The sequence below is a fragment of the Oryx dammah genome, unplaced genomic scaffold (genome assembly GCF_014754425.2).
Source record: "Oryx dammah isolate SB20612 unplaced genomic scaffold, SCBI_Odam_1.1 HiC_scaffold_26, whole genome shotgun sequence".
In the NCBI taxonomy this organism is placed as follows: domain Eukaryota; kingdom Metazoa; phylum Chordata; class Mammalia; order Artiodactyla; family Bovidae; genus Oryx; species Oryx dammah.
The window spans coordinates 16,487,383-16,749,259 of NW_024070210.1; the positions used below are offsets into that span (position 1 = coordinate 16,487,383).

The 261,877-nt window shown below is 43.4% G+C and overlaps 7 protein-coding genes and 3 long non-coding RNA genes across 21 annotated transcripts; 5 read left to right on the forward strand and 5 right to left on the reverse strand.

The window, feature by feature from the left end:
• Positions 1-400: 400 nt before the first annotated feature.
• FOS (Fos proto-oncogene, AP-1 transcription factor subunit) lies at positions 401-3,840 on the reverse strand. Its single transcript, XM_040226065.1, has 4 exons — positions 3,530-3,840; positions 2,478-2,729; positions 1,975-2,082; positions 401-1,851 (listed from the first exon to the last, which is right to left on the reverse strand). Exons 1-4 carry the CDS (start codon positions 3,668-3,670, stop codon positions 1,210-1,212), a joined length of 1,143 nt encoding a protein of 380 aa, XP_040081999.1. The 5' UTR covers positions 3,671-3,840; the 3' UTR covers positions 401-1,209.
• A 1,850-nt stretch (positions 3,841-5,690) lies between these two features.
• On the forward strand, positions 5,691-9,764 carry LOC120852703. The gene is made up of 2 exons (XR_005718616.1): positions 5,691-7,380; positions 8,729-9,764. It is a non-coding gene; the product is annotated as an uncharacterized LOC120852703 (long non-coding RNA).
• Positions 9,765-13,442: 3,678 nt separating this feature from the next.
• Positions 13,443-17,992, reverse strand: LOC120852704. The gene is made up of 2 exons (XR_005718617.1): positions 17,883-17,992; positions 13,443-16,645 (listed from the first exon to the last, which is right to left on the reverse strand). It is a non-coding gene; the product is annotated as an uncharacterized LOC120852704 (long non-coding RNA).
• A 4,047-nt stretch (positions 17,993-22,039) lies between these two features.
• On the reverse strand, positions 22,040-24,257 carry LOC120852705. Of its 3 annotated transcripts, none has more exons than XR_005718618.1 (3): positions 24,151-24,257; positions 22,609-22,688; positions 22,040-22,197 (listed from the first exon to the last, which is right to left on the reverse strand). It is a non-coding gene; the product is annotated as an uncharacterized LOC120852705 (long non-coding RNA). The 3 variants fall into 3 exon arrangements; XR_005718619.1 differs by lacking the exon at positions 24,151-24,257 and adding an exon at positions 23,985-24,144 and having other exon boundaries at positions 22,609-22,683; XR_005718620.1 differs by lacking the exon at positions 24,151-24,257 and adding an exon at positions 23,985-24,144.
• A 60,808-nt stretch (positions 24,258-85,065) lies between these two features.
• Positions 85,066-117,999, forward strand: TMED10 (transmembrane p24 trafficking protein 10). The gene is made up of 5 exons (XM_040226068.1): positions 85,066-86,179; positions 104,034-104,145; positions 109,168-109,241; positions 116,251-116,377; positions 116,820-117,999. The coding sequence occupies exons 1-5, from the start codon at positions 85,955-85,957 to the stop codon at positions 116,939-116,941; spliced, it is 660 nt and encodes a 219-aa protein (XP_040082002.1). The 5' UTR covers positions 85,066-85,954; the 3' UTR covers positions 116,942-117,999.
• Positions 118,000-125,649: 7,650 nt separating this feature from the next.
• On the forward strand, positions 125,650-165,193 carry NEK9 (NIMA related kinase 9). Its single transcript, XM_040226076.1, has 22 exons — positions 125,650-126,012; positions 128,429-128,606; positions 130,482-130,537; positions 131,084-131,154; positions 132,367-132,472; positions 134,124-134,255; positions 135,751-135,861; positions 136,857-136,921; positions 141,598-141,648; positions 142,093-142,285; positions 144,081-144,225; positions 144,861-145,061; positions 145,248-145,294; positions 146,508-146,663; positions 148,254-148,362; positions 149,226-149,387; positions 153,384-153,554; positions 154,290-154,349; positions 156,896-157,098; positions 158,480-158,641; positions 161,014-161,223; positions 162,718-165,193. Exons 1-22 carry the CDS (start codon positions 125,794-125,796, stop codon positions 162,838-162,840), a joined length of 2,931 nt encoding a protein of 976 aa, XP_040082010.1. The 5' UTR covers positions 125,650-125,793; the 3' UTR covers positions 162,841-165,193.
• Positions 164,521-177,651, reverse strand: ZC2HC1C (zinc finger C2HC-type containing 1C). Its single transcript, XM_040226077.1, has 3 exons — positions 177,544-177,651; positions 175,404-176,751; positions 164,521-168,731 (listed from the first exon to the last, which is right to left on the reverse strand). Exons 2-3 carry the CDS (start codon positions 176,730-176,732, stop codon positions 168,468-168,470), a joined length of 1,593 nt encoding a protein of 530 aa, XP_040082011.1. The 5' UTR covers positions 176,733-176,751; positions 177,544-177,651; the 3' UTR covers positions 164,521-168,467.
• Positions 177,652-177,739: 88 nt separating this feature from the next.
• ACYP1 (acylphosphatase 1) lies at positions 177,740-188,405 on the forward strand. Of its 3 annotated transcripts, none has more exons than XM_040226079.1 (3): positions 177,740-178,077; positions 183,178-183,275; positions 187,976-188,405. In XM_040226079.1, exons 1-3 carry the CDS (start codon positions 177,912-177,914, stop codon positions 188,189-188,191), a joined length of 480 nt encoding a protein of 159 aa, XP_040082013.1. In that variant the 5' UTR covers positions 177,740-177,911; the 3' UTR covers positions 188,192-188,405. The 3 variants fall into 3 exon arrangements, with proteins under 3 accessions (XP_040082013.1, XP_040082015.1, XP_040082014.1); XM_040226081.1 differs by lacking the exon at positions 177,740-178,077 and adding an exon at positions 178,684-178,689; XM_040226080.1 differs by lacking the exon at positions 177,740-178,077 and adding an exon at positions 182,667-182,804.
• A 3,901-nt stretch (positions 188,406-192,306) lies between these two features.
• On the forward strand, positions 192,307-217,965 carry MLH3 (mutL homolog 3). Of its 8 annotated transcripts, none has more exons than XM_040226069.1 (13): positions 192,307-192,370; positions 193,778-197,126; positions 200,013-200,111; positions 200,843-200,928; positions 201,676-201,780; positions 203,190-203,262; positions 207,393-207,464; positions 208,837-208,948; positions 209,941-210,100; positions 214,060-214,083; positions 214,186-214,264; positions 216,393-216,544; positions 217,563-217,965. In XM_040226069.1, the coding sequence occupies exons 2-13, from the start codon at positions 193,841-193,843 to the stop codon at positions 217,704-217,706; spliced, it is 4,392 nt and encodes a 1,463-aa protein (XP_040082003.1). In that variant the 5' UTR covers positions 192,307-192,370; positions 193,778-193,840; the 3' UTR covers positions 217,707-217,965. The 8 variants fall into 8 exon arrangements, 6 of the variants coding, with proteins under 6 accessions (XP_040082003.1, XP_040082007.1, XP_040082004.1 ...); XM_040226073.1 differs by having other exon boundaries at positions 193,778-194,492; XM_040226070.1 differs by having other exon boundaries at positions 192,324-192,393.
• Positions 217,966-227,248: 9,283 nt separating this feature from the next.
• EIF2B2 (eukaryotic translation initiation factor 2B subunit beta) lies at positions 227,249-233,763 on the reverse strand. The gene is made up of 8 exons (XM_040226078.1): positions 233,518-233,763; positions 233,293-233,413; positions 232,984-233,132; positions 231,908-232,071; positions 231,199-231,294; positions 230,154-230,291; positions 229,068-229,134; positions 227,249-227,805 (listed from the first exon to the last, which is right to left on the reverse strand). The coding sequence occupies exons 1-8, from the start codon at positions 233,678-233,680 to the stop codon at positions 227,648-227,650; spliced, it is 1,056 nt and encodes a 351-aa protein (XP_040082012.1). The 5' UTR covers positions 233,681-233,763; the 3' UTR covers positions 227,249-227,647.
• Positions 233,764-261,877: the final 28,114 nt, after the last annotated feature.

Here is a 261,877-nt window from a genome sequence, read left to right on the forward strand (position 1 = left end):
GCAATAAAAATTAAAGTGGTTCATGCAAAGCTTAATTGTTTGCTAAAAGGATTCCTAGAAGACCTAGATGGTTAAGTTTAGTATTAGCACAGCCAGATTTAAATATCCCTCCCTTTGACTTTCAAAACAGAAAAAGAAGCAGGAAGATATGTTCCCACAAAAGCTATTGCAAAGCAGTTTCCCATTCCCAGAACCTGTAGGGAGAGAAGCGGCACTGCAAGGTGAAGACATGAGTTTGTACAATTTTCCAACGTCAGCTCCAGAGTTTCTCTTGATTTGATAAGGGATCAAACAGAGGGGATGTATCCCCTCCAAGAGCTACCCTTCTTGACAAATTAGTCTCTGACAATACCTTCCAGAAACTTAGAAAACTTCCAGAATGAAAAGAGTACAAGGTGGGTCGCATTCAACTTAAATGCTTTTATTGACAATGTCTTTGAACAATAAGCAAACAATGCTTAAATTTTTCATTCAAGTTCACTTTCCACATGTCAAAAGACCTCAAGGTAGAAAAAAATAAAATAAAAATATAAATATCTGAGAATCCATCTTAATAAATAAATTAAAAACACAATAAAACGTTTTCATGGAAAACTGTTAATGTCAGAACATTCAGACCACCTCAACAATGCATGATCAGTAACGTTACAATGAACATCGATGTTGAAGAAAAAACTACAGTACATGGATATAGCTATTTATTTCTATCTACTAGAAAATAAAGTTATATCTTTTCTTAATTTAATATTGGTCATTGCTAATCAGAACACACTATTGCCAGGAACACAGTAGTTATTGTTAAAATCAGCTGCACTAGATACAATTTGAAAATATCCAGCACCAGGTTAATTCCAATAACGAACCCAATAGATTAGTTAATGCTATGAGAAGACTAAAGAGAAAGAGAAAAGAGACACAGACCCAGGCCTGGCTCCACATGCTACTAACTACCAGCTCTCAGATGTGTCACTGGGAACAATACACACTCCATGCGTTTTGCTACATCTCCAGAAGAGGTAAGGACTTGAGTCCACACGGGGCTGCTCGCTTGCAAGTCCTTGAGGCCCACAGCCTGGTGTGTTTCACGCACAGATAAGGTCCTCCCTAGGTCTACGGGAACCCTCGAGGGAAGACGTGTTTCTCCTCTCTGTAATGCGCCGACTCAGGCAGTGGCCACGTGCATGCCCACTGCCTCCCCTCTCTGCCTGCTCACAGGGCCAGCAGTGTGGGTGAGCTGAGCGAGTCAGAGGAAGGCTCGTTGCTGCTGCTGCCCTTGCGGTGGGCAGCCGCACAGCTGGGGAAGGAGTCAGCCTCGGGGTAGGTGAAGACGAAGGAAGACGTGTAAGCAGTGCAGCTGGGAGTACAGGTGACCACCGGGGTGCACAGGGGCTCCAGCTCCGTGGCCATTGGCCCCAGCCCCAGGGAGCCACCGTGCAGGGGCTCCCAGTCTGCTGCATAGAAGGAACCAGACAGGTCCATGTCTGGCACAGAGCGGGCGGTCTCCGAGCCGCTGGGCCTGGATGACGCTGGGAACATGAAGTCATCAAAGGGCTCAGCCTTCAGCTCCATGCTGCCGACACTCTTGACGGGCTCCACTGAGGGCTTGGGCTCAGGGTCATTGAGGAGGGGCAGGGTGAAGGCCTCCTCAGATTCAGGGGTGGCAGCCTCAGGCAGGCCCCCACTCAGATCAAGGGAAGCCACAGACATCTCTTCTGGGAAGCCCAGGTCGTCAGGGATCTTGCAGGCAGGTCGGTGAGCCGCTAGGATGAACTCGAGTTTTTCCTTCTCCTTCAGCAGATTGGCAATCTCTGTCTGCAAAGCCGACTTCTCATCTTCTAGTTGGTCTGTCTCCTGGAAAGAGAGAGCAAAGGAAAGCATAAGAGACGGTCTGACTCAAGGACACAGATCCCTTATGTCTGGTCTCCAAGTTTCCCCTTAAGTTTTAAAAAGAAGTGACCCATGGGTTCAACCTACCGCTTGGAGGGTGTCAGTCAGCTCTCTCCTCCGGTTCCGGCATTTGGCTGCAGCCATCTTATTCCTTTCCCTTCGGATTCTCCTTTTCTCTTCTTCTTCTGGGGACAACTGGGGAGGGGAAAAAAGAGCAGCATTCAGTAACGGTGTCTGCCATCAGCTTCATTCACCCACCCCAGGGAAACCAGCTCCTGCAGCTTCCTAGCTCCTGGCATCTCTTCTGTGAAGCCATTTCTAACCTGCAGTTGCAAGCTGGGTGTGACTTGCATTTAAAATAAGAATCTCAGAAAGAGCCAAGAAGAACCCAGACTACAAGGGAAGAAACTATACATCAGGGCATTGGGTGAGACTATCAGAGTCTGACTTGGATGGAAAGGGCTTGGAGCCAGGGTTTCCCATTTGGGGTGTCCAGTCAATGCATCAGTGGCTTCACTCTGACCCCTATGCTGCCCATCTCCACAATGTCGACCCCCACCTCCCCCTCAGAAGGTGCCAAGAACTCTCACCTGTTCTACCTTGCCCCTCCGGCCAATGCTCTGAGCTCTGCCTCCCGTCACGGTTTTCATGACTCCAGCCCTGGAGTAAGCCCCAGCTGAGGGAGTAGGGACTCCATAGGGGTGGGGGGCTCTGGTCTGGGACGGGGCCACGGAGGAGACCAGGGTGGGCTGCACTAGCCATTGTAGGTCAGGGCTGGTCGAGATGGCAGTCACTGTTGGGATGAAGTTGGCACTGGAAGCGGCCAGATCGGTGCAGTAGTCCTAGAATGAAAGAGGAGGAAACTGACGTGAGCGAGCAGGTGGGGGTGAGCAGAGTTCCCAGTGCCGCATGCAGCAGGGAGAGAGGCAGGAGAAGCCCTCTGGCAATGGACAGCTCGCGTCTTTATACACGCCCGTCATCGGGAATGAAAGGTCTCCCCCCTTTATTCCCAAGAATTCCGCAGCGCAGTGCCTTTCTCCTCCATCCTGCTGCTGCGTTCCCGTTATCCCTTCAGCATCACTCTCTTGAAAGGGGGTTTGTTATAAATATCTCTGACGTCCGCGCTGACGCAGGCGCCGCTCCGGAGTCTCCTGAATGAACTCGCTTTTTATCAATGAAACTGCCTTACACACCCGCCTGCTTCACCCTCCTCCCCTACCCCTCCTTTCCTGCTCCAGGCTGCGAAGGGAGGGGTGGCGGAGGTGGGGGTGTGTGGATTGCCGCTTTTGGCCGCCTCCCCCCGGAGGCGCCAGGCTCTACTTCGCTAGTCTTTTGCTTTGGGACATTTTGGCCCCAGCTAATGTCAAAGATCAGTCAGCGAGCGCGCGCCGGGGGGCACAGCTCAGAAAGAGCCTGCCGCGGGAAAAAAGAAGCAATTCTTCTGATGACAAGCTCGCGGGCCGCTCCGAACAAAGTTCGGAAAAGCTCCCGAGAGAGGGCTGCTCCGGGCTGGGGCAAGCCTCCCTCCCTGCCCCCGGCGAAAGGAGTCCCGGACTCGTCTTCCCGAGCATCTCGCCTTGGTGATTCCTCTCCGGTGACCCCTCCACCCCCCGGCCCCGCGGCGGCGCGGAGCCAGCCTCACCTGCGCATTGACGGGAGAACCCATGCTGGAGAAGGAGTCGGCCGGTGAGTGGTAGTAGGAGAGACTGTCCCCGGCCGGGGAGGCGCTGCTGCAGCGGGAGGAGGACGCCTCGTAGTCGGCGTTGAAGCCAGAGAACATCATGATCGCGAGCAGTCAAAGCCGGGCGAGGGGCGCAGGGGCGGAGGCAGGTGCGAGCTGCCGGGCAGAGCTGGGTAGGTGTGCGCGGTCGCTCGCTAGCTCGCTCGCTGCGCCGCAGGCTCTGTGTCAGCTCCTTAAGCTTGCTCGCTGCAGATGCGGTTGGAGTACTAGGCGCCGCAGCCACCGCTTTTATAACAGCATTTTATGAATGAGCCCAACACGTCACTGGGCGCAACCATTGCGGCTCCCGAGGGGTGGCGCACGGGCCCGGCTACTTCTAGGGTCCCCATTTGCCGCCTCCGCCGCCCTCGCAGCGCCCCCAGTTCCCCGCGCTGTCGAGTTTCTCGATCTTGTCGGCCTGTCTCCCCCTGGTTCCTAGGGTCGGGTGGAGCTGCCGAGATGAGGGGCCGCGGGGATGGATCCCCCCACGACTGCAGCGGACGGCCGTGGAAACCTGCTGACGCAGATGTCCTAATATGGACATCCTGTGTACAGGGGAGGGAGGGATTGACGGGAACTGCTCGCGGGCTGCAGCCAACACCGAGGGTGCAGCGCCGGGGGGAGGCGGGGGCCGCGGCCGGGGGGAGGGGAGGCGGAGAAGGCGAGCGAACATTCGCACCTGGTTCAATGCGGACCCTTGTTCCGGGGCTGGGGGAGGATGGGGTTGGCGAAGGCGGGGACGCCCTTTTACTTCCATACGGAAACCCGGGAAAGAGTTATGAGGCTCAGGTTATAGGCGACACAGGTACACGCAGCCAAGCAGGTTAAGCCTCGGCCCCCGAAGGAATGCGCCTTTACCCTCACTCCCCATTCTAGCCCTAATTCAGTGCAAGCTCTGGAAACGGACCCTCAACCCCTCACCTCAAGCTCCCCGGACTCCAGCTTTACTAGGATTGTTCCTGCGGTTTGGAAGGATCCAAAATAAGACAATACGATAACCTACTTTATCTACGATGCTGGGTACTTTTTATTCTATATGTTTTGTTTGTTTGTTTTGCTTTTAAGGGGATAGGCGCTTTGTTTTTGCTGGTGTTTTTTTTTTTTTTTTTTTTCTTGGCCGTAGAGATGTTACTGTTGCTGTCAAACCCCTGAGAAACTAGCCAATAAACATCGTGCAGAATCTCTCAACAAGGATGTCTGAAGGATTCGTTTGCCTGGTTCTGAGCTCGGGCCCCGGGGCGTGTTGGTGGGGCGGGGGTTGTTCTGTGGACAAGGTCGTCAGTTCGGAGCACCGGATGGAGCGAGCACTTGAGGCAGGACAAGTCCTTGCTGGGGAGGTGGGGGTGGTTCGGCGCCCCAGGAAGCTGGTTATTGGGAGCTCAAAGCCGGTGATTTTCCAGCGCGGACTTGGAAGAGGGGAGGGGGGTTGGACCGGGGGCGCCTGGAAGGACCGTGCCCAGCAGCGCCCAGGCCGGAATCTTCGGCAGCTGGTACCTCAGGCACCGCTCGGTGGCCTGGAAAACAGCCCTTTGGGGTGGGGGTGGGGGGCTGGTGGGCAGGTCAAGGTGCTTTGGAGTGCGCTGAGCACCCCCAGACGCCTCTAGCCTCCCGCTCAGATGCAAAGGACAGCCGGGGTCACACTGCCCCCGGCTCAATCTCTGCGCGCCGGCCACCTCCGGGACGCGAAGTCGCAGGTCCCCGCAGAGACACAGGTCCCTGTGTCCCTTCCCCCACTCTTCGGGCCGGGGTTGGGGGTTGGGCACGATGGGCACCCGGAGAGGGGCGAGGCGGGATGAGGGCAGCGGGCGGATCCTTTGGGACTCGCGGGGAGCGGGACAGCCGACCTGCCTCCCGCCGCCGCACCCCGGAGCCAGGCGATCCTGCTATAGATAGTAACAGGGAAGCGGCTGTTTACAGAAACACTGCGCCGCCAGGGCCGTCTCCAGGCGACGCCGCGCGGCTGGGCGCGCCGTCGGCCTGGCGAGGCCGCTCTCCCTCCTTGCTCCCCCGAGGGCCTCGGCCTCCCCGGCCCGACTGCTGCCACTCCCGCCGCCTGACCTCATCTGTGGGGTCCGGGGGCTGAGTGCGGCTTGCGCGCGCGGCTGGACGCTAACCTCCATTCTTAGAGATGCGAACCGGGTGAGAGCTGCTAGGGTAGGGAGGCGGGGATTCGTGGAACTGGGCCACTTGCTATTTTTGCATTCCCTGTCACAAGCAGAGGTGAAAACAGAGTTTCATCATTGTATGTCACTGGATTATGTTGGTGGGAATTTAGGCGCTTTTTTTTTTTCTCACTTGAAAAATAAAAAGGGGGAAAGAAAAGGAAAAACACATAATACATAAACATAGACTTGGAGATGCTCTGAATCCTCAAGCAATTCTGCTGCATTCCATTCACCTAGTTCTATCGTTTGCCGGGCTGTTTCATTGTCCTTGATTAAAAAAAAAAAGTTAAGAAGGCAAATCCATCTCTCTTATTATTAGCTTTGGGCAAAATAGGTCAAGCTTTGAATTCCTGGGTCTGGCCTTGCCTTCCCTTCATAACTGGCTCTCAGGCCACGTAAGAGAAAACCTAGAATGATTTCATTTACTTCCCTTAGAGTTTTGAAGCAGTTCAGGCCAACACCTAAAGGATGTGTCAAGATTTTATATCCAGGATTTATGCATATATCATTTATTCAGCCCTTGCCAATAAAAAAGGAAAAAGGTCTTTGGATAAGCCTGTCTCCTCCACAGGAGGAGGCTTAACTCTTTCTTTTCTGGCACCATTATGGCTACAGAGCTGGAAACTTAATAAATCCATCCTCTAAGAAAGACAGAATCATGCATTCACTCATTCTTTTATTTATTTAACAAAGAACTTACTTACTGGGACTTCCCAGGTGGCTCAGTGGTAAAGAATCCACCTGCCAATGCAGGAGACGCAAGAGATGCAGGTTCAATCCCTGGGTCAGGAATACCCCCTGGAGGAGGAAATGGCAGCCACTTCAGTATTGTTGCCTGGAAAATTCCATGGACAGAGCAGCCTGGCAGGCCACAGTCCATGGGGTCACAAAGAGGTGGACACAACTGAGCGACTGAGCATGCATGCGATTACTTATTGAGAGCCTTCTATGGCCTGGCACTTGCTAGGGGCTGGTACTTACTCTAATGAACACAGTGGACCTGCCCCTACTGTCAGAGAGATTCCAGCCTTATGGACCAACAAGTCATTAGAGAAATGCAGGACAGCAGTAGGTGGTTTGACAGAGGTAATAACAGGGTGACTTCCCTGGTGGTCCAGTGGCTAAGCTCCCAATGCAGGGGGCCCAGGTTCAATCCTTAGTTAAGGAACTAGATCCCACAACCCACTAAGACCCAGTATAGCCAAATAAATGAATATTTAAAAAATAAGAAGGTGCTATGAAACAGAAGAGAATGTGGGGACAGGTATCAGAAGAAGTGATTGCAATACAGAGACGGGATCTGGATCCACTGTCCTCTGGGATATAACATGATAAAGACTGAAAGGGGCCAGAGCATCATCTGGGTAGTAAAAGCAGGTGCTCGACCTAAAGCAGTAGTATCAGATAATATAATCTCAGACCTCCTCTCTTGCCCCACTGATATCTGAACCTGCAATCATTCTAACATACTCTCACATCTCAATCTACTCATGGTATCCATTTCAGGACAGCCAAAATCACATTTTTAATATGGAGCTCACATGATGTAGCCTTAAAATAAAGAGAAATCAGATGCAATCTGTGAAATTATGTTTGCCACTGGCCAAGGTCAGTATAACTTTGAGACAGATGTGTGTGTGTGTGTGTGTGTGTGTGTGTGTGCCTCTGTGAGTTCAGTGCTGCCTTCCAACAGGGCAAGGCTTCCATGTTCTGGACAAGTCTGAGCATGGAAAACCAAAACTTACATAGTTTGTGATTATCTAAGCGTTGAGTTCCTGCTACCTGAGGATCCAAAAGTGAACAGAAGGATAGATTCTCATATCTGATTTTAACCCAGATTAAAAACAAATTCATTCTTTCTCAGCAGTTGCTTCTTATCAGATGGAGACTCTTCCTATTTTGCACTTCTCTGGCATTTAAGAGGCCTGACCTATAGCAAGCTTTTGTTCACCACTCTGGAGGTCAGTGCACATTGTTTAGCCTGGTGTTATTGCAACACTAAGTGAAAGGCTACTGTCTGTGCCGCCTACGTAAATGCTGCCGCACACAACCCATCCCCAGCATGCAGAAGTAGTTATTTATTTGGGGAAGTGTGGTCTATCGGTGAAGGATTGTGGGCAGAGCACGGGACTAGAAGTCAGGAAGATGTGTATAGCAAATTCATCTCCTTCAGGGACTTGGGGGAAGTCGCTTCTAAGACTTGTTTAGCATCTGCCTACTTTTGGCCTTTGTCTTTTTCATATACAAATATCCACTTAGCACCTACCCCAGCGCCTAGCCCATAGAAGGTGTTTAATAAAATCTATTGAACTGATGAATGAATGAATGCTCTCAGCCAAGCAGGGCAACTGTATATTCTTGTTCTTTATGGGTACTAAGAAATCAAATAGAGAATGTTCTTTAACTCTTTGAAAAAGCTGAACAAGCTGAATCTTTTATCCTTGGATATGAATAGGCAAAAACTGGGAAAGAGAAAATAACAAGATGTTTGGGCTATTTTCAGCTGGTGCAGCCTCTGTCAATAAAGAACACCCCAGTGGTTAGTGATGAAAGATGGAACTTACCCTTGTTATTGAGCTCCATGAGAGACAGCCAATGCCCATACATAAATGCCACATTATCTGCAATGACAATGACTGTGTGACCACCACTCTCTAATTTATCCATTCCAAATGTCCGAACCCCAGCAGGAGGAACATTTCACTATTCCCACAGGACTCACAAACTCACATGAGCCCAGCGAAGGACCTTAGGGGTCAAGGTTACTCACCCTATGGCTCAGACAGTGAACAAAAAGTGTCTCTATTTTGAAACAGTGGGAGGCACAGAACTATCACCACCATTATCACACACACACACACACGCCACCATCACCACCACCACTCATTAGTACTAGGAATTTTGCCTCTTTGGGAAAAACTGTTTCCATTCTGAACAACTCTTGGCTTTTTGACAGGAGATGATGATTCAATGGGATCCCCGTCCTTCTGCTAATGCAAGCATTTAAACAAAGCTCTGTGTGGAGTGTGGCACACACTCCATCTGGAGCTGAGGAAACTGGGGAACAGCTATGGAGCCTAAGAAGGACACATTTCAGCCCAAGCTCATGGGATCTTTCACCACAACCAGCAGCACTGGATCCCCATTTAGTCAGTAATGCCAAACCTTGCTGCATTCCCCATCCTCTGACAAGCAAGTCTGTCCACGCTGTCCGATCCCCAGGTGTCCTGAGCTGACCTTCTTCAGCTCTGGTGGATTTAGCTGCTAAAATTCCAAAGGAATCTCATTGACGTCACTAAATCTATAGGACAACACCACACCCTGACTAAGAAACCTCAACTGCAGGGCTCCCATCCAATGGGGAAACCTCATGATCTGCACGGGCAGAGCTAAGGATGGCTCAAAGTGGCTGGCACATGACGAGCCTCAAAGTGTTAAGACATCTCCAGCATTGCTTACACCATTTAATCCACCATCTTTCTCAAGAAGAATGGCAAGATCTTTAAAAGAGACATTAATAATTATAAGGCAAAAAAAAAAAAAAAAATCCTCTTTCCAAAACCAGAAGAATCCTGACCAGTAGGTAGGAATTCAGAATTATGCGGCCTTCTGATCTATAAATCATAGGTTCATCCTCTGATGTGGACATTTTGTGTCTTAGTTTAGTATCTGATTTGCATTCTATGAAAAAACTTCCAGTTCCAACTCCCAGCTAAGTTTTTATTTTCTCCACTGTTGTTTTACCTGGAGTGTCAATGAGTTACAGATCCCTTGTGAAAATCCCAAAATTGATTCTACTGAAGAATTCTACCTTTAGACTCTGACCCACCCGAGATTGTGGGGTAATCCACGAAGATAAGGACAGATCATGCACGAAAAGTCTCCTCTCCCACTTAGTGGGACTCTGAATTAAATCCTAACACTAAATACTAAATCCCTCCAAACTTGTTTAGTGGCCAATATACAGAATTACACTCAGAAAAAAAAAAAAATCTGTACCCCTTACAGAGGTCTACCACAACTGTGTAACCCAGCCCCGGCCTCACCTTCCATCTTAAGCAACTTTCCCTCCTTCACTCCTCTACAGGCACGTTGGCCTTCTTTCTGTTCCTCAAATATGCCAAGCTGGTTAAGGAGCTGGGTCTTTCTAATCGCTGTTCCCTCTTTTCCCCAGATCTGGACACGTTGGCTTATCCTTATGATCACTATTAGCTCAGTTTTCACGTTCTCCAGGAAGCCTGTCCCCCATCCAACACTGCATCCCTCCTCGTTGCCCCTCAGTCACTTTCTGTCACATTACTTGGTTTTATTTTCTTTGGAAGACTGATCACTAGGTTACTTGGTTTATGTATGCACTTTTTCGTTGTCTCTCTTCCTCTCCTAAGCCACAAGCTCCACCAAAGCAGGAACCTTATCTATCTTATTCAATAGGTATCTATCCTCCGGGCCTTAGCTTGCTGACACTAGTAGGCACTGGATAAATGTTTGCGGAATGAATGAACATTAAACAGAAAGTTCATCAGTTGTTGTTTATGTGGCTGGGAAGGCAGCATGGATTCTCGTTTTGGATAAGGGGGCTTGATGGCTGGCTTCCTACTGGTATCTTTCTCAGGTGAGGGAAACCAAAATCCTGATCAGTACCTTCTTTATCAGGCATAATAATTTAGATGCTTATAAACCCAAGTGGTACACCCATCCTTAGAACTGTATGGATTTGTCATATCTGCTTATTAATGATTCCACTAGCTGTCATTCAAGAGCGTATGGGTGCTCTAGTTTTAAACCCACAACCGTCCCATCCAGAAACATGATCAGCATAAGAAGAAATTTCATCTCGGATGGGGTATCCCACAATCCTTTCTTTTCCACAAACTCGGCCTAATACCACAAGCAACTTTTTAGAAACTATTTGGATATAGAGGTAAAAATCTAACCAATTTTTTAGTTCAAAAGCCCTGTGAATAGGGCCATAATAAAACCTTCATACCAACTGTGACACTGGTGGTAAAGAACACACTTGCCAATGCAGAAGACATAAGAGACACAGGTTCGATCCCTGGGTCAGGAAGATCCCCTGGAGAAGGGCATGGCAATCCACTCCAGTGTTCTTGCCTGGAGAATCCCATGGACAGAGGAGCCTCGTGGGCTATAATCCATGGGGTCGCAAAGAGTCAGACACGACTGAGCGACTAACACTTTCATTTCCACAACTTTCATGGCACTGATACTAAAATGACTATGATACCCTTCCAAGTAATTCAAAATAAAAACAATGTCAATTTGCAAAATAAATTTTTACTTAAAAAAAAACTTACAAATATGCCAAAAATAATGCCAGGATGTAAGTTCCATGAGGGATGGAAAAATTGCTGGTTCTCCAGAGCCTGGAACAGTGCTTGGCACAATAGCAAGCACTCCATAAATAGAAAGATGGGTACAGTTTTCCTAATTTCTTTCTTGAGTCTTTCTCCACCCCCACCCCAGCATATACTTCCTTGGCTTCTTGGGCAATCCAGCCATGGTTGAGAATGTGGCTGGGACCAGGTCAGTATTTGTTGATTGTTCGGCATGCACTGGACAGGACTAGAATATCACATACCACAGGATCACCTCAGGCCTGGATGCAGCCCTCTGTGGGCCAGAGCTGATCTCTGTGGTTATAAATGGAGCACCACGTGCTCCTGCTCCATCCAGATTGCTGTAAGTGAAGGATGGGATCAGCCCTCAGGATTCTTCACTTGAATCATTTGACAGAACCATTCTCTTCCTTTCTCCAGATTAATCAACTGGTTTGGAATGAATCTTGTATCACTCGCCCAGAAGGGTGTCTGTGGGTGAGGAATCTTTGCTTTCCCCTAGTCTCTATTTGCCAGGAACAGGAAACTTCATAGTAGGTGAAGAGCTGGGACTTCATCTGCTACTAGTACTTTGCCATCCAAAACAAGTTTATTTGAACCCAGAGCGTCATCCAGCTGATGTCTGCTTAAGCTTTGAAACTTGGAAAAGAGAGAAGCAAGGGGTTGTGAAGAGGCTGGGAAAGTGCAGGAAACCTGTCGTTATGCAAATAGCGCTCCACACATTGGCCGCCAAATTCCCAAGTTCACCGAATGATAGCTCCCAGCCAGGAACCGTGAATATTCACCCTTCTCATTCATTTCTGGCCTACATGCTAAAAGAACCGGAGACTGACATAAAAAAATTAATAAATAATGGAGAAAACGGAAGAGTTTCAAATTAAGTGATTTTAGATTGTATTTTTAGATAAGAACAGCCCTGAGGTGTTAATTTCTCACATCTGGTTTGAGAGTAACTTAAATTATATTCTTATCAGATATCTCTCTCCTGGTTCTTTATTTTTCCATTGGTTTCAGAATTCCCTCCAGGGAAGAAAGGGGTTTCACAGACCTCAAATTATTATTACCTTGCGTAAGAAAAAACAACTACCCACAGGTACCAGGGTATGGCCTCTACATAGTTAATCCTTTCATCATTCAAACTGTACAATTATCCTATTCCTCATTCTTCACTCAGTACCTATATTGGACACCTACTGTGTGCCAGCCAATGGAATCCATAGTAAACAGACAAACTCACATGAAGCTCATGGTCTAGTAATAAACAAGAAAACAAATAAACAAAATATATAAAAGTAAGTGCTAGGCAAGTAGTTAAAGTGGAAGCATATGTTGTGAGTGACTGTGTTGCTACTTTGGATTGGGTGGAAGGAGGTGACATTTGTCATGAGAAGGACAAGGAGCAGAGCATTCTGGGTAGAGGAAATGCTTCCCAGTGTAAAGTATTGAGAAATATAACCACGGAGCCCAGCAACCCTCTGTCTTTGTAAGGTGCACTTCAAGCCCTAGTGTCTGAGTTACCAAAAACCGTCTCTCTCCACCAGACCATAACACCTACCAACAAACCATCCGTCCCTCCCACAGACTGTAAACACCAACTTTTGGATCACTGCTACCAAATTTGGAAATGTCCCAGCCATTCCCCATTTAATTTCCTCCCTAACCTGTCACTAAACTTCAAACAGGACATGGAGGGTTTTATTTCATTCTCGTACCATAACAACCCATATGGATCCTTCTTATAGATGGCTGCACACTAAACATCAATGGCTGGTAAGCTCTCTCTCAGAGGCTTGAAGAGTCTTACATGAGAGCTCTGAAAAATACTGATGCAAATTGCCCTCAAGCAGTCTGTGAGGTCTTCTAAGGCCTTTTTTTAACAGGAATTTGAAAATAAGCACATTCCATTTTGCCCTTTGTTACAGAGCTACTGACAATAAACCGAGTTCAACTTAGAATCTGTGCTGTAAAACAGAACACTGAACACACCAAGTTTTCTCACCCCCTGTACTCTGCTGATATACAGGGTTTAAGCAAGTACATTTGGGAAATTTATGGGGGACCGAACTCTCATAGTATTAGTTTCTTGAATTCTTTGTTATTTTGTCTGGACTGAAGACCATCCCACAAGCCATTATCAGAATCCACCCATCTTCAGTTCCCGTAAATATTATGTCTGCACAGAACTATGTGAACTATTTCAGAACTGGAATGCTTTTCAGGCTGTGAAAGGTTGCTAATGGGAATGACAGAAAAAGAGCATTAAAACTTAAATGGGAGAAAATTCAGTGGCAAAGGGAAAAGTGGGCTAGAGGATTACATGTGGGTTGGGAGAAGAGAGTAGCTCAACCCTCAGAAATTGATTATTCAGCTCATGCTTGATTATTTAAATCTAGCAGCAAATGTATGCTGACATATTTCTGGGGGGCACTATGGTGACTTTCCTTACAGCCAGTAATAAGAAGTGGAGTTCAGTTCTCAGCGGTCATTCCTACTACAGTTGGTACTGATTGTTCCAGACAATGAGACCAAGGGAAGCTGAGGCAGCGACCATCAACTGTCAGTGATTCCTGGGAAGGAGCAAACGATAATGCATTCTGGAGTGCAGGGCGAAATTCAGTCTGGATGCAAACTTCTGATGCAGGGATGTCTTCCGATTTTGGCAGTCCCAGCCTCTAAAACATTTGGGAAAAGGCATCATAACATGAAAAGCATGAATTAAATACGAGCTGCTAGTATTATACATATGTTCTCTGCCCCTAATTCCACTCTGCTTCTCAACTCAATCTACCCTTCATCCAGATCACAAACTTCAGTATCATATCATCATAGAGAAACTCTCTGAGCATCTAGGCTGAATTAGGAACACTTCAGAAACCCTTGTTCCATCCTAGGCTTTGTATGTATAGCACTAGACACCATTCATAATAATATACACTTATTTAGAAAGCAGTTGGTCTAATGTCTAAAAGATAAGTTCCACCAGGGCAAGAATATTTGTTTAGTTCATTAATGGACCCCCAAGCATCTAGCGAAGCCCTGGTAGGTAAATGTTGGTTGAATTTGTTTGATGTCTAGTTCCCCATTTGAGGAAGGCAGAAACCTTGCCTGTTTTACTCATCATTGGCTCTTTAGCCCCTTATATAGTACCTGACCAAGTAAAGGCTGCTCAAAAAGTACTTCTTGAATGCATGGAAATAACAATAACTAATATTTATTGAGTGTTTGTTCAGGGATCGTAACAGTATTACAGATACTGTTATGTTATTTAATATTTACCAAAATTCAATAATATAGGTATATTATGCCATTTTGGTTGTATAGGTTCAATAGTTTTTTTAAACCAATGATCTTATAAACACAACTTTGTAAAGCAACTATACTCCAATAAAAATTAATATAAAAATAATGATCTAAAAATAATAATAATAATGATCATATAATTTTCTAATCCACAATAGATATTTGGACTAAATTTTCTCCCCAGTGTAGTAAGTAGTAACTTGGTAACATGAATAAGTGCATTTATTTCCCTAAGTGTCTACTCTCTGGTAGCTGGTGGCGGGTAAGAGAGAAATTCAGTCTCAGGGGCCTTAATTATGGTTAAATTGCTTAAAATTAAATTATAGCCTCAGCTCCTATTCATATTGGGCTTTTGAGAGAAATATATATGCTGTATATCATTCATAGGTAGAGAGAGAGGAGAAATAGGGTGTTGGTTGCATTATATCCACATGCAACCACAGAATATAAAGAGATTCCACTTCTGCCAGAGGAAACTGGAAGTATGAAAAACTTACTGGCCAAATATTACCCAAGATGCTGGTTAAACTGGCTGTGCCAGTGTCTCCTGCACCTGCCTGGGATCCCAGTGGGAAGGTAGGCTTGTTTCCTCCTCTGGGAACTTTGCCAGTCTCCAACATTCACCTCTATCTGATCTGGCTGAATCAGGTATAAGGCAGTCAGTTATCCCAACTCTCCAGGTAAAACCAGAAGTGTTTGGGTGGATGGGGCATGGTCCAAGCAAGGATGAGACCCTTAGAAACAAACTGACCTGCCCCAGAGTGGAAGCAATTCCAAGGGAATTACTCAATGTATTACAGTCCCACTACCAGGAACCCATCTGGTGAGATTATATTACTCTCCTTTGCCAAAGAAACCGGTGACCCAAAAATGCATACTGCAAGAAGCAGCCAGTCTGATCAGGAAACTCAAATGGTTCTTGAGTCAGATTTTTACCTCTCCTTGGTTTCTCTGTCTGCTCTTCACCACTAGCAACACCACCCCATGGAGAATGAAGAATGAAGAGAACTGTCAAAGGAAGATAAGAAATAAAGACAAAACAAGGAGTTTTCATAAACATACATATATTCAATCCTTCAGTCCACATCCTTTTGACTTTTTGAGTATTGAAATACCCTGTGGCTCAGCTGGTGAAGAATCCACCTGCAATGTGGGAGACCTGGGTTCGATCCCTGGGTTGGGAAGATCCCCTGGAGAAGGTATAGGGCTACCCCCTCCAGTATTCTGGCCTGGAGAATTCCATGGACTATACAATCCATGGGGTGGCAAAGAGTCGGACACGACTAAGTGACTTTCACTTTAGTCATTTATGAAATGATGGCAACTGTTGTTACTTGGTAAAATTAAAAGTTGGCAACCTATGTCAGTTCACCAGCTTTTTAAAAACTTTGCTGGCCCCTGCTATCCAACAGGGTGGGAAGTCCTGGGTCACTGTGCAGTAGTGCCCTCTGAGGCTTTGGGTGAGGATGTGGGGAGGAGAGTCTCCCCCCTGCAGGTGTGAGAGAGCACAGGTGTGCTGGGTGGGCTCTGCAGATCCTCTGTCAGCAACCTGCACGCCTGTGATGACCAGCTTTGAATAAGATGGATAGTCTTCTCTAGGTTCCCAGCAACTCGTTTCTCAGACTCACCCAAGAACCCAAGGCTCCTGTGTGGTTCCATTTGATAACCTCATTTATGTTCAGCTTTAGGAGATTTATTACTAGTTAAAACATCTGTATTCTAAAACTCAGATCTGAAGAGAGAGGCAAATGCTTACGCCAAAGACATATATGGCTGAAAATGGATAATTTTAGGAATGGTGAGGGAGCATGCCTTGATATGTGTGTGTGTGTGTGTTTAGTCACTCAGTTGTGCCCGACTTTTGGCAATACCATGGACTGTAGCCCGCCAGGCTCCTCTGTCCATGCAGTTCTCCAGGCAAGAATACTGCAGTGGGTAGCCATTCCCTTCTCTGGGGGAATCTTCTCTACCCAGGGATTGAACCTGGGTCTCCCACATTGCAGGCAGATTCTTTACCATCTGAGCCACCAGGGAAGCCCAGGCCTTCATATAGGACATAGCAAATCACACAGGTGGGGATTCATCCAGCCTGCCTATGAATTATACCCCCTCAAGCCCACCTTGACACTGATTCATATGCAGATCACTTCATAAGACATTTTTAAACTGGAAAATGCTTTCTGCTTTACAGTTTTCGAAGCTCTTTCACAAGTTACCTGGAGTGGGCCTCATATGAGTCCTAAGAGGTAAGCAGGGCAGGTAGTAATGTTTTCATTTTTACAACTAAGGAAAGCCAGACTTGAGGAATGTGAACAGCAAGCTGAATTCAGTCATGGCTAGGGTGTGGAAGAGGCCTGGTATGCACTTGGACCTGGGAAGGCCATGTAGGTCATTGCTCCTACACTTTCTGGCCTGGGTCAAGGCCCCTTTGCCATGGAAACCTGATGGGTGTCGGTTCCACTCAGTACTAAGGCAGGAGGTGTTGGGGAAAACTGCACCCATTACTAATTATCAAGCATTTATAATTAACAACCATTTGGTGTTTCCACAGTGCCCATTAATGATCACTACATCGTTACAAAGCTCTTAGGTCAGAGCAAACCGGTGGGGTCAGTGAGTTCTCCAGACCCCATTTTATAGATGAGGAAATAGGCTGGGGAGATTAATTGTCTTGTGGTTTGAAGAAATCCATAGTCTAGCAGGACATCACGGTCCTTAGGTTGAAACTGGTCAGCTAAATGGAGCAGCTCAGCCAAACCACTGGGCAGAAAGGATCTGTACATGTGTGTGTGTGCATGTAAACTCATATGAAATAAACTGCCGCTTTCAGTACCATCAAAACTATAATCTACTTGGTATTTCTTGAATTACATACCAAATGTAATGGTATTTAATTAAATTGTGACTCTCTGGGCTACATACCATGGCCCATGACTATATTTGGGTTCAAAGAACAACCACACTCTGTGGGAGAAGGCGAGGGTGGGATGATTTGAGAGAATAGCGTTGAAACATGTATATTATCATATGTGAAATAGATCGCCAGTCCAGGTTCAATGCATGAGACAGGGTGCTCATGACCCTGAGGGATGGCGGATGGGGAAGGAGGTGGGAGGCGGGTTCAGGATGGGGAACACATGTACACCCATGGCTGATTCATGTCAATGTATGGCAAAAACCTCTACAATATTGTAAAGTAACTAGTCTCCAATTTAAATAGATAAATAAATATTTTTTAAAAAGAACAACAACAACAAAACAACTAAGAAGAAAGGAAATAAGTCTGGGAGATGGAAAAAGGCATGGAGGCTCTAAAGTTATAACTGATGCCCTTGGACAGAATCATGAAATCCAGTTCACATGCTGGAGTCAAATCTAGGCACTTGGAGACTCTGTCATCTTTCACCTTCCTCCCCACTTCCTCATCCAAACTGAGAAAGTGCCTTCAGCCACCTCTTCCAGATTTTCAGGTCATTTTCATTGAACAGTACAAAGATTGCCTCATTATTCCTCTTCTGGTGTAACCCAGATATATTGGCTCTCGGAGACCAAGACACTCTGTATTCCTGGAAACATAAAGAGAGATGATAGAATTAGAAAGAGATGTTTGATCATTTTGAAATGATCTTATATCAGACTTTCAAATATTCCCTGGCAGTGTCAGGACAAGAGGGAGACTTGCCTGGCAATTTAATATATTTACTCGGTAAATAGTAAGCACTTGCAGTCCCTGTGACTTAATCAGAATGAAGTTCATTATGATACAGAGCTGTGCCCTTTGGTCCTATTTGCATTAAGCAGGCTCCCAATTTCATTTAATTTCACTCACATCTCTGAAGGAAATTATGGGCTATGAGGCTGGCCTAGGGGCAGGGGGAGGACAGTTAGCAAGACTATTTACCAGAGGAGATAAAGGGGGAAAGGCAGGTTAAAATTAGAACAGAGCGAATAGATACCCTCCTTACTCCTTATCAATTCCAATCTACAAAAGTACTTTTCTTTTCTTTTCTTGGTTTTAACTTGAGGTTGCATCAGGGTCTCTCTCTCTCTTTCTCTCACTCACTCTTTGGGTTTTGAAAACATATTATCAGGTCATCTAAACCTTTTATGAAACATCTGACTTGTATGTGCATGAGCTAGCTGGTGAAAATTTATTATGTTTGACACCATAACTTAAGATTTTAAGGCATTCTTTCGGGCACAACCTGACTGAAAACCCTGAGGCTAGATCACTATCTCTTGCCAGATGTTAACCTGGTTTCACTGATGGGAGCCGAGGGTAGGTTAAAACTGTTTCTGGAAACATTCAGGACTCAGAATGTTTACTGCTATTATATATCAAGAAATATGGGATTTAATAGCAGATTTTAACACTCCCCCATTTCTGTCCTCAATTTATTTCTGTCTCTTTTGGAAAAGTCAAATGCCCCCCAGCTTTGAATTAAAATGGGCAGGGAGAAAAGCCTAATATTCAACTAGCCCACGAATTGAAGCACCCACGCAGGTCTTTGGGGATCCTTTGGTGTCTGTTCAGGCTACGGGAAACCTGGGCATCTATGGGTGGAACGACAAACCAATGATGTCATTCAACAGAATTAAGACCAGATGGAAAAAAATGTAGCCAAATTCTGCAGGGAGTAGCACTGAATCCTGGCATTATGTATGAAAGCACCCCGTACCCCGGCCCCGCTCCCTTGAGAGCATAAACAAGTTTAAGTGTGAAGGCAACACAGTTTGTGGGATGAGGCTGAAAGGGTAATGGCCTCAGATGTGATGCTGATGGGTGGAGGTGGGGCGGTCAGAGGGTGAAACACCAAGTATTGGGCTGTGATTGACGCTGGGCCTCGGCCCCGGACTCTCAGAAGGGACTTGGTCACAAGGGAAACATGCCATCTATTGGGTTGTAATCGGCAGGCGAAAGCTGCACGTTGGCTACGTTTCCACCTGGTTCCCATCCTTGGCGATGGGGATCTCAGACTCCAACCTCCAGGATCTGTTAGAGAAATAAACAAGCGGGACACAAACAACCAAAACAGCAACACAGCAGAGCGGGCGCGGAAGATGAAGCTCCGCCTTGGGAAGCTACGGACCAATCAGAAGCCTGTTGCTGGGGTCTGTGTTTGGCCGCCTGACGTTCCCATAGAGACGGAGGAACATTACACACTAAACACTGGGCGACGTTGACGTCTATGCATTATATCCAAGGAGACGACTGAGTACACGTCATCTCCCCGCCCTCCCGCAGCGCCAAGGGCGGAGGGAGCGACGCAGGCGTCGCCGTCACGTGCCGCTTGCCGGGAGCGGGGCCGGGTGGGCGGGGCTTGTTGCTATGGCTGCAGCTGCTAGCTGTTGTTGTTTGGAGCCGGAATTAGAAAGTGCTGAGGCGGCAGTGGAGCCGTAACCAGTTGGTGGAACAGCGGCTCCCGCCCCCGGGCCAGAGAGGGTTCCCCAACCCCGTGGAAAGCCAGGACACCCCCGAGGCTGCCCCAGCACGCTGCAGCCCCGGGTCCTGAGCCAAGATCTCTCTGTGCTGCCTGTGACTCCATACTGAGGGCCAAACCCAGACCATCCCCTCCACCCTTAGTCGGCCATAATTGTCAGGGTGACCTCCGGAACCGCCGTCTCCTCCAGACAGCGGCCCACAGTACAACCACTTGGCCAAACTTCCCTTGCGCAGGAGATAGGGGGGAAAAAACCCAGCGTAGGAAACTTTCCCACTCTTGGAGTAAACTCCGGAATCAAGGGGAATCATCTCCCTGATAGGTCAGTTGGTAAAAAGAATCTGCCTGCAACGCAGGAAACCCCTGCGTTGGATTCCTGAGTAGGGAAGATCCCCTAAAGAAGGGACTGGCTACCCACTCCAGTATTCTGGCCTGGAAAATTCTATGGACAAAGAGTCGGACACGACGGAGTGGCTCTCACTTTCGTAAAGAAGTTTGGATTTAGCTTTTATACGTTAAAAGAAGCAGAACTTTAGACACTGATTGTTTAGAGCTTTGTTGAAGATTAGAGGGAGGGAACCGTGTTCAAGAGCTGGAGAGAGAAAATGTGGAAACCCCTACCTGCCTGCCTGCGAAGTCACTTCAGTCGTGTATGAGTCTTTGCGACCCTATGGATGGTAAACCGCCAGGCTGTCCATGGGATTCTCCAGGCAAGAATACTGGATTGGGTTGCCATTTCCCCCTCCAGGGGATCTTTCCAGCCCAGGAATCCAACCGGGTCTCTTAAGTCTCCTGCATCGGGAGGCCAGTTCTTTACCACTAGCGCCACCTGGGAAGCCGCTAGCAGCCCCTGAGGTCCCTAGCAGCCCCTGAGGTGCCTGATACTGAAAAATGGGAAGGCTCTAAAAAAACCTAGGTCAGTAGGAAGTGAAGATTTGATTTCTCCGTTGCTTAATTTGGTCTTGACTATAGAAGCTTGAGAAACCTATATGCAGGTCAGAAGCAACAGCTGGAAGTGGACATGGAACAACAGACTGCTTCCAAATAGGAAAAGGAGTACGTCAAGGCTGTATATTGTCACCCTGCTTATTTAACTTCTATGCAGAGTACATCATGAGAAACGCTGGGCTGAAAGAAGCACAAGCTGGAATCAAGAGTGCTTGGAGAAATATCAATAACCTCAGATGTGCAGATGACACCACCCTTATGGCAGAAAGTGAAGAGGAACTAAAGAGTCTCTTGATGAAAGTGAAAGAGGAGAGTGAAAAAGTTGGCTTAAACTCAACATTCATAAAACTAAGATCATGGCACTTGGTCCCATCACTTCATGGCAAATAGATGGGGGAACAGTGGAAACAGTGTCAGACTTTATTTTTCTGGGCTCCAAAATCACTGCAGATGGTGATTGAAGCCATGAAATTAAAAGACGCTTACTCCTTGGAAGGAAAGTTATGACCCTAGACAGCATATTAAAAAGCAGAGAGATTACTTTGCCAACAAAGGTCCATCTAGTCAAGGCTATGGTTTTCCCTGTGGTCATGTATCAGTATGAGAGTTGGACTGTGAAAAAAGCTGAGCGCCAAAGAATTTATGCTTTTTTACTGTGGTGTTGGAGAAGACTCTTGAGAGCCCCTTGGACTGCAAGGAGATCCAACCAGTCCATTCTGAAGGAGATCAGCCCTGGGTGTTCGGTGGAAGCACTGATGCTAAAGCTGAAACTCCAATACTTTGGCCACCTCATGTGAAGAGTTAACTCATTGGAAAAGACCCTGATGCAGGGAGGGATTGAGGGCAGGAGGAGAAGGGGACTACAGAGGATGAGATGGCTGTATAGCATCACTGACTTGATGGACATGAGTTTGAGTGAACTCAAGGAGTTGGTGATGGACAGGGAGGCCTGGCGTGCTACAATTCATGGGGTCACAAAGAGTCAGACACGACTGAGCGACTGAACTGAACTGAACTGATAGAAGCTAACTCCAGTGTGAGAAATCTGTGTGCGAGCCTCCTTTTTCTTCACTCAACTCTGGAAATAGTTACAGGAATATTGTGGTAACAAACTGTAAATAAAACCAAACCAGCTAACAGGGGAATGAAGGGTTGAGATGACTATGTGAGGGCAACCACCCTGAACAGAATGTTGCAGTTGAACGATATGGTACAACCGAAGGGGCCAGGGCTTTGAATTTTCTCCAAGTATCATAATGTTCAAGTTTGGCTGAATTTAAACTGTGACTTTTATTTTTGAGGAAAAGCCAAAGGGGTGTTAGTTGCTGGAATTCAAAATAAGCCATGGCAGTGAGCATGACAGCATCTGTTTCTGATGGCTGAAACATAAAGACGAAGCATTTCATTAAAATGAATGGTGTTTGGACTTTGTCTGAGATCCCTCTATGCCTGCACCAACACACATCCAATTCCATTTTCCATCACTGACAAATCAGCCCCTCAGGGTTGCCTCCCTGTTACTCCATGCTAGGCCTTCCTGTGCTCCCATTCAGATATTTACTATCTGCCCACAGAGCATATCCGTTCCCTTTCAGCATTCCCTTGCTCCATCCTCTGACCTGCCTATTACTCACTTCCCTGACTCCCTTTTCTAAACAGTTCTCCTTCGATTCCCTTCCCACTCTCTTGCCACTCCCCAGGTGTGTACCCAGTTGACCAGCACTCCTCAAACCCTTGCCCCCATCCACCCATCTCTACCATAATGTTTTTCCTGTCTGGTTCCTACTTACTAAAAGACGGCAGTCTTCTGCAAACGTTGGCTGAACACAGGAGGAAGGGCTTAGTGAGTTGAACAAAGCCATCATCTGCACTTAGAAACAAAAATCCCCAGATAATAGCTGAGACCATGACACATATTCAAGCCTTATGCAGACTCTGCTTATCCCAGCACTGTGGGCAAGGCAGCAGTTTACTAATTCTGACATTTTCAGGAAGGTAATGATAGTTTTGACTTTTTCCTGTTTACTGATGATCAAACTAGACCCCTTTGAGAATGTGGGTTGTACTACCCACACCACCCGTACCCCCATAATACAACACCTAGAGCATAAAGCATACGGAAAAGGGAAAAATCTCAAGTTAGGTTAATCAGTTCAGTTCAGTTGCTCAGTCGTGCCTAACTCTTTGTGACCCCGTGGACTGCAGCACTCCAGGCCTCCCTGTCCATCACCAACTTACGGAGCTTACTCAAACTCATGTTCATCAAGTTGGTGATGTCATCCAACCATCTCATCCTCTGTCATGCCCTTCTCCTCCTGCCTTCAATCTTTCCCAGCATCAGGGTCTTTTCCAGTGAGTCAGTTCTTCGAATCAGGTGGCCAAAGTATGGTTAATGGAAAGGTCCAACTTGTGGATAGATTAGATTGAGTCAATTTGGGTGTAAGAATGAAGTGATTTGTGCTTTGTTTTAGATGAGAATGTAAAGCATTGAAATGATTTACCCACAGACATATAAATAACCTATCTTACCAGCTAGAAAGAAAGTGGAGTAGCAGTCCTTATCTTCCCCACTTAAAACTTTAAGTTAGAATAAGACAGTTTTGTTTACCATAAGATTCTATCTCTTTCTAGATCTCTTTTCCAATTCTTCAGGCCAATCAAGAACCCAGCAAGCCACTGACAATGAGTGTGGGGGAAGAAAATAACTGAAGGCAAGGTTGGTCTGGCCCTTCAATGTGCCAAACTATATAGACTGTTCTTTGCTTTCATATATGTGATATCATTTTATCCTTCCAACATTTCTTGTGAACTAAGTTTTCTTGTGCCCATCTTGACTACCAAAGAAACTGAGGCTCAAGCAGTTAAGCAACTTGCCCAAGGATGTGGGACAGAGCCAGTCTTCCAACTCAGATGTCCATTTTCAGAGTATCTGCGCTGCCTGCATTCCCAGGAGATGAGGTGAAATGCCCAGAAAACCTCCACCTGGGTCACTTTACAGTTTACCTTTCCACAGGGAAACTCTCGCCCCCTTTTTTTACAAAATTTATTTCTTCAAAAAGGCAGAGAAGAGATTAAAGATCTTTTGTGAGATCTGCTAGAACTTCATGAAAAGGTGCTGACACCACAAAGTAAAAACGTGGCTCTGTCCCAGCCTCCTAGGACTCACCTCTATTTCCTCATTGGCCTGAGATCCAAGAGGCAAAGAGAGACATGCCCCAGAGCACACACAGCAGAAACTTTTGGGCGAGTTCTGGGAGACTCTGACCTGCCCCAGGCTAGGGAGGGCACCACCTAAGTTCGCAGGCTACCTGGAGAGCTCCGCCCAGATTTACCTGTAGCCGTCACTTGGGCCTGGTCCCTGCTTCTTCTCCTCTCTCCGCCCCTGTGCCTGACCCTTCAGAGAAGCACGTCTAGCACGAATTCCTCCAAACCCGCAGATGCCTTTAGGATTGTAAAGTGTCTGAAAAGGTCCCTCCTTAACATTAGTCGAGTGGGTGGGTGGGAAGGGCATTTTCCGGTCCAGAGCTTGGGGGACACCCTCCTCCCTCCCGTCTTGGCAAGCAGTCCCTGGAGGGATCCATGTGGGTGGCAGTGAGCACAAACAAGTCAGAGGGTTTCTCGCTGGGCAGGAATGCCCATGGGCCACACCTTCTTCAGCCCTCGGAGCACCTCATGTCTGGACCCGCAAAGAGGGTGGCCATGCCAGGGAGTGGGTTCTCTTGTGTCTGCCTCCAACAACCAGTTTATTGTGACGATTCTATTTGTGTTCTCTGTGTTCTGTTTGACTTGGCAGCCGAGTAGGGAAAGGGCAGCCGGTTCACTCCGGTTTGTACTGGGTGGTTCCTGCAGTCACACCCAGACATTAAAGCCAGAGGCTTGTGGCAGGGATGCCTTTACCTGGGGGCCTTCGGTGTGCAAAAGCAAGGTGTGGGAAGTATTTCCTTTTTATGGGCCAGCCAAGTGTGGCTGGCATTTCACCTATTCCTGTGTTACTAACGTCACCCAGATTCAGGTCAAAGGGCAAGATTACTAGACTTGCCCTGGGATCCGGGACCAGGGCATGGTTGATTCTGTCCCTTTGGGCTAAATCCCTACTACCCATAGGCAGTTTAACTTCTCTATCTAAAACAAAAATCCAAGGTCTGACAATTGTGTTCTACTTTGGGGAACTTCCCTGGTGGCTCAGACGGTAAAGAGTCTACCCGTAATGCGGGAGACCTGGGTTCAATCCCTGGGTCAGGAAGATCCTCTGGAGAAGGAAATGGCAACCCACTCCAGTACTCTTGCCTGGAAAATCCTATGGATGGAGGAGCCTGGTGGGCTGCAGTCCATGGGGTCGCAAAAGTTTGGACACTTCGGGGGACTCTTGTTCCTGAAGTTGAAATCTGGGCCTTCTTGAAGTATCCAAGGTAAGGTATTCTTTTCATACACGGTGGTAGCATTCAAAGAGAGCAGACTTCAAGATCAAATAGTCTATAAATCTGGATTTGCACCGTTACTTACCTAAGCCTCTATCTAGAATTAAAATCCCTAACATGTGGGAAATAACAATTAACACTTAACCCTATTACATGCCTGACGTTGTTCTAAGCACTTTTTTGAAAACTCAAGTTTTACAACAACTTAAAGAGGTATGGCAGAGAAGGCAATAGCACCCCACTCCAGTACTCTTGCCTGGAAAATCCCATGGATGGAGGAGCCTGGTAGCCTGCGGTCCATGGGATCGCTTGGAGTCGGACACGACTGACTTCACTTTCACTTTTCACTTTCATGCATTGGAGTAGGAAATGGCAACCCACTCCAGTGTTCTTGCCTGGAGAATCCCAGGGATGCAGGAGCCTGGTCGACTGCCGTCTCTGGGGTCGCACAGAGTTGGACATGACTGAAGCGACTTAGCAGCAAAGAGGTATGGAGATATTATTATTATCATCCTCCTTTTTTACAGATAAGAAAACAGAGGCAGGGAGAAGTTAAGGCAATTGTCAGAGGGGGACTTCCCTGGTGGTCTAGTGGTTAGGAACCCACCTTCCAATGCAGGGGACTCAGGTTTCATCCCTGGTGGTGGAACTAAGATCCCACCTGCCAAAGGGCAACTAAGTGAAGCACCACAACTACTGAGCCTGCCCATCAAAACTAAGAACCAACACAGCCATAAAAAAACTAAAAATTCTTTTTTTAAAAAAAAAGGAAATTGCCAGAGGTCATCAGCTAATAAGACAGTGCCAAGGCAGCAGGCTGTCTGGCTCTAGAGCCCACATGCTTAACCACTCTGTGGTGTGCTGTTCCTAGGGAGCCATCACTGGGCAGGGGACTAAAGACACCATGGGAATCAGACACAGACCTAGTCCCCAGACCCCACCCTGTCATCTCCACCCTTGACTTCCGAGACTCCCGAGTCAGCTTGAAAAGGGCCTTTCTACCACGTCTAGAAACTTCTCTTGCCCTGGACCCTCGATAGCCTTTCGCTGAACACAGGCATTATCTTGGTGATGGTGACAGCCACAGTCATCCCGCCAGGTCAGTAGAAGAACCTACAGAAGTGCACTAGTTTCCATGGGACCCTCCCCTGCACCAGAGAGCCTGGCATGGCATGGAAGAGCATTCTACTGGGCAGGTGGGTGTGTGCCTCTCCACAGGCTGCGGGAGTGGGTGGCAGAGCCAGGCTTGGGTGCTCGTCATAACCAAGCCCGTCCAGCAGACGAGGCCACAGAGCCCTTCCCTGAAGAAAGTGGTCGTGACCCAGACAGCGGGTGATGAGACCATTTCCTCTTCCAGAGAGGCCCAAGCACATGGCTGCAGGGCCTGGCAAGGCCACAGGCTTTGTTCACCAGGCTTCTCCCTACCAGATGTGATAATGTACACTGTAGGCTCAAGACCAAATTACTTTTTAAATGGAGACAAGGTGTAGATAATTACCACCGCCCACATTTATTGAGTGCTTAGCATGCTTTATATGGCTGATATGGATTCATTTATTTAATCCTTATAACAACCCTATGAAGTAGGTTCTATTATTATCCCCATTTGACAGATGGAAGACTGTAGGCACAGTTCATTTCCGCAAGTCTGCACAGGCCATGAGTGAGATTCAAACCCAGGACTGGGTAACTCCTGAGACTGTGCTCTTAATTACCCAGAGCAAAGGGGAGGACCTTCCCTCAGAGTCAGTGGCGATGTGGGTCCAGGGTGAAGTCCTGAGACATTTCCATATTTGTCTGGGAGGGTTCAAAGCCCCCAGATCCAGTTTACTGGAGATGGTCCACCTCTTTAGAAATGGATTCTGGCCCCCAGGCTCTCATTGACCACTCTGGTTCTCCATGAGCCAGAGATGGCTTCATTAATTCTCTTAGGCTAACTAGGTCCCCTGCTAGAAGTCTAAAGCTGGGCTGGAGACTGGCTGACTCTACAAGAACAGAAATGGATAAGGGTCAGAGATTAGGTATAAAATTATGTCATATTTCTGAGTATTTGTCTGAATATGCCCCTGTCCATCTATTCGTGACTGGGACAGCATCATGCCAGACCAAAGTCAAAATCCTCAAGGTACCCTTCTATTTCTGGCCCTTTTACAGCACCTCCTCTCCCTCCACCTCCTGTCAATAAAACACACTCCTCAGTAGTAGTGTTTAAGAACACAAGCCCTGGAGCCAGACTTTCTGGGTTCTAATCCTAACTCTGACACTCACTTGCAAAATATTTATCTTCCAAATTACTTAATTTTTCTGGGCCTCAGTTTCCTTATCTGTAAATGGGCATAACAATAGTACCATCCTTATACTATTGTTGGGAGGACACTGAAATAATGTATGTGTGCAAAAATATGCTCAATAAATGTTGGGCATTATTGTTGCTGTGATAGTTTATCTCTTGGCATCCATCTTTTCCTGGATATATGTTAGTTAAAAACTGACTCTAAACTCTCCCTCGCTAAGGAATTCTTTATATTCCTTCTCCCCTGTTCTCTGGCTGTCGGTTGTTTTATTTTTTTTTAATATAGTTTATTATTTATTTATTCATTTTGGCTGCACTGGGCTTCTCTAGTTGTGGCACGTGGGCCCTAGAGTGTGTGGGCTTGGTAGTTGCAGCTCAGCACATGGGCTTAGTTGCAGCATGTCAGAACTTAGTTCCCCAAATAGGGATCAAACCCAGGCCACCTGCACTGGGAGCACAGGGTCTTAACCACTGGACTGCCTGGGAAGTCCCTGGCTGTCAGTCTTTATGTAGTTCTCCCTGAAGAGATCCAGGAATGGGTAGTCTTAGAATGAGGGGGGGAAAGATCTCTTTCGACTAAGTCAGGGGTCTTTGGGAAATTCCTTAAAGCCAATTTTCTTGAGAATTTTAATGGGTCCACTTGGGAAGGCAGCCAAAGCTATTAATATGTAACAGCTGCTGAGAAACTGTTGTCAACACCTCGATACAGAGCATCCCTGTTGGGTACAGAGGTTAGGCTGAAAGTCATGAAACCCAAAATAATTGTTGAGCAACAGCAACGTAGGGGATTACTGATGGCAGAATAACCTTTTAAAAAGCCACACACCACCATCACCCCTTGGTTGTGTCCCCTGGGGACTTGCACCTTCCTTTTCTTAGATTATCATCTCAGTCTGACTGCAAACCATATCTTAATAGATTTAACTTCTAACATAACACCAATACAAATCCACTGGCCTACTAAATATAAGCTGCTGATGGTATGGGCTCAGGATAGAAAGTGAGCCACTTAATGGGTGAGTTAATGCCACAAAGGAGAGTCAGGCGGAGGGGTAGCTTATCTCAAATCTGTATTTCCTGTGAAGTCTGATGAAAAAAAAAGAAAAAAAATTTGTGGTTTGACTCCTTCACACAGAGTAAGTTTACAGTGGGTCTTGCCTGCAGTCGAACTTTAAAGCCCTGAGCAGCACATTTGTGGTGTGGTTGTGTTATCCGATTCTAGGGCTGATACTTGCTGCTTTCAGTTCATGGCTGTAGAGTTTCCAGTCCTCCTTTCGGCTCTTACGTTATGGTTTGGGGTTAGCCACAGACCTCTCTCTCTCCACTATTCAGATGGAACAGCCACAAGGTACCCCCACCAAGAGACCATATTCATATTCATAATTCTAGCTGCCCCTGAAGGCTCGCCACTTGCCAGGCACTGCTTTATCTGCTTCCTTCACTCACAATGCCCTCTTCACAGGTTAGGAAACTGAAGCTCAATACAAGTAAAGTAATTGATCCAGGATCACACAAGTAGAAAGGTGTCAATTCTGAATTTCACGCCTGAGACCGTATCGTGTTGCCTGCCAAAGTAGAGCACTTACACACCAAATTATGCAGCGTCACCATAGTCTTTCCTCCTTTGTGTATGCTGTGCTTTATACCCTTCTCTCTTGCACACTTCCTGTATCCATCCCCACTCCAGCCTTCCCTCAAGACCTTTTCTTCTGTTCTGCTGTCCCAACCACTCCAGCCCAAAGTAGTCTCGCATCCCTCGAGATTTTCATCTGGGCCATCTACTTGGACACTTAATTGTGCATCATCTTATATTATTGTTAAACGTTCTGTTGCATTGGCTCTGTCTTCCCTCCTAAACTATAAGCCTTTGAAAGTCAAGGTCAGCATGCCCCTCAGCACTCAGTCTACAATTCTGGACACAGTAAGATGTTCACCAAGTGTCTGAACAAAGGAAAGAAAGCTCAAGATAAACATTCCAAAGGTAGCCTCTACACAGAGGTTATTTTCTGCAAGTGAGAATCTTTTTGAGCTTAGCTACTTTCAGCCATAAATATTTTTGCAGTGCTTGGCTCAATAAATAGGTGACCACTAACTATCTGAGGAATGAAAGAAAGGAACTCCAGCTGGGCGACTTACAAGTGACTTGGACAAATTATCTGAACTCTTCCAAGTCTCCTCCAAGTTTTCTCCTCTGTACAATGGGGATAATTCTTAGAGAGTTTATATGAGGTTAGAGACATGTGAAGCACCTCACCATTATTTTCTAAAGCTTTCATGGGAAATGGTTCCAGCAACTTGAACACAGAGGACTTTGGTCACTGGTTTAATGAGTGAGTGGAAAGTGGCTGCAGGTGATCAAAACAATCCTGAGCAACTGTGTAACCCGTAGGTCTTCTGCATGTTGCTCTTTACCAAGTAGCGGGGGTTATGTTTTGTTGTTGCTTGTGGCCAAATGGGAACTCCCATGGTGTCTTCCTATGGAACTCAGCCTACCGTTGCTGCGGGGGCTGCTTTTCCTTTCTTTATTAAGAAAAGGAAACAGGAAATCGAATGTAAAACCCTCTGACGGTTAGTATCACATCGAAGTTGTGAACTTAACCACACCCCCGCCAGGAAACGAAAATACAGTTCTCACAGTCTTGTTCCCTCTCCTTTCCTGGCCCACATGGTGTTTTTCAGATTTTAGTTAGATAGAGTAGATGAAAGGGCTGAACTGTGGGCAGTGGGCTGTCACTGGGTGTTTGTTGACTTGGGCACGGGTTAGCACACAGATTCGATATTGTACAAACAGAGAAAGGATTTGCATTCGCTCTGTGACGCTATGGCTCTTTCAGATGTCACAAATCAAGAGTCCATGGGCAGATTCTAACCGATGGACATGTTTTCTCTGTTCCAACCCACATAATGTATTTTTAAATTTGCTTCTTTGCAAATGTTTAGAAACAGAGAGAGCTCACATATGTGTGCATGCACATCCAATCTGGGTTCACAACCTTCCTGTGGGGAGAACAACAAACTGTGGAAAATTCTTAAAAAGATTCAATACCAGACCACCTTACCTGCCTCCTGAGAAATCAGTATGCAAGTCAAGAAGCAACAATTAGAATCAGACATGGAACAATAGACTGGTTCCAAATTGGGAAAGGAGTATGTCAAGGCTGTAATATTGTCACCCTGCTTATTTAAATTATATGCAGTGTACATCATGAGAAACGCTGGGCTGGAGGAAGCACAAGCTGGAATCAAGATTGCTGGGAGAAATATCAATAACCTCAGATATGCAGATGACACCACCCTTATGGCAGAAAGTGAAGAGGAACTAAGGAGCCTCTTGATGAAATTGAAAGAGGAGAGTGAAAAAGTTGGCTTAAAGTTCAACATTCATAAAACTAAGATCATGGCATCTGATCCCATCACTTCATGGCAAATAGATGGGGAAACAAAGGAAAAAGTGACAGACTATTTTCTTGGGCTCCAAAATCACTGCAGATGGTGACTGCAGCCATGAAATTAAAAGATGCTTGCTCCTTGGAAGAAAAGCTATTACCAACCTAGACAGCATATTCAAAAGCAGAGACATTATTTTGCTGACAAAGGTCCATCTAGTCAAAGCTATGGTTTTCCCAGTAGTCATGTACGGATGTGAGAGTTGGACTATAAGGAAAGCTGAGCACCAAAGAATTCATGCTTTTGCTGTGGCATTGGAGAAGACTCTTGGGAGTCTTTTGGACTGCAAGGAGATCCAACCAGTCAATCCTAAAGGAAATCAGTCCTGAATATTCATTGGAAGGACTGATGCTGTAGCTGAAGCTCCAATACTTTGGCCACCTGATGCGAAGAACTGACTCGTTGGAAAAGACCCTGGTGCTGGGAAAGACTGATGGCAGGAGGTGAAGGGGACAACAGAGGATGAGATGGTTGGATGGCATCACCGACTCAATGGACATGAGTTTGAGTCGGTGAGCCAACTCCCAGAATTGGCGATGGACAGGGAAACCTGGCATGCTACAGTCCATGGGGCTGCAAAGAGTCGGACACAACTGAGTGACTGAACTGAACTAAACTAGAAGGAGAAATGGTAATAGTGGGTGACAGCTGCCTCCTTCAGCAGTGCGTGTGTCTTGGGTTCCGTGAAACAGCCCACTGCCCTAGTTTGCTTTCCCTGCCTGTCTCAGGGTCTGTTTGAGATTCCAGACTTACAGTCTGTGTATCTGAAAAGCAGTCACAAAGCTGGCACCCTGAGAAGCCAGGTATAGGTTCCTGACATCCTGAGTTTGATCTTCTCCTGTGTACTCAAGCCTTCACTTTCACCTACTTATTCCTCCTTGCACAAGACTCCTGATTTCCAGGTCACCAGTGCCAGCCACTCTAGATCTAAACAGTTGTTTATAATTTGCCCTTGCCTGAGCAGAAAGAAATTGTGTTGTTTCTTTGCTCCACTGCAGAGTAGGTCTGGATGTGAGGGATATTGACGAGGAAATGTTCAAGGAAATAAATCAGCTGAAGTGATGTGGCCCCATCAGGCTTTCCTCTGAAATGCATGTCTTCCTCAGTTGATGTGGTAGACTCTTTCTTTACTTTCCAACACTCTCCTGCTTCTCCTGGTGGCTGAACCTCTCATCTTCCTTCAGGGAATCACCTCTTCCTACTCTCAATCCCTGTGCTTCATGTGGAGTTGAATCTACCTCTCATTCCATAGGTGAGTCCTGGAGATTTTGGATGAAGCCTTGCCTGACTTAGGCACCCCTGAACTTTTCAGGTCCACAGGCTGATCACTGGAAACTAGTCCTAAACCTTTCTATATATTTATTCTATATATTTTATTTAAACCACAATGGATTCACGTCACACACTCTGCCAGGGTCCTGCCCCGGTGGATCCAGGGAATTCAAAGGGGAGACAGCGTAGGCGAGGAAAACTTATTTATTTAGAAATATAAAAGAAATTAGGAAGAAATAGTGTAGTAGGAAATTTAGTGGAGAAAAGATGCTGAATAACTTGGTTTACATGGAAAACCAATAAAGTTCCAAGACAAAGAACTTGCACCATCTACGTTAGGCCACTGGCGTCCTCTTCAATAGCGGGGCGTGCCACGCCTTGGGCTCCCTCTCGTGTGGATCTTAGAAGCCAGGGCAAGTAAGTAGACATGGCGAGCCTCCACGCCCCAGATGGGAATTCAGCCAGAAGAGGAGAGAAGGAGAATAGACCACACGGGGGAAACCAGTCTAGTGACTGGCCCATCCTCTATTGTCCAGAAAGGCCTATTATACCTTTTTTTGTACTTAGAGATTAATGGATAATATAAAATTATGTAGCGTCAGCAGCCCTGACTCTTATCGGGACCAGGCTTTTTCTCTGCATACTTAGTTGCATACCCAAGTCTTAGGTGATTTACATCATCTTCTGGCCAGAAGGCCAATTAACATTTTACAGCCCTTTTCTGATAAGGGTTTGGCAACCAGAAGACTTATTTATCTTAAAAGTGTTGTTCTTCCCAAAGTCTGGTGCCACTCTCAGAAAGCACTAAATAAAGTTACATTCTTACATAGTAAGGATACAACAATTTATAACAAGAAAGAAGTATAGTGATTTATAACAAAGAGAAAAGTAATTAACTCAAAAGTCTAGTGTTGCTAACATCAAAACTACTATATTCCTTTTTCTATATCCCAATTACATTGATTAATATCCCTCAGGTGCCTAAAAGAATATGGAGGCCTGGGAGCAGTCATTGAGTCAACAGTGAAAACCCGTCACCAATATAATTTTTAGCTCTTTAGAAAAGGCTCTGTATCTTTAAGATGCTTTAAGCTTTGTGCCTCTCTCGGTTGAGGGGCTGTAAGCAATTCACAAATTGTAAAAGTCCGGGAGAACCTGTCAGGCAAGTGAGAGAGCCATCAGAGGGGTTTGAGCTGAAACATTCCTTTCATATGCAGGAGACTGAAGCCCTGAGTTAACTTTTTTCCAGAGAATGTCAGAAGAGTGGAAAGCACAGTACAACAAAGTCAGGCCGACTCTGGTTTTTGGGGGTAGATATTCAGGAAAGCCCAGGGGGAACCCCTGAAGCCAGATCACGCCTTTGCATTTTGTCGGGCTTCCTTCCTCATGACCTTTGCCATGGGCGGGATTCCTCATGCTGGCTCCCGTCAACATTCTGCTCACCGTTGTCCGTCTCAACTACCATCTTTGACATCCCTCCATGTCAGTTCCCTGGTAAGAACTTCAAGTTCTTGGCAGAAGGCTGGGGAAACATTTCTGAACACAAGTGACTTCCAGGGATGGTTGCCCACTTGGCCAGTGGTTGAGCTGCCCTAAGGCCTCCAGCAAACAAGAATTATCTACACATCTGAGGCAAGTAACAAATGGACAACAGGTGGTCATTGGCCCTTAGGATATTGTTACACTTTTAACCTGTTGGCCACTGGTTGAGAACTGTCCATGTATTACATGCTCCTTGAGGACAAGGACTATGCCTTAGTCCCAGTTTTCTATCCAGAGCCTAGTACAGTGTGTCTGACATGCCTGGCACAGGGTCAGTGCTCAGTAGATAAAAGGATGGCTTGTTGAATCCTTTGGAGGAGGCCATCTCGAAATGAGACTCATTCTGAGGCTTCCATGGACTTGCTGCTAAGTCCTGAAGGTGACATGACTGACCTGGGTCCATAAGCATGTATTAATAATGATGTCATGCTGGAGTCCACACAGGATTTCCACATAGCTTCTTGCATTCTTTTGCATTGAGGTAAAATGCTTTGCATACCATCAACAGTTTTAAAAGGACACATTAGCTATTACAAAGATGGTATGGAAGAGCAATTATAAGTTTAGAATCTGGAGCCAGAATGCCTAAATCCAAATCTTAGCTCTTCCACTGGCTAGCTTTGTGGTCTTGAGCTTGTTACTTAATCTATCTGTGGCTTTATTTCCCCATCTGTAAAATGGTAATATTAAGAGTGAAAGTGAAAGTTAGTTGCTCAGTCATGTCCAACCCCATGGACTGTAGCCCACCAGGCTCCTCTGTCCGTGGAACTCTCCAGGCAAGAATACTGGAGTGGGTTGCCATTTCCTTCTCCAATATTAAGAGTACCCAGCTCATAAAGTTATGAGGATGACCTGAGTTGATGGATGTAGAACATTTAGAAGAGCAACAGGCATGTAGTTGGCACTCAATAAACACTGGCTAATATCTTCACTAAGGAGAGTCCTATTACGTGACTTAAAAAAAAAAAAAACACCAAAATAAATTGACAAACTTGAGATCCTCTAAAATTTCTCCCTCAGAGTGCCCCATCAGTCCAAATGTGCTACCAATTTCAAAATATCTTACATATTGAACTCAGAATACATTGTTTTAACTTGTTCTCATCCCTGGAAGGTGTTCCAATTCATTATTGGTTTCTTGGCAGTTAGAGCACATGCTTTTCTGGGTTATGGTAACAGTGCTTAATACATAATCCTTTAATACCCACTCACGGTGTAAACCGAGTCCCCTCTCCCGTCATCATCATCAGCGGTGGAATCTTCTTTCTCTTCCTTTCCCTGAAGCGGCCCAGCGTCATCTTACTCAGGGGGAGCTACTCTAAGCACCGCAGCTGTTCTAAAATTGTGAGCATGCCCACAGCCACCCTCCTTTCCTCTCTACTCCCCCGCTCCCGTCCACGCAGGCTCTCTCTGCTCCTTCTCTGTCACAGCACAGGGTGACTGTCTGTCAGGATTCATGAGCCTAAAAAAGACACTGTTTAAAATTCTGAAAGTTTCCGAGAAAAATGCCGGTTATGTTCCCACCTTCCCCATTGTCAGTTTCTTCCTGGGCCCACATCATTTTTATTCTATTATCATGAGGCAACTCAGAGAGCAGGGAGGGAAAGAGGACCTAGGACAATGCGTGCGCGCACAAACACACACACAGAATTGTCTTTGGGAGATCAGTAGGCAGCTTCCAACAACGTGTTAAATAGAAATATTTGGGGCAGAGAGTGTAGAAAAGGTAGACTTGAATAAAGTCCAATAAATGAAAATGGGAATATTGAAACAGATTAATTAAGTGGTGATTAACTATCTTTTTAACAAGTCTTTCCTATGTGAAGGCTGAATCAGGGATTTAATTAAAGAGCCTGTCTCAGTGCGTTTGAGATCTGATGTATATTACGGAGCCTCCTCTGATCCTGTCTCTGCTCCTCAGAAATATACAGTGTCAGCTACCACCAGAATCGCTGAGCTGAATTCTCTGACCCAAGGTGGCTTAATCTAATTTGGTCAAGTGCGAGGTGCTCAGCATGCTGGCTTCTCTCCCGTGCCCCAGGCCAGCCTCTCCAGAGTATGGCAGAGCAGAGGGAGCACCCAGGCCCTGGGATGGAGCCGTGCGGTTCCGGTGGTTGTGGTGGAGTCACAGCTGCCTTGATTACTCTCGACACAACTATGGGGAGGGCGTGGCGGGAGACCTGTGTTCCTCCATGAGGGTCATGCTAAGTTGCTTCAGTTGTGTCTGACTCTTTGCAACCCTATGGACTGAAGCCCGCCAGGCTCCTCTGTCCATGGGATTCTCCAGGCAAGAATACTGAAGTGGGTTGCCATGCCCTCCTCCAGAGGATCTTCCTGGTTCAGGGATGGGAACCCACAACTGTTACGTCTACTGTATTGGCAAGCGGGTTCTTTACCACTTGTGCCACCTGGGAAGCTGAAATCCGAACGCAAATCCTCTACCCCCACCTCGCCGAAGTATGGTGGAGTGGAGGGTAGCAGGGGCAGACCCTGTGTAGACCGAGGGAGAGATGCTGACCAGTGATGGCTGATCACCATGAGGGCACCAGCCTGGCACTACCTGGTGTGCCCCGAGCAACAGTCCTACCTGCCGGACACGGCAGTGGACAGGGCAGGCCTCTGTCTTGAGCTTCAGAGACAATTGTGGGGTCACTGGTATTGTTCACGGTCAGTTTTCCCAGGACCTGGCCTTTCCTCTTCAATTTCATCAGCATTTCCCACCAACCCCATCTCTCATGACATTTGAGGAACTTTTAGTTTTGAAATGTGACTTCAGCTCAAACTCAGTAGTTCGTTCAACAAACACCATTGCAGGCTGAGCGTCAGGCCAGGTCTGGAGCTGCAGAGTCCTCGTCCTCTAGAAACCCATGGTTTAGGCAGGACAGACTGCAGAGTGTTTAAGAACTAGGGCAAGGACTTCCTTGGCGGTTAGTGGTTAAGACTCCACACGCCCAAGGCAGGAGGCATGGGTGCAATTCCTGGTCGGGGAGCTAAGATTCCCCATGCCGTGCATGGCCAGGTCTAAGACATAAAATAAATAAATAAATATGAAAGTTTCTTTAAAAAAAAAAAAAAAGAGCTAGGGCAGAGGTGACCAAAGGATGCAGAGGATAGACACTTGATCCAGGCATGGAAGAGTTAACATAACTTCCTGGAGAAGGTGATGCTGGAGTTGAGGCCTAAGGGAAGCTTGGGGGGCGGATGGGGATGACTAGAAGGGCATTGCAGGTAGATGGAACAGTCCATGATAACACATAGAAGACAAGAGGGTTTGGCCTATCCAGGGAATTAGAAGTGTTTCAGTAAGGTTTAAGGGGTTAGGGAGCAGAATGAGGTGGGTGGGTGGGTGGACCACTTTGGGGAAGGTCAAGAGGGTTGCTGTGTGACCTAAGCCAGAGAGATAACCAGGCCCCGGGTTGATCTGCTCATGCATTTGGCTGTTCTCTCTGGAGACAGAAATAGAGAGTCTTTGAAGAAAGTTCACGCAGTTTGGGTGACCAGCTTTGCGTTTTAGAAAGGTCACTTGGACACCGGTGGGACAAGGGCAGGTAGGGGGAGTTGGAGGTCGTCAAGGAGACCGCCAAGGGGGCCCGAGTGGTGAGCTGCTGCCCCTCAGCCAGGGGTGGGGGGAGGGGCGTGAGTGGGGAGATTCTGCTTAAGTCAATTCTTAATAAACTAGACACACGGTGATTCATTTATCCCTTCCCCATGCCCAGCTTCATTTCCCCATCCAGCCCTACAAGCCTGTGTCTGATTCTGGGACGGTTCCCCTTCCTGCTTCCCTTAGCAACTCCCTTCTCCGGAAGGCTCAGAAGTGCCCGTTCTCTTCAGCCCATGGTAGCAAGCTTCCAGCCTCTTCTTTTCTTCATAGAAAGCGCCTGAGTGCTTCTCTCTAAAATCCCTTAAAGGGCTTTGGCTGGAGGGAGAGAGGGTCTTCAGTGCCTTTCAAAGAGCGGCGACGAAACAGTGCCTCAGTCAGGTCACTCGGAACCGGAGCCCCAGCTGCTGTGGCAGCTGCCCGGTGACGGGAAAACCCGAATCAGAAACACGAGCGCCCGCCTGAGGCCTCGTGTGCTGCCTGGTTCCCAGAGCCAAGCTGTGTCCGTCCCTGTGGAATCTTCATTCCCCCGGGGAGTGGATGCCTTGTGGGTTTCATCACGTCAGCCAGAATATACCCTGAGATTATAGATGAGAAACCCGCAGCTCACTAAGCATAGACCTATCTCCCTTGCCCCCACTCATATTGGGGGTGGGGTGGGCAGGCAGGACAAATACCTGTGGGACGACCTCATGAGGCTCTGTTAGGCTTGTTCTCAGTGTATGGTTTATATTTGGGGAAACCTGCTTCTTTCACATCCATAGACTAGTGAGCTGTATTACATTTGGTTTCTATGTGTTCATCCATCAAAATGTATATATTTTAAAATATTTATTACGTTTCAGTACTGAGGGAACCAAAGACATATTCGATATCATACCTGACTCAGTTAGCAAGCGCCTGTCTTTACACAGCAATCCCAAGACTGGCACAGTAAAGGGTTTTTTTAATTTTTTAAAATTAATTTTAATTGGAGAGTAATTATTTTACAATATTGTGATGGTTTTTGCCGTACATTGACATGCATCTGCCACGGGTGTACATATAGTCCCCCTGCCCTGAACCCCTCTCCCAGACAAGGGTTTTTTGATCTACAAGGAAAATTTTCTCAGCATGATTTGTACCCAGTGATGTAAGAAATGCCATCTTCTGCCATCCACCCATGCCTAAGCTCAGGTTTTCATCTAGCTGCTTGCTCCTAATTCCAGAGGAAAAAAATCCCTGCCATTGAGAGGCAGAACTCTTTGTGTATAATTTATGAAACTCTTGGGTTCCTTCAAAATGAAAAGAGTTACTGAAATAGAAATTATTCTCATCTCCATGCCAACAGCAGACCCACAACATCATCTCACAAACACGCTGTGACCTAAAGCCCAAAGCACGCGCACTCACGTTTCTCCATCAGAGAGATCTTTCCATTTCCTTCAAAAACAAACCTCTTTCACGTACAATCCCCCCCTCCCAGGCGTAAAAGCAGGCCTCCTCCTGCATGAGCCGGCAGGAGCACGAGCACACACACATACACACACTCCCCCAGCACACACCTCCCTTCTCATTCCCCAAGAGCTCCGGGGGTGTGTGTGTGTGTGAATGTCTGAACTGATGACATATTGTGACAGAACGCGCAAGAGTGAGACACAGCCGCAAAGCAGTGCAGGTCACAGCAATAGGCTTTATATAACCCAGAGCCACGGAGACACCCAAAATAGCAGCCTCCCTGCTGCTCAGTTAGTCTCCTCCATCAACCAGGGATAAAATTAGAGCAGGCACTGACGCGCACCTGCGTCTACACTGGGACTCCAGGGAGACAGTGAGAACAGGCCCGATGCTTTGCCATGGGCCATGCAGACTGCCAGATTCTTCGGGCCCAATCTGTCAGCAGACAGAGGTGTGTGTGTGTGTGTGTGTGTGTGTGTGTGTGTGTGTGTGTGTGTGTGCGCGTGCATGTGTGTATGCGTGTGTGCTCCTGTGTACCACGTGGAGCCCTGGTCTGAGGAATACATTTCAAAGGAATGGCTGTAAGAGCTTGTCTGTCCTGGGCTTTGAGAAGGATGTTCGAGGCTTTTCCAGAGGAAGTCAGTTTCCACACAGGACCCCATTTTTACCTCCCAGTTCCTCTTCACGTCCTTCCATACCACTTCTCTTTGGCCTATATAGGGGTGGGAATGCCCCCCACTCCTTTAGAACCTCACTCTTCAAGACAAATGAAAACAAAAACAAAATCCTACTGTATTTAAACCCAGACACACTCACAACCTGGATGTAAAAAGGCTGTGCCAAGAAATCAAGAGGAGGGAAAGGCTGACTGTTCTGTAGACCTTGGGCCTTGATCTCAGATGGAAGGCGTGATCACTGCACACAGGGGTAGAGGGCAGAAATGCTGTCCAACTGAGGCACCTGGGTGCTTTGTTTTCTTTTTCTGCTTGCAGGAAGGCAGGAAGGCAGGGCAAAAGACTTTTTTTTCAAACAACAACATATAATCATGTAGTCACAAGTTTATCTTGATCACTGGGTACCAGATATAAACTCCAAGGGAGGAAGCCCAGCTGACCCCAGGAACCAGATACCAGAGAAATCACATGGATTGTACAGATAAGATGACATGAAACCAGGTTTCTTTTTTGAAGAAAGAGTCATCATACTCTGCCATTACCTCTGAAATTCTAGTATACTTTCACTATTCTAAGGGGTAAGGGGGGAAAGAGGTTTCTCTTCTTGGAGTCCTCTTTTAAATAAATACTTCAGAGTGGTAACGTATTAAACTGTTTCACAAGGAGGAATCAGTGATTTCTCAGATTCTTTTCCTTTCCTGTTTTTTTTGGCTGCACCATAGGGCTTGCGGGATCTTAGCTGCCTAACCAGGGATTGAACCCATGCCCCCTGCAATGGAAGCATAGAGTCTTAACCACCGGACTGCCAGGAAAGCCCCAGGTCCCTTTCCTTTCAAGGAAACCCAAACAAATCCTGAGCTCCCATGCGGCCCAAGTTCTGCACAGTATCATCTTCCAAAACAACAAAACCACACATACACAGGAGAAATAATCTAAACTAATTTCAAAATTGATTCCTATTTTATTTAAATACTGAGAAGATCAAAAAAGAAAAAGATCTGATCAGTGAATATAGCCACACTTCTGAACCTTTCTTCTCCTCTTTAAATCCTATAATTGCTCTGAGCCCCTTAAACTTTCAGACACCCAGCTCTTGTGGATAGTTCTTGCTCTCTCCCAGCTTCTTCTCGATTAGCTCTTTATTTTTGTGTAGATTGTCTACTGTCTCTGGCTTCTTCTAGACCTCTCTAGTCTGCCCACTGTTTGATGTCTCCATCTACACACACACACACAAAAAAAGGAACATCCAGAAGCTGACTTGGTAAGCAAGAGTCTATTCCCCCATGGAAGCCTGGGCATAACAGTCTAGGGAGAGTGGATATTCATCTTATTAGACCAACAGAATTGTGGTGTGCTGATGGGGAGACCAGGAGTCCCTGGAGCAAAACCTCTGGGGAAAGGACTTTTCTAAAGGAGATGGGGGGACTTCTCTGGTGGTCCAGTGGTTTAGAATCCACCTACCAATGCAGGAGATGTGGGTTCGATCCCTGGTCTGGTTAAGATCCCACATGCTTCAGAGCAACTACATGCACCACAACTACTGAGTCTGGGCGCCTAGAGCCCAAGCTTTGCCATAAGAGAAGCCACAGCAATGAGGAGTCTATGCCCTACAACTAGAGAGTAGCCCTTGGTCACAGTGAAGATCCAGCATAGCCAAAAATAAGTAAATACAATTTAAGAATAAGTAGACACAATTATTAATGGAATGCATCCCATAATCATTCCTAAAACCAGATATTGTTTCAAATTTCCCTGCTGGCTCAGACGGTAAAGCAGCAGCTTGCAATGCAGAAGACCCAGGTTTGATCCCTGGGTTGGGAAGATCCCTTGGAGAAGGAAATGGCAACCCACTCCAGTATTTTTGTCTGGAGAATCCCATGGACAGAGGAGCCTGGAGGTCGATAGTCCATGGGGTCGCAGAGAGTTGGACATGACTGAGGGATTTAGCACACACACAGACAAATCTCCCCTCCAGCTATAATGTTTCTCTTGAGTGTTCTAGGAATATCAGATCCTCTGTAATGGCATCTTTAAAATCACATATATTGCTGATCTTAAGTGATCTACAAGCCATTGGAGAGCGTATACTTACATACTTACATACCTGAGTCTCAACTCTTAGCAAATCTTGTCCCTCCCAGAGGCCTCTGGGACATCCCCAAAATACCAGAACGTCTCTGCTGAACTGTTAGCCAACAGCCTTTATATATCACATGAATGGGATCAGTTTCACTGTTGCTATGTTGTCCCCTCAAAGACATTTATACTGGCCAGTCCACGTGTCCTGATTTTTGGTTAGAAAATGCAGTCACTAAAGCTACACGTGACCAAAGAAACAGGGGACCGTTCTACAAGGTTAGTTTGCCTGACTGCTACTCCTCCCTCATATACACATGTGTGTACATGCACAGACACACACCTGCATGCACACACGCCCTCCGTTTCTTGACTCCACCAATAATATAAAATATCTGTAGCAGGGCACAGAGCTTTTTATTTCTCTCTGTGTAAAAAGATTTATGGAGTTAAGCTCGTGAACGGGACTCTGGGTACACCCAAAGCACACGTTTCCTTGGCCACCATTTTGCACCCCTGGCCAGAATTCCTGGGCCTGAGGGAAAAAAAAAAAAAAAAGAGGACTTCCCTGACAGTCTAGTGGTTAAGAGTTCACCTCCCAATGCAAGAAGTGAGGGTTCAATCCCCAGTGAGGGAACTAAGATCCCACATGCCTCATGGCCAAAAACTTCAAAACATAAAACAGAAGCAATATGGCAATAAATTCAATAGACTTAAAAAAAAAAAAGGAAAGCAATTTCTCATGGATGAGGGAATCTAAGCCAGGGGCCTAGAGAGCAGGGACAGAAGATGAAGTGAAGGTGATGGACCAGGCACCTCTCTGTGCCTTTGATTCAGACATTCCCGACACTTACTGGGTGCACACACCTTTCTTTGAGACTGTTCCCTTGCGTGCAAAATGGATTCAATAATCATACTTACCTCATGGGGTTGTTTTAAGGATTACATGAAACAATGCATGTAAGGCACACAGGTTGACATACAGAAAACTTAGCCAGTACTCTTTAGCTATGATCCTGATTTGACTGGTAATCAAGCTCAAAAGGGATGTTTCATGGTTTCAAAAATCAGGTGGAAGGCCTGCCCTCAGAGTTGCTGGTTGCTCGGCAGGCCTCAGGGTCTCTGCAAGATAAGTAGGTCTGACAGACTCCTCATTACAGCCGGTTCCCCAGTCACCTCACCCCAGAACTGGGAGTGGCGAGGAAGGCATTTGGCAAGAAACCCAGGAGCAAGACAATAGGTGTGCGTGATGAAACAGGAAGTCTGGTTTGGAAGCAAGCATTAGCAGAGACTCACTCATGCAGAACAATGACCTGGGGCCGCTGAGCCATCATTCAACTCAAGCTTCAGTGGGAAGGTTTGTATCAGTGGCCCCCAAAATTAAAGAATGTGGCCCTTCAGTTTATCAGGAAAATAGCTTTAAGTTGGAGACCAAGGGCTCATTTGAAATAGCACAGGCTTTGGCCTTCTGGGTTCCAACCTTAGATCACCCCGTTATCATGTGACCTTGGGCACATTATTCAACCTCTCTGAGACTCAGCTTCCTTATCTTTGAATGGGGTAAGGCTCTGGGAGGGTTAATTGAGATAAAATGCAAAGGGCCTAGCACTTAGCCTCCCCCATCCATAAATGTGTGATCTCTCCTACTTACCCTCCCAGGCGTCGGGGACACCTCTCCACCCCTTCCTTGTCTCCTGACGGAAGACAGTTGACCACTACCTGCTACCTGAGATGACGCTGGTTCTTGATTATTTGATATTGCCACACCTTATCACTGATTATTGACTGTAAGACTCTGCTCCACCTGGCTCCTTCCTGCCAGGCGGCTTCCCCCACACACGTGGACAAGGATGAAGGGTTGGGCCAAGTTACCGGTGGCCTCAGACTTGATATGAAAAACTTTCTGCTAAATATTCCAAATGTATGAGAACAAATTACTTTTAAAAATGCACATCAATCTGTGTGCCTGTAATGCACACCCCTTGCCAAGCCTAGCCTCCTCAGGGTGCCCAGGCTCCGTTCTCCTTTTAAGAAGAACCAGGCCCCTCCTGGTCCTCCCTCCATCATCTTTGTGCTTCCCAGGCTTCTCTTCAGGAATTTCTGTGAGTTCCTCTTCCTCAGTTCATCTCCTAAGTGTTGGGATTCCAGGGGATCTACCCTCAGTCCGCTTCTCTCATCCTCCCCACATTCTCCCTGCGTGATCGCAACAAGGACTTCAACCATGCTGTACCTTGTCGATTTCCTAACCCACCTGTTTGGCTCAGGCCCTCTACTGACTATGGATCTGTATATACAGCTGCTCTGTGGACCATTTCTACCAGGTGGTCCCACAGCCCCTCAAAATCAATCTCTTCAACATCCACCTGCTACCGCTGCTAAGTCACTTCAGTCGTATCCGACTCTGTGCGACCCCATAGACGGCAGCCCACCAGGCTCCTCCGTCCCTGGGATTCTCCAGGCAAGAACACTGGAGTGGGTTGCCATTTCCTTCTCCAATGCATGAAAGTGAAAAATGAAAGTGAAGTCGCTCAGTCATGTCCAACTCCTAGCGACCCCATGGACTGCAGCCTTCCAGGCTCCTCCATCCATGGGGTTTTCCAGGCAAGAGGACTGGAGTGGGGTGCCATCGATTTTGTGCCCCAGTAAATGGTACACTGTGCAAACCCAGAAGCCTACGCAGATCTCCTAACTGATCTCCATCTTCCGTTAATTCTGTTTCCTTAGCCTCTCTTGGCTGTATCCCCTTCTTTCCAACCGCATTCGTCATTCTAGGTCTATCTCCCCTGCAATACTGCAATGGCTGCTGGATCCGGGACCCCTGCCTCCAGGCTTCGTTCTCCATAATTGCCCCTAGAGAGATCTAGAGAGATCTTTCTAAAATGTAAATCTCTTAAAACCTCTCAAGCCCTCTCTATCAATCAGGGTCCAGTCAGGGAACTGAAATCACACCAGCTATGATTATAACAGAACTCATTTAAGACTTAGGATTAATTTCAGATCAATTGTTTAAGTCTAAAGTTGTCAACAGAAAAGACAGAGAGAAGGCTAAGGTATCACTGAGGCAGCAACTATAGGGAGGAGCTACCACCACCCCCAGAGCTGAGGGAACAAAGGGAAGAATTAGGGATAATCAAGTTCCCTTATTAAAAAAATGTATAAATATCTATATTTATTTAATATATATTATTTATAAATATATATTTATTTTATGTATAAATATATATTTATTATATATATATATATATATATTTAGCTGCACCAGGTCTTAGCTGTGGCATGTGGGATCTAGTTCCCTGACTAGGGATTGAACCCTGGCCCCCTGCATTGGGAGCACAGAGTCTCAGCCACTGGACCCCCAGCAAAGTTCCCAATTTCCCTTATCTTAATAAGAAGAAACAAATTGGTTTGACATGCAAAGCCTCCACTCTGTCTCCCTCTCCCCTCCTTGGCCTCCTCTCTAGGCCCAATACCAGTTTCTCCATCCTCAACCCATGTCTGCAGTCATTACTGCCCTTAAACCTCCAAGCTATGCTCCCATTGCTGCCTGGAAGGCTGCTCTCCAGCTTTCCCTCAGTACCTCATCCCTCTAGAAAGGCTCACTGAGGCTTCATGTGGTTCTGAGAGCCTTTCCAGACCACTGCCCCCACTTCCGGCAGAGTTCAGTGGCCCACTTTCTTGAGGGTTCCTGTAATTGGCTAGTCCAGTCACTCTGTCACTATATAATATTGCTGTCACTTTACCCATCTCTGAATTCTGCTCAGGACAGACAGGACAGAGGCAGTCCTTTTGTCTGCTTTGCTTCTCTAGCTTTTGATTTGATGCCTGGCACCCAGTACGTGCTCAGCAAATTGCTGAGTTTTAAAGCTGGACCCATGTTGCCTTTCACATCTATAATCTCCTGCCTGCTTTCTCCATCAAATACAGCCTTCCCAAGGGCAGCTCTGATCATATCTGTCTGATGATGGAAGACTCATCAGCGGCTCCCCATTGTCTGAGGAATAAAGTCCAAACTATGTCACATACCACATGTGGTGCTTGTCTCTGACCTTCCTCGCTAGGCTTATTGCCCTCTACACCCCGGCACACACCTGTGCCCCTCCCATGCCAGGACACCCACTATTTCCTCAATACCTTGAACTCTTTCCCTCCGGAGCAGAGTTCACTTTGTCACCTCTGCTAAGAATGCCTTCTGGAGCTACTTTTGCCTGTTGCAATTGTCCCCAAATTTCAAAGCCTTGTTCATAGGTTGCATTACTTCAAGAAACCTTCCAGCATCCTTCTTAAGTGGTGGAGGGTAAAGTCCCACATGTTCAACAGGATCTTCATAACCCTGTGGGGTTTGGTCCCCGTTCACTAGTCCAGACATATCTCTTTCCACTTGCCTCCACACTCTGTCTGCCCTCAAATGCTGGCCTTCCCTGGCTCCTGGGATGAGCCGCGCTGCCTCACACTGCCACTGTGTAAGCTCTTCCCTCTGCCTCGGAGAGGCTGTCCCTGTCCCCACTTTCATGAACCTCCAATGAAGTGAGTGCTCCCTGTTACACACTCTCCCTGCACACTGTGTTTGCCCTTTTATGCAGCTCCTGTCCCCACGTCTATAGGCTAGACTGTGTGTTGCACCAAAGCCGGTCCTGCATGTCTCATTTATCATTATACTCCTGACACTCAGCACCGGGCCTGTTACACACCAGACGCTTGGTCAATGTAATGAACATTCATGTGTGTCCGACTCTGTGTGGCCCCATGCACTGTAGCCTGCAGGCTCCTCTGTCCACGGGATTCTCCAGGCAAGAATATGGGAGTGGGTTGCCATGCCCTCCTCCAGGGGAGCTTCCCGCCCTAGGGAACGAACCTGCATCACTTATATCTCCTGTCTTGGCAAGTGGATTCTTTACCACTGGGTCACCAGAGAAGCCTGTATTAAAAGTTCACCTACTAAAAAACTCCCTCATTTATCCAATTCCAACAGTCTGTAGCAAAGTAGTTATTTGTTTACACTTCTCTCCATCTTGGTAATACTTTCTTTTTAATTTTTTTTCAAAGATAAACAAAAGTCAAGAGGATAATATGATAACCTCCTCTTTGCCATCATGCTTTCTCAACCATCATCAGCATTAGGCCAATGTTGTTTCATCTCTTCTCCATCTTCCCCCCACCCTTTAGATTATTTGAAGGTACGTCTCAGACAGACATCATAACTCAAACACTTCTTAAGGGCTAATGTGCTCTGTTCATCTTTACTTTTCACATAGCCCTTAGCATGGCATCTGGCCCCTAAGAGATGATAAATTGTTCACTGAATTAATTAAATAGAGGAAAATGTCATTTATTCATTCACAAATTCATTGAACAAAGAATTATTGAACCATTATATGCTAGGCACTGTTGGCAGTGGGGATAGATTCTATTTGGGACGACACAGAGAATGAATGAATGAATGAGATTTTAATTTATTTATTTACTTACTTTTGTTGCAAACTTTAAACTATTTTGTATTGGGGTACAGCCAATTAACAATGTTGTGACTGATTCAGAGGAACAGTGAAAGGACTTAGACATACATATACGTGTATCCATTCTCCCCCAAATCCCCCTCCCATCCAGGCTAGCACAAAACACTGAGCAGAGTTCTATGTGCTATAAAATAGGTCCTTATTGGTTATCCATTTTAACTTCCTTGTTGGTTATCCATATAGCAGTGTGTACATGACCTTCCCAAAGTCCCTAACTCTTCCTTCTCCCCGGAAGCCATGAGTTGGTTTTCTAAGTCTGTGAATCTCTTGCTGTTTTGTAAGTAAGTCCATTTGTATCATTTCTTTTTAGATTCGGTATACAAGGGATGTCATATGATATTTCTCTCTATCTGACTTCCTTCACTCAGTATGACACTCTCTAGGGTCATCTATGTTTGCTGCATTATTTCATTCTTTTTAATGGCTGAGTAATATCCCATCATGTATATGTACCACATCTTCTTTATCTACTCCTCTGTCGATGGACATTTAAGTTGCTTCCATGTCTTGGCTATTGTAAACAGTGCTGCAGTGAACACTGGGGGGCATGCATCCTTTTGGATCACCGTTTTCTCCAGGTATAAGCCTAGGAGTGGGATCGCAGGGTCATATGGTAGCTCTACTTTTATTTTTGTAAGGAACCGCCATACTTTTCTCCGTAGTGGCTGCACCAATTTACATTCCCAGCAACAGTGTAGGAGGGTTCCGTTCTCTCCGAACCTCTCCAGCATTTGTTGTTTGTGGATTTTTTTGACGATAGCCGTTCCGACCAGTGTGAGGTGATATGTTGTTGTAGTTTTGATCTGCATTTCTCCAATAACTAGCCCTGGAGAAGGAAATGGCAACCCACTCCAGTGTTCTTGCCTGGAGAATCCCAGGGACGAGGAGCCTGATGGGCCGCCGTCTGTGGGGTCGCACAGAGTCGGACATGACTGAAATGACTTAGCAGCAGAATAACTAGCGATGTTGAACATCTTTTCACATGGCTACTGGCTATCTGTATGTCCCCCTTAGAAGAATGTCTATTTAGGTCTTCTGCCAATTTTTTGAATGAGTTGTTTGTCTTGATGCTGTTAAATGTCATAAGCTGTTTGTAAATTTTGGAGACTAATCCCTTATCAGTCACATCATTTGCAAATATTTTCTCCCCGTCTGTGGGTTACTTTTGTTTTGTTTTTTTGTTTCCTTTGCTGTTCAAAAGCTTTTGAGTTTAAAAGTTTTTGCTTTTATTTCCATTATTCTGGGAGATGGATCAAAAAAGATGTTGTGATTTATGTCACAGAGTGTTCTGCCTGTTTTCCTCTAGGAGCTTCATAGTGTCTGGTCTCCCATTTAGGTCTTCAATTCATTTTGAGCTTATTTTTGGATATAGTGTTAAAGAATGATCTCATTTTATTTTTTATTTTTTTACATATGGCTGTCCAGTTTTCCCAGCACCGTGAGATTTTTAAAGTACCCCACAGTGGAAAGTACTATATGCAGATCATTAAAACAGAATGACGTGATAGCAAGTGGTTAAATGGCTACTTAGAACAGGTGGTTGGGGAGCATCTCTCAAAGGAAATGACCTTTGATCTGAGTCCTGAATGACCGGAAGGAACCAGCGCTGTGAGCAGCTGAGAAGAGAGGAGTCCAGCCAAGAGCAGAAACAGCCATAGTGTCCTTGAGGAGGGTGCTGGAGGAACAGAGGGGAAAGGGATGGGAGGTGTGGTTGCAGCAAGGAAGCTACATCCTGTCAGGCTTTATATGCCAAGGCAAAGAGTTGGGGTTTTGAAGACTTGTTGGGAACCTATCAGAGGCTTTTAAGCAGAATGATATGATCTGTTTAGAAGAGCATTTTAGCTCTGACATGGAGACTAAACCATCAAGCAGTGGGGCTCCTGCAAGTGTTTAGGAGAGAATGGGGGTGATTTAGGCCAGAGCTGGAGCAGTGAAGATGGAGGGATGAAGGAAGACTGGGGAGATGCTTTGGAGACCGAGCCCACAGGTCTTGTGAAAGGCCTGGATGCCGAGGCAAGGAAAAGAGTCAGGGACATTCCTGGAAGGAGAAAGGGCACTCATCGAATGAGGGAGGCAGCCTGGGCAGGGGAGGAGGTGATCAGGAAGTGTCTGCGAGTGAACAGCAGTGTGCTCGTGCGTGACACCAGGTATGCTCACAGTTTCATTTTAGAGGCTTCGGCATCAGCCTCAGTTTCCTCTTCCGTCAAATGGGCATGGAGATAGCATCTTGAGGCTTTCTTTTGAAGGTTAAATGAGAAAGAGTGTAAAGGGCCAGCACCGTCTGGCACAGAGTCAAGGCACAATGAATGAGCGCTCTCATCCAGTGCCCCACCCCTGACACACCCTCAACCCAACGGCCACAGACTGGCTCTCTCTTGGGGCATGCACAGACGCCTCTGCCTCCTCTGGGAGGGTCCCAATTCCCAGGGAGAACCAATTCCCCTACCCGCTTCCTGGGGGATTCTTCTACATTTGGTTCTTCCTGTAGGAAGGACTGGAGCAAACAGCAGGGGAAACCGTGGCCCCAGGGCTGAGATTTTCTCAGATGAGTGAGACCCAGAAGTCCTGGGGGGACTTGCAGAGGGGTAAGAATGAGTGAATGGAGGAAGAAGGAAGGTAGTAGACGCTGCTCCTCTGTCCCATGGGGAACCAAGGGTCACAGGACCCCGAGGGGCTTACAGTTCTCTGCTCAGGATCCCTCCCCACCCATCAGTGACTCAGGGAGCCCAAAGGGCCCCAGGAACTTGCCTCAACTTGCCTTTACTGGAAATGCTTCTGGATCTTCCAGAACTAGAACCCCTGAGCAGTGCCCAGGGCATCCAGGAGTTACTCCTCCCATCTCCTCCCCTCCCCTACAGAGCACAAGTGCTATATATATATATATATATATATATTTTTTTAAGTTATGTATGTAACATGTGGGGGAGGTATATATACATAAATACATGTATGTCATATTTTATAAATGTATATATGCATAGAAAGACTAAAAAGATGCACGTTAAAATATTAAACGTGAATTTTCTCTGGGTGGCTAAACTGTGAGTGATTTCCATTTTTATCTTTGTGCTTTTCTGTATTTTCCACCATGCAGTGTTTTCCAACAAGGGCAAAATGTTATAAAGAACCTCCAAAATATCTTCCATGATTCTAATCTCTTCCTGAAATGGAGGGGAATGTTTGTGTAGGAGTAACAGAGAACATTCATTTACTTACTCATTCAATTCATTCATTCTTTCGTTTGACAAATTTGAGAGCAAAATGGGTATGATTGCTGGACCCTATGGTAACAGCAGACAGGTAAGATATAATTCCTGTCCTAAGGAGCTTTTAAATTCATATTTTAAAAACTGAAAGCAGAAAACCACAAGGAAATGAGTGAGTAATGCAGGAAATGAAAGGTCCTGAGGAGGATGAGAGAACTTGCAGCTGGAAGCATCAGAGACAATGCGAGAAATGGGGTTTGAACTGGGCTTTAAGGGGTGGGTCAGACTTGGACAGGGGAGCAGGTGGAAGGATATTCCAGGCAAGGTGAATGGTGGAAGCAAAGGCACAGAAGCAGGAAAGGATCGGGGATGTTATAAATTAGCAAGTAAAGTACACAGTGTGTCTTGGCCACCAACAGCTAACAAGTCAAGGCTCATTTTGTATACTGAGAGTTTTGCTCAAAGTAATCCTGTGAAGAAACAGGATTCATAGGCAGGGAAACTAAAATCTGAGGAGATAATGGCTTCTGTCCAATGCCTCCAAGTTGCAGTGGAAGGTATGGAAAGAGAAAGTTTTCAGATCTCCTGATCCCATGGGTGCTCACATCTGGGAAAGAACATGTGGATAGAGATAGAGGGTTTCTCATCAACAGAGAAACTAATGGTTCTTCCCTGAGGGTCCAGTGGCTAAGAGTCTCAGTGCAGGGAGCCTGGGTTTGATACCTGATCCTGCATGCCACGATTAAGACCCAGGACAGCCAAATAAATGAATAAAAATAAATATCATTTTTAAAAAAGAGAAAGAAGCCAATCACTAAGAATGTGGAGCAGCATTCCATTACTCATAAACAACTGGCCAAACGAATACAAGTGTCCATAGGCTGTGAGGAACTGAAGAGCCTCCTGATGAAGGTGAAAGAGGGGAGGGAAAAGGTGGTGCAAAACTCAACACTCAAAAAACTAAGATCATGACATCCGGCCCCATCACTTCATGGCAAATAGATGGGCAAACAATGGAAACAGTGACAGGCTTTATTTTCTTGGGCTCCAAAATCATTGCAGATGGTGATGGCAGTCATGAAATTAAAAGACACTTGCTCCTTGGAAGAAAAGCTATGACAAACCTAGACAGCATATTAAAAAGCAAAGACATCACTTTGCCGACAAAGGCACGTATAGTCAAAGCTATGGTTTCTCCAGTAGTCATGTACAGATGTGAGAGCTGGACCATAAAGAAGGCTGAGTGCCAAAGAATTGATGCTTTCAAACTGTGGTGCTGGAGAAGATTCTTGAGAGTCCCTTGGACTGCAAGGAGATCAAACCAGTCCATCCTAAAGGAAATCAACCCTGAATATTCATTGGAAGGACTGATGCTGAAGCTGAAACTCCAATACTTTGGCCACCTGATGAGAAGAGCTGACCCCTTGGAAAAGACCCTGATGCTGGGAAAGACTTAGGGCAGGAGGAGAAGGGGACGACAGAGGATGAGATGGCTGGATGGCACCACCGACTTGAAGGACATGAGTGTGAACAAGAGATAGTGAAGGACCTTGGTGTGCTGCAGTCCGTAGGGTCAGGAAGAGTCAGACATGGCTGAGTGACTGAACAACGACAAGCTGTACATCACTGCTTAGGCAGAGAGAAAGGTGTAGAAAAATACATACTCTTCTGTCAACATTCATTTGAGTGGAGGAAGGTGCAGGAAAAAGAGAAGGAAGGTGGGAAAAAGAAGAAAGAAAATGAGTTAAAAGTTTTGGAAAAGCATAAGAATATATGGACAAATACATTGTTGCAGGCATACTTTATAATGACAAAAATGTAAACAATTGAAGTGTTTAGGTATAGATTTTGTTGTTCAGTTGCTAAGTTGTGTCCAACTCTTTTGTGACCCCATAGACTGTAGCCCATCAGGCTCCTCTGTCCATGGGATTTCCCAGGCAAGGATATTGGAGTGGGTTGCCATTTCTTTCTCCAGGGGAATCTTCCCAATCAAGGGATTAAACCCACGTCTCCTGCATCCCTGTAGGCTCAGCAGTAGAGAATCTGCCTGAAATGCAGGAGACTCGAGTTTGAGCCCTGGTTCAGGAAGATGCCCTGGAGAAGGAAATGACAACCCACTCCAGTATTCTTACCCGGAAAATCCCATGGACAGAGGAGCCTGGTGGCCTGCTGTCCATGGGGTCACAAAAGAGTTGGACCCAACTTAGTGACTCAATAACAACATAGATTTTACTTAAAATAGTTACGGCATATTTGTACCACTGAAAGCATGTTTAGTCTTTTAAAATGATAAAGAACATACATGATTATCAACATGAAATAGTATTTAGAAGACATTTTTTTAGGGGAAAAATTATGTAATAGTATGGCTCAGATGGTAAAGAATCTGCCTGCAATGCAGGAGGCCTGGGTTCAATTCCTGGGTTGGGAAGATGGCCCAGAGGAGGGTATGGCACCCCACTCCAGGATTCTTGCCTGGGAAATGCCATGCACAGAGGAGCCTGGAGGGCTACAGTCCATGGGTTGCAGAGTTGGACATAACTGAGTGGTTGTCACTTTCACTTTCCATGTGTAATATAAACCTAGCTCTTTATGTTAATTTGTACTTGGAATTTACTCCAATAATGGCTGTCAGTGGCTATGGGATTTTTTTTTTTTTTTAATAAAAATAGCTTGGTTTTAAGATGGGGAAAATTAGCAAGAATTCTAATCTACTTTTATTTACTTTTCTTAAATTACTTTTTCTTATTTACTGGATTTAATCTCAGGCATTGTCCCTTCCTTTACTTCCCTACTTGATCAATGGTCCTTCTGGAACTCTGTGACAAGGGCTGTCTGTTTCCTAAGATACCCCACATGTGGGAAGACTTGTCCTGCGACCCATCCTGGGGCTTATTCACAACATATCCTCAACCCCAAAATAAACATCTGGGGTGTTTCCTCTTCCTAAAGGGGAAGCAGAAGGCCATGGTGAACAGAGGGAAGGGTGAGCCCTGTCTAGACCATCATCCCAGGGGAATTCTGTCCACACAGTTCCCCCTGGAAATCCCCAAGACCCAGAACAGCTCTGCTGATTCAGGCCACCCATTCTGGTGGCACCTCAGATCCCAGCCCTTCTCCAGCACCCCACTCCTTCCCATCCCCACAAGGAAAGGCAGATTATCCTAGAGGCAGGTGGAGCATGGTGATCTTATAAAGGAGAATTTGCTCAGAAAAGTAATGGATCCAATTAGGGACTCCTAGGTTGATGGGCCTATCAAGTCCAGCCTTGAGCCTTGCCTGCAGAAAATCCTCTCTCCCAGTTTTGGGAACTCAACTGGCTGGGGCCTGGTCCGAAGGGACTCAAAGAACAAAGAGGCATTCCAGGGGTGCAGGCTAACAGACTCCGCTTTCATTTCCAAGTAAAAGAATCAAGGAAAGTGATTCTCAACCATGTGCAACTTGCTCCAAGGAGACGTTTGGCAAGGTCTGGTGACAGTTTTGGTTGTCACAGCTGGAAGCTGTGTGTGTGTGTGAGTGTGTGTGTGTTGCTGGCCTGAGATGCTGCTAAGCATCTCAGAATGCACAGAATAGCACCCTCCCCCATCAAAGAATTATCCAGCCCCAAAAGTCAACAGTGCTAAGGCTGGGAAACCAGTCTAAGGGGTGTTCTCTGCTTTACAGATGCAAAGAAAAGGTACTCAGGTGAATCCCCAAACTTGGGGACATCTGAAAATGAAGACCTAGTGGGAGGAGAATTTTCCTAAAGGTAAAAGCAATGTTTCCAAGCTGTTGTTCCCCCTCAAAATACGGTACAGCTCTATTTCAAAAATATGTTTTAAATAAACGATGAATGGATAAAGAGCATGTGGCACATCTATAGAATGGAAGGCTGCTCAGCCGTAAAAAGAATGAACAATGCCATTTGCAGCAACATGGATTGGGAGCTTGGGGTCGACAGATGCAAACTATTGTATATAGAATGGATAAACAGCAAGGTTCTACTGTACAGCACAGAGAACTATGTTCAATATCCTGTGATAAACCATAACGGAAAAGACCACTGAAGAAAGAATGTATATATATGTATAACTGAATCACTTTGCTGCACAGCAGAAATTAACACAACATTGTAAATCAACTACACCTCAATAAAAAATTATTGAAAACATGAAATGACAATAAAAATAAATTATTGTCTTATAAATACTTTTTTAAGGCAAAAAGTGCAGGAAAGGACAGAGGACAAAGGAGAAACACGTATTCTGGCCACTAGCTTGCTCTGGTTCTCAGCATTTGGTAATTAAAGACGTACTTCTTCATCAGGAACCCAGAAAAATAAAGCAAAAGAATAAAATCTATATTTGTCATGTAACATTTATCATTATTCAGAACCTTGGAAATATCTTTGACTGCCCCTGAGACCTATGTCAACATAAACAAAGTGAACTAGAAATTTAATAACACTTGAGTTAACTACCAGATGGTCAAATGTCTATGGATGAAGTTGAATCAGTGAAGATTTGAATAACTACGTCTGGATCATATCTGCCAGATCTTCATTTGGCATCTTCCAGGAAATCTTGGTTATTTCCTTGAATATCTTGAGCCTCTGATCGGATGCTGTAACATGTCCTCCTCCTTGGACTCATTCCCAAGATCTGATTTAATTCACCAAGTATTTACTGAGTCCTTTCAATGTGCCCAGCAGGAAGGTAGCTTCTATTGTTGTTTAGTTGCTAAGTTGTGTCCAACTCTTTTGCGACCCCATGGACAGTAGCCCGCCAGGCTCCTCTGTCCATGGGATTTCCCAGGCAAGAATACTGGAGTGGATTGCCGTTTCCTTCTTCAGGGGATTTTCTCAACCCAGGGATTGAACTCATGTCTCCTGCTTGGCAGGCGGATTCTTTTCCACGGAGCTACCTGGGAAGCCCCGCAGCTGTGGACAGGTAATACAATGCATGGATGCTAATTCGGGATTAGCATCTCCAGGATTTAAGACTGAAGGCTTGAAAAAACACTGATGCTTCTAATGGAAGAGGATGCTAGGTGAGTAAGTGGGAGCTGAATAGGGCTGCAAGATAACGACTTGGCATCAGATGATCAAGGATCAGTTCAGTCCAGTCATTCAGTCGTGTCCAACTCTTGGCAACCCCATGGACTGCAGCACTTCAGGCCTTCCAGTCCATCACCAACTCCTGGAGTTTACTTAAACTCATCTCTGTTGAATCCAATAATCTCATCCTCTGTCGTCCCCTTCTCCTCCTGCCTTCAATCTTTCCCAGCATCAGGGTCTTTTCAAATGAGTCAGCTCTTCGCATCAGGTGGCCAAAATATTGGAGTTTCAGCTTCAGCATCAGCCCTTCCAATGAACACTCAGGACCGATCTCCTTTAGGGTGGACTGGTTGGATCTCCTTGCAGTTCAAGTGACTCTCAAGAGTCTTCTCCAACACCACAGATCAAAAGCATCAATTCTTCAGCACTCAGCTTTCTTTATAGTCCAACTCTCACATCCATACATGACTACTGGAAAAACCATAGCCTTGACTAGATGGATATCCCAGTGGAAAATGTTCATGAAAATGTTGGAACTGGAGGGTTGGATCTCAGGTAGAACTAGAAGCTCAATATCTAGACGTGGAAATCTTCCATGTAAAGATGAGTCCACTGAGGCGGGCAGAAAATAGAACAGAAGCCCAAGGGCTGGACCTTAAGATGCAATTCATAGTTGAGGCGTAGGAGGGGGAAGAGAATGCCGCAAAGGAGATGAGTAAGAGCAATTAGAGTACTAGGAAGAAAATCAGGAGAGCATGGCACTATTGTAGCTGAGGAGGGAGAGTTGCTTGGGTTTTGTTTTGTTTTGTTTTGGTCTTTTTATTGTTTTTTTAAGGAACAGTCAAACGGTGTCAAAACTTCAGAGCATAAACCCTGAGAAAAGGATCCTGGGATGCAGGATGACCAACTGTCCTAGTTTGCCCAAGGCTGTCTGGGTTTTAGTACTGAAAGTCTCACATCCCAGGAAATATCTCAGTCCTGGGCAAACAGGACAGCTGGGATGTGCAAAGCCTGAAGCTAAGGGCTAAGCTGGGGCACCACAAATGAATGTTTCAGCAGCTAGTCATGTAGACACATACCGTCCAAGAGACAATATTTTTAAAAAATCAGACTCAATATTTGCCACATTCTCTGAGCTTGACCCTGAGCTTGGACACAGGCCAAGGTTAATGAACTGAACTAGTTGGATCCAGTCTTTGAAAACCTTTGATCACTTTTTGAGGTTTTTGGCCTGGAGACATTTCATATCATAAAATTTAGTTAGCCAAACTCTTATTTGGCTCAAGTACTGTTTCCCTAAATTGCCTTCACTCAAGTAATTGCTTTTACTGGAAACACAGCTGTCAAGATAGAGTTGCTGGCCTTTCAGAAAAGAAAGTAAATGTAAAAACTGATGTACCAAAACAAATAAATAACAACAAAATACCTGATGGGCCTGAGAGAAAGATGCAAGAAAATGAGCTCACTCCATCAACGCTATAGGTCCAATTTGGGGAAAACTGCAACAGATTTGGAGAACTACAAGGTGCTTCTCTAGCAACTTCCAGAAGCCCATAGCTTTTCTGAAGACCAAACATATTGTGGTTTTGTGAGCAGTTGTTGCCAAGCTCTTTTTCTAGTAGTATCTTGTGGTGTTTGGAAATTAAGGGAAACTGTGAATGATTTTCATGTTTTCTGGTTTTGTTTTTTACATGTGTCTATTTCTGCCCATTTCCTTTAAGCTGGAGGCTAAAAGCTGGCAGCCTGTGAGCCAATTCAGACTGTGAATGTGTTTTCTTTGGCTTACAGGCTGTTTTTCAAATTTTTGAATTAGTTGCCAGCATTGAAAAATCAGGAGATATCCCCTCCCCCACTCAAACACCAAAAAAATCAGGATTTCCTGCTTTTCTTGAAAAATTGGAGGGTCTGGAGACACTGGGTTGCATGTCCACGCTACAATGATCCACAGGAGCTGAGCAACAATGGCCCTCTTTGGACAGGGTACGTGTCCTTGGCCCCATCCCCACCTAGCTTGCTACCTCGCTTTGCTTTACCTACCAGGCCCATCTCAAGACTCCACAGAGAAGTGAGGCTTCCAAAATACCTAGCTCATTAGTTCTAAACCACTTGCCTTGACCTGCTTTCCATTCTACATCCCAAAATGTTCCCAAGACTTGGAGGTTCTGAAATTCTGACTGATTTCCTGTTTGTGGATTCGACTCACCCACCTGGTCTAACACCTGGCACGATTTCCTCAGGCTACCTGTATTTCCTGCCCGTTTTGCCCCTGCGTCTCTACTCCAGGAAGACCTATTCCTATTCCACGCTGCTGGCAGCCCCGTCTGGTTGGCTCTCACCCCGTATCTGTTCCTGCTCTGGTTCCCCACTCACAGCCTCTTTCAGGGCCCACCTGGGGACTGACCCTCCAACTCTGTCTCCTGTTTCCATTCCTAAAATCATCTCTTGGACTTAATCACAGAATTAAGCTCCTGTTTCAACTCTGGGCCTGTCTCTCTCAAGCTTTGCTTGTGACTCTTTGTACTTACAAAATCATCAGCTAAACCCAGCTCCAGCTCTTGGAAGTGTATTAGTCAGAGTAGTGCTCACTGCTGTAACCAACAAATCCCCAACATTTCAAGGCCTTAACGCCATAAGAGTTATTTCTCACTCACATAACAGTCAAAGGGGAACTTTCCTGGTCTTAAGGCAAGACCCAGGCTCCTTCCAACTGTGGCTCTGCTATCCTTGAAGGTCTCAGAATCCTCTTTAACCAGCTAATGGGCAGGAAAAGAAGAGAATGGTGAGGAACCCCTGCCTCTTCACTGCTTTCCATCCTGAAATCATTACATGTCATTTCCATTCATTTGTTTGATGAGAGCTAACCATGCATTCTCACCTAAATGTAGAAGATGAGAAGTATAATCTGGGGAAGGCGGGGTGGGGGTGCCATCCCCCAGTGACAGTGTCTGCAAAGGAGGGGAGAGCCTGAGTTTGGGGAGGGCAGTTGGTCTTCACGGCCACAGTGCCCTGTCCAAGTAGAGACCTGCAGAGCTGTTTCCTGGCTGAGCTGGTACTAGTCCCCATTAAGCTGACTCATTTGAAAAAACCCTGACGCTGGGAAAGATTGAGGGCAGGAGGAGAAGGGGACGACAGAGGATGAGATGGTTGGATGGCATCACTGACTCAATGGATGTGGGTTTGGGTAAACTCCGGGAGTTGGTGATGGACAGGGAGGCCTGGCGTGCTGCGGTTCATGGGGTCGCAGAGTCGGGCACGACTGAGCTACTGAACTGACTGACTGACTGAAGTATGAGAAGGAAATTTCATGTTTTCCTCCAAGACTATAGAACTTTTCATGGCAACTGACAAAAACCCAAATCAGCCTAAGGAGAAAGGGCATTTGCTGGTTCCCTGAACTGGGAGGTTCAGAGGAATGAGGCAACCTAAGTGCAATTGGACCCAGACCCTTAACCGTGGTGTTAGGGTTCTCTTTTTCTTTGCATTGCCATTTCTTGACTGAGGACCCTCTATCCTTCTGGAGATTTTCTCAGGGTGGCAGGGAAGGAGGCTGACAGCTATGCTTGTATTGCACACTTCCAATTCCGTGCTCTAAAAGGCAAAGGCCACTTCTCCTCCAGCTCCAAACTTTAAAAACCACAGAGAAGGCTCCAATTGGCCTGGCAGGGGCTAGAGGCCTACCTGGGAGACAGACAAACTGTGAGTTCCTTTTCCAGCACACTGGCGTGGGAGAGGAGCAGCTTCCTTAGGGAGGGCGCTGCTGAAGAAAAGACAAAGCAATACATGCATGAGCTTTTGACCACACAGCCTTTGAGCATACGTCTGCGGCCAGCTCAGATCCCAGGCCTCATGCACGTTCTGGGGAGCAGCCCCCTGAGGCCAGAGCACACTCACTCTACACTGTTTTAGTTAAAGCCATAGTTTCCATAAGAGTTAATAGGACCTTCATGAATTTCCATAAATTCACCAGAGTTGGAAAAGGCCTGATAAGTTTCTTGACAAGATTTGAAGGCCTTTTAAGTTTCATCAAGTTCCACCAAAGGGAAACCTTTACATAATGAAATATCATTAGAAAATGTATATTTTTCAGGCAGGGATTCATTTCAAATGCTAAAGTATCTCCTTTACTCATCCGTCCAACAAATAATTATTAATAATGTATGTGTCCAGTTAGGAGTCAGGTGCTGGGCATGCAGTGATGGATAAGTTCAAACCATGACCTCACTAGGCTTAGAGTCTCCCAAACAAGTCAAGCTTAGAGTCTCTTAAGCAAACACAGCTGAAGCAAAATGGGATATCTTGACCAAGTCTTTAAGGTCATATTGTTACACAAACAAACAAAAACACCCTGAATCCTGAGTATAGAATCAAGAGATTCTCAAGAATGGAAAAAATTCAAAGCATGTTGGATAAATAAAGGCGGAATCAGGAGCAAACAGCAGGCAGAATATCTTGGAGTCATGGCATATGGCCAAGGAATTTGGAGTGTAGGTATCACTGGTATGCAACCTTGCAGGTATGCCGTTAGGACCAGCCATCCTCCAACTCCTTCCTTGACTGCTACTGAGTTTTAGAGGGAGTTTTTTTCCCCCATGAATACACATTACCAATTTTTTTTAATAAATTTTTTAAAATGTTTATTATTTTGGCTGCACTGGGTCTTCATTGCTGCACACAGGCTTTCTCTAGCTGTGGCAAGCAAGGGCTACCCTCCAGCTGCAGTACCTGGGCTTCTCATTGTGGTGTCTTCTCTTGTTGCAGAGCCTGGGCACTATGTGCCCTGGCTCAGTAGTTGTGGCATTCGGGCTTAGTTGCTCTAGAAGCATCTAAGAATCTTCCCGGATCAAGGATCGAACCCATGTCCCCTGCACTGACAGGTGAATTCTTAACCATTGGACCACTAGGGAAGTCCCCCCCGACCCCAAAACATTTTCAGAGACTTATAATACCATTACATGAAATAAAGAAAATCTATACAGTCTAACTCTTGATTCTTTTAATATACTTTTTACTTATGACTAATTTTTGATTTCCAAAAAAGTTGCAAAGACAATACAGAGAGTTTCTGTGCAACAGTCACCCAGTTTCTACCTTTGTCAGAACTAAGGAACCAACATTGCAATATTACTATTCACCAAAGGCCCTGCTTCACTTAGGCATTTTCATTAGGCGTTATTCTGATTTCACCGGTTTCCGGCTGCTATCCTTTTTCTGTTCCAAGATCCAATCCAGGATACCACAGAGTTTTGTGGCTCTTGATTTTTAAGGATCGTTATTCGTCAGGTGTGGGTCAGCTGTCTGTCTCCTTCCTGCCAATGCCTCAGACATTTCATGGTTCGTTAGCACCTGCTATAGAGTGTGAACAAGGGGAGGAAACAATTTTGAAATGCAAATCAGCCAAATGTTGTTATTTATTGGTTTGTGGCAGTTAGCTCAGTTGTTAATAAGGCCAAGGTTACTGGCTCCATCTCTGTAAATGAGTCAGCCAGCTTAGCAGTGACAGGGGAAATTTTCTCCTGTGGCCATTATTTGCACCCTAAATCTTGTTCAGCTTCTCTGAAACACAATCTTTTTACCACAATGGGATAGTGGTGGGAGTGTCTACCCTATTACCTTGCTACTCAAAGTGTGGGTCATGGGTCCGTAGCATCAGCATCCCCTGGAGCTTGTTAGAAATACAGAATCTCAGGCCCCACCCAGATCTAGGAATCAGAACCCGCGCTTTAACAGGATTCACAGGTGACAAAGAAGCATGGCCATTCTGCAAACATTTCTTGAAAATCTGCCCTATAAAGATGCTGGAGTCTCAAGCGAAAAAAGGAAGCACATCCCACCATCAGAGAACATACCCACCACCTAGTGGGGATTCCAGACAAGCTGACTGACAATTATAATGTCATATGTAAGCTGAGAACTGAAGAATAAGAAGACTTAGCCAGGTGAAAGAGGGAGGAAGATACAAGGGGTGAGGGTGGAGGAAAAGCAGGCTAAGGGTGGAGAAACTCAGAGGCAAGGGAGACCATGGTATCTCCTGGGAATTGCATATAGTACAACATGGCTAGAGCATCGCATGCCAACTCTGGGAATGTACGATGGGGATGATCCAAAGATTTCCTTCTCCCTGTATTCACCAGCATCATCAATGCATACTATTGAGCACCAACTACATGGCTGGCACCGTGCTAGGTGTTGGGGGTATGGGTAATAAATATCCCATTCAATACAGGACTCTAGTCCAGGTCAGTTAAATGTTGTAATTACCCAAACAACTGGAGGGAAACGGTGCACAGTACACCAGAGGCCTTGCAGGTGCAGCTCAAGGATCCCTGAGATGCAACATAGGGAGGTTAGGCCTATGTTCACACAGGGTCAGTAGAGTGTGACAAATATTGAAGGGCTAAGAAAAGGGGTCCCAACTAAATCATCCTTTAACTAAAGAGTACATGAGTCCCATAGGCCCAAAAGGTGATGCCAAGGTCAGCTTTTGCATTCATTTTTTATTGTTGCATAACAAATCACCACATACTTAGTGTCTCAAAAAGAAACCCATGTATTAGCTGACAGTCCAATACGTCAGAAGCCCAGCAGGCTCAGTTGCGCTCTCTGCGTAGGTTCTCGCAAGGCTCAACTCAAGATATCAGCCAGGCTGGGTACTTATCTGGAGGCGCTGGGGAAGAACCCTTTTCTAAATTCATCCAGGTATTAGCAAAATTCAAGTGCTTGTGGCTATAGAGCTGAGGTGCCTGTTTTTTTGCTGGCTACCAGCCAGAGTCAACCACTGTCCGCTCCTAGACACCACTCACATTCTTTCTCAAGTGGCCTCTTAAATCTTCAATGCCATCAGTGTTAGTTGTTAAGTCATGTCTGACTCTTTGCAACCTGTGGACTATAGCCTGCCAGGCTCCTCTGTCCATGGGATTCTCCAGGCAAGAATACTGGAGTGAATTGCCATTTCCTCCTCCAGGGGATCTTCCCCACCCAGGGACTGAAGCTGGGTCTCCTGCATTGCAGGCAGACTCTTTACCATCTGAGCCGCCAGGAAAAGCTCCCTCCCTCTCTGAATCTCCAACTTCCTCTTCTGCTGCAAGCTGAGAAAACTCCTTGCTCCTAAGGGACCACATGACTAGATAAGTCCCACCTGAATAATCTCCCTCTCTAAAGGTCAACTGTGCCATACACCATGCTATCATCAAGGGAGTCATATCATCTGTGCAGAGTTTCTGGGAGTCAGCTATCTGTGGGTTTGCAGATGGGGACCAGGGACCATTTTAGAAATGCTGTCTGCTACAGGAGCTAGGAATCAAATGGAGTTTTGGAATCTTAATTAGCAGGTCTTGGTTCCACATGAGGTTGATGGTGAGAGTGGGAAGAGGAGTGTGCCATGTTTCTGATGCGCTCCGGGGAGGCGTGTCCTGGCCCTGTTCTGACTGCAGACACTCAGAGATTGCACACAGATAAACCTTGTGTTTTATCTGATCTCTTGCAGGATTCTGGTGATCACGGTTACTTCTGGGGCCAAGCTCCTCCTTCCCCCGAATTAGGTCAGCCTGTAAATCTTCTTGCCATCCTCGTGAAAGGTCTCTTCTGTTCTGTTCCATGAGAACCTGGATCTGGAGCTCAGTCCCATTTCAGTCTTGGCCCCCAAAGTCACTCGCTGTGGCTTTGGTGGGAGCAGCAGACCCTACCAAGCTTTGAGACATGCGCCCTTATCATCGCCCCAAGAGCACTAAGTGTTTCTCTCCCTGGAGTTCCTTCGTGATGATTGGCCCTCTCCCCTCTTCTGGCGTGCTGCGGTCCATGGGGTGGCAAAGAACCGGATACGACTTAGTGACTGAACAACAACAACCTCGCCCCCTCCCTAACTTCCCATCCTGCACCACTTTACCTCTTCCTGCCTCTCAGAAGCTAACCCCATTTCTCCCTTTATCATTTGTAGAGCAATTCCATTTTCCCCAGCTCCAGATTTTCTTCTGCACAGCTGATGACTTGACTAAAGCTTTGGTGTTACCACTTGTAAGGATCTACCAGATTCAGTCCTTAAGTCAAGACTGCCCTCCCCCCAAGGCTTTGTCTTTCCAGGGGAGTGAGGGCAACATTCGTTTCACATCCCTGTGGATAGAAGTTTCAAGTACAGGGGGAGCGCAGGGTTGCAGCACCTCCCCTCGTGGGTCACAGGGAAGGGAAGACCTGAAACAGTGACTAGGAGGGTGGAAACCAGGTCCCAGCTAAGGAGAATAGTTTGTATTAAAGTGGGAGCAGAGAGAGAAAGAGAGTGCTCAAAGCCTGTTTTAGAAAGTGAAGAAGCACAGAACTGGACCTTGAAAGAAGATTAGGATTCAAGTAAGCAGAGAAGATAAAACAGTTTTCCAAGCAGGGACCTATTGGCAGGAAAGGCAGGGAAGAAAGAGGACAGTAGGGCCTTCTTGTGAATTACCAGACATTTTTGACTTGAGTGGAGTGCTGTCACAGAACATGCTGGGTGTCAAGGCCAGTTGATAAAAGGCATAGAACATGAGGCTATTACCAGACTTCCCTCCCACAGGCAGTAAGGAGCCAATGAGGTTTTTAGCCTAGCATGTCAGTTTATGCTACCAAAATCACTTTTTATTGACTTAGCCGGCCTGTTTGCAAGTGTATACTTTCAGATTATACAAAACCCACTTTTAAACACACACAAACACTTCTGATTCACAAAAGAACAACTGTTTGTTAACAACCTGCATTGATTTTTTTTTTTTTTTCCCTTTGGCTTGATGATTTCTTAGTTCACTAGGAATCAGTAGCAGAGCTGCCACTGACAGGCAAAGTATTAGGTGAGATGAACTGGTGTTCAGCATCCAGTTCCACTTTTTGCAAAAGGCTTCCCTGGAGGCTCAGATGGTAAAGAATTTGCCTGCAACGCAGGAGATCCAGGTTCAAGTCCTGGCACAGGAAGATCCCCTGGAGAAGGGAATGGCAGAATGCCAACCCACTACAGTATTCTTGCCTGGAGAATTCCACAGATAGAGGAGCCTGGCAGGCTACAGTCCTTAGGGTAGCAGAGTCGGATACGACTGAGCAACTAACACTTTCACTTCCACTTCCACTTTTTACTGGAGATGCTGCTGCTAAGTCACTTCAGTCATGTCCAACTCTGTGTGATCCCACAGAAGGCAGCTTACCAGACTCCTCTGTCCATGGGATTTTCCAGGCAAGAGTACTGGAGTGGGGTGCCATTGCCTTCTCCGGTCTTAAAAGCTAGAGAACCATAAACTTCGTTTCTCAGAATCCCTTGTGGCTAGCGTTCTGAACGATGCAATTAGGCTCCATCAATTAAATGAGATGTTTAAATGGCAGAAGGGAGTCAGGGGGCACCTTTCTGAAGCTTTGGCTATATCTGTTGAAGAGCAATGTTGAAACCATATGGACAGCTACAGCAGCAGTCCAGTGTTCAGTTTCAAGATCTGTGAGTATCAGGTGGAAGTTGTGGCAGAGGTGGTACTTGATCCCTGGATTACAGCCATGGTAGTGAATTCTTAAATCGAGCAGTTTCATTAGTAGCCTCCTATTTATGGAGGAGTCATAGTTCCCCAGGCAGGTTAGTTCTGGGGTGCTCTGGTTTTCATTCCAAGAGGGAGCTCAGTCCTCCAACTCTTTTGATAATTATAAAATTATTAATTTTATTTCTGGCTTAAAATACTTTAAGCGGTTTCTGTTTCTCGCTTTGAACCTTAAATTCTGCAGCAAGAGCATATAAAAGCATAGTTTGCCACTAAATAGACTCTCAAAAAATATTCTTAGGGTTGACATCCACACTGTGGTGACTTGAGGGGTCTGGGACTACATGTGTCCAGCACCTGGGCTTTTCTAGGATAAGGTTCCCAAAGCGTGATGCGTCTACCTCTAATGATAAATATGCGTCCCTCTATGGGAGGATTTTAGATAGTACATGGGTGAACATTTACACAGTTTTAGTGGATGCATATTTATTTTTAAATGTTCTAGAAGAAAATTGATGGGTAGCATATCAAACCTGATTTCATGTGTCAGTGACTTCATGAATATTATTGTTTATGGGAAGGCTAGAATGGATTGTGGGCACTCCAGAAAAACATGTTAATTAATTTAATGAAAATATGAAAGAAATAACAGATGGCACACAGAATTGGCAACAACCATGGAGATGGTATTCAAGCGACTGAGGTTTGGAAAACCCTTTCCTAGTAACTAATTTTTTTTCTTTTGTTGGCTGTGAGGCATGTGGGATCTCTTCAACCAGGGATTGAACCTGAACCCTCTGCATTGAAAGGTGAAGTCTTAACCACTAGGCAACCAGGGAAGTCCCCTAGTAACTCATTCTTGAGTCCTATCACTGTATGAATGAGGGGAAGCAATTTGAAACCATAAATCCTGTGCTTCAGCCTCTACCAGACCCCATCCCCAAAACTGCCATTCTTTTTAACTCCAAACATGACACAAAGTCTATAATTCTTTGGAATGTCACTGAGAGAACATAAAGAACCCTGGAGTTATCATGTGCCAAGGCTGGACCGGCCCATCAGCAGAACCAAAGGGTGGGGCTGGGAGGAGAGACTATAGAATGAGCCCAGCTCCAGGAACAGTATGTATTCAGCACGGAGCCATAAGTTCAGAAATGCCAGACTTGGGTGTGTTTGTTATGGAGACTTACTATAGCGAGAGGGAGAGGAAGAACCCAGGACTGTTCTCAGAGGGAAAGCTGGCAAAGTCATCTCCTAGGAGTCCCTGTCAGAAGCCACCAACCCCAGACACAGTGACAAAATAAGGGGACAGCCAGGAGCCACCCTATCTCTCTGTTCTTGTTTTTATCCCTCAGACCTCAGAAAAGATAATGCAGATATATGACGCTAAATGTAATGAGTACAAATTGCAACTATTCGAAAGCTATACCTTGATAAAGCTTAACTGCAGCAGCAGGGAGATAAGACAAGAAACTGGACTAGAGGACATTTAGAAAAAAGGGTCTAATAGGTCAGTGATTTCTAAACGCTGGTCTATAGACCAGTGTCCTGCTGGCTACAGAATAATCACCTGTAAGGAAGATGGGTGTGTGTTTTTAAGTTTTTTTTCCAGCTTTACTGAGATGTAATTGACATATAACATTGTGTACATTGAAGGTGTGCAATGTGCTCATTTATATACTTATATATTGCAAAATGATTGCCACCGTGGGATGGGTGTGTGCTTTAAAATTGTAGGTTCCCAGTCACCACCCAGAGAGCATTCTGGTTCAGGTCAGAGACAGACTCTCAGGATTGGTGCCTGTAACAAGCTGCCCTGACAGTTCTGATGTTCAGTCAACTTCTCAAACTACTTTTTGAGCCCTTGTGACGCATATCTCGTTGCTTCTTTCCATTCCCCATGGGCCCAGCCTAATTCCTTTCTCCCATGTTGGTTGACCCTGACAGCTCGCTAACCCATCTTCTGCCTCTCTCTTATCTTTAAATGCTTTAGAGCCAAAACAATGCCTCTAATGAGCAAGAAAATCATACAGTAAAGGGAAATAGGATTTGGTGTCCAAAAAGAGCTTTCCTTCTTGGGAAAAGTCATCATGTGACCTCTCAAAATTGTTCTTCTCATCATCTTGAGAAATAGTGGTTAAGAAACGTGCCCACGTTACTGGGTTGTAAGGATCAAACAAAACTATGGATCCAAGCAGCTAGTGACATGTGATCTAAGTTAACCACATTGTTTCTGTGCTCAGAAGCTCCCACTAGCTCGTGGAGCCTACATGTCTCCTTTAGTCTGGCTGACTGTCATCTCTTCCTTTGGGAACTGTCTCCCTTTCCCTCTTCTGCAGTATTCTGCAGGTCAGTCCCAAAGCCTCTGCAGTGAGCACGTGACCCAAGCTAAGCCAATGAGACTCTGTCCTCGGAATCTGACCACTGAGTGGGGATTCAGGGATGAGAGATTTGAAGTTGAGTCATGGATTCATCCTCTGGAGATCTCCTCTCGCTTGGTCAGTTCTCCCTTCAATTCTATAAACTCCCCAATGTCCTTCCAACAGATTGTCCTCTTTTTCATTTCAGCTAACCTAGAATTGATTCCTGTCTTCTGAAACTAAAGAGCCCTGAATGATACAGCTCCCTGTTTTTTTACAGAACGAAGCAGCCAAACTTCTCATCCTGTATTACAAATTCTCCACATGGTATTTGCATCTCACTTCTTGGCTCTTCCCTAACTAAGCTTAAGCCCTTGTGTAACAATCCCCTGGGAGATAGCTATCAGACTGTTTGCATTTTATGGGCAAGAAGGAGGTCTAGCTCATTTCTGTCCTATGCCAGATGGCTTGATGTATTCCGGTCAGATTTACTTGAGAACTAGCTCTGACATTTTAAAGTAAGAAAAGGCATTCTGTGGCTCAGAGTAGAAATGATTTCCAGAGACTAAGATTACAGAGAATCTGGGTATCAAGTTCTGGGGAAATTTTTTAAAGTATGTTCTAGAGGATATATTCTAATTTTTTGGCTAGAAATTAGATTTGGAAACTTAGGATAGAGGGCCTGATGCTCAATGAGGCCAGATGCTCCTGGATTTAATATATCATAATCCTCTGAATTATGGATTTGGGTGTTCAGAAAGGTTATTTGTACCTTCAGGACGTCTCAATGACCCAGGAAATCTTATTCATAAGTGCTGAGTTTTAGGAACTTAAGTCTAGACGACCATAAAATTTTCTTGAGAAAAGAAAGGCAAACAAATTCTTAACTGATCACAAATAAAATTTAAAAGTGCTGATTTTGGATTGATCTGATGGCAAGATTCTTAGTAAATTCTCTTTCCCTTCCGTATCTGTTCTGCTCCCTCTGCTAACATTATTAGCTCCAGTTACCAACTAGCCATTGCTATCTGCAGCCACATTCACCAGAGGTCTTATATTTCCCAATAGTGAAGAGAGGTAATAATTAATTTATCCTGCAAGAATGATGCAATGAACAAGGCAAGCTTGGAGTCCAATGAACTGGGGTTTATATCCAACTCTGGCACTTGTTGGCAATTTAACTTCAAGCAAGTGATTTCCCCTCTTGTAAGTTTCAGTTTCTTTATCTGTGGAATGGGGACAATAACACTGCCCTTCATCTCCAATATTCTGATTCTGTGGGTCTGTGGTGGCTGTGGATCGTGAGAATTCTGTTGTGAGAATCAACTGTATGAAAACCTAACCTAGTGCCTGGTTCTGAGTCTGTCCACAATAGACATTCCTTTCTCTTCTCCTACAGTGCCCTCTTCCCTAGTAGTTCAGTTCAGCTCAGTCACTCAGTCGTGTCCGACTCTTTGCAACACCATGGACTGCGGCACAGTAGGCCTCCTTGTCCATCACCAACTCCCAGAGTTTACTCAAAATCATGTCCATTGATTCAGTGACGCCATCCAGCCATCTCATCCTCTGTCGTGCCCTTTTCTTCCTGCCTTCAATCTTTCCCAGCATCAGGGAAATTTTCAGATGAGTCAGTTCTTCACATCAGGTGGCCAAAGTATTGGAGTTTCAGCTTCAGCATCAGTCCTTCCAATGAATATTCAGGACTGATTTCCTTTAGGATGGACTGGTTGGATCTCCTAGCTGACCAAGGGACTCTCAAGAGTCTTCTCCAACACCACAGTTCAAAAGCATCTTCCCTAGCAACGTCTGTTCATTTCCACTCCAGACCTCCTATCTCATTATATACAGATGTATGTGTGTTCAGTCACTCAGTTGTGTCTGACTCTTTGTGACCCCATGGACTGTAGCCTGCCAGGCTCCTCTGCCCATAGGATTTTCCAGGCAAGAATACTGAAATAGGTTGTCATTTCCTCCTCCAGGGGAAATCTTCCCAACCCAGGAATCTGAAACCTCTGTCTCCAGCATCTCCCTGCATTGGCATGCAGATTCTTTACCACTGAGCCACCTGGGAAGCCTCCTATATACAGGAATATGCACATAAAACATGTGATTTTAATATATAAGCATATTCTATGTACATATGCATTCATTTGTTCAGCAAATAGTTATTGAAAATCCATTTGTGCCAGGCACTGTGATTGAACCAGTTAGACAAGTTCCCTGTCCTCATGGGGCTTACTTTCTAGTGGGGGCGTGATGTGATAGGGAGGTGCAGGTGTCGGGGAGGAGTGCCACGTGGCCTCGCCAGGTGAGGGAAGACCTCTCTGAAGAGGGGGCCTGCGAGGTCCAGAGGATGAGGAGCAAAGCTGGAACCAGAACAGGGAAGAGCACCTCAAGCAGAGGGCAGAGATGTTGGAGTGGGAAAGGAATGGAATCCTACTTTATGTTTAAAAAGTATCGCTCTGGCTGCTGTGTCTCAGTGTATAAGAAGCCAGGATGGAAGCAAGTCCACGTGATTACAACACATCACCCCACACACGTGGACTCCCCAGACTCAGAAAGAAGCACGGAGGAGCTCTGGCCCAGAGACGCAGGGATGCCTGGGAGGGTCTCCAGCCTGGGGAACCCTGATCCTCATCTCCACCTGTGCTGTGCAGTCCCCCAGGGGCACTGCTAACAAAGTTCCGAGGCTCCACAGCCACTGCCTCGGGCCAAAAGAATGAGAGTCTCTTAGATGGGGCCAGGCTAATGGGAGTGTTTTGGGTTTTTTTCCACAACTCCCTGGAATATATTCAGAATTGAGAACCATTGTGTCTGGGTGAGCTCTCCAGAGCCCAAGCTCTCTCTGATGCCTGAGACACGGTTCCAAGTGTTGGACATCCCATTACTACAATGTTCTTTCTCAGAGTGAACTAAAATCAGCCTCTGGGTAGCCTTCCTGCACAACCACCATTGTGGGGAATCCCCACATTTACCCCCATCTCCACACCCACCATCACACAAGGCAAATTTTGGCAAAGGGGAGTGAAGGAAATATGGGAAACTTGGACAGGAAAAGGAGGAGCTGTCAGGCTTCTGGGCACCTTTCCCACCCCCTGCAGGGTCCCAACTAGCAGGCTCTCGCACCCAGGGGTACAGTGTGGGCTGTTCAGAGTCCAGGCTTGTGGCAGCGATAGCCAACACAGCTCCAGGAGGTGAACTGACGACCGTCCCCTCCCACTCAGTCCACGCGTGCTACCAGAAAATTTGAGAACTGGAAGGGGCTTTAGCATAAGTAGCTTAATTCTAAGTTTACCAGGGGTGGGCGGAGGAGGGAGTCAGACACTAAATATAGTCAGTCTTGTATTTCTGGGGCATTCCTAGAAGGTTGAGAAGAGGGAAGGGAACTTGATCACCTACCTTCTGGCAGGCGTTGTGCTCTGTAATTTTCAGTCCTCACAAAAGCTCCACGGAGCAGATGCTTTTCTTCTTATTGAGAGATTGGGTGACTGAGGTTCAAAGAGGTAAAGTACTTACCTGGCCAAGGCCACCTGGCAGATCAGTGTCCAGCGCTTAATGTAAAACTGAGTCAGCCTCTGACTTCGGCTCAGCCTTTGTCTATCACAGTACCATGCTCCCTCTTGGTGTCCTTCTCTAGAATCTTCCTTCACTGGAAGGATAAACAGCATCACCTTTTCCCCCAAGCCACCCCATTCGAGGCCAGAAGCTAGCTTCCCAATTCCTGCTACCCAATGCCAATTGCTCTGTGGCCCCGGCCCCCTGGGTGCCCTCTACCAGTGCCCAGCCGATTCTGGTCCCTCTCTCTTCTTCCTCGACCGTGTTTCCTACAAACCCAGGGCAGAGCACAAAGAAACTCTAAAGTGAAAGCGTTAGGGGAAAAAAGGCCAAATGTGGAGGCTGAAAGGTTGTCCATTTGGCTTGCAAGTTTTGATGGAAGGGCATTGGGAGGGAACCGCTTTCACTCCTGTTTCGACACGAAGCTGATGCTTCACCTGCATTGCAGTGATTTTGCATACTGATTCCTCAGCCATGAGAAATTTCCCAACCACTCCAGGCCTCCTGTGATCTCTGTTTTAAAGGTTGTGCCCACAGTATTAGCGCCTACCTGGGAAACTGACTTTTCCTCTAACGTTCTCTTGTTGCATGTGGGCATGTTATGACCAGCCACTGCCACCACCCCGTGTTAGACTGAGGGGTTTTGTTGTACACTCCATCTGGGTTTCCCAGCACCTGAGTTACCAATGAGTTCTTGTTGACTAAGTGATTGGCTGACCTATATGCTGGGACCACTCAGTTGAAACCTGAGAAGTCGAAACCACACCTCCACCTAGATCTCAGAAGAGCAGGGACTAGAGAAAGAAGCCATTCTGTATGATGTTTTGCTTTCAAAGCAGAAACTCAGTCCCTGGAGGAAACCATTCCTATAACCATGATGCTTTCCCACCTGAAGAAAGGTGGGAACTTCCTCCAACTCCTGGAAGACCCTACCCCATGTCCCCCTGGAACTCAGGAGTTAACATAATTACCTCAGGGGCTCTGCCAGGCCCTTTGTGAATCATATCTTAGTTAATTCCCACGGCCAACCTAAGCAGCATCATTCCTATTTTACAGCTGAGACAACTCAGGATCAGAAAGGGTAAGTAACTTGCTCTGAGGTACAGCCAGCGAGTGAAGAGCAGAAATGGGATCAGCACCCTGGTGTTCCGGGCCACAGAGCACTAGGCCCCCAGACACTCCTGTGTGTGTTTCATCTCGACCAGATTCAAGGCTCCTGGAGGTGGGGACCAGGTTGGGCTGCCCCACAAGCCTCAGCATAGGGCAGGAGCCTAGTGAGTGTTTGCTCAGTAAATTGTCAGAGGAAGTTCACCCTGATTACCCATTGTGTGAGAGAAAGTATTGGGGGAAGGAGGAAGTGTTTGTGTAGTGATAAGGCCTGTGTGCTTGATGGTGGCCCCAGGTCCTGGGCTGCCGACAAGAAGCGGGAGTGTGGGCAGCAGAGTGGGGCCCGGTAAGAGGCCCCTCCCTGACAGCAGCTGAGTGGAGGACTCAGCGGGAGGCTGTGGACCTGGGATTCGGTAGAGGATGAGAGCCGCATCCTGCAGCCTGACTGCCTTTGCTTCCCTGGCATCCAGGTCTCAACCACCTGAAGGGCAACAAGGACAGAGAAGGAAGAGGGAGGCAGGCTCTCTGCGGACACCGGGGCCACCGGGGGCTTGAGGAGGAAACCAGCCCAAGTGGCTGTGTGTGAGGCGAAGGGTTTGGGTTTTGGGGAGACCCTAGGGGCAGAGGTAGGATTGGAAGGTGCTCCCCAGGAAGATGGAGGGAAACTACGGTTTGATTCAACGCCTCTGAGAAGAGGACATTTTCTTGGAGGGCCCCAGACCGAGGAGGCAAAGCCTGGAAAAGCACGGTTGGGAGGGATCAGAAAAACAGGTGGAGCTTGCTGTGGGGAAGCTGCCGAGGGAAGGTTTGGCAAGCTGGTTCAGAGAGGTGGCTGGGCCTGATGAGAGCATTGGGGGGGTGCCTGTGGGAGGATCGTAGAAGCAGAGTACGTAGGCAAGCAGAGGGAGTGGGGACCCAAGCTGATACTGCACATCCCAGCCTCACCATTCCCTGACTGCAGCACTCTGGGCAAGTTACTTAACCAGCCTGGGCCTCAGTTTCCTTATCTGCAAAATGGGAGGAAATAATACCATCTGCTTTATATCATTGTTGAGAGGGTAATGTGAGATAACACATGTACTGAGCTTAGCACAGTGCCCCCAAAAGAAAAAGATTCAATAATATTAGCAGTTAATTGGTGATGATAGGGGATGTTCCTGGGAGGGAGGGATCTAGGAATACAGTGGGAAAAAAAAAAAGCCATGCCAGCCTGTTCTGTTTCATGACAACTTACATTTACTGAGTGCATACTATATGCCAGAAACTATTCTTAATGTTGTCAATGTTTTATTTCATTTAATTCTCACCATAAGCTTAAAAGGTAGACACTGTAATTTTTCCCATTTACATTAGAAAGCAAACACACAGAGAGATTAAGTAACCAGTCTGAAGTCATGCAGTTCATGGGTAACAGAACTTGAGTATTCTGACTCCAGGACCACACACTTACATCCTGCCTCTCATCAGCTTAAATACATGTAAGGCATCTAGAGATACAGCAGAGAAGTGGTCATGGAGTATACACAGCATGGCTTCTCAAACCTCCGCTTCACCAGAATCTGCCAGGGAGATGATCTAAAATGCATACACTGAGGAGCAGGGCCCAGAAAGCCTGACCCTGGAGGCAAGGAGGCCAGAAATTTGTATTTTTAATCAGCTCTGTGGGTCATTCTGATGCTGGTGGTCTGGAGCTGGGAGGGGAACACATAGTGCAGGAATTACTAGATGGCCCAGTGAGGTAACATCTGGGCAATGAAAACAGGCAAGTTCTCCTGGACAAGGTGGCATTTGACCTAGGCTTTTTTTTTTTCAACTGAGGTATACTTACATATAACATTATGTTAGTTTCAAGATCTCCTGGAGAAGGAAATGGTAACCCACTCCAGTATTCTTCCCTGGTAAATCCCAAGACAGAGGAGCCTGGCGGGCTACAGCCCATGGGGTCACAAGAGTCAGATATGACTAAACAACAACAATAGTTGATTTAGATCATGCTGGTTTCAGGTGTTGGAGAAGGCGATGGCACCCCACTCCAGTACTCTCGCCTCGAAAATCCCATGGATGGAGGAGCCTGGTGAGCTGCAGTCCATGGGGTCGCTGAGGGTCGGACACGACTGAGCGACTTCACTTTCCCTTTTCACTTTCATGCATTGGAGAAGGAAATGGCAACCCACTCCAGTGTTCTTGCCTGGAGAATCCCAGGGATGGGGGAGCTCGGTGGGCTGCCGTCTATGGGGTCACACAGAGTCAGACACAACTGAAGTGACTTAGCAGCAGCATCAGTTTCAGGTGTACAGCAAAGTGCCTCAGTTTTATATGTATATATATAAATATATATTATTTTTCACCTTTTTTTCCCCTTACAAGTTATCATAAGATTTTAAAATTTATTTATTTATTTATTCAATTTGCAGCCACACCCTGGACCAACAGACCTGGGTCACACAGTGTGTGGCATAAGCCGTCCTGGAGGAGGGCACCATTAACCCCACAATAGAGACTCCGAGCAGACAACCCACAAACTGCAGAACAAATATACCAAACAAATTCTCTCACTGTTAAGAAAGCTCTACGACCTATACAACAGCTTTCCCAACCTGGGGATCTGGCAAAGGGATTGAAAACCACCAGGGAATTTGACTTTGGAGGCCACTGGGATCTGATGACCGAACTTACACAGGACTGGGGAAACAGACTCTTGCAGGGCACAAACAAAACCCTGTGTGCACCAGGACCCAGGAGAAAGGAGCAGTGACTCCACTAGAGACTGATCCAGACTTGCCTGTGAGTGTCTGGGAGTCCGCGGAAGCGTGGGTCAACAGTGGCCAGCTGCAGGGTCAAGGGTGCTGAATGCAACAGTGTGTGCACCAGACCTTCTGAAGGAGGTCACCATTCTCTTCGTGACCCTACCATAGTTTGGTCTCAGGACAGAGAGAGAACACAGCCCCACTCATCAACAGAGAATTGGACTAAAGATTAACTGAGCATGGCCCCGCCCATCAGAACAAGACCCAGCTTCCCCCTCAGTCAGTCTCTCCCATCAGGAAGCTTCCATAAGCCTCTTATCCTTATCCATCAGAGGGCAGACAGACTGAAAACCACAGTCACAGAAAACTAATCAACTGATCACATGGGCCACGGCCTTGTCTAACTCAGTGAAACTATGAGCCAGGCCATGTAGGGCCACCCAAGGTAGATGGGTCATGCTGGAGAGTTCTGACAAAACGTGCTCCACTGGAGAAGGGAACAGCAAACCACTTCAGTATTCTTGCCTTGAGAACCCCACGAATGGTATGAAAAGGCAAAAAGATAGGACACTGAAAGATGAACTCCCCAGGTTAGTAGGTGCTCAATGTGCTACTGGAGATCAATGGAGAACTAACTGCCAAAAGAATGAAGAGACGGAGCCAAAGCAAAAACAGCACCAGTTGTGAATGTGACTGGTGATGGAAGTAAAGTCTGATGCTGTAAAGAGCAATATTGTATGGGAACCTGGAATGTTAGGTCCACGAATCAAGGCAAATTGGAAGTGGTCAAATAGGAGATGGCAAGAGTGAACATCGATGTTTTAGGAATCAGTGAACTAAAATGGACTGGAATGGGTGGATTTAATTCAGATGACCATTATGTCTACTACTGTGGACAAGAATCCCTTAGAAGAAGTGGAGTAAACCTCATAGTCAACAAAAGAGTCTGAAATGCAGTACTTGGGTGCAATCTCAAAAATGATAGAATGATCTCTCATCTTTTCCAAGGCAAACCATTCAATATCACAGTAATCTAAGTCTATGTCCCAACCAGTAATGCTGAAGAAGTTGAACAGTTCTATGAAGACCTACAAGACCAAGAACTAACACCCAAAAAAGATATCCTTTTCATCATAGAGGACTGGAATGCAGAAGTAGGAAGTCAAGAAACATCTGGAGTAACAGTCAAGTTTGGCCTTGTGGTACAAAATGAAGCAGGGCAAAGGCTAACAGAGTTCTGCCAAGAGAATGGGCTGGTTATAGCAAACACCATCTTCCAACAACACAAGAGATGACCCTACACATGGACATCACCAGATGGTCAATACCAAAATCAGATTGATTATATTCTTTGCAGCCAAAGATGGAGAAGCTCTATACAGTCAGCAAAAATAAAACCAGGAGCTGACTGTGGCTCAGATCATGAACTCCTTATTGCCATATTCAGACTTAAATTGAAGAAAGTAAGGAAAACCATTAGACCATTCAGGTATGACCTAAACCAAATCACTTACAATTATACAGTGGAAGGGACAAATAGATTCAAGGTATTAGATCTGATAGATAAGAGTGCCTGAAGAACTATGGACGGAGGTTTGTGACATTGTACAGAAGGCAGCGATCAAGACCATCCCCAAGAAAAAGAAATGCAAAAAAGCAAAATGGTTGTCTGAGGAGGCCTTACAAATAGCTGAGAAAAGAAGAGAAGTTAAAGGCAAAGGAGAAAAGGAAAGATACACCCATCTGAATGCAGAATTCCAACGAATAGCAAGGAGAGATGAGACAGCTTTCCTCAGTGATCAATGCAAAGAAATAGAGGAAAACAAAAGAATGGGAAAGACTAGAGATCAATTCAAGAAAATTAGAGATACCAAGAGAACTTTCCATGCAAAGATGGGCACAATAAAGGACAGAAATGGTATGGACCTAACAGCAGCAAAAGATATTAAGAAGAGGTGGCAAGAATACACAGAAGAACTGTACAAAAAAGATCTTCATGACCCAGATAACCATGATGGTGTGATCACTCACCTAGAGCCAGACATCCTGGAATGTGAAGTCAAGTGGGCCTTAGGAAGCATCACTACAAACAAAGTTAGTGGAGGTGAAGGAATTCCAGTTGAGCTATTTCAAATCCTGAAAGATGATGCTGTGAAAGTACTGCACTCAATATGCCAGCAAATTTGGAAAACTCAGCAGTGGCCACAGGACTGGAAAAGATCAGTTTTCATTCCAATCGCAAAGAAAGGCAATGCCAAAGAATGCTCAAACTACTGCACAATTGCATTCATCTCACATGCTAGCAAAGCAATGCTCAAAATTCTTCAAGCCAGGCTTCAACAGTACGTTAACTGAGAACTTCCAGATGTTCAAGCTGGATTTAGAAAAACCAGAGGAACCAGAGATCAAATTGCCAACATACTGGATCATTGAAAAGCAAGAGAATTCCAGAAAAACTTCTGCTTTGTTGACTATGCCAAGGCCTTTGACTGGGTAGATCACAACAAACTGTGGATATTAAGTATCGACTATGTTTTTTCACATTCTTCTACCCTCCTCCACTTGGAGGCTACATTGGATTGAATTGTGTCCTCAGAAAGATATGGTGAAGTCCTCCTAATCCCTGGTACCTGTGAAAGAGACTTTAATTGGAAAAAGTGTCTCTGCTGATGTAACTGAGTTAAGGATTTTGAGATGAGATCATCCTGGATTATCTGGGTGGACCCTAAATCCAAACGCAAGTGTCCTTACAAGACACAGAGGAGAGACACAGAAGAGTTAATCTGAAGAGAGAGACAGAGATTGGAGCTTTGCTGCCATAAGCCAAGGGATGCCTGGAGCCACCAAGAACTGGAAGAGGCAAGGGAAAAGACTTCAGAAGGAGCTTGTCCCTGCTGACACCCTGATTTCAGACGCTTGGTCTCCAAAACTGTGACAGGATACACTTTTGCTGTTTTAAGCCACCAAATTTGTGGTAATGTGTTATTGGCAAAGCTTGGAGACTAGTAATACAGAGGCTTCCATCCTCCGCCCATCCTTTGCCGGTCTTTGCAATCAGAGGTCTTTGCAATTAGAAGCTGAACTGTGGTTGTCCTGGCCCGGAGACGGCTCAGCTGTGCTTGCTGAACCTCCAACCAGGACACTGGGCCCGGGAGGAGGGTAGAGGAACCCGGCTGTGAGCAATGCGGTGGCATCACCTTTGCGAGTCTGCGATTTCTCCACTGTTTTGAATGCATGCTTATAAAAAGTCAAAGAAAGGCTCTGTTCTCAGTCTCTGGCTTCACATTTTACAAAGGAGGAAGTCAACACCTAGATGGCGTAATTTCTAGCCCAAGGCCGCCCAGTGAGTGGGTGGCAGGGCAGAGCCAGGACCCCTGTCTAAAGGACACATCTCCTGAGGGAAGTCCAGTCCAAGGCTCTCACTGTGGGTTTGCCACAAAGCCCTGATTATTGCAAGGCTGGCTGTTGTTACTTTAACTTCACTCCAAAAGAGTCACTTCTAATGATTTTGCTTGCCCCTGACCCTCATGTGGGTAGTGGTGTTGACCTCTGGCTTAGAGACTCTGATGGTTCCCTTCCCCACAGCTGGGTCTTCTGCTTTAGGGATGCGAGTTGAGCTATCTTCAGAAGCCACTATCTGAAATGCAGAAGTTGGCCATCTGTAGAACTGACAGCACTGGCTGTGGTCTGTGAAACACCAAATCTTGGAGAAGTATCTCTTTAGCAAGGTTATTAATACTTCCTTTGCCCACGTGCCACAATGACTTTCTGCAAGAATGAGAAAAAAAAAGCCTCCCTCATGTGCCTGCAAGAGAACTTCCTCTTCATCTAAAGTCCTGGCTTCCCATTCCCCCTTTGCTGACACTTGAGCTGGCAGAACATGGCTGGCCCAGAAATGAACCTTGTCCCTCAGCATGGGACAAGGTTCCAGACTCCCCTTACCAGAGGTCCAATTTCGTGTCGTGTCCCAGGAGAAAGGGCAGCAGTGCTCGGGCAGGAGAAACAGGGATGGAAATCGGACTGAGAAATATTTATGTAGTGTTTTCCTTGGAAGGTGTGGAAAGGTCAGGGATGGAAATAGGAATGGCCAAGGGTTAGGTGCAGCATTAATTTGCAACTCTGGGTGCCATGTTGGGAAGTTTTAAAACGTCTAAATGCCCAGCCTGCACCCGTACCATTTGCATCAGAATGTCTGGGGGAAGGGGTGTCGTGGGAAGAGACAGGCATCAGTGTTTATTAAAGATCTCCAGATGGGTCCAGTGTGTAGCAAAGTTTGGGAACAACTGACATACGCTATTCCCCTGGACAAGAGCCAGATATTCTGCAGACCTGGGACTGCATTAGGTCCCAGGTGGGTTCTAGGCATTGGCAGTCTTTAAAAATCTGCCGGGTGAATTCAGTGTACAGAGCTGAATCAAGTAAATAATAAAGAGAAAGTCAAGTGGGCATTATCAAGGTGTCTGCAGCTGCTGGTCTTTTCCCATCTGTATGGTCTGTATCACTCACAAGATAGAGCTTTTGGGGGAGGAGAATAACTTCTGGTAGATTCCAGAGATAGCTGGTGATGGCAGATACCAGATGCTGACTGCTTAGTGGCTTATCAAGAACAGTGCGTTGGAGAGAAAACAAAACCTTTTCAGAACCAGGAGTGAAGGCCAAAACCAGTGTAGTCCTCTGCTCTCAGTCACGAAGCTTTTTAAGTCTCAGAGGGCTTTTTGAAGTGATCCTGAGAGCTCTTAGGACCTGCATGTGTGCAGGCTGCAGGCACAGCTGTTTCCAGGGACATGAGGGTAGATGCCATTTGGCTATGAATCTTCCTTTGGGGTGCCTCAGCTCTGGAGCTGCTTCACAAAGCACTGAGCAATTTCCCCATTTCTGTCTTTCCTTCTCAATACATTTTTTGTTTCTTCTCAGAAGCTTGATTGGCTACGGACATAAGGTAAACATGGTGCCCCTGCAGTTCCTTCTTAGCTCCCTGACCCTACATCCTTCTTCCCTAGAGTCTCATCTTTGCAACTCCCTTTTTTTTTTTTTTTTTTTTTGCACCTTGGTTCCTCCACTCCAGCTGGCCAGCTGGATTTCTTTCCATCTCATTCTTGCCTTGGAATTCTGCCTTCCTGGCCTCCAGGACTTCACCTCTCTGCCCTGGGCTCTGGGGCTGGTGTTCTCCATAAGAAAACAGTGCCGATGGGACAGAAGTGACACCTCCCTTCCACTCCGGCCCTTGTCAGCTTTGGTTTGCTCTCAAGGTACGTGGATAGTGGTAATGGTTCATGCGATGGTTCTTATATTTTCTGAAACTTCTTTGGGAACATATATTATTATCTTGTGCTTGCCTCATTTTTAAAGTTCTTCCTGAGACTTTCCTCATGTTCCAGGAGTTTAGACTCTGCTTCCATTGCAGGGGACACGGGTTTGATCCCAGGTCTGGGAACTAAGATTCCACATGCCATGCAGGACAGCCCAAAATAAATACATAAATAAAAATTCTTCCTAATAATTTTTTCTTAAATCCAGACTTCTTAGTGTTCTCAACTCACATACAGCACTAGAAAAACTTTGATCCTGGAACTAAAGATTTATAGGATGTAACATAAAGGCTGGGCCCTGATAGGCTTACCTTACCTTGACTATGTTCTAGAAACAACACTAATGAAGGGCATTAATTGTGATGGAGGGTTAGGGAGGAGGTCATGCTTCCTCCTAGGGAGATAAAAATTCAGCATCATGAGAATCTGGAGAGAAGATAAATCTTGTCTTTTAAGCAAAATGAATTAAGGGGAGATGTTAATTGATTCTACAAGTTTCACATCAACTATCAACATCTTTAAGAATGTCCTGAAAGACTTACATTTACTTAAACCCACAAAAGTTGTATTTTGAATATAAGTGAGAGTAGAAAAAGAAACCCAGAAGAATCGAAAACTTCTTAGTAGAGTGGGGACTAAATAATATATATCATGTTTTATCAAATGTAATGACAGTTATGTCTGAAAACTGGTCTACTCTCATTTCTATTCTCAGCTCTAATACTGACTCATCGTATGGCTTGAAGCAAGTCACTAAAACAACGTTAGACCTCAGCTTCTCCATATAAAAATGGCAATTAAAATACTAGATGAGGAACTAGTATTTATGGAGCAACTGGTCTATGCTGGTGTGCTAAGTGCTTTATGTTACGTTGTAGTATTTCATTCAGCAAATATCTGACCACCCAGTGTGCACAGAGTACTGTGCCTGGCCTCAGAGATACATCAGGCACACAGCAAAGATTGCTCTCTTGGAGCTTAAGTTCCAGTTGGGCTGGGTGATAATTAACAAACAAAAATGAAAGAACAAGATACCGTCAAACAATGGCAAGGGCTTCTCAGGTGGTGCTCATGGTAAACAACCTGACTGCCAATGCAGAGGATGTAAGAGATTCGGGTTCCATCCGTGGGTCCAGATGATCCCCTGGTAGAGGGCATGGCAACTGACTCCAGTATTCTTGCCTCAAGAGCTCCATGGACAGAGGAGCCTGGCGGGCTAGAGTCCAATAGGGTCGCAAAGAGTTGGACATGACTGGAGCCACTTAGCATGCACATGAACCCTATATAGATAATAAAACCAGATCACATGATAAAAAGTAACCTGAGGACAGGGTTACTTACATAAGGTGAGCTCCCTGGGAGGTAATATTGGAATTGGGACCTGAACAGCAGGAGGAGCCTGCAGCATCCAGGGCCCATGGGACAAGGAAGAGAGTTCCAGGTAGGCGTTCAGTGCAAAGGCCCTGATACAGGTAGAAGCTTCAAGTGTTTAGAAGGCCAGGTGACTGTAGGAGAGTGACCGGGTGGGTGGTAGGAGGAAGTGATCATCGAGTAAGGTGAGATTAGGGAGGTAGGCAGGAGACTGATTGCAGTGGCAATCAGTGGGACGTGCTAAAGTATTTGGGCTTTATTCTGATCGATCTGATTTACATCTTTCCAGGAAAATCACAAGGTGTATTAAGGAGTGTGGCTATAGTGGCGCAAGAATGGAAGCAGAAACAACAGGAGAGGCTGTAGTCTTATCTTAGTGAGAGAAGAAAACTTTTCTGTAAAGGGTCAGATAGTAAATAGGTTTTGTGAGCCACATAAGCTCTCTTGCACACATTCTGCCTCTCCCCCTCTCTCTCCTGACCCTTCTCCTTCATTTGTAACAACCTCTGCAAGTGTGGAAACCATTCTTAGCTCCCGGGCAATATAAAAGCCGGAGGCTGCCAGACAGATTTGGCCTGCCTAGCTGGGCAGTTCTTGGCCGATCCCTAGCCCAGAGAGAAGTAGAAACTGATAGACATAAATTTAGGACACAGAACTCGTAGGACTTGCTGATGAACTGGCTCTGTGTGGGTTGGGAGGTAAGAGAAAGAGGAAACAAGGATGGCCTCAGTGAAGAAGTAGAAAGTGGTGTCATTTACTGAGATGGGGAAAGAAGCAGATTTGGGAGTAGGGAGAGAGGGCAAATCAAGAGTTAAGTGTGAATTGCCTATTAGTCATCCAAGTGGAGATGTCAAGTCAGGAGCCTGATACAGACTCTGGAGTTTAGGGGAGAGGGCAGGGCTGGAGATTCACACCTGGGAGTTATCCTCTACGGATGCATTTCAAGTCCTGGACGGGATGAGATCACCCACAGGGCAGCATAGAGTTTCCAGGATCAGCTCCCCAGGGGACTCTAGAACTTAGAGGACCCACAGAAAAGATCCTTGGAGTCACTCTCTGGGTCAAAGAGTATGACACATGACAAACTGCTTTCCAAAAGGCTCTCTTGTCTCTTCACAGAACCCATCTTGTTTTAGCTATTCAAATACAGCTTTGTGAGTGGGACTGTACACGCAAATGGGCAGGGATACTGGAGGTAGGCATCCTTGACTGCTTCTGCGTGGGAGCCGGGGAGCCTCAAGCCACACCAGAGGATTAGGTTTCTTGAAGGAGGCATCAAGGGGCCATAGCTCACCAAGAGACTCCCAACCACAGAACTGCCCAGCAAGCTTGTTACAAATGCAGATGTTTAATAAGAGCTTCTGATTCACTGTCTGGAGTGAGGTGTGTTAAACAAACTCCCTCTCATACAAACGAAAGTTTGTGAATTCTGTGGCTTAAAGACAGACTGGGTGGAGGGTGCATCCTGGTGACATCTCTTCACCTCCAGAGGCTGGGTTGGGGGAGTGGGGTTTTCAGGAATCTTAGGTGAGGCTGGCTGGGGAAGTTTCAGGATGATGGGATAGCAGAGCACTGTGAGGCCAGGGTGTGGAAAAAAAAAAAAAAAAACATTTTCTTTAGTTATGGGACACTTTCCATTTGCTCTCCAATTCAGAATGAGGCCTTTTCCCCAAAGGGATGTGAAATGGTACCTTATTTGCCATTCCCTTCTCCAGGGGATCTTTCCAACCCAGGGATCAAACCGACATCTTTTATGTCTCCTGAATTGCAGGAAGATTCCTTACCATCTGAGCCACCAGGGAAATCCTTATTTAACACAGAGGCAGAGTTGAAACGTTCTCGTTCCCTGGAGTATCTACTCTGCCCTCTAGTTACATAGCAGAGAGGGGAGCTTTTTGGTTTTTTTTTCCCTGTAATCTTGTATGGAAACAAGAACACCTTTTTCAATTAAAAAAAATAAACATGTTGTTGCTGAAACTGAAGTGGTATCCTACACTTTGAATACATTATGGATTAAATAAATTTGTGTGAAAACAGCTAAGGAATAATGGAATCGATTTGCTGTTAGACCTCCTGCTAGGAGCTAAGGAATTAATCTTGCATTCATTGAATCATTATTTATTGTGCCTTCTAAGTGCCAGGCACTATTTGAGATTCAGAAAATAAAGTAGTGAACAAAATAGACAAAAATCCCTGCGCCTAACAAAATAGATATCCTAACTAAGGAGACAGATTAATATTGACAGATTTATCATTAAATTATTAATGATAAATAAGTAAAATATGCAGCATTAGATAGTGATGAGTACTAAGGAGAAAATATAAAGGAGGGAAGCGGGAGGAGAGGGGGCAGAGGACAGGAAAGAGCTGGGGGCCAGGATAAGTGAGACAGGAAAGGACTTAAGAGCTGTGACTGAGGAAAGTAACTCAATTTCTCTAAGTCTCAATTTCTTCACCTGTAAAATATAAATAATATTAATAGCACCTTTCTAAAGATAGTTCAGACTGACTTTGTCACTTTTAAACTACGGGACTTTGGGTACAAGAATTCTTTGGGGTCTCAGAACCTCAGTTTCCTCATCTATAAAATCAAAAGATTTGCTCAGCCTATGTCACACTGGTTTTTGAAAGTGCCAAACAAGATAATTCATATGCGTGAAAATATTTTAAAACATATAAGCTATTATTTAAATGTAAGAAATCTAAAGAAAACATACACATAGGGTTTTTTTTTTTTTTATGGTTTGCAAATCTCTTGCTGATGATCAGCAGAGCCTCAAGACTGTGAGTAAACAATGAATTAGATAATGACTTGGTACTGATTCCATGTCCTGGCAAGAAAAGGCCAGTGCAAATTATCAGGATGTGCTGGGAAATCCCACGGACAGAGGAGCCTGGTGGGTTATAGTCCACAGGGTCACAAAAAGTCGGACATGACTGAAGCGACTTCGGATACACACACTAAGAGAGCGTCTCTGGGGCTTAGTCGTTAAAGAGTTGCCGGCAATGCAGGAGACTGCCTGCAATGCAGGACACCTGGGTTCGATCCCTGGGTTGGGAAGATCCCCTGGAGGAGGGCATGGCAACCCACTCCAGTATTCCTGTCTGGAGAATCCCACAGACAGAGGAGCCTGGTGGGCTACATTACATAGGGTCACAAAAGTCAGACACAACTTAGCGACTAAATCACCAATGAGTAGATTAGCAATCATATCTCTTTGAAGAGGGAGAAAATAATCAAACTGAAGTGTTCCTAAGTAGACACCTCATAAAATAATTATTATATGCCTTTTGTCAAATTTTAAAATGCTTTACGAAGAGTTGACTCATTTGAAAAGACCCTGATGCTGGGAAAGATCGAGGGCAGGAGAAGGGGACGACAGAGGATGAGATGGCTGGATGGCATTATCTACTCAATGGACATGGGTTTGGGTGGACTCCGGCAGTTGGTGATGGACAGGGAGGCCTGGCGTGCTGCGGTTCGTGGGATCGCAAAGAGTTGGACACGACTGAGTAACTGAACTGAACTGAAAACGCTTTACAGCTCTTTTATGTTTGTTCTTGTTTTGTTTGTGAGACTTCAGTTCCAGAAAAACTAGGTAGACTGAAAGAAGTTGTAAATACGGAACAGTTATTTAATTTGCTAAGTGCAGACAGTCCACCTTCTGGGTATTTCTGTAGATGCTCAATAAACATGAATCAAAGTAAGATCATTTCAAACTAAGTACTCTTTTTTTATCTTCCTATTTTTTTCAGCCTTGAATCCCCATAATGGTTAAATCAATATAGAGTCTGGCACACAGTAGGGAGTCAACAAATATTTATTACAGGAAATCATGAATGATTACTATGTAAATTTTCTTGCTATGACTAGTAAGACGGTATTTTAAACGTTTAAAATACACCAATTCTTGCCCTCCATGTACAACTCTTATCTGGCAAAGCACATGAGGTCCATCTACAGTGTTCATTCAATTTAAATATTAATCCAAATTTAGTTTGAATACTACCTGACAGAGTAGGTGCTCAATATTGCTAAATAAGATGCACATTCAGAAATTAGTTACTACAGCCCAAATAACCCCCACTCAGGCGCACCAACTGGACACCTCCGGCTCACATTCACCAGGTGACTTCTACAACTTCTCTGAAGTTCTGGCCCCCACTCGCCTAATAGCCAAATTAGAGTCTTTCCTCAGCTTCTCAAAGTCTTCCTCTTAGGTGCTCTACGTCCCAAGTGTCACCAGGGTGCTAGGACCGGCCAACAGCCGGTGCGGGGTGGTCGGTGGGCGGGCCCAGCGATAGGCAGTGTGGCTGTTTCCTATTGGGGCTTGGTTGCTATGGTATCACCGACCTTAAACCTCGCGGGCTCTACTTCCGGAAGTTAAAAGAAAATTACTTCCTGAGCTGCCCGTACTTGCTATGGCCGACTGAGCAGGCACTGAGCTTAATAAAAATGAAACTTTTCCTGGAAACTCCTAGAAAAATCTCATTTAACCACTTTAATTTGTGGGCATGACGTAGTATGATATCCCTTCTTCACTTTATAAAGGTGTACTAGTACATTCTCCCCCCACCCCAATCTATTTGCCAGTCTCCAAAATGGCGCCGGCGACTTTGGGAAGGTCAGAGGTGAGTTCCGTGGGCCCTCTCGGTTCCGGCGCGATCGAGGCCCAGGGCGGCGAAGAGTCTCCGGCACCATGTCTGGCTCCTCAGGCCTACAGGCTCAGCGTGGCCCTTGCCCGTTCGCGTTGCTGCTGTTACTCCTGCTCGGCCCCAGCTCGGTCCTAGCCATCTCCTTCCACCTGCCCGTTAACTCCCGCAAGTGCCTCCGCGAGGAGATCCACAAGGACCTGCTGGTGACGGGCGCGTACGAGATCACCGACCAGTCTGGGGGCGCCGGCGGCCTGCGCACCCATCTCAAGGTGCGGCGCGGGGCGGGGCGGGGCGGGGAGGGGAGACTGCAGGCGCCGGCGAGGTGGCCGAGGATCGGGGAATCGGGCGGGCGGAGGTCTGGAGGGCCGGCCTGGCCGCGCGGAGCGCGAAGGGCGCGCCGTCGAGACCGCCCCCTCACCCCGCTCGTTGGCGGTCGCGGGGCGGGACTGGGAACCGCGCACTGAAGCCGGGAACCCTTTAGAGGGCCCGCCAGGGCCTTGGCGGATGTGGTGACCGCTGAGCGGCCTTGGCCTTGACTTTGGGTCCTTGTGGTCCTGTCCCTGTTTTGGTTTTAGGTACCTTAAACTGGTAACTAGGGATCTTCAAAGAAGTCTTTGGAGGCTGATTATTTGTGGGGATCAGCATCATAAGACATTGATACCTGCAGGAAAATAATGGAATCACTCAAATTTACTGTGAATAATAAAAAGCTGTTATTTCTTGAGTATCAGCTGTGTTCAGGTCCGTGCTGCTGTACACATATTAGCATTTAGTTCGTACACTACCCTATGAAGTAAGTACTGTTTAGACTCATTTTACACATGATAATACTGAGGCTCAGAAAGGTACTAGAGTTGGTGTCAGAGCTGAAGTGGATTCTTAGGTTGGGAGTTAAGTAAGGTGACAGAAAACTGCTGCAATCTTATTCTCACCCTGTCTTTTATTTGTCATTCCTGTGATTGATTAAAGTCGATTTTTGGTGACAAAACGGTCTCAGTCTCTAGTCCTTTCCTTTCTGGTTCCCCAGAGTCCGGGCTTGGCCAAGTTTTCTGTGAATTTCAGTGATACTCTTGGATGGTGACAAGTATTACTGAAGTGCCAGTTTGGTCCCATATTGATTTGGGATGACCAGACCTGATATTTGAAGCGTTAATGTGTTTGATATCTGTCAATATTTGATTGTGTTTCAGGTAATTTTATTCATTCACTATAAGCACCTGGTTTTTGTTTTTAAAAGGAGGGGTCTTGAACCCAGACAGGAAGAAACATTTTTAGACTATATTAGAGCTTTGGGTGTAATAAAACCATAGTTTATTTTTAAGGTATTGGAACCCAATAGTGGTAACAGATGGCCTCCTTGGTGGTTCAAAGGGTAAAGAATCCAGCTGCAGTGCAGGAGACTCTGGAAATGAGGGTTGGATCCTTGGGTCAGGAAGATTTCCTGGAGAAGGGCATGGCAACTCACTGCAGTATTCTTGCGTGGTGAATCCCACAGACAGAGGAGCCTGGTGGGGCCTACAGTCAACAAAGAGTTAGGCATGACTAAAGCGACTGAGTATGCACAGTGGTTAACAGTTGCAGATTATTTAAACTTTGAGAGATATAAACTATTTTTACCACTGTTGCACCATGACCCAGACTTTTGTTATTCTCTTCAGGCCCCAAACTTCTCTCTGGCCAAGAAAGGAATGATGGCATAACTTTATAGGCTTAGATACGGTATTTTGGGGGTCCTGCTTCTGGCTCTTCAAAGGGTGTAGTGCATAGAATCAAAGAATTTGAGCAGTGAAAGAGAGTTTACTCTCATCTCTAGTGTTACCTCTCTGATTTGTACTTATGATTTAAAACCTTAACTACTCTTTACCTGGTAAAGTTTAAATTTTCCAACATACTCTGTAGCACTCTTCATGATCTGTTCCTGAAGCTTTATGTACTTTGTCATCATTCCCCTTTGCATTTTATATATGAGCCACCCTGAACAGTACCCTAAACTCAGTTTATTTTCATCTTACAGTGTAACTACTTGTATTTATATCTTGTCTTCCTCATTAGACTGTTAGTATCGTGAGGGCAGTAATTATTTTCATGTTCATTTTTTTCTGAATGTCAAGCATACTGCCTTGCTTCTAGTAAGCACTTAATACAGGAAGCATATAATATAGCACGTTCTTAAAGGAATATTTATATCCAAGGCTGCCGAAGGGACCTCGGTAGCAGGAATCTGTGTATCTACACGCTATCATTTTACCATCACACACTTGCTCTCCCCATGTCTGCTCTGTTCTCTTGCTTTGTGGTGGTTTATTTCTAAGTCGAGCCCGACTCTGCAACCCCATGAACTGCAGCACATCAGGCCTCCCTGGCGTCCTTCACCATCCCCCAGAGTTTTCTCAGACTCATGTCCATTGAGTCGGTGATGCCATCCAACCATCTTATCCTCTGTCTGCTCTGTTCTCTTGTTACTGGCCAGCTTACTCAGACTACTTCTGAGGTCCTTCTCCTGGATGCCAAGTAGGTAACAAAAATGAATGAATTGGGCCAGCTATAAGAAAAACAGCAGCCGTGATTGATAAATGGGGGATAACTGGGAGTAGTGGAAACTGTCAGTTTGGAATAGTCAGTATTCATCTCTTGATGTGGACCTGTTGCTACATCTAGTTTTTAAAATGAAGTTAGAAATCCAGATTTTTAAGCGAAAGCTCTTGATTTTAAAATATCACCAACTAATTCAAGTTGGTCTTGGCATTTATTTTTTATAAAGAAGAGTACAGTCTGTCCACTGTGTGTATACGTTACCCAGATTATTGGAATCATGTCACACTTATTTCATCTTAACTGCTTCTCCCTTCTCATTTTATGCTGAATCGTTTTAACCTAAAGTCTAAATATGGTGTTTCAGACTTTCATACTTCAGGATGAATCTCTTTAAAAATACGAACTTAATCACAATGGTATGTGGCTATTTTCATGCCTTGCAAAGTTAACACTAATTCCTTAATGCTGTCTAATACTTGATTGATGTTTAGTCACTGAGTTGTATCTGACTCTTGTGACCCCCTGTAATGTAGCCCTCTAGGCTTCTCTGTCCATGGGCTTTCCCAGGCGAGAATTCTGGAGTAGGTTGCCATTTCTTCCTCCAGGGAATCTTCCCAAGCCAGGGACCAAACCCACATCTCCTGCATTGGCAGGTGGATTCTTCACCACTGAGCCACCTACCCACTTCATACTCAAATTTCTCCACTGTCTCAAAAATAGCTATTTAAAATTAATTTGTTGTATCTCTCAAGTCTCTTTAATCTACAATAGTTTCACTCTCTCTTCCCCAGCTCCCTTTTTTTTATATGCTTGAAATTATATTGTTGGAGTCAGTAGTCCTTAAATCATGTCCTACATTATAGATTTGTCTCTGCTTCCTTGAGGTGTCATTTGACAAGTCTGTCCCCCGTGTTCTTGTAAAAGTAATCAACTGTAAATAGGTAACTAGATTCGGGTTTATGTGAGGTTGCTTCACGAGTGGTATTGTGTACTTGATGTGACATCACGGCACTGCACACAGTACTTTTGTGCCCCTTGGTGCTGCTAAGGTAGATCAGTGGATTCAGTTGTGTGTATTAAAATCCAACTGCTGCTGTAACAAATTATCATGAACTTAGTGGCTCACTGGTAGTTCAGCTGGTAAAGAATCCACCTGCAATGCAGGAGACCCCAGTTCTATTCCTGGGTCAGGAAGATCCACTGGAGAAAGGGATAGGCTACCCACTCCAGTATTCTTGGGCTTTCCTTGTAGCTCAGCTGATAAAGAATCCGCCTGCAGTGTGGGAGACCTGGGTTTGATCCCTGGGTTGGGAAGATCCCCAGGAGAAGGGAAAGGCTACCCACTTCCAGTATTCTGGCCTGGAGAATTCCATGGACTGTATAGTCCATGGGGTCACAAAGAATCAGACACAGCTGAGCGACTTTCACTGGTGGCTCATGGCTCACATTTATCTTCCAGTTCTAGAGGTCAGAAATCCTAAAATCAAGGTGTCAACAGGACTGTGTTCCTTCTGCAGGCTCTAGGGGAGAATCCATTTACTTGCCATTTCCAACTTCTAGAGGCCACCTGTACTCTTTGACTGGTGACCCCTTCCTCCATCTTCAAAGCCAGAAGCATAGTATCTCCAAAACTTTCTCTTCCTTTCTCCTACCCGAACCTCTCTCTCTTCTCAGCTTCTATCATCTCATCTCTGACTCTCCTACTTCCTTCTTTCCCTTATAAGGACCCTTAATTTAATCCATATCTGCAAATCCCTTTTTGCCACATAGAATCACATATTCACAAGTTCTGGAAATAAGGATATGGATATTTCTTGGGGGTTGGGAACATTATCCTGCCTACAAAGTTGGTTAAAGCCCGGAGCCTCTAATGTAAAGCTGATTAACTTGTGAAGCTATTGATGATTTATGTGGATATATTGTTTCATTAAGATTGTGAAATGATGATTTTCTAATTGTTCATTTCATACTTACTAGCTGGAATTACTCCTAAGAAATTCATCACTTAAAGCCATTTGGTTACTCTAAAATTTATAATTCAGGAAGGAAAGTTGGGCTTAGTGCAGAGTTCATTCCTTTTTATTGTTGGTTTTCACAGCAAGTAGTTGTTGCCCTTGTCATTTCCACTGTAGTCTGAAGAAGGTGGTGGTTTCAAGTATTATACTGAGATCATTTTTTATTGTTGTTTACTTCCATTTTTGGAGTGATTGTTTTAGTCAGTTGCAGTCATTCTTTATGTGTACTTGTCCCTTTGGCTCCTATATCCTTTTGACCCAGTCCTGTTGGACTTCGATGGCTTCCCTCTTTTGTGGAATAGCTAGGTGGTACCCTTGGCTCATCTTTCGTGTGTCAAACCCCTGACCTGGATGCAGCTGTTCTTTCAAGAAGTTGTGGTTCCTTTTTGTGAGGCATGGAATTTTAGAGACCATAAGTCAGGTATCATTTTTAAAAGTTTAATATATCGTGCAGGCTGCAGAACCTATATGTGAGCTTGATCACACTCCTTAGCACCATTTGCAACCTTTTTCATAGCCTCTGTTCACTTAGTTCTGCTTTCTCTTAAAGTTTGACCACTCACTGCCCAGACTCTGCCTCAAGAATTCTCTCTATGCATCATTTTACCTTCTGAGGTGCAACTCCAGTGTGCAAGGATCTGAGTGGTTCAGCTTCTTTTTATATCCTAGGCCATATTCTAGGTCTCCAAACAGCCTGTTAATTATCTTCCTTTTGGTCATATATCCACCCCTGGTTTAAGCAGCCACGGTTTGGAGAAATGGATACTTTCTGCAAAAGTTGGTCACCTGGGCTTGGCATTTAGCTATTGCCCTGATTGAGGCAGTCTCCCTTAGAAGGATCTTTGTGGTTTGTGTCTTGATAAACCTCTCTCATTCATCATCCTCGTATCAAGGAGCACCTTAATGTCCAATGAATACATGAGTGTTACCATATATCACTGCTTTGTAGTTCAGTGTTTACCCATCTCCTCAGGTAGACTTCAAGCTTGAGCAGAGCCTGTGTCTGAATCGTCATTGAAATGCCTGTGTCTAACACAGACATCCTGGAATGTGAAGTCAAGTGGGCCTTAGAAAGCATCACTATGAACAAAGCTAGTGGAGGTGATGGAATTCTAGTTGAGCTATTTCAAATCCTGAAAGATGATGCTGTGAAAGCGCTGCACTCAATATGCCAACAAATTTGGAAAACTCAGCAGTGGCCACAGGACTAAAAAAGGTCGGTTTTCATTCCAGTCCCAAAGAATGGCAGTGCCAAAGAATGCTCAAACTACCGCACAGTTGCACTCATCTCACACGCTAGTAAAGTAAAGCTCAAAATTCTCCAAGCCAGGCTTCAGCAATACATGAACCGTGAACTTCCAGATGTTCAAGCTGGTTTTAGAAAAGGCATAGAAACCAGAGATCAAATTGCCAACATCCACTGGATCATGGAAAAAGCAAGGGAGTTCCAGAAAAACATCTATTTCTGCTTGATTGACTATGCCAAAGCCTTTGACTGTGTGGATGACAATAAACTGTGGAAAATTCTGAAAGAGATGGGAATACCAGAGCACCTGACCTGCCTCTTGAGAAACATATATTCAGGTCAAGAAGCAACAGTTCGAACTGGACATGGAACAACAGACTGGTTCCAAATAGGAAAAGGAGTACGTCAAGGCTGTATATTGTCACCCTGCTTATTTAACTTATATGCAGAGTACATCATGAGAAACGCTGGACTGGAAGAAGCACAAGCTGGAACCAAGATTGCCAGGAGAAACATCAATAACCTCAGATATGCAGATGACACCACCCTTATGGCAGAAAGTGAAGAGGAACTAAAAAGCCTCTTGATGAAAGTGAAAGAGGAGAGTGAAAAAGTTGGCTTAAAGCTCAACATTCAGAAAACTAAGATCATGGCACCTGGTCCCATCACTTCATGGCAGATAGATGGGGAAACAGTGTCAGACTTTATTTTGGGGGGGCTCCAAAATCACTGCAGATGGTGATTGCAGTCATGAAATTGAAAGAAGCTTACTCCTTGGGAGGAAAGTTATGACCAACCTAGATAGCATATTCAAAAGCAGAGAGATTACTTTGCCAACAAAGGTCCATCTAGTCAAGGCTATGGTTTTTCCAGTGGTCATGTATGGATGTGAGAGTTGGACTATGAAGAAAGCTGAGTGCCAAAGAATTGATGCTTTTGAACTGTGGTGTTGGAGAAGACTCTTGAGAGTCCCTTGGACTGCAAGGAGATCCAACCAGTCCATCCTAAAGGAGATCAGTCCTGGGTGTTCATTGGAAGGACTGATGCTGAAGCTGAAACTCCAGTAACTTTGGCCACCTCATGCGAAGAGTTGACTCATTGGAAAAGACTCTGATGCTTGGAGGGATTGGGGGCAGGAGGAGAAGGGTACGACAGAGGATGAGATGGCTGGATGGCTCGATGGACATGAGTTTGGGTGAACTCTGGGAGTTGGTGATGGACAGGGAGGCCTGGCGTGCTGCAATTCATGGGGTCGCAAAGAGTCGGACACAACTGAGCAACTGAACTGAACTGAATACAGTGGATAGTACATAGTAGGACTTCAGCCTAAGGAATGAATGAATAAATGAATTGGCACTGTCCTAATCTCAAATCTGATCTCTTCCTCTTCACTTGTCTCCTCCTACTCCTCACTGTAGCCATTCTGAATACCTTGCAGTTCTTTGAGCACAGTGTTCTCTTAATGGGGACCAGTCTTTGCCTGTACCTCTCCTGTGTGCTTCCCCAGTAATGGAAAGTAATGTCATGCCTACTGTGTAGGCATTATTGTACAACTGAGTTAAATATTTTAGTCTTATTGAGCTTGGGTCTGGAGTCAGACAGATTTGGATTCAGATCCCATCAGCTCCACCATTTAAAGGGGGTATGGTCTTAGGGGAATTACTTAACCTTTCTCTTTGAGTCTCTCATATGTAAGATGGGGATGATAGTGTTTGTAGAATTATTAGAAGGGCTAATGGAGATGAGCTCTTTATTGTGCAGGGCTTATTGCAGTGGGCCATAGATATTAGTACTTTGCTTTTCTCTCTGGTAAATGAAAATTGAATTGCTTATCTGACTTCCTCTCCCAGTGTCATTGCAGTGACAGATAAAGAACATTTTAATGAGAGTAATTCTGAGGTTTTGTGATTTTCCCATTCATTCAGTAAATATTTATTTAATACTTAGTACAAATGCCAGACATAGCTGGGGTTATAGGCATGAATAGCAGACAAGGTTCTTGACCTCTAGTGAGAACAAAGACAAAATACAAGTTTAAAAAGATACAGACAAATCTCAGGTAGTAATAAGGATCATAATGAAAAATCAAGCAATAGGTGGTAAGGAGTGGTTAATAGGGTAAAATGTATTTGAGTGGCCAGCCAAGGTCTTTCGTTTTTTATAAAATAATTTAATTAATTACTTTTCGATTGCTCTGGGTCCTCTTTGCTGTGCACTGGCTTTTCTCTCATCCTGGGAGCGGGCCTGCTCTCTGGTTGCGGTGAGCAGGCTTCTGCTTTGCAGTGGCTTCACCGACTGCAGGACGCACAGGCTTCAGTAGCTGCGGCTCCCGGGCTCTAGAGCGCAGGCTCAGTAGTTGTGGCCCACGGGCTTACATTGCTTGGTAGCCTGCGGGAATCTTCCCAGATCAGGCATCAAACCTGTCTCCTCGGTTGGCAGACAGAGTCTTTACCACTGAGCTACCAGGGAAGCCCCAGCCACGGCCTTTCTGAACAGAGAGAGAAGTGGATTGAAATGATGGGTGGGACTATGTTGCAAGTATTTCTCCTTCAGGCCCATACTGGGATGTGTTTTCTGTTGAGATTTCCAATTGAGGTTATCCCTTCCCTACTCGTTTCATAAAAGGAGGCTAAATCAGGCTAAATAATTTCAGATTTCAAGATTGTTGCACAGAATTGAAGCAAGAAGTACCAACTCATCATGCATAGTGAATATAGTTTTCTCATTACTTCAGGTCCATAATAAAAGCCTGTTGTAGGGACTCAGAATCTGTGAGTTACAAACCACATTTTCATAAAGACTAAAAGATCCAGATTCTGGTATCAGTTGTTCTTTGGAATCCATGTTAACAGTGAAAATTGGAGGATGAATTAGTTTTAGGGGATGAGATGAGTTATTGCCTAAGGGTGATTTATACTTTGGAAATACATTACAGAAAAAAGAGAAAGCAGTTGTGAGGAGATGTCATAATCATCACCAGAAAAGAAGGAAAAGCCTAATGGTAATAATTTAGGTCACTTATACATTTTTAGCTTCTTCCAAATAATCCAATTGGTCTTTTTTCTCATTGTCATTCTTCAAGAGTGCTGTTGCTTTTAATAATTCATTTTGCCAAATGAGATTATTTTTATTTGGCTATTACACTCAGATATAGTCCCAGTGTTTCCCAGCTAGCTTACAGATGAGAAAGCCAAACAAGATCATTTGGAAAGTTCAGCCTTGAGTCATAGGCCTATCACTGTATAAGCCTAAAAATGATCAAGAAGAACCTTGGCCATTGGGAAACCATTGGCCTATAATTTTTTTCACACTGAAAACTGTATGAAAAGATTGTGTGTGTGTGTGTGTGTGCATGTGTGCGCACTCATGTGCGCTACACATTTAATTGATTTTATTTGGAGTAGTTACGCTTCAGCTCATGATTACTGTTGTCTATGCTGAGGGCTGATCTTTTTCTCTTAAGAAAACTACACCTTTCTCAAATTTACATTTGATGTGACTGTTATCCAGTGGATTAGAAACAGATCAGTAAATAGATGGTTTAGTACAGAAGGCTCATTGGTACATGAAAATGTAATGATATTAAAATCTAGTTTATTTTTTATATTATATACTAATTTCTAGATTTAAATTAAAACCTGATTGTGTGTTTCCATCTCCATAAAAGTTAAACAACATTAGTTCATTTAAACCTCTCTCGTTCGACATTTGTCCCCAGCCTTCTCTCTTTTCAAGTGATCTAGAGAAGGGGGCTGCTTAGAATTTGAAATTGCTGTCTCATATCTTTATGATGACTTCTTGTGTTTCTAGGAAAGGGGAGCTGATTTCTAAAGGTAATCTAGTGGGCTGCAGTGGCTTCTTTACTGTTTCTTGTGTGAGTTGGTGGCTGGTGGTTGATACTGAGCTGTGGCCCCCATATGCATATGCAGCCTCGCAGCCTGGACAGTGGAGCCTTCTGTGAAATCAGCCAGCTGGCCACAGACCAGAATTTGGGCTCCCAAACAAGCCCCCGACTTGAGGGAGGTTGATGTCATCTGCTTTATCCTGTGCCCCCAACCTCATTGTTCGACACAACTTGTGGGAAATCAAGGGACTAGTTGTTAAGAAAGAACAAGGCTTTGTTTGTGCCTGAAAGGGTCACACTGGAGGTTTTTACCGTAAATAACTTTGGAACAGTATGAAAAAAAACATTTGATCTGGCTTCACCCCCGCAGCAGTATTGTTAGGGCAGCAACTGGTCTTTCCTTCTCATTCCCCTTCTCTTCCTCCCTCTCTTTCTCCCTTGCCTACCCTGCACTCCCCCTCACTCCCACCCCCCACCCCCAAGTCAATAATGACGTATTGCCTGTGTTGAGTTAATACAGTAAATGCTGATGGAATCAGGAAGAGAGCATCTATCCATTATCATACCACTGCCTGGAAATTTTCCATGTCTAGTTTTCGGTACTTCAGAACTGAAGTCACTTCTGTGCTATGCTATGCCATTGCTGAATTGTGTTAGAAATAGGAAAGAATTTAGCATTGTTCTTCCTGTCTATGGGGTCGCACAGAGTTGGATATGACTGAAGCGACTTAGCAGCAGCAGCAGCAGATGCTGCTTATGGCCTTCTAAGTTTGACTTTGTTCTGGGTAAAATCTAGATGTCCTTTGATTTCAGGGATGCTGTTGGTAGACTTCATACTTAATCTTGTTTGAAAGATCAGAGTAAATTTGTTTTATGACCATTAAATACAGCTGCTAGGCTATCAGAGTCATCCATATTCTTTATATATAGCCTTTTGGAAGTGTTTCAGATACTGCTTTTCTAGTGTAAAACTGCAGCATCTTCGGTGATTTGTTGTTCTCTCCCATTAGAGTAATAGATCCTACAGCTTTAGATGCAGCGTGAACTCTTACAAAATGAAACATATAGACTTGTAACCTCTGATCATTATATATGCGTCCACAGTCCTCTCTTCTCCTCCCCCAAACTTAATGTTGTTGAGTCCTTCATGTTTATTACTTATCAGTAAAACACATGCAGGAATTGCTGAAGTCGTCAGATACTTCTTACTGGGGCTGGTAGGAGCTAAAATGATTCATTGAATACCTGCTTTGTCAGTTCATTTGCTTAGTCGTGTCTGACTTTTTGCAACCCCATGGACTTCATCACACCAGGCTTCCCTGTCCATCACCAACTCCCGGAGTTTGCTCAAACTCACATCCATTGAGTTGGTGATACCATCCAACCATCTCATCCTCTGTTGTCCCCTTCTCCTCCTGCCCTCAGTCTTTGCCAGCATCTGGGTTTTTTCCAATGAGTCATCAGCTGGCCAAAGTATTGGAGTTTTGGCTTCAGCATCAGTCCTTCCAATGAAAATTCAGGCTGATCACCTTTAGGATGGACTGGTTTGATTTCCTTGCAGTCCACGGGATTCTCAAGAGTCTTCTCCAACACCACAGTTCAAAAACATCAGTTCTTTGGCTCTCAGCTTTCTTTATAGTCCAGCTCTCACATCCATACATGACTACTGGAAAAACCATAGCTTTGACTAGAAGAACCTTTGTCAGCAAACTGACATCTCTGCTTTTTAACATGCTGTCTAGGTTCGTCATAGCTTTTCTTCCAAGGAGCAAGTGTCTTTTCACTTTATGTCTGCAGTCACCACCTGCATTGATTTTGGAACCCAAGAAAATAAAGTCTGTCATTGTTTCCATTGTTTCTCCATCTGTTTGCCATGAAGTGATGGGACAGATGCCATGATCTTAGTTTTTTGACTGTTGAGTTTTAAGCCAACTTTTTCACTCTCTTTACTTTCATCAAGAGGCTCTTTAGTTCTTCACTTTCTGCCATACGAGTGGTGTCATCTGCATATCTGAGGTTACTGATATTTCTCCCAGCAATCTTGTTTCCAGTTTGTACTTCATCCAGCCTGGTATTTTGCATGATGTACTCTGCATGTAAGTTAAATAAGCAGGGTGACAGTAGACAGCTTTGATGTACTCCTTTCCCAGTTTGGAACCAGTCCCTTGTTCCATGTCTGGTTCTAACTGTTGCTTCTTGACCTGCGTACCGATTTCTCAGGAGGCAGGTAAGGTGGTCTGGTATTCCCATCTCTTGAAGAATTTTCCACAGTTTGTTGTGATCCACATAGAGGCCTCAGTGTAGTCAGTAAAGCAGAAGTAGATGTTTTTCTGGAACTTTCTTGCTTTTTCTGTGATCTAGCAGATGTTGGCAATTTGATCTCTGGTTCTTCTGCCTTTTATAAATCCAACTTGAACATCTGGAAGTTCATGGTTCATGTACTGTTGAAGCCTGGGTTGGAGAATTTTGAGCATTACTTTGCTAGCATGTGAGATGAGTGTGATTGTGCAGTAGTTTGAACATTCTGTGGCATTGCCTTACTTTGGGATTGGAATGAAAACTGACCTTTTCCAGTCCTGTAGCCACTGTTGAGTTTTCCAAATTTGCTGACATACTGAGTGCAGCACTTTTATAGCATCATCTTCTAGGATTTGAAATAGCTCAACTGGAATTCATTCACCTCCACTAACTTTGTTTGTAGTGATGCTAAGGCCCACTTGACTTTGCATTCCAGGATGTCTGGCTATAGGTGAGTGATCACAGTATCGTGGTTATCTGGGTCATGAAGATCCTTTTTGTATAGTTCTTCTCTGTATTCTTGCCACCTCTTCTTAGTATCTTCTGCTTCTGTTAGATCCATACCATTTCTGTCCTTTATTGAGCCCATCTTTGCATGAAATGTTCCCTTGGTATCTCTGATTTTCTTGAATAGATCTCTAGTTTTTCCCATTCTTTTGTTTTCCTCCATTTCTTTGCATTGATCACTGAGGAAGGCTTTGTCATCTCTCCTTGCTATTCTTTGGAACTCTGCATTCAGATGGGTGTATCTTTCCTTTTCTCCTTTGCCTTTAGCTTCTCTTCTTTTCTCAGCTATTTGTAAGGCCTCCTCAGACAACCATTTTGCCTTTTTGCATTTCTTTTTCTTGGGGATGGTCTTGATCGCTGCCTCCTGTACAGTGTTGCAAACCTCTGTTCATAGTTCCTCTGGCATTCTATCAGATCTAATCCCTTGAACCCCTTTAACATGTTTTGTTAAAGTGCTGCATTAACAAACCGACTACCTGCTTTGTCAGGTACTCTGTATCCCTTCAGCTTCTAAATCTTTCTGCAGCTTCCTTTGAGTTTACCTGTCTTTTCATTTTTCATGTAACAACCGTGTCGGCCCTAGTCATCCCTGGGTTTAGTCAATGTAGACTACTTTATCTAGTTTGCCATCCATTAGCACTTTTAGGTTGGAAGCATGGTTAGTTACCTAAATGTTTAATTCTCACAATAACCTCATGAAGTACTTACTCTTGTCCTTATTTTACATATGAGGCACAGAGAGGTCAAGGAACATACCCAAGGCTTTACAGCTAGTAAGTGGCACAACTGTGACTTGAACACCAACTTGAAGTTTGACTCTGGAACCTTCAGTCTAACTACTGTGCTGTACTGTCTCTCAGAGGGTGAGAAGGGTAGGTGTTTCTGCTTTGGTTCATTTTTGTGCAATGTATAGAGCTTCTCTATACATTGTATAGGGTTCATTTGGTTCATTCTATAGGGTTCATTAAAAGACGCTTACTCCTTGGAAGGAAAGTGATGACCAACTTAGATAGCATATTAAAAAGCAGAGACATTACTTTGCCAACAAAGGTGTGTCTAGTCAAGGCTATGGTTTTTCCTGTGGTCATGTACGGATGTAAGAGTTGGACTGTGAAGAAAGCTGAGCGCCGAAGAATTGATGCTTTTGAACTGTGGTGTTGAGGAAGACTCTTGAGAGTCCCTTGGACTGTAAGGAGATCCAACTAGTCCATTCTGAAGGAGATCAGCCCTGGGATTTCTTTGGAGGGAATGATGCTGAAGCTGAAACTCCAGTACTTTGGCCACCTCATGTGAAGAGTCGACTCATTGGAAAAGACTCTGATGCTGGGAGGGATTGGGGGCAGGAGGAGAAGGGGACGACAGAGGATGAGATAGCTGGATGGCATCACTGACTCAATGGACGCACGTCTGAGTGAATTCCGGGAGGTGGTGATGGACAGGGAGGCCTGGTGTGCTGCGGTCCATGGGGTCGCAAAGAGTCAGACACGACTGAGCGACTGAACTGAATTGAATAGGGTTCATTTGGTTCTATACATTTGGTTCATTTTGTTCAATGTATAGGGACTTGGTTGTTTCTAAATTCCTTAGTTGTTCAGAAGCTACAAGGTTGATGTTTATCCTTAAAATGACATGTACACTTTGTATTCTCAGTATTATACCACAGACTGATCATAAGCGTAAGGAAGACAGTGCAGGGTAGGAGCCTGTATGAAGGAAATTACATTTTCAAATTTTCACCAATTACACTCAAGCTGCAAGTTGATTGACCTCTGCTGCTATGTGCTGAGTGGTGTGTGGAGCTGGACTGCTGGAGTGTGGAGCCAATTAAGCAAATGAAAGCAGTGTGTGAACTGTGTCAGTAGAAAGACACAGCCTTGCCACCTTCCCCACAGATAATATGTCACTTTACAAGAGTAGGTATAGACCTGTCTGAATTACCTGTTTGTGTTTAAATACATCCTGGTGGCTCAGACAGTGGCAAATCTGCCTGCAAGGCAGGAGACCTGGGTTCGATCCCTGGGTCGGGAAGATACCTGAAGAAGGGAATGGCAACCCACTCCAGTATTCTTGCTTGAAGAGTTCCATGGGCAAAGGAGCCTGGCGGGTACCGTTCGTGGGGTTGCAAAGAGTCAGACACTACTGAGCAACTAAGACACAACATAAGTAAATGAAGATGTTTGTTTGCTTGCTTGACTTGGATTATAAATTTCTTAAGACTCTGGAGGTATATGTGTATGTATGTGTTTAAGTTCATCCTTCTGAATAGTATTTTTAAAATAAGCTTTTTATCTTAGAACAGTTTTAGAGTTCCAGAAAAACAGTGAAGATAATGGAGTTCCCAGGTACCCACCCCACACCCAGTTCCCCCTGTTGTATGGTACATTTGTCACAGGAATGAACAAGTATTGATACGTGATTATTAACTGAAGTCTGTACTTGATTCAGATTTCCTTAGTTTTTAACCTGATGTTTTGTTTTCCTGTTCCAGGGTCCCATCCTTGATCTGTAACGTTCAGTCATATTTCTTTAGGCCCCTCTAGATTATGACAGTTCTCAAATTTTCCTTGTTTCTAACAGCCATTTGAGTTTTGAGGCATACTAGTCAAGTATGTTACAAGAGACCCCTCTGTTAGAGTTCATCTGATGTTTCCCCTGTGATGAAACCTGGAATTACGGGTTTGGGGAAGGAAGAACACAAAAGTAAAGTGTCATTTTCATCATATCGTATGGAACATACGGGAGCATACTGTCAACATGAATTATCACTGTTGTATTGACCTTGATCATATGGCAGAGGTCATGTCTGTAGGCTTCTCAAGTTACTCCCCTTCTGTACTGCACTCTTTGGAAGGAAGTCACTGTGTACGGCCCACACTTGAGTGGAGAGTTATGCGCGACCTCCTTGAGGATGTTGTCTCTGCATAAATTATTTGAGAGTGTTCTTCACGGGAGGTTTTTCTCTTCTCCCCTGCTTGTTTGTTTATATCAGTATGGCTTCGTGGCTGTTTATTTTATACTCTGCATTACAGCCCAGTGCTACTTTATTCTGTTGCTCAGATTGTCTCAGCTTTGGCTTTTGGGTGTCCTTTCATTTGGTTCATGTGTCCCTTTGACATACCCCGTTGTCGTTTTTTGTCTTGGTTTGTTTTTGAGCGTTTCTCTACTTTCTGGCACTACAAGATGCCCCAGGCTCATCTTGTGTGTTTCTTGCCCCAGTCCTGGATTCAGCTGTTTCTCCAAGGGGACCTTTTATTGAAGAATGGTAATTAGAGCCCAAGATCTAGATGGGTAGTATTATTTTAAGATATCTTTTCCTGACATTTAAAAACACACACACACACATACACACACTTGTAGTAGCAGTAAGTGGCCAAAAGTAGTCCCAGCCTTATTGCAGCTTTACGAAAGGCTAAGATTTCACAGGGCAGCCAGAGGACCTAGGATGGTGCTAAAGGGTGGAGGCCTGGGCTCAGGAGCTTTCACCCAGTTCTTTCAGGTCCTGCCTCTGCATTACATCAGGTGGATGTTATGGCGCATCACTAAAAGGATCTGTCTCAGTTGTGTTAATATTTGTATCTTTAGCCAGGCCATGTTTGAAAGTGGAGAGTCTAATATTGGTCACAGTCATTTCACAAGGACCTTCCTGATAAATTGTTCTTCTCGTTTAGTTCCAGGAAAATTAATCTCTGAAGATAAATTTGTGAGCTTTCATCGGTAAACAAATGATGTGTAACCCAACTTGTTTCTTTCTTAATCTTGGCTTCCAGAAAACTGAGAGCCAAATTTATTGTGCAGATGCCAGTTGCTTAGTTCTAATTGTTAATGCCTTCATTCTGTTTGATAGTACCTATTTGTTTCTTCTTCCAGGTGAACGCTGTTCCTTAAATTCTTAACTGCTTTATTTGCCTGGTGGTTGGGCCCAAGTTACTTGATCCTTTTGAAGCAGACAGGGTATTATCTTGAATGTGTGGCAGAGGAAGAGGGTCAGGCTTCTGGAGCAGGACCTGCCCAGAACCTGTTTTCTCTGACCACTACCTAGAATGGTCCAAGAAAATCCAGTTCTAAATAAGTCTGTGTTCCCAGCGGACCTGTATTCTCACTTATTTGATGATGTGAGTATTCACATATTCTTGACATCAGCTACTGTGCATGTACAATTAACACTTTCCTACTTTATAAGTTGTGAACTTTGCCATGCCTTTTTTCTTCAGAAGGTGCTGTCTAGAAACAGACCTTTATTAACTTCCTATTCCTTGATGTCATATGGACAGATTTTATGGCTTGATATTACCTTTGTTTAATTAAGAACTTCACAGGAAATTTTAAAAATGTTCTTTTATTGTTTAAGAGGGAATCCTTTACGAGCTTGCTGTTTGCCACCTTATGGGCTTATACTGACCCATTAAACTCAGTTTATGCTGCTTAGTTAATCCTTGTGGGCATATGTTTTTGGTCTTGTTCTGTGGGCTCTCTGTTTTTACAGTTTCTCAAATCTGGCCCCTGTCTCTCTATACCCACAGCCTTTATCATTTCTAACCTGAATGATTGGGTTACTGTCCTAATCCATCTTCTTTGGTATTCTTCCCTCTTGAGTCTCCTCACAGTATTGAGTCTCTTCACAGTGTTAGCAGATTTATTTTTCTAAATTGCAAGTTGAATCACATTACTCTCATTTAAAAAAAAAAGTGTAGAGAAATCTCACTACTCAAAAATAACTAATATTATTAAAATGCTTTAATTAAATATGTTTATATGTATGCTACTCAATTTTAGTATTTAAAATCTCACCTAATAATTGAATCTTGATTTACAGATAGTATTAGAACATCCAGTTTATTATAAGGAATCCACTCCTTTTGTGTTCCACATCGGAAGTAGCTTCCTGTCTTAGGTAATGAAATATGCCTTCTGCCCAGACAGTCATGTGCTCTAGAAAAGAAGCCTGAGACCCAGTCTGTCATAATATTGTGTCAAACTCTTGCTTTATTTGCGACCATTCACTTAGCAATATATGCCGCTGCTTCTATTAACAGGCCTTTCTCTAGGAATGGGGCAGTTTAAGTTTGGAAAACTTAGAAGAGCCAACAACTTAGAAGACAAGGATTGTTATTTGTGGAAAGCAAAGATGTCTTTTTTTAGGAGTAACTTCTTATCCCCACGCCCATCTTCCCACACCTCCTGTAGTCCTTGGCATAATTAACATGAAATTTGCAGGAGTAGCTCTCCCAGACTTGTCCTCCAGCAAGCCTTCTTTTCTGTCTCTCCTTGTATCAGGGGCCCCATTTCCACTCTCTACTCGTACCACATCAAGATTTGTGTTATACAAGAAATGTGTCCTCATATATCTTTCTCCTTTTGTAGTATATTCTTTTGGTAATTGTCCACTTGTATTTTGGTGACACGTCTCGCTCTAGGAAATGATACTGGCCTGCAATCTATAAAGTGAGATTTTGCTAATAAAGTCATTTATACCAACTGTATCAACTGTTAGAATGCTTGAAATTTACTGTATTTGGGTTTCACCTTCTAATGTAATTCTTGTCTTTGGGAGTGTTTGGACCATATCATCGTAATAGACTGTCTTTTATAGACAGTGTTTTCTTCCATTTCTCCACTTTCTATACGTTCTCTTCCCAAGTATTATTTGCTACCTGTTCTTACTTACTTTTTACTTTTAGATCACAGATTCTGCTGGCCATATTCTGTACTCCAAGGAGGATGCGACCAAGGGGAAGTTTGCCTTTACCACTGAAGATTATGACATGTTTGAAGTGTGTTTTGAGAGCAAGGGTAAGTAAATCAGAGTGTTTTCCCTGAATTAAGCAGCATCTTCCAAGTAAGTTAGAGCATGAACTTTTTCTCTCCTGGCCTCTCCTGGCAGGAAGAGGAAATGAAAACGTTTGCTGGGGGGCATACACATCTAAGTCACAGTTGGCGAGTGGGTAGAGTTCTGCATGTGCAGGAGCAGGCGTTTCTTGAATGCTGTACTTGGCTTGAATAACAGGTAAATTTTGTATAGATGCTAGAAAATAGTGCATCTATATGCTAGTGACGTTTTCTTAGAGGTTAGAAGTAGGGTCTGTCTGACAAATCACATCTCATCAGAAACACTTTTGATCTCCAGGGCACTTGCTGTTTCCCAGTCCTGGTGTCTTGCTGTGGCTTGTTCTGTGCATATCAAGGCCAAGAGCCCTTAGAAACTTTTAGGCTGATTGATTATCTGATGGCTTCTGCGCATGGTGGTTGGTGAAAAAGCAGATGCTTCTTCACTCCCTGTTCTTCAGCTTCAAGGACACCAGACTCTAAAAACTGTATGCATTTATACCTGTCATATTACTTGGGGCCCTTTGGGGCTGCAGGACAAAAGGAACGAAACTCAAACTGGCTTCAAGAGAGACTGTGTGACTGTGAACAGGGGAGTCGACAGTGTGGTGCTGGCTTCAGGCACGACAGTATCTTGGGGTTTAACAGCATCATGGGCATTTTACCTCATTTTTAGTGCTTTTTGCCTCCATTTGACTTTATTCTCAGGCTTTCTCCATAGGGTAGCAAAAGGACTTCTGGCAATTTTACATTTATACAGTGTTCAGAACATAATGATCCTAGAAGAAAAGCAAGCACCTTCACCAACAGCATCAATGGATTCCCAGGAATAGCAAAAGAACTAGCAGCTTTTAACAGTTAACCAAAAACTGACCCCTTGACCTCAAATGGGTCAATTTAGTCTGAAAGCTAAAGGAGTTCTCCCAAAGTAAATGGAATAATAGAATGGAACATTAAAAGATGATAATAATGATTTCATGATTGATACCCTTCTCCCTGCCAGGTCCAGGATGTCTCAGTAGTATTCTAGATGGTTGTACTGTTTTTACCTCAAAACTCAGACATCTGAGACTGTTTTCATGACCACCTCTTTCAGACTAGCTCCCTTTATTCATCAGTATTACCACTGTCCATCCAGTTATCTGGGCTCACATTTTTGAAATTACATACTTATGTCTTTTCTGGTCTGTCATCAAGTTATGCTGTTACTTCTTTCAAAATACCTCCTATATCTGCCACCACACAACTCTGAACTCTCGACTATAAAATTGTGGATTATGTCAGTAGTCTTCTAACTAGTATCCCTGCTTTTCATATATCCAGATACTGCCACCAGATTTATCTCCTAAAACTCTCATTATATCAGTCCTTCTTTGAAAGCTTTTGCTGCTTTATAGTGGCAGTAATGTTCCTATTCTGTAGAATGAACCCCATAATCATGAAATTTTCAAGCTAGACGAGATTTTAGGCACCGTGGCTTTTAATAGCCTTTATACTCTTGCTCCATCCAGCCTTATCACCCTCTGCCCATCAGGCTTCAGCCATTCTGGTTCATTTTTCCCTCAACTTGTCACATTTATTCATTTACTGGAATGCTCTCATCCTATATTAACATAAGTTTACCTTTAGATGGGGAAACAGTGGAAACAGTGTCAGACTTTATTTTGGGGGGCTCCAAAATCACTGCAGATGGTGATTGCAGCCATGAAATTAAAAGACGCTTACTCCTTGGAAGAAAAGTTATGACCAACCTAGATAGCATATTGAAAAACAGAGACATTACTTTCCCAACAAAGATCCATCTAGTCAAGGCTATGGTTTTTCCAGTGGTCATGTATGGATATGAGAGTTGGACTGTGAAGAAAGCTGAGTGCAGAAGAATTGATGCTTTTGAACTGTGGTGTTGGAGAAGACTCTTGAGAGTCCCTTGGATTGGAAGGAGATCCAACCAGTCCATCCTAAAGGAGATCACTCCTGGGTGTTCATGGGAAGGACTGATGCTAAAGGTGAAACTTCAATACTTTGGCCACCTCATGTGAAGAGTTGACTCATTGGAAAAGACCCTGATGCTGGGAGGGATTGGGGGCAGGAGAAGAAGGGGACGACAGAGGATGAGATGATTGGGTGGCATCACCGACTCGATAGACATAAGTTTGAGTGAACTCTGGGAGTTGGTGATGGACAGGGAGGCCTGGCATGCTGTGATTCATGGGGTCGCAAAGAGTCAGACACGACTGAGCGACTGAACTGAACTGACCTGAACCTTTAGAATACATCTTTTTGAATACATCCCTCAGCTATTCTAGTCTGCTTAATATCTCAACTGATTTATCCATTGCTGTTCTAGGTGTTGGGGAGATAGCAATGAATACAACAGAAGTCTCTGCTCTCAATGGAGCTTACATTTTCATTGGAGCAAATAGATAATAGGCAAATATAAGTTAGATGGTCATGAGGGCTTTGGGGAAAAAGCAAACACCTTGAGATGCTGAGCATGTCTCAGAAATAGCAAGGGGGTAACTGTGGCTTCTTCCAAATAGCGCATCACTTACTACTGGAGATACATGTATCTCACACACACAGCCTTGTGTTTAAATGTCTTATGTGTATATTTTACACTCCCAATTTTGAGTTCTTTGAAAGCAGAGATCTTTTGTTTTAAATTTCTTATATGCTGATGCCGTGCATGTAAATGCCTAGGAACTAGTTTTAAACGGTGTACATATATATATACACACACACACACACACACACACACGTGTATACACACACATAGTCAACACTCAGTTTCTAGTTTTATTTGTGTTTATCCATTTGTTTATTCTGATATGAAGACCTGATACCCCGTGGTCTTTGGAGCACCTTTTAAAAGATTGTCCATTTGCCAGGCAAATGCAAAGAGAGATTACTAACGGGTCTTTTTACAAAGGAGACCCTTTAGAGCCATGATGTCAGCTAAGGGGATAGGCTGGCTATTCTGCGCAAGAAACTGTATGGTCTGACTCCGATGGTCTGTGGTTTTGTGGTTTCTCTTGTGTTTGAATAATGCTAAAGCTGTGCTGTGACAGAGAGATTGTGGGAGAAGTCTGTTAGGGTATCTTGATCATTTGGAGCAGATGGAGCTATAAGCTGCTTGGATTTCACTTTTAAATGAGGAAAAAGAAGCAAAAAATTTGGATTTGGGAGAAGAGACCTCTCTGAGGGTCCCTTTTTTGTTTTGCTTTCTTTTGTTCTTGGAACCTAATTGGTTTAATGCTCAGAAGGAATCTATGATTTGGCTTAGTTTCTTTTTTTTTCCCCTAGTATTTGTTTATTGATTTGACTGGGCCTTAGTTTTGGAATCTTCAGTGTTTGTTGCAGCATGTAGACTTTCTAGTGGTAGCATGTGAACTCTTGGTGGTGGCATGCGGGATCTAGTTCCCTGACCAGGGATTAAACCCGGGGCCCCTGTTGGGAGTTCAGAGCCTTAGCCTTTGGACCACCAGGGCTTAGTTTCTTGATCCTACCTATTCAGTCTTACTTTATTGCTTTCAACTTGATCTGTCCAGTTTATCCAAAAGAATGTCTCTACTGTCTTTTAAACGTGCTACACTCTTTTCTTCCTTCCTGGTTATTTTTTTTTGGTTGTGCTGAGTCTTTGTTGCTGCTTGCAGGCTTTCTCTAGCTGAGGCAAGTGGGGACTACTTTTTAGTTGTGGCAGGCGGTTTCTTATCCACTGTACCCACCAGGGAAGTCCTCCATTCCTTTCAATAGCTGAGTCTTTGCCCATGTGTTCCCTTCTGCCTAGATACTTTCTTTATCTGCATTCAGGTGTTGATGTCTGTCCACAGATATCTCTTCCCTCTTCTAACCTTTGCTCAATAGCCAGGATTATCTGAACTGTTTTTGGTTTTGTTTTTTCCTTAAAGTTTTAGACTCCTTTGTATTTTCACTGTGCTATTATGCATATTTGTGTCTTAGATGCCCATCAGATTATTTGAAGGTGCAGATTGCAGTCACCACCATGGTCCCAGTGAGTTGTTTTTTGAATTGATGTTTCAGAAAATCTCCAGTGTTTCTCAGGGTACAGTACCGTTCTCTATGGCTTATGGTCTCAGAAACCACAATGGTTAAGTGGCACTGTTTCCCAGATTTCCTGATTTCATGCAGGTAGTTGTTAGTTTTATAAGTAATCAGGTGAATTCCACAGGATGAGTACTGAGCAGTTTTCTGAGGCTCTTTGCAATCTTTCCCTTTCTCCTACTTGATAAGAGTAGAATTCTTTTTGATCAGATTACCATTTCTCATGGGAACATTGCTCTGTTGGTCCTGCTATATCCCAAATGGACTTTTCTGTTTGTAAGAAGTATTCCTGAGAATTGTATTCTTACTATTAAGTTTCTTCTTGGGCTCCTCTAAGGGCTTTGTGGGGATAGTCCTGTATCATTTTATTTACCTATTGAAATGGCCTTACATTGACCAAAACCTTTGAAATAAGTGGAATAGTAGACAAATCCTGTGTACTTTTCAGTACTCATATTTGTGTTAAGTAATCTAAGCTCAGCATATACCTAGTAATCCTTCTCTCAGAATTTGGCAGGTCGACTTTTTTCAGATGTGGAACTGTGCCTGAGCAGCCTGCGTGGCATGGGTGCCCACTGCCTCCCGGTCTGTGCCCCACAGTGGGTTCCTAACCAGTGAGCCTGTGTGCTCTCCTCTCCCATTCTGTGCCTGTTCTGCCAGCTGCAGGATCGTGTGCCCTGCTCCCTCAGAGATGGTTGCCAGCAGCATGTTCTTGCCGCTTTCCGGCACCCCACACACATAGAGACTTTGTCTGGAATGCTTGTGATTTTTAACCGGAGCCAGGAATTTTCTGCAGCTGAGTAGGGGGAGGAGTTGCGACTGTTTCCCTCTATTGAGAGGGTAGGGGTTAGGGAGAGGGAGGGCGGGTGGGTGATTTCCCGGAATTTTAAATATTCCTCACAATGAACCCTTTGATTTCTTTCTCAGGAACAGGGCGGATACCTGACCAACTCGTGATCCTAGACATGAAGCATGGAGTGGAAGCGAAAAATTACGAAGAGGTACGTCCTGCTTAACAGCCAGTGGAGGCAGTAGCTTGCCATTCTGAGAGGTTTCTGTGACCTAGTCAGGCCAGCAGGCTGTGCTTTGCCCAGAAGGCTGTGGTTTTCTCAGCAGTCATGTGACAGCCAGCTTGATATAAAAAAGTTGTGTTAACAGCCTTGAACAATAATTCTGGCTGTGCTGTCAGCCAAATGACTGGACCAACCGTCCCATAGAAATGTTGGTGTGATAAAACACTCAGGCACATGCCAGCAGTGCTCTTGAGACAGAAACCAGATATATATTTAGAATTTCTAAAAGCTAGAATTCATTAATGTTGATGTTCAAGGTTAAGAAAAGTGATTTTTTTTTATTCCTATGGTTTTTATTCCCAGACTGACAGCTATGTGTATATTTAGATTCAGTGCTGTTTAGACTTGAACAATTGTGTTGTCTTTGAAAAAAAACAATAATCAAAAGTTGCTTTTAATTAAAATAATTTCAAATTTTTCAAAAAGAGAGCAAGATGGAAGAAGAAAACTACAAGAGACTTGGAGTTTTCCTGACAGCATGTATTGTAGTAAAAATAGGCATTTATTTGGGTAGTAGGGAGCTGGAAGTGTGCTTAGAATTAGGAGAGGGGGACTGGGCTCTTTTAATCTATTGTGAGAGACTGTGGGGGCAGCACAGCTTCTTTAAATGAAGAGTACCTGTGAAAACCACAAGACCTATTTAAAACTGGAGGATTGATCTTTACAGAAAGATAAGAGTATTTTTACTGAGGTCAGTCTTTTTCTGAAAGTACCTGAAGGCATATAGAAGAGATGGGCTACAGGAAGTATAAATGGATTTTGAAGAATGTAAACTGAATAAACAAAGGAAAGTTGCTTTAAGTGATTTAAGAGAATTTTTTAGGAATGGTGGAACAGGAGAGGTTATTCTATCTTTGGTCAGAATTTGGAAGGGAAATATCGGATTGGAAGCCAGTGGCTGGCTCTGCAGCAGGAAGTAGTAGTACAATAATTGTGGCTCTCCAGGTCTTTCCTCTTTTTGCTTAGTTCATGTGTTCAATTGAACAAAACTAGACTGAATTATTTGTAGGCAGTAAATCGGAGCAAGTGATGCAGTTGTGAATGGAAAGCAATTCCTGATACTTTGGTTGGCTTGTTTCTGTCTCCAGGCTAGTTTAATTAAAAGAAATAAAGCCAAGAGCTTTTTTGTTCAATGAACTTAAGAGTAAATTGAAAAATCCTTTTAAACTTTTATGAGTCAGAGGAATCCTAATTGTATTTAGTAAGTTAAAGCACTGTTGTATGATATAAAACACTAAGAAAAATGTTGTATTATTATGAGGTTGAAGAACAGGTAAAAGAATTTTCAGTTTTTGAATACTGCTGCTATATTCTCACCCTCAGATTAGATGCTAGACATAGCTGCTGCTTCTCTAAAGCAGACAGTGTTATTCTGAGTTTACATATACAGTGATGTGGACATCCACCGTATAGCATTTTAGAACCCCCATACCCCGACACCTCCTGGAATTTCCATCATCCTTGGACTTTGTTGACACTAGGAAAGGGCCTTTATCTTTCCTGACCTTTTACTTAACCCAAGAGGGGAATCCCTAGCAGAAAGGAAACCACGGTGCTTCCTTTGCTGCTTCCTGCTTCAGCAGCCTAGCACGTCCTAAGCCTTTCTTTACGCACATGGTTACAACACAGCTCAAAATTCTCTTTCTTAACCAAGAAACTCTTCCCACTACTTTCTTCGGTGACCTACCTCCCCACTCCCCCACCCCTCAATTAAAAAGCAGATCAAACTGAGACAGAGGATGACATGTGATTATGACACAGGCCAAAGACCAGCCCATTTCTCAGGCCAGAGCTAGGCCGGTTCCCTTGAACCTTGCTCAGAAATGGCTGTTCAGTTGTTGCTCGTCCAGTGCCTGGGACAGGAACATGGATGATAGAAGCGCTTGCTGTGTAGTTTATTAGCAGAGAGCACTGGGCATATGTAGAGGTTTTGAGGCATTTAACTTCAGGCCCTGGGGACGAGGGCAAGGCTTTATCTCCAGAGGAGTGGGGCCCTTTGGCATCAGTGTTTGAATTCAGGAAGGTGGCGTGTTTCTTTTCATGTTTTTTCACATCGAACATCTCTCTGCCTCACAGTTGTGGATTTCATAATTCTGAAATCCCACATGGTCCTGTACAATTAAGTAGTAATCATTGTCTAAACACCTGGACAGAGAACCACACTACCTGTCAAATTGTTATGGAGGTTTAATGAATTAACGCGTGTGAATTGCTATGTAAACAAATGTAATTTGTAATTACATTGTCAAATTACATTTGACAAATGTAAGGTGACATTATTTGAAGACAGAATGGTTGACATTTTGTAAAGAAATGTAGTTTTGTAGTTTGAAATCTTTAAATAGAAAGAATGCATATTTCCTCAGAAATAAAACATTTTTAATTCCCTCCAATAGATTTTAAGGATCTCTCACCACTATCTTTTGCCCCTAAGAGGGTCCCATTTTGGTAGAATCAGTATGTGAATCGAGCCATTTCTTTTTAGTTTGTGGTCTGTGAGCTAGAACAGCTGTTTGCAGGGACTTATTATCTAATCTTACAGTTGTGGGAATGAAGGCAGTTATCCCACCAGGAAGGAGCTGTCTGACATATCCTCTAACTCACTGGGCTGTGTATGTCCCTTCTTGCTTAGATGTCTGTATTTTCAGCACAACTAAAATAATTTTTTGCCTAAATGTTCTGTTAGTATGCCATTTGCTACCAACAGATACACCAAAAACACAGTTGCACTTTTTGAAGCATCAGCTGAAGCCTTTTCAAAAGCTCTGTTTTTCTGAATGCCCTCATGAAGGAGGAACTCTGGTTCTACATACTAGATCCAAAAGCCCTTTCTTGATATAGCTTAAATGAAATAACATGGGTAAGCTACTTGACACATAGGGGATCAGTTTAGTAGATTTTAGCTCCCTTCTCCTACCCCGCCTAGAAGCTGCCACGTGGCTATGACAGAGTGAGTAGGATCTTTCTAAATTTCATTCATTTAGTCCTAAGATTGGCAGTCTTTTCTGGACTTATTTTGGCATGTTGTTGACCTTCTGACCTTCGTTGAAGAAGCCTGTGATCCATGTGCCCTCGTGCAAAAGTAGACTTGTCTTTGGGTGTAAGTCTATCTTCATTGTCTTGATTGTGTTAAGACTGGGTGGTTTCCTCTTTGATTGCTATGCTTCTTAAATTTGCAGGGGCTGAGGATGCGGGTATGGAGATAACAGTCATTTGCCTGAATCTGGCTCTCCTGATGAAGCTTCTGTCTTGAGTTTCTCTAAGTTCCACCAAGGGAAAGAATCCAGTGATTCCCTAGAGGCTGGTTCCACGTGTGTGTTTCAAGAAGCAGTCTTTCAGATTTACCACCTTCCCTTGGTATAATTACATAGAACTCTGAACTCTTTGGAACTCAAATCATCATTAGAGGAATGGAAGATTTGGGTATAGTTTAAGAGTAACTTCACAATTATTTGGAAGGTATTGTAGATGTGCAGGGAAAGCGTTTTCAAACAATACCTCCCACTACAGATGAGAGTGATAGATACTGTGGTAGAGAAAACTTTCTCCTAGGCAGTGGGCCTGGTGAAAGTGAATGCTGACAGTTGATGCCGTTAACATTCAAGAAGCACTTGCTTCAGGGGACCAGCAGCACTTAATATCTGCTATATGAAGTTGACTCCTTAAAGAAGGCATCGAATGGACATAATGGGTCAGCTTCAAGTATGTACCTTATATCAGGCATGTGGGACGACACAAAGTATATATCATTCTGATGCTGTTGTATTCAAGATCCAAATTAGTGTGGGGGAAAAGGATAAAAAGCAAAACAACAGTGGATATGACAGTGTCTGAGTGTTAATTGTGTGGCAGTCTTAAGTGTTGTGGGGCTTTAGAGAAGAGGGGATCAGTGTGGACAGTAGTGGTTAAAGGAGGCTTCATGGTTAAGGCTGGAAAGATAGGTGGGATTTGGATACACTGAATATGTACGCTTTTGGAAGTCAGGGATTCGTTTTTGCTTACATTTTATAGCAGAGCTTTGGAGTTTTGATGCTAAATAAATGCTTTGGTGACCCTGAATAGGGAGTCATGAGACTATGGTACTGGTGGTCTTGGTCTTGCACTCAGAGGACTGAGTAACTTTATGAAATTGTCAGTTTCCTCATTTGTAAAATGAAGTCTCTCTTAGCCCTGGTATTTATTTAATGGTTAAATGCAGCCTAAAAGGGGAATGCTACCTCCTAGTGGAGAACCTGTGAAATAGGCTTTTGCTTTTATCAAACTGTTGGCAAAACACACGTCATCCTTCTAGTCATGGAAGAGAAAAGTAGACTAGGATAATAATGGCCTGCCTCCATGAAACAGGTTTAATTTTACATTCTTAAAGACTCTATGAACATTAAATCAGATGTTTAGAGTAGCAGAACAGTCAGTAGGGATATTGATAGAGATTTTCTTGTTGGCTCTTTGTACTGATGTTCATCCCACTCAGAAGTGTGGAGATAATTTACTGAATTAAAGACAGGATTGAGTAGGGATTTCATTGGGGAAATGAGATTCAACTTGGATGATATGTTATGAATAGAAGTATAGAGTCTAGAATAGGATCTATACCAGAAAACGGGTTAGGAAATTGAATGATTAAACAGTGGCCCGTGTACCATATGGAATACTGTGCAGCAATTAAGAATGGGGTAAATCTACAAGCACTGAAGTATTTAGAAAGATTTTATTAAATGAAAAAAAGGAAGCCATAGAACAACATACACATTATGGTCACATTTATAGATACATTTTAAATTATATTTTCCTTTGTACATTTGTATACACACAAAGGCATAAATAGTGTGGTATCTTCTATCAAAGTCTTTAAAGATATACACTAAATTCATAATCAAAGTTATCTTTAGGGAGGAATGGGTGGATGTAGGGATTGAGGAGCTGTGAAGATGGGCCTTTTGTTTCTATTTTCTTTACTTCTGAATAATTTAAATTCTTTAGTAGGAGGAATGTGTTTCTTGTGCAACTAAAATATTAAGGAGGCACCAGGAAGGAAAAGGACTGGGAGCAGGTTTAGGAGACTATCTACTAAGGCTGTTCTCAGTACCAAAGTTATTTTCATTCTGTCCTCCTGTTTTGGATCTTAGGCCTGTGGGCTATTGTTTCTTAACCCCAAAACAGGATGGGGAGTTAGAAGTAGTCTTCAGAATGATTTTTAAGAATATTAGTTTCAGCTGGCAGAGAAAGGTGCAGCCAGTTTCACTTCCCGTTCCTTTTGTACGTTTCTGTCTGCTTGTGCTTAGTTGTCCAGTTGTGTCCGACTCTTTGCAACCCCATGGACGGGAGCCCTTTCCAGGCTTCTCTGTTTATGGTGATTCTCCAGGCAAGAATACTGGAGTGGACTGCCATGCCTTCCCCCAGGGGATCTTCCCAACCCAGGGATCAAACCCAGGTCTCTCCGCAGCAGGGAGCAACCGTGGGAAGCTGAGCTACCAGGGAAGCCCAAGTTTCTATCTCGGGAGCCTTAAATCATTTACCTCTATAAAGACATATCATGCTGTTGCCTTTATACTATCACATTCAAGAAGCTTTGGAGGGGAAAGCATATACCAGGAGGGAAAATGTTTTAACAGGCTAGGGTTCAACTTATTTAATTATGTGTCTTGTATCCTTTTCCTGGGGGCGGGGGGTTTCTTTGCTCTCCATCTCTATGTGAGATCAATTAATAGATATGTATTGTAGGTTAATGGTAAAACCTGACATTTGTGTGTTCAGCTAGGAGTGTTAGCTCATTGTATTGACTGTTGTGTAAATCTCATACCCAGTTAGCTTTATTCTGTTCTGCAGCTGTCAGTCGTGCCATTAACTCGACCCAACCCTTTATAATTATGAGAAAATGTACATACAGTGAAAGAAAACTTAGGTGGATCATTACGAACCCATCACCATATTTTTAGGTACCTTAAATATAAAGTTAATTTTTATATCCCTATCTTAACAGTTTCTAGTTTTCTTTTTTTTTTTTAATAACTTTTTCTTGTTCTTCAGTAAACAGAACATAAGAACACCCTCAAACTGTTCCCATTCACTCCATGTTAAGTGCTGTCAACATTTAACAGAGAAAGTACAAGAAAGTTTCATTGGACAAAAGAGAAGAAAAAGTAGGGAGTTATGTAGAGAATGTATAGGGAATAAAGAAGCAGGTGCAGAAATATTTTTTGAAGAATTCTCTGTGGTAGAAAATTAAGAGCAACTGATGCGTGAGTTTTAAGATCTGGAAAGCTCTGATACTGTATCCCCATTTTTAAAGCAAATCATAATCTAAGATTGATGAGAAAAAATAAATAGGATAATGAAATAAATCCTTGCTCTGGTCATATGTGCCTTCAGTTACTAAATGCTTTTAGACGTTTCACAGTGGTCTGGGTTGAAAAAAGAAGCAAGTTTATTTCTCACATTGTATATTCCTTAGCACACAGGGATATCCTTGGGGATTTATTTTGATAACTGGCATTGCAGTTTGAGTTATTATCTTAGTGCTATAGTTATCTGTACTCTCTCATTCCTGTGCCCTATTGGGAATTTGGTATGTTCTCTTCTTAAAATCACATTTGACTAATACTATGATGCTCACACTTATGTCTAATAATATTGCTTATTTCTTAGACAAAAGTGAAATGGCAAGTAAAATGCTTTATAAAGTCAGAAATCTTGGGAAATATAGCCTACTATATTATTAGTATTTCTAAGGAGGTTTTAATCAAAATTAAAGTATATAAAAAGTCTGAGATGGAAACATCTAGACAGTAGGGATGGGAAGAACCCCAAATTTTAAAATGTGTTAGAATGATGACAGATTTTAAGATCGGTAAAACTTTTAAAGACTCCTCTGTTACATAGTGTTCTTGACCAGAGCAGTTTTTTTAGGGAATGGGTTCATAATTCCTTTCTTTTCCAGATTGCAAAAGTTGAGAAGCTCAAACCTTTGGAGGTGGAGCTGCGACGCCTAGAAGACCTTTCAGAGTCTATTGTTAATGATTTTGCCTACATGAAGAAGCGAGAAGAAGAGATGCGCGATACCAATGGTGAGGGGAGGGCAACTCTTATTTCTCAGTGACTCTTACTTCTCAGCACCATAAAGGAGATAGGTCCCCATACTTTAAATTCTGGTGTACCCTTTTCTCAGTTTTACCAAAGGGCATTTTATGAAAGGGCAATTGCTCACTTCAGTGCTATTGCTGTTACAGGTAAATGAGCCCTCTTTGATTTTCAAGGGAATAGCATTTTTTTCTGTAATAAGCAATTGATCATATCAGTCAGCTTAGTGTATCAAATTAATAGCACTAATCTTTGTAATTTTAACATTTATATATGGGATAATGAAAATTAAAGAAAAAACTATCTAAAGTCCTACTGTAAGGTTTAGGGGCAGAGTGAAGCTAATTAATTGCCTTTTCCCCTGGCCATTTAGCCTGTTGAGCCTCACTTCCCTATATTTACACCGCTTTCTTTTTTATTTTTTTTTAGAGTCCACGAACACTCGGGTCCTGTACTTCAGCATCTTTTCCATGTTCTGCCTGATTGGTCTGGCCACCTGGCAGGTCTTCTACCTGCGCCGCTTCTTCAAAGCCAAGAAGTTGATTGAGTAATATAGCCCATTCTCCTCCCACCTTGAATCTTGGCCAGCAGAACATCGCTGGGACATGCCTGGCAAAAGGCATCCTACCAACAGCACCATCAAGGCACCTTGGAGCTTTCTTGCCAGAACTGATCTCTTTGATGTGGGAGGACGTGGGTTACCACCTTCACCCAAGAAGTCAAAGAGGGACTTCTTTTTAACCTGGTAGGATTTGGACTGGTTTTACAACAAGACTATTATTAGAGTCACCTATGACAAAAAACAGGGGTTACCTAGATAATGCCAAAGCACTGGGTTTCCTCGTATGATCTGTTTGAACCATATTTTCTTTCCTTCTCCCACTTGCTCACCAGCTTGGGCTTCCATTCTACTTGTTTTACCAACATTTGTATGACCATGTTGAACTTCTTTCTGATTGTTCTCTTTGGATTTCTGTGTGACAACACCCTTAACTTTCTCTTGATCCTTAGCTGAAATGTTTAGTTAGCTTCTGGTGATACCTTTTCATAATTTTATGTCTCTTAAAAGGGTGATGGCTGTGCCACCTCATAGAAATGAGCTCTGAACTGTAGATAGCTCTTAAAGAAAATTTCACTTTACAGAATTAAAACATTTGTGCTCAGCTGCTTGAACTTTTCTCTTTTTGTGTATTTATGTGTGTTTAGTTCCATGCAGTTTTATCACATGTATGGATTTGTGTGACCACCACGAGATGCAGAACCATTTCATCATGTGGATCCCTTGTGGTTCCCTTTTATAGCCGCAGTCATCTGTAACCCCAAGCCCCAGCCTCTGGCAGCCACTAAGCTGTTGATCTCTCTAATTTTGTCATTTCAAGTATGCTATATAAATGGTATATATATAAAACCTTTTGAGATTGACTTTTTTCACTCAGCATAATACCCTTGAAATTTATCCAAGTTGTTGCATATGTCAGTAGTTTGTGTCTATTGCTTAGGAGTCTTTTCGTGGTGTGGGTGTACCGTGGTTTCACCAGTCATCTATTGAAAGACATCAGTGTTGTTTTCAGTTTTGGGCCATTACTAATAAAACTGCTGTGAACATTCATGTACAGGTTTTTATGTGAACACAAATTTCATTTCTCTGGGATAAGTGCCCAAAAGAGCAGTTGCTGGGTTGTATGGTAAACACACATTTAGTTTTGTAAGAAACCGTCCTGCTCTTTATCCAGAGTTACTGTGTGTCATTTTAGGTTCCCACTAGCAATGTCTGACCAATCCAGTTTCTCAACATCTTCAGCAGTATTTTCTATTATTTTTTAAAAAGTTTCTTTAGTCATTCTGAGAGGCATGTGGTTTTAATTTGTATCTTCCTATTAGCAAATGGTGTTGAACATCTTTTCATGTGTTTATTTGCTATCTGTATGTCTTCTTCAGTGAAATATCTATTCTTTTGCCTGTTTTATGATTAGATTGTGTGTTCTTTTCACTACTGAGGGTTTTTTTTTAATTGAAGTATAGTTGATTTATGCTATTGAGTTTGAGAATTCCTTATATATCCTAGATACAAGTCCTTTGTCAGTTTTGTGGTTGCTTAAATTTTAACATAACTTCTACAGAAGAAAAAACATAAAATTTGCCGAGTATTCTTACATGGTAAGTCACTGACTTAATTTCTGTTCTTATGTGTTCATGAAGAGATTAAGATACATGAAGTAAACACACCTAGAAGGATCATGAACCGAGTAAATACTTGAAAATATTTGTTGTAAAAGGAAAGCCAAGAGTCGTTTTGGGACATGTGCCTGCCTAAAGGCCAATACTAATATGAATAAGAGAAAGTGTGGGCACAAATGACTATGTTCATTGACAGTTAGTGACATAATATCACTTGACATTTTCCCCACTTCTCCCAGTAAAGTGGGTGGGAGTTTGTCCTTTCTGTAATCTCTCTCTCTTTTTTTTTTTTTTTTTAAGTCTACTGACTCTTACAGGGCTTGTCCCATTGCAATGACAAGAATTACAGGACTTAGGGCTATGCAGCTTGCAGTTAAGAAGCAGCATATTAGAATTAACAGAACACTGTTGTGATGACCTGGATAAAGTACCAAGGGAGAAGGGGGGCAAATTATGTTGCTAAAATCTCAGCCTGTTCTGTTAATGTTCCAGCTACTGTAAACACAAAAGGCTTTTCATCCTCTCTTGACTCCCTGTATGAATTCTTGGACTTCCCAGATGGCTCAGTGGTAAGGAATACACTTAACTAATGCAGGAGACATGGGTTCCATCCCTGGGTCAGGAAGATCCCTTGGAGAAGGAAATGGCAACCCACTCCAGTGTTCTTGCCTAGGAAATCCCATGGATAAAGTCTGAGCCTGGTGGGCGACAGTCCATGGAGTCGCAAAGACTCAGCAACTGAGCATACACTCAACGAATTCCTCCCATGTGGCATGGAAGTGGTTCTTTCATCAGTTTGTGTAACACTGCCATCTGCTGTTGAAAAATAGGTACTGCTTCTGAGAGCCTGACAGCCAGATCTCAGCGTAAGGGCAACAGTGTTTAGTTTCAGTGAAAGTCCGACTGTTTGCCACCCCATGGACTATACAGTATGGAATTCTCCAAGCCAGAATACTGGAGTGGGTAGCCATTCCCTTCTCCAGGGGTTCTTCCCAACCCAGGGATCGAACCCAGGTCTCCTGCATTGCAGACAGATTCTTTACCATCTGAGCCATCAGGGACACCCCATAAGAGCAACAGATGTTGAGGCAGTCTGTGGTATTACTTATACTAAACAACAGGATACATCCAAACAGGGGCGAGAATAACCCAACCTGTGAGTTAAGCTCCATCTTCAGACATTTAAAGGTGAAATTCTGTTTCATACCATTAGCCAAACAAGATCCTCGTTTCCAACTGGTGCCTTTCCCCTTTTTAGAAGCAATGAAAGCTGCTCCGTTGGTTGTAGTCTCCTGACAGAGTGTCGAAGAAGAAGATAGGAGAGGAAAATATTTTATTTTGCTAATGTTTTGTTCCCAAACATGACTGTGAAACTGAAATTCTTTCACGTCCTTTCCTTTCCTCATGTCAAGACTGCCAAGTTAGACATTTGTGCTTTGGGTTTAAAGTTCATTGATATTATACTTTGATTTTATCTGAAAAGTAAAATTATTTGCTTTTGATAAAAGACTAGTGCAAGAACAAATCAACTTTAAAAACAAGGATGTTCTCTGTTTTCCTCCATTTGGGGATCTGTGGTTCAACACAGTCTAAATTACTGATCAGAGTGATAGTTTTACGTATGCTTTGTTATATCATTGTCATAAGCCCGTCATAAGCTGTTTTTCTGTTTGTTTAATGGAAAGAGGCATGTGGGATTTATACAGATGCACTTGTAAGTGCTGGATTGGGATTTTTGTGTAAATTTTCTCAAATAAAGGCTAGCAGAAACCATTTTAGGTGTATTTTTCTGTTACTCATGAGTATCTCTTTGTCTGGATTGGCAATAATTCCTCCATATTCCTCAGTATTAAAAGCATGGCAAATTATATGTGACAAATTAGAGAAAAAAATATTTGTAATGTACTTCAGATGGATAAAGTTTGTGATCTAGCAAAAGTTCATTATACTTAATTTGTAAATGTATAACTATATAACATGTATATTAAAATAATATTCTTAATTCAGAAAGACTAAATAGGGTTCTGTAAGCCAGGAATTCTCTGTAGCTTCTCTGTTTTAGAAACTGCTGTTGAAGTTATTCCTACAGAGTCTTCTCCCTTTCCTTCCATTCTCAAAATACCCCTCCTAATTTAGAACCTCTAGGACTTATTTTTTTGGACCAACACATCTATGTAAAACGCTACTCCAGCAGGTAAAGGCAAGGTCATCTTTCCTTTTACTTGCAGTTGAGTATTTTCCATAAAGCTTCTTTATAAGAGTCACTGTGAAGTGCTTTACACATTGACTAGCTAGCCTCCAATTTAGCCTCTTTCTCTAATCCTCGAAAAAAGTTAATAAGTCAGTGAATCTCTAGTTTATAAAGTAGTGGTTCTCAACATTTGAAATACTTTAGAAAATGTCTCATTTCTCCCTGATACTTTAGAGAACATAAATAGTGAAGGCAGCAAAATGTTTGTGAGAATTTAAATAAATGTAAATGTAAATGTAATTGTCTCAGCAGTATCATATTTGTTAAGTGGTTGTGCATGTTCTGCCAATTATTATCTATTCAGTCTGCTACAATCTCCAATAGCATAAGCCCCATGAATAATATAAATTTTTCTGCTGCTGCTGCTGCTAAGTCACTTCAGTCGTGTCTGACTCTGTGTGACCCCACAGACGGCAGCCCACCAGGCTCCCCCGCCCCTGGGATTCTCCAAGCAAGAACACTGGAGTGGGTTGCCATCTCCTTCTCCAATGCATGAAAGTGGAAACTGAAAGTGAAGTCATTCAGCCGTGTCCGACTCTTAGCGACCCCATGGACCGCAGGCTACCAGGCTCCTCCATCCATGGGATTTTCCAGGCAAGAGTACTGGAGTGGGGCAAGACCCCTTAATTTGTAGGAGTTCTTCCAACCCTTCTTATGTTCTTACTCAAGTCCTTCAAGTACCACGTTTAAAAAGTATAAAGGAACATGAGATTTTTTATTTTATAATTTTTATTGAAGTATAGTTGATTTGCAGTGTTGTGTTTTTTGCTGTACAGCAAGGTGAATCAGTTATACACTTACATAAATCCACCCTTTTTAAGATTCTTTTCCCAAATAGGTCACTACGGTGTACTGAGTTCCCTGTACTATATGATAGGTTCTTCTTAGTTATCTATTTTATACATAGTAGTGTGTATATGTCAATCCCAATCTCCCAATTTATCCCTCCCCTGCTTTCCCCCTTGATAACTATAAGTTTGTTTTCTGCATCTGTGACTATTTGTTTTGTAAATAGGTTTGCTTGTACCACTTTTTTTAGATCCCACGTATAAGCGATAGCATATTTGTCTTTGACTTACTTCACTTAGTATGACAATATAGGTCCATCCAAGTCACTGCACATGATGTTATTTTGTTCTTTTGATGGCTGAATTTCCATTGTATATTGTAATATCCCATTGTGGTATCTGTGTGCCACATTTTCTTTATCCATTCATCTGTTAATAAGTATTTAGGTTGTTTTCATGTCCTGGCTATTATAAATAGTGTGTAATACTGTCTGAAGTGAAGTGAAGTGAAGTTGCTCAGTCGTGTCTAACTCTTTGTGACCCCGTGGACACCAGGCTCCTCCGTCCATGGATTTTCTAGGCAAGAGTACTGGAGTGGGTTGCCATTTCCTTCTCCAGGGAATCTTCCCGACCCAGGGATCGAACCCAGGTCTCCCGCATTGTAGACAGACGCTTTACTGTCTGAGCCACCAGGGAAGTAATACTGTCTAGCGGATCCAAAATAGAATTTCAACATAAAATTCAACATAAAATTCATAGAAATGTAAAAATGACTGAGATGCCTAACATTCTTTTCTCCTTATAGTCTTTGAAATCTGGTGTGCATTTTACAGCATGTCTTCATTCAAACTAGCCATAATTCAAGTGGTTGCTAGTGGCGACCATATTGAACAACAAAGCTATAGACTTTGCTAAGTACTTTGGCAATTTAACTATTTACTTGTTAAGATATAAAATGGAAATACCAGTTTTTACCAAAAGCATTTTAAAATCAGTTATACCTTTAAAATGTTGAGTATTTCTGGGCTTATGAGTATTCAAAAGTCAGATACTTAGTTTCATTTATATCTGATGTAATGAAGTGCTGAGCTTGAGTTTCTGTTTTGTATTGTCTAAGATGGAAAGGGACATTTGTTACGCTTTTATCTATGTATTATAACCAGAATAATTCACAATATCAGGCTAACCAAGTTATAGAATACTGTTTATACATTGCAAACTTTTAGTTTCCACACAAAAGTGAATTTTTAAGCTTTGGCTGAAACCTATTCAGCTTCTCCAAATGCAAGTTAGCACTTAAGTTATAAGCAACTGTTTTTTCCATGCAACTCAAAAATTTATTGATCATCTGTTTAATGTGCTGAACTAAACTCTGGAGTAGACCCAGATAAAAAAGAAGCAATACCTGTCCTCAAAGTGCTTTCTAATTCATAGGAGGAAGTAGATGGGATGGCTTCTGTCCAGCATGATCTCCATGCTTGCTTTAGCCACCACTGACTTAACATTGTGGATGTAAAGGAAGCTTTCACTAACCCAGCTAGTTTGTCTTGGAAAGATGCCCCTCCTAAACACCTTTCTAGAAGATTGTGCTTTCCTTATAATAGCACTTAGACACCGTTGTAATTGCCTGGTTATTTGTCTGTTTATATGGACTGTAAGCTTCAGGAGACGAGGAACCACGTTTATTTTGTCCTCTGTTGTAACCCAGCACCTGGCACAAGTTGGTACTTAGTGTTTGCTGGATGAATGAATTGAAAATTTAAAACTATCTGTACAGTCTAGAACCCTGGAATGAAACCAATAAAAAATCTTAACAGGGTGTTATCAGTCAGGCATTTTGGTTTAAGAGATGTACATATGCAATAACAATGACCTGATATTCTTTCAACAAATAAATTTTAGGCTTGTTATATCAAGCACTTTTCTAGGCACTGATGATACATAGTTGTGAACAAGAGGGCAAAATCCAGGCTCTCAAGGAGCTTATGTTCTAATGAATGGAGGTAGTCAAAGTAAACAATAAATAAGACATCAATTTTAAAGACAAACATTGTGAAGAAAATAAGGAGTGATATGATCTGGAGGGAGAACTGTGTTACTTTGGATCAGATTGGATGTGAAAAAGAGGTTTGCTTAAATACAAGCACAGTATAAGCAGACCATCATTGAGTCTGGTACACTAATAGAAAAAATGGATCCAGATCAAGACAGACTAAAGTCCCTCCTATTCAGACCCAATGTGGAATGTTACACAGAGTGTAGGATATCATACTTTAAAAGGAACACTGATGAACTCTAGAGAGGTCAGAGGAACATGAGCTCATTAGCTCCCATACCCCTCACCCCATTCTACCCATTCTCTTCCTCCTATGTTTGCTGTCACTATCCACCTACTTAAAAACCTAGATGCAAGTCTCCTGGACTCAGATTTGCTTCACCAACCATATCCCAACTGATCACAAAGTTCTAACTGTTTCTCAGATGGATTTCTTAAATCTGCCCCCCCTCTCCATTCACACTTGATAGCACCTGAGTGCCTGTCTCTAGGCCTCCTCTCTTTATCTTCCATGTTGTCATCAGTTCTTTGTAAAGTATAGCTTTGGTCTTATGCAAGGGGACCTTACCATTTATTATCTGTGCTGGGCACATGAACAAAGAAAACTCATTAATTATGCTGTGGGGAAAAGTATTAATTGGGACCCCCCCCCCTCAGCAAATCAGGACATACAGACACAGAGATCATGTGCTCCTCTGCTTAAAAATGTCCAGTATTTTCCATTGCCCACAGGAAATATCAAATTCTATATAAATAAATATTTGAGGCCTTGTCTTCTGCTTCTGTCCCACAAATACCATGATCTCCATCCACATGATCTTCTCTTAGCCCCCAAATATCCTGCCCTCTGAAAGAGATCCCAGGCCTTGTTGTGGGCTTTGACTCCCAGCTCCCTGCAATAGTTACGTAACATACAGTAGGTTACTTAACCCCCTATCTCAGCTCCTTTTGCAGAATAGGAATACTATGAGGATTAAATGGAATGACACATGGAAAGAAAACCTTTAGCATAGTGCCAGGAACATAGTAAATATAATGAATGTTAGCTGTTATCTCTGTAGGTCAATAATTCCCATAACTTTACGACTAAAAAGTTAGCGATGTAAAGTTGCTCAAGGCACATGACTGATGGAACACTCTTTTCCTTTTCCACTGTATTGAAATTCTCTTAGTGGCTTGAGGGCTCTTCAGATTCCTCACCTCCAATTACAGTATCTGGCACTTACAGCATGAAGAATGTTGCATGAGATCATCAGGTGGTCAAAGTTTTGGAAATACACTTGGAAGAAGAATGTGAAATCTGGAAAGGGAGGAATGAGTGTCAGGCGAGTTGACTTCAAATATCCTCTAAGATGTGTGGAAGACAGGGACCCAGGGTAGTTCTGGAAGAAATAACTGGGCCCACTAACAGATGACAGGAGGCAAGAATTTTCCGCTGGGAGAGGGAAGGGAGGTGAGGTAAACGGGAGACCTAAGAAACATAGTTCAGTCCCTGGGTTTGGGAAGCTACCTACTCCAGTATTCTTGCCTGGAGAATCCATGGACAGAGGAGCCAGGCAGGCTACAGTCCATGGGGTCACAAAGAATCGGACACCACTGCCACTTAACACGCACGCAAAGATATCTTTGCTGTAACAATTCTCTAAAACAAAGAGCGCTGTGCTACGCCAGGAAGGGCTGCTTCCCCCAGTGACTGCCCTTGAGATAGGCCTGGAGCCAAGATGAGACTGCACGACCTCTGGACCTCAAAACTGTCTGGGCACCGGGCTAGGAATCAGGGGAGGGGTCTATAGACCCGAGGAGGATGCCCTTGCCCCTGCGGGAGCCATCTGCTCCCATTCGGTCTCCACCGGGCGCCTCCAACCCCTGCCCGAGGCCTCGTTTTCCCAGCCCGCATGGAGGGAAAGAAATCTTGCCCCGGGGCTTAAAGGAGCAACCGGCAAAGGAGGAAACCCCCTGGGCCGGAAGCACCCAGAACTGCTTCCGGGCCAAGGGGGAAGGAGTCGCCATGGAGCCTCGCGGGGTGGCGGGGCTGCCGGGGCCCTGGGCCGGCGTCTGAAGCGGGAGAGGCGCAGCGCCGCCAGCGCCACCGGCGACACTCAGGCCGGTCCCGTCCCTGCCGCTGCCGCCATGTCGGTGCTGGGCGAGTACGAGCGACACTGCGACTCCCTCAATTCGGACTTTGGGAGCGAGTCCGGGGGTGGCGGGGACTCGGGCCCGGGGCCCAGCGCCGGTCCGGTGCCGCGAGCCGGCGGCGGCGCGGCGGAGCAGGAGGAGCTGCACTACATCCCCATCCGTGTGTTGGGCCGCGGCGCCTTCGGGGAGGCCACGCTGTACCGCCGCACCGAGGTAGCGGCCCCGCTCTCCCCCGCCTCGTCCTCGCTCAGGGATCGGGTTCCGCAGGGGTGTCTGTCTTGGGGTCCTCACCGCTCCTGTACTAGGAGTTCGTAACAGCACTGGTTTTTCTAACCGGTCGTTTTTGTTTACCATGGGGACTGAGCAAGGCATTGAACCTTCTCTGAGCCTTAGTTTTCCCGTCTGTAAGTTGGAGTTAGAAATAGCAACGTACCTTAAAAGTAATATTATTTAAGATTATTTTGATCATCGAAGGAGGATACTTTGGAGACTTTGAGTTAAAGTAGTATATGAATGGGGAGTATTGTCAAAACTTCCTTCCTTTCATGCCGTACATCTCTCCAAGGCCGAGGTGGAGAGGTGGGGACAGCTTGAAAATTCCCACATCCGCGGCAGCTCCACTGGCTTTGCCAAATCTTTAAGCTCAGATATGAACACTCGGGGATTTTTCTTGAAGGTCATTGGTAAGATTGTAGCGTGTGGGCTTCTTCATCAGTGATGATCCAGCAGCGTTTATGCCTGGGAAATACTTTTTTTTTTTTGGTATATTTTAAACCATTCGTTCTTAACTTCAGGAGGGATAAAGGACTTCTTTGAGAACTTAATGTAAAGGTACCTTCCCGCCTATCCATTATTGCACACATACAAATCCTTAGAAGAGATTCTTTGATGGTGGCTCAGAGGTTAAAGCGTCTGCCTGCAATGCGGGAGATCTGGGCTTGATCCCTGGGTCAGTAAGATCCCCTGGAGAAGGAAATGGCAACCCACTCCAGTATTCTTGCCTGGAGAATCCCATGGGCGGAGGAGCTTGGTGGACTACAGTCCACAGGGTCGCAAAGAGTCGGACACGACTGAGCGACTTCACTTTCACTGATTAAAACCCTAGAGTGGGGAGTCTACTTCCAAAATTGATTATAAACTTTCATCACTAAAGTCTTAAAACTCTACTTTCAGAATAGTTAATCAGTGTGGGGTTGCTGAAGATGAGATTCTATCAGTGATCTGTCTGCAGGTCTGGTGTGTGTTCCAAGTACTTTTTAAGTCTAAAAGATGGATGAGGAGAGAGGTGGTTGCAAGGTTAATGTATTATGAGTTACTGTTTGTGTTCTCATGAGAATGAGGAGATGTGCTTTGAAGTTGAAGAAACTAAGGTAGTATATTTAAGTGACTCGCTCACTTAAATTAGAAGCAAATCCTGGGCTGGAATGGAGGGTCACATCTGCTTGTCCATGCCTTTCCATGATTATTGCGTTGAACTTGATTACCAAGGTTGTTTTAAGTTAAGTTTGATTACGCTTTCGCCAAAATTGCATAGCATTGTCCATAACATCAAATGTTTGTTACTTTTGTGAGTTTACCACGGTTTAATTAGAAGCAACCACGGTTTAATTAGAAGCAAATTTTTCCCTCAAGAAGCATATATTTCAGTGGGAAGACATGTTAGTTTCGTTAGTAACAAATAGCATTTAAGTTGTATCTGTATATAAGTGTAAAAGAATGGACATTTATTTCAGTGGAAGGAAATTAAGGGAGTGCACAGTAGAAGGTTCATTGATATTTTGCTGAAGTTTCAAAGGCCCAGCACAGCCATCCTAAAGGACAGGGAGGGTTATTTAGGTGGGGATGCTTCTGAGCTGGGGAACAACATCAGTAAATTAGAGGTGTTATAAAATGGAGTGAATATTAGGAGCTGCAGGTAAGTCTTCATGAATAGAAGAAAACATGTGATAACATAAAATTGCAGGAGAAACAGAGTCACAGGACGTGACAGAGTAAGGAAAGTGAACTCAGAGCCCTTCAGTTCAGTTCAGTCGCTTAGTCGTGTCCGACTATTTGTGACCCCATGAATCACAGCACGCCAGGCCTCCCTGTCCACCAATTCCTGGAGTTCGCTCAAACTCATGTCCATCGAGTCAGAGCCGTTAGATGTGACTTATTATCTATAAAGAATAAATGAAAGCCACTAGAGAAATCTGTATAAAGTTAGAGGCAATTCTAACATGTCTATTTTACAAGAAATATCAGCCATAGATAACCACTCCCCAGTTCTCTTCTTTTTCCAATAGTCTAACCATACTACAATCCTCATCATGACTAGCAGTCTTTCATAATGTCCCTCAATAGAAACCCTGAGATCTACCTCCATGCCATATTTTTTACCTGGAATTGACATTATGTAAATTAAGTGTAGAAACAACATAACATTTTAATGCTTTCCCTAGACCTGCATTAAATTTTGATGCTCAATTGTATGCAGAATTTTTAGTCTTTTCATGTTTTATTTAAAGGAGAAAAAGGAGTCAGTTTCTGCCCATCTAGGAAGTTTTCTTTCTAGGCTCAGAGATCCGGGTGTGGGTTCATTCTCTGCCAGGCTCGAGGAAAGCATGATACCTCTGTTGCTGTGTTATAGGATGACTCATTGGTCGTGTGGAAGGAAGTTGATTTGACCCGACTCTCTGAGAAGGAACGTCGTGATGCCTTGAATGAGATTGTTATTCTGGCGCTGCTGCAGCATGACAACATTATTGCCTACTACAATCACTTCATGGATAATACCACCCTGCTGATTGAGCTGGAATATTGTAATGGTAAGGTAGAGTTCAGTGGGACTTCCTCCAGCAAGACGGTCCTTTGCTTATACTTACCTTGAGGGGGAGAGAAAAATAAGATCCATATTGACAAAGAATAAGAACTTTAAATGGACTTTTAGAGTTTAAGAGAAATAGTTCAGGCCCTGAAAAGTTTTGAAGTGATCCACAAAATGAGGGGAGGGATTTTCCCCCTGCATACTCAAATTTTGCTTTGTGATGATAATTCCATCTTCAAATTATTTGTTCAGTTGAATTTTACACTCATTTTTCAAGGTTTTTTCCCTTATGAAATGATAGGCATTAGAAGCATAGCATGGTTTGTCACTTGATAGTGAAATCTTGTAGGTGATATTTATTTATGATTTTAGCTGAAGCTGTCCTACTGAAAAGTGGTCTAAAGACCATAGCTGACTGATGATTTCTTTGAACCTCTTTGCTTGTTTTAAAAAAAAAAAGCCATATAGCCTATTTGTTAAAAAATAGACCCTGAACCCATATCCTAAGCTTCACTACTTTTTAATCTCTATAATCTTGCACAGACTACTTCTCTGTGCCTCAGCCTCCTCATCTTAAGTAAGTTTGCTAATAAGCAGTACTTACCTCCTAGGGTTATTGTATTAAATGAATATATAAAGCCCCATCAACTTTAACATTTCTAATTTATGGGAAAGTGTACTATTTTACAGTAGTTCTTGATATGTAGCAAATTTTTGATAGATTTTGTACTAACTTATTATTACCTAAGAGAACGCCCAAAGCCCATTCTTGAGCTAAATGCTAAAATGGTCCAAGCATATTCTTCATTTAAATCTCTAAGAGAGAGCTCCTAGATTTGTCGTTTATTTGCTAGATTCTTGTGTATCGTGATTGTTTTCAACCCTAAATGTATGAAATTATATTAAGAGATTTTTGAAGTAGCAGAGGCCTCTTAACTTCCTTTGTGGTTAGGAGGAACTAGAACGGATGGTACACTTATTGAAACTTTTGAGTTACTAAATTGTGAAGAAGTTGTGAAACTTAACTGGGACTACAGTGTAAGTTATAGCTGCAGATAGGAAATAAAACGAACCGTCATCATTTGCCAGCTGTGTCACCTGATAATAAAGAGGAGAAGGAAACTCAGACTTACTCTGAAGGAATGAGTTAGTAAAGGGAGTAATAATTGAAAGCAATCTAGAGTCTATCCTAAATTTTGGGAAACCTTTTCAGTGTGAAGTGGAAAGAAAAAAGTTGATTGTGATATATACCTATTTTTGTAAAACATCGCCTCACCTGTATAACCCAGATCTTCTAATAGACTGTGGAAGTTGTTACCAAATTATTGCAGATAATAATAATAAAATAAAGTCATCGATTTTGAAGACTTTCAAAGTACTTTCATAAATTAGGGTACTAGAGAAATGGTCTTTGTTTTTATCTTTTCTAAAAATGTTGTACTTCCCATTTTCATACTGAATCTCTTCTATTAGGGAGGGAAATCTTTGGAGAATATTTCAGATATAGTCCTTGACAGATGGAAAGTTTTGTACCCATGTGAAGAGATGGAAGGAAGAAAGGATATCTTTTAAAAGGAAGCAGAACAAGGTGGCTTGGTGGTAAAGAATCCACCTGCCAATGCAGGAGATGTGGGTTTGATCCCTGGGTCAGGAAGATCCCCTGGAGGAGGAAATCCAACCTACTCCAGTATTCTTGCCTGGAGAAGCCCATGAACAGAGGAGCCTGGCGGGATACAGTCCATGGGGTCTCAGAGTCAGACATGATTGAGCATGCACACACTCATGCAAAATATTTTACTTGCTGTGCCACCTGTTAAAATCCTAGTAGCTTTGATCTCTGTTAAGCAATTCAAACCTGTTTCTTATTTAATTGCAGGAGGGAACCTGTATGATAAAATCCTTCGTCAGAAGGACAAGTTGTTTGAGGAGGAGGTAATTCATGTTTCTGTGAAAGGAAGCTAGAATTGTATTGTGATTCTTGCATTCTAGTTCTGTGTTTACTCTTCCAACAATGAAGAGTGTTTTTTTCCTTTTCTTCATACTCCTTCCAGGCTCTGATTGATATTCATGAGAAAGGAAACCTCTAACAAGGAAGCTGTCTATAGCTGCTTCCTAAACGGTTTACCTCCACATCATGATTCTCTATGGGCTTTCTTTCCCGGTTCTATTACTGCATACTGGTATGCCCAGTTTTCTCTACCTTTGCATTCTTCCTGGATTTCTTTCCACAAGTCTGCTTCACCATACTATATTTTATAACAACATTCAAACTATTTTATGATAATCTGCTATTTTTTTTTTTTACCCCTACCACTTTTCTTTGCCTACTCAACCTACAAGCAAGAAATGTCAAGTCATGTTGAATCATAACCTCTAGTTGCAGTTTTCTTTGTTGCGTGTGTGTGCGTGCGTGTGTTTATTTAAATGGTATTTTTTTGTTTGTTTCCAGTCCAAGTATAATTTATTTTTTCTCTGCAGATGGTGGTATGGTACCTATTTCAGATTGTTTCAGCTGTGAGCTGTATCCATAAAGCTGGGATCCTTCATAGGTAATAAGTGGAAGAATATGGGATGGATTCTTTTCTATCAGTCCAACCCCCACCTTGGGTACCTCCCATCAGCACTATTATTTTCTTGATTAAACAGTCAAGGCTTTTCCGTTGATAATGATTTAGGAAGGAAAGAGTGAGTAATGAGGGGCGTTATCTTCACTTCCTGAAGTTAAACTGTTTGTGATCTAGGAAGAGTCTCCTCAATAGCTTAGTACTGCTCAGTCATCTCTTTATTTTAGATGTGAGTTCATTAATTCATCAGTACAGCCTAGAGGGCCACTATAAAAGTCATATTAGACTAGTTGGAATTCACAGTAAATGTTTTCTCTGAGCAATAAAATTGGCATTTGTTTTTAATTTAAGTAAAAAGCTTATTCATTGTTTTATAATTAATTATGCAGTTTTACCAGATCTTGACCAGGGGGAAACAGCTTTCTATTCACTTCTAGCTATAGGAGAGAACCTTTATAAGAACATTTCCACTTCATTATACCCTTAAATGAGTCATGGACTTCTGCTAGAGATTAATATTAATACACTAGTTTTCTTTTTTATTGGTTTGTCCATTTAACATATAGTTCTTGATAGTTGTTGAGTGGCTACAGTTGTATATTGTTTTATTTTTGAAAATTATCAAAAATATTATTCTGATTTTTTCACATCTTTCAATAAAGGAAGGTACAGTGTGAACCAGGCACAGTTTATTTGTGCTACAAATGGTCAGTTCATCTTCAGAAAGATAGCTGGTGATTTTATTTAGGTGATCTGTATGGCCTAATCATTTTGCTGCTGGGATGTGCTTCTCTTGCCTTAACAGATTTGAAACTTTGACAAAACTCAGTGTTAAAATTGCCTGGATATCACTTAATTCAAGGCATCAGTGGTAATTGAAGAGGCAGTGCACCTTATAGGAATTACCTAGGGCACTTTTTTTTAATCTGACCTTTCAGCTTTTCCTAATGACTTCAGTGTTTGGGGGAATGTGCCTGTACTGTGAATCCCTGGAGGATGAAGTAATTCTCTGCCTCTACTCCCCCAAGTTCCCTTCTCAGTATTGAAATGTATGAGAAAATAATGAACACTCTTTTGGATTCCATAACAGCCTGAACAGTGGTAACACACTCTTATTTTGTACTAATTTTGGGCGAGAAGGTAGATGAGATAAAGCAGTTTAGTGTATGGATTTAATATACTGCATTTTTTCCCCAGGGATATAAAGACATTAAATATTTTTCTGACCAAGGCAAACCTGATAAAACTTGGAGATTATGGCTTAGCAAAGAAACTGAATTCTGAGTATTCCATGGCTGAGACAGTAAGTATGTGTTATCATTAACTCAGTTAGGCTTTTTTAAATTTTTTAATTTTTTTTTAATTTGGTGGTGCCACACAGCATGAGGGACCTTAAGTAAAGTCCTAATAACCACTGGACCACCAGAGAATTCCCCCTTGACTTTTTTTTCTTTTCCTTTCTTGTACCTTGAGATATAACTATACCCCCTAAATCTTGCATGCTTTTTCGTGATATTTTTACAAGTTCTTCATACTTATAAAGCAAGTCTTTTATAAGTCATACTTACAAAAGGAGTTGTTTTCCTAGACCCACTAATTTACCTGCTTGGGTGTTTTTTTAAGAGCCATTGTCCACATAACAGCTCAAACATCATTGCCCTTTCCAACCCTAACTAAAGACTTTTCCAAAAGCAATAAAATGCTTTACCATTTTTTCCAGCTTAGGATCTTCAGTAGATCTCACTTTATCTCTCATTTAATGTTTTGAGCTTCGAATGTTAGACGTCTCTTCTGTTTCCTTTGAATTTTTCTGGTTCAGAAACCCTGTTTTACAAATAAAGGCTGATGCCCAGAAAACAATCTCATCCTTAATATGATACACAGTCTGCACCACAGGACTCCCTTCTCACCTGATCCTATGAAAGACCATTGGTAAAGAGTAGACATAAATTGATCTCTGACGATAGTGATCTGATCCTTTTAGGACTTATAAAACCCAATTATTACTCTTCTGGTTTCACAGTGCTCTGTCAGAACTTGAAAATGTAAGTTACTAAAATTAATTTTGTCGTGATTTTTTTTTTTTTTTTAATAATATTGAGATATCCCTGCAAGCAATCTAGAAACATCCAAGGATACTGATAGCCAGGGTTGGGAGTCTGCTTCAGGGACTCAGTCTGCTTGTATGATGTTGCTATACTGAGTTTCTGAGGGAGTAGTCATGCCCTTGCATGGATTTTTCTTATCAAGAATAATCCAATAAAATAAATGCCATGTAAGCTGTCTGAAAAATTGCTTTACTTTCCTTATTAAAGATGGCTATCAGTGTTACTGGAATTTCTTGGGTACTTATTGTCTCTCATCTCGGGAGAGACATGACCTCCATTTAGGACATTTATCTCCTTCCAACACATTCTTGAACTCAGAAGATCTTTTTGAATTTGGAAGAAGCTCACTATGTTCGTATTACAAATGTTAAATTGAGTTGTTCACAGAGTTTCACTACTGTGTGTTTCAGTTAGAACTTTTAAACCCCTTTACTCAAGTACCATCTCCTGCTACCAGTTTTTGTATTTTTTTTTCCATTGGTGAACTTTTACCAAGTATGCTTTTTCCAAGTCTGTGAAGTCTTCAGTGGCCCTTGAATGCCTGGATCTTCTGTGATCCAGGAATCACAGAGCTGTTCTGCCTCCCAAGTTACCACAGGTCTTCATCACAGAGATTGTCCCTTTATAACTGGCCCAGGACATTTGATATGAATAAGATTTCTTCCCAGAGTGGCATCAGCTCAGAATGATGATGGGATATGCTGTTTGATGGGAATGTTTTGGGATATGCCGATGAATGTTCTATAGTTATCACTAACTCCTGGGAAATTTAATTTAGTTGTTAAAATATTAATATAGTTACCTCAGAAAAGAAGTTAATTTTTTATTGCTTTCTTTGTTGTTTAGCTTGTGGGAACGCCATATTATATGTCTCCAGAGCTCTGCCAAGGAGTAAAGTACAATTTCAAGTCTGATATCTGGGCAGTAGGCTGTGTCATTTTTGAATTACTTACGCTGAAGAGAACATTTGATGCTACAGTAAGTTGATGTACTATCCCTACATTGTCCTTGCAAATGGTACAACTTGGCTGAGAGAATCAACTTCATTTATCCCTGAGCTTCTGACTTCTTGAACAGAAATCAGCTGTAGGCAAAATAATAGGGGCACTGGCTTAGTAGTGTATTGTAAAGTACTACAGACAAGATTTATTTCCAACTTGAATTCCCCATTGAAAAAAATCATAATCAAGTAGTTTGAGCATGCCTTGAATCCACTGACTATAATTTTAAAACTGACTGTGGGATCAACTGTGTGATGCAGCGGTTTGGATAAGCCATTTCACTTCTTAAACTTCAGCTGCATCATTTCATAAAAGCTAAGGCAAATTATATAATACTCATAAAGTGTTTTGGTCTTTTTTGTGAAAGCTTACACACTGACTCTTGGTTTTACTAGAAACTTACTGTTTTATAAACAACAAATACCTTTGAGTCTCTTTTCTTCTTAAAGTAAAGCCTGGTATTAAGTAGTGCTTCTCAAGCTTTAATATACATAGGAAATCATCTGGGCATCTTGTTAAAGTGCAGACTCTATTTTAGTGTGTCTAGACCTAGTCCTGATATTCTACACTTCTGACAGACTCCCAGACGATTCTGGTGCTCGTTCATGGACCGCAATTTGAGTAGCACAAGTGGATTCACATCCAATATCCTCTGCAAAGCAGATGTGAGAACTTAGGCAAATCACCTCATCTCTTTGATTCTCTATTTTGTCAGTAACGAGGGAAAAGACATATTCCCCTTATAGAGCTGCTCTTCTAATGTGTATGAAAATGCAAATGTAAGATAATGCAAAGTTCTTTGGCCTTTTATGAGACCTGTTTATTTTTCTAAGTCCTGAAGTTTATTTTCTTAAATAATATAGTGGAAGGAAAATGAGTTTTGGAGTCAAACAGACTTTGGTTGGAATTATGGCTCCATTTTTTTTTTTTTTTTACTGTTTGTGTAGTCTTGGGCAGGTTACTTTACGTCTCTGAATTGGTGATGATAACCTTGTGTGGTGTTTAAAGGTGGTGGTGGCATTGTTATAATAATTTCTTATCACTATCAACTTATTCATTGCCTTGTCTTTTGCAGCAGAGTATCACCTGACCATTATTAGGATATATAAATCAGGAGGCAAATTAGTTGGCAAAGGAGATACTTAGAGCCAAGAAGCGTAGCAAACTTTGCTTTCCTTTTTCCTGGGAGTCATTTGAGGGGTCAGATTATAGTATACTCTGAGTATTATTCTGTTGGTCACGTAGTTATACCTCTGTGTTGGCCAATTGGTGTCATTCTCTCTGATAATAGTAGTACATCTCCAGCCATTTCTTAGTGAAGTATACTAATAGTTGTAAAAAGAAGTCAGGCCTAATTTACAGCTATTACCATTTCTTTATATGATCAGCACAGACATCTCAAAGCCCCTACTGGTAGATTGTAATGCCATCTTTATATAACCAAAGACAATACGATAATTATTTTCTCATAGAATCCACTCAACTTGTGTGTGAAGATTGTGCAAGGCATCCGGGCCATGGAAGTTGATTCTAGCCAGTACTCTTTGGAACTGATCCAAATGGTCCATGCATGCCTTGACCAGGTAAGTGTGATTTGCATATTGATTTCAGTTCACTGTTTTCCCTTCCAGCCTTAGTGTCTGGAGTATGGCACAGAGGAACTTGCACAAAACCACGTCCATGTCCCCAGGGTAGGATGTATTTGTGGCTGTATTCAGGTGATTGAAAATCAAAGTGTCAGTCGTGTCTGCCTCTTTGCGACCGCATGGACTGTAGCCCGCCAGGCTCCTCTGTCCATGGACTTCTCCAGGCCAGAATACTGGAGCGGGTAGCCATTCCCTTCTCCAGAGGATCTTCCCAACCCAGGGACCAAACCCGGGTCTCTTGCGTTGCAGGCAGATTTTTTACCATCTGAGCCACCAAGGAAGTCCATTCAGATGAATAAGCATTGTCAATTCATGTGAGCTGTGTGCTTCAGCCAACAAATTCTTCCTTTATTAGTTTGTGAAATTGTGCTCCATTTTTTATAATCAAGATTAATTTTTATAAGCTGTATAAGAGGTAATTTAGAAATCCTGATGTACAGAATGTATATAGTTCTAAATGTCACAGTTGCTTTGCAGTGTAGCTCTAGGTCAGTATTACTCAGAGGTAGTCCAGGAACCACAGGCATGAGAATCGCCAGGGGGCGGGCAAGTCTTACAAGAAGAAAATGAAGATTCCTGGGCCCTACCCCAGACCTTCTGGATCAGAATTTCTGTGAATAAAGCCTAGAAATCTTTATTTGTAACAGGTACTCCAGGAGATTCTTATGTTTTATGTATATTGAATTTTGAGAACCACTACCCTAACAATTAAAACCCGTGAGGAAGGTGCATTCTCATTCTCACATGTAAGTGCTGATGATAATGAGCATGAAGCATAGAATGTGAATAATAGGTTTTTTAAATAAAAAGGATGATAGATAGTGGTCTCTGAATAGCAAACCTACAGCCTTCTGAGAAAAAGTAAAATGCCTCTTTAGATCCCATTTTGCCCATTTCCTTTAAGTTAAAACTAACTCATTGGTACTTTTTAGGATCCTGAGCAGAGACCCACTGCAGATGAACTTCTGGATAGACCCCTTCTCAGGAAACGCAGAAGGTAAAGAACAAAGAAGTCGCTTCATTGTCTTTCTGTAGATGGTCAACTAATTGTATAGGCCTGACCAGAGTACCGCAGAGAGAGGGTGATGTTTCCTGACCTGGTCACTCTGGTGCTGTTTTCTTCCAGCATCTCCGTTTTCATTGCTCAACTTCGACCTCCCTCGCCCCTGCTAGTTTGTTCTGAATCGATCCTGATGAGGCCCTAGACCCCCCATCTTCTGTGAGTTCTACTCTAGAGTTTGGGCATGAGAGTGTAGTAATTAAGAGAGGAGGGCTGTGGACTCAGTCATCCTTACGTTTGTATCTGAGTTCTGTCACTGTCTTTGTCAAGTTATTTAACATCTCTGACCCTTAGTTTTCTTCTCTATGAAGTGAAGTAGGCTGAGGATTGAAGGAGGCAATGCATATAAAGGTCTCAGCCCCGGGCCTGGCACAAGATGCTCAACAGTTGTTGGATAGGAGTGTAGGACTGGACTGGGCCATAGCTTTTTAGTGCACTTGTTTAGATGATAGGTTGTAATTGGAGGGGTCCTCTTCATATACCTTTTGCCCATGTCCCATAGTCGAATTTGACTGATTCCCAACAGGTTGTTTTCTGAGATTTATTCAGTATTAGAGGTCTCTAGAGGTAGAAGGAAGGCCCTTTATCCCTCACCTTTTGTAGGAGGCTTCAAACCCTAGCTCAAAAGAAAAGACGTTCTTATGCTTCTTAAATGTCCTAGTTTCTGTTTCATCCTCTTACACTATTTTTGCCTTACTAATTCCTTCTTCTGCCAGTTCTTTGTGAATCTTCCCAACATTCAAACCTGTACTGTTTTCTTTTCCAAGTCTTGCCCTTGGATGCATTAAGTGTATAGCTAATTCCATAATCTCTGTTCTTTGGTCAGCACCTTTATTCTGTTGTGTTAAATTGATCTTTTCTGGTTTTCCAGTTGATCTCTAGCCAGTGTTTTCGTGCCTAGAATTACGTATACCACTCCAGATGCAGCACTGTAACCTTGTATTTCTGTTCTGTTCATATTCAGGCAGTCACCCTTCAAGGCTGGGTAGGCATATTTAAATTCTTTAGCTGGCTTATTTTCTAACAGTATAATCACTGTTTAAATCTCTTATTTAAATATTTCCATTGATAATTTTTAATTGCCATTTTTATTGAGATAATTGGAGATTTACAGATAGTACTTCCTTAGAACTTTGTTCTTTGATGGAAGAACATAAGACAGAGCTTTCCAGATAAAGCACAGACACAGAGAATTGTGAAAATATTCAGGAAGCACTAAGTCCTGTTTGACTACACTAGAGGTTTTAGACCTGGCATTCTTAATAACACCACCACTAGAACTTTCAAAAATCACTGGTGCTTAAGCACCGCCCCAGGTCTTCAGGTATAATTGGTTTAGGCAGAATGGGAACCCTGAGCTGAAACATGGGAACTGAAGGAAGGAACCCTTTAAAAGTAGGTAGAGATCTTGAATGCCAGATGAAGGAATTTGTGCTGTATTCAGGGAATTGTATGGAAGTGTTGGATATTTGAGAGGGCGATTCATGTGATGAGAGATGGAACCTTAGGAAAAGTTATTTAGCAATACTAATATCAGTGTTAAGTCAGTCCAGGACTGAATAAAGTGGATTGAAACTTTGGTGAGACAAATTAGGTGCTACTACAGCCTAGTTTACCAACTGAGCTATGCAAAAAAGCAAAATGGCTGTCTGGGGAGGCCTTACAAATAGCTGTGAAAAGAAGAGAGGCAAAAAGCAAAGGAGGAAAGGAAAGATATAAGCATCTGAATGCAGAGTTCCAAAGAATAGCAAGAAGAGATAAGAAAGCCTTTAGCGATCAGTGTGAAGAAATAGAGGAAAACAACAGAATGGGAAAGACTAGAGATCTCTTCAAGAAAATTAGAGATACCAAGGGAACGTTTCATGCAAAGATGGGCTCGATAAAGGACAGAAATGGTCTCGACCTAACAGAAGCAGAAGATATTAAGAAGAGGTGGCATGAATACACGGAAGAACTGTACAAAAAAAATCTTCACAACCCAGATAATCATGATGATGTGATCACTCATATAGAGCCAGACATCTTGGAAAGTGAAATCAAGTGGGCCTTAGAAAGCATCACTGTGAACAAAGCTAGTGGAAGTGCTGGAATTCCAGTTGAGCTGTTTCAAATCCTGAAAGATGATGCTGTGAAAGTGCTGCACTCAATATGGCAGCAAATTTGGAAAACTCAGCAGTGGCCACAAGACTGGAAAAGGTCAGTTTTCATTCCAATTCCAAAGAAAAGCAATGCAAAAGAATGCTCAAACTACCGCACAATTGCACTCATCTCACACGCTAGTAAAGTAACGCTCAAAATTCTCCAAGCCAGGCTTCAGCAACACGTGAACCGTGAACTCCCTGATGTTCAAGCTGGTTTTAGAAAAGGCAGAGGAACCAGAGATCAAATTGCCAACATCTGCTGGATCATGGAAAAAGCAAAAGAGTTCCAGAAAAACATCTATTTCTGCTTGATTGACTATGCCAAAGCCTTTGACTGTGTGGATCACAATAAACTGTGGAAAATTCTGAAAGAGATGGGAATACCAGACCACCTAACCTGCTTCTTGAGAAATCTGTATGCAGGTCAGGAAGCAACAGTTAGAACTGGACATGGAACAACAGACTGGTTCCAAATAGGAAAAGGAGTACGTCAAGGCTGTATATTGTCACCCTGCTTATTTAACTTATATGCAGATACATCATGAGAAACCCTGGACTGGAAGAAACACAAGCTGGAATCAAGATTGCCAGGAGAAATATCAATAACCTCAGATATGCAGATGACACCACCCTTATGGTAGAAAGTGAAGAGGAGCTAAAAACCCTCTTGATGAAAGTGAAAGAGGAGAGCGAAAAAGTTGGCCTAAAGCTCAACATTCAGAAAACGAAGATCATGGCATCCGGTCCCATCACTTCATGGGAAATAGATGGGAAACAGTGGAAACAGTGTCATACTTTATATTTTTGAGCTTCAAAATCACTGCAGATGGTGATTGCAGTCATGAAATTAAAAGACGCTTACTCTTGGAAGAAAAGTTATGACCAACCTTGATAGTATATTCAAAAGCAGAGACATTACTTTGCCGACTAAAGTCCATCTAGTCAAGGCTTTGGTTTTTCCTGTGGTCATGTATGGATGTGAGAGTTGGACTGTGAAGAAAGCTGAGCGCCAAAGAATTGATGCTTTTGAACTGTGGTGTTGGAGAAGACTCTTGAGAGTCCCTTGGACTGCAAGGAGATCCAACCAGTCCATTCTCAAGGAGATCAACCCTGGGATTTCTTTGGAAGAAATGATGCTAAAGCTGAAACTCCAATACTTTGGCCACCTCATGCGAAGAGTTGACTCATTGGAAAAGACTCTGATGCTGGGAGGGATTGGGGGCAGGAGGAGAAGGGGACGACCGAGGATGAGATGGCTAGATGGCATCACTGACTCGATGGACGTGAGTCTGAGTGAACTCCGGGAGATGGTGATGAATAGGGAGGCCTGGCGTGCTGCAAGTCATGGGATCGCAAAGAGTTGGACATGACTAAGCGACTGAACTGAACTGAACTGACAGCCTAGTTGGACAGTTGTATGGATGTGAGAGTTGGACCATATCCTAGTTGTGTGGCTGTGAGAATTGGACCATAAAGAAAGCTGAACACTGAAGAATTGCTGCTTTTGAACTGTGGTGTTGGAGAAGATTCTTGAGAGTCCCTTGGATTGCAAGGAGATCAAACCAGTCAGTCTTAAAGGAAATCAGTCCTGAATATTCATTAGAAGGACTGATGCTGAAGCTGAAGCTCCAATACTTTGGCCACCTGATGCAAAGAACTGACTCATTGGAAAAGACCGTGATGCTGGGGTTGAAGGATTGAAAGGTTGAAAGATTGAAGGCAGGAGGAGAAAGGGATAATAGAGGGTAAGATGGTTGGATGGCCTCACTGACTCGATGGACATGAGTTTAAGCAAGCTCCGGGAGTTGCTGGTGGACAGGGAAGCCTAGTGTGCTGTAGTCCATGGGGTTGCAAAGAGTTGGATACGACTGAACTGAACTGAATGGCCTAGTTGGGAATTAAAGTTGCCCAGAGCTAAGGTGGTGAGACTGGGAAGGACAGGTGAGGATAAAGGGCATTGTACAAGTAGAATCTGTAGAATTTGAATATTGAAGAAAAGAAGACAGATGAATCCAAAATTGCTGAAGTTTTAAGCCTAATTCACTGGGAGGATTGAAGGTGCCGGTTAAAGAATCAGGAGAGTAAGAAAGAAAAGCTGTATCGGGAGAAAGATAATGAGCTGAGCTTTAGAAATGTTGAGTTTAGGGAGTCACTGGACAGACTAGATGGAGATGTTAGCAGGTTCCTAAAATGTGCATCAGAAAGTTCTCAAGGCTCTCTGGTGCAGCCTAGAACATTCCTTGGAGATAAAAAACAAATGATCCCAGACTGCTGGCCTCATCGTGGTTAATGAATTGTCTAATGCTAGGCCTATGTAACTGAGTTGTATTGAAGTACTTCGCTAAAAGTATTATAACATCATATGAGGCATATGGTTTACAGAAGATTAAGTCTGTGAAAGGTTTTAAAGAGACACTGGTGCAATATAGAGCCTATTATTTCTCTCATGTATCTTTGCTTTTCTTTTGGTAGAGAGATGGAGGAAAAAGTCACACTGCTTAATGCACCTACAAAGAGACCAAGGTAATGCTCAGGAGACTCTTGAAAAAAGTAATATATTTTAAATTACCACCAGGGGGTCTTTCTTTCTTGGGTCTGGACATTGTTTGATCCCAGTATGAAGCCTTTGGCATCCTTTCAGAAGCCCAGCATCCATTTAAATAAGGAAAAGAAAGCTGTAATTTCACCCTCTTACCAAAGTGGACCTCATTATTGTGATGAATGTTGAAAAGTTGAAAAGTGTAGGTGTTATGGATCAGAAGAGTATCTGATCTTTCTGGGCTGTGATGAAGCCCTGAGGCAAGAATTGCAAAGCCTGCCATGATAGAGGGTTGGAGTAAGTTGTCGAGAAAGAACATACTTTCTCATACCATAATTGGCAGTTCTACTCAGGGAACAGGCTGAAAGCATTTTTCTTTGATATAATTTTTATGTTAAATGTGCCTTTGTTCTGGGGGTTGTTGGCAGGTCAAGCACTGTGACTGAAGCACCCATTGCTGTGGTAACATCCCGAACAAGTGAAGTCTATGTCTGGGGTGGTGGGAAGTCCACTCCCCAGAAACTGGATGTCATCAAGAGTGGCTGTAGTGCCCGGCAGGTGTGTGCAGGGAATACCCACTTTGCTGTGGTCACAGTGGAGAAGGAGCTATACACTTGGGTGGTAAGTGAAAGCTACATACTTTAGAACAATGACGTGCACCTCACTGGGCCCAGGATGTATAAGAATTTTGTTGGTTGAGTATGTGCTACAGAAGTGGCAGCATAAGATGATGGAATATAAGCTCTTTTGAGAGGAGGGATTTTTTTCTGTTTAGTTCACTGATGTATCCCAAGTGCCTGGTACATGTTAGATCACTTTTAAGTGTTTTTTGAATGAATGAATAAAAGAGAGAGCAAGAGAAGGAGAGAAAGAATTAAAAGGCTCGGACTCAGGAGACTGGATTCTCATTTACAGATGGGTGACTTCAGAAAGTCACTTGTTTACTCTGTTCTGTTACCATGCATTTCAGAGCAACTTATATCTGTGAAGTAGCTTTGTAAATAAATGAAGTAGCGTACCATGTCAGGAAAATTCTAAGACCTCCATCAGTGATTGAAGATGGTATATCTTGAGTAGAATTTTCCTTTGTTCCCCTCTAGATTCTACCTTCTCTCTCACCTTGAACATACTGCATATTTTTGCTGTCTCTTTTCTTATCTCCCACTCATTCCTCATTCACCTGCCAGTCAGTTGAAACTACTCTTGACAAAATGACCTCTAAATTATGAAAACGAAACAGATAGGTGCCCTTGAGTCCTTGCTTGACCTCTAGTATTAACATATTGGTCACTTTTCCTTCTTGCAGGAAGCCTTGTCCTCTCTTGGCTTCCACGGGAGCATGTTCTCTTGGCTTCCCTCCTGTCTCTTCAGCTGTACCTTCTTAGGCTCACTTCATGCTGCTTTTTCATTACCCAAACTGTCTTCGAACCTCAGTTCTTCCCACTCTTCCTCCTTCAGGAGGGAGCTCATTTTTTCCAGTAGTTTCAATTAAGTTCTCCAAGAGGACAGGCTTTATCCCCAGCGTGTGACAGAGCAGACACTCTGTTTGAGAGAAAGACTCTCTGGTTGAGAGAAAGAATGAGTGATTTGACCTCTGTTACAGAGTTTTAGCTTGCTGTTATTTCCAAAAATCCTCTCACTTGAAGACTAGCTTCTGGGGGTACTTCTAGAGGTAGAGTGAAATTAGTGCCTTAAAAAACATTTATAGAAGGCCTTACAGTTGAGCTATTAAACGGGAAGAATGTCATGCCTCTCTACAACTGCTGGGAAGTCATTTAGGACTATTGTCAGTGCCTTCTAGCAGCCTCTTTGATGTAGCCAGATTCCTCATGACTTGCATATTTCAGGGAGTGAAAGATGCTGTTGTGTCCAGCTCTTTGCCACCCCATGGACTATACAGTGCATGGAATTCTCTAGGCTGGAGTACTGGAGTGGGTAGCCTTTCCCTTCTCCAGGGGATCTTCCCAACCCCGGGATCGAACCCAGGTCTTCCACATTGCAGGCAGATTCTTTACCAGCTGAGCCACCAGGGAAGCCCCCTTGTGACCAAAATTTGTAAAAACTTTTGTAAGGATTTCCAAGAGCCTGTCCTCCTATAGAAAAAAATCAAGCTAAACTATATAAAGACATTGTTTTCATCATCACCCATTGTTAATTTACCTTAGACTTGGAGGAAAAAGACAGAATTGGGAATGTTTCCTTTTAAGTCCTGATAAGATATTTAAAAAATCTTTATCTGTTGGCAGGGGATTTTTACTATCTGTCATTAAAAGATTTAATGCCCTTTTTGTTTTGTTTTCATTTCTTAATTATCAGCTGATTTTTTTTCCTACTGTTTTTCTTGATAAGAAGTGATGTTAAAGATTTGCTTTCGCATGAAAAGTTTAAAACTTCACAAATCCTGTTTATTTCACAGAACATGCAGGGGGGTACTAAACTCCATGGTCAGCTGGGCCATGGCGACAAAGCCTCCTACCGACAGCCAAAGCACGTAGAAAAGTTGCAAGGCAAAGCTATCCGTCAGGTGTCATGTGGTGATGATTTCACTGTCTGTGTAACAGGTAAGCCAGCAGCAGAACGCACCCAGGTGCATTTCAGGTGTAGTGTTGTACTTCATTCTATGCAGTTTTAGCTGGGATTTTATACAAAAGATAAGATTCCAAAGAACCAGAGACAGTGAGCAAATATACAATTTAACAGCAACATGCCCAACTTGATAGAGCATTAGGAGTGATGAGCAAGGAGAAGGCAGGTGGGTAACAAAGAGGTGGCACTAGGAGGAATATACTGTCTGTCCCATTTTGGGGGGGGCTGGGGAGGAATGACCTCACTACCTGGTCAGGTGTAGATAATACTAAATCAGGAATCAGGAGCTAAAATTTAGTTTTGGTCTTACCATTATTCACTTTATGATTGCTTTGTGCTTCCTTTTTTCTCTGTAAAATAGGCTTAAAATTTTAAGCCTTTTTAACACAGTCATCCCACCATTTTTTTAAAAACTGTTACATAACAGTATGCATGACCCTCTAAATACAAAGAACTCTAGGCTTCATAGACAGTCTGTCAGATTTCTCTGCTGCAATCATCTCATATGAGCTCCGTGTCTGAGGTCGTCCTTGTTCCAGTCCTGTCCAGCTTTCTCATTAGACAAAACAAGTAATTCATTTGGTGGGTTCTGCTTTCCTTCCTCTCACAGATGAAGGTCAGCTCTATGCCTTTGGATCTGACTATTATGGCTGCATGGGGGTGGACAAGGTTGCTGGTGCTGAAGTCTTAGAACCCATGCAGCTGGACTTCTTCCTGAGCAATCCAGTGGAGCAGGTCTCCTGTGGAGATAATCATGTGGTGGTTTTGACACGAAACAAAGAAGTCTACTCTTGGGGCTGTGGTGAATATGGTAGGTGTTGCCTTGACTCTCTCCACTTATTCCCAGGGGAACAGCCTGACTTCAAGCTTGTGCCCCTCTAAACATGTCATGCAGCCTCTATTTAAGTGTTAATTTAGTAAAAGAGAATCTTACAGAACATTTTCATTGGGACGGGAGCCCTCACATTAATGATTTTCTTTCTCATGTCTGTCTCAGGACGCCTGGGTTTGGATTCAGAAGAGGATTACTATACACCACAAAAGGTAAAATCAGAGGCAGCTTCTTCTTAGAGCCTGTCTAGGTCACACAGCCTTCAGTAATAAGTCCTTCCCTGCCACCTCATATCAAGGTGTTTTCTTTCTGAAATATTCCCTATCTGGGAGATTGACAATCCAGGATTCCTAATTTAGCACTCTGTGGTCTTGTCATCTGCCTAAATCATGAAAAGTTGAGAAATGATGTAGCCATTGTGGACACTCTGGAGTCACAGCTTGCTCATTAGTGAGCATTGAAATTAGCATGTACAGTGAAAAAGTTATATCAAGCTAAACACACCCTGCGTGGAAAGATGCTAGAAAGCAATATGCTATCCTTTCACCTGGCACAGCCATTTCCCTTCCTCCTTCCACAACTGGACACCAGATGAAGTAGTTGTTTATATTTGGGGTCATAGTGTATGAAGCATAATACCTAATTCCTCAGCACTGTGGAAGCGGGCACTGCCAGAGCCCCCGTGGGAGGGGAAACCAGCTGAGAGAGAGCATGGCCACGTTCCCACCCTGGGACACAGGCTCACCCACGGGAAGGCCAACTGTAATCGGCTATCCCATTCACTATTAAAGATGTTTATTTACATTTTAAAAATTAACTGATATATCTGTGGGACCATTCTCACTGAGAATTCATAGCTATTCCTCTTCACCTGAAAAGGCTCTAGTATTGTTAGAAGGTTTGAGTTTTCAGATTTCACAGGTACCCCCATCATGTCCCCCACCATTCTCCAGCCCTGTCTAGTTAGCTGCAGAGGGATATGAGCCTTCAGACATCTTGGCTGCTGCCTCAGTCCTTGGTCACCTCACTTATTGTATGACTGGGACTCCATAGGTCTGAGTTCTTCTGTAACCATCATGGGATGTTGTATCTCAGAGGATTAAATCAGTAATAAATTGAAGCTTCTCCTTCCCCAGTGTTTTCTGAAAAGTGTTCCTAAGTAGTAACTAAGTACCTATTGGCTAAAACTTTGACAGGAGCTATCTGTTTAGCCAACCTGCAGTTGTCTCTTTATTATAAAACTTAAGCTCCTTATTGAAAACAGTAGCCTCTAAGCTGCTGGGCAAATCGGAAGAGAATAGAACTCCCTGTAGTCATTCTGCTAAATGCAGGACATCACAGTTTTGAAAGAATTTGAGGATTTTTTCCTAATACAAGTTATGTTGGGGAGATTTTTTTTTTTCCTAATTTGTTTTTTTCTTGCAGGTGGATGTTCCCAAGGCCTTAATTATTGTCGCGGTTCAATGTGGCTGTGATGGGACTTTTCTGCTGACCCAGTCAGGCAAAGTGTTAGCCTGTGGACTCAATGAGTTCAACAAACTGGGTCTGAATCAGTGCATGTCTGGAATCATCAACCATGAAGTGAGTATCCCATTTGGTGTTCTAAATAAATCATCAGAACCTCTCTAGGTTGAAATTTCTTTGGAAATGCCATTATTGGTTTGTGACCACTTAAGAATAAAGTGAGGATCTCCACAGATACTATGTCCAGCAAAGGTACCCAGCCACAAAAGAATACATACTATATGCTACCCATTATTTGAAGTTTGTGTGTGCTAAGTCTCTTTAATCGTATCTGACTCTTTGCGACCCCATGGACTGTAGCCCACCAGGTTCCTCTGTCCATGAGCTTCTTCAGGCAAGAATATTGAAATGGATTGCCATGCCCTCCCCCAGGGTATCTTCCCGACTCAGGGATCAAACCCACATCTCTGACATCTGCATTGGCAGGCAGGTTCTTTACCACTAGTGCCACCTAGAAAGCCCACTGATGCCCATTGTTTGAAGTTTAAAGGCAAAATTAACTTATGGCAGAAGTCAAAATAGTGGTTACAGAAGTAACCACTTCTGTTACTTCTGGGAGGAAGGGGTATAGGCATTAACAGGAAAGATAGGAGAGACCCTAGGATGGCGGCAATGGTCTGTATCTTGATCTGGGTAGTTTTTATGTTTATATACCTATAGAAAAATATATCAAGCTGTACAGTATTGTACAGTACATTATATCTCAATAAATTAGTTGATTATAAACAGTCAAGTGATGGAATTCAGATTCTACCTTGTCCCTGAAATATAAACACAAGAAAATTAACATTATGAAAAGAAATATTTTTCCATGTATCACCTCCCAGGAGAGTTTTTAATATACTGATCCTATACAGGCTTATTAATTACTATTACCTCCTTCAAGCATGTCATAAAATATACCTCTAATATTAAGCCCTAGTCCTTTCTTTGTGGTAGTATGAGTTTTCATCCTTTTCTAAAGATTCGTATTAATAGACAAGTTTGCTGACTCAATGGAAAAGAATTGAATTAATTTGAAGCAGTCTCTGTTTTAAAGTAGTGATTGTGAAATGGGAGAGTACAAATTTGGAGCAAGTCTTGGGAGGGTGTCTATGTAGTTTGAAAAGACATATTCAGAATTAACATTACTTGATTTTGGTTTTGTTATTGCATTGTATTGTGAAATTTTAAACTTCCATGACAAGATTTATTTTTATGCTAATCTAAGGGGATGTGAGTTTTAACAGGTTGAGAACTTTGTAGGTAAAATTAGGTCATAGTAAACTGATAGCTTAGTAGGTTAGAAAGTCTTCAAGATTCTTTAATTCCTTGCCCTGCTTTTGTTAGCTATACACAGTGTATAACTAAGACAAATGTCAATGATTCTGTGCTTATATAGATGCCTTCTGGGATGGAGAGTTCATGTTTTGCATACCCTAATTTAGGAATTTAAAACTTCCGTTGTCAGAAAGTCCAATCTCATACTAAATTCTCTGATTACATATTGAACTTATTTCTTTTTTTATTCTGTTGGAGATGAAAAGTTACCTGGTACCTTCTTAATAACATGATTTGCTTGAAAGTCCTTTTGGTCACCCTGACAATATTTTCAGCCTATTTTCCCTCCATTTTTTACTTCATGAGTCTTTGCTTATCTTGTTCCAGGCATACCATGAAGTTCCCTACACCACCTCCTTTACCTTGGCCAAACAGTTGTCCTTTTATAAGATTCGTACAATTGCTCCAGGCAAGACTCACACTGCTGCCATTGATGGTGAGTTGATTTACAACTGTGTGCACAGGCCTTAGAATTTCAGGTTCTTTTATTTTATCAAGTAGTAACTCTTCTTAACTAAATGTATTCTCCTTATTTCCCCCCATCATCAAGTATTATCTTGTTAACGACTTGGGCGTTCAAGTAAATGTTTTATTGGTAATCATTACAAATGTATAATCAATACATTTCTTAAGGAAAATGTCATACCTATAATTTCTGACAAATACTGTCTCTAATTAACACCATCTATAAGTTTTCTAAGTTAAATAGTACCCATTTTCCACCTTTAAAGTAGAGTATATAGGGCTTCCCTGGTGGCTCAGTGGTAAAGAATCTGCCTGCCAATGCAGGAGACCCAGGTTCCATACCTGGTTGAGGAAGATCCCACATGCCTCGGAGCAGCTAAGCCTGTGCACCACAGCTACTGACCGTGTGCTCTAGAGCCTGGGATCTGCAACTACTGTGCTGCAGGTGTTATGTGTAGGTGTAGGTGTTGAAGCCTACACGCCCTAGAGCCTGTGCTGCACAAGAGAAGCCACAGCAATGAGAAGCCCGCACACTGCAACTAGAGAGTAGCTCCCACTTGCCACAGCCAGAGAAAAAGCCATTGCAGCAGTGAAGATCCAGCCAGCCAAAAATAAATAAATACGATAATTTTTTTTAAGAGTATATAATATTGAGTCATTCCCTCTATCTAATTGGTCATAGTTCCCCTAACTGCCCTGGTCCGAAGTTATGTGGCAGTTTATACGTGTATACTCTCAATAACCAGAAGCTAGTCTGTGGGACTCTGCGCTGTCTGCCTTTTCTCTGTTTCATGACCATTTGTACCTGGTTATTTATTTTTGCTTCTGTCTCAGAGCGAGGCCGGCTGCTGACCTTTGGCTGCAACAAGTGTGGACAGCTGGGCGTTGGAAATTATAAGAAGCGTCTAGGAATCAACCTGCTGGGGGGACCCTTAGGTGGAAAACAAGTGATCAGAGTCTCCTGTGGTGATGAGTTTACCATTGCTGCTACTGATGGTGAGTCTGTTCACATTATTTCAAACTTGCTGGACAGATGGGTCTATTTTAATTTGGGGGTGTGAAAGAGGTGGACTGGTCATGTATAGCTGGGTCATATGTTTATACTTTTTATTTGTGTTAAATTGGTGGTCATGTTTTTATGTAACCTTATTAACTATTCATGTGTCCAACATAGTGATTGTTGTAAAAAGGTTAGATTTCTAGAAAATGGCAAGTTAGTACTCTTAAATTCCTACTTTTTTTACTTTTACTTTTTTGGCACAATGTTTTAAGAATTATCAAATACTTATACCTTCCCCAGCACCATGTTGGTTCCAATAAATGTTGGCTGAGTAGCTAGAGAGATGAATGTGTGTGCGCGCCTGTGTGCTCAGTCTTGTCCAACTCTTTGTGACCCACCAGACTGTAGCCCACCAGGCTCCTCTGTCCATGGGATTCTCCAGGCAAGAATACTGGAGTGGGTTGCCATTTCCTGACTCTGGGATCTTCCTGACCCAGGAGTCGAACCTATCTCTTGTGTCTCCTGCATTGGCAGGCAGATTCTTTATCACTGGTGCCACCTGGCTAGAGAGGAGAACATCATGATTTGACCTTGCTCCTAGGTTGGGGTCACTGCACTGCAGTGATGTCCTTCAGTTCAGTTCAGTTCAGTTCAGTCGCTCAGTCATGTCCGACTCTTTGCAACCCCATGTATCGCAGCATGCCAGGCCTCCTTGTCTATCACCAACTCCTGGGGTTCACTCAGACTCACGTCCATCGAGTCAGTGATGCCATCCAGCCATCTCATCCTCTGTCGTCCCCTTCTCCTCCTGCCCCCAATCCCTCCCAGCATCAGAGTCTTTTCCAATGAGTCAACTCTTCGCATGAGGTGGCCAAAGTACTGGAGTTTCAGCTTTAGCATCATTCCTTCCAAAGAAATCCCAGGGTTGATCTCCTTGAGAATGGACTGGTTGGATCTCCTTGCAGTCCAAGGGACTCTCAAGAGTCTTCTCCAACACCACAGTTCAAAAGCATCAATTCTTCAGTGCTCAGCTTTCTTCACAGTCCAACTCTCACATCCGTACATGACCACAGGGAAAACCATAGCCTTGACTAGACGGACCTTAGTTGGCAAAGTAATATCTCTGCTTTTCAACATGCTATCTATCTAGGTTGGTCATAAGGGATTGCTAAAACTTGAAAGGCTATATACCGTGTGTCTCTCAACTTTCTGAATTGGTCTAATGGGATTTTCTCCTCTTCTCTTTCAGCTATTTCTTCTCCTCAGCATCTTCTTGCTGTTGCTTCTGCTACCCTTTACTCCCTTTGCTCTTTCTCCTGCTTTCTTTTTTTCTCTCTTCCTGTATCACCTTGATTTTTGTAGCCACTTCTTTCTGGTAAATGGTGAACAGCAAAACACGTTTCATTTTCTTATCTGTTGACTCTTTGTTGTTGTTATTGCTCATGCTCAGAGATGTCTTTGTTTTCTTTCAGTCTGTGCCTGGTATTTATATAGGAGAGATCCAGCAATAGTGTCAGACAAATGATCTGTTACCGTACTTAAGGAAGTGAACTAGCCTTCAGAGTTGTTTGTCTCAAAACAACGGGTTTTAGGGAACAGACTGGTTAGTTCATGCTAGATAACTGGAAATGTTAGAAATAGAATCAGGATGTCATTGAGAATTAAAAATACTGTAGCAAATTCAGTAGCACTTTCTGACAGGGTCTTAGAGAGGGAATGTTTCTTCAGGAAACATCTGTGTACTTTTCAGGTTAAACTTCAAAATGATGAGTTTAGAATTAGATTCTGTGACTAGGCATATTACCTATTGATGTATGTTCCTCTACTTCTCTGAACTGTACTTGATCACCTCACTCACATGGCAGACATCAACTGTGTGCCTACTATGCTCCAGATCCTCTTTTAGACCCTGGGAATATGGAAGTGAGTTTCAGTAAAAATAGAACCGTGATCCAGCAATTCCATGCCTGGGCTTATCTCCAAATAAAAGGAAAAGAGTAATTCAAAAATATACATGCACCCCAGTGTTCATAGCAACACTATTTATAATAGCCAAGACATGAAACCAACATAAGTGTCCTCCAAAAGACGACTGGATAAAGAAGATATGATATATCTATACAATGAATGGGTTATTACTCAGCCATTAAAAATAATGAAATACTGCCATTTACAACAACGTATATCGACCCAGAGGGTATTAGGTTTAGTGGAATAAGTCAAAGGAAGACAAACACTCTATATTAGCACTTACATGTGGAATTCAAAAATAAAACAAATGGATGAGTATAACATAACACAGGCAAACTCACAGAGAGAGTGAGAACAAACTAGTTACCAGCGGGGAGGAAGAAGTAGAGAAGAGCAATGTAGGGGCATGGGATTAAGAAATGCAAACTGTTATGTATAAAACATAAGCACCAAAAAAAAAAAAACATAAGCACCAAGGATATATTGCATAGCATAAGAACATATAGCTATTATTTTATAGTAAATTTAAGTGGAATATAATCTATAAAACTATTGAGTCACTATGTTGTACATCTGACTCTAATAAAATATTATAAATCAACTATACTTAAATTAAAAAAAAAAGTCTTAGAAAGCTGCTCTCCTCAGGGAATTCATAGTCTAGTAGGGTAGGGGAGATATACATATAAACAGATTAGCACAGTCAGGTAGGTTCTCTGCTGTTAATTGCAGTGTCCAGCCCTAAAGCTTAAAGTGTCCAGGGCTCAATCCTTCCCTCCCTTCATTTTCTGAGTGAGGTTATTACCTTAAATCCTCCCTTGTACACTAATAGCTTTATATTACCATCCCTGACTCCCAGACCCACTAATTCAACAGAATGTCTAAAGATAAGGTGGCTTTATAGCCCAGCCTTCCCAGATTGGTCCTGATTCATGCCTATTGTCTGAGCTTAATTGTTAATAGCACCCCCTTTTCATTAAAAAGTGTCCTGATTTATATAAGACGTAATGAGCATCTCAAACAAACTTACTGTGTTCCAAAACAGATTCCTGATTTTTTGTTCAAATCCGTTCTTCCTGCAGCCTTCCTGTTTTGGAAAATAACACCTCTGTCCTACACCTCACATTCCATCCATTAGCAAATTCTATAGATTATCTTTGAATATATCCAACCACTTCACTACTACATCAGTTCATGACTACAACTGATCTCTCTGCTTCCACCCTTGGGCCCCTGCAGTCCGTTCTCCTCATGGTAACCTGGGGGATACTTTTAAATACCTACTGTTAAGTATCTTGACTGGTCTCCTATCTCAAACAATAAAAACTAAAGTCGTTGTAGTGGCCCACATGACCCAGACCTCAGTCACCTCCTGACCTCTTCTGTAGCCACCGTCCACTCCTTTACTTTGCTCCACCTGCAGAGGACTTCTTGCTCTGTGTTTGTGATATTCACCTTACCTACCTGGAGCTTTGTACTTAACTGTTTTCTCTGCCTGGAAAGCTCTTCCCCTGGATAGACCTGGTTCCCTCTCACTTCAGTAGGTCTGCTCAGGTATCTGCAAGCACTTCTCTGACTACACTATTTAAAGAAATGATACTCCACTGTTACAGTTTATTTCCACTTTTCCTTATTGTTGATCTTCCTTCCAAGCACTTAATGCTGCCTAAAGTAATTAGTCAGTCTCCCCGCTAGAAGGTCAGGTCTACAAGGGCAGCAACTTTGTTTTGTTCACTGCTATCTTCCCAGCACCTCAAGCAGTGCTTGTCATGAAGTAGATGCCCAATAAATACTTGAATGGATGACCAAAAATGTTGAATGGGTGAATGAATGGATGGCAGTGTGTAGAAGTGATGGTCATTTTTACCTGGGTGGCATCAGAAATTGTTTAGGCTTTATACAAGGGAATAAACAGGGGCAAAAAATCTTTTTAGCTCTCTAGAGCATAAAGGTGGGGAATCCAAAAGAGTTGGGAAGCCAATGTTCTGTTCAACTTTCTGCTATTTATTTATTTCTTACAGATAATCACATTTTTGCCTGGGGCAATGGTGGTAATGGTCGCTTGGCAATGACCCCCACAGAGAGACCCCATGGCTCAGATATCTGCACTTCATGGCCTCGGCCCATCTTTGGATCTTTGCATCATGTCCCAGACCTGTCTTGCCGAGGCTGGCACACCATTCTCATTGTTGGTAAGGGTTCCACATGTTGGTTAAGATGGCTTTGACAGAGGCTTGACCTACACCTAAGTTACTGAGGGTCACACTCTTGCAAACAAAGTGTCCTAAAGAAAAGAAGCTATTTCTGTAATCTAACAGTGATCAGATGGGAGGAACAGAACATTGTTATTTCCTCAGTTTTGTCACTTGCTATCTCATGAAAACTTTGGGCTCTGCCCCCTTAACATAGAATTTGTTACTTCTGGTCGTCCACTTATTAGTTTATCTGTAATCATGCTTTTGTGAGAAACATTTAGTACACCTTTAAAAAGAAACTAAATCATAACTATTTTCTGCATAAAGATTCCTTTGTTATGAACTAAATTATAAAGGCCTGTGTAAAGGTCTACAAGTTCATTGTTTTAGGTCAGTGGTTCTCAACTTTGGCTGCACATTAGAATCCCGTGAGGAGTTTTTAGAAATCCCATTGTCCTGACCAATTAGATCAGAACCTCTGCATTGGGACCTAGGCATTGCTACTTTCTAAAGCTTCCCAGCTAATTCCAAAGTATGGTTAAGGTAGAGAATTGCTACTTCACATAGTGATTATAGTTAGAGCTGCTAGTGGTGCTTGGCTTCTAATATTTATATCTAAAATAGTAATTAGTTGTCTGGTGTGAGAGATAGCAGTTATCTCCTAGATTAAGTCCCTATCCAAGTCTTGTCACTTCCTGCCTCAATGCTTACCTACTGAATATTTTTCCTCAGAGAAAGTATTGAATTCTAAGACCATCCGTTCCAATAGCAGTGGCTTGTCCATCGGAACTGGTAAGTAGCAGTATCTCAGGTACCAGTGGTTTTTCTCAGGTGCGAGTCTTTGGGTTGAATTCCATGCAGTCTCCCCCAAAAAAGGAAATAGGAAATATCTTTGGGAAATTAGGAGCACAGTGATCAAGAGGGAAGAGCATATTTTGGTAGATTTCACAATAGATGATGACTTTCATTTTGTGGTCAGGGGGAGAGTACATCTTTGCCACCACACATGTGGGAGTAATTACATGGCTAGCCCAACACTGCAATGTGACTTGTGTACTGTTCTTTCCTTAGAATGCCGGGGGCCATGTGTTCTGGCCACCTTTGACTTCTATGGTGTTCCAGGGGTATTCTAATCTATAGAAATAGTCCTTCAAAACAGGCCCTCAGAATTAAAAGTTGGCTTTACTTTCAGTGTGGTCAGGAAAATCAGCCCAAAGGTCTCTAATACTTTTCCTTTGGCTGCTTTCTTCATGGTTCCCTTGTTTAGGGCCTTGCTAGGAGACTGAATCTGTGTTCCTTTTGGTTTTCCATTTGCTAGAGTACCTCTCTATAGTCCTTGATGTCTCAAAACTGGATATTTTGTGGAATCAAAACAGATAAAGACCCAGAATGAAAGCAGATTAATCCTCCAGAAAGACAGCTGAAAATCTAATCCAGACTTGTTAAACTCTAGTTGACACAAACACGCATCATACCTATTATTAGTTTTCTTTAGTAACTCATTGCTCAGCGTCTGTTTGTCCATATTAATATCTGTTACAAATGATAAAGTATCTTTTTGCTAAACACAGCTGTTCTATTACAGCTTTATTTTACTGGAACAGTATTTAAAGGAAAAACATAAGATTAAAAGCACATGTCCGTTATCTGGAAGATGTAAACTCTGTAAGAGCAGGGATTTTTGTCTTTTCTCTTCAGTAATTTTATCCACATTGCCTAGAAGAGTGCCTTGCAAATGGTATTATAATTAGTCAGTAAGTATTGTTGATTGAATGTGTTACAGCCATCCAGTGAAATATTATATGTGTTCAAATGAACAACATCCATAAAGTTCAAAAACAAGCAGAATAAATAATATATTGTATAAAGATACGTAAGTGTGTGATAAATTTTTTTTTTTTTTCTCAAGAAGAAATGAAAAATACAAGATTAATCAGATTGCTATATCTAGGTAGGATGCCAGAGAAGGAAGGGAATTCACAAGGTCGATAGAGCAATATCCTTGTTTAGTCCTGTCCTGTAACTCTTTCTGCAACAGTCAGAATGTTCTGTATCTGTGCTGTCCGGTGTAATAGCCGCCAATCACATGTGGCTGCCAAGAGCTTAAAAAGTGGCTCTTGTGACTGAAGAACTGAATTTTTAATCCTGTTTAAATTTAAATAACAAAATATGGCTAATAGCTAGCATATTGGAAAGTAATTGTACTTTCACATAGTAGATTCATGTATGTTTATTTTGTTAGGCTTCAAAACTTACGCATGTTATAAATAGTCATATGTATTGTATATGTCAATGGTAATATAACTTATTTTTTGTAATATAATTTTTTTAAGCCATTTAAGACAAAAAAGCAAGCTTCAGAGATTATTTTGCCATCTGCAGTTGTGCTGCCTCAATACGAGCACAGTGTAGCACAGTGCAGTCCTCAAACCAAGTTAGCTGGTGGCCATGAATAAATAATCCTTTACACTTAACTGTAGAAGACACCATGCAATTCTTTTTGTTGTTGTTTTTTGGCAAATTTCTTAGTTATATTTTTCTTTGGCCCATTTGAAAATTCAGTTTCATTTCCTGACTGTGCATCAGCTCATTTTCATTAAAGGTAACTTGGAATCTGCTGCGTGACATTAAAGAATGAGCCGTCACTTTTGTTTTTGTTGTTATTGTGCTTAGTTGCTAAGTTGTGTCCAACTCTTTTGCAATCCCAGGGACTATATCCCACCAGGCTCCTCTATCCTTGGGATTTCCCAGGCAAAAATACTAGAATGGGCTGCCATTTCCTTCTCAAGGGGATTTCCTGACACATTCTTTACTACTCAGCCACCTGGGAAGCCCTCATATTTTTTTAAATTCTTACAGATAGTCATTAAAGAATTTGATGAATTTAATGGTTGAGGACTTCTCTATTCTGTTGTTTTCCTAGAAAGGGAATTAATGGTGAGTTTATCTGGCAACTTTAAGAGGTGTTTGGCTCAAATGTGAAAAATCTTTTGTATTCAATATATAAGATGAACCTCTATGGAGGATGTTGGAGTCTGAATATTTAAGGTTTGGATGCAGTGGTTGGGATGATTATTCAGTAATCTAGTAGAACATTGATAATCTGCTGAACATAAGTACAAGCAAGTTTGGAAAGTAGAAGTGAATACTGTCATAAAGATCCTCATGCACAATACCTTGTGTAAAGAACTAGAAATTTAGTCCCAGGTATCTGACTTACACTGTTGCTGTTCCACTTCACGCAACTCTCAGAAACTCTCCAGGGGTTGGTGGGGCTGTCAGATGGTAAACATTGTTGTATAGCAAAGCTCTGTATTTCTGTGCTGTGTATCTGTCAGTGGTTCAGAGCTCTAGCCCAGGAGGTGGCAGCGGTGGCGGAAGAGAAGACGACAGTCAGCAGGAATCTGAAACTCCTGATCCAAGTGGAGGCTTCCGAGGAACAATGGAAGCAGACCGAGGCATGGAAGGTCTCGTCAGTCCCACTGAGGCCATGCGGATCAGCAGTGGGGCCAGCAGCTCCTGTCCTGGCTGGCTTCGAAAGGTAGTTCCTTTGGTGACAGGAACTCCGTAGGGACTAGAAGGATCTCCGTTTCCCATGTCCTGCTCAAGTGCTTTGCAGCAGGCATCTAGGTTTCTGATTTCTGCCTGAGCCGAAATCATCAAATCTCTAATCCTTTTTCTTTCTGACAAGAAAAGATAAGGTGGTCTCATACCTATATTACTTAAGTGAATGGAAATTAACCCAACCTTCCTTGAAAGAAGTGTTTGTAATGCATGTGTGCAAAGATTAAGCTTATAGATTTTGTACTGTGGTTCATAGAATATCACGGTAGTTGGAATGCCTTACAGTAGAAAAATCCCTTAACAGTGGTTACCTGTGAGTGATGGAATTACTGGTGATTTTTATCATGTCCCTTTGCCTATCAATATTTGCACATTTTCTACAGTCAATATTTATAGTTAGGGACCTCCCTAGCAGTCCAGTGGTTGAGACTTTGCCTTCCAAAACAGGGGATGCAAGTTCCATCCCTGATTGGGGAATTAAGATCCTACATGCCTGCTGCTGCTGCTGCTAAGTTGCTTCAGTCGTGTCTGACTCTGTGCGACCCCATAGACGGCAGCCCACTAGGTTCCTCTGTCCCTGGGATTTTCCAGGCAAGAGTACTGGAGTGGGTTGCCATTTCCTTCTCCAGTGCATGAAAGGGAAGTGAAAGTGAAGTCGCTCAGTCATGCCCAACTCTTAGCCACCCCGTGGACTGCAGCCTACCAGGCTCTTCCGTCCATGGGATTTTCCAGGCAAGAGCACTGGAGTGGGGTGCCATTGCCTTCTCCATGCCTAGTGGCCAGAAAAAACAAAACATGAAACATAAACAGTATTGTAACAAACTCAATAAAAAGACTTTACAAATGGTTCACGTTAAAAAAGAAAATCTTAAAATTATAGTTAAGAGAAATTTTAAATCACACCCCCCCACCAACAAAAAAGAGAGAACCTGTAGATGTAAGGCTTCCTCTGTAACAATATTAAACTTGATAGCTACTTAGGAATGTGAATGAAAGAAGTGGCGCACAGTTCTATCTAAAGCTTCAGCCTTTGGCAGCCTGGCAGTTAGCCTCACAGCCATCACCTTAGAGCTTCCCAACTTACTGAATAGCCTTTGTTGACTGAGTGTGTTGAGGCATCACACTGGGTATCAAAAAGTGTTCTTGAAATTGAGTTTGAATTCCCTTCCCTCTCTGCTCCTCAGAAGAAGGGCTGGCAGTACGTTGACTGACAGGGCAAGCTGTGTCGTAATCACAACTGTCCTGCTCCGCTAGAGGGTGCCGATGACACGTCAGCGTGAAAGCTATAGCAGGGAAGGAATTTGGACGAAAGTGAAAGGCTCAGACGGAACTGATGAGATTCTTTCTCTCATACATAGGAGTTGGAAAATGCAGAATTCATCCCTATGCCTGACAGCCCATCTCCCCTAAGTGCAGCTTTTTCAGAATCTGAGAAAGATACTCTGCCGTATGACGAGCTACAAGGACTCAAGATGGCTTCCGAAGCGCCTTTGGAACACAAGCCCCCAGCAGGAGCCTGGGTAACTGAGCTTTTGCCTTTAAATCAAGACTAGATAAACAGTGGCTATAAGCTCTGCCCCATTCTCCTGGTCTCCCTGTCTCTCCCTCTAGCTTCATTGTTTCCCAGCTGCCCAGCATCAACTCACACCTCCTGTTCAGTAGTGCTTAAGGCCTCTATGCAAGGCTAAACTGACTTCTGTGGAAAGTATTTACCCTTTCATATTTCTGACAGGCCCACACCTTTCTATACCAGATGATTGTCTTTCTTTTCTCTCTGCCTTCAGTTCAGTTCAGTTCACTTCAGTTGCTCAGTCGTGTCCGACTCTTTGCAGCCCCACAGACTACAGCACGCCAGGCTTCCCTGTCCATCACCAGCTCCTGGAGCTTGCTTAAACTCATGTCCGTAGAGTCGGTGATGCCATCCAACCATTTCATCCTCTGTTGTCCCCTTCTTCTCCTGCCTTCAATCTCTCCCAGCATCAGTCTTTTCAAATGAGTCAGTTCTTCGCATCAGGTGGCCAAAGTATTAGCCAAAATATTTCAGCTTCAACATCAGTCCTTCCAATGAAAATTCAGGACTGATTTTCTTTAGGATGGACTGGTTGGATCTCCTTGCAGTCCAAGGGACTCTCAAGAGTCTTCTCCAACACCACAGTTCAAAAGCATCGATTGTTCGGTGCTCAGCTTTCTTTATAGTCCAACTCTCACACCCGTACATGACTACTGGAAAAACCATGGCCTTGACTAGACGGATCTTTGTTGGCAAAGTAATGTCTTTGCTTTTTAATATGCTGTCTAGGTTGGTCATAACTTTCCTTCCAAGGAGTAAGCGTCTTTTAATTTCATGGCTGCAATCACCATCTGCAGTGATTTGGGAGCCCCCCAAAATAAAGTCTCACTGTTTCCATTGTTTCCCCATCTGTTTGCCATGAAGTGATGGGACCGGATGCCATGATCTTAGTTTTTTGAATGTTGAGTTTTAAGCCAACTTTTTCACTCTCCTCTTTTACTTTCATCAAGAGGCTCTTTAGTTCTTTTTCGCTTTCTGCCATAAGGGTCGTGTCATCTGCATATCTGAGGTTATTGATATTTTCCCCAGCAGTTCTGATTCCAGCTTGTGCTTCTTCCAGCCCAGCATTTCTCATGATGTACTCTGCATATAAGTTAAATAAGCAGGGTGACAATATACAGCCTTGAAATGTTCCTTTCCCGATTTGGAACCAGTCTGTTGTTCCATGTCCAGTTCTAACTGTTGCTTTCTTGACCTGCTTACAGGTTTCTCAGGAGGCAGGTCAGGTGGTCTGCTACTCCCATCTTTTTAAGAATTTTCCACAATTTGTTGTGATCCACACAGTAAAAGGCTTTGGCATAGTCAGTAATGCAGTAGTCGATGTTTTTCTCTCTGCCTTAGAAGTACCAAAATTGAAATTCCAAAATTCAAGTCCAGTTTTTCCTGACATTGTGAGGGTAGGTTGGAGTTTTAAGTATATGTAAGAAATAATACTTGTAGTCTATTGGGAGAGCAATGCATTTATTCTCAACTTTGGTAGAAATCAAATTGTAGTAAATATCTCAATAAAACTGTAAACTGGGGATCATCAAACTTTTTCTAAAGGACTGCATAGTAATTATTTTAGGCTCTGCAGACCATACATTCTCTTGTAATTACTCAACACTGACATTGTAGCACAAAAGCAGCCAAAAATAATGCCTAATGAATGTGCATGTTTATGTTCCAATAAAACTTTATTTTACAAAAACAGGCCATAGGCTGGATTTGGCCTATGGCTATCATTTGTTGATCCTTTTTAAAAAGTATAGTAGAAGAAGGGAGAAAAATCCAGGCTAGCATAATTGAAAAGCTTCCCAGAAGAGGAAATAAGGCCTTTGAAACTTCAAGGTAAACATTTTTATTCCTCTGTCAGTTATCAGTCTTGAATTGTTTTAGTGATACAGTTTATGGAACACCTCTTAAATCTCTTCTAAAGTGTGATCCACTATATTTCATGAATATTGATCCTTTGAATTATGGTGTCCTCACTGTGATCATACTTGTTCCAAACCAAACTGTGTATTCTCCCACAACTTTAAATTGGGAAGATATCAATGACTTTAAATTATCTCACAGAGTCCTCCAAAATAGATGATTTTTCTTTTACCTTATCATAATGCAACTGAGGCACTGAGAGCTCCCTTGCTCTGTGACGTTAGAGCCAGCCTCTACAGTAATCCCAGAAGTTTTCTGTTTCTCTTACATTGACTTCATGTGTATGTGTGTTTTTTCTTGTTACTTTAAAAGTAAAATCTGGTAGCACATAGAAGGGACATTGGATTAGGGAGCTGTAGCATCCAGGCAGAAGCTCCTATGACCCCTTTTCTCCTGTCTCTCTAGCCACCTCGGCTGAATCCTGCAGGAACATGTGCTGGGAAGGCAACACCCTTGGCTCCTACCTGTGCGTGCAGTACTCTGCAGGTGGAGGTTGAGAGATTGCAGGGTCTGGTGTTGAAGTGTCTGGCTGAACAACAGAAGTTACAACAAGAAAACCTTCAGATTTTTACCCAACTACAGAAGCTGAACAAGAAATTAGAAGGAGGGCAGCAGGTGAGAGCATTAAAAGAATAATTCAGTTTCTAATTTTGTTTTGAAGAGTCACAGAAACAAAACACCAGTCACTGAAATGGACTTACTTCTTTGCAAGTACTTCTTTTTTGATGGTGTAGTTTTTGTAATTAACCCCAGAAACTCGGTCTGTCTTTAGGCACCTGGATTGAATCATCGCATCACATAACTTCCATTGTTTTTTTGGTACCTTTTTCTTTTACTTATTATGAAAAATCTTAAACATTGCAGTTCAGTGGACTCCCGTATATCTACCATCTGTATTCAACAGTCGTTAATAGGTTGCTGTGATTGTTTCAAAAGTGTATATGTTTAAATATGTGTTGGTATTTATGTGTGTATTTGAAATAGGATTGTGTGTATATATACACATGTGTATATATTTTTTTTCTTTAGCTAAACCATTTTCAAATATATTATGAAAGTCATGACATAGCTGCCCTAAATACTTTATTACATACATCCAAAAATAGACATTCATTCTCCTGGAGAACCATAGTATTATTATCACACTTAACAAAAATAACACTAGTATTCTTAATTCTCACTAGTACTCAGTTGACACTCAAATTTTCCAAGGTTTCCCACAGAAAAAAATGTTCTTTACAACTTTTTATCAGACCAGCAACCAGTTAAGAACCTCCTTTTACATTATGTTTCTTATTTCTTTTATATAGAACAATTCCCTGCATTACCACTCCTACCCGCTTTTTAAAAACATTTTTCATGGCATTGGTTTGTAGAAGAACCAGGGTCAGTCGTGTAACAGAATGTCCTAAACTCTGGCTTTGTCTTATCTTCTTGAGATGTTGCTTCACTTGTTCTTTTGTCCCTTGTCATTTCTGTAAACTGTAAGCTAGACTTAAGGCTTGATTAGATTCAAGCTAAGCATTTTTGGCAAAAAATGCTTCAATGGTGTTGGCTGCTTGCATCATTTTTAAAGGGTCATAGTATTGCTCTGTATAGAGTGAACTAGGATAGGGAGATACTGTGAGCCATTGGCTTTTTCCTTTACTAGCTTTACACGTTTGCACAAATCAGTTTGTTTCTCTGAGCCCTTGTTTTCACCTGAAAGAAGAAAATAATACTGCCTACCCTGTATGGTGGTTTTGAGGATGAAATGAAATAATGTCTGTGAAGTTATTTTGGAAAGTAATATACACACTTGAGGTAAGCATGGAGTGATTGGCAGCAGTAGCAGGCAGGAGGACCATTTTGCCTAGGGCTGTTAGAGTTTTAAAACCAAAAATTCTGCATCCCAGAAAATCCCGCAGCCCTAGGCAAATTGCAACACTTGGTCACCCTACCTGCAACAAGTGTACAGGAGTGGACTTTACATAAAGTCCTATTACTCAGGTAGTAGTATGGGCTCACAAAACTGTGGCTATGCATTCTTAGGGGTTGGCATTGAAAATGTAGTCCTGAACTGCCGTAACCAAGTGGCAGTTAACCTGGAACTGTGTTTTATCTGGACAGGTGGGGATGCATTCCAAAGGAACTCAGACAGCAAAGGATGAGACGGAAATGGATCCAAAGCCTGACTTAGATTCAGATTCCTGGTGTCTCCTGGGAACAGACTCCTGTAGACCCAGCCTCTAGTCTCCTGAGCCTGTCTAGCCTCCAGGAAACTGGGATCCAAAGACCTTCACAGCACACTTACTGAATGCAGAGCGCGCTTTCCTGGCTTCGTTCACTTGCAGACAAGGAGCGCGAGGCGGAGGTTCTGAAGCACTTTCCATGTACACTTGGAGAGTAGCACTGCCTATTAGGATCTAGGAGTGGTTTTGTGTTGGAGAACGGAGGGCCCCATGGCCCTGGCTTTGTCCTCAGTGACTGCCATAGCAACAGCAGCTCTGTACCTCATCTGGTGATCCCACCTTTGAAGAGGAGACACGATGCTCACGTTCATTTTGCTGCTAGCAGCTTATATCCCACTTATCACTTTCACCGTTAATTGGAAGCTGCCTTGGGAATTCAGTGCCAGGCATTGCACCTCTGGGTGGAGGAGGTTAAACTGTAAAGCTGGAGAGGGCTGCAACCAGGTGCAGCCCATCCAGGGTCATCTGGAGAGTGGTGAAGTGTTCTAAGCCCTCTCAGGAGCCTTAGTCCAGGAAAGTATGTCTGTTGGAGCCAATCTCCAGCTTGTTTTCAGAAAGTTGAATTACTTTGTGCAGCTGAATGCTTTAGGAGGAACAATGGGCTTAGGTTGCTTTTCCTCTGAGAGTTGAGTGGAACTTTTTCAGTGAGGAGCAGAGAAAGAAGGGCAGGTCCCTCCTCGTCACACAGCAGGAGTGTCAGGGTGGGATTTCCTAGCTTTGGAAAAGCCTTTTGAGAGATGAGGCATCTCATAGAGAATTGAGTCCATGGGGCAGAGGGAATGGACTTTGGAGGAAACCATGAGGGGAGATCCTCCTTAGCTGCCTCTGCTTGGCATCTTCGAGAGGACCTAGAGTGACTTGAGTCTTCTCCCCTGAGAAGGCTACTTGTGCCTCTGCCTTCGTGGCTCTTAGGCTTCTAATCTTGACATCAGCAGCCCCAGCCACTCCCTTTCTGTATGTCTAGTCAGTATTTTTCCCCTTTTGGTGTTTTATGAAGCCATATCAGTGAATCTGTATCATCTTTCCTACTTGAGTGGCCCAGAGCCAGCACCAAAACCTGGTAGGCCCTGAAGCCTGACAGAACAGGAGGATCCTGCCAATTTGGAGAGGAATTTGGCTGAGTGCCAATCCCATGTCTTCATGTCCTTGTAGACAGCAGCAGGCCAGCTCTTCCAAAGAGAGCGAGTGTCCTAGAAACGCTTGATGGTTTTACTTAAGGAGGTGAGCTTTGTGTTTCCAGCTCACCTTTACATGAGCTGCCTTGATGACTGTCACATCCTACCTCCTTAGAAAGAGCTGAAATGATCTGTTTCATGTTCCCCAACCAACAAGTAAATGTTTGATATCTATTTAATATTTTGGAAGGACCTGTGCAATGGAAATTTTGCCATTTCCCTAAAATTGGTGGTGTGAAGGCTGCTGCTCCAGGAAAACCCCACAGCTGGGGATGGGCAACTCTACTCAATGGGATCTTCTTTGGTTTGATATTCCCATTGTTTTCTCAATTCTGGGAAGCCTAGTACAATGGTACTAATGTAATCATCGAAGCCTTTTCTTAAAATAAGGGAAGGGGCCAACCCTGGATTAAAGTTACAAGTTCTGGGGACTTGGGGGGTTTGCAACAAACCCTAACAATGGGTTTTGGTTCATCATGTAAATGCAACTTTGATTTTTTTTTAAAAAAGGACTGACTGGCCTTTCATGTTCCTGTATCCCTTATGCTCACCATCTCAGCAGGCCTGAGAGGCAGGGTCAGTTTGGGTGTTAATCATGAGTATTGCTTGTGCCATGGAACCGAGGGACAGGGGCACGTTGCTGAGACCGTGGGGTGAAGGAGCACTGAAGGGAGGCTGGGAGCCCAGGCTCCGGAGAGGGAGTCGCTCTCCAGCAGTGGAACGCTGGGGTTGTTTGCTCTAGCATGTTCCCTTGGGAAGTCTTGGTGTGCTGTTAATCTGGCTGAGAATCTAAGTTCTGTGCCTTAGAGACAGTTTGCACTTTCCCAAATTGTGCCTGGGACAGCCATATGATTTTTCCCACCAAAAAGCTATGCAAACAGAAACCAGTTCATAGGTGGCAACCACACATCAGATAAAAAGTGAAAGGTGAGGCAGCCGAAATGCCTTTGGCTGGTTTTCTGCAGCTGATTTTAAATTGTGTCCTACTTTCCTTCTTTATGGAGTGCTAGGTGTTGTAAGGTTTCCAGTAGTGTTGCTTTTGCATTACAGTATAACCTGAGTTACTCCTTTGCTCTGACATTGTTGCTGAAGAATTAGCTTATTGTTAGCCAGATGTTTGAAAGGTTGAGGGTGGAGTGGTTTGGCATTTCTGTTTTAAATAAACATTTCAACTCTCAATCAGTGCTATGCCTCAGTGAGCCTGCACATGGACCTTAGTCACTGGGGATCAGATACACACAGACTCCAGGCCTTCGTGAATCTTTGATTCAGTGAGTCTTTATATAAATAAATAAATGCAAGGGGCATTTGCAAAGAAATAATCTTTGCTTCTTTCCAGTTTGTTTTTTCTTGCTAATAGAATCATTTTTGCTGCTACAACTTTCTTCCCCCGACCCTCAAACTTCTAAAATATAGTGCTTAAAGTGCCGAAGGAAAAAAACATGAGCCATTAAAAGAGGAAGGGTGATGTCTTGTACTTATCTCCTCAGTCACAGTGGGCTTTTTCAAGTGATACTGCCAGTTTATGTTTATAAAACTGTTTTCCCTCAAAAAGGCTGAACTGTATTTGGTCTCCCTGACATAGCACAGCCAAGTTGTAACTTCTCTTGGCTGAACATTTCACTAAGGTTAAAAGCAAGAACAGACCTAAACTCACATTTCATTTGATTTTGCCATATATTTGGAAACATTCATAATAGAACAACTCTGGTGCAAAGATGTATTGTAAATAAATTATTTCAAATGAGCATCCCTGGGCCTCCAAAGTAGTATTATTCATGGTAGTGTCAGGGCAGAGTGGCTGTAGTCAGGATGGCAAAACATGTTCCTTCCAGCCACAAAGCAAAAAATCATTTATCGCTGCAATGATTAACCATGGATATAATTTAGTGGTTCATGCTGATCATTAAATCTCACAGAATCATGAACATTAAGGAGGGAAACACTATGTCATTTCTCTGCTACCTCCTGTGTAGCTGTGAAAAGTGACAAATTGATGACCTACAGCAAATGTTGGCCAGAGGTGCTGTGTTGCATTCAACAGACTGCTGCTAATACTCTCAGCATGTCTGCATATACTTTTCAAGGAAGTGAGTCTTACTGTTGAGATTTTTTTCCCATTCCTTAACCTTTTGAACTTTAAAAATTTATAGTGTCTACTTACTAAAGGTTCTTGGATACAGTAGTATAACACAGAGACATTAACAAGCAGCATTTATTTATCCTCTGTCATCCTCTGCTATCCAGGAAGAGACTTAGAAAAAGGGTTCTTACTTCTTCCCAAAGATCCAATCAAGCTAAATTTAAAAGGCTAATGGATATTCCTGTTGTAATCAAGGCCTAAACATGTTGAGATCGAAGGGAACACTAGGGCATTGACTATTGTTTATTTCTCTAGCAGCATAAGAAAGCACTCCCCACACACACATTTGTTCTCCCTGGAGGCCCCTGGCTAGTGACCTTATAACATCATCCAGGGGTTCTGACCAGACAGACAAGGCAAATAACTGAAGCATGCCAGGCGGGTGGTGCTGTCTGTGCTCCACCCCGTCTGGAAGGAGCAACTGGTTCCGAACCCCACTCAGTGCCGAGTAGAGCTGCAGGCCCAGGGTTTCCAGAACTTCCAGTTTTTCAAAAGATGCTCCATATCACCATTTTAAAATGTCAGATTATACTTTTAATGCTATGTCAGTCAAAACATACCTGTGAAGCAAAGCAGTCCACAGGCTACCACTTCGTGACCTTGGCTACCACTCATTCTCATCATCTATTGCTTTTACTATCAAGTGTGAAACTTAAAAGTGGGTACCTTGCTGGGGAACTGTATATATTGGGTTACATATCTGGTGTTTCTCTGTGAGGTTTCTTTAAATGACCAACCAGAGGTGCCATTATGTTATACCTCTTTTTCTTTGTCACAGGAAAAGCATAAAGCAATATATGCTGTTTTTTAAAATATATGTGATTTTGTTTTCAGCCTAGTGTCCAGCAGCTTCACAGCTAAAGCCTTAAAGACGGGCATATCAAATTGGTCTGATCTGTTGGCCCAGCCACTCAGTAGAAGCTGCAGAGGAAATGGAACGAGTGAGTGGCCATCTGTAGTTAGTAAATGTGGTTCTGTGGTCTGCACAGTCCCCTTTGCCCGGGTCAGCTTTGTTGACTTTTCTCCAGTATCTTAAACTAACAATTTGAGTAATGCTCTCAGGACAGTAATCTTAACTAGTATTTCAGATCTGTTGTGCTCATTTGATTCTACCTGAACTGATATTTCCCCCATCAGACACTGCCTTATCACTTCTCCTGTTTGACAAGTCTGAAAGTGAAGTCGCTCAGTCGTGTCCAACTCTGCGACCCCATGGACTGTAGTCTACCAGGCTCCTCCGTCCATGGGATTTTCCAGGCAAGAATACTGGAGTGGGGTGCCATTTCCTTCTCCATTGACAAGTCTAGGACTCACTCGTTTTATGATTTAATTTCAAATTCCCCAAACCTATTTTTTCAGTGCCTAATTATGAAGGTTACTTGCAGTAGGCACGATTCTGCTGAGAAAATTTTAGATCTGGCATTTTTTCTCTCAAAGTTTACTTTCCAGAAGAGAAGTTTACTCTGATATAATCAGTACAGACATGTGACACTGAAATGTCCCAGCTTGCTTGGAGGGTACATTTTGCTGCATTATTTTAAAAGTCATCAAACCAAACTGATTTGAAAGCAGAGTGCTAGCAACAGCTGAAATTAAAGTTGCTTCCTTCCTTTTTTTTTTTTTTTTTTGACATATGAAATCCATTAGAAAAGCACAACTACAGAGACATAGTGTGCTTTCTCCCACCCCTACCCTGTAAAGTAGATAAAGATGAGGTTCCCTTTGTGACACAGTACCACATGGGGAGGGTTTAGGACATATTGGCGCCCCAACGTTACATGCTTGGATTGACTTTCTGCCAGGATCATGTACCAGGGAGGTCATTTGCCTTACAGCAGAAGTGTATTTTTTATAAGAGATACCATGCATGATCCTGTGACACCAGTGAGCCAACTTCTTACAAGAATGAGAAGAGTTAACTGGAACCACAGACATACATGCAGAGGCAGCGGCAAGAAGGCACAACAAATGCAGGCCCTTAACTAGCACAAACCATAATCAGGCTTGCGAGAAGAGAGTTTTAATGCAGCCAGCTCACTGCTCTTAAGTTTCTTCACCCATCAGTTCTCAGAGCAATTACATCAGGCACATCAGCCGGAGGTGGTGATTTAGTGGGAAGCTGAGGCGTCCTTTTGCATCTTGCTGCTTAGCAATGGGTCTTTCTTCACTGATCTCAGCTCTGCAGGCAGATCTGGGATATGTAAAAGTGTTAGTTCTTTCTGCTCTGCATCAAATGACTCTGTTCCTACTTACTGCTCAAGAGAAGCAGAAGCCTTCTGGACCATCGAGGAGGTTTCCACTGTTGTCTGCTCAACTGTAGTGCTTTCTTGGAGGCGGAGGACGGTTCTTGATGGTCTTACACTTGGGGATGTGCCGCTCTGCCACCTTGGGAGCAAAGTGGCGGCTACAGTGAGGGCACTGAATATAGTCTGGATTTTCTACAGGCAGGATGGGAGGCAGGTCTGAGGGGTTTCCACCTTTGGCAATCACCTGCTGGAACTCTCGAGCCTGACGGAGAGTACGGATGAAGGATTCATGCTTCTGTCTCCAGTTGCTCTTCCGAGGAGGTTCAGCCTGTAAGTTGAAGAAAGACTGATCATTTAACTTGGTATCTAGGTCATCCCCTTCCTGAGTCTCTGTTAGAATGATAGGAAGTTAAAAGGGTGTTAATACACTAGGTCAAAGAGAACAGGAAAGGAGCAACAATGATAACTGACTTGCCAGAGTGGAGACACTTAAACTTAAGGGCCTGCAAAGGCGGATATCACTGAGAGGCAAGCCGGTTTTCCCTGAGAGGCTTAATGCTTGGAAATACAGGTAGTGCAAAGGGGAGGCACAGGGCTGGGAACAGGTCGGCTCCCATGGCTCCTCTCCACCTTGCACTTCCAAGTGCCCAGTACTTCCAACACCCTCTCTGGAGAAACTGAACCAGACAGGTTTCAGACTAAGGATATCCAGGCATAATGGAGAACAGGGTTAATCTAGGAGCTGAAATGGGATGAAGGGCAAGTTGTACATGATGTATTGTGTCCCCCACCATCCTCCAGAGTACCAGGCACACTGGCACCCTCCTAGGAGACGAGAGTTCTCTGGATGCATCAGGCAGTTGAGAGAAGTTGAAATGCTGACTCTGAGCAACCCCACTTAAAAGGCTCACTGTTTGATAACCCTAATATGAAAGCCCTCAGTCAACAGGCTTAAATATGAGTGGATAGACAAGGATCACTAGATATTTGAGTAAAGCTCTGACTTAAACTTTCCTGACTTCAGACTACACTACAAAGATATAGTCATCAAGCCAGTATGGTACGGGCAGAAAAACAGAAATTTAGACCAATGGGACAAGATAGAAAGCCCAGATATAAACCCATGCACCTATGGGCACCTTATTTTTGACAAAGGATGCAAGAATATACAATGGAGAAAAGACAGTCTTGTCAGTAAGTGGTGCTGGGAAAACAAGACAGCTACATGTAACAGAATGAAATTAGAATACTTCCTACCACCATACACAAAGATAAAATGGATTAAAGATCTAAACGTAGACCAGAAACTAAAACTCAAGAGAAAAAATAAGCAGAATACAGTGACATAAATCACAGCAAGATCCTCTATGACCCACCTAGAGTAATGGAAATAAAGGAGATCTAGTTAAACTTAAAAGCTTTTGCACAGCAAAGGAAACTATAAACAAGATGAAAAGATAATCCCTCAGAATAGAAAAAAATAGTTATAAATGAAGCAACTGACAAAGGACTAATCTCCAAAATATACAAGCAGCTCAGGCAGCTTAATATTAGAAAAATAAACAACTCAATCAAAAATGGGTAGAAGACCTAAACAGACATTTCTCCAAAGAAGATATAATAGATGGCTAATAAACACATGAAAAATTTGCTCAACATTGCTTATTATTAGACAAATGCAAATCAAAACTACAATATATCACTTCACACTGGTCAGAATGCTCTCTCTCTGCTCTGTGTTCAGTCATATCCAACTCTGCAACCCCATTAACTGTAGCCTGCCAGGCTCCTCTGTCCCTGGGATTTTCCAGGAGAATACTGAAGCGGATTGCCATTTCCTCCTCGAGGGGTTCTTTCCCACCCACAGTCTCCTGCACTGGCAGGCATATTCTTTACCACTGAGCTACCTGGAAAGCCAGAATGGCCATCATCAAAAAAAATCTACAAACAATAAATGCTACAGGAGGTTTGCAGAAAAGGGAATCCTCTTGTACTGTTGGTGGGAATGTAAACTGATACAGCCACTATGGAGAACAGTATGGAGATTTCTTTAAAAACTAGGAATAAAATTACCATATGACCCAGCAATCCCACTACTGGGCATATACCCTGAGAAAACCACAATTCTAAAAGACATGTATCCTAGTGTTCAATGCAACACTATTTACAATGGCCAGGACATAGGCCAAGAAGCAACCTAGATGTCCATCAACAGATGAATGGATAAAGAAATTGTGGTACATATATACAATGGAATATTTCTCTGCCATAAAAAGGAACACATTTTCAGTCAGTTATAGTGAGGTAGATGAACCCAGAGCCTGTTATACAGAATGAAGTAACTTAGAAAACAAATATTGCGTATTAACACACATATATGGAACCTAGAAAAATGGTACTGATGAACCTATCCGTAGGACAGCAGCAGAGACACAGACACAGTGAACAGACTTGTGGGCACAGCAGGGGAAGGAGAAGGTGGGACAAATGAGAGCGCAGCACTGACCCATCTGTAGACAGAGAGCCAGTAGGAGCTCTGTAGGGCACCGCGAGCTCAGCCAGGTGCTCCCTGACAACCTGGCGCGGGTGGGGTGAGCTGGGGGGCATGGGCACGGTGCAAGAGGCAGGCCACAGCTGACTCACGCCGATGTGTGGCAGGAACCACAACACTGCAAAGCAGTAATCCTCCGCAATGGCACCCCACTCCAGCACTCTTGCCTGGAGAATCCCATGGACTGAGGAGCCTGGTGGGCTGCAGTCCACAGGGTCGCTAAGAGTTGGACAGGACTGAGCGACTTCACTTTCACTTTTCACTTTCATGCATTGGAGAAGGAAATGGCAACCCACTCCAGTGTTCTTGCCTGGAGAATCCCAGGGATGGGGGAGCCTGGTGGGCTGCCGTCTATGGGGTCGCACAGAGTCGGACATGACTGAAGCGACTTAGCAGCAGCAGCAGCAGCAACAAAGTTTATTTAAAAATCATAATATCAACAAGTGAGTATTAGAAGAGATTTTGTCTATAAGAATATATATATATATATTATGAAAAAGTAATGAGAAAACCAGAAGTAACTATTATAAATTAATGCTGTGGTAGCTAAAAAACAGAACTGTTGTAAATAATGTCAGAAAAATTACTCAGAATGGGAAAAAAGAATTAAGATGAAAAGTAGAAAACATCAGAAAATTAGAAAGCCAATCCAGAAAATCCAACACCAACCAATAGGAGTTCCAAAAAACAGGACAAGGTGGAAATTATTAAACAAATAAGACACTAAAGATTCCTAGGAATAAAGGTCCCTACCCTTGAGATTGAAATGGCCTATGCACTACCCAACACAATCACTGTAGAATTTCAGATTAAAGAGAGAATCCTATAAGCTTTAATAAACAGAAAAAATATATAGATTTCATATAATGGAGAAGGAAACAAAACAGCATCAGATTTCTCAACAGTAACACTAGATGCTGAAAGCTAGTGGGAAACTACCATAAAAGTTCTAACAAAATAATTTTCCATCTAGAATTCTCTATCTGGCCAATTCATCAGTCAAAAATAAGACTATAAGATAGATATTTTCATTCATCCCATGACAAAAAAAACATGCCTCCATTCACCTTTTTTAATAAGCTTCTCCAAAAAAAGAAAAAAGTAATAAGCTTCTCCAAAGCAAGGAGTCAAGCAAGAAAAAGGAAGACACAAGATGCTAGGAACAGAAGAGAAGCAAAGAAAAGGTCCCAGACAACAGGTCTGCACCAGGCCTCGAGGAGAGCCAGTCTGGACTGGAGCAGGAAGAAAACAATGGGAAGGAGGTTTCAGAATAAAAAAGTCAAACGGATAGACTATGAGTAGTGTTTCGGCAGTTACAAAAACATTAACAGGTATCTGACCTGGGACGATCATTTAGGGAGGGAAAAACATTTGAGATCGGTATGTAGGAAACCAAGCAAATTAAAACATGAGTCAATTATTAACTCTGGGTACATGTGGGCAGGGGCAGATTCTGTTCCCTGAGCAGTGAACAAAATGTATGTGATTATTATCACATAAATAGCTGACTACTGGTTTAACCCAAAATTGGGATTTCACTACAATGGAAGGACAGAAGTGGGAGGAGAGGGGATATGAAGCCACAGTGTCTGTAAGTGGAGGTGAACAGATTTTGTGCCAAACTGATAAATCAAGAAAATAAGTATATTATTTAGAAATATACATACCAGAAAGGTCATCTGTCAGAACTGCCTGTGGGGGATAGCTGAAAGGCAAGAGAGGGATGAGGCAGAAGACTCTTGATCTGCACTACAGGTCTCTTAGTAATACATGATTTTTTAAATGTATTCAACCATTTGATGAAAATAAAATTAATATTAAAAAGAAGGGAAAAAAAGGCAAGTAGCTACTTGGTGATGAATATAGGAAGAGATGTTATCAAAGGGAAAGGAAGGATCTATCAGGAGAGTCTTACTGAAAGAGACAAGGTAGGAGAATCAGTGTTAGAGCCATCTAACACTGAACACTATAAGTTCCTCAACCATATGATATTTAACACTTTAATTCTTCATTGTATTGAAGTTCACTCAGTTAACACTTATGAATCACAAAGCACAAAGATGTAGTCTCTTACACTCAAATGCACGATGTACATACAGGAGAGAGACCAGAAGTATGAGTCTATTGGAAATTATGTGAATATTAAAGGAGAGAAGAAAAATCATCCATTCTTCTGAGTACACAGAAGGAATGACAGACACAAACCATTCAGCTTGCAAAGGCACAAAGCTTTGGAGTAAGACTCAGGACAGTCCGAGGAGGGGAGTGCATCTCAATCCAGATACTTTCTGCCTTCCTATCCTCAACGCAACATGCTTCCTCAAACAAGTTTCCACAAAGCCAGGGCATCTGATCTCAGAAATCCAATTGTTTTGCTTCATTGCTATGGTATTTGGGAATTTAAGAAATACAAGATTCTTTTTGGCTCTGGCCAGAAATGAACCACTGTAGTGGGACAGAGAATTCCCCAGTGGATTATTGGGTTGACCAGAAAGAAAACAGGAAAGAACAGGAACCTGTGATCATATCATTATCTGCAAGAGCAAAATGTTGACTTCTCATTGACAACAGGATTTCAGGGAGATCATCGATAAACATAGAAACGACTTTCTTGTAGTCATTTCCCATACTAAAAGAAATAACTCTAACTGCAAAAAATATCTCTTAACAGCCATCACACAAATGTGAGTTTTTAAAGGCCCCACAAATACACACATAAACTATAAAGTGCTAATGGACAAGAAATGCTAATGCAGCAATGGGGAGGGTTGGAAGGAAATGAAAATAAAATAACGCTTTCATAGTTTAGAGACAGGGCTTTGAGATCACGTGGTCTAGGCTTTCCCACATTTTGGTTATTTGCATACCACTTTCACCTTATCCTCCTTACTATTTTTCTTTCAAGTCAATATTCCTAGAAATCAAGGGCTTGTTATGATTTACTTTCCTAATACACATTAAAATTACTAAAATAAAAAGTGTTTGTCAGCATGCCATACTTTGAGAAACACTTATTTACAATCCCGGTGGTATAACCTTGACAAGGTATAACCAGACAATCTTCTCCCGATCTGACTGTCCAAATGTCCTTATGAAGTTCTCCCAAACATATGGAAGTGCCTTGAAGTCACTTTTTACAACCTAGTTTTTCTGCAGCTAGGAATGTTCACCAAAAGTAAAGTCCTCTATCCCAGAAAAAAAAAATCACTCCTAGGCATATATCTGAAGAAAACCATAATTCAAAAAGATACACACACCCCGATGTTCACAGCAGTACTACTTAGAATAGCCAAGACATGGAAGCAACCTAAATGTCCAGCAACAGAGGGGTGGATAAAGATGCGGTACATATACACAATGGAATATTGCTCAGCCATAAAAAAGAATGAAATAATGCCATCTGTAGCAATATGGATGGGCCTAGAGATTGTCATACTGAATGAAGAGAAAGTCAAATATCACATGATACCACTTATATGTGGAAAAAAAAATTTTAATGCTACAAATGTGCTTGTTTGCAGAACAGAAATAAGAGTCACAGATGTGGGGAACAAACTTGTGGTTGCCAAGGAGGAGTTGGGGGGGGAGGTATAAATTGGAAGATTGAGATTGAGATATACAGACTACTATATATAAAATAGATAACTAATAAGGACCTGCTGTATAGCACAGGGAACTCAATACTCTGCAATGACCTATATGGGAAAAGAATCTAAAAAAGAGTTATATATGTATAGACATAGAGATATCTATACCAATATATGACTGATTCACTTTGCTGTACACCTGAAACTAACACAACATTGTAAATCAACTGTACTCCAATAAAAATTATTTAAAAAATAAAGTCCTCCACCTTTAAGTTGTTTGAATACACTCTAAATGGGGAGAAAAAGAATTCCAAATCGTGTGTTTCATGTATTTACTAAGAAGGTATATCAAAATTAGCCAAACTGGAAAAAGTAGATAGAGTTCCAGGAGTGGTAACAAGTCCTAATTTGGGGTGATGGTAGAATATATTATAAAGAATAAGGAATTTTGTCAGGGTAGTGAAATGCTTCATAATATATTTTTTTCATTCTCTCAAATTTTCTACAGTAACTTTATTACTTATACAATCAAAACGACATATTTTTTAAGTCTAGATTTTGGAGTCATTCTGACCCAGATTTATATGCTGCCATTTAAAGCTGTTTGTGATCTTAAGCAGCTTAACCTGAGACTTGATTATTGAACTGATAAGATAATGAAATCTTCACAGGGCTGTAGTGAGAAACATATGAAAATCTCCCATCACTGTGACTGGTATACAGTAGTAATCAATAAATCAAATGTGAATTCACTCTCCCTGTAAGACACATGAAATCTTTCTAAAGAAAACGAATGAGGACCTAACAGGCTCTTAAAAGTGATCCCCACTCAATGGCAAATCCATAAGGCCCTTGTTACCTTGACTGACGCTGGACCCTTCCAGTTCAAGTATTGCTCTAGTTCTGTGCCCTTGGCCCGGGCCCTGGAGGAGTCAAACACTTTCCTCTTGGAACCCTGCATCCTGAGGCAAATGCTGGAGTGTCTCGCCAGCCTGAGCAAGAGAAACTTTCGGCCGCAGTGGCTGCACTCCCCTAGTTCTGGCTCTTCAGTGGGACAGCGGGAGCCTGAGGAGTCTGGTGCCCCGGATGAGCTAGAATTGCGGGTGTATCTCTGCAAAGCACTGAGCGGTGCTTCTGTAGCTTGAGAAAACTTCTCCTTGGATGGCCTTGAGACTCGGTCTCGGATTTTGTTATTGCTTGCCACCAGTCTTTCCCTTTTGAGCTTCTGAATTCTATAATTAGAGAACTGGAATGGACTAGAATTCTCTTGAGATTGTCCCCAAGTTTCATCTTCTCCTGTGTCTCTATTGAAGACCTCCTCCGACCTGAGTGCTGGAGAGAAGATAGGTTTGTATGTGGTGATGCTATTATCTTTAACTCTCCTCTGGGAGAGCACCATTCTCTGAAGCTCTCTTTTTTCATTTTCCTCAGCCTGTTCTTTTCCCTTCTGGATCCTTCTGAGTTCCTCCTCCGTCTTCTTCAGCTTTTCCCTCAGAAGAGTCTCTTTTCTGCGGATTTCCTCCCCTAAGCTCTCCCCTGCAGCTTCTAGTCTTTGGATTTGCATCCACTCCGTCCTGTTGGCATTTGCCATGACCCTTTCCTCCTGAGTGGCAGCAACTGGACCAACCATCAATGAATTCACCCAGTTCCTCGAACCAAAGCTATTGTATGAATACTTTCTTGGCTCAGGGATTCTTGAAGAGGCGTTCTGGTCTCCATCAGTGCCAGCCTCCCCTGTACTATGGGACTTCCGATGAAACACAGGTTTCAGAGGGTATGCTCGGTCAACCCCCACTCGCTTCTTTGTCAAGGGGATGAAATCCTGGTCATTTGTTTTGGGATACCGGGACTGAGGGTCTGATGTGTAAAACAAACCCTTGGCTTGGCCCTGGGGATTGCTCCTTGAGTCGTGCTGGCTCATTCCAGCACAGTGGGAATACAAACAGCTCTGGGCTTTTGTGGAGGTGTTCCACTTGGGGTGAGTGTAGAGATTATCCAGCATCAGTTCTTGGATACTCAAAAGCTTCTGCTGGAAATTGTTCCTCGGGTGCCCTGTAGAGGACTGCTGGGAAGAGTCACCTTTTCTGTAGGGGTCTTGCTTAGCTGAATGGAGCTCTGGAGCATCCCTTTTATTACGTGGGAGCATAACGCCCATAGGCAGAGGCAACGCCAACTGGAGACCAGCCATTCAGAGCCTGGACTGAAGCCTAGGGGAGATTTAAACCAGACATATGTGAGGAGTTTGTTTGAGGTTTACCTCCACTGTTAAAGTATAACTGTTTCTACATCTGCCTACCCACAATTTCCCTTAGACTTTTTAGGGACACTGGTGCTGGGTCCACCAGAGCTTTCATTCAATAAGCATTTGGTGAATGCTTACTGTGTTCTGTGGATGCTTATTAGGTTCTGAGGATAGAAAAAGGAGTGTGATACAGGTGTTCCTGCCACCTACCTTTCCTTTATATCACTACCAGCCTGTGCCATACACAGTGATGCTCCCGCATACAAAATAATACACTCCATAGCAGATGGAAAGAGCTATTGGGTTGAAAGTCAGTTTTTAGGCCTGTGACACAGGACAAGCAGCTTGCCCTCGCTGGGGATTCGCCCAGAGTTACAGGACTGGAATTTAGGGGCCGCAGGACTCTGAGTCCAGCCCCATCATTTTACAGGCGAGAAAACTGCAGCCCATTGGTAAGTGACCGGCACAAAAACTCTTGGGGCTTCCCTCCTGCTGGAACCGTGCTTGATCTTAAAGAGCACAGAGCCGGCTCAGGGCATGCAGCAGGTGCCTGGCTGCCAAACCCTCACGCAGGGACCACACGATCCGGCCACCGCGGGTTTAGATCGGAACGCGGAAGTTGCGCTCTGTCCTGAAGGGTCACCCGGGACGTCCCCGACTTGTGACTCCGCTTCGGAGACAAGCCCTCGGCTCTTCAGTCCGTCGGGCCTTGGGAGATCGATGCGCTGACCCCATGCCTTCCCGCCCTTCCGCGTACCTGAGGCTCTTTTGGAGGCGGCTCCCGCTTAGGGGAAGCCGCAGGACTCAGGCTTCCTCACCACTCGCCCTCACGCAGCCGCCGGCCGCGCAGGCGCTCTCAGAGGGCAGCTGTTATTCCCGTTGCCTGGAGAAGGGGGCACGTGCGCGCGCCCCGCCCCGCCCCGCCGCGAATTCCGCGGGGCGTGCGCAAGCGCAGTCCGCGCACCCGGGGCCGCCGGGGCCGCGGGCGCGGTCCAGCAGGGTCACTAGACTCGGTGTCCCGCCAACTCTGCAGCTCAGTCCAGCCCTGCCCTTGGGGAACGTGGGTAGAGGGTGGGAGAGGCTCTTCTGGGGCTCCATCAAAGAGCTTGTATTTTTCTCAGAGCAATGCTCTCCGATCCTGGGGTGTGCCCTTCTCTGGCAAAAGACGGAGCGCCTAGATGCGCCCTCAGGTCATTCTGCCGCAAGATTTCGGAGTCGGCCCTCCTCTTAGCGGGAGTGGGCATGCTGATCGCCTTTCTTGGCACGCTCGGCTGCTTGGTACCGGCCCCAGGTACGCTGTCGACTCTGTCCATGCTTTTCCTCGCACATAGTTTGGAGCTTGCGTCAGATTTTAGCAACTCCGCTAGGTTTTGCTACGCAGTCTCTTCCCGGGGAGGTTTTTGTAGCCAATCTCATTATTTTGATATAATGTTTTCCTCTCATGTGGTAACTCTGGCCCTGTCTTCTTAGGGCCCAAGAATGACTCAGACAAGTGTAATGATAATGAAGTTAACCACCAGATCCAAAATACTCAGTATAACCTGGTTTCAACCCTAAAGATATCCCATAACTTGTTAACATCAGAAGAGAGTTTATTTGTCTTCATACTTCAGTTCATTTGTGCAAGCTGTTTGAAACAGGCAGCTTACTCTTTTTCCCTTGTAACTACTTGAAAAGATTCATGCGCATGGAATATAGACAGCAGTGGTCGGTGTTACTACTTCAACATGTCATACTGCAGCTTTTACATGTTATAAAGAAATTCCTTGGTGGTGCTCCAAAGCAGTCTTTTGATGCCCTGTTTTCCCTTCTACTTGTCTCTCAACTGCCTTCTCTGTGTATGCATTTCCAGAGGTTTCTCACTCTTTTCAAGATCCCAATTATCTCAGCATGGGGCTTGCCTGTCATCAACTCCCAAAGCTCCCCTCTAGCCTGGCAGAATTTCCCAGGGTGCCTCCTTCCATCTTGACTTCTTTCCATCTTGTTTCTGAGGAAAAAAAATCTTTGTCTTTCCCTGAGTTCTCTTGACTTAGTCCCTTTCAGTACCTTCCAGGAATTGACTCACCATACCCATCCATCTTGCTAACTTCAAGTTGTATCCATCCACACACTCTGGTTTAAAATATGCTTAGCTTTGCCTTACAAAAAAAAAAAAAACTTCCTTTCCCTTGACCTCACCTCTCACCTTAGGGTCCCAGTCCTTTCTCCTCTTCTCCACAAGACTTAATAGAAAGCTTTACATTAGCTGCCCCCACTTCTTTGACTCTCCCTCATTGTCCGGTCCATTGTGGTCTGGTTTCCCATCTCTGCTTTGAACTGGCCAGTCTACCAGTGACCTTCCAATGACCCTAAAGACAAAAGCTGCTATTTCTTCAACCTACTCTTTGACATTATTGATTTTTTCTCTCCGTTGGAACTCTCTTCTGACTTGCTTCTCTGTGCCTTCTTGGTTTCTTTTTTCACGTCCTTGTTCCATCTTCTTTCATATTCTTGCATTTATGTCTTTTTCTCACTTGCCTCCCAAATGTAGTTGTTCTCCAAAGCCTGCTTATTTCTCATATAAATGCAGTTTCAGACATTCTCTTCCTTAATGATTTCAACCAAATGCCGGAATTTCAGTTCTCACCTATGTTTCAATGGCATCTAGCTTAGTTCTCCCCCTTAGTAACAGACTCAAGTTTCCAAATGCCCATGTAGCACATGCACATGAATGTTCCTCAGGTATCTCAAAGTCAATAAGACAGAAAACACAGTTGTGATTACCTCCCTATTTCCCAAGCCACTTCTCCAGTGTTCCCTCTCATGCTGAAACATCAGTCTTCTTCCATTGCCCCCTGTTTGTCACTCCTTCTAATGGGTCAGCAGGCTCTGTTGAATTTATTCTGCAGTGTCTCTTATATATGTCCCTTCCTTTTCATTTCTCCTACCCTAGGTGAGTTTCCTCTTCACTTCTCACTGGGACAGCACCACTCTCCTAACTGCTATACATCTGCTGCTTTTGGCTGTTCTGAGTCTTCATTGTGGTGTATAGGAGCTTCTCTAGTTATGATGTGTGAGTTTTAGTTTCCTGACTGGGGATTAGAATGTGCATTGAAAGGTTAACCAGTGGACCCCCGGGAAAGTCCCTATCCTAAATCTGAAATACATCTGAACCTGTCATTCTCCTACCCAAAGGCTTCTTCTTTACCTACAGGATAAAGCTGAAACATGCCTTGCCTCCCCAGAGTCAATCCTAGCTGTGTTTTAGGGCTATCTGGAAAGCAGTTTTTCTGGAGGTTAAGGCCTGGGTATCAGTCTTGTGTAAACTTTCCCCCAAAGTCCTAATGTACAGCCAGGGTTGATATATACCCAGTAGTATATCAGTAGTATATACTCAGTAATATACACTCAGGGTCCAGCCACATCTGACTACTCATACTCTCTTACCTCAGTGACCTTCCTCCAACTCCATGTGCTGGAAGGTAGTAGAACATAGCATTCAGTACAGAGTAGGCTCTGTACTCAGACTGCTTGGAACTAAATCCCAGCTCCATCACTTACTCTTTGTGGTTGTGTAACCTTGGGTAATATGCTGTTTCCTCCAAGAACGCTTTCCCAGTCTTGCCAGCCAGAAGGAATCGCTCTGCTCCTTTGTGCTCTCATAATATTTTTTGTCACAGGGCTGGCTCGTGATGAACTCTCAATGGATGTTCATGGAACTGAATTTGCATGTTTTGCATCGCATTGTCATCATTTGCATGCATATTTGTCCCTTACATGAAATAAAAAAGCTCTTTAAGGACAAAGATTATATACCGTCCATCTTTGTATATCCTACAGTGTGTATACATGTAGGTACTGAATAGTTTGATGCTACAAAGAAACTAGGTTTCTTTAAAATAAATTTTAAAGAAATAACATCAGCCAGTTACTCTGTTCAGCATTATTTTCAAATATTGCCTAGCATGACAATTCAATCCAGTTTCCAACCTCACTGCCACCTGCATACCAGCACTGAGGTCATACGACTCTCCAGGATCTGGACCCTCACTTTGTAGTGGGGAACTAATGGAATAATGAATCTCCATGGCCTGCAAATCCATCTCACCTTACCAAGTGTGCCAACCTGGCATACATACGGAGTCTTAAATGGAGGGATGTAAGGTACACAGCACTCCAAAGGGCAATAGTAAGCACCACAGTTTACCTTCATTCACATTCTTTACATATATATGTATAATTTTTGTTTTTTTGTTTATTTTTGACTGCGCTAGGTCTTCATTGCTGTGCTCAGGCTTTCTCTAGTTGTGGCAAGTGAGGGCTACTGTCTGTTGCAGTGCAAGGGCTTCTCATTGAGGTGGCCTCCCTTGTTGCAGAGCACAGGCTCTAGGCACTTGACCTTCAGCAGTTACAGCACGTAGGTTCACTAGTTGTGGCTCTCAGGCTCTAGAGCATGGACTCAGTAGTTGGGGCACATGGAGTTGGTTGCTCTGAGGCACGTGAGATCTTCCTGGACCAGGGATCAAACCCAAGTCCCCTGCGCTGGCAGGCACATCCCACCAAGGAAGCCCCATATGCATTCTTAATCATAGTATATCTGGATATAAATGCCTGCAAGGTGACCTTTGGGCTTCCCTTGTGGCTCAGACAGTAAAAAGTCTGCCTCCAATGCAGGAGTCCTGGGTTCGACCCTGGGTGGGGAAGATCCCCTGGAGAAGGAAATGACAACCTACTCTAGTATTCTTGCCTGGAGAATTCCATGGGCAGAGGATCCTGGTGGGCTACAGTCCATGGGGTCACAAAGAGTCAGACATGACTGAGTGACTGATACATACTAGATGACCCTACTTTTAACAATCAACACCCACAACTCCCCTTGACAGTTCTCTTCTCCCTAAAGAAATTCATGCAACTTGATCACTTGGCTTGCTGCTGCTGCTAAGTCGTGTCAGTCGTGTCCGACTCTGTGCAACCCCATAGACAGCAGCCCTGGGATTCTCCAGGCAAGAACACCGGAGTGGGTTGCCAGTTCCTTCTCCGATGCATGAAAGTGAAAAGTGAAAGTGAAGTCGCTCAGTCCTGTCCGACTCTTAGCGACCCCATGGACTGTAGCCTACCAGGCTCCTCCGTCCATGGGATTCTCCAGCCAAGGGTACTGGAGTGGGTTGCCATTGCCTTCTCCGGGTCACTTGGCTTAGGTTGACTGATTCAGTTGTGATTCTGGAGCCCTGGGTTATTTTGTTTGTGTTTGTGATTGGTTGCTTTAGATAAGCATTGTTTAGAGTTTTCTTAGTAAGGTAGACTTACTTAGTAAGGTAGACTCTGGGGGGCAGCTTCCAGAATCACAGTGGGAAAAATAACCTTCTGTGCAACTTCCTATACTCTTGTCACTACTGCTACCAATTCCAAACTTAAGCATGACCCAGAATTGGAGGAGAACTGAGGAAAGGGGCAGAAACATTTTATGATTTTTTTGTTTTGTTTATGATGTTTAGTGTTTGCCGTCCGTCTCTGTCTCCAGAATTTAAGCTCCTCCAATCCAGGGATCCTTTCTTTTCGTTAACGCGTGTCAAGGACCTGGAACTGTGCCTGGCACAGAGGCTCTCAGTAATTATTTACAGAATGATTGGATTTATCTCAAATGTTTCTTCGTCTTCGTCCTTCTCCCTAAGAGAAACTTAAAAAAAAATAAAGTGAGGTGCGCTTAGTGATCAAGGTAGGATGAGAACTAGGTCTGTAGAGTCGTGGCCGAGACCCTGGACAGATCCTCCCCAAGCCCGAGGCTCGGGCGCTCCTAGACACGCGCTTCCCGAAATCCTGCCCTCTAGGCGGGCTCTGGGCCAAGTGCGCCGTGCGTGATTGGCCGGTGCAGGTGATGGACAGGAGAGGCGGCGAAGGAGGAGCCGCCTTCTAAGCTTCCGGGCGCGGCGGTTACGCGGCTGTGGGGTGACTGTTGGCCTGGTGGTCTGCCGGGTAGTCCCTAACGCTTGAGAGGACGACAAGGAGGGTGAGCCTGGGACAGGGGCCCGGGGCGTGCCTTTGAGTTCGATTAGGCCTAAAATTTAATAGGAGGAGGTACTGGCGGCAGCGTGGAAGGCAGGTCTGTGGGAAGAGGGAAGGATGGAGAGGGAGCGGGACCGGGGATGGGTGTAGGGAGGTAATTGGATAAAATTGCCCCAAAAGGGGCCTCTGTGGGCAATCGCGACCCGAAGCTCCCTTGCAAGTGTCTTCCTGTTACTTCAGACACCCGCGCTTACACGTATCCGAAGTACGGGCACCTTAAGGTCAGGGAGAGGTCGCAGTGGTTAAGGATGTAGGGGTATGGATGTGATGACCCTTTCTGCCTAATGATTGGGGGCCCTGGAATAGGATAATGAGTCCTTTACTTTTCTGCTATCCTGCTCTCTGACAGGTTTGAGCATGAGCATGGCAGAAGGGGATACCCTGATATCAGTGGATTATGAAATTTTTGGAAAGGTGCAAGGAGTGTTTTTCCGCAAGTACACTCAGGTATGTGGCCCTACCTACGTTATCAGCGTGGAAACAAGAGACATGTTCCCGAAAAATATGCTTTGGAGAAGCTGGCTCTTTGGTAGCTGAATGGCAAAGAGGTGGTTTGTGGAAGAATAGGTACGAAAATGTTTTGCAATGAGTAAACACAACGCAAATGGAAGCTTTTCTCTGTGTGTGTGTGCATGCTCAGTCGTGTCCGACTCTGCAGCTCCATGGACTATATAGCCTGCCAGGCTCTTCCGTCCATGGGATTTTCCCAGCGAGAATACTAGAGAGGGTTGCCATTTCCTCCTCCAGGGAATCTTCTCCACCCAGGTCTCTTGCATTGGCAGGTGGATTCTTTTACCACTGAGTCACCTGGGAATCCCTACTGGAAGCTTTGTCTGCTGTTATTATTGGTCTAACAGTGGTATTGAGTACCAACACACATATGGATGAGCTTCTCTTTTACAAAGAGAAAGGGCTTCCCCAGTTCTCCTTATTGGGGCATCATCAAAACAAATCACAATTCTTACAGGAAAGTTAACACTGATCAAAGAGATGACATTTAAATAACTATGTAATTTATGTAACTACTTCATCTGTAGCTGTTGCATTTTCTTCAGACCTTTTTTTCTCTTGAACCCACTCCCATTCCCCTACTTAATTCCTTAATTCTGCTCATTTTAGGTTTTAAAGAACAAGTACCTTTTCCAGGGGAGGACTTCCCAGGTGTTTCAGTGGTAAAGAATCTCCTGCTAATGCAAGAGACGTGGGTTCTATCTATCTCTAGGTCAGAAAGATCCCTTGGGGATCCCTTGGAGAAGGAAATGGCAACCCACTCCAATATTCTTGTCAGGGAAATGCCATGGACAGAGGAGCCTGGAGGGCTACAGTCCAAGGTGTCACAAAGAGTCAGACATGACTTGGGAACTAAGCAACAACACTTTTTCCAGGTGAAGCTTTTCTAATGAAAATACTTTATTCATTCCAGGGTAAGTAATAGTAACACTGAACATGGAGCCTGGTATTACTATGACATATCAGTAATTGAGGGGATGAACAGACTATTGACAGCCTCTGCCTTAACTTCACTCAGTTCAGTTCCGTTCCGTTCAGTCACTCAGTCATGTCTGACTCTTTGCGACCCCATGAATCGCAGCACACCAGGCCTCCCTGTCCATCACCAACTCCTGGAGTTCACTCAGATTCCCGTTCATCGAGTCAGTGATGCCATCCAGCCATCTTATCCTCTGTTGTCACCTTCTCCTCCTGCCCCCAATCCCTCCCAGCATCAGAGTCTTTTCCAATGAGTCAACTCTTCACATGAGGTGGCCAAAGTTACTGGAGTTTCAGCTTTAGCATCAGTTCTTCCAAAGAACACCCAAGACTGATCTCCTTTAGAATGGACTGGTTGGATCTCCTTGCAGTCCAAGGGACTCTCAAGAGTCTTCTCCAACACCACAGTTCAAACGCATCAATTCTTTGGTGCTCAGCTTTCTTCACAGACCAACTCTCGCATCCATACGTGACCACTGGAAAAACCATAGCCTTGACTAGACGGACCTTTGTTGGCAAAGTAATGTCTCTGCTTTTGAATATGCTATCTAGATTGATCATAACTTTCCTTCCAAGGAGTAAGCATCTTTTAATTTCAAGGCTGCAATCACCATCTGCAGTGATTTTGGAGCCCCCTAAAATAAAGTCTGACCCTGTTTCCACTGTTTCCCCATCTATTTCCCATGAAATGATGGGACCAGATGCCATGATCTTCGTTTTCTGAATGTTGAGCTTTAAGCCAACTTTTTCACTCTCCTCTTTCACTTTCATCAATCTTCCCTAATGACAAAGATGAAATCTTAGTTTGCCTTCTGTCTTCTATAGGGGAATATCAGGCTATTGCCTTCCCAGGGTATCTCCAACCCCAAAGATAATGAGTTAAGACTGCAGAACTTGCCAAAGCCACTTTAAAGTTCAAATCTGAATCTTTGAAATGTGAATGTTAAGTGCCACTACCTCTTTTTCCAATGATTTGCAAATCAGTTCCCCCTGTTCCCTGCTCATATATGAAGTGCCTGTTGGAAGAAAAGAATTACTGAAAGTCATAGCAATAGCTATGTTCCAGATAGCTTTGCCTCCAGTTATAGGGTAGGCTTCCCTGATAGCTCAGTTGGTAAAAATCCGCCTGCAATGCAGGAAACCCCGGTTCGATTCTTGGGTCGGAAAGATCCCCTGGAAAAGGGATAGGCTACCCAGTTGAGCATTTTTGGGCTTCCCTTGTGTCTCAGCTGGTAAAGAATCCACCTGCAATGCGGGAGACCTGGGTTAGGAAGATCCCCTGGAGAAGGGAAGGGCTACCTACTCCAGTATTCTGGCCTGGAGAATTCTCCAGTCCTGGAGAATTCCATGGACTATATAGTCCATGGGGTCACAAAGAGTCAGACGCAACTGAGCAACTTTCACTTTCATGTAGGGCAAGTTCCTGTGGCTTAATAAATGGACTAAAAATTAATGAAGATTAATTAAAGTTGAGGGAAAAGGAGCAGATGGCAGGAGAGCCCATCGTTATAGCACCTCCCAACCCTCAGTGTAAAAAGAGATAAAAGAATACAGAAAAACAATTTTTAAATATTTATTTGGCTGTGGTGGGTCTTTTAGTTGTGGCTAACAGGATCTTCGTTGAGTCCTGCAGATCTTTTGTTGTTGAGCAACGACTCCCTAGTTGGGGTTTGGGGGGTTGTGTGTCTTAGTTGCTCTGGGGCATGTAGGAAATTAGTTCCCCTACCAAGGATCAAACCCGCATTGCAAGGCAGATTCTTAACCACTGTACCACCAGAGATGTTTCTTTATCTCTGTTTTATTTATTAACTTCTGCTGTAATCTTTATTATTTCCCTTTTTTTGCTTGATTTGAGTTCAGTTTGCTCCTCTCTTTCTAGTTTCTTAATGTGGAAGGTTTAGGTTATTGGTTTGAGGATAACCTTTTTTTTAGATTGAGACTAGAATTGGTGATTATAATCCTTAAAATGTTTCCAGATGACTGTTCAAGAGGAAATATGGTTATGAGGGAGAATCAGCTTTTTGGAATTTTCTTAGGAGAGAACACTACTTGCTTGTTTAGATATATAGTCAAAGCTGAACATGACTCAGCAATATTGTGTTACCATTTAAAAATAACAGAATCCAGTGCCCAGATAAAACCCATAGGAAATCCCCATTCTCAACACCTGTCAAAGTTGGGAGTGTTTTGTTTACTCTCAGGAGTTCAGATAAATCACGCTGCAGTTTAAAATGTATTGAACTATTATAACCTCCTGCTCAAAACCTCAACACACAATCATTCTTATAGCAAGTTACCATATAAGGTAACTACGAACTAGGCACGGCCCACTCCCCTGGATTAATATGAAGTAGGAGAGGGTGCAGTTGTTGTACAAAGTCAGTGGGATATGGAGTCTTATTCAAATCCATTTTCTGTATTCTTTTTTAATGCTTCAATCTACAACCCTTAATCATGCTGTAGATATCTCTTATTTTTCTTCATTCCTTAATTTCCTCCATATCCTTTAAACTGTTACTTGACCAGTCTCTTGTTCATTATGCAAACATGTCTTTGCTTTGAACATAACTGATTTGATGAATACTTCAGTTCCTCATCAAACATACTTTTGCTCTGCATAACATTTTCTTTGGCCAGCTCCAGCAATTTCCCATATTTACTAGATCACTAGTCCAGCATTTGGACATGCAGTCATGTTAACTCCCATTTTCTTTTGTAATCCAACTCCTTCAATTTAGATAGAATGTAACAAGCAATAAATTTATAAATCCTTAGTTGGAAATTTTACAAAAATAAAATTGCTTCTGAAACATTACTACTTTCCCCCAATTTTCAGTTATTTCACAGTTAATGCTTTATAGGAAAGAACAATAAAAAGTCTAAGAAAAGAGCGGTTACAATGATGAGATGTTTTTCCTAAGCTTATTCAACATTAAAGGCCTTGTGATTTATTTAGACAGAGGAAAGTCAAGTGAAAACAATAGTTAATGTGGTCTTATGAAATGTAGGTGTTTAGAGGCTGATCACCAGCAACTTTTTCCTTCTGTCAGAGGATGAGAGAAAGTGGGCTTTGAATGCAAGGTAAAGACCTTGGATTAGACAGTTTCTCTACAGTGAGAACAATGGAATGATTTGCCCAGGAAATTGTGAAATACTCCCTAATGATCTTTAAAGATATAATGGACACTTAATCATCTGGGTTTGTTTAGGTATGGTCGTGGCTAAAGAGAAACAGAAGGATCAGATAAATTTATGCTTTTTTCTATTTCATATATCTATTAGATTCTTGATTAGGAGAAGGAAAATGAACAAGATATAGTCCAGTATCCTAACAACAATCAGCCTTAGAGAATCATTTTGAAAACATCTGATTTGGTCTTAAATCTTTAGTACTTAATCAAATTGACTAAACAGTGAAAAATTCTGGTGCCTGGGTTTTATAGGGTAGAAGAAAGAAATGGAGTCAAGTGGTCAACACTCCATGTTAAGATCAGCAATGAGATTCTCCTTGCTGTAGTTCTGTTTTGACTGTGCTGGACAATATCAAATTAGTTTCAGTGGCTTGATTGTAGGCCAAGGTTCTGGCAAGAGACTGTAGTCTCGCTTTGTTTTGTTAAGTCTCACTGGATTTCTCTTTCTTGTCTTTTTCTTTCCCTTAGGCTGAGGGTAAAAAGCTCGGATTAGTAGGCTGGGTCCAGAACACTGACCAGGGCACAGTGCAAGGACGGTTGCAAGGGCCTACCTCCAAAGTACGTCACATGCAGGAATGGCTTGAGACAAAAGGAAGTCCCAAGGCACACATCGACAGGGCAAGCTTCCACAATGAGAAGGTCATCGTAAAGCTGGACTACGCAGACTTCCAAATTGTGAAATAATGGTCTGCATTTAAATTTTCCAAGATACTTAGCAGTTTTGTTTTTTATTGTTAATAGAGATAGAACTATTCTGTGTTCAATATTAGAATTTGTCAATAAGTTATTTTAGCATCAGTTACTTGATGGTTACTGTGTATTATATGTGTGATGAAAGAATTACACCTATGTGCAATTCTAATCAATAAAAACAGAACTTTCTGTGTAAGATAACTTATTTTCTTTTTGATGAACTTCATTTTGGGCAAAATAAGAGGCATTTACTCTGTGAACATCTTTGGGAAGAGAATTTGGAGGTAACTTAAGGAAGTCTGAAAGAAAAAGCAGTTACTTTTCATCATTTCTTTTTAATAGTTTCCATGAAATTTTCTTCAGGAAATTGTACCTAATAACAACAAAAATCCTGGGACTCCCCTGGTGTCCAGTGGCTAACACTGTGAGCTCTCAATGCTGGGGCCCTAGGTTTGACCCCTGGTTGGGGAACTAGATCCCACATGCCACAACTAAGACTTTGTGCAGCCAAATAAATAAATAAAAATAAATATTTTTAAAAAAGAACAAAAATCCTAAAGTTTCATTTGTTAACTGTTCAAATGATATCTGGGTTTCCCTGTTGGCTTGATAGTGAAGAACCCACCTACCAATGCAGGAAACCCTAGGTTGGGAAGATCCCCTGGAGGGGGAAAAGGCAACCCACTCCAGTATTCTTGCCTGGAGAATCTCAAGGACAGAGGAGCCTGGCGGGTTATTACAGTCCATGGGGTCACAAAGAGACATGACTGAGCACAGCACATACACAAATGATATCTTGAACTAATTATTTTACGTTTTCTGGAGTTTCTACTGTCATTTCTGTCCTCCAGGTAAGGAATTCACATAAACTGATGCTATGTGTTAAATTATGTTACCCCCTCACCCCTGCCAAATTCACATGTTGAAGTCCTCTCAATACCTCAGTATGCGACTACATTCGAGAGAGGGACTTTATAGAGGTAATTAAGGTTAAATGGGGTCATTAGAGTTGGCCCTAATCCAGTACACCCTAGTGTCCTTATAAGAAGAGGAATTTAGACACAGGTGTGTGTGCACAGAGGAAAGAACTTGTGAAGATAGAGGAAGAAGATAGCAATTTACCAGTCAAGGAAAGAGGCCTTATCATCATTCATCATTTCAACACTTTGACTTTCAGATTTCTAGCTTCCAGAACTGGGACAAGATACATTTCTATTGTTTAAGCTGTCTAGTCTGGCATTTTGTTATGGCAGCCTTAGCAAACTAATTCAGTTCAGTTCAGTTCAGTCGCTCAGTCGTGTCCGACTCTTTGCGACCCCATGAATCACAGCACACCAGGCCTCCCTGTCCATCACCAACTCCCAGAGTTCACGTCCATCGAGACAGTGATGCCATCCGGCCATCTCATCCTCTGTCGTCCCCTTCTTCTGCCCCCAGTCCTTCCCAGCATGAGAGTCTTTTCTAATGAGTCAGCTCTTCGCATGAGGTGGCCAAAGTTACTGGAGTTTCAGCTTCAGCATCATTCCTTCCAAAGAAATCCCAGGGCTGATCTCCTTCAGAGTGGACTGATTGGATCTCCTTGCAGTCCAAGGGACTCTCAAGAGTCTTCTCCAACACCACAGTTCAAAACCATCAATTCTTCAGTGCTCAGCTTTCTTCACAGTCCAACTCTCACATCCATACATGACCACTGGAAAAACCATAGCCTTGACTAGACGGACCTTTGTCAGCAAAGTAATGTCTCTGCTTTTGAATATGCTATCTAGGTTGGTCATAACTTTTCTTCCAAGGAGTAAGCGTCTTTTAATTTCATGGGTGCAGTCACCATCTGCAGTGATTTTGGAGCCCCCCAAAATAAAGCCTGATACTGTTTCCAATGTTCCCCCATCTATTTCCCATGAAGTGATGGGACCAGATGCCATGATCTTCATTTTCTGAATGTTGAGCTTTAAGCCAACTTTCTCACTCTCCACTTTCACTTGCATCAAGAGGCTTTTTAGTTCCTCTTCACTTTCTGTCATAAGGGTGGTGTCATCTGCATATCTGAGGTTATTGATATTTCTCCCAGCAATCTTGATTCCAGCTTGTGTTTCTTCCAGCCCAGCGTTTCTCATGATGTACTCTGCATATAAGTTAAATAAGCAGGGTGACAATATACAGCCTTGACATACTCCTTTTCCTATTTGGAACTAGTCTGTTGTTCCATGTCCAGTTCTAACTGTTGCTTTCTGACCTGCATATAGGTTTCTCAAGAGGCAGGTCAGGTGGTCTGGTATGCCCATCTCTTTCAGAATTTTCCACAGTTTATTGTGATCCACACAGTCAAAGGCTTTGGCATAGTCAGTAAAGCAGAAATAGATGTTTTTCTGGAACTCTTGCTTTTTCCATGATCCAGCGGATGTTGGCAATTTGATCTCTGGTTCTTCTGGCTTTCCTAAATCCAGCTTGAACATCTGGAAGTTCACGGTTCACATGTTGCTGAAGCCTGGCTTGGAGAATTTTGAACATTACTAGCGTGTGAGATGAGTGCAATTGTGCAGTAATTTGAGCATTCTTTGACATTGCCTTTCTTTGGGATTGGAATGAACTAATTCAAGCAGTAAGCATTTTCCTTCATCAGACTTAGATTATCTATCTCCTGATTTGGTTTTGTCAGCCATTAAAAAAGTATATATCAAATGCTTACTGGGTTTGTCACGTTAGTCATAAATTCCAATCTTTAAAAATACAAGGTTTTGGACTTCCTTGGTGAGCCAGAGGTTGGAAGTCCACTTGCTAGTGCAGGGGACACAGGTTTGATCCCTGCTCCAGGAAGATCTCACCTCTCACAGCCCAACTACTGAGCCCTCACTCTAGAGCCTGTGCTCCACACCAAGAGAAGCCACCACAGTGAGAAGCCTGTGCACCTCAAACTAGAGAGTACCCCCAACTCACTGCAACTAGAGAAAGCCAGCACAGAAAAAAATAAATACAAATTTTTTAAAATAAAAATACCCAATGAAAACAAGACTAAGAAACAACTGAAGGTTGGTCATCAATTTCCAAAACACCTAATCACACAGTAACGCTGTGTAAACAACCAATAATGCTGAAGAAACTGCAGTTGAATGGTTCTATGAAGACCTACAAGACCTTTTAGAACTAACACCCAAAAAAGATGTTCTTTTCATTATAGGGGACTGGAATGCAAAAGTAGGAAGTCAAGAAACACCTGGAGTAACAGGCAAGTTTGGCCTTGGAAAACAGAATGAAGCAGGGCAAAGGCCAATAGAGTTTTGCCAAGAGAACACACTGGTCATAGCAAACACCCTCCCAACAACATAAGAGAACTCTACACATGGACATCACCAGATGGCCAACACCAAAATCAGATTGATTATATTCTTTGCAGCCAAAGATGGAGAAGCTCTATACAGTCAGCAAAAACAAGACAAAGAGGTGACTGTGGCTCAGATCATGAACTCCTTAATGTCAAATTCAGACTTGAATTGAAGAAAGTGGGGAAAACTACTAGACCATTCAGTTCAGTTCAGTTCAGTTCAGTTCATCTGTTAGGAGTCCACCCAAACTCATGTCCATTGAGTCGGTGATGCCATTCATCCTCTGTCGTCCCCTTCTCCTCCTGCCCTCAATCTCTCCCAGCATCAGGGTCTTTTCGCATCAAATAAAATACCGTGCTTAGTCGTGCCTCTTTGCAACCCCATGGACTGCAGCCCCTCAGGCTCCTCTGTCTATGGGATTTTCTAGGCAAGGATACTGGAGTAGGTTGCCATGTCCTCCTCCAGGGGCTCTTCCCTACCCAGGGATCAAACCTTCATCTCCTGAATTGGCAAGCGAATTGTTTACTACTGCAGCACCTAGGAAGCCTCTGTTGAATTAAATGGTAGTACGCACACAACAGAAATGAGAAAAGGGAAAAACGAGTAAAAATGGCTAGAAACAGCTTTTCACGCCATGATAAAACGGGATAAAGACTGGAAACTTCGGGGTACCAGTAAGAAGAGACATGGGGACACGGGTTTCCAAGCCGGCGCCACCTGGCGCGCATGCGCATCGGGGTGTCACGGACTGGACGGCGCCCTCCGCGCGGCGCCTCAGAAGCGCATGCTCGCGGGCTCGCGCGTGCACGAGCCTCACCAGCCAACGAGCGCGTGCCCAGCGGCCGAGGCGGTTGGTATCAGGGGGTTGGGGAGGTACCATTCTAGGTGACTTGGGGTGAAAGCACGCGACCAGAGGACGATTCTGGGAGCTCGTCTACCACTCGAAGGGCCTTGGCGACCGCTGCGGGCCAGCCTTACGGACCGGCCGCGCGAGGGGCCTAGGACGTCTCCCGGCCTACCTTCGGCCGGGCGCCCGAACCTGGGCGGGCCGGGCCGGGGTTTCCTGTTGCCAGCTGGGAGGGCGCGGGGGTGGAGCTTGACTCTTACGGCCGCGGCGGGTGGGGTGGGGTGCTTGGCGGACGCGACCCTGCTCTTCCTGCAAGCTTTCTCAGCTCTGAACCCGGATCAAATCGTCCCACTTGTCACAGGATCCCCGAAAGCCCCGTAATCAGGAAATCGGAAATCGTTGAGTTTTGGGTACCAGTAGGAATAGTTACCAAACTTTGACCTCTCATTTTTTGCCGGCTGCAAAGTACATTATCTTAGAAACCATCAGATCTGCAATTACAGCTCTGATTTTCCCCAAGTTTGATAAACAAGCCTTACCACTCGTGAGACGGTCCAGCCCACGCTACTCTCAGCTATGAAGGGAGGGGACCTTTCACTGAACTGTCATTTTTAGCTGCAAGAAAAAGTCTCGTTTAAAGATCCCCTTGCCATCATTATTATTGCTAAGGTAGTTTGGAGCCATCTGTAAAGACCAAAAGAGTATTAATACAAATATATCATAAGTAGTAATAGGTAAGGGCCTTCTAAAAACTTAGTAATACATGTACAAGATTTAAAAATCAAATGATAAAGGCTTAAAAGGCAAAGGAATTTTCCTGCCGTACCCGTTCCCATTATTAGTCTCTTTCCCCTGAGATAACTACATTTAACCAATGGTAATTATTATAATAATTATCGCTCTTTGATATAATAATTTGATTTCATTTCCTCCTCTTCCTTCACCCTAATTAGTACAGTGTCTTAACACTTCATTGTAATTTTTTTCTAAAAGTCATGGTTATTGTGTAATGGATAAATGTTATGAAACTAGCTTGGACACTTTTTTCATGAATGATTTCTAGCTAATGTTTCTTAGCGGAAATTAGGCATCTGTTTTTGGTGAAGTGATTGGCAGTTTGAACACTTTAGGGGTCAACTTCAAGTGTGATGATGATTTCACTTAGGGCATTTGGGATTTAGGAGCAGTAAAAATTATGAAATTATGAATGCTGTTTTGGATATTAAATCTGCTGTGCCAAATCTGAGCTGTTTGATCTTCCTAGAGATCAGAAGTATAATTTTTGTTTTGTTAATAAGAGATTTCATTTATCTCAAATATTTCTTTATAATGCTTGAGAGAAATGGTTGATGCCATGTAACTCTGAAGCTTTAATTGTGTGTGTGTGTGTGTTTTGTTTTCCTCCCATAGGCAATTATTTCCAGTCAGAAAAGGGAACCACTGCCTGGCATTCTCACCAGCTTTCTACCTGCCATGATCAAATGCTTGTCAGCTGAAGTACAAGCTAAATTGCGTTCTGGTTTGGCTGTATGCTCCTTAGGCCAATGTGTTGAGGAGCTTGCCCTCAACAGTATTGATGCTGAAGCAAAATGTGTGGCTGTCAGGGTGAACATGGAAACCTTCCAAGTTCAAGTGATAGACAATGGATTTGGGATGGGGAGTGATGATGTAGACAAGGTGGGAAATCGTTATTTCACCAGTAAATGCAACTCCGTACAAGACTTGGAGAACCCAAGGTTTTATGGTTTCCGGGGGGAGGCGTTGGCCAGTATAGCAGATATGGCCAGTGCTGTGGAAATTTCATCCAAGAAAAACAAGTCGATGAAAACATTTGTGAAACTGTTTCAGAATGGGAAATCCCTGAAAGCTTGTGAAGCTGACTTAACTCGACCAAGTACCGGGACAACAGTCACTGTATATAATCTGTTTTATCAATTACCTGTTAGGAGGAAATGCATGGATCCTAGACTGGAGTTTGAGAAGGTTAGGCAGAGGATAGAAGCTCTGTCACTCATGCACCCTTCCATTTCTTTCTCTTTGAGAAATGATGTTTCTGGTTCCATGGTTCTTCAACTCCCTAAAACCAAAGACATATGTTCCCGATTTTGTCAAATTTATGGACTGGGTAAGTCCCAAAAGTTAAGAGAAATAAAATTTAAATATAAGGAATTTGAGCTTACTGGCTTTATCAGCTCTGAAGCACATTATAATAAGAATATGCAGTTTTTGTTTGTGAACAAGAGGTTAGTTTTACGGACAAAGTTGCATAAACTCATTGACTTTTTATTAAGGAAAGAAAGTATTATATGCAAACCAAAGAGTGGTTCTGCCAGTAGGCAAATGAATTCAAGTCCTCGGCCTAGGTCTAACCCGGAACTCTATGGGATCTATGTAATCAATGTGCAGTGCCAGTTCTGTGAGTATGACGTGTGCCTGGAGCCAGCAAAAACCCTGATTGAGTTTCAGAACTGGGATACTCTTTTGGTTTGCATTCAGGAAGGAGTAAAAATGTTTTTAAAGAAAGAAAAATTATTTGTGGAATTATCAAGTGAAGACATTAAGGAATTTAGTGAAGATAATGATTTTAGTTTATTTAGTGCCAGTCTTCAGAAGCAAGTGTCCTCTGATGAGAAGTGTGGCCAGGTCAGTTTCCAAGAAGCATGTAATAATATTTTGGATTCCTATGAGATGTTCAATTTGCAGTCAAAAGCTGTGAAAAGAAAAGCTCCTGTAGAAAACATAAGCACACAAAATTCTAGGGATTCGGAAGCTATCAGAAAAAAGACAAATGATTCATTTTTGTACACTTACAAATCCGATGGGCCAGCCCATTGTAAAATGGCAGAGTCATCTTTGCAAAATGAAGACAGTGCTTGCTCACAGTCAAGGAACTTAGAACAAGAGACAGCTGGAGCATCAGAATCAGGAGAAAATAAGAAACATAAAAAATTTTGCTTGGAACATAACTCTTCAGAAAATCCATGTGGAACCAGTTCAGAAATGTGTGGAAGCCTTTTTCAGACATTATATCACTTTGAGGGGAGTGGAGAAGATCTAGAAATACAGAAAGTAAGTACTACTGTTAATAGCATGGCTGCCAACATCCTGGAAAATAACAGAATTCACAATCAACCAGAGAGATATAAAGATGCTACTGAAATGAAATGCCAACCTCTGTCTTTTGAGACAGCATTATCAGGAGAACCTAGTGCTCAGAGAGAGGAAGAGAAAAGAAAAAAACCTAGTATTTGTGGAAGAATAAATGTTTTTTGTTATGGACAAGTTAAATTATGTTCCACTGGCTTCATAACTCATGTGGTACAGAGTGAGCAAACTAAATCAACTGAAACAGAACATTTATTTAAAAGTTATGCTCAACCTGGTCCTGTGAGTGCCAAAGAAACATTTAGAAATAGAACACACCATTCAGTTGAGATTCCAAACAGCAAAGATTTAACCAGCACTTTAAGTAAAGAATTTGCTCAACTGCCCAACAAAAGTCTGTGCAGCACAGATCGAAGTTATAAGCTAGAGAACAAACATACAGCAGCTTATAAAAATTTTGCTATTTTTCGGGAAAGTAGTAAAAAATCACACACAGGTGGCTTATTACTCGACACATCCTCTTTCTCTTGGGATAGACATGTTTCAGAGGGTAGTAAGAAAATAGACAAATTGATTGGTCCTGCCAAACCCATACCTCATAAGAAGCTAAGCTTAAGTTCACAACTAGGATCTTTAGAGAAGTTTAAGAGGCAATATGGGAAGGTTAAAAATCCTCTGAATACTGAAGTGGAGGAAAATAATACTTTAGAAATCACTACCAATCTCAGTCCTCAAGTCGAAGCTGACATTCCATGGAAAGACAAAAACCACTTAGACAACTCTGACATCTGTGAAATCACTACTATGAAATATAATGATTCCAATAGTAGTTGTCAACCAGTAAATCACATGTTTTCTTCAGAAAAGTTTCCATTCTCCAAGGAAGATGATTGTTTGGAACAACAGATGCTTTGCTTAACAGAAAGCACTGTAACTCTGCAGGAGTTACCTCATTTTAACAGGAAATTTTTGGATGTTGAGAAGTCACCTGAATCACTAGCCTCTAAATTATCCAGATTGAAGGATTCCGAAAGAGAGACTCAAAGGATGGATGTAAGTCATTTTAATGAATTGCCACAATTAGATTCCAGTAGGAAAGATGGTGACTTGTCCAGTGGGTTAACCCTAGATTCTTGTAAGTTATTTAAAAATGAGCATAAAAAAACAGAAAGTGACAACATCCCAATGTCAGACTCTGTCACACAAAGTAATCTCTTCAGTAAGGACAGTGAAACATATTCTAACCACAATACCACTGAGAAGATACCAGGAAATCCTTTGGTACTGCCCTATGACCATGCTACAGTTATCAGTAAGGATTCAGATGTTCTTATAGCTTCAAAACAACAGATTGGAAGTCCTTTCTCTCTGAGTAGAATGTTAATGAGTCACGTGGAAGATTCCACAGCTGACCAAAATGGAACTTGTTTTCAGAGTGAGGAATCCATAGCCATAGCAAGAACTTGTTCCGAAGATGAAGGGTCCAACATATGTTCTTTGGATTGGCAGCAGCATTTTGATGCAACTCTGGGAAGAATGGTTTACATCAACAAACTAACAGGACTTAGCACATTCACTGCTCCTGCTGAGGATGTTCGGGCTGCTTGTACTAAAGACCTGACAACTATGGCTGTGGATGTCCTACTGGAGAACGGTAAGTATATGGCATTCACTGGCACGAATGCTTTTGAAGGTGGAAATAATGGCTGAGGGGTAAGAGAGTCATTATTCAAAGAGATTTTATCAGCAGATAGAACATTTTGAAGTTTAACTATAAAATGCGTTTTATTATAGATGAAAACTCTAGGTTCAATATTATTTAAACATAAAATTACAATGAAAGAATGATACAGAATGGAACTGCAAGTATATTTATCTATGGGTGTATGTGTGTACAAGAGGATGAGACAGTGCTTAATGAAAATGGTGCTATTGATAGTTGAGAAGAGCTACAGTGTTTCCCTGGGGACTTCCCTGGTAGCTCAGCTGGTAAAGAATCTGCCTGCAATGCAGGAGACCCCGGTTCGATTCCTGGGTTGGGAAGATCCGCTGGAGAAGGGATAGGCTACCCACTCGGTATTCCTGGGCTTCCCTTGTGGCTCAGCTGGTAAAGAATCTGCCCGCAATGCAGGAGACCTGGGCTTGATCCCTGGGTTGGGAAGATCTCCTGGAGAAGGGAAAGGTTACCCGCTCCAGTATTCTGGCCAGAGAATTCCATGCACAGTCCACGGGGTCTCAAAGAGTTGGACACGCCTGAGTGACTTTCACTTCACAGTGTTTCCCTTCCCACTTCCCTCTTTCCCAAACACGCAACTCTAAGAAGTTTGTCTTTAAAAGCACCTGCAATGCCAGTGTGGTATTTTTCTGGAAGTTGTTCTCTGCACTTTTCCCAGGTAAAGGACTAGAATGATTCTTGTAGTCATCCTAGATTTCCCAGTAAAATCTATGGCTCAGCACAGTCGTATATTTATAAACTTAAAAAAAAAAAAAGGACTTGACCATAAATTTTTTGGAATGTAGGTTAAGTGTGTATTTTTATAATCATACTTTTCAAATCTACTTTATTATAATGTATATGCTAATAATCTTGGTCTGTATAAGTGGCTGTTATTCAGAAAAACAATAATGTGGCTTTTAGATCAGACCACAAGGCCACATCAGAGCCGAGGCTAGGACTCTGAGTTCCCAGGTCTCAGTCAACATTAAAAGTGACATTGTTTTGGCAGCATGTTGAGAGCCAGATGTTGGGAGATGGTAAAACTGATTTCCATCTGGCAGTAATCTTGGTTTTGCATCAGAAGGGCAAACATTAAATGTTCATCTGTATTAAGTCTTGAATGTTGCAAAAGAATGTAAATTGTATGAAGGTAGTTCCAAATTAACTTATCATTTCTCCCTAGGATAAATATCTCTAGCAGGAGGCTCTGATTCATTTAAGGTTAAATAAGACTTTTATTTTTCAGTGGTTTCCAGTTTTTTTCCCTTGTGAAAAAAAGTAATCATTGTAGTAACTTTCAAAGTATTAAATAGAAAAAAACCCTTTTCTTCAGTACTGCTCCTGAGACTATCATGTGGCTCTTAAAGACATGTTTTTTAGCGTGTGTAGTTTTGTGTCCTGATTTATACTGAATGCTAATCAAAGGTAAATCTAAGGCACTGGCACCTCATCTTTCTGAAATACAATTGCTTCTGATATGGTGACAAAAAATAACTGGATATTATTAAACTGAGATGGTTGTTTCTAAAACAAAAGGGGGAAATCTTGGCTGGCCATACTGAACATGAACATCTGTTCCTGTTAAATAAATCTACATGTCTAAAATGCTTCAACCTACTTAATTTCTGGATTAGCATGTCATGTAGTGAACCTTTGAGAGTCATGTTAAGTCAGAGATTCATAATGAAAAACTAAGCATTTGGGATCTAGGAGCTAGTTCTAAGAAAAATGGCTTCTAAGCACCCTCCATACAGAGGTGGGGTGAGGGTTGGCTGCTGCTGCTGCTGCTGCTAAATCGCTTCAGTCGTGTCCAACTCTGTGCGACCCCATAGACGGCAGCCCACCAGGCACCCCCGTCCCTGGGATTCTCCAGGCAAGAACACTGAAGTGGGTTGCCATTTCCTTCTCCAATGCATGAGAGTGAAAAGCGAAAGTGAAGTTGCTCAGTCTGCCATTCTGTGAATGGTTGGTGTGTAGCAGGACATTTAGGACATGGTTGAGCCTCATGTAAAAGGTTACATCAGATGAACTGTTAAGAGGTAGATTTAACTGCACAGAAGAAAGGCTCTACAAAGGTAATTTTAAGGAGTGGTTGTCAAGTCTCCAGCCCTGGTAGTTATTTTTCTTTAAAATGTCTTCAACTCTGTCCTTTCTATTGACAATGACACAACTTTATTTCACCTCACACTTTCATTATTCTTAGTTAATCTCTCTCCATTTTTTTGTCCAACAGATTTATTTTTTTGAAATAATAGTTTCATCATGTTTTAATCCTGTTTGAAACTATCAGATTCGACATTGTCTCTAAAACTCAAATCTGATCATTCTCAGAGAGGAGGGCAGAATTTGGGTGACATCTTACTGGACATTGGAATTTAAACTGAAAACTTTTCATTCATTCATCTCTTTATTTATTCACTTATTTGTGATCCACACCATGCTTGGAGCTGCTGCATTGCATATTGACTGGCTTTGCTTTCAATGGTCCACAGACTATTAGGGAGGACAACCATCCAAACGTATTAATAGGATGAGGTAAATGTTATAATAGACACATACGTATTGTGAAAAAGAATATGTCCATCGGGGATCTTTTCTAGGTCTTCATTCTGTCTGGTATAGATGGGTAATAGGACTAAGCACTAGGGCAGATTCCTAAATTAGCAGAATAATTTCATTAAAAAAACTGCTGACTCAATCTAGTGTTTACTAGTCTGCCTTATGTCTTAATTCATTTGTACGGAAAGAGATTCTATGAAACTATTATTTTAATAGTGTATATTTTGAGTTCAAATGTCTAGTTTTTTTCTTTTTTATATTTAGGATCTCAGTACAGGTGTCATCCCTTTAGAAGCGACCTTGTTCTTCCTTTCCTTCCTAGAGCTCGGGAAGAGAGGACTGTGATGAGACAGAATAACAGAGGTAGGGGCATTAGCAGAGATTGCCAGAACACCTAGTACATACTGTGCCACCCAGCTCAAGGAAAACAAAGCAGGGCTGTGTTGTTGAGCTTGATCAGTGCCAGCTGTGCCTTCCTGGAACCAGGAATTCCCTGTGGTCCTGTTTCACAGCAGAACTAAGTTAATTCAGCGCATGCATTTAGATCAGAAATTACTTTTCCAGACGAGGTCAATGCTGGTTGATTAGGCACAGTCTGTGGTGTCTTGTGATTGAGAAAAATGTTTCTTATTTTTAAAGATTGGCGTTGACTCCATATTGCAGTAGTTTTATATAAGCAAAATTCTTATCTTCAAAAAAACCCCCTGCATTTATCATTTTACTTTTCGTTGTTTCTGAAAATAGATAAGGTATATTTTTACATAAAAAAGTAATTTTATGTAAAATTTGAACTACTAATTTGAACCAGTTTCTACTAATTTGAACCAGTTTCTTGTGGACTTATATTCTGAAATATCTCTTGAAAATAGTTTATAGAAAAAGCTATAATGCCAGAAGAACAGTTGTCAACCCTAGTTTAAGAAATAACAGATAAAAATACTTTAGAGATACAGCCAACACTTCATATGTGCAGAATATGGGAACACAGTGTCTGATCTTTGGTCTTGAGGCCGCACCACACCAAGCGTGAGACACCACACACCCTCTTCCCTGAGGCTCTTGATGCCAACTTTACTCGTCCCCTTTTGCTCTAGCTACTGGGGACGATGCCTTTGGTCCTGAATCGCTTCAGTCTTTGTTCTCAGAATGGGACAATCCAGTATTTGCCCGTTATCCAGAGGTAGGTCTGCAGCATTTATTCTTTGCATGTTATTTTAAAATTTGAATTTCATTTAAATTGGGGGTGGGCATGAATGACTATATTGATTTGTAATTATGAAGGGAAAGTGAGCATGTTTCCAAATAATGTATTTGGAAATTAATATTTAACATAGAGAGGAAGAATCAGAATTCGTAGCAGTTTGGAAGCTTGGTCACTTTGGATGATACTTTAGACCTGTGTCATCAGTGTGTGAATAGTGAATGTGTTTACCGCTCTCAGAAACCCTGACTCGCAGCTTTGGCCAAGTATTTAGGGTGATGGTAATAAAAACTGTTGTCATTAGACAAAGCAGTGACTCTTCTGCTCTAGACCTGAATCTTCATCACTGGACCTGAGCGTGCATCCTCCTCAGTGGGTGATCACACAGGCGCTCTGTGTGTTGCAATGAGGGTGGAGAGTGGATGAGCATTTGTTACTGATTCATCAGTTAAGATGTCTTTAAGGACATGCTTACGAAGCACAGGCAAATTGTTATTCTGAAAGAATTGGGTTTTTGTCAGTAATTTTGTATATAAACAAAAATTATTATTCAAGAGTAAAAATTCATAGAGCCCTTTGAATTTTTATAAGTTCCCTGAATTCAACCCACCTCTAATAGGTTCTGTGAAAATGAATGTTATTAAAGCACTTTGAGATCTTTGGTAAAACAGTTCTGCAGACATAAAAGATTACAACGTAAATGACATTTGTTCTGGGTCTTTCTAGGTTGCTGTTGACGTAAGCAGCGGCCAAGCTGAGAGCCTAGCAGTTAAAATTCACAACATCTTGTATCCTTATCGTTTCACCAAAGAAATGATTCACTCAATGCAGGTAAAATGTTGCCTTTGAAATCTCATTTATATATATATAATATATATATATTTTATATATATATATAGCCTAAGCTCGGCTAACTCATGTGAAATTGGATTTACTTAATGCTATAGACCACCCTGATCAAGGCACATGTGTTCTTTTTAATCTTACTAAAACTTTTATCATCAGAAGAAAAAGCAAAGGACTAATTATAATTGCTATTGTTCAGTTGCTAAGTCATGTTCGACTCTGGAACCCCATGGACTACAGCATGCCAGGCTTCCCTGTCCTTTACGGTGTCATAGAGTTTGCCTAAACTCATGTCCCTTGAGTTGGTGATGCCATCAGTTACCAAAAAAAAAAGTATCCTTAGTGGGGTGAGCAAGTTTGGAGTGATGAATTATGGATTCAGGCACACAGTTTCAAGGATTATATATTGACTTTCTATACTGACAATAATTTATAAGTCAACTAAGTAATGTAGTTGACATAAATTTGGGCTTTCCTGGTGGCTCAGACAGTAAACAATCTGCCTGCAATGCAGGAGACCTGGGTTTCATCCCTGGGTTTGGAGGATTCCCTGGAGAAGGGAATAGCCACCCACTCCAATATTCATGCCTGGAGAATTCCATGGACAGAGGAGCCTGGTGGGCTACAACCCATAGGTTGCAAAGTTGGACACAACTGAGCAACTAACACTTACTTACGTAATGTAAAGACATTGTCCTTAAATGTGCAATGATGCCCCTTTTTAAATGGCCCTCTATTGTTTGAGGCTACAAATGACATGGCTTAGGAGATCCCAGATTGAGAAGTTAACACAAGGGACCCTTTTTCTAGTTTGCCCTCTCTCTACACCACTCAGGCTGTCCTCATCTTCTTATTTTCAGTATGGAAACGAATTGAAAGCTGAGACCAATCTAGGGAAAGGGGAGCTACCAAGGTCTGCAGCCACCAGTGGCTGTTAACTTACTGCCTTAATGTACCAGCTCCTACAAAAATGGTTTCCACTTTTTGTATACATTTTTTGCATACATTTTGCAAATTTTTTTCAGCTCTATTTGTTAGCAGTCTCTGGTCATATTAATAATTCTCTGGTCATATTACCTGTTATTAAAAGTCCTTCTGTTGGGAACATTTCAAGTCTACTCTGAAGTTTTATTAACACAACCCTATGAGTTGCTTCAGTCTATTCCCTTGTAGTCTTTCCTTTTGGCTTTTAGTTGCTCTCCATGTCTATTCTTTATCCTTCCTAATGATGAACCTTGAACTCCTGCAGGTTCATCCGCACCTCTCCTCAGTCTTAGATATGAATGTTATAATGCAAACAACTTTAAATTAAGTGCGATTTTGTCTCTCTCTATGTAGATAAGCCATTGTTAACTTATATTTAGTACTGTTCCACTTACTTGAATGTATGGCAGGTTCTCCAGCAAGTGGATAACAAGTTTATTGCCTGTTTAATGAGCACTAAGACTGAAGAGAATGGTGAGGCAGGTAAGAATGGGGTTAGTCTTAGTGACCAGCTGGTCTTCTGACAGTCTCCTTTTAAGGTTATTTTTTATACATGATACAGTTTCAGTGATTTGGCCAGATTAGGGAAAACCAATCTAAATTATGAAAATATATCATGAAACAATAGTTTTAAAGTACATGTAGCTTTATGTACATACACATAGACGTGTGTATGTGTGTGTGTGTGTATATATATATATGATACATGTTAAATTATTAAGAATGGTTACCTTGGGAGTGAGAATAGAAATGGGCAAAGGGGAAATTTCATCTTTTACTCTTTAAAATATTTTATATTCTCTAAATTTTTAATAATGTTTTAATATGATTGCTTTATAATAATAGAAAGTTTATATGATGAACTCTGTTAGGTTTATGAAGAGTTAACATATGATCTCTTGGTGACCTGCTTTAATAAAACAACAATTTGTAAATAAAAACATTAACTGATTCAACAGATATTGATTAAGTACCTACTGCATGTGAGGGACTCTGCTAGAGAGACAATGGTGGGACACAATGTACATGCAAGAGGAACAGATAGTTACACAAACATTAACATTTCAGCTCTAGTGTTATGGAGGAGAGAAACAAGATGCTGTGAGAACCTGTATTAGGAGATTTGATTGAGTGAGGAGGTCAGAGAAGGTTCTGTTGGTAAAGAGAGATCTGAAGTGTAAGTTAACTAGGTAAAGAAGGGAGGGAGAAGTATTCTGGGCAGAGGGAATAACATGCAATTCGTGCTTCCCTCTCCTTCAGTGAGAGGAACCAGGGCAAGCCCTTCCTGTGTGAGAGCAAGGAAATGGGCTAGATATGTAGGTCACAGCCAGATCTTAAAGACCATTTACAGGTGCTGTCTTCATACCAGTACCAATAGGAAACAATTGAAGGCTTTTTGTTTTATTTTTTATTGTTTGTTTTCACAGTGGCATGTGTCACATCACATTCGATATTTTTTTTTTTTTCCCAGCTGTGCTGGGTTTTCATTGCCATGAACAGACTTTTCTTGGGACTTGCAGGCTTAGTTGCCCCATGGCATGTGGGATCTTATTCCTCGACCAGGGATCGAACCCCTGTCCCCTGTATTGGCAGGTGGATTCTTAACCACTGGGCCACCAGGGAAGTCCCCACATTTGCATTTTGAAAATACTGCTCTGGCTATAGTGTGGAGCGTGGAGCAGGTGTGGCGGAGGAGAGCTAGTAGCTGCAGAGAGAGTGTTAGAAGGATGTTGCAGTATCTAAGAAATGATGGGGAGGTAGCCTGGAGAGAAAGATATTTAGGTGATAAGTCAGTAGACTCGGTGATGGATTGGACATAGGGAAGGGATATCAAAGAAGGCTCCTGGTTTTCTGACTTCTGTAGCTGGATGACTCTACAGGACCAGGCTGAAGAAGAAGCAGGCAAGGAGGGTGAAAATCGTGAGTTTGGTCTGAAATACCTTTGAAATGTTCAAGAATGTATCAGGAATGTGGTTGGGTATTACACCTCTAGCAGAGACTCCGATATCTGTGACATGGAAGAGAGACTAGGGACGGTGAAAGCTTTTTTTAAAAAAAAAAAAAAACTGGGAGCGCTTTGAGCTATTTACAAGGAATGCTAGATCCTGTCAGGTTCTGGAAAAGGCCTGAGTGCCTGAGAGTCCTGAGCACCCCTGCAGGAGTTAGCATCTGATAGGTAGGCCTGCAGGAGAGAGCTTCTGAAGTTTGAAAGTGGTTCATTCTCTTTGCTTTTCAAAATGTTCTCTTTTATCTTGTTACAGTATAAATTTATTTGATAAATATCATCATAGATCATAGGGGTAAAGTAACCAAAAATTATCATAATTATCATAAATGTAGAATTAGTAAATGTCAAAATCTAGTAGTCTTACTATTTCTAGAAAGCAAATAGATTTTTTTTTCCAAATATTTGATTACCTGAAATTCTTTGTTATTTAATACCAAAATCTCTACAGTGGCACCTGAGATGGGTATAGCCACCAAATCTCCAGATATTTAAATGTCTCTTGCAATTCCAGGTTGTTACTATGTTGATAGGCTACCACCAAGGAGTATGTATTAGATTAAAAAAAATTTTTTAAGTCAAAATGAGTTTTTATTGCACATGAATACCAAAAGCAACCTATTCCTATAATTGTCTTAATTTTATTTTAATATTTTCACTAATTTTTGTAATGGACATAGAATTGTTTTAAATTATAGTGAAATTAATGCCCTATAATGGCATTTTTATTGCATGTTTTTGCCTGTAATTATGATACTCTAAAGAATAAGGATTCATTCATTTATTGTGTAAATATTTATTGAGTGCCTATGATGTGCTTGGTGCTGTTGTACATGCTGGGAATATAACAGACAAAAATCCTGTCCTTATGAAGCTTCTATTCTGTTATTTTTAAATATCAAAAACATAGCTCTGACACGAGTAAATTACTTTTCATGTATTCTGCTTCATTCAAGGAATGGAAAATGTCATGAACATTTTGTAGACTATAAGTCTTCCTTCCAGAGTAAGGTGCAGGATTGATTTCTTAGAGCTCTTGACTTTTGTTAATTTATACTGGTTGTAGTTTTGAGTTTGAGGTTACTCCCTCATAATTTATTATTTATTCCATTGTTTTGCCCAATACAGGATGTTCAGTATTCATCACAACCAGCTGCAATTCCTCCTATCCTCAAAGGAGCTTAAAATTCAGCATTTGGGGGCCTATTATGTGGTGGAAAATGCTGTCAGAAAAATTACATAATCTTTTTTTTTTTAAGTCTGAAGCTCTTATGCCATGAATTTCATGGTGTCATAGAAACAGTTTTTTTTTAATCTTATTAGTAGAAACAGGAAAAACAGACATTATCTTGTTTGATCAAATTCAAGAGGAGAACTCTTATTTCAGTATAATCAGGAACAATAAATGTCAGCCCTTTGGCCAAAAGTAATAAAATTACGAGGTAAAATGATGTAGTAATGTCATCGAGATCAGTCCTCCTGTCAGTGAGAAAAGGATTTCCCTGTAGGTTTGGCTTTGGGGTCAGGACAGTCTGTTTCCTCTGTTGCACTTGAGAGTGTAAAGCCTAGCTACTTAAAAATCCAGGTCAGTAAATGACATCGCATGGGAGTTTGCTAGACTTGCCCAATCTCACGTCCCATTCCTAACCTACGGAATCAGAATCTGCCTCTTAGTAAGATCCCCAGGTGACTTGTCTACTCTTCCAAGTCCGTGAAGCCTGAGTCTAAAGCAAGCCACATGTGACCTGGGGGCCAGATCCAGACCGTTGTTTCTGTAACATCCAGGGAGATAAGAATGGTTTTTTGTTTTTTTTTTTAATTGACATGTAGTTAATTTACGGTGTTAACATTACTTTCAGGTGTACTACATTTTTAACTAGTTGAAAAAAAGCACAGGAAGAGTTATATTTTTTAACACATTAAAATTATATGAAATTCTATGGCCGATTCATGCTGATGTATGGCAGAGGCCATCACAATATTGTAAAGTAATTGTCATCCAATTAAAATAAATAAATTTTTAAAAATTCTATGAGGTTAATATTTCAGTGTCTATAACATTTATTGCATCGCAGCTACAACATTTACAGATCGTCTGTGGCCACTTTGGTTCAGAATGAATATTTGAATAGTTGTGTCAGAAACCACGTGTCTCAAAAGCCTAAAATACTTACTGTCTAGCCTTTCACAGAAAAGAAATTGCTGACCTCTGATCTAAAGTGTAGTAGAATTACACTCTTCATAGGTTCTGGAGTAGCTTGCAAATCAAGGTCAGCTGATTAAAAAATATGTAGTTTAATGATCCTTCATTGTATCAAATTTGAATTAAAAGAGCATAGTCAGTATTTAAACATTAAATTCACACATATTTTAGAAATGAAATACTAATGAACCAAAGAGTTGCTCATCAGAGATACATTTGTTTTAATTTTTCCCATAATACTTGTTAGGAAATAAAAGCAGCAGTTGTTACTACATAGTTTGTATGCTTCTCTTATGTTCCACGTTGTTAAATAGTTTGGATTAACCTTTCCTCCCTCAACACAACAGGATTATTTTAATCCTGACTTGAGAATTTGAAACCCAGTGGTGCTTGCTGGTCTTCTAGGTGGAAACCTGCTAGTCTTGGTGGACCAGCATGCCGCCCACGAGCGCGTCCGACTGGAGCAGCTGATCATTGGTAAGGATCTGCTGAGGCCTAGGAAAGACTCGAGACTCCCCAGCAGAATTAATGTACCTGAAAGAGTTTGCCTAATGGTGACTGTGGTGAAAAAGATGAATTGTACGTTTAAAAAAAAAAAAGAAAAAAAAGCTATTAAAAAAATGAAGCTGAAGCCTGTTGGAGTGACTTTTACAATTAAGAGGATGTAGTAGTTCACTTCACTAAATCAAACCTGTGGATCTTACTTACATGGTCAAAGGCATATTTGCCATATAGTTACCATCAGCCCTAAAGATTAGGCTACTTTATTACAGCATTCAGCACAAAGATATGCCCCTCCACATGCCCATGTGATTGCGGTTTATCTCCACAGTTCATTAGGCAGAGACCAGCAGCAGCTCAGAAGGCCCAATATATTTTGTTTCTATTTTAAAATTTAATTTGTTTTTGAATAGGTAGTATAATTGAACAGGTTCCAGTCTGAAAGGTACAAGAAGGGAATAAAATAAGGTTTCTTTTCTACCCTTGTCCTTCATCGCACCTAGTTTCTCTCCCCAGAGGCAACCTGCATCACTAATTTGTTACGTATTCTTCCAAAGTCAATATGTGCTTTTTAATTTTTGCTACCCATTTTTCTCATCATGAGGCTGTATGTCCCCAAGATGATGTAAAATACCCAGGAAATTGTTACTCCTGTGGTCAAGTAATAAAAAACCAAATGGGTGAAGACTCGGGAGGTATTTCATGGACTAGAATGGCAATGATGTCACTTTTCACTTTTCCTTAGAAAATGAAGACCTAAGAGTTGGGAAAGATACAGTAAAAGCAGTGTTAGGAAAACTCACTTGCTATAGGCCCTGGACCATTTGAGAATAGTAGTAATTCTCATCAGGGTCTGGGCAATCCTTCTGGAGGAAAGGAGGCGCCTTGAGCCTTGGGTTGTGTGTGCTGTGCTGAGCTTAGTCGCTCAGTCGTGTCCAACTCTTTTCAACCCTATGTACTGTAGCTTGCCAGGCTCCTTTAACCATGAGATTCTCCAGGCAAGAATACTAGAGTGGGTTGCCATGCCCTCCTCCAGGGGATCTTCCCCAGTATTAGTCAACCTCTGTTATTGAAACCACATTTGTTGACTGCCTACCGGATCACTGCATTGTTCATCTGAATGTAAGATTTAAGTCTTATATTACTTATTTAAGAAAATACCGCTAAAATGAGTAGACAAACTAGATATTTACTAGTTTGACTTTAATAATGGAAATTCAGAGCCTAAAACCGAACGTTGAACATGCTGCTAAGCACTATAATAATCCCATGACTGTATCTTCATTTTTATCTGAATCTGGAAGACTTCAACTTCTTGCTCTTAACCTATTCATCTTTCTCCCAATAGAGTCCTATGAGAAACAGCAGCCACAAGGCTTTGGTCGAAAAAAATTACTGTCTTCCATCGTAAGTCCTCCACTAGAGATAACAGTGACAGAGGAACAAAGGAGACTCTTACGGTTAGTACCACCATGAGGATGTGATGTAGCTGAGGTGCATCCTCACAATCATCCTGTGAGGTATAGATGTAACTATTGTTCCTTTTCTCAGATGAGGTTTACATGACTTGTTCAAGGTCATAGCAAATATTAAGTGATTGGAGCAGGCACTCAGAGGCAGGTTGTCTGACTCCAAATGCTGTTCTTTCCACTATATCACAGCTGTTGAGTAAAGGGTATAGTTTTCCTGATAATTCTTTCCAGAAGTTGGCTTAGAGTACTCTTACCATTCCTTGGAACAGCCAGTATTTATGTTGTGCTGTTTCCGAAAGCGAAGTTACTGCAGTAATTGCTTCCATTCTGCTTTGCCTTGGTGCATTCTAGATTCTTAGTTTTCATCACCATAATCCTACTGGGAAGAAAGTAAAACCCCAGGCCCCAAGGAAGGGGCAAATCATATAATGAATGAGTCATAAGGTAGGGTATTTTCCTACTTTGGGGCGGCATAGATTATTAGAAATGAAAAAGAGAGAATTGTCTCTAAATTTATTTAATATGAGGAATATGAGACTGCCAATAAATCTTTTTCTCTGGGGCATAATTTATATTAGAGGCAGATCCATTTGTTTACATCCCATTAATCAGAACTTCTCAGTTCCTGGGGCTGTTAATTACCTCCCTGCTTTAGTGCTGATTCAAAACATTCTCAGCCCTTTTATTTGTGCCAAACTTCTTTAAGTGCCAGCAAGGAGTAGTTAGCAATCCCTCAGCAGAGAATAAAAATTCAGGAATAAGACACAGAAGCAAATTGATTCAGTGGAAAAGAGGGGAAAAAATAAAGGTTACTATAATTCAAAAAGGAAATTTGATAATAAAATCCTAAACAACCACAAATGTGAGGAAAACAGTGCAAGTTTTAAAGCTCATGGCAGCTTTTGAGAAACTATCAAGTATTTGGAACCAGTACTGAAATGTGAATGAAGTAGCTGTTTTACATTTGAGGTTCTCTTTAGGTGTTACCACAAAAATCTGGAAGATCTGGGCCTTGAAATTGTATTTCCAGACACCAGTGATTCACTGGTCCTCATAGGAAAAGTACCACTCTGTTTTGTAGAAAGAGAAGCCAGTGAACTTCGAAGAGGAAGATCTACTGTGACCAAGGGCATTGTGGAGGTAAGACACAGCTGCAGATGCTGAGAAAACTGCTGCTTCCTAATAACCTCCTCCTTTGTTTAGAAATTCTCTATATTCATCTTTTATTCAACAAGCATCTATGAAATACCTGCTGTCTGCCAGGTTCCAGAGATTCAAAGATGAATTAGCTCAAGGTGAGGAAGGATATTTAAATTATATGGCAGTGAAATTTGGCCAGCAGAGGCATGTTCAAAAGTGTTATGGCAATACAGAATATTTACTGTGGCCAGGAGAGTGGAGGTCAAGGAAACTGTCAAAAGAAAAGCCTTTTTTTAATTTGTTTTAGGAAAAGTCTTGTAGAACAGTGGGCGCCTGCCAAGTATAGGAGAGTGGAGGTCATTCTAGACAGATGGCAGAGACTTGAAGCAGATCCTGTGCTTAAGGAGCTACCAGCACACATGGCTTGCGTTAACATACACACAGGACAGTGGTGGGCCTAGATGAGCCTGAATAGGTGGTCAAGGCCACCTCATCAAGGAATTCAGCATATTCAGCTAAATAGTTTGCACTGTATCCTGTAGGCAGCCAGTGAAGAAGAGTAAAGCATACTTTAGCATTGCACTTTGAATACTTAATTCTTTTTTAAAACAATCATTATTTATTTTATATTTGTTGTCTTTTCTTTCCTGTTTTCTATTAAAGTTTCCTTTATTTCTCTTGTTTTCCCCTCTCCTGGTTTAGAAGGGGAATTTTAACTTGCATATGTAACTCAGTTTAACAGTAATTTCTTCTTCTGTTCTCTTCCTAAACTATAGATAAAATCACCACCTTTTATCTTCCAGCCCCCTTCTCCCACCTATCCTTTTTTCATGGTATCCTTTTTTTATTCGTTGTGATTTCTTAACTGCTTCTTTAGCTCTTTCAGTTTGGAACACAAGCAAATCCACATCAACTCAATCTATCGTTTTTTCCAGACACCCGAATTACTGTAGTAACATCTGAAAACAAAAGGTTGAAGATAGATTTGGTGGATAAACTGTGGGATAGATGGATATAGGAGAGATTTGAGGTGGAGAGCAGCTGAGGGGCTAGTGCCCTGGTGCCCATAGGACAGGATGAAGCTTTGACTTAAGCCAGTAGCAATGGGAATGGAAAAGAGAGACATATATGAAACATAATCTGGAAGGCAGCATCGAGAGGACCTGGTGATCAAGAGAATGTAAAAGAGAAAGAGGAGAAAAGATAGGTAATGATTCTGAGGATTCTCACTTGGTTGACTGGAGGGATGGCGCTTTTGACAGAAAAAGGAAATGGAGGAGGAGAGTAAACTCAGCTGAGAAGTTAGACCATGAGCCTTCAGATGAAGATGTGCAGTGGATAGACAGGCCAGATCCAGCACTTGGGAAAGAATTTGGGCTGCAGTATCTGTTTGGGAGTTAACACTATAGAGTAATATGGCCCTTGAACAGCATGGGTTTGAACTGTGCAGGTCCACAGATACACAAATTCTTTTAGAAAAATACACCCTACCCTACTGCAGGATCTGCGGTTGGTTGAGTTCCCAGATGTGGAGGTGCGTCTATGGAGGGCTGACTGTAAGGTTATACAAGGATTTTCTCCCGTGAAGAGAGCTGGTGCTCCTAACTCCTGTATTGTTCAACTCCTCTGATGGTCAACTGTTTATATTTTGATAATATCAAAAGCTGGAAAAGCATCTAAAGGACGTGAGATTGTTCCAGAAGAATATGAAGTAGAAAAAGAGAGCAAAGTGCGGGGCCTGTGGAACACCAGCATTCAGGGTGTATACATTTTGGCAACAGTCTGGAATGCTAGTGCTAAAAAGAAAAGCCCGTAAAGGATGACTGAAAATATTTGGTGAGAGAAGGAGGAGGAAAACCAGGGAAAAGTAATATTGCCACCGCCAAGAGAAGTTTTCAGCAAGAAGGGAATGGTCAACGGTGGCCAGAGAGTAAGGCCTGAGGGTTGGATTTGGCTTCGGGGGACACTGCCTGCCTTGAGGAACCTGTTCTTAAGGGTGGGCACGAATGAGCGGAGGGGGAGCTATGGAGGCCGCTCTCCCAAGGACTCTGGCTACGCACAGAAGAGGTAGGGCAACAGCAGAAGGTGAGGGGTGTCAGGAAGTATGGGGCAGGACACCCCGTGGAGAAAAGATTTTTGTTTCTTGTCGGACAGGAGAGACTTGAGCAGGTGTGTCAGCTAAGCGTGAGAAGACATTTGAGAGGCCAGCTGACGGGCCGGCTGTGGGATCACCTTGACTTGAGCCTTCCCAGAATCGCCCTTTGATCAGACCACCTCTGCCCGGCTTTCAGCAGGGGCCCCTTTCTCCCTCCACAGCTTATTTTCTCCAGGGCTTCTCTTCTAAACTGTCTTAAATCCAAGAGATAGGATCTGCTCGAATCTTTTATTGTAATTCAATCCTTAAGTATTTAACGAGAAAATTATAATAAAAACTTTCCATAAAGTGACTTCAAAGACGACTGGTAAGAAGTTTACCTCAGACTGAAACAGGGCTTATGGTTTCAGCAAATCTTGATTATGTTAAGTCAGGCTGATCAGGAGAGATTTTGTCGATTCTGAAAGAAGTTGGAAAAGTTCTGGCATCTTGAAGAAGAGGTAGTTACTTGGATCCTAGCAGTTGAAAGATCAAACTAAAACATCTTTCTATATAGTTCTACCCTCCAGCTTAATGAATGTGCCTTTTAAATATCATTCAAATTATCTAGCATTAATTGAACCCCTGAAATATGAAATGAACAGAGAGTAAGATCCATTTCCCCTTCCCCAGGCTTACAGACTAATATTTTACAACTCCCAGATAGATAAGCAAAAGAGAATAGCAAAGAAGTTAGGATTTGATCTGTAACCACACTAAATTTTGTTAGTGGGTCAGGTATAATGAGACATCCATTTAGGTTTGTTTGGGAAAATGCATGGCTTTTAAAAAATACATAATATCTACCCTCCTAGTTCTTGGTAACTGCTCATTTATAAGTATGGTGTCCTAGTGTCTAAATGAGAGATGCAAGAGAATTTTCTGAGTCTGGTTTAAAAAGAATCTATCATGTTATAATGTTGGGAAGCTAATTTTTTTTTTTTCGCTGTACCACTTGGCTTGTGGGGTCCTAGTTCCCCAACCAGGGATTGAACCCAGGCCCCAGCAGTGAAAGCACTGAGTCTTAACCACTGGACCACCAGGGGATTCCCAGGAAGCTAATTTATACATTTCTAGGAGTAAAGAAATCCTGTGTTTTCTTATAAAGAAATTATTAAATGTGCCATATCGCAAAACAGTTTTTAACCTCCAGAGGTTAAACAAATTAGTAACATGAAATAGTGTCTGCTTTAAATTTCTTTAGTCCTTCCATAAACATAAACATCTGCAGGGATATTCTTACTGCAAAGGCTACCCTAGGGACAGAGATATGCAAAGGAGAAGAAATTTCCCAGCAAAATGCCTCCAGGAGTAAGCTTTTTGCCCTGTCGGGACTTACTGCACACACAAAGAATGCCTGTGAGAACTAACTACTTGTGTTTCTGATATCGAAGCACGTGTGACACTGAGTGCGCAGTTGTGTGGGTGACTGTTGTGTATTCTGTTTATGTGCCATATTAAACGTGTTCTAGCCAAGATAATAAATGCAAACAGACAACCTCGTAGTGAGAAAGCTCCCTGATATTTAGTCAAGTCATTAGGCTGCCAGTTACATATCCTCATGAGTTGATGAGCTATCTCTGGAGAAAGCTTCAGTGGCTAAATATATTCTCTACTCAGTAAGAGTTCTTTAAGTTGTCTTGGTATTTCATGTTCGAAGTGCCTTACAACAAATACATTATTTGTATCTAAGTGCTGTATTGCCGGAGCTCTTTTCTTCAAGAGACATACTTTTAAAGAAGGAAATTGGGATATTTTGTAAACTATCAAAGGGCAGTTATAACATAGCAACAGATTCATGTCTGTTGTCTTTTTCTCTTTGTAGGAGTTTATTCGAGAACAAGTGGAGGTAAGCTTTACTCTTATTTTGGGGTTCCACACAGAGGCACCGCACACAGAAGGCTCCACTGTTACACTGGCTTTCCCATTAATAGATGTGTTTATGCATTAGCTACTTCAGACCACAGGAGGCATCCAAGGGACTTTACCACTGACCGTCCAGAAGGTGTTGGCATCCCAAGCCTGCCATGGTAAGACTCTCAACACACCAGCTGTTGAGTGCCTTTGCATGCTAAGCACTGGCAGGGTTCAACAGTTATGAAAGAAGTAGAAGGCACGATTATCTTCTGCCTCTTGAAAAGTACAACTTAGATCAAGAAACAATACATTTAAAATGAACCCTAGAAAATTATTTTTACAAGGCAAAATTTGTTGTTGTTGTTGATTAGTCACTAAATCATGTCCAACTCTTTGTGACCCTGTGGACTATAGCCTGCCAGGCTCCTCTGTCCATGGGATTTCCCAGGCAAGAATGCCAGAGTGGGTTTCCATTTCCTTCTCCAGGGGATCTTCCTGACTGAGGGGTTAAACCCACGTCTCCTGCATTGACAGGCAGATTCTTTACTACTGAGCCACCAGGGAAGCCCACAAAGCAAAATACCAACATATATAGTGGACCATAATGCAGGCTGACTTATATGAGTAGAGGAGTAACTAGCTCCTAGAGGAGATGCATTTTGAGTCAAGTTTTGAATGAGCTGAAGGACATGGATTCAGAGGAAGGGAAGGTTTAGTACAGGGGAGAAAACAGCCTGTGCAGAGATCATCCAAAGGCAGAAACAAATCAGTTATATGAGGAGCAGCAAAGAATACCAGGAAATTAGGCTGGTGAGGAAGCATAGAATCCTAGAAGGTCACAACAAAACCGTTAGACCTTATACAGAAGGCAAGAATCATTGAGGGTTCTTGAGTAGGGTAATATAACAAAATAGAGAAAATGGTGTTGGAGGAACTTACTGTAGGGATTTGACCTCAGTGGGGTCTCCACTCCAGACACTGTCTCCCTCCATTTGATCTCCCCCCAGCACCCCATCCACCTTCCCCTCTCTTCACTTCCTATCTTTTCTGGCCTTATGACCTCAGTCCCTCATTAGTTTGTCTCCTGCAAACACCACAGATCCCTTCCCTGCTTTATCCTATCTTTACTCCTCGTATCTACTCCATCCCCAATTTGATCATCTCTACCTGCAAAGTGTATCTTCAGTGTGTCTAATGCGATCCGCTTCCACTGCCGCCTCCCCTCCCAGGACTCAACGATTCTTTCCCCGTTGAGTCCTCTGACTCAGTCTTCCCATATCTATCCTGGTTTCCCTTCAAGCCATTCTTCCCACAAGAAGAGAGACCCAGAGGAGTCTCCTTGAAACATAGCTCCGAGAGTGTCATTCTTCTTAAAAAGGCATGACAGTGGGTCCCATTGCTCTGAGGATGCCCGTCTTCCTCTCTGCTGCAGTCTGCACGGGTCTTCAGCACTTCTCACTTTCTCTCCACCTTGCCCTTCACACTCCAGCTGGCTTCCTTGGTCTTGTGTGCTAGATTCTGCACTGGCCTTTTTCCTCTGTCTGAAATGCCCTTCTGCTCATTCTTCAGTTAGCCGTCTTCTTCTTAACCCAAGGTCTCAGATTAAATATCATTTCGCCACAAAAGACCGCGTTTGGTCTTCCTGTTATATATTCTTTGATTTTCTATATTTTATAGTACTTAGTAATTTTAATTATTGTAGAACTGTTTGTTTAATGTTCGTCTCACCTGTTAGAGAGTAAGCTTTGTGGGGGTGGTGATGATCCATCTCATTCACTGCCTGGCATAGCTCCAGCACAGAGTAGATACTTAATATTTGTTGACTGAGTAAATTACTGTAGGCATAAAGGCAGTTTCTGACAGTATGAGAGTTTAGAGTAAGAAGATTATGACAGAAACAAAAAAATCAGCAAATAAAATGAACATTGTAGGGAAACAGATATCTTGGTGACAGACTGGCTCTGGATGGAAGATGACCTTGATTTCACACACTTAAGAAGTAGGCAAAAATATTGCTCTTGCCTCTCTGAGAAAACTCTGAAGGCAAAGTCCTAACAAGTTAAGGAATGCCTGTTGCAGGGATTAGAAAGACAATTGACTCCATAAGGAAAGCTGAGAGACAAGTCAGTCCTGAAGCCTTAGTTTCATCCATGGACGTAAAGGCCAATTTCAAGCAGTATTAAAGTCACATGAAAGAAGCCTAGGAACCATGTGTCTCTCCCCAGATATTTAGCTCTAACCCAGGGCCAGCATGGGTTTTACACCGTACACACCATACCCCGGCTTCTGTCTTTTGTTTAGGGGCCATTAAGTTTAATGATGGCCTGAGCTTCGAGGAGAGCTGTCGCCTTATTGAAGCGCTATCCTGGTGCCAGCTGCCGTTCCAGTGTGCTCATGGCAGGCCCTCCATGCTGCCATTAGCTAACATCAACCACTTGGAGCAGGAAAAACAGGTACAGAAATGACTTAACAGGAGACTAGCTCCTGTGATCCAAATGTAATCTGTCTTAATCCTTTCCCCGATACAAGATTTTGAAAAATACTGGAAGTTTTTTTGAAAGTCTCACCATTTCATCTTCTAGCTCAAATTCAAAATGGAGTTTAGGCAGAACTATCTGATTATACATATGATGCCTTCATATTTTTTAAGCTTAAGACACGTACAGACTGAAGCATCCGTTGCCTACCAGCTCTAGGTTTTCTGAGACAGAGAAGTTCTCTCTGGGACCACAGAAGGTTGGCCAAAACACAGCAAGTTCATTGCTGGCAAATGTAGCCTGAAGAGCCAGTTGCTTAACAGTATTGGGTTGGCCAAAAAGTTTGTTTGGGTTTTTCCCATAACATCATACAGAAAACCCCGAATGAACTTTTTGGCCAATCCAATACTTGCTGGAAATGGTAGCCATCTCCAGGGATCTCTAGAGTAATGATTTGAGGATCAGGCAAGGAACCAAGCTTAGGAGATTTTCACATTATGCTTTGGCCCTGATTACTCAGCAGTCCAGGAACAATGATGTGGATAATTCAATAAAGGCAGCAAGTGGTTTAAATTAAAGAACATTTCTATCCTTGTTATAATCTTAAATGAAACAGAACACGAGAGCATAATAGGAATGTCCGCTTTCCAAAATCTTTTATTTTGCTTACCTTTCCTGCTGAGGGCTGTAAAGTCTGTTCTTGCATGAAGTTTTCAGGTACTAATGTTTTCTGATTCATCTAGTCCATTTTACTCCATTAAGAACTTTTTGTTTCATATGACAATGGAAAAATGAAAGTTTTGTCCCCATTCCTGAAGAGATGTGCCTCTAGACTTAGTTTTCAGTCCCGCTTATCCTAAGGAAATCTAAAATCTTTTCTGAATCCAGAAACTTTAGAAATCCAAACTAATGTAAATAACCATAATTAGGAAATACTTGTAAGCTCCTTGGCTTTCCATATTGGTAATTGGAGTTATTCTTTTTCTTCCCACAGACTAAACCCAATCTTGCTAAACTTCACAGAATGGCTCAGGCCTGGCATCTCTTTGGAAAAGGAGAAGGATGTGATGTAGGGCAAGGCCTGCAGGCATCCATGCCTCCTTGTGAGGTGCCAAGAGAGCAGAATTCCTGTCTGTAAGGAACCAAAGGGATGCTGACTATAGGCCTTTGAGCAGAGAGCATGAGCAACAGACACCAATCGGGTCTTGACTGAATGGGCCTGGGGCCCTGATCAGCATCTCCATCTTCCCTGAGCAGGTGATCCCTCCAGTTGAGGAGCCAGATGGATTTCAAGCCTAAGGACAGGTCATTCATTGGCATCCATGGACACAGGAGGTTGCCCTCTAATGTCTACATTTTGTAATTTATAAAGGGGATAAAATTAATGATTAATTGTCGGATTGTCTGGTTGGTTGGTTTGCAGAATCTGGGGGTGGTGGGATGGGGGTTTTGGTTTTGGTTTGCCACTTTTTTGAGCCTCATAATTTGCACTCATGTGATCCCCTGATGCTGAACTCCCTTCCTCTCCGGCCTCCTCCACTGCCCGCTGCTGCTGCTTCACATTCTGCATCTCGGCCTTAAAGAGTTTCTCCAAGCTTGTTAAAAATGTGCCTGGCAGTCTTCCACCAGGCCTGTAGTTAGATTATTTTAAAGATAAAAGCAATTGATAAAGAGAAGCAAGGACAAGGATGGAATAGAGAAACTGTAAAGCCCTGCTCCTGGTTTCTTGTTTGTTTTATTGCCTCCTTAAAACCTTTCAGGCAGGCACAAGCCCACCGTGGCTGGAGCTGCGCCTCAGGCGGACAGAGGCCCTCAGCTCTGCAGCCTCCATCTGCCTGCGAGGAAGCTGTCAGCTCCCTCTGCCACATGCTCGTGGATCACATGAAAAGTCTAGAAACAGGTCTCCTGACATCTAAAAATGTTGGAACTGTATTGGTGAGGGCTGTGGCCTGTGGTGAGGTAATGAAATCACAGATTCAAGTGGATGAAAAGGGGAAGATCATGAGTGCCAGGTTTAAGACTTGGCTGTGGTTCTGCAGTTGCCTCCAGCTGGTTAGCCACCCAGTAGGTAAAAGGGAAAACGGTAGAGGAAGCCTTAACCAGCAAATACATGGACACAGCCAAGGAACTCTGCCTTCCTGCGGTGGCTGCACTGTTCCCTGCTGGCTGAAGCTGCAGTCCAGGCTGCCCTGGCTGATGATGCAGGGAAACAAGAACCCAAGAAGGCAGGGACAGAAAAGAAAGGAGCCCTTGGCGAAGAAGCCTTGGCCAGGTTGTATCAGCAGTTTGTTCCCCTTCCCCGACAGTAAAAGAGCTACGAGATTCACAAAACATTTGCTTTTCATAGTGTGGCTCCAATGCCAGCAAAATGCACGGTTTAGTTATTCTGAATCCTGATTTCTTTCAGCCCACATTTATCACCTTGACCCAGTTCATTAATATTCTGAATTGTCTGTACAATCTCAAAACTGAAATCAATAATGAAGTTTCAGACTTCTCTGGTGGTCCAGTGGTTAAGAATCTGCCTGCAAAGCAGGGGACACGGGTTCAATCCTTGGTCTGGGAAGATTCCATGTGCCAAGGGGCAACCAAGTCCGAGAACAACAGCTACTGAGCTCACACGCCTACAGTCTGTTCTCTGCAACAAGAGAAGCCACTGCGATGAGAAGGCGGCACCCCGCAGCTAGAGAGTAGCCCCCACTCGCCGTAACTGGAGAAAGCCCATGCACAGCAACGAAGGCCAAGCACAGCAAAAATATGTTAATTAGTTTAAAAAACTTAAAAAATAACAATAATGAATGAAGTCTCAAGTTTGGGTAGTGCACAAAATGCACAGATAACCTAGTTTCACCTGAATCTATTCTGAGGAAGATTACCAATAGAAGTCTTTGATAGAAGACATAGGTATGATTATTTGATAGAACTAATTATTGTTCATAAAGCATGTTAATTTTGTAAAAGAAGGTAAGACAAAATCATAAATAAACCCCCCTCTCTCAGAGACTGATATTGTTCATATCCCAGACCAGTAAAATGGTTAAAGTACTGTGAGCTTGTTTTAGAAAAGATTTTTTTGGTACACAAAGTATCTCTGTTAATGTGAAAGCAATTTTCATATCAAAAATGCAGCATTAATTCTTTCAACCTAACCAGATACATTCTCTACACTTTTTCAGGAGACAAGTGTTATTTTTGTCCCTTTCAAATTGCATCTTGGTTTTATTGTGGTACACCTATGTAATGGCCCCATAATTTCATTTGGGACCAGGCCTGATCTTTCTGCAAATGCTTGTTATGACACTCTTAATCCATACTTGCCCCACCTTTTTAGATGACTTGATTTCTGGTTAATAAGACTCAAGAGATTAAAGTACTATAAAAAGAGAAAGGAAAAAAAAAGCAAAAATAAAGCTAGTAATATGTCTGGGATGGGATGTGTTTTGAATGGGATGCCATATGATGAGAAAGATGTTGCAATGAGAATTTCTACTTTTGTATTTCCTGGCAGCCTGCTTACACTGGCCTCTGTAGCAAATGGAATGATTTTCTTCCTCTTTTAATACAGGAAACAAATTTGTCCTCATGGAAGAAAAATTCACTTGCCAGCAGCCCTGCAGTGAATCTTATGGGAGCGATGAAGTAGCACATTCACAGAAGGTTCAGGGAAGGCCTTCAGTGGTTTTCAAGGGGATCCTTGTAGAATTATGTAATTGGACCCCGGAAGAATAGGCACCACTGTCTAAAAATGGCCTTTATTCCTCTAAATACGTATAAATGATTTCATAGGCTGGGAGGTATGACCTTAGAAAAGAGAGTTTTCAGGGCCTCAGCCTCTAGGAGCAGTGCGGTGCTGTGGCCTCTGGACCTCTGCCTCTACTCCCCATGGAGGTCCGCTGTCCTGGGTGTTTTAAAAATCTTTTTTAGGTCAGACCAATCTGTAGGATTAAAAAAGAGTCTTACTATGCCTCTTACTTTAGGATGGTGGGTTGCAGTTTCACAAGGTTTTGCTAAAAATCCCAAACTCTGTTCTTGAGCAGGAGACTAGAAAAAGTTCTCCAGAAATCCTGTAACCAGTCATCCCGGCCAGCCTGACTCTAGCAATGTAAGAGATAATTATTCTTTCTCAAAAAATTTCTTTATTAATCTACCCATCTTTATCTTTACACAGCAGAAATGATTTATAACAGAGTCAAAATGCTGATTGCATAGCTACATCAATCTAGTATCTTTAGTTTCACATAGCAGCAATCATAACAAAAGGGTAAAAACACTGATTATGTAGTCACTGTATACATGTTATCCTTACTGTTTTTATCTCATCACATTCAGGTAATAAGAAAGAAAATGAATTTGTTATTTCCAAAATTTACCTAAAACAGCCAAGGTTTTATAATTCCACAGAAGTTTCAGAATTTAATTAAATACACATATAATACAAAGTGTTCTCTATCTTAATAATTTATACACACAGTAGAATGCATCAGCACAAAAGCAACCAATTAGGAAAAAAATATCCTTACTTTTATTGCCTGTTAGCATTCTGTTAAGTTTTTTAAATCAGGTGCCATAAGAGCAGACCTACATTTAATTTTCAAACAGCACGGTAATCTTTATTTCCTATATGGTGTTTTAAGGTTTACAAATTATATTTGTGTAACTTACTTGAATTCTTGGCAACCCATGAAATAAGGTGGTAATTATTCTTCCCACTCTACAAAGTGGGAAACTAAGGCTGAAAAATATTGTCTAACATCACACAGCTAATAAGTAAAGCAGAGCCTGGTATCCATGTTTTCTGGCTCCAAGAACAATGCTGGCTACCATTTCCTGAGGGCTCACTATATACCAAATGCTTTGTATACGTGATCTCTAATCCTTACAAAGTCCCCTGCTGCTGCTGCTGCTGCTAAGTCACTTCAGTCATGTCTGATTCTGTGCGACCCCATAGACAGCAGCCCACCAGGCTCCACTGTCCCTGGGATTCTCCAGGCAAGAGCACTGGAGTGGCTTGCCATTTCCTTCTCCAATGCATGAAAGTGAAAAGTGAAAGTGAAGTCGCTCAGTCCTGTCCGACTCTTAGCAACCCCATAGACTGCAGCCTACCAGGCTCCTCCACCCATGGGGTTTTCCAGGCAAGAGTACTGGAGTGGGGTGCCATCGCCTTCTCCGACAAAGTCCCCTTAGGAAGCTAATATCTCTCTCTTGCAGTGAGACTTCTTAACCTCAGAGATGTTAACAGGTTTGCTGAGCGTGAGAATTCCAGCCCAGGTCTGTTGGACTTCACACTGCACCCTCCTTCCCATTATTACCCGACACTGCCCAACATATTTTTAATTTATTAGGGATTTATCAGATTGTAAACCTGGGGTGGTTCAACTTTGTTTGATTCTGGTTGGTGGAGAAGGCTTCATCAACTTCAGAGTAAAACTTGAGAGATGAGAAGTGCAACAAAACCATTCTTGAGAGTTCCTTTGTCAGTAACACTCATCAGAAGTGCATTGGGAAATAAAGGTGTATACCTTCAAGACACTTAGATTCACTCAGGGAGAGAGACAAGGAAATTAATGTGTGTGCCATGTGCTCAGTTGGGAATGGCTCTTTGTGACCCCACGGACTGTAGTAGCCTGCCAGGTTCCTCTGTCCATGGAATTTTCCATGCAAGAATACTGGAGTGAGTTGCATTTTTTCTCCTCCAGGGGATCTTCCTGACCCAGAGATCAAACCGCACATCTCCTGTGTCTCTTGCCTTGGGAGGTGGATTCTTTACACACTGAGCCATCAAGGAAGCCCGAAATTAATGATAGATTATGGTAACTTCCTCTAGGTGTAGGGATTACCATGAGTTACAGCTGTGTCTTTATATTGAAACAAAAGGTGATAATTCTACGGTCAGAATTAAGATGGCAATAGAAACTAGTAAAGAAAGCTGAGCGCTGAAGAATTGATGCTTTTGAACTGTGGTGTTGGAGAAGACTCTTGAGAGTCCCTTGGACTGCAAGGAGATCCAACCAGTCCATCCTAAAGGAGATCAGTCCTGGGTGTTCATTGGAAGGACTGATGTTGAAGCTGAAACTCCAATACTTTGGCCACCTCATGCGAAGAGTTGACTCATTGGAAAAGACCCTGATGCTGGAAAGACTGAGGGCAGGAGGAGAAGGGGACGACAGAGGACGAGATGGTTGGATGGTATCACCAAGTCAAATGGATAAGAGTTTGAGCAAGCTCCAGGAATTGGTGATGGACAGGGAAGGGCTGCAGTCCATGGGGTCTCAAAGAGCCAGACAACTGAGCGACTGAACTGAACCGAGAAGCTAGTATCAGAAAAGCTCAAGGCAGGAATTCCCTGGGCCGTCCAGTGGTTAGGACTCTCTCACATGCTCTCATTGGGTTTTATCCTTGGCCTGGAAACTAAAATCCCAAGAAGCCATGTGGCCAAAAATAAATGAATTTTTTCTAAGAAAGAAATTTGGCAAAGCTTGGAGTGTAGGCTAGAAGGAAAAGGAGAGGCTGGGGAGGGGGCTAGGGCAAAGCCCAGAACCCAGGTGGGGAGGTGGAACCCCCTGAGTAGCTGAAAATGAAGAGGATCTAGCAATCAGCCATCAGAGCAAGGCAAAAGGTCAGACACAAATCAACAGCTGGGATCTGAGCCTAACAGACAGTACAAATAACAAGGCAGCCCAAACAGGTCAGAGCAGGAGGGGGCTCAAGGCCAAGTTCTGGAGATGTGTCGGGGGCTGAGGAAGCCATGCCAAGTGAGAACAGACGCAGCCCATCATTTCCTAGACAGCACTGACAACCAGGTTCAGCGGAAGCCTCAGGCGGGGGGCCAGCACCAGCATACCTGAAGGGAGGCAAGAACACTTTCTGGCAGAAAGAACAGGCTCACCTTACCTGTTTTCCACTGAGGCACACCCCTTTTCCTCAAAACCCTTTACACAGCAGGCTAACAATGAGAACTGACTGCTGTTTGCCACTGTATATCATGCCTGTTTTCACTCTTATCTGAAGTTGTTCAACACTGAGATGGCAAAATGTGGGCTCAGGAAAGGGGAAAAGAAGGAAGCCTGGGAAACCAAAAATTTGGATAATCTGCACCAAATAGACCCTTCCTCCCTTCTATCCCTCCATTTATTCATTTATCATTCAGTAACCTCTAGTGAGTCCCTTCTAAAGGTATTGCTGCAGAAATTGTGGAGGCGATAAAGAAAAAAAGTTATCCTATGGTTTAGGACTTTTCAAGCCCTTGAATCACTTTCATCCCATGCCCGTTTGTCACAGAACACTCAGTTTTATCAAGAAACATCTGATAAAGTTCAGGCAAACTGATCAAAGCCTGTGGAAATCTGAGTATCTAATATTTTGCAATCTATTGAGCCAGCAAGCTAGCGTGACTCAAGTATTGGTGTGAAGAAGCTGGATTTGGCTAGATTTTCCCTGTACAACTTGCCTGACTTAACAGTTTGCTCATATTTACTTTAAGAGCAAAGAGTATCCAAATGTGATTTTTTTTTTTTTTTTTTAGAAAAGGTACTCTGGAGTTAGTCTATCATTAGTTTATCACTGCTCTTAGTTTATCATTACTTAAGTATGCTACCACCTCTCTTTTAATAGTAGTTAACTGCAGAATTTTACATATAAATTATGCATCTTGTCAAGTTTTTAAGTAGCTTCCTTCTCTAGGCAGGTCTTAATTCTAAATGAAAATAACATGCCTGCAAAAACACTACTGAAAGGCCCCTTCTTGTCATGACAGTACTTAATGTAAACATCAGGAGATCATCATTTCAAGTGCGGTTAGGCTTGAAAGGCAGCCCCACGTGTTGTGAAGGTTGAAAGCTTAGACCATAGCTCTTTATTAATAATAATTGCTTAGCCATTGTGCAACATCCTGGAACAACTGTTTGGTGAATGAAAGGGTAATTCAGAGCAAAGTAGACCAGATAAGAAAAACACTTCCAAACCACATTTCAAAACAGCTCCTTTGTGTCAACTGGGTGCATGTCTGCAGAGTGGAGTTTTTGCAAGGACAGGTGGATAGTACGGAGCCTTTACAATAATGACATCCCCATCTGGTACTGTCTTTATGGCAAAGCATGCTGCTGTACCGAGGTCTACATATGTGGTATCACAGAGTCAGGGAGCTCAGGGGTGGAGCTGTGAGCTGGGCAGCCTTCATGAACCCAAAGACTGCTGCAACAGCTCACTTTGAGAAATGGCTTTCAAGCACATCTGTGAAACTTACGATCTTGCTAGTACCGGCGTTTCTTTTGAGGTGTCACTTTACACTTCAGTTCTTCTTGGTAGAGTATTTTTCAGAGACTTCTCTTAGGAGGCTATATTAGGAATTTCTGTTCCTTATTTGAGTTCCAGGAACTTGTGCCTTTCCTGCCTGCTGTCCAAATTGGAAGATACAGACCGTGGGAAAACGCGTCTTTACAAGCTCTATGGAGTGAGTGATCTAACTCAGTTTATTTAGCATATTCAGGAAGACTTTCATGTCCATGGAATCCCTGATTAATTCTAAGCTACCACTGTTTTTAAATGAGCTTCTTCTGAGTTCTGCTGCAAAGGCAGGGGTAGGAAGCAAGTTCAAACAAAGGCTGACAGGTAGTAACCTGACATGAACACCTCGGTGTCCCCCTGCTTAGATCAGGTTCTCCCTTTCCAATATTTAGTCTTCCTCAAGCAGGAAAAGGGAGAGAGAAATAGAAAAGCGAGGTATATAAATAGCATAGTGGGATTTACTTAATTGAAGTTCTAAAGTCTAAAGAATCCACATCTGTGCAGCTCTGTTGCAGGCACTGTAAGAGCTGGCCACAGAGACAGCAAGCCTCTACCCTAGTAACCTTCGTCCATCTCAGGGATGCCTGGGAAGGATGCTGGTGCTAATCTTAGACCCAGAGACTAAGATGCACAAAGGACAAGTATCATAACACACTTCCAGAAACAGATTTAAATTCCTTCTGCTCTTCATCCAGAGCACAGTCGTATCCAGGCGAGCTGCTGTTAGGATGGGAGCCTTCAAAGACTGCTCGAAACGGGTAGCTACAAGCCTCTTTACCGAGAAAGCATGTGGTCTTAGATGTTTTAGGAAATAATTGACAACAAAGACCTGCGTGAGCCGGGCTCTTCTGGGTCAGAGAGCTTTCAGGTCAGTCCTTTAGACTGACTCTCTTCAGTCTTGTCTTTTCCCTCTCTCAGGGAAGATAAGAGTCCAAAGGCAAAGATCTGCCCACGTCAAGCAGGATCAGAGTAGAGGCCTTTCCCTCATTGTCTACCTTCTGGCCAGTGTTTACCAAAACACAAATATCAAATCACCTGGTAAAATCCCTTGAGATGCTTGTTAAACATGCAGATTCCTAGAACTTCCACCTTCTGCCTCATAGACACTGCTGCCAGAGGTTGACTTTGTGACAAGCATCCCGGGGGTGGGGTGGGGGGTTCCCTTGCACACTCGGGGGATCTTGGCCCTGAGAAGTTTGCTTTGCACCATGCTTACCAAACATGGCATCCAGATCATCTGACCTGAGGAGGTTTTTTGAAAACATAAATCACTAAAGTAGCACACATGAAGAATAGAAACAATATCCTAAATAAATATCCTAATAAAATCTGCTTGCCACTGTTTGGTGTTAATTCTTCCAAGATTTTTATCCTGTGCCTCCACATAATTTGTTTTAAGGAGCTAAGGGTCATTTCATGCAGATTGCTCTGCAGCTTGGTTTTTTCCCCAGCTTGTTTTTGGTTAACAGAATATAAAATAGATTTGCTTATAAATCTATCCCATGCATTAATACAAGGGTCACAACTCAGATGCCCATAAGGGTTCAGCAGACAATATAAATGAGTTTTATGAACCTGGCTTGGAATTGCAGAAAATGGGGTTTCCTATTTACTAGAATTAGAAGCTATCCACCTATAGTCAAATTGTTGCCATTTGGGAGTGCAGACCCAGAGTTCACTAACTCTTCAGGAGACAGAAGAAATCTGAATTTATTTAATGTGTAACATCCAGATTTTAAAATACTGGTAACTAATTCAAATTAAATACCAGATGAATCAATCAAAATGTCTTTAATCCAGACACTGATCTCAAGTCACCTTTTGAAACCTCTACTGCAATGTATATATATCATCAAGTAGATCACATTTATAAACCTTTCTTGTTTTTAACTAACAGAATCCAAAATGCTATATTGCTGGACCCATAGGCTGTGACATTACAGCTGCTACAACGGACATTCTTGCCTATATCTTTCTGTGCTTGCAAAAATAAATCTAGAAGGTTGAAATTGCCCTGGAAAAGGTTGTACCAATTTGCAATTCTATTAATAGTACATGAGGGGGTCCTTTTCCGGGACGCTCAAAGAATATTCCCAGGACACTCTAAGCCAACCCAGAGATCAGACGCAGTAGGTCTGAGATGGAGGCTGAGATTGTATATTTTCTTAAGCTCCCAGATGATTCTGATGATCAGTGATTTTGGAACCACTGTCTTGGATTATTAACGAGTTGTTTGGGACCATTTCCAGTGAGTTATAAAGGAAATCATAAATACTTTCATCTGAATTTCTGTTTTAGGCTGTTACCTCTAATTACTGTCCTCTGTGAAAACAGCAAAGGGTTCTGCCGCTGCTGTTTCAGGCAGTTCAGTCGGAGCAGAACAATAAATAAACCAACTCAGGAACCTTCAAGCAGCTTTTATTGGCACGGCCTTGGAAAAGGTGTGGCAGTCATTTCTGAGCAAAAACCTGTAGCCCAGCAAGTCTTCAGTGTCGTGTTTAAAACACCACCGAACGGGAAAGTTTAAGTTCCTGAAACAGATGCTCCAAGTCACTAAAAGGCTCCAAAATCAAGAGATCAAGCCCAGCTGGCTCTGTAAGATCCAAGAGGCAAAGAACAGTCCTGGAGATGCATCCCAGTTATGGGATGACCAAAATGGCAGGACAGTATCAGGTCTTCCAAGGCTGACTCTTGTTCACTCCCCCATTACAAGGAAGATGCATTTCAGTCGTGGCACAGAAATCTCCTCTCTGTTCTGTGTTTGCCTAAGCAGCTTCTGCTTAGGACGAGTGGTGGTTATAGGACGTGATCGTCAGGATGGTAGAGTTCACTCATCAGGCGGTAGATGTAGGACGGTGCATTCCCACCAATGTTGGAGATAAACAGAGTAATGAGCTCTGGAGGGACGTAGTCAAACACGGGGCAATGGACACTGACCTTCTCCAAGATGTCCCCTGAAAGGCAATCACATGAGCTAAAGACAAAACCGAGGCTCCTGTTCTAATAAGTATCTCATGGATTCCAGGCTCAATAACACAGGGATACTTGCCACCCCAAGAAAGGGAAGCTGTAGCAAAATACAAACCAGAAGAAAAGATGTCAGATCATGATCTGCCCTGTGTTTACGACTCTCCAATACTTTCCCATAGAAAGGCAAAAAAAGTTTCAAATTTGGGATTGCAGCCTCAAGATTTGGGCCCTCCCCACCGCACTACACTATAGTCTGTATCGCTCTCCCTCTTGCTCATTACTCTCCAGCCACACGGCCATCTTTTTCCACCTGGCTAAGCATGTACCTAACTCAGGTCTTTTGCACCAACATCTGGAAAACTCTTTCCTTCACTTTCACGTGACAGGCTCTTTTCCTTCAGGAATCGGCTGCAATGCCATCTCATTAAGTCCCTCCCTCAGTCTAAGGTAGTCCCCTAGTCACTTTCCATCATATCATCTGTATTTTCTTCCTAAAATATTCCATGCCCTGACATATTCTTGTCTGTCTTTTGCAACATGATGTAAATTCTGGGGGAGCAGGGCCCATCTGTGTTAATCACTGTTATATCCCTAGTGCCTAAAATAGTGCTGGATACACTGTGGGTGCTCAAGAGTCATAAATCTTTCTTGAAAAAATGAATGTTTGAATAAATGGTGAAGTTATTAAATTTCCAAGAAGAATAAGCACTCCAAGTACTGTTTTGCTCCCAGAGGATGTTAAAGACCATGCAAACTGCTGATGAGGCAGCAAGCTCACTGAGCAAAGTTGCTGCATTCAGAAGAAGACGGAGAAAAGGTCCCCAAGACACAAAAGTGTCCAGGCTACAGGCGAGTTTTATAAGTAACATTTCAGAGCCTGCTTCTTTTGGCACTCACATCACCAAAATGACTCCCTGCAGCAACCAAAATCAAGTACACTTTCTGACTGGGCTGTTGCCTGTATCTCAGACAACATGCAAAGCCAATCCCAGTCAATGCTGGGTGATCCAACCCTCCATGGCCCCCATAACTCAGCTAAAATATATTAGTTTCAAAAGAAAATGAACATAGATTAGGTCAGGGCCACAAGTTGCTAAAAAGAACAGTCCCCACAAGAAGTATGACTAATGAAACACAGCCCAACGACATTCAATCCCATTGACCACCAAAAGACCAAAACAATCACATACAAAAATCCAAAACACACCAACTGCATGTGCCATACACATTCAAGCAACTTCTGTACCTTCTGTGAAAGGCAGGACTTCTTCAGGAGCCACGAACTTGTGAAATGAATCTTCTTCATTGGGGAACTGGAAAAGGAAAAATTAGGAAGAAAAAAAGAGAGATCTGACACTTTGACTTTCAGGTATACACCCAAGAGAAATAAAAAGACATCCAGACACTTGATTACAAAGGCTTATTGCAGCATTATTTACAAAAGCCAGAAGGTAGAAATAACCCAGATGCTCATCAACAGATGAATGGATGATTAACTTGTGGTAATATCCATACAACAGAACATTATTCAGTCACAAAAAAGGAACAAAGTACGTGCTATAACTCAGATGAACTCCCCAAATATTTAGAAATCAGAAATATTTTGTCCATAATGTATGACTCCTTTTATGTGAAATATCAAAATTAGGCAAATCCATAGAGACTCAAAGCAGACTAGCAATCACTAGGAGATGGGGAGAAGAAAGAAGGGAGTGATTACTTAACGGGTACAGAGTGTTTTTCAGGGATGATGAAAAAATTCTGAAACTAAAGAGTGGTAGTTGCACAATGCAGTGAATGTACTAAATGCCACTGAACTGTACCTTTTAAAATGGTTACTTGTGTGTTATGTGAATTTCAGTTCAATTTTTTAATAAGTAGACACCTATAGATAGGTTGTTATTTTCAAAGCACGTAGTTTCTATCACTGGTTAAATGACTCTTTACTTAGTAACTGCTTGTGTTCAGGCTACAGAATACAGTCCCTGGAACTATGACAAATAAAAACCAATTCTATGTTTCTAGTTTCAACTTGCTTGGCATTTTCAGAAATGGTCAGGGTGACAGGGGAGTGGTGGCAATGTAGACAAAGGGCCTTCCCCAACTACATATTATCCTGACCTTACAATGTTGACCTCCTGAAGCTGAAAGGTTGTAACTATCAATGGCTCTTCCTGGATCAAGACTACTGTGGCCTTTTCCAGTCTCCACTGGGTCTAATCCACTGAGTAAATGCAGATAAAGAGAAGTCCCAGAGAGAGAAGGCTGAAGGTTAAAGAGTTCAAACCTATACTTTGACTTCCTTCTGTTGGCTAGAGACAGACAGACATACCTGTGGGGAAAGCTTGAACATAGGAGCACAGACGATGAGTGGGGTGGAATGGTGTTTTGCTGCCAGTGCTAGAGTATGAGTTCCTGCCACAGCTCGCAGGGCACCGTTGGCCAGGATGGTCTTAGTGCCAATGATCACCTTTGGGACAGGAAGAAAGAAGCAAGCCATCCTGAGAACAGAGCCTTCAACAGGCCATTGGGCATGAGCGCCTGAATGCGTAGCCCCCAGTCTTGGCGTCCTGCAGGGGGTGGGCGTGAGGGTCACACACCAGTCAAGGGAAAGGGATTCCAGGTTCAGACCACAAGTTCTAGCATAAAAGTGGATTCCCAAAGGAAAAATAAATACAGTACAGGACAGAAAACTCCAGTGTTTACTGCTCTTAGCCCTGTCTTCCCTGGAAATCTACCTGCCACACCTCCTGAGAAATGGGAAGCCTTTCTTCTACCATCCACCACTAACAAGTTCTCTGAGCAGAAGTGGGCAGCTCTCTATCAGATCCCTAACATGCTGACAAGATTAGCTTAGTCCCATTTCATTCCTTTCAGTCCTTTAACCAAAATGAGGTGCCTCCGAGGGAGGACAAAGAAGGAAATGGCACCCCACTCCAGTACTCTTGCCTGGAGAATCCCATGGACGGAGGAGCCTGGTAGGCTGCAGTCCATGGGGTCGCTAAGAGTCGGACAGGACTGAGCGACTTCACTTTCACTTTTCACTTTCATGCATTGGAGAAGGAAATGACAACCCATCCCAGTATTCTTGCCTGGAGAATCCCAGGGACAAGGGAGCCTGGTGGGCTGCCGTCTATGGGGTCACACAGAGTCGGACACGACTGAAGCAACTTAGCAGCAGCAACACCCAAGGGAGGAATAAAGAGGGGGGATCAACAGAATAGAATAACAGAATAAGAGATTTAAAAGGTCTACGTATGTGTTTTCAAAAGGTACTAGAAACTCTCCTCTCCTCTTATTGGGGCCAGGGAGGGGGGCAGATATTAATATTTTAATGTATAATCTTCATAAATTTGACATAACCCAAATACACCCACCTTGTTGACTCTTGACATAACAGCAAAAATGGCAGCATCAGTCATGACCGTTGTCTCAATACCTGCTTTGGACAAATTGACTGCCATCTCATGACCCTGCATTTGGAGAGAAAGGCTGATGCTGAGAGGAAGAGGGGGAAAGAAAGAGCTTTCAGACATCACTGGGTCTGGGGGACCGGGTAACACTGGCCGTATCCAACATGCAACTTCCTACCGGTAACTAACTCATCCGGTAGGTGTTCTCTGGGAAGCAGCAGGCAGCCCAGGGGGAGCTAATTAATGTTTATTACTCCCCAGCACTGCTGGGACAGGCACAGAACTGGAAATACAACTTGCTTGTGTAACTGGGCAGAGCACGCAGGACAGCTCCTGGCTCATTATTTTACAACATCCTTGCATCCTTACATATTTCCTTTCTGGAGACCTATTATTTACCTGAAGACTGAGTGAGGTCAGACCAAGCATCAGTCATCCCCAAGGTCATTTAGCCTATTCTGATTTCTGAAAGAACTAATATTTATCTTTTCTTGGGCCAAGTAGTTCACTCAACTTCCTTAAATAAATATTTTAAGAATGTTCACAGGATCAACAACATGAAACTCTCTTAAATGTTTTACTCTATCTCCTCAATGTTTAAATCGCATCAATTCAAAGATGGCATTATTCTCTCATTTTAAAATTTTCTTAGCAGCTCTAGCAGTCCCCATACCTGACAGAAAGGTGCACACTCTGCAACGATGACATGGAATTTCCTCTTTCGGGCAGCCTCTTTGAGGAATGCCTCCACCGTGCGGGAGAAGCCAATGGTCATGATGACCTCATTGGAGTGGATATGCTCCAGAGCCTGGGCTGCGATGTTCTCCGTTGTCCCTTCTGCAAGAAGCCAGTTTGGCATGGAAAATATGACACAGTCATGCTACAATACAGACTTGAGAGAGAACAGAAAGGGATGTGTGCCGTTTTGTACAATGCCCACCTAGCAGAGCCTGGTAACACATGGTCAATGGACTAAATGTGAAATGTCCTATTTCCTTAAAAGCCTCCTCCCTCCAGGGTTTTCTATCTCCCAAGCTCTCAGCCTACACTCTTGCCCTACTCATCAACTTACTCCCCTCACCCCTACCCTGCCCCAAAACTAGTTGTTTACAACTGACTTTGAAGACAGTGAATTTAGGCAAGAAATGCCCCATCTGGGAAATTTGAAAGTGCTGAGAGTAGGGTAAACAGAGTTTCCCTCTAAAAGAATTCCTCCTCCAAAAGGTGGCCACAACGCCTCCACTTGACAGGGAGGACACAGAAGAAAAACAGGGGAGGAATTTGGAAGAAGCAGCTCAGTGCACAGACAGACCCAGTTTCTTCCTTTCCTGGGAACACTGACGGCAATAAACATCTGGCCTCCTAGGTCAAAAAGATGGGGGGATAGAAGTGCCTTGTGTGTATGCATATGGGTATGTATGTGTGTGTGTCTGTAAAATTTCAAGAAGTTTAGTGAAAAAGGGTTTATCAACTGTGGTTTTCAGAGGTTCATCTTAAAAATAAAAGCTCTTCCCAAACAGTCTCTGCCACAGTGGATTTGCAGTAGATAAGGGGTCAGTCTGTAAGGAAATGTAGAAAGGGTTATCTTAGTCCTGCCACCTATTCCAATCGTTCTTAATCCGATGAGGGCAAACCTCTGAGAACCAGAAGACTGGTTATCTTCCATCTCTGCTTATGAACAACTTCCAAGGTCTTCTGTTCCCTCATCTGCCTGCAACTTGTCCTATCCACCTAAGGATCAGGACTCACCCAGTTCCACCAGCAGCTCATTAATTGCCTCAATGATGTTGGACTGGAGTTGAGCATAATGGGAACGGAAATCCTCGCTCAGGCCCCCGGATGTCAGGAGTTTGTGCAGAGACTCCTGCTGATCGCTCTCGTCGCTGCGTCCATGGAGTCTACGAAGGCAACAAGACCCAAAGGAGTTGGGGGAAGAGATGTGGTCATTTAAGTAACGACAGCTGCTCAGCTCCAACAAAGGCTCCAAGCAGGGAGAGAGAGGGGCCCGTGCCAAACGCTTCACTGGGCCCAAGCCCCGGTCCAGGACGTGGGCCTGACCTGCCATACTCCTCCCGGATGATCCTGAGCACTCTCCGCACCATGTTGCCCACGGTGGTCTCTGAGGGTTGAGCGGCCGTCATCCTCCGGCCTTCTCTGCGGATCAGTTCCATCAGCTCCCCTACCGCCCAAAGAGAAAAGGTGAGCGCGAGAAGGGCGCAGCGTGGGGCCTGGGCGACTTTCCGCCCCGGGATCGGGATCAGAAAGGGGCGAGGCCTGCCTCACCTGCATTGCTCCAGCGGTGGTCCGTGATGATACGGCGAAGTAGCCCCAGAGTCTCCCGGGCCATGTCCTCGGAGCTGCGCTGCCCGCCGCCCCGCTTCAGCGCCTCCACGAAACTCTCTATCCTCTCGGACAGCTCCGAGCCCTTGGCGGCTGCCCCTGGCATCCCGAAAGAAGCCGCCTTGCCGGCGGAATCCACACCTGGCAGACTTCCGAGCTTGCACTTCCGGGGCAGGAGAGGTCGGCTTCCGCTCTGCTAGAAAAAAAAACTCTCGCTTGGGAGAAGACTGGGCCACGCCCCTCGCTGCTAACTCCCGCCCCCGCCCCTCCCCCCACCTGACAGAGCCAATCAGACTCTTGGAACTCGATGTGTTGCGTTTACCGCCAAGCGTCCGCGCCTCAGAGGTTGGAAGGCTGGAAGTGTCTTTTCTTGGCTTCTCGATCGCTGAAGACCTGACGGTTGACGTCACAAGAGGATGGCTAGTCCTGTTGCTGTGGAAACAGCCAGTCTGAAAGGCCCCCACCACTTCCCGAGGCTACGCTGGAGAAGTTGCAGCCCTACTTCCCGGTCCCTCAGCTCTGGTGACCATCAGAGTGCTGCCCCAGGGTCCGCTACTCCTAGGGCAGACGCCCCATTATAATGCTGTTACATTGCATGATAGTGGTTCGTTTGCGCCTCTGTCTCTAGCAGACCGAGCTCCCTGATGGCAAGGACCTTTTTTTTTTTAGAATAAGAGGACCTATCTCATAAAGATGCATTAGATGAGACAATTCATACACAGTGTCTACACCTAGTAAACTCTAAACGGTCGTGTTGTTTTACTCCCCAGCCTCTAGTCTGTCCAGATGGAAGGACATCATCTTTACTCCCATATTAATTGCCACTTTGAATCTCCTTATTGGTGGATATTCGGTCTCCTCATCTCTGAGGAGATGTGCTAGACGTTGAAAAGTGAAGTGAAGCCGCTCAGTCATGTCCGACTCTTTGCGACCCCGTGGACTGTAGCCTACCAAGCTCCTCTGTCCATGGGATTTTCCAGGCAATAGTACTGGAGTGGATTGCCATTTCCTTCTCCAGCAGGTCTTCCCGACCTAGGGATCGAACCTGGGTCTCCAGAGACAAATTGCCTTACAGAAAAATATATCAGTACCCAAATCAGACAAAGATAGTATGAAAAAAAAAAAAAGAGAGAGACCAGTGTCCCTCATGAATGCAGATGCAAAGAGCTGCAACAAATTATTAGCAAACCAAATTCATCAGTACATAAAAGATTCAGGTAAGAACTTCCCTGGTGGCCCAGTGCTTAGGAATCCACCTCCCAATGAATGCAGAGGACACAGGTTCAATCCCTGGTCCAGGAGGATCCCACATACTGCAGAGCAACTAAGTGGTGTGCCACAACTACCAAAGCCTGCAGCCTCTAGGGCAGGAGAACCACAACTACTGAGCCCATGTGCTGCAACTACTGAGGCCCATGTTCCTAGAACCAGTGCATCACAAGTAACCCCTGCTCACCACAACTAGAGAAAGCCTGCATGAAGCAATGAAGACCCAGCACAGTGAAAAGTAAATAATAAGATTAATGTATAATTACCAAGTATAATTTAAATCTGGAAGGTAAAGCTGTTTCAATATTTGAAAATCAATTTGAGAAACTACGTTAATATTCTAAAAAGTAAAACCACATGACCATATCAACTGATGCAAAAAGCATTTGACAAAAATCAACAGACATTGAATTAAAAACAAAAAAACAAAAAACCTTAAAAAACTAGGAATAAAGAGGAACATCTTCAGCATGACAAGGGCCATCTACAAAATCCTGTACCCAACATCATACTTTATGGTCAAAGAAAATTTCTCTCTAAGATCAGAAACAAGGCAAGAATGTCCACTTTTACCATTCAAATTTAAACTCAAAGATCTAGCCAGTGCAATAGGCAAGAAAAAGAAATTTTAAAAGCATACAGACTGGAAAGCAAGAAAACTAACAGAAAACATCATTGTCTTCATAGAAAATCCCAGAGAATCAACAATAAGAAAAAACCTCCTAGAACTAATTTAGCAAAGAAGCAAGGTCAACACACAAAAATCAATCATATTTCTATATATTGTTAATGAATAATCAGAAAAAATTGAAAGCATAATAACTCCCCAAAGCCATAAAGTATTTATCAATTTTACCATGTTAAGTTTAAAATGTCTGAAAAGTTGTGTCAATTTACAGGCTTGCTAGCACTTATCATGTTCTGGCCAACTTTGGATATTGTCATTATTTTTCCAGACATAAAGACATTAAAAATAAAATATGTACTGTTTTATACATACAAAAGAATATATATGTGTATGAAATGACAATAAATGAACACCTGTGAGCCCATCTGTCAACTTGAAAACTAAAAATCTCAAATTCGTAGACACAGAAAGTAAAATGGTAGTTGTCAGAGGCTGGAGGGAAAAGTTATTTATTATTTAATGTATAGGATTTCTATTTTACAAGATGAAAGGAATTCTAGAAATGGATGATGGATGTGCATTTATATTGTATAACAGTGTAAGTGCATTTAATGCCACTGAACTGCACACTTAAGGGTTTAAAAGGTAAATTTTATGTGCATTTTACCACAATTTTAAAAATAAATAAATATGTGAAATTTTAAGAAGACACCTAAAATACTGTCAATATCATCACATCAGTGTGTGTGCTCTTCTCCTAAGCTATGTCCTTGCCTTCTACCACATTCAAGGATAACCACAAAATTTTGATTGATATTCCTTTGCTTTATAAAAAAAAAGTTTTATATATTTACAACCCCTAAATAACAAAGCACTTAATTTTGCTTCTTTGGAATTTTGTATAAATTGTATTATAATGTAATCTCCTACAAATTGCTTTTTTTTAAACTCGGTATGACATTCTTAAAATTTCCCTCCATGTTGCTACATGTGTCTATAGTTCTGTTTGCGCTGCTGCATAATGTTCCGTCATGTGACTGTACCACAATTTATGTATTCATTTTCCTTCAACAGATATTTGGGTTGTTTCCAATCTTTCTGGAGGGTGAGAGAATATAAACTATAAATATTCTTGTGTATATCTTGGCATACCTACAAGTGGAACAGCTAGGTCATAGGCTATGTGAATATTCAACTTTACAAATAGTGCTAGTATACCAAAGTGATTACATCAATGCATGCTCCCTCCAGAAGTGCTTAAAGAGTTCTAGCTGATCTACTCCTTACCAACACTTGGTATTATCAATGGTTGAGGGAGGTGGGTGGAATCAGATAGATATAAAAGGATATATCATTGGCATCTTAATTTGCTTTTCTGATTACTAATGAGGTTTTTTTTTTTTATATGTTTCTTGGCCGTGTCCTTTTTCTCCTTTGTGAAATATCTGTCTTTTACCTACTTTCTTTAGGCTAAGGAAAACAAAACTTTTTCTAATATATTTGTAGTTCCTTATATATTCTGAATACTAGTTTTTTTCCCCTTAATTTATGGCTTGTCTGTTTACTCACTTTGAGATGTCTTTGAACAAAGTTCTTGATTTTAATATGATTGAATGTATCAATCTTGTCTTTTATAGTTAATGCTTTTTGTGGTTTATTTAGAAAACCCTTCCCTAATCTAAAAGCATAAAGATGATCACCTGAATCTTCTTCTGAGTAATTTTACAAATTGCCTTTACACATAATTTTGAATTACTTTCTATATAGGATGAGAAATGAGATGTAATTTTATTTTCTTTTTCCATTCTTTCTTCAGTGATTTTCAGTACTATCTTTGTAATTTGTGAAGTTTCTATATTGTGAGAGTCTGTTTGGGGGCCCTCTGTTTGTTCCTATTGCTAAATTTGCCTATCCTTGAATCAATATTACACTATCTTAATTACTACTGTCTTTTTTTTTTAAGTGTTGATATCTGATAAGAAAAATTCTCTTACCATATTCCTTTCTTTAAGAGTGTCTTTAGTTTGGGGCCTTTGCTCTTTCATGTACATTTTAGAAATAAAGCATCTATTTCTCAAAAAAACTCCCACTCTATTGAGATTTTGTTTGGCATTGCTTTAAATCTCTAGACCAATCTGAGGACGATTGACATCTTTAAGATACCAAGTCCTACTATCCATGAACATGGTATATATCTGCATTTACTTAGGTCTTCTTTAATGTTGTCCAGTAAGATTTTATAATTTTCTTCATTTAGGTCTTGCACATCATGTATATAAAATTTATTCTTAGGCATTTTATATATTTGTCTATATTGTAGGTGATTATCATTCTTTTTCATCATTGCCAAATTAATAGAGAAATACAGAAACTACTTTTAATTTGTACCCTTTTGCTCATTAATCATGAAGAGCCTTTTTTCATATTTATTTACTGTTTGCTTTTCTTCTCTTATGAAGTACTGGTTCATGTGGTTTGCCCATTTTTCTAACGTGATGTATAGCAGACATTCTGGTTGTTCATTCAATATCCATTTTTCTCTTCTTTCTTATTAGAAAGAACTGATTTTGGTTTCTATCCACAGGGAAGGTGGTTTTAGCTTATGAGTAAATCTTGATTGATCTAAACCAGTCATAGTCATTCCATTCTCCTTTTTTTTAATTAAACGGATTGGTATAGAGTAACTTATTTTCTAGCCAGTGGAATGCAAGGGAAAGCTATTTGGCACTTCCTGGAAAGGTTTCCCTGTTCTAAAGAAAGAAACAGACAAGACTACTTAGTCTATTTCTGGACTTCTTGGGTGAGATTCCTGGAGTTAATGCAGCTATGTTGTGACCCTGAGGTCTGAAGACTGAGAATAATGTTAACATGCTAAGGATTCCAGAACAGAAAAGCAGGAAGAACCTGGAATCTTGATAATATCAACACTTAATGGCTATTTTACATATATTAGCTCTTCATCCTTAAACCTATGAGATAGATACTATTAATATAGCCATTTTCAAAATAGGAAGCTAAGGCATAAATAGGATAAGTAACTTGCTCAGTGTCCCACACCCAGCAAATGGAGGGGCCAGGATATAAACCCAACAACCTAGCTTCAGAGCCTTTACCATTAGTCTATGTTTTGTGGTGGCTATTGTGTGAAATCAACCAACCAAATTAGAAGTTGCCCTATCTTTGGAGTTATTATATGAAGTCTAAATTTCTCTATTGTTTATATAATTTTAATTGGAATTTTATATCATTTGCAGCCCAAAGCATCTTGATTTGGGGTATTTCTTTTTTCTAGTTGACTTATAAGATCTATTTAGATATTAAGAATGCTGACTGTTTGACTGTAATTTGTGTTGAAATACAACTGCCTAATTCTTATATACTGCTGTGGGACTGTAAATTGAAACCTTTAGTAGGACAATTTGAAAAAAAGGAAGAAAGCATCCATACGCTTTATTTTTATTTATTTTATTTTTTGGCTGCACTGCACAGCATGCAGGCTCTTAGTTCCCCAACCAGGGATCAAACCCACACCCCCCTGCTATGAAAGCTTGGAGTCTTAAGCACTGGACTGCCAGGGATGTCCCTTCATTCATACCCTTTAAATCACCATATCTATGTCTAAAAATTTATCCTAAGGAAATAATCAGAAATGGGCACAAAGATTTTTCAACAATATTTTTCATTTTATTATTTATAACACAAAAATAAGAATATTCGTAAAATTCAGGAATTCCTAAAATTTAGATTGGATATTATAGTATAGCTATACAATAGAATCGGAGAAGGCAATGGCACCCCACTCCAGTACTCTTGCCTGGAAAATCCCATGGATGGAGGAACCTGGTGGGCTGCAGTCCATGGGGTTGCTAAGAGTCGGACACGACTGAAGAGATTTAGCAGCAGTGGCATACAATGGAATAGCATGTTTTAGAAGCATGTTTCCATTCCATGTTTAGAATGGAATAGCATGTTTTAGAACTAAACAACAACGAGTAATGACGTTGTTGTTTAGTTGCTATGTTGTGTCCGACTATTTTGTGACTCCTCTGGACCATAGCCCAACAGGCTCCTCTCTTCTTGGGATTTCCCCGGCAAGAATATTGGAAGTGAAAATCGCTCATCTGTGTCCGCCTCTTTGTGACCCTATGGACTACACAGTCCATGGAATTCTCCAGGCCAGAATACTGAAGTGGGTACCTGTTCCCTTCTCCAGGGGATCATCCCAACTCAGGGATTGAATCCAGGTCTCCCAAATTGCAGGCAAATTTTTTACTGACTGGAGTAGGTTGATATTTCCTTCTCTAGGAGCTCTTTTGATCCAGGGATTGAACCCATGTCTCCTGCACTGCAGGCAGAGTCTTTACCACTGAGCCACCTGGGAAGTCTTATTTAATTAAACAGAAAGTGTTTAACGATAAGGAAAATTGTTGACAGCATATTGTTAAGTTTAAAAAAGTAGATTGCATACAGTGAGTCTGCAAAATGGTTTGGTAATTCCTTTCAGAACTGAAGACAGACTTATAATACAACCCAGCAATTATACTCTTGCTCATTTATCCCAGAGAAGTGAGCACTTCTGTCCAAATAGGAAGTTGTGCATGAATGTCCATAGCAGCTTTATTCATGATAACCCCGAACTGAAAATTTACCCAAATGTTCTCCAGTTGATTAATGTTTAAACAGACTATGGTATTACACATCCATACCATTGAATACAGTTCAGCAGTAAAAAGGAACAAACTGTCGGCGTATGCAGCAACTTAGATGAATCTCAAGACAATTACAATGAGTGAAAAAAGCCAGTCCTAAAGTATACATACTATTTAATTCCATTTGCTTAACATTCATGAAATTATGGAGACAAAGAATGGGTGCCTGGTTGCCAGGAATTAGGAATGAGCGGGGAATGGAATGGGTGTAGCTCAAACGGAGTGACGTACAAAGGAGAGAATAATTGAGTGCCTTTACCCTGGGTCCCCTTACCCTACTGCTCTCCACCCTGGTGCCCTCTCCCAGTAAAATCTCTTGCTTTGTCAGCACATGTGTCTCCTCGGACAACTCATTTCCGAGTGTTAGACAAGAGCCCAGTTTCGGGCCCTGGAAGGGGTCCGCCTTCCTGCAACAAATGGCGACTCTGGCGGGGACTCTTCTTCACTGAGACTGACATCCCGACCACTCGGGGTACTCAGGGGCCAGCTTGCCTGCCAATGGACCAGACCCAGCGGCCGCAACTGGGACCGTTTTGTCCCTGGTCTCCTCCTGACGCGGACAACTGGCCAGAGTGCCCCGACCGGTAAGGAACAAGAGACTTTATTGACCTCTCTCCCCTTCCCTCTCTCTTTCCTCTCCTTAACCCTTCCTATCCTTCCCTGTTTTTCTAGTCCCCCGGCCCTGGACGCAGGAATCTGGTGGAAGGGCCCTCAGCCTGAGCTGAGGATTGGAGACTGATCACCTCCTCTTGACAGAGAATTCGAATTCTGGTTCTGGTCTGGTCTGATTTCTGGTAGGGCCGAGTTCCAGTCCTCCCTTCTCTGGAGGCCCAGGGAAAAGTCCCATAATGCCTGGGCATCTGTAGGTGGCAGGAGACATCTGTAAGGCCACCCCTTTCGCCTCCCCGTCTCCCGCCTCCTCCCCCTTCTTCTTTCAACCTGGCTTCCTTTCCTCCCTTGAAATCTTTGATGTTAATACTTGGATCTGAAGTTCTGTGTCTCTATAGGAGGTTTTCTGAGAGACTGTATTCTTGTATTTAAGGGCTTACCTGGTGGTGCAGAGGTTAAAGCACCTGCCTGCAATAGGAGAGAACTGGGTTCGATCCCTGGGTTGGGAAGATCCCCTGGAGAAGGAAATGGCAACCTACTCCGGTATTCTTGCCTGGAGAATCCCATGGACGGAGGAGATTGGTGGGCTACAGTCCACGTGTCGCAGAGTCAGACACGACTGAGCGACTTCACTTTCACTTTCACTTTTCATCGTGGTGATGTAAGGGTACACATGAGTCCATGTATAACTAGTGAAATCTAAATAAGCTCTATGAACTGTACTAATGGCAGTATATTGGTTTTGATATTGACCCACCATTGTATAAGATGTTACCTTGGGGGAGGCCAAGGAAGACTGCATGGACCTTGGTGTACATTGCTTTCAACCCCCTGTGAATCTACAATTATTTCAAAATAAACAAACAAAAACTTAATAAACCAGGACCTACAAAATAAAAACATCTATCATTATTTAAAAGAAATTCATGAAGCATTGTATTATTCTAACTGTTTAAATGACTCAGTGCTAAAATAGACCGTAAAAAAGACTTTATTTAAGAGCTGCAATTTCTCAAAAAAAACAGGATAAAAAATAGTATATTTGATAGGAGCTCAATTTCATTTAAATATATGTTTTTATATAAATTTTATATAAAAATATGCACATATGTACTTCACACAAATACATGTACCATGTAGCTATATCTACATATCTACACACACCTATATCTATTAGATTGGTGCAAAGATAATTATGGTTTCAGACTCTGAATTTTGAATCATTATAACTAGGCTCAAACACATCTTTATTAACCGAAATAGGAACTATTGAAATCAATGAGAAATACATTTGCTTATTTCTGTTGAATAAAATCCATGCTTCAGAATTTGACAAACTCTTGGAAAGCATTTTCTGCCTCCTGCTGGCTGTGGAAGCATTTTTCCTGCAAAAAATTCTTGAGATGCTTGAAGAAGTGGTAGTCGGTTGGCCAGAGGTCAGGTAAATGTGGCAGATGAGGCAAAATTGTAGACCAGTTCATTCAACTTTTGAAGCATTGGTTGTGCAACGTGCAGTTGGGCATTGTCATGGAGAATTTGGCCCTTTCTGTAGACCAGTATTGGCTGAGAGCATTGCAGTTTTCTGTGCGTCTTAATGGTTTGTTGAACACACTTCTCAGATGTAATGGTTTCGCTGGGATTCAGAAAGCTGTAGTGCAACAGATGGGCAACAGACCACCAAACAGTGGCGATGTTTTTTAGGTGTAAGTTGGCTTTGGGAAGTGCTTTGGAGCTTCTCAGTCCAACTGCTGAGCCTGTTGTCGCCGATTGTCGTATACAATCCATTTTTCGTTGCAAATCACAATTTGATAGAGAAATGGTTTGTTGTTGCATAGAATGAGAGAAGACAACACCTCAAAATGACCATTTAAAAAACTTCTGGTCAGCTCATGAGGCACCCACTTACTGAGCTTTTTCACCTTTCCAGTTTGCTTCAAATATGGAACAACCATAGAATGGTCGATGGGCAACTTCTCGTTAGTTACAAGAGGATCACCTTCAATAACAGCTCTCAGTTGTTGTCAACTTCCGATGGCCAGCCAGCTGCTACACTCCTCATCTTCAAAGCTCTTGTCTCCTTTGCAAAAATTCTTGAACCACCACTGCACTGTATGTTCATTAGCAGTTCCTGGGCCAAATGCACTGTTGATATCACGAGTTGTCTCTATTGCTTTACGATCCATTTTGAACTCAAATAAAATCACTCAAATTTGCTTTTTGTCTAACATCATTTCCATAGTTTAAAATACTGGAGTGGATTGCCATTTCCTTCTCCAGGGGATCTTCCCAACCCAGGAATTGAACCCAGGTCTCCAGCACTGCAGGAAGATTCTTTACCAACTGAGCTATGCTGCTGCTGCTGCTAAGTCGCTTCAGTCATGTCCGACTCTGTACGACCCCATAGACAGCAGCCCACCAGGCTCCCACCATCCCTGGGATTCTCCAGGCAATATTACTGGAGTGGAGTGCCACTGCCTTCTCCAACTGAGCTATGAAGGAAGCCCAAATATAAAATAAACAGCAAGTAATTCCTTAGCAAAAAAACATAAAGTGAGAAATGTGCATTAAAATGACCTATTACATAACCGCATTTATTTAGAATGTATTCCAAGGTCAAATGGCAAATTTCAGCAACGAAAAACTGCAATTACTTTTGTACCAATGTAATGTTTTTGTGTATGCAGGTGTGTGTGTGTTTGTATGTGTGTATAAATGACATATACCAAGATGTTAACCGTGGTTATCTCTGGGTGTTATGGTAACAGGTTTATCAGTTCAGTCGCTCAGTCATAACCAACTCTTTGCAACTCCATGAACCGCAGCACACCAGGCCTCCCTGTCCATCACCAACTCCCATAGTCCACCCAAACCCATGTCCATTGAGTTGGTGATGCCATCCAACTATCTCATCCTCTGTCGTCCCCTTCTCCTCCTGCCCTCAATCCCTTCCATCATCAGGGTCTTTTCCAATGAGTTCTTAGCATCAGGTAGCCAAAGTATTGGAGTTTCGGCTTCAGCATCACTCCTTCCAATGAACACCCAGGACTGATCTCCTTTAGGATGGACTGCTGGATCTCCTTGCAATCCAAGGGACTCTCAAGAGTCTTCTCCAACACCACAGTTCAAAAGCATCAATTCTTTGGTGTTCAGCTTTCTTTATAGTCCAACTCTCACATCCATACATGACCACTGGAAAAACCATAGCCTTGACTAGACAGACTTTTGTTGGCAAAGTAATGTCTCTGCTTTTGAATATGCTATCTAGGTTGGTCATAACTTTTCTTCCAAGGAGTAAGCGTCTTTTAATTTCATGGCTGCAGTCACCATCTGCAGTGATTTTGGAGCCCAGAAAAATAAAGTCAGCCACTGTTTCCACTGTTTTCCCATTTATCTGCCATGAAGTGATGGGACTGGATGCCATGACCTTAGTTTTCTGAATGTTGAGCTTTAAGCCAACTTTTTCACTCTCCTCTTTCACGTTCATCAAGAGGCTCTTTAGTTCTTCTTCACTTTCTGCCATAAGGGTGGTGTCATCTGCATATCTGAGGTTATTGATATTTCTCCCGGAAATCTTGATTCCAGCTTGTGCTTCTCCCAGTCCAGCGTTTCTCATGATGTACTCTGCATATAAGTTACATAAGCAGGGTGACAATATACAGCCTTGATGTACTCCTTTTCCTATTTGGAACCAGTCTGTTGTTCCATGTCCAGTTCTAACTGGTGCTTCCTGACCTGCATACAGGTTTCTCAAGAGGCAGGTCAGGTCGTCTGGTATTCCCATCTCTTGAAGATTTTCCACAGTTGTTGTGATCCACACAGTCAAAGCCTTTGGCATAGTCAATCAAACTGTAATAGATGTTTTTCTGGAACTCTCTTGCTTTTTTGATGATCCAGCGGATGTTGGCAATTTGATCTCTGGTTCCTCTGCCTTTTCTAAGATCAGCTTGAACATCAGGAATTTCATGGTTCACGTATTGCTGAAGCCTGGCTTGGAGAATTTTGAGCATTACTTTACTAGCTTGTGAGATGAGTGCAATTGTGCGGTAGTTCGAGCATTCTTCGGCATTGCATTTCTTTGGGATTGGAATGAAAACTGACCTTTTCCAGTCCTGTGGCCACTGCTGAGTTTTCCAAATTTGCTGACATATTGCGTGCAGTACCAGAGGCCCCTTAATTGCCTCAGTAATAACTCTTCTGTAGTAATATTCTGGGCAATTAGCTACTCAGAAAAAAAGACTACATTTCCCAGTTTCCCTAGCAAGTAGATGTGCCCAAGTGACTACATTCTTACCACTGGGACAGTGTGGATGCCTTGTGTTGCTATTTCTGAGAATCTTCCCTAGGAGTAGCTGTCATGGGTCCTTGACCTCTTTATCATCTTCTCCTTCTTGCTGCCTTTCTGCTCTGCTTGCTTAGATTATGAGGTGGCAGGCCTCAGTGCAAGGATGACAGGGTAGTGAGCTGGAAGGAGCCTAGGCATGGCAAAGCCTCTGGAGAGCAGAAGTCCCATGCAATCCTGGACTTTTGGACTTCATGTAGCTTTGAGCAAAATAGACTTCAGTCCTGTTTAAGCCATTGTTAGCTTGGGGTTCCTATCAGTTGCAGTCACATCCAATCCTAACAAATACAAGGGTAGTTTTTTAAAAATTTGTTTTTGTATTGAAGGATAATTGCTTTACAGACTTTTGTTGTTTTCTGTCAAACCTCAACATAAATCAGCCATAGGTATACATATATCCCCTCCCTTTTGAACCTCCCTCCCATCTCCTTCCCAATCCCACCCCTCTAGGTTGATACAGAGCCCCTGTTTGAGTTTCCTGAGTCATACAGCAAATTCCCTATTTTTTAAAATAGCTATCTAGTTTACCTATGGTAATGTAAGTTTCCATGTTACTCTTTCCATTTTATATATGTTCTGTTCTGTATTTTCAAAAATTCCTATAATACACACAACCCATTTATAAACAGAGAAAGTTATTTGTAAGAAAGAAAAGTTATTTGTTAAGGGAAAAAAAAGTCATCAGGCCCATTCTCTCAACCAGGAGTGTGATTATGTTGACCAAATCTTCCAGATTTTTCCAAAGGATCCCAATTTCAAACATTCTGGCTAATTGCCTGCAGAATTATCAAATCACTATTTTCAAATTTAATTTGGAGAATAAGGTGCTGTGATGTGCTCAGTTGTGTCCAACCCTTTTGTGCCGCCAACAGTGGTCTGTTCACCAGGCTCCTCTGTCCATGGGATTCTCCAGGCAAGAATACTGGAGTGGGTTGCCATTTCCTCCTCCAAGGGATCTTCCCACCAGGGGTCAAACCCATATCTTCTGAGTCTCCTGCATTTCAGGTGGAATCCTTATACCGGAGTCACCAGGGAAGCCCCAGAAAATAACGTGATTATGATGATAATTCTCAACTGGCGGGGAGGGGGAGGCGGGGTGAGGGGGCGGGGTGCTGACCAAAATATTTGTGTCTTTCTCCTAGTGTTCTAAAGAATCTCTTTTAGGCCATCGGATCACTTCCTTTTCCTGAAGGGCTTTGACTCAGCACTTGGGCATGTGAATGCACTCCTGTTTTTATCCTTCTCTGATTGTTTTGGTGGATAAGTCATGTCTCTGCGCACACTGAGAACAAGTGCTATTGTAGTGGACACCTGTTGTTTTTATCTCCCCTGCACCTCCTTTCCTTTGGGAATTGCCCCTCCTCATCCCATGCCATTCAGGTGGAACTGTCAATCCCAAGGCCTCCTGGTACCCAGTGTGGCTCCTCACCACAGGGATGGCACACCACCCAGGTCTGGTCAGTCACCCACTTCCATGCTGACTGGTTGTGTAAAGCCTTTCAATTTTTCGCTGTGATTTGCCATACAGACCCCAGAAGAGAGCAGGTTTCTATCTTCCTTGTCTGCTGTAGGGAAAATGGCTCAAGTCTATCAGCGGTCAGCTTTCCTGCCTCGTAGAGAAAGATTGTCTGCAGGAGAAACAAAAGCAAGCAGAACCAAGTCCTAGAGCGAGAGGAGCAAGAGGGGAAAGAGAAAATATGCTGATGATTTGAAGCAAGCTGATGTAGGCCCTTAGATCTAGCCAGGCCTGAAGGCAGAGTCACCCTTGTACTTCACAACAAATTCCTCTTTGGCTTAACTTTTTGGGTTGCTAGAGCCTTGACTAGGTTTCTCTTTTGTCTTCCAACCCTACTGTCAGCTAAGGTAGGAGTTTATTATTATTTGATTGATCCTGTTTGACTAGAAGCTAATCTTAGTCCAAACGTGAATGTACATTTTTTGGAAACTGGCTCTGTTCTTGAGATTCCCTGGAATTTAAACATGATTCATTCCTAGGAATTTGGAGGGAAAGTCTAATGACAACACAGTAGTAGTCCTAGGGCATGCAATTAGAAACACACATACACACACACACACACACACAAGCACTGTTATTGTTATTAGGACTGGATATTAACAGTTGCTCTTCATAGAGCAACATATTCAATATGCAACAAACATTTATTCAGTATATAAATAAGTAAAAGCACCATGTTGCATATTGGAAAACAGCCCCCATAGCAGGGGAGATTCTAATAATAAACAACATCACCCCTCACACTTAGAGGATCTTGCCTTTTAGTCAAAGATATTCATAGGCCTTGTCTCTTTTGGTCTCGAAAGAGCCCGTGAAGTGGGCTGGCTCTGGTCAAGAGATCAGTCATTCCACGGTTGATAGGTCCATTCTAAGTGAGACTTGCCCCAAGCACATAGGTAGATGAAAACAGTCTGTGATTCTGGGGGAAAATACATGGAAACCAGGGCCCACCATTTTCGTCTTAGCTATGGTAGCAGCATATGGAATGTTAAACTGTTCATATGCTTAGATTTGAATGTCATGTAAATCTCAATTTAGATCTTAGGTCTGCCTCTCTGAAACTAGGTGATGTTATCTGTCAGAGGAGATGATAACCGCAGTGACATTAGATAAGAGTAGTGATTTTAAAGATTAGTGTAACTGCGTGCTAAGGTGCTTCAGTCATGTCTGACTCTGCGACCCTATGGACTGTAGCCTGCCAGGATCCTTTGTCCATGGGATTCTCCAAGCAAGAATACTGGAGTGGGTTGCCATGTCCTCCTCCAGGGGATCTTCCCAACCCAGGGATCAAACCTGTGTCTCTTATGTCTCCTGCATTGGCAGGCGGGTTCTTTACCACTAGCACCACCTGGGAAGCCCTACTGTAGCTACCTGTGAGTATTTCAGAACAGCTACAGACACTGCATGATGGTGTAGCCCAGTCAGGAAGCCTGGGTCCTGGGTCCCAGCACTTCTTACCATTCTTGGTCCATCTGTGACACTCAGCCACTAACCTGCAGGCAGAGGCTACTGGTGGATCGCAGGGGCCCAAGACCACCCTCTCTCATCTGGCTCCCTCCTTCTTTCCCTGGAATAGTTTCTATCTGCTGGTTTGCTGGTTTGATGCCTACAGCCAGGAACATCCTTAACAACGCACGGTTGTCATCTAACTCTAGAGGGCAATGTGATTGACTGGTTCCTGACCAGAGTGGAGAAGTGAAAGGTGAGGGAGTTTCTCAAGCATGCTGGCCACATTGTGCAGACCCTGGTGGGTGGGGAGAACTGAACTGAGTACTGAGATCAGAAAGTTCTTTCTAATCTCAGCTTAGTTTCCTTCTTTGGGCTTGGGTAATAAAAATCAGTATCCTCCACTTATTAAGCACCACACCTACCTTGTGCCAGAGACTATTATTATAATTACATCAAAACCATCCAAGACTCTACAGGATAAATGTTAATGTCTTTATTTCACAGTGGAAGGAGCTGAGGCTCAGAGAGCTTAAATGCAATGCCCAGGCATGTAGCCAGTGGGGCAGAGGTTAAGTTCTAACCCAGGTTTGTCTTCCCCAGAGATTTCCACAGTGCCTCCTAATTCCACATCTGTACCCTTCATGTTAGAGTGGAGGAATGGTCTTTAAGGGTCAGGGGGCCAGGCTCCCATCAGTCTCTGAGGTCTTCAGAATCTTGGGGATATAAAGTTCTGTGTCCCTACCCTGTCACATGTTTAAGGAGCTGAAGGATGAGACTGGAGCCCATGGTGAGAAAGCTGAGTGGCAGGCCTCTGAAAGCTGTGCTTTGGCCTTACTGGGATGCCCTGCACACACCTGAGGGCACTGGGGTTGGTTAGGGGAATCTATGCCAGCCCCTATCCCCTGAAGGGAAGACTGCATGGAAACTTCCCAGGGCTCACAAGCCCTAGCCTGGAGTGGATGGATCCGTGAAGCCCAGTGGCCAGTCACACCCCGTGGGAAAGCCTTGGCCCTGGCCTGCCTGGGAGCCACGGTGGTGCCGCCTCCTGCCCACGGCTTGGCTCAGCGGGTTCCCAAGTGGCTTGACTTCCTGCCCCCCCATCCACCACCACACTCCCCCACCACCATCCCCAGGGAGCCAGGGAGGCCACTGGCAGAGTTGGCTCTCAGTCCCGCAGGACTCCCAAAGCCTGTTCTTCCTACACCTTGGAGCCAGATTTCCCCCCAGGGAAGCAGGAGAGGAGACCCTCCAATCCCCCTAGGTCTCTTTGGGGCTGGCAGGCCCCATTCCCACTCCTTCTGCTGCACGCTGAGGCCCCAACTTCTGGGCTGCAATAACAGGGCTTTGGGTATGGGCTGTTGTTTTTGCAGCTGGGCCGGGGCGGAGCAGCAGGGGGAAGGCTTCGCGGGTACCAAACATCTGAGAAAGCCCCGAGCCCACATTCCCACTAGGGCTGTGACAGCGCTTCAGACTAGCAACTGTACTGTTCCTAAAAGAGAGGCCCCTGGGCAAGGTTCGGAGTGTGGAGGGAAGGCAGAGAAAGAGGCCAGCCAAAGGGGAGCGAGAGCGTAGGGGAGACCCCGGGCCTTCTCTGAGCCAGCCCTTCCCCAGCAGGCTGTGTTTCTCCCCTCATTTCCAACTGCAGCTGGACGGAGCCTCTCCCACCAGCCCCACCCCCACGCACATCTGGGAGATGCTGGAGCAAGCTTCCTTAAAACAAACAACAAACAAACAAACAAAAATACCTCATTTACTAGGGCAAAACATCAGAAACTAAAAAGAAGAAAGACCACCCCATAATCCCTTTACTCAAAAATATTTATTAAGGGCATTTTGAAGTACTTCCCCTATGACCTCCTTTTTTTTTTTTTTTAAATAGAGGCAAAATAAAATAAAATTTACCATTTCCACCATTTAAAAAAATACAGTCGTTTTAAAATGTATATTTATATTCTTGTGCAACCGCCATCATTGGCACTTTTTATCTTCTCACATTGAATCTCTGCATGATTAAATAATAACTGTCCACTCCCGCAAGCCCCTAGCAACCACCTCTGTCTCAAAGAATTTGACTACTTTAGGTACCTCATATAAATCATACCATAATTGCCCTTTTCTCCCTGGCTTATTTCACTTAGCATAATGGCTCTAAGGTTCATTCATGTTGTAGTATTTGTCAGAATTCCTTTCTTTTTGAGCTGAATAATAATGTTCTATATATTTTTTCATGTTTTGTTTCTCTATTCATAACCAATTTTTCACATAATTAAGGTAATACTTTGTCAGTAGATAGCCTGACTTTTTTTTTTACTCAAATGTTGCCATGTCTTAAAAATTTTTTCCTAGACACAACTTTTAGTGCTCATTCTTTAATTCCTTATGTAGATGATATAGCATAATATGCTTAACCAGTCTCCTCCCATTGGATACTGAATATCTTCTTTGTATGTTTGCTACTATAAATGACACTGAGAAGAACATCTTTGAAGACATTGTTTCCCGGCCTTCCTAGAGCTCTGCCTGACTTCTGACATTTCAGATTATTTCCCAAGATAGAGTACCAGAAGTGGAATTGCTCATAAAGATGATAAACACCCCTCAGTCTTCTGATAAAAATCACCCCAAACTTGCCAGAAGAATCCTGCCTACTGCTCCTCCCTCGAGCAGTATAGGAAATCCAGAGCCTTTTCCTTCCTTCATCTCATATTTTCCACATTGCTGAGCACTCATGTGTCTGGCCCCAAGGAGCCAACAATGCTCGTGCTTCGACTTCTCTTTCCTGGAGAAAGGTCGAGGCCTCCATTAGCAGGGGCCTCCGTGGTGGCCTGACGATAAAGAATCGGCCTGCCAACGCAGGAGATGCGGGTTCAATCCCTGGGTCGGAAAGAAATCCCATGGACAGAGGAACCTAGTGGGCTACAGTCCATGTGGTCGCAAAGACAGTGACTAAACACCAACAAGGCCCAGTGACTCCTCTCACAAACCCTGGGCCACGGGCACCTCTACTGTCTCCATTTTACTGACAAGGCAACTGAGTTCCATGACCATTTGCTTCCTCGTTCAAGGCACACAGCTGGTGTGTCATAGAGCTGGGAGTCATGCTCAGATGTCTTTAGCTCTGGACCCTGTGTTCCTTTTTCGTGCTTCTTCTTACAGGGGCACCCCCAAGGAAGAGAGAGGGAAGGGATGCAGACCCGTGATGGTCTATGGGTTGAGATCTGGTTCTGCCCTCTCCGCCCAACCTGGCCAAATTCAAGACCAGAGACCCCTGGCCATTTGGAATGGGAAGTGCTCTATGCCCCCAAGGGGACCTGGGTGGGGGAGGGATGGGAGCAACCAGGTAAGTGGCTGGGGACCGCAGTGCACACAGAGTCTGCTGTGTTGCAACCTCTGCTCTTTGGGAAAATGAGCATCATGAAGTCTTCTTGTTTTGGACAATCTGGTATCCCAGAGACCCCAAACCAAAGAAGACATGGACTGAGGACCCAGAGCAAGCAATGCTGAAGACTGCAGGTGAAACCGGCCCTTCTGGGGTTGCCCAAGGGAGCGCTCGCAGGTTCTCAACTGGAATGCGGGTGCTAATGACCAGAACAGACTCCTTGCCTGAGGCTCCTTCAGGTCCAGTCAAAGGACTAAGCCTGGAGCTAAGGGAATTACTCCACAGACAGATGGAAGCCACTGGAAGCTCAGAGATCCGATGCACATTCCCTGGGCTCCATTGCTCAACCTGGGGAACACGCCCTGAGATGAGCAGGATAGGGGCCCGCCAGGCCTCAGGTGGTCTACAAAGCAACCTACAAAGCAAGGGAAGACAGCTCAGTGAGAACCCCGGAGGGGAAGAGTGATCTTTTTTTCCAGAACAAGACTCCCTGCGGGGCGCAGAACAGAAGTCAGTACGCGCTAGAGTCCTGGACATGCCTGCTTGACTCGGTTTGGGTCAAGAGGGCAGCCCACGGGCCTGGCCTCGCCAGCCAAAGCCAACACAGGAAATGCCAAGCAGACCTCAACAGCCGGGTACCTCATTTGCACTGGCTAGCAGGGAGCACCCGCCTCCCCAGCACCGCTGGGACTTAGCCATGGCATTAGCACTCAGGAGATGCACAGTCCCAGGCCTGCCCTGGTAGGCCCTCCATCCCAGGGCCTGGAGGAGCCAGGCAAACACACAGGAGGCTAGCAGGCAGTGAGAGGAGTCAGGCGTTAACCTGGATGGCAGCCATCGGATTGCTGTTGTTTCACACTCCTACTCCTCGGAGGAGAGCTGTGAGGGGTCATCCCCTCCGACACGCCCTGGGAAGGAGACCGATGGGCAGACAGTTGTTACTGAGGCCACCGGGGTGATTAAGGCCACTGTAATTGGCCTCACAGACAGGCAGGGGCCAGGCCTGTCCACTGGCAGCCCCCCAGGGTGTGCGGGGCAGGGGAGAGGACCAAGGCACAGGGAACAGCACATGCTATAACTGCTTGTGCTCATCAGATTCGTTTGTGAATTGACATCCCATCCTCCTCAGTGATTTTCTTTTTGGGGCCCCAGTGAGGACCAGAACTGTGGGAGTGGGTGGGTTTTGGGCAGGGAGGGGACATGAGCCTTTTGGGGCTTTTTACCTGCACACTAGCTGGGGCAGCCTCCAAGGCGAGACTCTGCATCCTAATTGTGGCCTCAGCTTGGCCAAAGACCACTCTGAGCCCTGCAGGGCCTGCTTGGCCCACCCTAGGTGGAGGGGTCCTCTCATCTCTTGCTGGTTGGCCCCCTCATTCCTAAGGCAGGTGCACTCTGTACTCCCAGGCCCAGCACGGTGCCAGGCACAGAGTAGGTTTGCCAAGGATCTTGGCAAAGTGAGCACATTGGTGTCCTCTTGTGTCCACAAGTACCTTGTGGGAGAATCTCTGTGATCCTCTTTGAGGTCTAGGTGGTCCTTATGGGCGCATTTTTCAGACAGTCTCAGTTATAGAGAGCTCTCGGGCCACTAGCCCTGACCCTGCTTCTCCAGGCAGCATCCTTTACAACATCTCTGATGGGCAGATGTGCTACATTTCAGCCAAGTTCTTCCTTTCTACATGAGAGTATGTGTTTGTGTGTATGTGTGTGTGCGTGCACACAAGGGTGCACATCCTTGTGTATGGCTGGGGGAGACTACGTGTGCGGCCCTGGGTATTTTCTTTCCTGTCCATCCTCTATGTTCCTTCCCTTGGAGGTCCCAGGCAGGGAGGAGAAAAGCGAGGTGTCTGCTGTGGAGGCTTCTGGGTCAAGACCTTTTCAAAGCCTGTCTTATTTACACTTCGGTCTGAGGAACAGGTTAGGCTGGCCTCTCACAGGCCTGTTCCCTCAGCCCCCTCTCTGAGGGGGTGTCCCAAGCCATCTGAGTGTAGGAGCCGGTCTTGGCTGCTCAGGGTCTTGGCTGGGATCCCTCTCCACTGGAGGAAATATCAGAGGCCAGGTACCTGGAGCCCTAGAGAGAGAACAGAGGCCCATTAGGTCAGCACCACAGTTTATTGTGATCCACACAGTCAAAGGCTTTGGCATAGTCAATAAAGCAGAAATAGATGTTTTTCTGGAACTCTCTTGCTTTTTCCATGTTCCAGCGGATGTTGGGAATTGATCCCTGGTTCCTTTGCCTTTTCTAAAAGCAGCTTGAACATCTGGAAGTTCACGGTTCACACATTGCTGAAGCCTGGCTTGGAGAATTTTAAGCATTACTTTACTAGCATGTGAGATGAGTGCAATTGTGCGGTAGTTTGAGCATTCTTTGGCATTGCCTTTCTTTGAGATTGGAATGAAAACTGACCTTTTCCAGTCCTGTGGCCACTGCTGAGTTTTCCATATTTGCTGACATATTGAGTGCAGCACTTTCACAGCATCATCGTTCAGGATTTGAAATAGCTCAACTGGAATTCTATCACCTCCACTAGCTTTGTTCGTAGTGATGCTTCCTAAGGCCCATTTAAGTTCACATTCTAGAATGTCTGGCTCTATGTGAGTGATCACATCATCATGATTATCTTGGTTGTGAAGATATTTTTTATACAGTTCTTCTGTGTGCCTCTTGAGAAACCTGTATGCAGGTCAGGAAGCACCAGTTAGAACTGGACATGGAACAACAGACTGGTTCCAAATAGGAAAATGAGTACATTAAGGCTGTATATTGTCACCCTGCTTATTTAACTTATATGCAGAGTACATCATGAGAAACGCTGGACTGGGAGAAGCACAAGCTGGAATCAAGATTGCTGGGAGAAATATCAATAACCTCAGATATGCAGATGACACCACCCTTATGGCAGAAAGTGAAGAAGAACTAAAGAGTCCCTTCATGAAAGTGAAAGAGGAGAGTGAAAAAGTTGGCTTAAAGCTCAACATTCAGAAAACAAAGATCATGGCGTTCAGTCCCATCACTTCATGGCAGATAGATGGGGAAACAGTGGAAACAGTGTCAGACTTTATTTTGGGGGGCTCCAAAATCACTGCAGATGGTGATTGCACCCATGAAATTAAAAGACGCTTACTCTTTGGAAGGAAAGTTATGACCAACCTAGATAGCATATTCAAAAGCAGAGATGTTACTTTGCCAACAAAGGTCCATCTAGTCAAGGCTATGGTTTTTCCAGTGGTCATGTATGGATGTGAGAGTTGGACTATAAAGAAAGCTGAGTGCTGAAGAATTGATGGTTTTGAACTGTGGTGTTGGAGAAGACTCTTGAGAGTCCCTTGGACTGCAAGGAGATCCAACCAGTCCATTCTGAAGGAGATCAGTCCTGGGTGTTCATTGGAAGGAGTGATGTTGAAGCTGAAACTCCAATACTTTGGCCACCTGATGTGAAGAGCTAACTCATTGGGAAAGACCCTGATGCTGGGAAAGATTGAGGGCAGGAGGAGAAGGGGACAACAGAGGATGAGATGGTTGGATGGCATCATCTACTCCATGGACGTGGGTTTGGGTGGACTCTGGGAGTTGGTGATGGACCGGGAGGCCTGGTGTGCTGGGGTTCATGGGGTCACAAAGAGTCGGACATGACTGAGCGACTGAACTGAACTGAGGTCAGCACCAATGGGCAGGGGCAATGGCCAGCACCTACCGATGGTGCTAGAGGAGAAATGCCCCTTCAAGCACAAGAACGTATGTGCCCCAGCTACATAGGGGACTGAAATGCAATCCTTCCTTCCCTTTTTAAAAATGTATTTATTTTTAATTGGAGGATAATTGCTTTACAAAATTGTGTTGGTTTCTGCCATACATCAACATGAATCAGCCATAGGTATACACATGTCTCCTCCCTCTTAAACCTCCTTCCCACCTCCCACCCTGTCCCATTCCTCTGTTCAGTTCAGTCCAGTCGCTCAGTCGTGTCCGACTCTTTGCAACCCCATGAATCGCAGCACGCCAGGCCTCCCTATTCATCACCATCTCCTGGAGTTCACTCACACTCACGTCCATCGAGTCAGTGATGCCATCCAGCCATCTCATCCTCTGTCGTCCCCTTCTCCTCCTGCCCCCAATCCCTCCCAGCATCAGAGTCTTTTCCAATGAGTCAACTCTTCACATGAGGTGGCCAAAGTACTGGAGTTTCACCTTCAGCATCATTCCTTCCAAAGAAATCCCAGGGCTGATCTCCTTCAGAATGGACTGGTTGGATCTCCTTGCAGTCCAAGGGACTCTCAAGAGTCTTCTCCAACACCACAGTTCAAAAGCATCAATTCTTCGGCGCTCAGCCTTCTTCACAGTCCAACTCTCACATCCATACCTGGCCACAGGAAAAACCATAGCCTTGACTAGACGGACCTTAGTCAGCAAAGTAATGTCTCTGCTTTTGAATATGCTATCTAGGTTGGTTATAACTTTCCTTCCAAGGAGTAAGCGTCTTTTAATTTCATGGCTGCAATCACCATCTGCAGTGATTTCGGAGCCCCCAAAAATAAAGTCTGATACTGTTTCCACTGTTTCCCCATCTATTTCCCATGAAGTGATAGGACCGGATGCCATGATCTTTGTTTTCTGAATGTTGAGCTTTAAGCCACTCTCCACTTTCACTTTCATCAAGAGGCTTTTTAGTTCCTCTTCACTTTCTGCCATAAGGGTGGTGTCATCTGCAGATCTAAGGTTATTGATATTTCTCCCGGCAATCTTGATTCCAGCTTGTGTTTCTCCCACTCCTCTAGGCAGCACTATTTACAATAGCTTGGACATGGAAGCAGCTTAGATGTCCATCCACAGATGAATGGATGAGGAAGTTGTAGTACATATACAGAATGGAATATTACTCAGCCATCAAAAAGAACACATGTGAGTCAGTTCTAATGAGGTAGATGAACCTAGAGCCTTTCTTGTTTGTTTGTTTTTGGCTGTGCTGGGTCTTCATCGCTACGCGGGCTTTTCTTCAGTTGAGGAGAGCAGGGGCTACCCTTGAGTTGCAGCATGCAGGCTTCTCTTTGCAGTGGCTTCTCTTGTTGCAGAGCATGGGCTCCAGGACTCGTGGGCTTCTGCAGCTGCAAGTCCTGGGCTCTAGATCACAGGCTCAGTTGTTGTAGCACATGGCTTCTTTGCTCTGCAGTGTGTGGGATCCTCCTGGATCGGGGATCAAACCTGTGTCTCTTACACCGGCAGGCAGACTCTTTACCCCTGAGTCACCAGGGGAGCCTCCTACAGGGCTGTCGCCAGCTTGAAATGTTAAGGTACCTTTGCTGAATGAATGAATAGATGATGGATGAAGGCCCGCTGCCCATCTGGCTCAGTGTACGCTTCTCCCACCCCCACCCCCGCCCAGCTAACTCTGACTCCCTGCTTATCCGTCTTCTTCTCCTGAAGGGGTTAAAACAGCAGCACTTCCGAAGCAGAGTAAAGGGAGTTCAGAAGCCCCCCGGCGAGGCCTCAGCGGGATGTGTGGGGTGACGGGGAGGTGGCACCACCCGGCAGGCTGCTAGGCCAGCCCCCTCTGCTCAGCTCAAGACCTGCTTCCAATTACCCATGAAATCTGAGCTGGAAGAGACCTATTAAAGCCCCATTTAGTTTGATCCCCTTGGGGGCCAGGGATCTTTTCCGGCGACATCCCCCTCCTTATCCGACTGGGACTCCAAGCCCTTTGGATGTTATCTCCTCCTGGGTCAATATTGTGACAACTCCAGCTGTGACCCAGGCCACCCTGGAGCCAGAGCTGATCTGAGCCTGATGCAGTGCAGGAGGGCCCCAAATCCAGCTCCCTTTCTACCTCGAGGCTTCCAGAGGGAGTGGGCAGTCACAGGAAGCTGCCTGCCTCTTGCCAGAACCCAGCCCAGGCTGCACCCTTCATTCCCGGCTGGTCTGCAAGTGGCCGGATGGCTCCTGGCCCACCTGGTCAATCCCAAGGGGCGTTCTTACTGGTAGGGACCATCTTTCATATATTCCCAGTAGTGCCTGATATAAAGTCCCATGTTTCATAACCCCCATTACATAAGAAATAATAAATAATGATGATTAATGACCTCCTCCCCAAGTCCCGGAGCTCGCCTGGGTCAGACCTCCCAGGGATGTCACAGGAACTCCAGGAGGAGCCCAGGGCGTAGGGGATACCCACCCTCCATCCACACCCTCCCCAAAATTTCTCCATGTCCTCTCCCACAGCCAGCCCAGCAGGAGCAAGAGGAAGCCACCAGTAAACGCATGACAGGGGCCCCACAGCCTCTCAGAAGAGGGGACCCAGCGCGGAGGTGGTGGCCCAGGGCACAGTCTCCTGTTCAATTGGCTGTGGTTCCCTCAGGGCCACCCTGGTAGGGTGCCCTGTGCCCACCGAGGCCTGCCCTTTCCTCCTAAGGTGCCCTGCCCTCCCAAGACACCCCTCCAAGTCTTGGCCTCTAAGTACTGTTCCTGTGGCTGGGAGGCGCAGGGCTGCACTCCAGGGACCAAGCGGGACTGGGCTGGCCTTTTGGGGGTGGTCTGCTGGCAGATTCTGTGGCTTCTTTCCCGAATTCTGCAGCAGCAGGGGAGGAGCGAGGAAGCCACTTTGGGGGCAAGGCTGGGGCAGCCCCTAGGAGGTGAGGGGAGAGCGGCAGGAAGTGGAGGATAGAAAGTTTTTGGCGGGAGGGGTAGAGGGAGGTATCTTGGGGGCAGTGAACGAAGCCAGCCGGGCTGATCCTCTCCTCAGTCTCCCCCTCTGGGCCCAATCAGGGCTGCAGAGGACTCCTGGCCAGTCTCCTGCCTCTGACCCCCTCCACCGTGTCGTGAATGGATGTGGATGCTGTCTGGGGGATCTTCCCGGATGTGAATTTTATGGCTTTGGTCAATGAAGGACGCTCCTTCCTTGTCTAGCCTAAGCTTCGTTGCTACGCTGTAAGCTTGTAGCTCCTCGTCCCCCGTAAAGTGGGTTCACACAAACGGACCCTCCCTCAGCACTGACTTGTTGCTTTGTTCCTCTGAAGTTCACTTCCCAGAGGAAAGAGGACCACAGAGCCCTGGCATTCCCTGGGTACTCTGCCCTGTCTCTGTCCCTCCACCTCCAGTAGCCAATATATGCAAGCCAGGGAGGGTTCCTGTTGCATAGGAACAAGCACAGAGCCATTACCTCTCTCTTTGAAAAATCATGTTATTTATATACTTATGTTCGGCTGTGCTGGGTCTTCACTGCTGTGCAGGCTACTCTCCAGTTGCAGCACACGGGCTTCTTGTTGCGGTGGTTTCTCTTGTTGGGGAGTATGGGCTCGAGGACACGCAGCCTCCGGTAGCAGTGGCGTGTGGACTCAGTAGGTGAGGTTCCTGGGCTCTGCAGCGCAGGTTCAACAGCTGTGCGGTACGGGCTCCGTTACTCCGCGACAGGTGGGGTCCTCTGGATCAGGGATCAAACCCATGGCTCCTGCACTGGCAGGCGGATTCTTTACCACTGAACTACCGGGGAAGCCCAAGCCATTACCTTTTTGCTGGACCCTTCCTGAGCCCTCCTAGGCCTGGTCACTGGCTATGTGGGGCACAAGGGGTCCCGCGGGCTGGGGGCCGGGGGCCGGGGCCAGGTCACCATGGGACCAGACCCCTGCCGCTCACAGATGCTCGTCACCACAGCTGGACAACCGCACAGGAATGCTTCATTTATCTCTGTCAAAAGTCAGGATGCAGTGTGCAGCCCCTCCTCACACCCCTGGAGGTTGGGCGTGGGTGGTGTGTGGAAAGCAGATTATTTGGGCCTTGGCCTTGCCCAGTACCGTGGGCAGGGCAGAAGGAAGTACACCAGGATATGGACACCAGCATGCACAGATTCTCCAGCAGAATTCTCCAGAATTCTCCAGCACATGCCTTCTCTACACACACCCCCAAAGCGCCTGCTCTGGTCTGCGAGCGCAGGATCACCTGCACAGGCTCACGTTCACACACGTGCACACACCCACTTTCACACAAGCAGAGGCACACTTATTTCCACACATTTCCAAACTCACACATAGCTCTGTGTGCTCATGGTGCCTTATATCTTCCCACGAAGGTACAAATATTCATCTCCATACAATGATACGCTTCATGTGGAATCACACGGAACATTAAGGGAAAGTTTTCAGCTGCTGCTTGATTTACAATATGGAATATACCATGGAAGTTATTCCAAAGCCATTAACTCTAGAGATCATGGGAAGAGGAACCCTGGGTCCACAAGGGAAGTTTTCTCCCATGCCCTTTTGGGAGCCATCAGTCTCCCAGAGCACGAGGAGACCCCAGGCCTTGCAGAGTGGGTAGAATTTCAATAGGTAGGTGTGGTGACGTGTTCCAGGAAGAGAGTCTGGTCGGAGCAGGGGAGCAGAGAAAGAAGAGTTTCAGGCCAAGATTAGGGCAAAGCTTGGGGATGGCTTGATTGGAGTGGAGGGTTCTCTGGCACAGCCTAGGGGATAATGCAGCAGCTAGAGAGTGTAAAAGGTCTTTTGTGACGGAGAGCCATGGCAAATGTTTGAGCTGGAGAGTGTAAAGATAAGAATGGCTCCTTAGCAAGCTTCATTCACTCTATGCCTTGTGAGACGAGAGCCCAGAGTGGGGAAATGAGCGATTCTACCTGGAGCTGATGCAGGGAGAGGAAACAGCTTCACGTCTGACATGGGCTTCCAAGGATGGACAGGAGTGGTCCAGATAAGGAAGGATGGGAAGAAGTCCTGAAGCTGGACCTGGCAGCTGGGGAATGGGGAGGAGGACTGTGTTATTTTTCACATGCTGCTCATAGAGCCAAGCACAGGTTGTCTTGAGGAGCTGAACACAGCATCTAGCCTGGAATCAGGAGTCCCAACAGCTATGACCAAGTTCACCAGGACATCCAAAATGAGGCCACTGAACCATGCATGATGTTATCCTGGAGCAGGCTGACTTGACCTCGAGAGGAGAAGAACTCTTCTCCTGAATGAGTGAGAGCCCTGGGGTGAGGACACAGAAGGAGCCTTCAGGGCCAGTTGGCTGGCCTTCCCTAGGGACCACTCATGTCTCAAGGTCACCTGGATAGAGAACAGGTAGAGCTATGGGGACCACCTGGCTCTGATCCTTTGACACATCACCTCCCTTGGAAACCTCACTAAAGCCATTCTTGCCAACCTCTACCCCACTGTAACCCTGCCATCCTGCTGAGGGCTGTGGCCAAGAGGCCCAGGGCTCTAGGCTGCAAACCTACCAGAGCGGGAAACACCACATCCCAGCTGTCTGACCCAAATCCATCCAGAGGCCAGCCAGCTTGGCTGGCTGAAATTCAACTTAGCCCAGATCCAGGAGACACTGCTGGGAAGAGGCAAGGGCTGAAAGAAAGCTGCTGGGTCAAACCCCTTCTGAGCCCTACAGTGTAGGATTCCCCCTGGCACACCCATGGGCTTGTCCATTGCCAAGTGTTTCTCCAGGCCTTTCTGTGCAGTCTTAAGTGATACAGGTTGCCTTGACAGCTGGTGGTTGGACCCCAACCTGATTGCCAAAGGCCTGGAGGTCTGGCCTTGAGCCCCACTTAGGACAAAAGTGAACCTGGTTGAAAACCCGCAGTCCCATCTTGCAAATTTGGAGAAAGCTTATTATCATGCAGAGACCCTCACTCTGAGATCAACTCCCTCCTTCCTCCTTGCCCTCCCTTCCCACCCCAGACCTACCCGCAGCCAACAGCTTACATCAGCAGCAACAGCTGTTGCAGCCCTTGGGACAGCCTGGGGCCACTACCGCCACTGCAGAAGATGAAAGGAGGCTGGGCGTTGTTGGGAGTGGGGAATGGTCATGCCGGGCTGCTGCCTCCTCCCTAGTTCTGTGGAGTAGGCTCCTCTCATCCTCCAGACACCTGCCCCTGGGCCCCCAGCCCCCAAGCAGTCTCCTCACTCCCTTCCCTCTGCTTTCTCCTCCATCCATGCAGCTCCCAGCCAGGAGACACTTTTCTGCTGCCCGTGGCCTCTGGTGCTTTCTCCAGTCTGCCACATTCCATGCATACTCCCTCTCAGCCCCTTTTGCAGAGAGAGGAGCCATAGGGTCCCAGAGTCAGGATCAAGCAGCAAGGTGGAGACAGCCAGAGGATACAGCCTCTGAGACAGTCCCCGAGGACATCTGGTCACAGAAGGAGACACAGAAGTGGATGGCGAGACAGAGGGCCAGGGTCAGGTGACTACCACCGAGCAGCCCCCATGAGTGTCGTCGTGGGTGCTCCTGTGGGGAGCAAGGCCAGTGCTGAGACAATTTCATGAAGGGTGGGCCTGAGTGGGCCTGCCCCTCCCAACGTTACCATTGCTACTTGCCCGCCGGATCTGGGGTTCTAGATGGATCACCCGGTGGGCTGGTGTTTGGGATGGCTGAGGATGCGAGCTTTGGAGTGAGACACTTAGACCTGCCCTTCCA

Bases quoted from the DNA above. Each gene is read 5' to 3' on its own strand.
- FOS (XM_040226065.1), bottom strand. From the start codon at position 3,670: ATGATGTTCTCTGGCTTCAACGCCGACTACGAGGCGTCCTCCTCCCGC. The intron at 2,730-3,529 runs GTGAGGCTGGCT...CTTTCATTCTAG, and splicing joins GTTCTCCCGTCAATGCGCAG to GACTACTGCACCGATCTGGC. The intron at 1,852-1,974 runs GTAGGTTGAACC...CTCTCTTTCCAG, and splicing joins TGACTGACACCCTCCAAGCG to GAGACAGACCAACTAGAAGA.
- TMED10 (XM_040226068.1), top strand. From the start codon at position 85,955: ATGTCTGGCTCCTCAGGCCTACAGGCTCAGCGTGGCCCTTGCCCGTTC. The intron at 86,180-104,033 runs GTGCGGCGCGGG...TTTTACTTTTAG, and splicing joins GCCTGCGCACCCATCTCAAG to ATCACAGATTCTGCTGGCCA. The intron at 116,378-116,819 runs GTGAGGGGAGGG...ATTTTTTTTTAG, and splicing joins AGAGATGCGCGATACCAATG to AGTCCACGAACACTCGGGTC.
- NEK9 (XM_040226076.1), top strand. From the start codon at position 125,794: ATGTCGGTGCTGGGCGAGTACGAGCGACACTGCGACTCCCTCAATTCG. The intron at 134,256-135,750 runs GTAAGTTGATGT...ATTTTCTCATAG, and splicing joins AGAGAACATTTGATGCTACA to AATCCACTCAACTTGTGTGT. The intron at 146,664-148,253 runs GTGAGTATCCCA...ATCTTGTTCCAG, and splicing joins CTGGAATCATCAACCATGAA to GCATACCATGAAGTTCCCTA.
- ZC2HC1C (XM_040226077.1), bottom strand. From the start codon at position 176,732: ATGGCTGGTCTCCAGTTGGCGTTGCCTCTGCCTATGGGCGTTATGCTC. The intron at 168,732-175,403 runs GTAACAAGGGCC...TTCAACTTACAG, and splicing joins AGGGTCCAGCGTCAGTCAAG to GCTGAACCTCCTCGGAAGAG.
- ACYP1 (XM_040226079.1), top strand. From the start codon at position 177,912: ATGCTCTCCGATCCTGGGGTGTGCCCTTCTCTGGCAAAAGACGGAGCG. The intron at 178,078-183,177 runs GTACGCTGTCGA...GCTCTCTGACAG, and splicing joins CTGCTTGGTACCGGCCCCAG to GTTTGAGCATGAGCATGGCA. The intron at 183,276-187,975 runs GTATGTGGCCCT...TCTTTCCCTTAG, and splicing joins TTTTCCGCAAGTACACTCAG to GCTGAGGGTAAAAAGCTCGG.
- MLH3 (XM_040226069.1), top strand. From the start codon at position 193,841: ATGATCAAATGCTTGTCAGCTGAAGTACAAGCTAAATTGCGTTCTGGT. The intron at 214,084-214,185 runs GTAAGCTTTACT...TTTATGCATTAG, and splicing joins TTATTCGAGAACAAGTGGAG to CTACTTCAGACCACAGGAGG. The intron at 214,265-216,392 runs GTAAGACTCTCA...TCTTTTGTTTAG, and splicing joins GGCATCCCAAGCCTGCCATG to GGGCCATTAAGTTTAATGAT.
- EIF2B2 (XM_040226078.1), bottom strand. From the start codon at position 233,680: ATGCCAGGGGCAGCCGCCAAGGGCTCGGAGCTGTCCGAGAGGATAGAG. The intron at 233,414-233,517 runs GTGAGGCAGGCC...TTTGGGCGGTAG, and splicing joins CCACCGCTGGAGCAATGCAG to GGGAGCTGATGGAACTGATC. The intron at 227,806-229,067 runs GTACAGAAGTTG...ATTGCCTTTCAG, and splicing joins AGTCCTGCCTTTCACAGAAG to GGGACATCTTGGAGAAGGTC.